This window comes from Malaclemys terrapin, chromosome 1 (genome assembly GCF_027887155.1).
Source record: "Malaclemys terrapin pileata isolate rMalTer1 chromosome 1, rMalTer1.hap1, whole genome shotgun sequence".
NCBI lineage: Eukaryota > Metazoa > Chordata > Testudines > Emydidae > Malaclemys > Malaclemys terrapin.
The window spans coordinates 45,623,901-45,912,258 of NC_071505.1; the positions used below are offsets into that span (position 1 = coordinate 45,623,901).

General features: G+C 43.2%; 3 protein-coding genes across 11 annotated transcripts; 1 reads left to right on the plus strand and 2 right to left on the minus strand.

Moving 5' to 3' along the window:
* Positions 1-5,312: 5,312 nt before the first annotated feature.
* Positions 5,313-15,680, minus strand: LOC128830353 (uncharacterized). Its single transcript, XM_054016174.1, has 3 exons — positions 15,372-15,680; positions 7,425-8,002; positions 5,313-5,945 (listed from the first exon to the last, which is right to left on the minus strand). The coding sequence occupies exons 2-3, from the start codon at positions 7,630-7,632 to the stop codon at positions 5,530-5,532; spliced, it is 624 nt and encodes a 207-aa protein (XP_053872149.1). The 5' UTR covers positions 7,633-8,002; positions 15,372-15,680; the 3' UTR covers positions 5,313-5,529.
* Positions 15,681-15,790: 110 nt separating this feature from the next.
* On the plus strand, positions 15,791-187,202 carry ANKRD26 (ankyrin repeat domain containing 26). Of its 9 annotated transcripts, XM_054023541.1 has the most exons (41): positions 15,791-16,295; positions 20,991-21,105; positions 21,351-21,524; positions 32,828-32,934; positions 35,388-35,525; positions 41,410-41,558; positions 47,453-47,503; positions 50,128-50,161; positions 50,253-50,325; positions 57,727-57,787; positions 57,917-58,119; positions 60,149-60,275; positions 61,846-61,907; positions 63,159-63,261; positions 66,807-66,835; positions 66,935-67,022; positions 67,115-67,159; positions 80,776-81,033; positions 88,213-88,292; positions 91,907-92,968; positions 93,859-94,109; positions 96,721-96,879; positions 100,435-100,468; positions 100,729-100,870; positions 103,495-103,711; positions 107,864-108,047; positions 111,854-112,000; positions 113,439-114,383; positions 117,590-117,742; positions 120,890-121,065; positions 121,323-121,416; positions 123,720-123,797; positions 128,501-128,635; positions 138,402-138,514; positions 138,969-139,110; positions 142,532-142,822; positions 144,716-144,951; positions 155,115-155,361; positions 180,816-180,873; positions 184,962-185,007; positions 185,770-185,949. In XM_054023541.1, the coding sequence occupies exons 1-40, from the start codon at positions 16,099-16,101 to the stop codon at positions 184,991-184,993; spliced, it is 6,990 nt and encodes a 2,329-aa protein (XP_053879516.1). In that variant the 5' UTR covers positions 15,791-16,098; the 3' UTR covers positions 184,994-185,007; positions 185,770-185,949. The 9 variants fall into 9 exon arrangements, with proteins under 9 accessions (XP_053879516.1, XP_053879469.1, XP_053879476.1 ...); XM_054023494.1 differs by lacking the exon at positions 180,816-180,873 and having other exon boundaries at positions 185,770-187,202; XM_054023501.1 differs by lacking the exon at positions 180,816-180,873 and having other exon boundaries at positions 103,498-103,711; positions 185,770-187,202.
* Positions 187,203-202,109: 14,907 nt separating this feature from the next.
* On the minus strand, positions 202,110-207,611 carry LSM8 (LSM8 homolog, U6 small nuclear RNA associated). Its single transcript, XM_054023569.1, has 4 exons — positions 207,500-207,611; positions 206,302-206,342; positions 205,023-205,150; positions 202,110-202,366 (listed from the first exon to the last, which is right to left on the minus strand). The coding sequence occupies exons 1-4, from the start codon at positions 207,528-207,530 to the stop codon at positions 202,276-202,278; spliced, it is 291 nt and encodes a 96-aa protein (XP_053879544.1). The 5' UTR covers positions 207,531-207,611; the 3' UTR covers positions 202,110-202,275.
* Between the last annotated feature and the right edge of the window lie 80,747 nt (positions 207,612-288,358).

The following is a 288,358-nucleotide window of genomic DNA, read 5'->3' on the forward strand; positions in this document are numbered from 1 at the left end:
CGCATCTCAGAAATCTCAAGCAATTTGTCTCTACAGTAGAGAGACAAGCGGTCAATCAAATGTCTTTTTTATATTGTTGGGAGGCCCCATGTGAATCATTTCTAGATTTGTTGTGACAGAACTTGAGCTGCTTTGTAATAATTTATGCATACTGTATGTTGTCCTGGTTATTGAGATGTTTACTGTATGAACATATAGGTTTAGTTTAATGAGGAGATAAGCAGGAAGGGAAACAATGGCTCAAGAGAAACCACCCATTGGTAAGGGTTAGTAAGAGACAATGCCTGAGTTATTAGCTCTGGAGATCCTATCTCCTGGCTTCAGCCGATTTACAGACGTGGTTTGGTGAGCAGGGCCAAGCCTTGGGAACCAGATCAAAAGGAGTTCAAAAAGAAACACTCTATCAAGGGGTGGAGCAAGTGCTGTTTAGGGGAACTGACACACTGACATCACTGGAGTGCCTGAAGAAATCAGGCCTGCCTTGATTACCATCAGGGGATGATATGCCTTTACATAAAACAGATGTTTGTGTACTTTGTTTTAAAATTCTCTCTCTTAGTCTAAATGCTTTGTTCGCGCTGTTGAAACAAGTACACTGGAAGCTCTATACACCAGTGATCACAAACTCCCAAAGGGAAGAATTACAAATCTACAAACTCAGTCGGCTTACTGGGTAAGCATGGTTGATACACAAGATACTGTAGCTCAGAGCCCAGTATAACAGTGAGAGAAATTGTGGAATTCCACCCAGGAGAATTAAATGCATGAGGCCCAACACCTGAGGGGGTGCCATCAGAGAGACCAGGACCAGGACAGAGGTGCAACAAGCCCCATAACCGGGACCCTGGTTCCTGTGCAGGGAAGGTGGCTGTACCATATGCACTATAATGTTTACACTTCTATTGACTTGGAGGCCTTGTACTATCTTTCTTCTTTTTTCTGTTAACAGCCCTATTGCTCCTGTTTCAATTATATTTGCTTCAGCCTGGCACTATTTGAAATGCATCCACATTTTCAGAAGGTTATGAATTTTGTGTGCACAATGCCTCTCTTTTTCTTTAAGTGCAAGGAACCTGACTGAGCATGACAACTTTGACAAACATTCTGGCCATATACACAACTGCACATGTAGTGAAAACAATTGCAATAATACCCCTTCTCTCTGCCACGCTGATCATCAATTCTGTTTATTATAGTTAATGAATGCATGGGCTGTAAAGCTAAAATTGCATTTGGAGTAGACTTCATACACTGGAACAATTACTAGTGTCTATTATGCCACATTACCAAGAAGAGCCTAATGAGGTAATGAAAGTACAGTAAACTTGCAACAATGATCAATTACATATGCACTAGGAGAAAGCTGTGTAATGATTTGTAATTAGATGAAATCTGATTGCTTTGTAGTATAATCAAAGATTGTGCAATACGAGAGCTGCACTATTTGCATATGCATATAAATTTGGCAGTACTTTTATGCAATGCTCTTTGGATTTTAAATACTCAAACTCCAAAGTAGCTTAAAATCCTAAGGGCATTAATTAACCAATTCTGACTTTTAAAAAAAATAGCTATTTAAAATTGTATGTTTGCATTAAAAGGAGAAACATTTGCCTGCTGAAGCTTTTTTTGGGGGGGGCTTCCAGCACGAGCATTTTAAGGCTCTGTCCACACTAATATTTGCAAATCTTGTTTAAAACCTGTTTGAAACACAACTGCAACCAAGTGCTTTTTAGAACAGTTGGCATTCACACTTAGCACAATTACAGACCACGCCAGAACCCAGATACATACATGTTTAATATAAAGTACCACTTTTGCCAACAAAATTGTTTGCAATATTGTTGTGCATTAGTGAATAGGTACTCTGTTCTGTTAACATGGTTTAATGTTTGAGGCCCCACATCTACAAGTTTCTGAACAGATATGACCATGGTTCTGATTGAACACTGTTGAGTGGGAATACCCAATGCCTAACACACATCAACAATGTGGATCCACCAAACCATGTTGAACAGAACTATGCTTGACAACTGTTTTCAAACACAATTGTAGCTATGATGTTGTCGGGTACACTGGTCTAAATAACTAGGATGATTTAGGGTTCAGTTGTGGCATTAAGCCACAGCCCACAATAATAGTAATATTGAGGCACAGCATCCCAGCAGGAGTTGCTGGACACGTTGTGTCTTCGGCAGCTATAATACCTTCAGAAGCTGCACCATGCTTGGAGCTCCCTGACACTCCTGGGGAGGGAGTCAGACCATGGCATCACCTTCAAGATAGTCTAGGCCTAAAACAGGTGCTAAACTAGAGAAGCCTTGGATTTAGGGAACATGTGTTGTCAGTGTGCCCGGCTCTTGTAGAAATGCTCCTTGGGTATCCTCCCTCTCCTTACACCTCTGCTAAAACTGGGCACAATTAAAAGCTATGGGCTCAATCCTGCAATGTGCTGATGTATCTAGCTCTGATCCAACACTTAAGAATGTGACTAATCCCATTGACATCAATAGAATTATTCATGTGCTTAAAGTTATGTAAGGGTTTTGCTGGATTGGATTCAGAGTGCTCAGTACCATGCAGGCTTGAGCCCTTAGTTTGGAAGGGCAAATAATTTGGAAGAATATGAGATCTGACAGGGGGACATAAAATAAGGTGGTCATTTTTACTTTGTGCCTTAATACTAGAAAAAGAGGGCCCTCAAAGAAAGGAGATATTTGTAATGTGTAACTAACTTTTGGAGCTCACTGCTGCTGGATAGAATTGTGACAACTAGTTTAGTGAGGGTGTGTGTGTTAAATGATCATGGTTACAAGCAGGGTCCAGACTCCCCAAGGGGAGAATAAAGGGTTTTAACCCCCAAAATAAGAAATTAAACCAACTGATTGCATATTATATTATTGTACAATTAAATATATCAAACAAGATCTTTTATGAAAGCTTGTAATGTTCTAAACTTACTAATCATTATGAGATATGAATACAGGCTGTGGTTATGAATTTCTGTATTTGTATATTTAGAAAACTGTGCTCATAACCTGTGGTGCAACTTCAGTTCCACCTCTCAGCAGGGAGGTGTGAGCAGTCAAGGACACCTCCTAAACCAGTTGTTTACACAAATCTGACTTCAAGTAACTATCCATTGTCTAGCCCAGGACAAGATGATAGTGGACCATTAGAGTTAGTGGGAAAACCTTGGGGGTATTTCTATGCTTAAACTGCTGCACCAGCAATGCTGCAGCACTCGAGTGTAGACACTACCTCCTGATGCAGATGTAAGTTCCCAGTGGAGACCAGCCTTGAGACAACTCGAAATAATGTCAAGGGATGGTCTACACTGAAAAGTTACACTGACATAGCTACGAAAAATCCACACCCCTGAAAGATGCAAGTTAAGCTGACCTAACCCCTGGTGTAGACAGCACTAGGTTGAAAGAATAATTCTTCCATCGACCTAGCTATCACCTCTTGGGAAAGTGGATTACCTATAGCAATGTAAGGACCCTTTCCGTCACTGCAGTAAGTGTTTAGCACTGACTTGAGCACCCTAAGGGCATGGCTACACTTGCAAATGTAGAGCGCTTTGAGTTAAACCAGCCTTCGTAGAGTGCAGTAGGGAAAGCGCTGCAGTCTGTCCACACTGACAGCTGCAAGCGCACTGGCGTGGCCACATTTGCAGCACTTGCAGTGGCATTGGGAGCGGTGCATTGTGAGCAGCTATCCCACAGAGCACCTCTTCCCATTCTGGTGCTGTGGCTTGTGGGAAGGGTGCAGGGGGCGCAGGGCATTCTGGGTCCTGTCCCAATGCCCCGTGATGCATCAGTTCACATCCCAGCAATCCCTCTGCTTCCGTCCACAATTGGCGCCATCTTTCAATGTTTTTTGTACTGCGCGCTCTCTCTTCCCTTTCGGTCTGTGGGAATGGAGCCCAAACTGATGAGGAATATGCTGACGAGTCTCGCCAGCACATCACGTTTGGCAGTCGAGTTATTCCTTAAGCTCCAAAGTGACAGTGAGGACTCTGATGATATCAATTCGAGTAACGCATATGACGTGAGATTGCTTGTGGCATTCATGGAGATGCTCCCCACCATGGAATGGCGCTTTTGGGCTAGGAAAACAAGCACTGAGTGGTGGGATAACATCGTCATGCAAGTCTGGGATGACGAACAACGGCTGCAGAACTTTCGGATGAGAAAAGCCACTTTCATGGGACTGTGTGATAAGCTCGCCCCCACCCTGCGGCACAAGGACACGAGATTGAGAGCTGCCCAGACAGTGGAGAAGCAGGCGGCTTTTGCAGTCTGTAAGCTGGCAACTCCAGACAGCTACCGATCGGTCGCTAACCAGTTTGGAGTGGGGAAGTCGACCATTGGAATCGTGTTGATACAAGTTTGCAGGGCCATTAATCACATCCTGCTCAGAAAAACCGTGACTCTGGGTAAGGTGCATGACATTGTGGCTGGCTTTGCACAAATGGGTTTCCCTAACTGTGGAGGGGAGATAGATGGGACACATATTCCAATCCTGGCACTAGCCCACCTAGCCTCCGAGTATGTTAATCAGAAGGGCTATTTCTCTATGATTCTCCAGGCGCTTGTGGATCACCATGGGCATTTTATTGACATTAACGCAGGCTGGCCTGGAAAGGTGCATGACGCACGCATCTTTCGGAACACTGGCCTATTCAGGAAGCTGCAAGCTGGGACTTTTTTCCCAGACCAGAACATCACCATAGGGGAAGTCGAAATGTCCATTGTGATCCTTGGAGACCCTGCTTACCCTTTAATGCCATGGCTCATGAAACCCTACACAGGGAGCCTTGACAGCAGCAAGGAGCGGTTCAACAACAAGCTGAGCCGGTACAGAATGACTGTGGAGTGTGCTTTTGGCCGTTTAAAGGGCTGCTGGCGCTCTCTGTATGGGAAGCTGGACCTGGCCGATAACAGCATCCCCGCGGTTATATCCACGTGCTATACCCTCCAAAACATTTGTGAAGGGAAGGGTGAAAGATTCACTCAGGCAAGGAACTCAGAGGTTCAACACCTGAAGGCCGAATTTGAACAGGGATATTAAAGAGCAAGGCTATTAGAGGGGCCCAGTGCGAGGCTGCAAGGATTAGGGATGCCTTGGGGAGCAATTTGAGGCTGAAAGCCACCAGTAATGTCTGGTGCCCTGCACGTGAGTGAAGTTCAGGGGTTCCAATGTTAGTAGGAATCTGTGTTTGCTACGTATGATACACTGACTTGCAGTGCCTGTTGCTTTCCTGGGCTAAGGTATCTTACTTTATGCAATAATAAAGAATCTTTTCAAAGCAAAAAAATCCATTTATTGAAAAGAAACACAACTGCTTGGGAAACAGAAAGGGCAAGGGGATGCAGTAGGGAACGGTACAATCACAGATTTGTGTATGTCCTGTTATCATACTCAGCCTTCCAGTTTGGAGTGCTGTACAATAAGTGCAGCACTTCAGGATGGCTATACTGCATGGTGATGGGGGTTGAGTGTAGTGGGGAAGGGTCGTAGTTTTCAGGGTTGGGTGGTGAAGCTACAGGTGTTGGAGGCAGCTGGTGGTGATAAGAACCCGGATGTTGAAGGTGACATGGGGGCACCAGGGAAAGAGTTTTGGGACAAAGGCTGCGGGGGGGGGAGAGGGAGACAGGCGCGGTGGTGCTCTGCCTGCATGGCTACGAGCACGTGGATTGAGTCCACTTGGCGCTCCATGATGCTTATCAGCCGCTCCGTGCTCTGGTACCAGCGATCCGCATTTAGCCAGCGGACCCTCCTTTCACTCTCCCGCCACTCCTGCACTTTTTGATTTTCATTAAGGGAGTGCTGCATGACTTCATGCAGCATGTCCTCTTTGCTTCTACGTGGCCTCTTCCTGATTCTTTGCAGCCTCTCGGCCGGTAACAACACAGACAGCTGAGATCTCAAGGCTGCATCTGTAAAGGCAAAATGCAACACTTAACAGAGGCAGCATTGTTCACAACAGACAGAGCAATGATTCCCCTGTACTTAAGGAGGGCAAGCACAGTCTACACTAGGGGTCGGCAACCTTTCAGAAGTGGTGTGCCGAGTCTTCATTTATACACTCTAATTTAAGGCTTTGCGTGCCAGTAATACATTTTAACATTTTTTAGAAGGTCTCTCTATAAGCCTATATATTATATAACCAAACTACTGTTATATGTAAAGTAAACAAGGTTTTCAAAATGTTTCCGAAGCTTTATTTAAAATTAAATTAAAATGCAGATCTTATCAGTTTAGTGTGATCCTTGCCCTTGCTTTCCCTTGCTAAGTTTCCAACGTCTGGCACGTATTTGGATACTTTAAGCTGCACACAGGCTTCTGAGTGATCAGTTGTTAACCGGCTGGCAGAAGGTCAGCGGCTGGAACCCAAGATCAGCAGCTGAAGTGAGTGGAGCTGGCTGCTGGTAGGGCTGAGCAGGGCCAGAGGCCTGGACCTTGTCTGGCAGGAGGCCTGCGCTGGAACTCCAACTGGAAGCAAGGTGAGTGGGGCTGCGGTGGGGACCCTGGCTGGCAAGGGGCCAGCAGCCGGAACCCCAGAGCAGCGACTGAGCATCTCAGCTAGCCCCCACTCTGGGGTTTCAGCCACTGGCTCCTGCCAGCCGGGGTCTCAGCCCGCTGCCAGCCTGGGGTTCCTTCACCCAGGCTGGCAGTGGGTGCTGAGTGGGACCGGCGGCGGGATCTCGGCTGGCAAGGGGCCAGCAGTGGGAACCCCAGAGCGGCGGCGGGCTGAGCTGCTCAGCCCACCACTGCGTGCCATCAAAAATTGGCTCGTGTGCCACCTTTGGCACACGTACCGTAGGTTGCCGACTCCTGGTCTACACAATAGCATAATTTGCCCGTCCCAAAGCGAGTGCACATAATCCACGGGAGCCCCCAAATGGTGAGTAAGCACAGGGTCAAGGGGGACTGATTCTTTCATGGCTGTAGTGTCCTCTGGGTTTCTGTGCCTTGGGGAGAGCCAACAGCTGCAGGGGGCCCCATACTGAACATTGTCCCCACATTTTCCACAGAAGTTCGTCCTGGAAGATACCTCGCTGCTGAGGGTGACCTGGGAAACAAGGGAGGGTCTTCTACTACAATGCGGCTTCCGCCCTGGCCCATATGCAGCTCATCTATGTGCAGCAATAGTCCCCCCGCTCCTCACGGCACACCGGTGAAGACATGTTAGCCTGATTGGGACAAGGACCACAGTGGCTCTCCCACGAAACCTGCACAAGTGCATTGGCCAAGTTCTGGCTGAGACCTTTGAAGAGATCACTGAGGCTGATTACCGCAATGTGAGAGAGCACATCAACGCCCTATTCCGCATCTAGGCATGCATGCAGCTCTAACCCTCCTCGCCCCAAGAGCCCGCACCGAATAACTTCTTTCCCAAAATAAAAGCCTCTTACCGGGAACCTCCTCTGGTGTTTGTCCTTCCCCAAGAACCGACCGCTGCGACTGGCTACCTTCTTCCTGGCTTGAGAAAAGCTCCTGGCTGCATGCATCTAGGGATGCCGGGGTGTCTTCCTCCTCCTCAGCACCCTCGCTCCTGCTTTGCTGCTCCTCCTCTTCCTTCTCCTTTTCCTGCCTTGTTGGACTGGGCTCTGAAGTGTCCATGGTGGTACTCGGAGTGGAGGTGGGGTCACCCCCAAGTATCGCGTCCAGCTCTTTGTAAAAACGGCAGGTCGTGTGGGCAGCACTGGAGCAGCTGTTTGCCTCATGGGCTTTGCAGTAGACATTCCGCAGCTCCTTCACTTTAATCCTTCACTGCAGAGCGTCCCGGTAATGGCCCCTTTCCATCATGTCCCTTGATATCTGCCTGAAGGTATCGTAATTCCTACGGCTGGAGCGCAGCTGGGACTGGACAACTTCCTCGCCCCAAACACTGATGAGATCCGGCACCTCGCCATTGCTCCATACTGGGGATCGCTTGGCGCGTGGAGACATGGTCACGAGGAAAGATTCGCTGAGAGCATTCCACACCTGGCTGAGCAAACAGGAAAGGGATTTTTAAAATTCCCAGAGAATTTAAATGGCGGGTCTGGTGGTTGGTCACCTGAAGGCAGGGCAGTAGAGTTCAAACTGATGACCATAGTGACTAGAACAGGCATTGTGGGACAGTTCTGGAGGCCGATCAGAGCACATTAACAGACCAGGGCGTTCACACTGGCACTGCAGTGCTCCAGCGGGGGCACATCAAACGTTATTCCACTCGCCGAGGTGGAGTACCAGGAACACTTTAGCCGTGGAGTCAGAGCGCTCTACGTGCCTTGCCAGTGTGGACGGGTCGTGAGTTAGAGCACATGGGGCTGCTTTAATGCGTTCTAACTCCAAAGCGCTGCCGCGGGAACGCTCCTGCAGCAGCGCTTTGAAATGCGAGTGTGGTCGCTGCAGGTACTCCACCTCCCTGAGGGGATTAGCTTACAGCGCTGGGAGCACTGTTTACACTGGTGCTTTACAGCGCTGTAACTTGCTGCGCTCAGGGGGGTGGTTTTTCACACCCCTGAGCGAGAAAGTTGCAGCGCTGTAAAGCGCCAGTGTAGCCATAGTCTTTGTCACTTTTGAAAATGAAACATAGGCTGTTACCTATTGACAAATCTGCTCTGGAAGTCATAATTGCCATAATGTTCTTTTTATCGAACAATGTTCTTCTATCTGTTGGGTTTGAGAACCACCAAGGCCCTATTCATTCCCGGAAACCATTCCACATACCTGACTTTTAGCTAGAATGAGATGGTTTACATTGTTTCATATGCAGTTGTCAAATAATTTATACAGGCTGTCCAAGAATGACTTGGAAAACTTTTGGGGCAGTGGGGTGGCTAGATCTGCAGGCTGGCACACAAATATTTATTTTTAAAACAATGGAAGAGGTAAATGATTATTATTGATATTACAGTAGCATCTAGAAGGCCAAAGCACAGTTAGGTTATACTAACTTCTGTACAAATACAGAGAAATAATCCTTGCCCCAAAGAGATTACAATCTAAATATACAAGAGACAAAAGGTGGGAGGAGGGGCATTATTATCCTCATTTTATAGGTGGGGAATTGAGGCACAGAGATTAAGTGACTTGCCCAAGGTCAGAAAAGAAGGCGGTGGGAGGGATGGAAATTGAACTTAAGTCTCTGGCATCCTGGTACAGTGCTTTAACTAAAAGAACATACTAAGCTAAGTGGGTGAGTAGACAACTAAATGAATGCAAATGAAGTCTTACATGGTTTTAACTGGTAGTGTACGTAGGGAGAACTAATTTGAAATTACAGTAGCTGAAGATAGCCTGTAACAAAGTAACCCCATAGAGAAAATGTCCGGGACCACTGTGAATAGGTCGATAATCATGTATGATCAAGTACAGTAGCTGTAGTCAGTGGTGAATGTAAACTAGGTTGTACAATGGCAAAAAACACTGAAATAAAAATTAAACAGAAAGCATTAGGACAGGTTCATATAAATCACTGATATAGACATTATTATATCACAGTTTTGGTTAATTCACCTTGAAAACAATACTGCATAACGTGAAAAGATTCAATTAAGAGCAGCTAGTGTAAGGAATGATGAGGGGCATGAGGACAGAGATTTGAACCTAGCAGTGCAAAGGAGGGAGAAATGACAAGACATATTCAGAATAATTATAGAGTTAAGACAGATCAACTATGCTTCATTTGAGGCCCAATCCTAATTCTACTGAAGTTTATGGGAATTTTTGCCACTGATTTGGGAATGGCACCTAACTACTCTGTGCCTTATTTCTCCCTTCAAAAATGGGAATAATAAATTACATACCTAGCAAGATTATTGGTTTGATTCATTAATATTTGTCTTTGAGGAAGGGACCATAACAAGTAAAACGGGGCGCTGATTCTGACTGAAACCTTTGTGCCTATTGTAATTATAAGCGGTAATGAATGTATGTGTATATAAGTATAAGTAGTAAAGACTATATTTGGTTACACAACATTTTCCATTATAAAACCCTGTTTTCAGTTGTTTATAGCTTTGCCAAATTTTAACCCTTTGGACTTAAACTTTCCATGTTGGATGTCTGCCTTAAGCTAAATTTATTTTAAAAAATTTCATTAAAAAAAAAAAAAAAAAAAAACCACAACACCCAATGAAACAAAAACCACCCAAACAAACAATAGTTCACCTGTTTCTGAGAAAAAGATTAGGGACAAATATGTTATTTTGTCCAGATTAAAAAAAAATCCTTACATCCATTTTGTTGGGGAAGCTCTAATGCCTTGTGTTTTGGAGCAGGGACTTGAAATTGATATATGTGGGAGCACAGGCACCAACTCTGTGGGTGCTCCGGGGCTAGAGCACCTCTGGGGAAAAATTAGTGGCTGCTCTGCATCCACCCGCAGCCAAGCTCCCTGCCCACCTCACCTCCTCCTCCTCCCCTGAGCGTGCCACCGTTCCTCCGCCTACCTCCCAGCGCTTGTCACCGCCAAACAGCTGTAGCAAGCTCAAGGAGGAAGGGGGAGGAGCAGGAACATAGCATGCTCAGGGGAGAAGGTAGGGAAGAGGTGGGGGCGGGGATTTGGGGAAGAAGTAGGAATAGGGGCTGGGAGGGGGCAGAGTTGGGGGTGGGGACTTTGGGGAAGGGGTTGAAATGGGGCCGGGAGTAGAGGGAGGGTCGAGCACCCACTGGTGCCAGTAGAAGCCAGCGCTTATGCATGGGAGTTTCTCCCCTAATGTGAGGGATGTGCACTGAATGAGGCAAGGATCCTGTGGAACAACAGTATTTGATCATATAATTAGAGAATGTATCACAATGCATATACACAAAGGGGCTAAAATAAGGCTCCACATGTAATGTTAAATGTGGCACTTCCTAACTTCAGAGTGCTTGACTGTGCAATTTTAATAACACTGGTCCACAATTTTTGAGAAGTCGTCTGCTTCAGAGATAAAATGTGCTATTTATTATGTATTTTGATGTGCTGAATTCAAATATGACCATTAAAACAACTGATTGGCTACTGTTTCTAAGATATTTAAGTTTTTACATTTTATGTCTATGTATATTGTGTAGATAGTACAGTTTTAATCATAAACTGTAAACCTAGGTCTTTTCATGTGTTTATGGTTGCTTTACATGATAATATTTAACCTGTCCTGTTTATGTAACACTTTAAAAATCAGCAAAAGGGTTATATAAATAAAATTTATTATGAAACAAAAGGCAAAAAAATATGTACATAGTTTAGTCCTATTCAGTGTCTACTGGGCGCTTCTTGGCTTGTCTCTTGTATTCATTAAATGGAGCATCTCTTGTCACTGTCCAGCAATAGTCTGCAAGCATTGATGGCCTCCATTTGCCCTGATAGCGTTTTTCCATTGTTGCAATGTCCTGGTGAAATCGCTCGCCGTGCTCGTCGCTCACTGCTCCGCAGTTCGGTGGAAAAAAATCTAGATGAGAGTGCAAAAAATGCATCTTTAGTGACAAGTTGCAACCAAGGCTTTTGTATGCCTCGAGGAGGTTTTCCACCAACAACCGGTAGTTGTCTGCCTTGTTGTTTCCGAGAAAATTTATTGCCACTAACTGGAAGGCTTTCCATGCCGTCTTTTCCTTGCCACGCAGTGCATGGTCAAATGCATCATCTCGAAGAAGTTCACGAATCTGAGGACCAACAAAGACATCTTCCTTTATCTTAGCCTCACTTAACCTTGGAAATTTTCCATGGAGGTACTTGAAAGGTGCTTGTGTTTTGTCAATGGCCTTGACAAAGTTCTTCATCAGACCCAGTTTGATGTGTAAGGGTGGTAACAAAATCTTCCTTAATTCAACAAGTGGTGGATGCTGAACCCTTTTCCTCCCAGGCTCCAATGACTGTCGGAGTGGCCAATCTTTCTGGATGTAATGGGAATCTCTTGCACGACTATCCCATTCACAGAGAAAACAGCAGTACTTTGTGTATCCAGTCTGCAGACCAAGCAAGAGAGCAACAACCTTCAAATCGCCACAAAGCTGCCACTGATGTTGGTCATAGTTTATGCACCTCAAAAGTTGTTTCATGTTGTCATAGGTTTCCTTCATATGGTCTGCATGACCAACTGGAATTGATGGCAAAACATTGCAATTATGCAGTAAAACAGCTTTAAGACTTGTCTTCAATGAATCAATGAACAGTCTCCACTCATCTGGATCGTGAACGATGTTGAGGGATGCCATCACACCATCGATGTTGTTGCAGGCTACAAGATCACCTTCCATGAAGAAGAATGGGACGAGATCCTTTTGCCGGTCACGGAACATGGAAACCCTAACATCACCTGCCAGGAGATTCCACTGCTGTAGTCTGGAGCCCAACAGCTCTGCCTTACTCTTGGGTAGTTCCAAATCCCTGACAAGGTCATTCAGTTCACCTTGTGTTATGAGGTGTGGTTCAGAGGAGGAGGATGGGAGAAAATGTGGGTCCTGTGACATTGATGGTTCAGGACCAGAAGTTTCATCCTCTTCCTTGTCTGACTCAAGTGAGAATGATTCTGGTACATCAGGAACTGGCAGTCCTTCTCCGTGGGGTACTGGGCGTATAGCTGACGGAATGTTTGGATAATGCACAGTCCACGTTTTCTTCTTTGACACACCTTTCCCAACTGGAGGCACCATTCAGAAGTAACAACTGCTGGTATGATTTGTTGGCTCTCTCCAAATCATTGGCACTGCAAAAGGCATAGATTTCCTTTTCCTGTTCAACCACTGGCGAAGATTTGTTGCACAAGTGTTGCAGCATATGTGTGGGGCCCACCTCTTGTCCTGATCTCCAATTTTGCAGCCAAAATAAAGGTGATAGGCTTTCTTAACCATAGTGGTTATACTGCGCTTTTGTGATGCAAAAGTCACTTCACCACAAACATAGCAGAAGTTATCTGCACTGTTCACACAAGTACGAGGCATCTCTGCTCACTTTGGCTAAACAGAAATGTGTCCCTTTGCAAAATCAAACACTGACAAATAAGAGAACACGACACTGTATGATTTCTAGAGCTGATATAGGGCAATTTGTTCAGCAGAGTGATGTAAGCTTCGTTATGATTGCATCATCCATGACTTCTAGGAATAACATTCATATCATGTATGACGCAATATCAGCTTCAGATTACATCATTCATTGTTTTGCCTAAAAAGCAAGTACTGTCCAAACCCAGTCATAGATTTATTCATAGATCCAGTCAAAGATGTATTTTAGTCATTTCTGGTTTAAATTGAGATCCCTTCCCTTTATAACTCACTTATCCTCCGCCATTCCCAAGTCAAGGGTCGTATATACTGACCCAATAGCATATCTTGAAAACTAGAGCCAACAACAATTTTAAGCATCATTTTCGTTCTCAGTGACCCAGAATTAGTAAAGTTTGACTACATTTATTTTAGAAGCATTTTGGCTGTAGAGCAGTGTAATCTTTTAATGTTATTTTTGTATAATTACAAATATGTAATAAAATGTACTTTCAGATTCTTAGAAGACCCTAAGAGCTAAATGAATTCATGGTTATCTATAATAAAATCCTTTAAGTGAACACACAAAGAACCAACAAAAACTGGATAGCTATTAGAAATAATTTACAGGTGTGGAAAACAGTGTTCTGTAAATCTTGGGGATACTTAAATGATCCCTTACCACAGGCAATGGAGAAGGTCTTTCAGTTTCTGAACATGCTTTGCAAACATTACCTCAGTGGCCTGTAGAGTGACCAGATGTCCCGATTTTATAGGGACAGTCTAGGGTTACCAGATTTGAACTTTCAAAAAAGAGGACACTCCATGGTGGGGGGCGGGTAGCCCCGCCCCCATCCACTCCCTCCCACTTCCTGGCCCCTTACTGCCCTCACAGAACCCCCAACCCATCCAACCCCCCCTGCTCTTTGTCCCCTGGTTGCCCCCTCCGGGACTCCTGCCCCTAACCGCCCCCTGGGACCCAGGGCCGGCTCCAGGCATCAGCCAACCAAGCACGTGCTTGGGGCGGCACCTTGGAAGGGGCGGTCAATCTTGGAGTGGCGGGGGGCGCTCGGATTTTTTTGTTTTGTTTTTTTGGTTTGGTGGGGTTTTTTGGCTCGAGGTTTTTTGTTTTTGTTTCAGCGGTGTGGCGCTGGGGGGGTGTGGGGAGGGGGCACGGCATGGCGCTCGGATTCTGGGCGGCCCGGCGCTCAGGATTTGGGCGGCCCGGCGCTCAGGATTTGGGCGGCCGGGCACAGCACGGCACTCAGGGGGGTTTGGGCGGTGCGGCGCTTGGAGGGGACGGGGGGTTGGGCGGTGCGGCGCTCGGGATTTGGGCGGCCTGGCCCGGCGCTCGGGGGGGGGAGCAGGGGTTTGGGCAGGGCGGCGCTTGGGGGGTGGGGGGCGGCGCTGCGGCAAGGCGGGGGGTTTTGGCGGCGTATGTTATGGCGGGGCGGTGCTCTTTTTTTTGGCCTGGGGCGGCAAAAAAGTTAGAGCTGGCCCTGCTAGGATCCTACCCCCTATCTAAGCCTCCCTGCTCCTGGTCCCTGACTGCCCCCTCCTGACTCCCCCCCACCCTAACTGCCCCTCCAGGACTCCACCCCCTACCTGTCCCTGACTGCCCCAACTCCTAGCCACACCCCCGCCACCAGACAGGCCCCCCCAGAACCTCCAGCCCATCCAACCCCCCCGTCCCCTGACTGCCCCATCCCCTCCTCACACCCCCGACCGCCCTCCCAGGAACCTCCGACCGATCCAACCCCCCCGCTCCTTGACTGCCCGACCCCTCTCCACACTCCTGCCCCCTGACAGGCCTCCCCCCACAGAGCCCCCCAACCCATCCAACCCCCCCTCTCCCTGTCCCCTGACTGCCCCCCTGGGACCTCTGTCCCTTCTCCAACCCCCCAGCTCCCCTACCGTGCTGCTCAGACCAGTGTGCCTGGCTCCACACGGAACCAGACACGCTGCCGTGCTCCTCCATGGAGCACACAGCTCCGTCCCCCACAGAGCGCTGTGGGCGCGGCATGCTGAGGTTACAGGGGAGGGGAGGAGCTCTGGCTGCTGGAGGCCCTGATGTGAGTGGCTCAATCCGGCCCGGCCACTCTGTCAGCCGCGCCGCACTCTGCATTGGGAGGGAAATTCCAGACCTTTTTAGATTTTTACAAAGTCTTCCCGGATGGCAATTTAAATCCCCAAAATCCAGACATGTCCGGGATAATCTGGATATATGGTAACCCTAGGACAGTCCCAATTTTTGGGTCTTTTTCTTATATAGACTCCCATTACTCCCCCGACCCGACCTGATTTTTCACACTTGCTGTCTGGTCACCCTAGTGGCCTGGCCCAATACAAGAGTGGTGTCAAACAGGGTGACCAGCCTTACGCTGTGTGCCCCCGGAGATACTTACCAGTAACATGAGTAAGGCCCCCCTGGAGCCCCTCGAACAGGGGCATTTATCATGACTAGCATCGCCAAGCAGCCGCCCGGCGAAGGAAGAGAGGCGGGGCGCCCCGACCGCGTGCAGGCGAACGGCGGAGGGATACAAGGGCGGAGCTGGCCGGGCAGGGGCACCAGCGCACCCAAGGTCTATCGGGGGGACGGGAAGGGGGTGTGAGGCGGGAAGAGGTGACAGCGACGGGACGTGCTGCTGGCTCAGGAGAACAAGCAACGTTCCTCGGCCGCCTCAGGCTGTAGGGCAGAGAACGGTGCGGACCGCAGTGAGAACAACTAGGCGGGATCGCAAAGCATTGGCGCTTGCGCATCGAGCCGCCCGTACCAGCAGCCGCTCTGTCTTCTGCGCAAGCGCGGTGAGGATTGGGACGCCGTTGCCGTGGCTGCGGAGTGACGGACGGAGCCCCAGGCCCTAGGGGTCCCCCGCCCCACAGTGAGGGGTCGCGGCCCTCCAGCCTCCGCTGACCTCAGCCAGACGCTTCGCGGGAGCCCCGCCGTGAGCGCCCGGCCCGGAGCCGCCTGAGCGCGCAGCTAATCCGGGCTTGGCCGCGGCGGTGGGCGGAAAGTTCCCGACCCTGCGGGGCCCGGACGCCCCTGGGGCCGGGGCCTGTGATGGGCGAGGGGAATCCCCGCGGCCCTGCCCCCTTCCGCTGCTGCGCCCCCTGAGCTGGCCGAGCCGGAGGATGAAGAAGATCTTCGGCTTCGGGAAGAAGAAGAAGGGGCAGTCGCCGGCTTGCCGCGCCTCGCTGCCCGGGGTCGGCTACGAGCTGCGGGAGAAGGAGCTGGGCAAGCTGCACCGAGCGGCCGCCGGCGGGGACCTGGGCAAGCTCCAGCAGCTGCTGAAGAAACACGACATCAACCAGCTGGATAAAGAGAACAGGTACCGGGGGCGGGCGGGGCGCAGTGGCCGTGGCCCTCCCCAGCTCAGCCACGGCCGGAAAGCGCGACTCGGAGCAGCCCCTTCACACCCCTGTTGCCAGGGCTCGCCAAGTGGGGCCAAAGATCCTCCTTCCCTAGCTCCAGAGAAGCAGCACTTACATAGGCACCAAGTGAAGTGGGCTGTAGCCCACGAAAGCTTATGCCCAAATAAATTTGTTAGCCTTTAAAGTGCCACAAGGACTCCTCGTTGTTTTTGTTTTATTGTAAACCAAACTGTCAGCTGCTCCAGCCCAGTGGCAGCTTGTGGCCCAATCCGCACACAGCGGTGGCCCATGTGACATCCTCAAGGATGCCACAGGTTGTGTGGATGTGGCTCACATAACTGATAGAGAGCAGCATATGGAGTCCCCAGTGGTAAATAGATTGAGAACCGCTGTACCCTCATGATGCTGTAGCCTCCCTGTGCAGCATGGGCACGGGTCAGTTGCAATTTAAACTAATGTACATGGTGGATTCTCTGTAACTTTTGAAGTCTTTAAACCATGAGTTAAGGACTTCAGTAACTCAGGCAGAGGTGAGGGGGGTCTGTTATAGGAGTTGGTGGGTGAGGTTCTGTGGCAGCAAAGGAGATCAGACATTAGATGATCACGGTGGTCCCTTCTGACCTGAAATTCTATGAGTCTTATGTCTAGGGAACAGACATCCCACTTTTAAAGGGACAGTCCCATATTTAAGCCCCCCTGCAAGTGTCCTGACTTTTTCTTAAAAACGGGCAAATTGTCCCGTATTTTCTGTCCTTTTTCCCCCACCCCCATCAGTACTGGTGGTTCCTGCTGCTGGCTGGATCCCTGTTTGCCAGCCACCCGCCCACCAGTGGTGAGTGTGGGGGTCCAGTGGCTGATGATGGGGGTAGGTGTGCAAGGCTGGTGGCGGGGCAAAGCTGCAGTGCGTGGGGCTGGCCGCTTCCCCTGCTGATCCATCAGCACAGCCCCCATTGGGTGCTGGCTCTTGGTCATCAGGGCCCCACCCCCAGTCCCATTTCCAGCTGGAACTGGCTGCAAGCTGCTATGGCTGGTGAGTGCGGGCAGGTGCTAGGCAGCAGCCAGTTAAGTGTCGGCCACCCATCTGCTCCTTATGTGCTCCCCCTCTTGCTGTCCTCTCCCTGCTTTGCCCCTTCACCCCCCCCCCCCCAATTCCACTGCTCCTTCATATGCCCCCAACCCCCGGTCAGAGTGCTTGGCTCACCAACAGCCTGGCCAGCAGGCTCCTTCCTTCCCCCACTGCCTCTGACTGGGCTGGCACCCCAGGAAAGCCCAAGACCCTCCAGCTCGGGGCGCTGGCCATGGGGAGCCAAGTCCGGCACGTGCCAAAGCCCTGCACAGTGCTGGCACAGGGAAGCCGCTCCACCCCTCAGCTAAGCTCTGGAGTGGCGGGGTGGAGGGGAAGCGATTTCCAGCCTATTTGCGCCCCGACTGTGCAGGTTCCATAGCAGCCCCCCCGGGCAGGATCTTAGCATCCCCTTCTCACACACACACATACCTGGGGTCCTCCCCACAGGGAGCACGGGGCTGCTCTGTCCCCTCACACCCTCTCCTGCTAAACCACCTCTCTGGCCAGGTTTGCGGAAGCCCCTGCAGTCAGGTTCCCTGGACCCTAGTGCACAATGCATCCTTAGGGCTTAATACCTTCCTGCCCATGCTGTAAGCCGGGGACAGGAGGCAGTTGTGTTGTGTTGGTGGCCATCAGAAGCCTGGAAGTGTTAGCTACCTTTCAACACTGTGCAGGCAGGAAAGGACAAGCTGCTTCCAGACACAAGGGTGGGTGGTGGAGAAGAGATGAGCTCTGCAAAGACACTGGCCAGGTCATCCCTTCCCCGTCCCCTGCAACTGGAAGCTGCTCCCATCCCATCCCTCCCCCAAGGTGCTGAAAAGTTGCTGTGGGCCACATTCTGGTGTGAACCCTGGCAGAAATCTGGGCCAGGTAGGTGACCCTGTATGCTGCCCCCATATATTGCCTGGGAAGACTTGGCGCCAGATACCAGGAGAGGCGGGTCCGTCTTGGGGGCCCAGCCAAGCATGGAGGATAGAGAGTGCCGGGCAGGGAGGGTCGGGTCAGGTCAGTCGATCATGCCTCCCTTCCCTCCCCCCCCACTCCCCCTCAAGAGAGGTGTATGGGAGTGTGTGTCACCTCTCCCTTTGTGAACCCTAAAGCCTTAAAGATAAGAAGGTAAATAAAAATAATCCAGCTACTCAATATTTCTTTGTAACGGGCTCAGTCAACTTGATGCTAATTTGAACGTTAGATCTGATTGATTGCCATTGAACTCGCTTGAATATGAGAAATTTTACTAGGTGTTCCATATTCAGCATAGGGAAATATGGTCACCCTACTTATGGCAAAACTGTTTTCCCCCTTGAAACAGAAGTTCCGGGAGCCAGAATGGCTCTGTAATATACCTTAAATGTTACCAAACGTAGGCACACTTTTAGATGGTTTTATGCTTTTTAAAACTGCCATTGCTTGCAGAGCTGTAACGAAGCATTTTAGCGCCTGTGGTAAGCAAGCATATTTGCGCCCCCTAGATGTGACTTGTGGGTGGCATGTGGGGTCTGCTTGATTTCTGCCTTCCATTTAGCACAGAGGTTTTCAAACTGTTGGGTACACCTTCCTAGGGGGATGCACCCCATTGTTTGAAAACTGTCGCCTCCGGGCCAGGAGCCGGGGTGTAATGTCAAAAACTGCTACTGACAGATTTTGCTATCAGCAGCAGTTACTGACATTTACGGATGTTCTCTTTTCCTGCATTGTCACAATGGCCAATGCAGCTGTGCCCAATCTTGCAAGTGGGTGGGGGCTGATGCTGCTGGGCCCAATCCTGCACGCCACCCCATTTTTGCATCCTTGCAGGCTCTGCTCCATGAGTGGCTGCCATGCTCACCCCGCCATACTTATGGCCATGGTTGCTTGGTGCAAATTATTTTAAGACTGTTCTTTGCCTTTTGTACCCATTTAAACTCCTGTCCCAACCCTCCATTGGATGCTTATTTTTCTCCTCTGTCTTGGGAGAAGTTTGAATGGAAGGAAAATTGTAAGGCCACCTGTGGTGCTAACATCTCCAGCAATCAGGAAGGTAGCTTTCTTATAGCACCCTGGCAACCGCAATTGATGGAGCCACAAGGCACATTGTCTGCCTTTATTTTGTGGAGTAGAAGTACCATTGATGATCCATTGAACTAGGTATATTAAGATTTAAAAGAAGCAGAAAGTTGAAGTGTTTAGTAGCAAAAGAAAAGAACCTACAATATTTCAAATGCAAAAGATTCAAGGAACATATGCGCAATGTAGACAATAGGAGAATTACAGGCTGTAATAAATTAAATATATTTTATTTATTGACACACTGCAAAGTTGAGTGGGTTTTCTGTGTGGTGAAATTGTTGTAAAGAATTAAAAATAACTATACTCTCTAAGCTGGTAATTAGCCAATCATAGTTCATGTTTTGGAACAAGTGATCAACTGATATTGGAATTTTTGGATTCACATAGCAATTCATATGAGAGGTAATGCTTTTGAATGATATTTCTTGCAATCAGGTACAGAAGAGAAGTATAAATTATGCAGCCACTAACTTTCAGGCAAAAAGTACAAATTCGAAAATGATTCTGTTGTCCCATTATGACAAAATCTATGCTGAATATTTCAAGCATCGCATGAGGACTTCAGCCATGCTATTCTCATTAGAATCAATGACAGTTGAGGCTGTAGATAAAATGTTGCACAGTATTCTGAAGGTAGGGGGATTTATGTAATATTTTGGTAGATTTTTATAAACAAATACATCTATTTACACATCCTTGAATATTCATACCATGTATTTAGTTTTGGCCTTCTTTTCAAGAAAAATGTTTTGTTTTCTTACATGGGTAAACTATTATGAAAATTACTTGGCCAGTTAGGCCCTGATCCTACAAGGAGTTCTACCTTAGAGAGGACTCTTATAGCAGGATTCAATGTTAGGACTATTAGAGTTGAGATTGGCACAAAGACAGGACACTGCTTGTGTTTTTTGCTTTGTTTTTTAGTGATTAAAGAATTAAAGGTGATAATTTCCCTATCTTACTCTGCCAATCAGAAGTTTTATAAACCCACTCCAGTGAGTGTAGGCTTTCATTTGCTGCAGTTGCTAGAAAATGTAATATATATTTTATCTTTACAAAATTCAGAACTGTCTTGAAATTTTGTTACAAAAGCCAATATCCTAACACTTTGGACAGTTTTGGCATTTTAATTATAAGGAAAAATTGCAGGTTTGGTTGTTATAGTCTAAGATTCCAATCCTGTAATCTGTTCTGCATTGGCAGAACTCTGCATTGCACTGGGATCCCATTAAAGCACCCTATTTGGGCACCGGTGTTCACCTGTACAGGTCCAGTTGCAGGATCAGCATCTAATAAGTGTATTATTTCAAGGATATTGTGTGGTTTTTTTTTAAATAGCTATTATCAGTTTCAGATTCTTAGTTTTGTAATGTTTTAAAGTACAGAAATGTTTTCCATTGGTAATATGGTTTCTTTTTAAGTTTATTTTTACAAAATCTAAAATTTGGGCCAAATTTAAATTGACATTATTCCTGTAACATAAACATCAAACTTTTCTTTGGTTGTCTGTTAATTTGATGTATCAATTTATTTTTAGGACACCTTTGCATCTTGCCTGTGCTAATGGGCATTTAGATGTCGTTACTTACTTAGTGGACAACAAGTGCAAACTAAATCTGTGTGACAATGATAACAGATCCCCGTTGATGAAGGTATGCACAGTATTTAATGCAGTTATGTAAGATGTACTGATATTACTTTTCCACTTAAGTACAAACTCTGTATTATGGAATGTAAAAAGTTACATTACTGTCAGTGGGTATGTGTATGTAATATAGTATATAAACAAAATGTTAATGCAGTTTTTTATTTATTAATTTCATTAAGTTGTGGCAATTCTAATAAGATGGAGTTTAACTTACGGAATTTATTCTCTCTTTTTCTGTTATATTCACAGGCAGTACAATGCCAGCAGGAAAAATGTGCAACTATGCTGCTAGAACATGGTGCAGAACCTAATCTTGTGGATGTTAACAGCAACACTGCCCTTCACCTGGCTGCCCAGACTGCTAATATATCTCTAGTAGTACAATTGCTTGAGTACAATGCCCATATTGATTCACAGAATAAGGTAACTGCTTATTTTTAGAAAAAGAGAACAAGAAAAATTGTAGATTTCAACTTCTAGTTTGGTGTATGTTTTTAAAAATAGAATAATCCACATTTTTGTCTTAAAACAGTATTTTTAAATTTCCTTTTAAAATCTGTTTTAATCAGAATCTTGGTATATAAATTATCATAGGTAAAGTAGCACTTCTGGGGTGGGGGTGGCTAGCCAAATGTTCCCCCCAGGCCTCCTGCGGAGCCAGAACTTTGGGGGCCCTGGCCTCAGCAGTCTCTGTGATCCCTCCCAGGAGTACTGTGTGGCCTGGAGCCCTACACATAATTTTCCTGAGGCCAGTAAAGAGACTGAATTTGGTTCCTTATTCCTGGTTACATTTTCCAAGTTTCTTATTTGTGCTACCAGCTCCTTATGTGATTCCCAGTTCCTTACTCCAAGGCCAAAAAATTACTTAGAAATATATTAAATTTTTAGAAATGTCATCAGATTAATGTGATTGTGATAACAATTTAAATTCCTGTTTTCTTAATTGTTTATTAATTAATCAAGGAGCTAGCAAATAAATCTGTTCATCTTTAAGGTGCCACTGAACTCCTCGTTATTTTTGTGATGAAATAAGTTTCAGGTCACCCTAAGTGACACATCCCTCTGACAGTCAGATAGTTCTGAAGGACTTGGGACATGCCACTCACTGACCCAAAACTTTGTTCCTGAGCAATTTGCTGCTAAAGTCATGCTTCCACCCCACTTCCATATTGTACATAGGGCTTGAATAAGGAACTGGGTTTTGACAGACAGTATCTGACAAAATGTGTTTTGGTCGCCCCAAGTGACACTTCCCTGTGATTGTCAGACTGTTTTTTGAAGGATCTGTGACATGCCACTCCCTGATCTGAAGGATCTGTGACATGCCACTCCCTGATTTTATTCTTTTGCAATATGCTGCTAAATATCCCACCCCATCCCACTTCCATACTGTAAAAAGGTGCTTGAATAAGGAGCTGGATTTTAACTGGCTGTATGAGATAAAATCAGTCTCGGGTCACCCCAAATGACATGTGTCTATAAGTGTTATACACTTTTGAAGTAACAGGGACATGTCATTTGCTGACATGAAGCTTAGTTCATTAGAAGTATGCTGCTACATGTTGCATTCCCACCCTGCTTCCAGATTGTAAATAGATTTTGAATAAAGAGCTGGGTTTTGACTGTCTATCTGTGGCAAAATATGTATTGGTTCATCAAAATGACATGTTCCTGAGACTGTTACTTTGTTAGGAAGAGATGAGGTGAACCTATGTCACTTTTAGAGGTGAACCTTTATTTCTGGTCTGACAAATATATTATCCCAATTTTTATTTTGTGTTTTCTTTCTTAACATGTAATATGCATGTGAAAAACAACAAAAAGCAATATTCAATCAATTTGTTGCAAATCCAGCTGTAATGTTTTCACAGAAATTATATGATAGTTGCAAGTGAAAGTGCCGATAGGAACTTTGGTTTATTTTTAGACAAATTAAGAATAGGAAAAATGGCTAAATTTATTGAAATTTGTTTAATTTTTTTAAAGATATAAAAACATTTATTAGAGTTGATTTTTTTGATCTTTACCAGCAAAAATAATATGAAAACCCTGCATGGGCACAGTTGGCTCCCAAATAACTGTGTTTATTAACTATATGCAAACATACCGTGCCTAGATTAATGCATGCTGCTGTCCTGAATGGTTTCTAAAATATAGAAAACAGTGAACACCACGAGAATGCTCACAAACTATTTCAAGGAATACTACTTTATTCCTGAATTCTACAATTAGTTGAACCAGCTAGTGTCTTTAGTGTTGCTGTAAGACTCATACAGGTGCCACGTGACTTGGTACACTTCACTGGAATTTGGAGAACTCTACCTGTGGCTCGAATATCACCACCCCCTTTCTAAAATTCTGTCATAGAAATGCCAGCCCTGAAGTTGAGCAAGTTTGTGGGAACATACAAAATGATTCCCAGTGTTGTATGTTATCCCAACAACCTGTGATAACACCTTTGTTTAATGAACTTTACTGTTTATACAAATAATGTTGATGACTTCTGTTGAATTAATCAATATTTGAAATGTTATTTTAAATATTAATGCTATATGCAAGTTACCTTGTATAGTTCTACAGAGAGGTCAGACGAACAATTTTTCTGGACTAGGGGCATTTTATTTTTGTCTAAATAATCCGTGATTGGTATTTGAAAACATGTAGGTCACTACTTTGAGATATATCCTCCAAAATGCGTTGTGTTTTCTTTCAGCTTACTTGCTATCATACACAGAAATCTCTGAAGGAAGTAGGCAAGGGTTAATTTTTTATATCTTTCTTGTGATCAGACTGATCTGCAAGTGTAACGAGTGAGATGCATGTTTCACCATTAATGAAATGACATACTCAAGTAACGTAATCCATTGCACTTGTTCACTTTAATTCTGAAATTGTGAAATAAGTAAATAATTTGCTGTTTATTTTATTGTAATACAGTATTTTAACTGAGCAATTGTTGCTGTTGTTAGTGCTGATCAGTGGCGACACCTATATTTAAGCATTCGTAAGGATTTGTGTGATAAGACCCTGATTTACCCAGAAAGGAAGTTTCTGAATGAATTTCTGCCTAATTTGGTGCTGTCTGCCCTCCATAAGGAAGTTTTTATGGTCTGTAATCCTGACACAGGCAACTACTGTACCAAACATCCACATGGAGTGGGGAACTCTGATAAAGATATGCGTGCAGAAGATTTAGTAATAGGGTTTGATAGATTGAGAAATTTTTAGGTCAGAGGGGACCATTAGATCATCCGATCTGACCTCTTATATATCTCCATAAAATTTTATCCGGTTGCCTTTGTATTCAGCCCCGTACCAATTTGTGTTTGACTAAAATATATTTTCTAGAATGACATCCACTCTTGATTTACAGATATCAAGAGATGGAGAATTCATTACTTTTGGTGATAGTTTGTTCCAACGTTTGATCGTCCTCTCTATTAAAAATTTGTGCCTAATTTCTCATTTGAATTTGTCTGGCTTCAGCTTCCAGCCATTATTTCTTATTCTGCCTTTGTCTTTAGTACCGTGTTTTGGTTTTTTTCTTTTCTTTTCTTTATATACAAGAAGGTACTTACATTTCATAATCAATTCATGTCTCAGTCTTGTTTTTGTTAAGCTAAACAGATGAAACTCTTTGACTCTCTCTGTAAGGCATTTTCTTCAGCCCTCGAATCATTTTTGTGGCTCTCTTCTGTGCCCTGTCCAGTATTTCAACATTCTTTTTAAAATGTGGACACCAGAACTGTATGCAGTATTCTAGTATCACTCTCACCAATGCCATAAACAGTGGTAAAAATCACCTCCATGCTTACTCAGTATTTCCATTTGTACGTACAAGGATGACATTAGCCCATTTTCCCACAGAATTGCACTAGGAGCTCATGTTTGGTTTCTTGTCTATATCATTAATGACTTGGATAATGAAGTGTAGAATACATTTATAACATTTGTGGATGACACCACCCTGGGAAGGATTGCAAGCTTTTGGTGACAGAGTTAGAATTCAAGATGACCTTGACAAACTGGAGAAGTGGTCTGAAATCAACAAGATGAAATTCAGGAAAGACAAGTCAAAAGTACTACAGTTAGGAAGAAAAGATCAAATGCACAAATACAAAATGGGAAATAACTGGGTAGGTGACAGTACTACAGAAAAGGATATGTAGGTTAGAGCAGATCACAAATTGAATATGATCCAATAGTGTCATGCAGTGGTGAAAAAGGCAAACGTAATTCTGGGGTTTAATAACAGGAGTGTTGTATGTACGATATGGGAGGTAATTATTCAGGTCTACTCGGCATTGGTGAGGCCTCAGCTGGAGTGGTGTGTCCAGTTCTGGGCACCACACTTTTAAAAAGATGTGTAGAAATTGGAGAGAATCCAGAGGAGAGGAACAAAAATGATAGAAAGTTTAAAAAACCTAATCTCTGAGGAAAGGTTTAAAAACATTGGGTGTGTTTAGTCTTTGAGAAAAGAAGACTGGGGAGGGACCTGAAAAGTCTTCAAATATGTTAAGGACTGTAATAAAGAGGATGGTGATCAATTGTTCTCCATGTCCACTTATTGTAGGACAAGATATAATGGGCTTAATCTATGGCAGGGGAGATTCAGGTAAGATATTAAGAAAAACTTTCTAAATATAAGGATAGCTAAGCACTAGAATATGTTATCAAGGGAGGTTATGGAATCCCTGTCATTGGAGGTTCGTAAGAGTGAGTTAGAAAAGCACGCCAGGGATGGTTTAGATCGGTGGTTCTCAAACTTTTGTACTGGTGACTCCTTTCACATAGCAAGCCTCATAAGGCGGGTCGCACTCAAAATTAAAAACACATTTTCATATATTTATAAATGCTGGAGGAAAAGCGCGGTTTGGGGTGGAGGCTGACAGCTCGCTACCCCCATGTAATAACCTCGTGACCCCCTGAGGGGTCCTGACACACAGTTTGAGAACCTCTGGTTTAGATATACGTGGTCCTGCGCCAGGGATTGGTCTAGATGACCTCTTAAGACCCCTTCAGGCTTACATTTCTCTGATTCTGTGACCACTAAATCCTTTTAAGAATCATTGCTTTCCAGGATTCAGTCCCCCATTTGGTAGTTATCTGCATTCTTTGTTTTTAGATGTATTTTGTTTGAATCCAGATTGCTTTGTAGGACTGCTCTGTTCTCATCACTGTTTACCTCTCCACCAATCTTTGTCATCCACAAATTTTATCTGCAGTGTCTTTATATTTACTTATCGTTGGTGAAAATGTTGAGTAGCATTGGGCGTAGTCTGCATTGTTGCAGAACCCCATTAAAAACACCCATATTCATTGATGACTCTCCACTGACAACTATGATTAGAGACCTGTCAGTTAACCATTTCATAATCCGTTTAATGAATGCTTAATTGATATGTTATAGTTCTAACTTTTTAATCAGAATGTTGTGTGGAAATAAGTCGAAGTATATTATATTCTCTTCCATAGAGGTTCTTATACCGCACTCATCACTAGCATCTTCTAGTAGTGAATTAAGCAATGTGATTACACATCTCTCTGTCATATTCTGTTTGGTCTCTCATCCTCCCCAGGGATAGCAGCTTGTGTAGCAGAGTGTCTTGTTTCGGCATTTAACATTTTTACACCTGTTTTATACTCCTGGGGGAATTCACTAAGAACAATGGGAACAGTTCACTAAGCAGGCAGACTGCTACATTCTGCTCTGCCTGAGGGAACAGAGCCTGCCCCATGCCTGCCTCTTCAAAAACACCCCAAAGCCCTGCCCCTCCACACTGAGTGTGCCGCAATAGCGAGCAAGAGGGATAGTGTCTCTTTCTATCTCTCTTACATGCATGACTGCCCAGCTCTCCCCCCCCCCCCCCCCGCGGTGATTTATGTCTTTACTGGCTGCTCTGGGTGCCCAAACCAACCTGCCTGCACTGCAGGGGAGGGAGCAGATGACCGCTCTTGCGGCTTCCCTTTGCTTCCCTGTCAGAAGTAATTTTTCTGCGGGGAAGCACAGAAATCTGCGGGGGCCATGAATTCTGTGCATGCTCAGTGACACAGAATTCCCCCAGGAGTAGCCTTTACCCCAATACCATTGCTAGATTTTTTTTTTTTTTTTTTTTTTTAGTTCTTAATATCTTTTATAAACTCCTTATTGTCCTTAGCCCTGCCAGCCATAGATTTTTCCCTGATGTCTCTAGCATCCCTTCTCAATTTTCTACATTTCATAACTTCTAATTAATTTCCCCTTTTTTCTAAGTCATATGCTGGCTTTTATTTCTAATTGCTGCCTCCACTTCGACAGTGAACCAGGAAGGACTTTTAATCAAAGTTGTCCTCCTTCTTAAGCATGGCATTTTGTCCATCTAATAAACTCTTCTTAAAGATCTCCCAATTTTCATGAAAAAAATTCTTTTTTTCCCTCCCAATAAGTTTCATTCATAATTTTCCTTAGCTTTGAGAGATTAGCCCTCTTGAAGCATCAATTATATATATTAATAGTTGAGACAATCTTCTGTTTATCCATATTGAATGTAATCAGGTCATGATCACTGGTCTCTAACCAACCACCAACATCCAGCCCAGTGACTAATTCATCTTTATCTGTTATAATGAGAACCCAAATAGTTACTTCATGTTGGGTGTAATACCTTCTGTGTTAATTATAGATGATAATTTTCTAAACTTTTAATAGCTGGAATGACGTTTTATTACTAGATGCGTGAAACCTCCAGCATATGTCTCCCAAATTGAACTCCCCCATAATAGCACCATTTATGTCAATGCATTAAGCACCTGTAAGGAGTAACTCATCCTGTTCTGTGATTTCATTCAGTAACATGTAACCGACTCTCACCAGACTACATCATGGTCTTTATCGAGTGCCACCTGCTCCCCTTCTTTAACCCACTCTAGTCTTCCTAAACAGGTTATAGCCAATCCCACCATTCCCTCCAAGTTTCAGTAATGCCAATTATGTAATTTTTTTCTCATCAATGAGAGTTTCTGATTCCTCTTACTTGGCAGCATGGGTATAGAAGCAATTAAAAAAATGTCATCTTGTTGTGTTGCCACATCAATTTAGTTTGTTAGTTTAACTTTTGTACCGTGTTTTCTTTCTTAGCACCTTCCACTTGTGTTAGTTGTTTAATGCCCTCGTAGCTGCTCCAGCTAGTTTTCAACCAAGGCTAGCACCCTACTTGTGAGATGCAGGCCATCCTATGTGTACAGCCCCCTCTCCACTGGAATGTGGCCCAGTGTTTCACAAAACCAAAACCTTCAGCCTCACACCAATTGTGTAGCCAACAGTTCTTTTCCAGTATTTTCCGCCTTCTCTCACTTATTGGATTGGTAGATCTCCAAAAGATCACTTTCTTTTTCTTCTGCTCCCTTCCAAGATGCCTGAGGTCTTCTATATCTCAGTAATTCCATGTGATGCTGAGTTTATTGGTTCCAGCATGTATCATCATCAGTGGAGACTTGCCAGACAACCTCATAATCCTGTCTAATTCTGCTATTACATCTCATATCATCACTCCATGGAAATAGCGCACTGTCCTATTGTTCTTGTGTCCCTTGCTGAATTTTCTGTCCATTCTTCTTAATGTGGAATAATCAGTTATGATTGTTTGAATTCTTAGAATGGTTGAAGAACCTCTCTTGGTTGCTGTTTATTTTATACTGCAAGGATATCACCCATCAAGTGTGATCTCTGTAAGCTTTCTGTTCCATTTCTCCAAAGAAGTTCTTTTGTCGTTGACTGGCTAAGTATCTGAAAATATTTTGATACTTCTAAAGACAAGATGAGTGAGGTAATATCTATTATTGGACCAGCTTCTGTTGGTGAGAGAGACAAGCTTTCGAGCTACACAGAGCTCTTTATCAGGTCTTCTTCTAGTCAAATTGAATGCCTTCTGGCTCTTTTCCCTTCTAGGTCACCGATTGTCTGTCTGCTCTGCTGGTTTCTGCTCTCTCCAGTTCCCTTCCACATGTGACAATGGTTTCGAAATCTGGTTGTCTAAGAAGCCTTTGTTTTCTTGGATGCTGCCCAGCGTTTCAATTTACGCTTCCAGACCACGTATTTTCTCCTCCAGTATGGGCACCAGCTTGCATTGCGTACATCAGAAATCTATTCTGTCTTCCAGCAGAAAGGAAATATAGCACATCCAAGGCAGGTCACAGCAGTTCTCTCAAATCCATATCTGCTAACTGGTGTAGTCATCCCTAAAACAGCAATCATATTCCTTCTCCAAACTCCCACCAAAACTGGTTTGCCACTCCAGTTCACCTGGCAACTGACTTACATACTAAGAGACAATGCTGAGCTTCCTCCCTCACAAACAAGGATGGAATAACCACTCAGAGATTGCAAACCCTTGTTCTGTTCAAAGCCCCAACAGTCCCAGTGACAAGGCCCTCCTTGAGACACAAACAGACTTGTCTCACTTGGCCAGTTCAAGAGCATACAGCCCAGCCACAGAACCCTCACGAAGAACAAACAGATGGAACAAAAACAGGACTTTCCAAGTCCTTCTACCTGCAAGCCTAGGATCTACAACTTCACCCTCTGAAACTGCCCTGTTTGCCCCTCCTGTTACCCTGCTAAAGGGTGTGTATGCTTTGGGGTCAGTGGAGGAGGCTGGTGATATCGGCCATAATTTTTCACAAAGAAAAGTTTCAAGTAAGGGAGTTCCATGTCTCAGCTACATCAGAACAGTTTAACTTTTGTGGCGACATATCACTTGGGGTAACCCAAGAGTTAATTTGTCATGTACAGTCAGTCAAAATCCTGCTCCTTGTTTAAACTCCATATACAAAATGCAAGTGGAGTAGGGATGTGAGGTGTGGCAGCATGCTGTTCAAGAATGAAGCTTCAGGTCAGCAAGAAGCCTGTCCCATCTCCTTCAGAATAGTCTGACAGTAACAGGGATGTGTCATTTGGTGTGACCTAGAATTTATTTTATCATGTACAGCCACTTAAATCCCAGCTTATCTGATTATTTAATTAATAAAAAAATAAGTAATTAGTAATTTACATTTTTATCACATTGAAGCAGATTAATCTGATGAACTTTCTAAAAATGTAAACTTACATGGATATATTTTTAAACAATTTTGGTCTTCAAATAAGGACCCATAAATAAGTTGCTGGTACCACAAAAAAGGAATCAACTTCAGCCTCTTTGGGGGCTGGCCCTTTTAAGAAGTTGCCAGAATCCCACAGAAAAGGGAAATTGAGCAGCAGAGCTGCCAGCAGCACCAGGGATCAGGGTAAAGAATTAACACCAGGTCTATGCTAGGGAAGCTTTGCTGGTACTCTATGTTGGCAAAGTGCTGCTAGTGTGGACACAGATTATACCAGCAAAGTTGCGCTTCCTTTCCCTCCTCGAGCGAAATAAGCTGTACTGGCAAATGCACAGTTCTGCTGGTATAACTGTGTCTACACTTGAAGCTTTTGCCTGCAAAACGCTGTCAGTCTGGGATCACACCGCTAACTGATGTAGCTGTGCTGGTGAAAGTTTGCAGTATACACCTGGCCTAATAACTGAGACCGCAGCTTTTGTGGTCCTTCCACAGAACCATATCCTTGGGGGCACATGGCCCCAGCAGCCCCCTTCCCCTTCCAGAAGCTAAACGGTGGTGTCTTTACAACTTCAGGAACTTTGATGATATTAGCAGTTCCAGACTGTAATCTGCTTTATGAGGTTGGGAGATTGCCTGGCTGGTGCAGGTGATGTTACAGTTGGAGAGGGGAGGATAGTGGTGTAATTTATGGACTGTCGTCAGTAGCGCTTTTGCCATTCTGAATTGCAGAGTTATCAAAGTATATGCTCCATATTAATCAAAGAACCTTTTCCTCTGCTGGTATCTGATAGCTGCAAGGACCCATCCCTAGCCCTGAACTTAGTAGAGGGGATGGGAGAACTCTCAAGCCTCAGTGCAGAAGGCATCCCAGAGGAAATAGGGCTTTATGTACATTGTCTAAAGGAGTTGTGGGGATAGTTTGTTAGTTCTTTTTCATGAAAGGAAACAAGTATGTTTGGTAGAGAGGCAGTTGCAGATCATTTTTCCACGTTCTAGCCAGACCAACAAATAGTATAAACATAATAAGCAAGTCCAGGTCACTTTTATGAGGATAGAAGTGGGAAATGTTAAGTGAGTGCCAGGTGTTATGATTTGGTAGAAATTGTTTTTAATGATTATTTTAAATAAAATCAAAAACAAAAAAAAAAGTTAAATTATATGGTACTATCAAGCTGGGACAGTTACTTTCCCCCCTCCTATTGTTCATTACTGGCTATGTCTTGTTTTATCTTAGGTTGTAATTTTTAGAAGCATGGACTATGTCTATCATTGTATTTGTAAAACATTCAGTGTTGGGGCATTTGGTACTATCATAATATACTAAAGGTGTTTTTAATATTTTTAGAGTTTTTATTACTATCCAGTGAAAAGAAACAAAATGAATATATACATCTTTCATATAGCCCAATGGACTCTAAACATGAATGATCTGTGTGCTCTAATTTAAACTGTTGTAAATATGGAATAACTCCATCAATTTCAATGGAGTTACATCTCTATAATAGCAGTGTAAATAAGGAAGCAAGATGACTACTCTTCTGAATAAAAGAGGGTATCTATAAAATCTTGAAATTGAAAGATTGAAAAATAAGAACTGAATCTTTCCTTAGTTTCTGTGTCTGTGGTGTTATTGAGGAAAATACAAGCTTCAACAAGATACTGTAAACTGAATTTGGGAATAAAAAAATAACCTCATGCTCAGACATTTTATTTTATATGCAGCAATTTGCAAACTAATTATTCTATCACATAGTACTTGGTCAAAGTTAGCGATCGGTCATTGGACAGGGATGCTTGTCTAAAGAATCAAATTATGTAAAGATCAGTCTTGATAGTCTGATCTGAGTACATTCTAAAGTAGTATAGAAATTTAGGATTTGCAGCTTCTGTGTTGTCTAAAGTTCCTCAGAATTCAAAATTTTAAAATTATGAAGTTTTTTCCACTAGTGTGAATAAGATTTTAGTGATCAAATGTGTTATGTTACTATTGTGCAGTGGCATATGTGAAATTTAACTTTTGGTCTCTGTCAAGCTTTAAGTGGAAAGTATACACATCACAAAATCTACCATTATTATTTTGTTGGCAGTCTCACCATAGATTATATGAATTAGATGAGCTTAGACAGTGAACCTGCCTACCAGCTTTACCCTACTATCAAGGATGAGGAACTTTAGTGGATCAGTATGGGGAATTTTGTGCCACTGTGTCCTGAGCTATGTGTGTTGTATAGATAATATTGTTTTATTTCAGTGTACAGTGTTGTGTTAGCAGATGTTATGATTGCAACATTCTCTTTTTTTTAAATCCTTCAGTTATCAGCAGGGTGTTGTAGCTGTGTTGGTCCCAGGATATTAGAGACAAGGTGGGTGAGATAATATCTTTTATTGGATCAACTCCTGTTGGTGAAAGAGACAGGCTTTTGAGGTACACAGATCTCTTCTGAAGGTTGTCTCTTTCACCAACCAAAGAGCTTTTTGTTGCTTAAAAGCTTGTTTCTTCCACCAAGAAAAGATATTGCCTCATCCACATTGTCTCTTTTTAGTTATTAATCATATTAAATCTAACTTGTATTTTAAATAGAACATAGGAGTGTGTGCATGTGCACAATACATCCTACAGAAAAAAATCATTTATCTTTATTCCATAGGAGGGATATACACCACTTACTATTGCTATAACTGAAAATCACCAAGAGATGGTAGAGTTTCTTCTTAAAAAAGGAGCCGATGTACATGCTAGAGACAAGTCTAAAAGGTAAAGTATAGGTCAAACTATTATTGACTAATCTACAGAATAAGCAGTAGCCCAAAATTGTGGATGCTGCAAAAGTAATACAGAGGCAGGTCCTCTGGTGTAGCTGATCTTCACAAAGCACAGATCAAAGATGTCTGTAAAAAAGGTACGTTAAAGCCTGCAAACAGCCCAATGACCAGTGTGATGTGGAGTGATCTGAATCCACCTACTTTCCTCTGGTCTTGGCTACTCTTCCTTGTTAGATCTGCATGAGGGAAGTGCTGTTTTGTAAGAAAACCTATGCCATCTAAGCAAAATCTGGATTATTCTGGCTATACTAGATTCCACTGGTGGTGTGGCACAAAGTGGAAAAGAATCTGTCCCTTAGCTTCTTTCTTGCTAGAGGTCTACTTTTGAGAATAACCATGGTCATGAATAACCATTACAAATACGTTTTAAAATGTTTAAACCTCCAATTTTGTATTAATTAGCCCAGCAAGGTTTATTTTTAGCAAAAGGTGATTGCATGAATAAGGAATTCAGATTATATCAAATTCTGATCAGGGGATTAATTGACACTTATCTTAGATGCTTCCCTTTTCCAGCAAGTGGAAGAAACCCCAATTCTGGATGGTTAGTTCTTTTACTGCATAGTAAGGCCTAGGAGAGCCGGACTTCATTCTTGCAGCAATTTCAGTTCTTTAACAGCTTGCTGTGTGTGCCCTTGATACACATGTCGTGGTATCCTAATGAAGACTTAGTAGAAGGAATGATCCTAGCATGTGCAACTCACAAGTGATCATCTTCCCAATGTGGATTTAGTCTGCTAGTGCAAAATCATGTATATTTTGCTGCTGGCAGGTCTCCCTAAATCAAACTTGTGATTGACTATATCTCACTTCAAGTGCAAAATGGAGTAAATCCTCTCTGAGAAATTATATTTCTGTGGGTTGGCTGCCATATTATTTGTGCCTGTGCAGTAATAAGTGCCGAAGGAGTCTGCAGTTTGCAGAATACATGCCATGTAAAATGTGTATGTCTATGTGATAAAAAGAAGAGCTTCTTGGTTTCCTGTCAGAAAGTAGTCTACTTGGAAGCCATATTCAGTATTTGTGAAGAAAGATTTTTCCTTGGTGAAATTTCAGTTCCTATATCTGTTTCATTGCACATTCAAAAATGGTATGGCTATAACACATCCCCTTAATATTCTTACAATCTGCTTGATTACGGGTATGGGAGAGCGCTATAAATGTTGTTAAGTAAACAGCTAAATATGCAAACGCCTTTCATATTGACTTCTGGAAACTGAACTACTGTTCTTATCTTGGGTTCATCATCTAATACAGGAGTGGGCAAACTACGGCCCGCGGGCTGGATCCGGCCCTTCAGGGCTTTGGATCCAGCCCGCGGCACCACCGGCACAACGTCCCTGCAGCCCCCAAGCGGGGGGGCAGAGGGCTCCATGCGTTGCCTCCAGGCACCGCCCTCCACAGCTCCCGTTGGCCGGGAAAGGGGAACCGTGGCCAATGGGAGCTTCAGGGGAGGTACCTGGAAGCGGGGCAAGGGCAGCACACATGGAGCCCTCTGGCCCCTCGCTCCCCCAGGGGCCACAGTGCTTCCTGGAGCGGCACGGCACCAGGGACAGGGCAGGCGTGCCCTGGCCCCAGTGCGCGCCACTGCCACCCCAGAGCCGCTTGAGGTAAGCAGCGTTGGGCCAGAGCCCGAACCCCTCTTGTACCCTGCCCCCCAACCCCCTGCTCTAAGTCCCCGCCTGCACCTCGCACCCCTCCTGCACCACAACCCCCTGCCCTGAGCCCCCTCCCGCAGTCTGCACTCCTCCTGCACCCCTTCCCTGAGCCCCTTTGCATACCCTGCACCCCTTCTGCACCCCAACCCCCTTCCCTGAGCCCCCTCATACACCCCGCATCCCTTCTCTGCCCCAATCCCTTGCTCTGAGCCCCTTCCTGCACACCGGATCCCCTCCCACACCCCACACTCCCTCACGCACCCCACCCCCTGCATACAATTTCCCCACCCAGATGTGGCCCCCATCCAAAAAGTTTGCCCACTCCTGATCTAATAAGTCCTCTTCGAGTGACTTCTGCAGCCATTCTTTTTCTATAAAGAGACTTTTAGGAAAGAATTCCCACTGGTAGTACCAGACTGGTGGTAGGCCTAGTAGTGAGTTGAATTAGTGTTAGTAGAAGTAAGAATTTTTTGAAAAATTCCCTAATTCAAACATACCTTTTATATTGTTAGTGTTATACTAACTTGTAAGAAGACAGTGCAGTAGTTTATTTTCCCTTCTGTTTACGCTTGAGTCTGAATTTTTTGGGTGTCTTGTTTTGATTTTGTTTAACTTGCGCTAGGAAGAAAGAGATTAATTATATTTTGAGAACAAATAGGGATTAAAAAAATTAAGGTGAAAGATCATATAAATTGATATGTTAAATGTCGTCTTGTGGTTGTTTTAGAACACCCCTCATGATTGCTGCCTCTGGAGGAGAGCTTAGTTTAATAAAAGTTCTCCTTCAGTATGGTGCTGACGTTTCCCATAAAGATATAAATGGATGGACATCTGAGGACCATGCTCATGTTGGTGGATACTCTAGGTAAGTTTTTACCCCTCTTTCAAAACTGTACATTTGATAATGGAATCCTTGGTAGCAACTCCATAGTTCAATGATGTATTGAAATTTTAATTTCAAGTTTGAAAAAGAATTTGAGGACTTCTGTATCAAACCTGTGTCTGAGCCATTGGAGTGGGTGGGTGAGATTCTGTGGCCAGCCCTGTGCAGGAGGTCAGACTAGATGATCATAATGGTCCCTGCTGACCTTAAAGTCTATGATTCTATGATTCTGTTTCACACCTCAGTGATTGAATTTAGTCTTCAAATTTGGCATGATAACTTGTCAAAAGACAGTTGAAAGTTCCATGTTGATAGAACATACAATATTCATATGTATTTATTTAAAAATCTTGAGGTATTCCTCCACAAAAAAAACTTTGTTAAATTGGAATTTAAGTTGCTAGACTGCATATTTGCAATACAAAACCTAAAAAGCAAGGAAATAAACAGTTAAATCATTCAGCATTACATCTGGATGTCATCTGTCAGTTCTCTATCTCAACCTCAACAACTAATATAATTAACCTGTAGAACTCATTGTTACAATAGATCATTGAGGCCAAGAGCTTAGTAAGGTTAAAAAAGATTAGATGTGAATGAGAACATGCACAGATTAGATAAGATACATTTTTGAAAAGGTTGTATTGTCATGTTTCAGGACATAAGCCAACCAGTAGCTGATGGGTATTAGAAAGAAAATTCCCTTAAGGATGGCAATTCCATGGTTGTCTGCAAGAACTGGCCACTGTCAGAGACAGGGCACTGAAACACTGGTCTGATCTAGTATGGAAATTCCTGTTTTCCTAGAAAAGAATAAATATATCCATAAATTTTTAATCATCTATCCCATCAGAGGCTCTTGCAGGCTTCCTAAGTTCCCTGGGGCATCTGGCCGCTCCAGGTAGCATTTACTGCCCTTATTGACCTCCTCAGTTCCCAGTGTTTTGTAGGGTTTCTTGCCATTTTAGAATTGGGCATTCCTCATGGCATTGAGACAATAATGCTTAGGGTATTTTTTGTTTTTAAAGAAGTAAAAAAATTTGTTGAAGTTTTAACAGGTTTACAAATCCTTGCTGGGTAAATATCGGAGACTAAATTATTACTGCATATGAAGCCTCCTCATCGTACATTTGTTACAAAATGTCAACAAAATGGGGTTAAATCTTGTTTCAGTTGCACAGAGGGACTAAGCAGGGATGTCTGTTTTCTCCTTTACTTTTGCACTCGCTATCAATCCTTTTGCACAGAGAATAAGGACAAATAAATCTATCATAAGAATTAAACTTGCAGGAACACATCAGAAAATAGCTTCATATGCAGATAATGTAATATTATTTTTTTAATCTAAACCAAATATTTCCCTAAAATTAGTTTCTAAAGAAATCCATGACTTTGAGAGAGCATCTGGATTTAAAGTAAATTATGCCAAATCTGAAATGCTAGCTAAAAATTTGCCTGGTTCTGAAAAGTAATTCCTTTAGAAAACATTTTGGTACACATGAGCAACAAATTATATAAAATACCTGGACATTTAGATCTCAAACAGCCTAGAAGAGCTCCAAGATTTAAATGTCAAACCACTACTTCAGCAAATGAAAAAAGATCTGGAGTGCTGGTGGAAGCATGCAATTTCCTTTTTTTGGGGAGAACAACCCAGTCAAAATTAACATTTTGCCAAGGATAGCTTGTTTCCAAATCTTTCTGTGATCATCCCAGATTAGACCCCAGCCAGATTTTCATAGAATCCTAGATTATTAGGGGTGGAAGAGACCTTGGGAGGTCATCTAGTCCAATCCCCTGCTCAAAGCAGGACCAACACCAACTAAATCATCCCAGCCAGGGCTTTGTCATGGGGTTGTTGGAATTTATGTGGAATAAGAAAAGACCAAGAGTGAATGCAGGTACTTTGTACAGACCCTTTAAACGGGCTGTGCTACCTGTTCCAAATATTCTATGGTACTGTCAACCCAACCAGCTCAAAGAAATTGTGTATTGGGGGCTCTCTAACCCAGCCAAACACTGGGTTTTTATTGAATAAGAAAATTTTGGCCATGTAAACATTGTTTAGGCTACCATTGATTAATAAAAAATTATGCCCTCCAGAAATTTATACACATCCTTTAGCAAAGGCTATTTTATGAATTTATGATAGGAGATACATTATTTTCCCTCACTGATGACACCCATTGCAAATAATCCAGATCTTAACCAAAATCATGAACGAGAGAGCTTTAAGGATTGGGAAAGCCATGAAATATATAAGGTTGGCCTGCTATTCCACGAAGAAACTTTTCTAACTTATTAGAGATCAAAACTAACTTTAACTGGCCTGCTCTCTTGTGGTACCAATGCTTTCAAATTAGGCATTATGTTTCTCAACATTTAGAACAGCTGTTTTGTATAGAAAGCTAAATTTAATAGGAGTAGCAGCATCTGGTCAATTAAAAAAAATTATAACTAATTTATATTAGGGCTGTCAAGAGATTCCAAAAATGAATTGTGATTAATTACGTGATTAAAAAGATTAAATATTTTTGGATGTTTTCTACATTTTCAAATATATTAATTTCAATTATAACACAGAATACAAACTGTACAGTGCTCACTTTATATTTTTTACTACAAATGTTTGCACTGTAAAAAACAAAAGAAACAGTATTTTTCAATTCACCAAATAAAGTACTGTAATGCAATCTCCTTTATAATGAAAGTTGAACTTACAAATGTAGAATTATGTACCAAAAAAACTGCATTCAAAAATAAAAAAATGTAAAACTTTAGAGCCTACACGTGTGTGACGTTGCACTCCATATTCTTTATGAAAATATGCTTATGATATGAATATGATATAACTGAAATGTACTTTATGTTAGATGGGTCTTGTAAGGTATCACTGGAAAGGTTATAATTTATTGAATGTGATTATCCAATTTGTATGCCTGTATCATTTCTGTATCTGAAGTTAGGAATTTTGACTATGTATCTGTATATCAACTATGCTACTTTGGGTGACGCCTGCTGCTAACATTTCAGGTACACAATGGAAAAGCCAGACAGGGCTGATGGCCCATCAGATATCGAAAGGCACTTCAGATTCTTAAACCGTGGGTCGAGTGCTGTAGCTATCTTTAGAAACCTCACATTGGTACCTTCTTTGTGTTTTGTCAAATCTGCAGCGAAAGTGTTCTTAAAGAGAACAACATATGCTGAGTCATCATCTGAAACTACAGTAACATGAAATATATGGCAGAATTAGGGTAAAATAGAGCCGGAGACCTACAATTCTCCCCCAAAGAGTTCAGTCACAAATGTAATTAATGCATTATTTTTTTAATGAGTGTCATCAGCATGGAAACGTCCTCTGGAATGGTGGCCGAAGCACAAAGGGGCCTACGAATGTTTAGCATATCTGGCACGTAAATACCTTGCAGTGCCGGCTACAAAAGTCCCGTACGAACGCCTGTTTTCACTTTCTGGTGACAATGTAAATAAGAAGTGGGCAGCATTATCTCCTGTAAATGTAATCAAACTTGTTTGTCTTAGCGATTGGCTGAACGAGAGGTAGGACTGAGTGGATTTGTAGGCTCTAAAGTTTTACATTGTTTTGTTTTTGAGTGCAGTTATGTAACCAAAAAACCCCTTCATTTGTAAGTTGCACCTATACGATAAAGAGATTGGATTACGGTACTTGTATGAGGTAAATTGAAAAATACTGTTTCTTTTATTATTTTTACAGTACAAATATTTGTAATAAAAAATAATATAAAGTGAGCAGTGTACACTTTGTATTCTGTGTTGTAATTGAAATCAATATATTTGAAGAGGTAGAAAAACATCCAAAAAATGTAATAAATTTCAATTGGTATTCTATTGCTTAACAATGCAATTAAAACTGTGATTAATCGCAATTAATTTTTTAAATCATGATTAATTTTTTTCAATTAATCAAGTGAGTTAACTGCGATTAATCGACAGCCCTAATTTATATCTTTGCAGACAGCTTTTCTAAGGAAAAAAAAAAAGACTTTATATAACACACTAGAAAAAGGACCTGGGTAGGCAAATTATCCCAGAGGAATGGGGTTTGATCTGCAAAAGGGGACCAGCACCCTCAGTCTGAAGCACAATAAAATAAATTTCCTTTGAATTACTGTTTCGGTGGTACCTCACACCAGTCAGGTAAAAAATATATAGAGATTGAATTGGGATAATGTTGGATAAATTATGGTGAAAGAGGAGATTTTATGTATATATTGTGGACATGTCCAGTCATTAGAGAGTATTGGAATTCAATCTGTAAGCAAATATCACATATTGTTGGATATTTGTTACCAAATGATACTTTGGTAGTCCTCCTGGAGTTTCTTGCAGAAATGATCACACTGAAGGAAATGAAGAATTAATCTCTCATCTGCTAGTAGCTGCTTGGCTACTGATTTCCATTCCTTGGAAAAATAAAAATAGTCCAACCATAGAGGAATGGTTCAAAAAATATGAGAGGTGGTTGTTATGAAAAATTAACACCAATTATGTACCCAGCAAATTAGAGAACAAATAGATTCTTAGATATTTGAATACCTTTTTATTCAATACTCAAAGTACATTCAGCTGCATAACACCCAGCACACCTGTAATTTTTTTCAAATATTAAGATTTGATAGACATGCCTGGCCTGTTAAATATGTGTCATCAGAGATTTCACTCAATTTAATAGTCACTAGGAACAGCATGTCGTAGCTGTTGTAATGATACTCTATAACAGGGTAGGCAACCTATGGCACGCGTGCCAAAGATGGCATGCGAGCTGATTTTCAGTGGCATTCACACTGCCCGGGTCCTGGCCACCGGTCTGGGGGCTCTGCATTTTAATTTAATTTTAAATGAAGCTTCTTAAACATTTTAAAAACCTATTTACTTTACATACAACAATAGTTTAGTTATATATTACAGACTTATAAAAAGAGACCTTCTAAAAACATTAAAATGTATTACTGGCACGCGAAACCTTAAATTAGAGTGAAAAAATGAAAACTGAGCACACACCTTCTGGTTGCCGACCCCTGCTCTATAATATGGTAACACCCTGTTAAATAGAGTCATCTGATAACTATATTCCTGTATAATGTCTCTTTAAACAAAAGCTCACTATTGTAATGATTATTGTTTTGTTTCTGATATTTACATGGAAAAGACTTGCAAACCTGTTAATACATCTCTACCTCAATATAACGCGGTCCTCGGGAGCCAAAAAAATCTTACCACGTTATAGGTGAATCCGCGTTATATCGAACTTGCTTTGATCCGCCGGAGTGCGCAGCCCCGCCCCCCCGGGGCACTGCTTTACTCTGTTCTATCGGATTGTATAATATCGGGGTAGAGGTGTACTTCCTAAATAAATAGTTTAGGTTTGTTTGACCTTTTTTTTTTTTTTTAAACATTAGAAAGTCTTTATGCTTTAATTGCCTAAAGGTTTCAAAAGTGCCTAAATCCCAATAAAAGTCAATTACATGCTCTAGAAAATTTTATCCACATTCTCCATTAACTCACACCAAGAAAATCCCGTCACAACAAGATTATGATCCTGCAATTTGATCTGTATTTGACATCAGAGGAACTCCATGCATGTTTAAGGGTCTGCTGATGCAGATCAGACTGCAAGTTAGGTATCTAAATTATTAAAATATATATTTAAAATGTTACAGTTTACAGTTAAAATTTTACTAGTAGCCTCTAATACAGTGAAATATTGTACATTATCTTTTTAGATCTCACCATGAATAATGGATGTTACTGTTATAGTCAATATTATATATTTAAATGTCACATTACTATTTCCCTAATGTGTTTTCTTTCTGTCTATGGGTAGTCTTAGTAAACAACTTTCTGAGTATGCCAACTGGAAAAATGTAGAAAAACCTTCTCCAAACAATACAAAAGGCATGTCGGTGTTTAGCAGTCCAGACAGGGTTGGAGATGTTGGTTTTGCTTTGGGCGCACCTGCTACAGATAAAGAAGGTAGGATTGTTAAAAAAAAAAAAAAAACAATTAAATGAAGAGTCTGTAGCTATTTTACTCACACATCTTGTTAAAACTGTTTTTAGTCATCCAGCAAAGGAAAGAGAGTGACCAATCTGGGAAGTTTTGTACGTGATCCCATTTCTCATTAGTTGGCTATGATCTCAGCAGATTCTTGTTGCACCTCCTGTGGTTGGTTGTGATCTGTCTTGCCAAAGGATTGCAGCCTCCTCCCCACCAGATCTCACTAGGATATATACAAAAAAATTCTGCTGTTTTAAAAATATGGGAACTGAAATAATATATTTGTTCAGGCATGTAATTTTTCCTGCTGCCTGTTCACTTCTGATGTGGTGAATCCGCGTACAGAAAACTGCAGATCAATCCATACATTAAGTCAGGAGATTTCTTCTTTCTGTAGTAAGGAAGTGATAGAGAAATTCAGTATAAGAACACATGTCTCTATATTTGGCTTCCACTGAATTTGCGTGGTGTGTGTGTATATAATATATGTGCAACCTTAATTAGGCTGTTTAAAATAGAAGGAGTGGGTTAACTTTTATTTGTCACCTTCAGTCACAGTTTTCTGTTTCTGTCATAACTAAGCTGTTGTGAATTTTTTTATGATATTACAAAGTATTATGGCTTTGTGTAAACAAACTCATAAACAGTAAAAATATAGTTTTTGTGTATACATTATGGCCTTTAAAATAATTAGGTACACTGTTGGACAAAGTTTTGCTTTGGTTTTGGTTCTTACATAACGTCATTTTGTAAACTAATGTTTAATTTAGTTAAGTAATGCACTGAGTAGAAACATAAATTATGAATAGTGACATGATCATGATATAAATATCTTTATATGGGAAAAGAATCCATTAAGGAACTTACAAAATCTAATCTACAACTACAAGCCTCTCAGGCACTAAATTCCATAAACAAAACTTATTTTCCCACCTTGAAATTCCCCTTTACCATGTAAAGTACAAGCAATTTAAAATAATAAACCTGAGTGATTTATATTAAGATTTCATATTGTTTGATATTAATACATAATCATTAAATGTAACAATGAGGTGAGTGGACACAGCTGATATCATTCAAATGCAGCAAATCACACAGTTTTTGAAAATTTTGAGGAAGTATGTGAGCAGAGCAAAACACAGCAGGTTCACCCTTACTCTCCTTTTTCCTTCCCAAAAGACTAAACCAAATTTAGGGCCAAATCCTGTTCCAGCCCTGCTCAGTGACATGGCGCTGAACTCCTTGGTCCTGCCTGATTCTGTATGTGGAGTACTATGTGTGCTGGTATCTTGAAGAATTAAATCTTGTGATTTGGGGCTCCACACACCACCCACACACAAATCAAATTGTAGCTCCCTCCCAAAAGACTGTGATGCGGCTCCTGGCCTTGAGGGTTTGATGGCTAAAAGCTGTGCACATGCCTACTGATCCTGTAGTGACAGGTCTCATGACTGACAGTCACACATGGAGTTTGTGAGGCTGAAAGAACAATACTATTTTATAGTTCCAAAGTGGAGCTACTGGCTGGGAGGGAAGGATGAACCGTTGGGCCAAATAACACCTCCATCTCCTGCGTAATTACTGTCGTCTGTGGAACCACCTGGTATTGCTATTACAGATAAACAGAACATGAGTGAAGACTTATCTTAGTACCCATATCATGTACATACCTGAATAAAAACATTGCAGCTGAGAGAAAAAGGCTCAGGGAAGAGTATACCATCCCTTCAGTTTACTGAGCCCAGGTCTCAAAGGTTCATTTTTCTTCTTTGGTTGTGATGGCACTTAAATGATCTCTCTGGACCACTTCTCTCCTAATGTTGCATTTCTGAAGCGGTTAGTACAGGTGTGTGATGGCACTGACCTGTGGAGATGCAGAAGGGCTGTCTGGAAATGTGAAGTTTATTTGAGTTCTTGGTCTCCTGAGCAGTTCTGGCAGTTCTGTGACTGGAAAGCAGGCATGGACCCTGTCTGCACCCTGTTCTACATACTCAGGATCATTCACACTGTTGCAAAGCCAGAATAATCAGGAATTGGGATCTAACATGCTTCCTATAAGAGATTGGAATATGGCTTTTGAAGTCTTTTCAATAAAAATAAAAGGAGGTAATTTCACCATTTGTCCTTTAGTTGAGAATATGCTATTAGATCAGCAGTTTGTCATATTCTTGTATATGCAGGAAATCTCATGGCTCATTTTGGTCAATTTCACGGTCATAGGATTTTAAAAATAACATTTCATAATTTCAGATATTTCAATCTGAAATTTCAAGGTATTGTAAGTGTAGGAGTCCTGACCCAAAAAGGAGTTGTGTGCGGGGGGCGGTCGCAAGGTTATTATAGGTACTACCCTTACTTCTGCGCTGGAGGTGGCACTGCCTTCAGAGCTGGAGAGCGGTGACTGCTGGTTGGGATCCCAGCTCTGCAGGTAGAGTTGTTGCCAGCAGCAGCAGTGCAGAAGTAAGGATGCCATGGTATGGTATTGCCATCCTTTCTTCCACGCTGCTGCCTGCAGAGCTGGGCCTCAGTCAGCAGCCGCCACTCTCTGGCCACCCAGCTCTTAAGGCAGCGCAGAAGTAAGGGTGGCAATACCGCAACCCCCTGAAAATAACCTTGCGACCCTCCTGCAACTCCCTTTTGGGTCCAGACTCCCAATTTGAGAAATGCTGGTTTTCCCCCGTGAAATATGTATATGTGAAAAGCACACAAAAGACCAGATTTCACAGGAGGAGACGAGATTTCACGGTCCGTGATGCGTTTTTCATGGCCATGAATTTGGGAAGGCCCTGCTCATTAGCCAGTCTGATGCTGCTGCGTTTCAAGCACCAAATCTTTATTGTAGTGAAGGGGTGTGATTATCTCTTCCTTGTTTCTTCTTTCTTTGCCTTTCTCTGTTTGCAAAGTGTTGTTAGTAATGAATAAAGAAAGTTTCTTTAAAGAAACACTGCTTTGTTGCATGGACGTCATTAGTCTTAAGTCAATGAGCGCTGTGAGGATACAATATACCAGAAAATCAACCATATGTATCTCAAGTTGGGCATTTAAGAACTGAAGGACCCCAAATTAGTGGACACTTAAAACAGCTTGGGCCTTAACTACTTTGAATATCATGGTCATTCTCATTTGTAAGGTAGGGAAAATGGTCATCAAAAAACAAATAGGACAAAATGGTTAAAAAAAAATTACATTTTCCCCCAACCAGCTCACATATTTTTAAACTGCTTTAAAGTCCATAAACTGCACTAGACTGGCAAACCAGTACAAAATGTTGTAGGATCAGAAAACTTTCTTTTAATTTTCCTGGACAGATGATCTTAATTAAAAGAAATAAAATGGGATGAGATTTTAATATTTCTCTTTAAGAGCTATACTCTGTAAAATATGTGGAAAGTAGAGTGACTGTAGTTTAATTAAAAGATTTTGTGGGGGCAGGGAAGAAAGCATATAAGGAATTAGAGAACAATCTGATGAGGTTCAAAGACCAAAAAATGCCCCTGCTTGCCATTTTGTCACTATTTCCTTACATTCTGCTACCCTTGTGCCCTTACAACTTTTTTGGAAAAAATGTTCAGAAAACTTGAAATTCTTTTTGCATTTTACCATGTCTGTTTTAATGTTTTAAATTTTTATCAAAACAATTCTTAAATGTACTGTTTTGGTTGGTCATTGACAGATTCAGTAAAAACTCCATCTGGGTAGAAAAACATTTGATTAGAATACAAACTGTGTACAGGTCATGACAAATTCTGCTAATTTTTAGTATCATTTTGTAATGTAAATTAAGCTAATGTTTTACAAATTGTGATTGATTAGGCACTACTTTATCTCAGAACCTGTAAACATAATTTATTTTGTTTCTTTTGGGGATCCTTAATGTGTACCAAATTCACGGCTGTGAAAAATGCATCACAACTGTGAAATCTGGTCTTTATTATACAGATTTCATAGGGAAGACCAGCATTTGTCAAATTGGGGGTCCCAACCCAAAAGAGGGTCATGGGGGGGGGGGTTGCAATGTTATTGTAGTGGGGATGCAGTATTGCCACTCTTCCTTCTGCGGTGCCTTCAGAGCTGGGAGACCGGAGAGCAGTGGCTGCTGGCCAGGCACCCAGCTCTGAAGGCAGCACGCTGCCAGCAGCAGCGCAGAAATAAAGGTTGGCAGTGCCATACCGTGCCACCCTTTACTTCTGTGCTGCTGCCTTCAGAGTTGGGTCAGGACCCCTGCAGTTACAACACTGTGAAATTTCAGATTTAAATATCAGAAAACATGAAATTTACGATTTTTAAAATCCTATGACTGAAATTGACCAAATGGGCTGTGTATTTGGTAGGGCCCTATTAATGTGCCTTAATTTTTCCTTATTTAACTGTTTAGTCTCTTTTAAAAAGTCTTTAAAAAACTGTCAAATAGATTAGTCAAAGATAATTACCAAATTCTAAGTTCACTTCTCTGTCAAAGAAAAAATATAACTTTGAAAGGCCATCATGTTTATAGTGCTTGCCAAATAGCATGTCCGTGTTCCCCTGCTATGTCTGCAACTGCAGTTACAGTAATTGATAAAGTAACTAACCTTGGCCAGATTGCCCTTTCAGTGGGAAAACCCACTGCACAGACATGGTGAAGAAAAGCCTGTGAGGGAACCTGGCGGTGTTTCCTCTGAATTTCATCTGCTCGCACCCCCCTCCCACTCAAGAGAAGTTCAGTCCATGGTTTCCCCTCAGGTTTGCGTAGACCTTGGGAATGTAGCAGAGTCATAGCGTCTTTTATGTGGAAGTGCAGAGCCCCTGCATTGGCTATGGGATAGCTGCTTCATTCTGATTTCTCCTTATGGCTACCTGTGGCGTTCTTTCAACAGCATGGAGCACTCTCAGAAAACTAATATAGCTCCAGTATGAATTACCTTTTTCAGAGTATTTCCTGTGGAGTTGGAGGTCAATGTGTGTCCTGCCCCTGTCCCCACACTGTTCACTCTTCTCACTTGTGGGTCTGGGGTAGGAGGAATTCTCTCACCACTTTCACATGGTCATGGACTGATGTATGTAAAGAGGATCCCCTCCAGCCCCAGATTTGGGACAATAGGTAGGTCTTTTTATTATTTCGGGTGTACACAAATAAGAGACACTATTTTAAGGTGAGCTGTCTTAAAGCTACAACTTTATTAGAAAGTATTAGAAACATACTTAACCATGCCTATGGGGAAATGGTTTCAAACCGCTTCACAACCGGAGAATGTGTCCTGATCCGAAGTGTGATTGCATGGCATCCCCAGTGCAAAGGTCTCCTGCGTTAACTCTGGACAATGGAGTTTACAGATTTAGCTTGCTGGCAAAGACAAAACATCAGCTTTGGAGCACTGTATTTGTGAAGGGAATTTAGGCCCTCCAGCAGGCAAACTTTATTGTACTGCACTGATGCTTTCCCTGCATTCCATGTATATGGTGAAAATAAACATACCTGCAATACATGGAGTGGGTGCTTATACAAACATTTTATATATATCCCCACACATATGGAGAAATATGACAGACTAGAACCACATGTGTTCAGGGAGGCAGGAATTAGAGATTGCCAGTATTAAAGTACAAATCTGATAGAGAAATGTTTTTGTTTTCATATTGAATTGAGGGTATTTCAAATAATAGAGAATAAGTTGAAAATTAAACTTATTAGCAGGGTCTTAAGAGTCTATACAGATAGCATTTCTTGTTTGCTTTCAGCACTATCATAACTGCTCAGTAGATTAATAACAGTCAGTAGTTATGTATTTCTTTGTTTCATCTTCATATATGCATGTTTCTGCTTTACAACTTTATTTTCTGATTTCATTGTTTCATCTGTCCTTTCCATGCCTTTCCCTAAACGGAAATAGAAATGCAACAGTCTCCCAACCAGACATCAAGAACAAGAGATTCAGGGAAAGGTATTCCATACGATAAGACTTCCAATGTGAAAATACCAAATTCAAGTGTTTATACATATTTGATGGTTATTATTTTTGTGTGAATTCAAAAGTCCTTTAATGGCTTGATTTTACTTTTTAAATCGTTTTTTTGTGGTGGTGATGTTATAGCTTTTGTTGTTTTGCAAATCTTTTAGAACTAATTAGTCAGTCCTGGCATTTGTCATGGAAGAGTGCAGAATGTAATGTGTTAATGTGTGTTGTAGCGTGTCATTAAGTAATAGGGTGTTCCTATTTAAATCTATTAATTTGATATTGCTCCAAACTTGAGATGGGCCTGAGCCAAAACTGTGGATATGAGCAACCCTCAAATACAGTTTGAATTTAGATCAAACACTTTATGGCTGGTCCAAACCAAACCCAAAGGTGTCTGAAACACCCAAAACTTGCAGCATGAATTAGTCTCTTGTCTTCTAAAGGAAAATCATAATTCATTATTACTGTAAAATATGTAACAGTTATAGGTAACCATCAAGAATTTAGAACATTTTCAATTTAAAATAAATGGATTACAACAATAATAATAGTCAAGACTCTCTTCTTCATAGCTGCCCCTTCTCCTTCAGAAAAGAGACAGATTGGTTAAAAATATATAATTTATGGGAATTCCTGTAAAATCGGGGACGGGGGGGGTTGTGTGTGTACTGTAATCTTTTGGGAAAAACAAAATAAAAAAATAAATTTTCTGTCATTTAAAAAAATATATTTTTGAAGTCAACTTTTGTAAATAAAACTTCTGCTTTTTTTTTAAGGCATAATGTGACTTAAAAGACTGATCAAAATTGCAGTGCAAAAAAGAGAAACATTTTGAAGAACAATCAACAAACTAAATTATCAAATTTATAAAAAAATATTTTAAAAATGGAAAAAATGTTGGGGGGAAAAGGATTGTTTTTAAGAGAGTTACTCTTTTTGAGAATAGGACAAAATTCATTAAAAATATTTGTACTTACCTCCATTCTTGCTAATCAGAATTTTTTATCAGTGTTTCACCTATGCCCAGAGTTGAAGTTACAACCCTTCAGGCGTGTCTAGCAAAAATGACACAGTAGCTGTAAACAGTAAGGCAAAATATGAAAATTCTGCTCAGATTATGAAAAAATAGTCATCAATGTACCAACATTTAATTCTGGAGTTATGAAGAATATAATTACTGTCATATTAAAACAAGTTTATTTGTATTTTGTTTGGTTCTTTGTAGAACAGGGGACATGTATGCCTTGAGATTAACTTGGCCTATGCTTAAATAACTAACACGTTGCTGTTAATTTTCAGTTTCCTGACTTTATTATGTTTATTTCAGTCTTTTATTTAAGACAGCTCTTTGCTATTTGATTTCCATGTTAAGAAGTTTAAAAAAAAATTCTTCATGGAAAGTTACAAACGGCATATTCATCACGTCTTTTAAAATAAGAATTACAAGAGTTAATGCACAATGATATCTCAAATGTTAATTTTTCTGAACATAGAACAGTATTTATTTTCTGATCCTGGAAATTCCAGAGCGCCCTCAAATCTCACTAAAGTCAGTGAGAGTTGGGGAATCTCAACCATTTGCATTCTAATTACAATGTCTTGGATATCCCTGTGGTAAAGGCCCAAATCCTGCACACATGTAACTATGTTCTTAACTTTATGAACAGTGTGTAGTTCCATTTATTTCTATTTGACTACTTGCAATCTATAAAGTTAAGCATGTCTTAAATTTTCTGAGAGTCATGACCTAGGTTTTTATTGCTGACTAATTTATGGGTCCAATCTTTGAGTGTGCTAGAGCTGCACTCTGAATAGCTGGGAATGGGGATGCATAAGTGGTTTTCCACCATCTTTTGGCCTCCCCAGTCCTGAGGGAAACAAGGATCTAGTTTGGTCACTGATATATGTTACTGCCATTCCACTAGGAAGGGTGGTTCAGAGCAACATGCTCTACTCTCATCCCTTCTGTCCCTGTAATGCTCCTTACTCAGAGGGGCAAGAGTGGGTGATGTAGAGTGGGCCCAATCAGCTTTACACCACCTGGCAATTTCCCTATGCAAGGGTACTGCTTTCCATTCCCTATGCGTTACCAGAGTAATGCAGAGAAGATAGAGTGGTGCTGCGGACATAGTCCAACATATGTCAATTTATAGTCCATACTGTAAATACAAAAAAGACAAAAAAGTTTCTATGCATATGAATTGCCCACAATTCCTAATTTTATAATCTTAGCAGTTTTACTTCCCTTTCACCACATCATGCCCACCAAAAATGATTAACTATGTTCCAATTGCTTACTAACTTCATGAACTTAGTTTCATTTTTAAATTGTATGTAATATTTTGAACATAAGTACAAAAGAGCTTACCAAACTGAAGACCTTATTTGTTTCATCCTTTGAACATACAGATTTTTTCAGATGATAATAGAAAATATATTTACATTCATACTACCCTTGATTAAGATATCTGTACTAAGTTTCAGCCTTGAATTACTTGTAGATTTGCTCATGCTAAATATTTTTACTTATCTTTGGCAATTTCTAAGTCTTTTGCTTTTAATGCTAAAATTATTAATTTCTTTTTTTATTTTAATCAATATTTGAACAGTTATAGATGACCTGTCCCAAGGAGATTCAGTAAGGTAAGATTTAAAAAAACAACAACATATTTTAGCAAATCCTAGAGAGAGAGAGAAAATGACTTCTTATTGTTTTATGTTTTTGTTATTTAAGAAGTTCTGAAAAAGATGAAGGGGATGACAGCTGGCTTACATCAGAGGAGGAGGAACTAGATTTTACCCCCAAGGTAAAGTGCTCTTATGGAAAAATATTTCATACCTAGCTATAAGATGAAGCATATATACTTTATTTTTTAACATTTGGGAGATTTTAGCAAAGATTTTTTTTTTGCTATGATTGAGAGACTTCACTTCTAGTCAGCCATAGTGCAAGTTTTCCCAAAATACAATTGCAGCTGACCTGATCTTCACCTTTTCTGTTCCCACCTTGAGCCCCTTCTAAAAAGACTTTTAGTTTTGGCAGAGTGTATGAAGGTTTTATGATTTGGATAAATATTCAGTAGATGATGAGATAAAGACCACCCCATATATTGTACTTATTTCTGCTCATTTCAACAATAAATTAATGAATTAATGGTACAGCAACTATCGGCAGTTGCCCCAGGGTGGAGGACAGCAGTAAAGGTAAACTTGCACTTAACTCATTGGGCAGGGGACCTGGTGACATGGGTGGGGTATGGCTTCAGAAGACTAACATGGGGAGAAGTGTGTGTAGGTATTCAAAATGCTCAGTTAATAATGTTAATGGATATTATAAGAGATGCTTGGTCAGAACAATGGCCTTCAGTATTAAATTGGGAGGCTAGCCCATATTTAGCCACAGTTGCAAAAACATACCCATCTACCTAAAAAATAACATCCCCCACCTGTGGGGAGAGTTCTTGTGTAATTGTTACTATGATACCATGGGAAGGAAATGCAAATAAGGTGGTCCCCTTAAACCCTATGGGAGTAACTAGGGAAGGGGGAGCGCGTTGGGAGCCACTAGGAAATAGGTGGTGGGGGTGGAATGGGGTAAATTGGACTGTCATCACATTAAGCAGTTGTATATCCAGAGGAGGAATATGGATGTGCCCCTCTCCTGTGACTATGGAGGAGCAGGATCAATGGCCTATTGCAAAGGGGGGGCATTTAGGGGTAATGTATATGGGGTACGGTGTATTCTGTTGAAAATGTATGCAATCCTGCAATATAACACTAAGAGGCAAAATCCTTCCAGTATATGACCAAATCATGAACTTCTATACACTGCCACCTGAATTATGGTGCACCAATGAATCAGTGGACTTAATTGTTATAAACTATCAAACCAGCACCTACTACCCCATGCTGTACCAAGTAGTTAAATTGGTTTAAACAATACCAAATTTCACTGTGTATATTCAATGGACACACAATATGAACAAAAGTACACAAAGATTACAAGAGCAACTTGCTGCAAGTGTCAATAGTTGGACATACTTACAATACACACTACAGGATGGCGCTGACAAAATTTTAACCCTATCAAAGGAGGAAAAGCACTGTTTTTGGTGGTGGCCAGGAAGTTGAACCATACTGCAGTGGTCAGGGCTCTGTGTTGCTGTGGATTATCATAGCAGCAGGTGTATTGTTAATTGTGTATTTGTGTTACGTTGCATATGGAAACGATCCGGGGGGGCACAACCCCCTAGCAAACAGCCACTAATTATAACCTATAAGTAATGTAGTAAGCCCTCCGCCTCAGTGTACTAGACAACCGGGACCCAACCTTCTCGGGCCCACTATAATGGGAAGTCTGGAACACTAATTGGAATAAGTGTGGTATGCCTGTACGAGAGAAGGTACAGGGCACAGTACTACACAAGGGGCAGTGGGACAGATGGAGCATCAACACCTTCTACCTTGATGCCTGGCCCTATCAGGAAGTGTGTCGCCATATATCTTATGCTTTTCCAGGGATACCTGGGCAGGAGGATCCCAAAAGAAAAAAAAGGGGTGGATATTTGAGCCTGTCTGTAAAGGCCTATACTTTAAGAATTTAGGTATGTGTTTATCATTTAGCTAGTTATAGAGGTATAAAAGAAAGAATCTGTGTAAGGGCCTTCTCTCACTGGGACAATCTGAGGCCCTGTTCTTAGGCCAATGCCTTTGGCTAAGCAGCAGAGGCAGCCATAAGCTGGGAAGCGTGCGGTCACATCCTCACATTCTAAACTAGTCTTATTAAAATAAGGCCATCTGGGGCTGTTAGGAAGGTGATCCGATCTATTACCTCCAGAGAAAGAGAAGAGCCTAGAAGATGTAAAAAAAAAATTTAGTTTAATAGTTTTCTGTCTGGTAAAAACTCACTTATCAATAGACACAGCTGGGAAACCCTTATGTCTGTATAAATGTAGTTGTAAAATCCTCACTTCTGTATTGTTTTGTCATTATAGTTCCCACTTTGCTATGTTTATTTGCATGGTCTCTGTCTGGTTCTGTAATTGTTTCTGTCTGCTGTATAATTAATTTTGCTGGGTGTAAAGTAATTAAGATGGTGGGATATAATTGGTTATCTAATCATGTTACAATATGTTAGAATTGTTAAGGTAAATTTTAGTAGACTGGTTAAGGTATAGCTAAGAATATTACTATATAAATTAGGGGCAAACAGGAAGTAAGTTGGGATTCGAAAATAAGGAAAAAGGAACTTAAATTTAAGCTTGCTGGAAGTTCACCCCAATAAACATTGAATTGTTTGCACCTTCGGACTTCGGGTATTGTTGCTCTCTGTTCATGCGAGAAAGACCAGGGAAGTGGGAGAGTGAAGGAATAAGCTCTCTAACAGAGTGTATGAAGGTTTTATGATTTGGATAAATATTCAGTAGATGATGCGATAAAGACCACCTCATATATTGTACTTATTTCTGCTCATTTGAACCATGGTTTCAAGAGAATAAAGGTAGTTCTTTAAGCCATATAATTACCTCTACTCCCTTCCAGAATTAAGAATTTGATCTTGAACCGTAGTACTTTTATGACAAGGTAACAGTGCATTAAAATGAAATTATTTATTTGCCTGTTCTTTCCATCAGATATTTCTTGTACCCAGTTCCACTTAAATGCTTCACCATTTCCTCAGCAACAAATTGGGCTCAAGTGGGCTCAGTGGATTAGTCACTGAAGTGGTTCTACCTTCTACTTTGTTATTATATTGCTCATGATAACCTCAGAGTACTTAAATGCCCTCTTTCCTGATGCTCCGATCATGTTCTTCCACCCCACTCCTAAAATACTTTTACTGGCTTTCTGATGATTTATCAACTTCAAACTCCATTACTTCAGCTTTAAGCATTTACACAGCTCACCTTGCTTGCTTCTCAGCTCTCATTTCCTCTATAGTCCCACTTTTCACCCTACTCTCTGCACACTCCTGCTGCTTCCATATTGTCTTTGTTTCTCCCTCTGTGACTCCCACTATTTTTCTTATTGTCCCCCAACTTGGAATAGCCTCCTTTCTACGTAGCTAGCTATTTTCAAATCCCATTCAAACTTCCAGTCCCTTCTCGCATCTAATTTCTTCTGGTTAGCCTCTAATTTATAATTTTCAGATTGGTTTTGTCTATTACAGGGGTGGGAAAACTGCGGCCCGCGGGCCAAGGTGTTTTAATCCAGCCCTCAAGGTCCAGCCATAGAGCGGAGTCTGAGGTTTGCCTTGCTCTGGTGCTCCAGCCAGGGAGCGGGGTCAGGGGTTTGCTCTGCGTGGCTCCGGAAAGCAGCAGCAATGCAGCATGTCCCCCCTCCAGTTCCTACGTGTAGAGGCAGCCATGGAGCTCAGCGCGCTGCCACCGCCCCAAGCGTCGCTCCCACAGCCAATGGGAGCTGCAGGGGAGGCGCCTGCAGACGGGGCAGCGTGCAGACTCACTTGGCCACGCCTCCATGTAGGAGCCGGAGGAGGGACATGCCACTGCTTCCGGGAGCTGCTTGAGGTAAGTGCCGTCTGGAGCCTGCACCCGGACCTCCTCCCCCTCCCCCTTCCCCAGCCCTGATCCCCCTCCCGCCTTCCAAACCCCTCGGTCCCTGCCTGGAGCACCCTCCTTCACCCCATACCCCTTATCCCCAGTCCCACCCCAGAGCCCTTAGCGCCCCCTCACCCCCGTATCCCAGCCACCTACCCCAGCCCAGAGCCCTCTCCTGCACCCTGAACTCTTCATTTCTGACCCCATCACAGAGCCCTCACCCCCTCCTGCACCCCAACCCCAATTTCATGAGCATTCATGCCCCGACATACAATTTCCATACCCAGATGTGGCCCTTGGGCCAAAAAGTTTGCCCACTCCTGGTCTATTACCACACTCATACTTGGTGATTTTGTTTTTAAAAGGGAGAAAATATGAAATTGAAACAACTAGTCAGTTGTCTTTGAAGAATGTCACTCATTCATAAGCAGTATTCTTTTCCCCCTTGTTTCCTATCTCTCTTCCTTTTCCTCACCTCAGTGGTCTGCTGTCACTTTTTCATGTGGTATCTGTCCAGTTGAGCTCTTCAAAGCAGAAACTTTGTCTTATGTCTGTAAAATATTATGCATATCTAATTTTTCCTTATGACATCTCAAACTGCAGAAAATAGTAGTCAACTTTGGTAGTGTGTTTTTGTTATATGGAATTCAAATGGAAGCATTGACAGAAGACATAGAATCATGATGCTGTGACGTCAAGATGAAAACACAGCTTTCGCTAGGAACTTTATATGATCGTGGCATTGTCCTTAACCTTAGTCTCATCTACTTTCCGCTATATTTTCTTTTCCCACCTCTGTAAATCTGCCCATTGCCTTCCCTGCAATATTCTCCGTGTGTGCTACTGCCTCAGTTTCACCTTCTCTGGAATGCTTATCTCTGCCTTTACCTTGATTATTGTAACTCTCATATCTCTGGTTTCTCAGCTCTTCAGACTATAACATGTTTATAATACTGTTCTCCACTATTTAGGTGTGTAAAAAACAGTTTAGTCACCTAATTTTATCCTCACATAACTCCATCGACTCCCCTTCAATTTCACTGCTAGTTTACATTTGCTCTTTTAAGTTTTTAAAACACTCCATAAACACAATCTTAACCTCATCTCCCTCCCCATTCCTTCCAGACTGGTACTGAACTCTTTTTTTTTTTTTTTTTTTTGTCTCTTCCTACATCCTCATTACAGTTGATACAAGAGTCTTTTTCTCTGCAGTTCTCACTATGTGGAACAAGTTTCCCATATCCTTCAGCCTCATTCACGATCCATTTCATTTCATACCCCTGTATGCTATAAAAAAGAAATTATAAATGCAGAGAAACTTTACTTAGTTTTAACTGAAAATATACTCTTCTGTTTTTGATGAGCACGGGGATATTTGCCTAGGCTGAAATCATTCAGTCTAGGCAAAAATTCTGATTATAGCAGTCCAGAAATCTTTATTAATCTTATATGGATCATATAATCGACTTTCATGAGGCAAGAAAGCACTTCCAGAAATATCCAAACTTAGCAAAAATTGTGATCTTAGAGAATTTAATTTTACAGTACATGTTAAACAAAAAGGAAATACGTTGTAAAAGGAAATAGTTCTTCCATTGACCTAGTCACATGTACACTGAGGTTTGGGTTGACTTACCAGTGATGTTCAGGAGTGTGAATGTTACAAAGTAGCTAGGTCGATCTACATTTTAAGTGAAGACCAGGCCTCATATTCCACTGAAGAAGGACTAGGAAAACTACACCAGGGATTTTAAAATATATTTAATAATCATTTTTATAACTCTTCAATGTTATAGAAAATAGTTTATATTTGAACAAAACCTATTATCTCTCTCTTCCAATCTGGAATCCTTTTGTGAAGTCAACATGCTGAATTTTTTGAGTCATACTCTTTTTCCTGTCCAGTATCTAAAAGGTCATGAAGTTTGACTTATGTATTCATTTATAGAGGTAGGCAGGTGGAGAAGATGGACTATTTTTCAAACACAGAGTCTTCAGAAAGAGCAAAGGGGATTTAGGGAATGACTAACCAGTTTAAATCCATGAGATTTAAATGTTCTCCCCTTCTATGTACACTGTGGTATGAAAGGCCCAGATTTTTAAAGGTATTTAGGGATTGCGGCACTCAGCATTGCATTACCTAAGTCTCATTTTCAAAAGTGATATAGACACTTAGAAGCCTAAATCCTGTTGACTGTAAATTGGGTGTTGGCATCTAAGTGCCTGAGTTTCTTCTGAAAATGAGACTGTGATGGGGCATCCACCCCACACTAGCCTATAAAGGGATTAATTGAGCCCTAGGGGGGCTGTACAGGAGGCAGCCAATTCGAGAGGGGCTGCAAGGAGCGGCCAATCAGGGCCAGGCAGGTCCATATAAAAAGGACTGCAGGGGAGAGCAGTTTCAGTTGCTCCCTGGATCTTGAGGAGGGGAGGGCTGGCTGCCTTGCAAGCTGAAGACAGCTAGCACCCTGGACAGAGCAGTGCTTTAGGCAGGGATTGGGAAAGCTTAAGATAGCTCCTGGTAGGCTGCAGGGATCTGCAGACTGAAGCCCTGAGGCAAGGGCAAAGAGGGTGCTGTGGGATCCATGTGGACAAAACATCTTGAAGCAACAGGCATTGAAATGTAAGTAACTTCTGTATCTTGATTTCTCTTTTTTAATAGAAATGATTATAGTATTAATATACCATTGCCAAAATACACAATAGGCTGTTAAGGAGCACTAGGTCTTTTTTTAAGCACCACCACCTGCTGAATAATTTGATTGAACATGGTAGACACTAGAATTATTTATTAGGCCTTTTCCATTCTCATTAAGCATGGAACATGAATAATGGAAGCACTACCTGCTGAAGGTCCACTCTTTCAACTGTGGTTTTCATTAGATCTTCTGAAACCTCCTTAGAAGTTGTACATGAAAATTTAGGAGTATGTTTTAAAAGCATTGCATAGGGAATTACCTATGTTACACCAGTGAGGAGACACATTGTTAAATCTTCATGAACTTCTTTGAAAACGTACCCTAAAATACTGTCATTAGATTATATCTGTCTGGATCACTAATCTCTTCTTACCCAAATTGCTGCAAACTCCTGTGTACGTTTTTTTTTTTTTTTTTGGTATCAATTTGATGACTGTTTTCTCTTCCACTCAGAGGATGAATTGCTGAATTTCTACTTTATTTCTTGTACATTAATTGTGTGTTAAAATAGAAGCAATAACATCTTCCCATCATGATGTAGGGATTTTGGTGGCATCAGACAGTGGACTGGGCCATTTTAAGTGACTAATCTGTAGACTGATCCTAGGGAATCTTTCAAGTATTTAAGACTCTTAGACATAAAATTGAAACAAAACGGCACAAATGCCAGTATTGCTAATGCTGACTGGATTAAAGAAAAGATTTTATAGAATATAATACACTTTTTGAAATATTTTATTTAACGGTGTATGGGCTAAATCTTTTGGGCAAAACTCTCATTGACTGACTTCAATAAGAGTGCTGGCTGAGTCAGGACTGCAGGATGGAAGCCTCAACTGGCATTGTCAGTAAGAAAATGTTAATGAATTTAGTCTTCAATATTTGATAAAAACAGAGGGGTGTTACTATTCATGTAAAAACTCAATGTGCTTAAAGTTAACTTTATTTACAGAAACCACAGAAGCCAAGTTTGACTCTGCTAATGAACTCTTCCCATCAATTCAAGAAAAACAGTAAGCAATTGGGGGTGGGGAGGAAGGGGAATCTCCTTTACTACATTATATGTTGATAGGAAATTGTAGATTTATTATGCATTTTACTTCCTCTTTTAAGTATATTTAAACCTTGTTTTTTTACTATAGTAGGTGAGAAAAGTAGCATTATGAGAACAGAACATATAGCCATTTCACAGCAAAATAAATCAGATTGTGAAGCTGAAGATGTCATTGAATCCCCTCCTAAGCCTTTTCCCCAAGTCAAGTCCTACCCTCGACCTGTCCATCCCTCACCTGGCTCCTTTTCAAAACCTTCCCAGATGACTCCTCCTCTCCTGGGGTTTAAACAGGTAAATTTTTGTTTGTGCAATTAATTTGTTGGTTCCTATGTTGTGTTTTTCTTTTTCAAATTCATCTATGATTTTATGAAGATGGCGAGGATATTAGAATTGGAAGTCCTCAGTCATCAAGGCAAAACCTCAAACAAGTAACCAGAAATCACACAAATTTGGATAAAAAAGAATGTAAAGAACTGACAAATGAAGATATTTCAGAAGCAAGCAAACAGGAGAAAGAAGAATTAGAAGAAGAAGAGGATGAGGAAGAATTTAGTCAGGAAGAAAAGGAGGATGAAGATACAGAAGATGAAGAAGGAAGTCAAGATGATTACACAGAGGATGAGGAAGAGGAATATGTTGGAAAATTGAAGCATGAGCATGATCAAGAGTTAGAAATTTTCAACAATGCTGTTAAATCTGAAAGGGAAGTTAAACGTGGAAGCAAAAATATACACGATGGTGGTAGTCATGAAACATGTGAAGAGAAAGATCAGGAAATGCAGGAATCTGTTGATATTCCTGTGTCTTTTATAGCAGGACACTATGAAGGTTTAAAGGAAAATATAACTGCCATATCATCTAAGATGGTAAATAATGAAGTATCTTATGATTTATCAAAAAAAGAAGATGGTAGTGAACATGAAGAAATTCATGAATTTCAGAATACAAATGAATTGTTACATACAGATGGAAATGAGAAAATCAGATGTAAGACCCGCTGTTCTTTTGAAGACTCTGAAATGACAGCCTGGAAAAAAGATGCATCTCCATCTGTCTTAAATAGTTGTTATATTAAGGAGGAAAACTCAAACCTAGTAGATGATATCTTTGAAAGTGATGATGATCCTTGTTCAGAGGCAGAAAATCGAAGGCATGAGAACAGAAGACAGGATTCAGAGAATCTTAGATTTCTAGGTGATCAAAATGCTGGAAAGGAGCAATGCAAGAATTCCGAGGGATTGGCTAATACAGTCTGTGAAACACTGGAACCAGAAAGTGAGAATTTGCCTGTAAATAGCGGTGAAGAAAATCTAAAAGCGTTTCAACCAAGCATCAAAGTAAGTAAAAAGGGACAAACCCAATAACAAGGATTTTTACACAGGTAAAGCAGAAGATGAGACACAAAGTACTTGTATTGTAGCTGAATGGTTTGAATATAGTTAAATGAAAAACCTTAATAGAAGATTGCTAACAAGAATCATGTAACTCAAATTTAATTTGATCTTCAGCATTGAATAAAGAAATGACTGACTATAAATTTGTTTCTAATAAAGCAGAGTTTTCATGCATTAGTTAGGGTAGTAGTGAGCAGCATTTTTTTAAATTCTAAATGTGGTTATGATGCTATAGAAGGATGAATTTTAGACTCATTATTCTGAAGTCAGTATAATTTGTGGCCTAAAGAATGATGCATAAAATAAATTGGGTATTGTTTGCAAGAGTAACTGGGCTCTGACAAAATCCAAAAGTGTTATGAAAAATAAATGGCACTAAAACAGCATAAACTGATTTTATTTATTTATTTACAAAAAATGAGTAAAAGAAGGTGGTTGTAATATAAAATCGCTTTTAGAATCAGATGGTCAGTTGTGCTCCTCTGGGACATGGGATAAAGCCCATGATTAAGTGTGTGAGATCTGGGAATAAAAGCATTCTTGGTTGAGGTGATCAACTAAGGAATGAAATTCTAGAGGAGATTAGGTGAATCTGACCATCTTTAGAAAATACTGCAAGAACTTTTCACCATAGCAAAAATGATACTCACAACATTGATACCTTCATCCAAACAAATGTGCCCCCATTCAAAAAACAAAACAAAACCCACCTAAAACAAATGAATCATCTACCCAACTAAACAAACCCCATACCCAAGCAGAGTTTTTTGCCTCAAAAATGACTTTGTTATTACTGTTGATTTGATGTAGGCACTCAGACACTACAATGATGAGAGGGAGTATAACATTTTAAAATAGAAAGTAATTTGTTTTTGTTTAGTATTTTTATTTGGGAAGATATTTTTCATTCAATCTCTTTCTACTAGGAAGAATCATCAGAGGAGGAAGATGACATAGAGCAACCACAAATTTCAAATGTTGTAGATAAAAGTTTGATTTGTAGTGGCAACCGTGAAGCACAAAATCCCTCAGAAGATACTGCTATTAGGAAAGGTAAATTAGTAAATTAGTAAATAGTAATCCAAATGTTTTTCTTAGATTAGTTTACCGTGTGAGAGTACTAAGAAAAGATCATAATTTGCTGCCTCTGGTATTGTGAACCATGAGATGTTTTTCACTTGCTCTGCTACACTTTCAGGGAATGACTCAACTGATAAATCACTTGGTTCTTTTGTTTCTGAGGGACTCCAAAGAGTACAAGACACACATTAGATAGACCCTGTCTTGAAGCACTTACAATCTAAAAAAGGCATAAAGTAGATTAGACATATTGTAAAGCACAGAAATAGGAATAATTTGGATTTTTTATAGCCTACATTTTTAAATTAAGTCACCTCACAGATATGTCTAAAATGATGTTGGTGAGTTGAGGACAACAATCAGAAGAGTGGGTGAATGTTACATCCAACTCTTTAGTTGAGGTTGTATTTTCACAAATTATCTAATTTCACAACCTTCAGTTGCTTTTAGATGATCAGATAGCAGCAGTGGCTAGTACTGATGTTGTTTTTCTTTTGTGTCTGGCAGGTAGGATTCAAATCTATTTTTTGATGCGATATAGCTTCCGTGGCCGTGCCTTTGTAACTTTTGAGTACTGCAACACACTCCAAATCGGGCTACACCTTAAAAGCATTTGGAAGCTGTGGCTAGTACAGAATGCATTTAAGTAGAGCTCCTCAGTGGCAGCATGTAACACCAGTGCTCTATATTCTATTGAATCTTCTATACCAGTCCAGATATTTGTTAAAGTTCCTCCCAACCAGCAGATGCAGCCAGAACACTGAATTTGAGGATGTCATCATGCCTTTACATATAAGGATTTAGGTATTTCTCAGGGTATGTCTACACTACAGCTGCTCAGCTACAGCACTGCATATCATAGAATGCCAGGGTTGGAAGGGACCTCAGGAGGTCATCTAGTCTAACCCCCCTGCTTAAAGGAGGAACCAAGTCCCAGACAGATTTTTGCCCCAGATCCTTAAATGGCCCCCCTCAAGGATTGAACACACAACCCTGGGTTTAGCAGGCTAATGCTCAAACCATTGAGCTATCCCTCTGTAGCCACTGTAGTATATATGCTTCCTATATCAGTGTAGGAGTTGTTCCATCAGTGTAGGTAACCAACTTCCGTGAGAGGCAGTAGTGAAATTGATGGAAGAATTCTTCTGTTGATCTAGCCGTATTTGCACCTGGGTTAGGTCAACTTAAGTGCTACACTTAAGTTGCAAAATACTTCACAGCCCTGAAGGACATAGCTAAGTCAATGTAATTTTTAAGTGTATACCAGGCTTTAGCCTTCAGTTTCTTTCTTCAGCGGATATAGCAGGTGTTTAGTGGGCTCCCACTGAAGGAGAGAAGAAAGATGAAGGCCTAAAGAAAACAGGGACACACTGAGGTGTTGCAGCTACCTTAGCAGCACATGTGAATTATCTGTATACAGATTGAGATAAATTATGTATGCCTATGGCGATCTTATGAATACAGGGCTTATCTGATAGAGTACAAACTAATGTGAAATGTTTATAATTGAAAAGTAAAATTTCGTATTTATTTTATTCTGTAGATACAATGTCAGTATTAGGATTGGACGAAGAGGAGGATACAGAATCACCCTGGGATTCAGAGGTACTTTCCATTAATATGGCTATTATGATCCCACCAATTTTATTCAATTCACTACTGCTCAAGAGTTTACTTTCATTGCATTTCTGACTTCTTCATTGCTTAATGGAACATAGGGGTTGATGCTGTGGTTTTGAAGTACTTCTTCTATATTAGGGGCTGACTAATTAAGACTGCTAATAACCTAGGTCTCCTGGCAGTGGACCCCCCCAGATTCAATTAGTATTTCTAGCATCATATTGAATTATTAAATAGTTTAATTGTTTTAAATGTTTTTGAAAGGTAAAAAAATTAGGTATTTAAATCTTTTTTTTTTTTTATTTTAAAAAAGACAATGAAATCTTGGCCCTATTTTAGTCAACAGTAAAACTCTCACTGAATGGATTTGGGGCCAGGTTTTCACCTTTTATCTCTGTCTGCAAGCATTGCCTCTGTAGAATCCCCTCTTAAGCTGATGCACATTATGAAAAAGCTGTAACCATTGGAGCTGCACATACACCCTAGCGATGGTCTCTTGCCTTTCCCATATCCAGAGGATAGCCCCAGTTGCTACTCAGTTCTTGCTTTAGACAGCAAGGAGAATGTAGTGGTGTTTTACCACATTAGTCTCCTTTTGAGAGCGTTTAACTTTTATCCTTTTAAAATTTTAATCTTAAAGTTTTAGGATAGTTAGTATTAGTCTTTGTCAACTTTTTGGCCTTGTTGGAATTTGTTTCTTCAGTCCTCCTCATAGCATTCCCTGTGCAGCTGTGGGCCTGTTGATTATTGTAGGGTGCATGCACAACTCCCATAGACTTGTGTGCTGAGGACATGAACATCACCTGCACCTACAATATAGAGATACAAACAATCATTGTAAAGAACTGCAATTATTATGCAGTCTTTTTTTTCATTTTTTTTTTCATTTTTTTTTTTATTTATCTTATTTCCTTACTTCATGTTACCACTTCTTCTGTGTTTATCAAGGCTAGTTCAGACATCTTAATTGACAGAAATTTTAACTAGCATTTTATTAACACTTTAATGAAAAATATTAATAAGTATTATGATTTTAAAATAGTCTATATTATGACATTCCTTTTCCAAAGCTTTTTCAGAAATACATGAGTACTATGTATACTGGGTAGCGCACAAAAATGTTTGGTTGTAAATCATTGCTGATACCCAGCTACTAAAAATATTTATACTTTTTCTGTGGAAAGCAATTAAAAATTAATTGTATCCAGGTTATCATGCATGTTTTTAATTAACCAGTGTGCTTCTGAAAGCCCAAGAAAACTACCAGTCAACCTGTTAATTTCATCTGCTATCAGAACTGACACACACATGCAGAGTATTTTTGAGGAACCAAATGAAGGTAATTTTATCATTGTATTATTATCCATATTTCATGAGCTTTTATAAAATAAGCTTAATTTTATATATACGCCTTAGGAATTCTTCAAAAAAAGGAGTGGGTTGTTCTCTCAGTGGCAATAAAAAACTGCTGGTTAATTGTCATTATTGATAGATTTGTTTTTTTTTATTCTTGATAAGAGCAGAAAATGCTTTGACATTAATTCAGGAGATGATCCATTTCAGAGGAACTATGGTAGTTTGTATGTCCTTGACCATTGACTAGCAGCTAAAATGGGTAGTAATTGGAATGTTATTACTCTCCTTAGTAGTTCAAACTGTATTTTCACTAGACTCTTGTAAATATTCTTCAAAACCTTGACATGGTTCAGGTTATTTATTTGTATAGAAAGTTTTTTCTGACAGAAAAGATGGTATGAGATATTTTTTTTATGGTCAAAAAGTGTTATGATTTGCTGCTGTTATATTTCTTTCCTCTCTATAGTTTTATTAGCCCAGGAGGTTTAGCCTATGAAAGGTATAGCGAAATGGGGAGGTTTTGGCTTGATAGAATGTCTGACTCTGAATGACCTGAGATCATCCATTGTATATTACTTGAGGACCTCATAATCTCCATCCTGAGAGTGAGAAACCTAAGGGGGAAGGAAGATTTGGGTGAACTCCCAGAGGCAAAGACAGTTGTTAAGTATTTTATTTGCTTAACATCTGTGCATCTCATAAATGGTACTCTCAGTGCCTAGCTACTTTGGATCCATTGCATTTATATTTTCAAATATTCCACTTTCCAGAGCTTAACAGATGGTTCTAGATAGAAAGGACTGAATGAAGTAGATAATTTTCTTGGAAATATATGATTTTTTTCATTTTCTGAATTCACACTTTATCTATGAATACTAATTTATTTCTGAGTCCAGAAAGGGTAGTACTTGGCATCTGAGAAGTCTAATTTTCTTAACAGTTCAAATGGCAAATGAGAAGTCCATAATTGTATCCCTTTAGTGTGCCAAATAATCTTTCAGTAAAGCACCGTAAAAGCTAATTGCTCTATTGAATATTAAAAAAGAATAACAATATGAACATTGCACAAAATAATGGTTAATAGTTACAGATGTCTTTCGATTGTTCAAGACATTTGACACCTCACATCTTGATTAGTATAATTGTGCAATACTTAAAGCTACCTTACCACTCTGTTTCAGTTTGTGCAGAATTTGGTGGTCTACCTGGTTAGTGGAGCAGGTCCAGCTGGACCCATCATCCTTATTCTTCATTCATTCCAGTAGTTTTGGCTGCAATTAATATTATTTGTCAGTCTGTAAAGCCCTACATGGCTTAGAGCTGGACAATTTTGGACATGTCGGACCAGATTTTCTGGAGTGCTGTGGCTCTTTGGCACTGCTCAGGCACATAAAGGGACTGTAATCTGGCCACAAATTCTCAACAGAGAGACCATGGGAGAAACTGTCTGTTGGGTGTAACTTTGCCAGATCCGGGTCTGTGCCTTTTCTCCCTCCCCATCTGGTGCAGAGTTCCAATCTGCTATGCTAGGGGTTCTCAAACTTTTGTACTTGGTGACACCTTTTACTCAGCCTCTGAGACCCCCCCTTATAAATTAAAAACATGTTTTTATATATTTAATGCCATTATAAATGCTGGAGGCAAAGCAGGGTTTGGGGTGGAGGCTGACAGCTCGCGACCCCCCATGTAATTACCTTGTGACCCCCTGAGGGGTCATGACCCCCAGTTTGAGAACCCCTGTGCTATGCCAATCCACTATTAAGAATCAAGCCTCTTCTTGTTCTCTTTGCACCAGCAAAATGTCTGAGATACCTGATGTACTTTTGCTTACTGTCCTCAGAAGTGCACTCTTGAGGACTGGAAGAAACTGTTCTCATTTGAAAGTTCTGGGCTATGGAACTTGCTACCTCTGCTGGTTAGCCAGAGTTCAAATCTGCTAGCCTGTAGAGCAAAGACTGACTGTTTTCAACCCAGCATCTGCCTGATTCTCTAAACTTTGTTGGTAATATCTGTCCTCTTCTGAATTTCTTGACTTTTCCTGGTGCGTGAACAAAAGGGTAATACTTGGTAGCTACTCTTATATTGATCTCTCTCTTTGTTTTGCCTGGAAGCTAAAGTAATGGATAAAATGTTATTTGATAAAAAAATACATAAACCTTAATATTTAAAATAATAAACTTTCTGCATGGTGCTCTGACCATTTGCTTATGAGGAGGGCAAGAAAGTTCTACTGCTAAGACAGCATGTTTCTTCCTATTTTTGTCTCTAAAGAATTATGATTTTGTCACTCTCATTGGAACATGATGAACATATTGATACAATTAAATGAAAATTTCATATCATATGTCATCAGGTTGTAGCCAAAACTTTTCCATCTTTTTGAAGGCTTGAAATCCTGTACTGCAGGGTTGCCTTGGGGAAGTCCGTTGCTTTGCATTCCCTTTACTTTGGTATGATTCTGTTAAAATAAATAAAATGCTTTTAAAAAAGATCAAAAGACAATTGTGGAAATACATTAGAAAGATTACCATATCACTGGACAGCAGTTTTGTTGCTTATAAGAACACTTGAATTTTGGTAGTATTAAAATTATGCTATAATCCATTCTAACACATTTTATATTCCTCTTTGCAAAAGAGGATCAAGAAACTATATGATGACTAAGGTAGAGGCTACAAGAAGTGTAGACAGGCCAGTTGATCAAATCATGGAAATATTACACTAGACAAAAGTTGAAACTGTTATTGAGAATTGTATTAAAAGTGGACAATACAGCCAAACAGAAGAGTTGTTTCTGTTAATTCCTGGTAAGCTAAGCACACTGATCTGTGGATCACTGAACTGAGATGACATAATTTAGTGGTCTCTATGTTGAGAATTTGTTGCCAGATAACTGAACTGAGATTCTAGAATCATAGAAGATTAGGGTTGGAAGAGACCTCGGGAGGTCATCTAGTCCAAACCCCGCTGAAAGCAGGACCAACACCAACTAAATCATCCCAGCCAGGGCTTTGTCAAGCCAGTACTTGCATATAACTTGCATATAACTCTTCTCCGACTCCTCCCATCTACAGAAAATAGAGATTCTTCAACACACAAACACTTGTGGGATAATCATAATAGTACTGTTGCACTGCTTTATGACACATTAAACTACTCCACTCCACTTTGGCTTTTGTAACTTTCCAATCAGGAAATGAATGATTGCCTTCTAAGAAAAAATAAAGGTTTTATTTTTGTACTGTTAATCAGCATGGCCTTATTGCTTCACATGAATTCCTCTAGCTTGGTCACTTGAAATCTGAGGTGCATGTTTGAACAATCGTGTGTTTCTATAATACTAACATGTGCTGCTTGCTATGATATATTTAGCCTAACTAAAAATAAGTCTTGTGGAATTAAAACAATGGTTGCAAATAGGCAATACATAGTTGTCACACAAGGTACTAATTTTGCATGAAGTTGATAACTATTACACTTCAGGATTTTAAAAGACACTGGATAATACTTTCTCCCCCCTCTTTTTAGGTTTTTGTGAAAAAACTCTTGATTCACAGGTAAGTGTCATTCATTGTAAGAATTTGTCTTACTAATTAAAGAATATATCATTATTTTGAATTTTATTTAATTTTTGAGTGTTGGATTGTCTATAATAGCCAAAGACCACTCAAGCAATTTTAGAAACACATGACACCTCTTCTTGTCCTGCAAAGGGAATCGAGATTGGCAAAAGGCAAAAATCAGGTAATATTCACTACATCAAATTTTGGTGAGGGACTGGGCATCTTCATTAACAAATATTTATCTTAAACATTGCTTATTTTTTTCTTTTGAAGATTTAATGGAAGAACTTGGTTTAGATGATGCAGATGACATTGAAGGTATTTATATGGGTTTTGTCCTTTTTTCTGACTAACATGTTTTAATTGCAATTTATACAAAAATGATTTACAGTCAAAGTATAAAACTTCCATATTTAATTTGTTAGTATTCTGTGCTTTTAACAACATTCCTTATGACATTTGCTAATTCTTTCTTGAAGAACACACAATAACTGATCCAAAAATATAGCCACAGTTTGAGATCCTAAATCTTATATAGAGAAATTTGGACTTAAAGGATTTTTAATTTTGTTTAATTTACATTGATTTGTAATGTGTGTTTTTTTTTTTTTCTTTTATTAATCAGCCAAGAGCTGAATTCAGGGTTCTGTGTTCCCACTGCAAAAATTAGGTGCTAAGCATATCAACTGAAATGGAGGGAATACAAAACCTTGGACTTAGTTCTAGGCAGGTAAGTAAAAGAGAGAACTTTCATGTATTTTGAAGTGCATTGTAAATAAAGTATATGGCATACATGTAGTCTGTTTATGATTTAGGATCTCAAATTCTTTTTGTTTTTAAAAAGAAAAGGTACTTCAGTTCTCCCCACTTGGAATTCAGTGGAGGCTAAGCTTCTTTTTAGAGAAATTTGTAAATGTGTGCTTGTAGTTTGAGAGCAGAAAATGTGTTAAAAGCATGAGCTTCCATTTTTCTCTTCTTTTTGCAGTATGTGCTCTTTTGGAAGAAGCTGAAAGAGTTGGATACTTTATTATTTGTATTACAGTAGCACTACAGAGCCCTAGTAATAGACCAGGATCCCATTGTGTTACAAATGCAGAACAAACAGATGGGCAGTTAGTAGCATATTTTGTTGGCTCTTAATGTTCATCTGCTCAGTGTATTCCAATAAGTTCCACGACACCTTATTCTCTCCAGTTTCACATTATCTCTCAGCCTTGAGAGAAACATTCACAAATATTTCTTTGTTTCAAAGTGACTTTAAGCAGAGTTCATGTACATGGAGATGGTCTCATGTCACTAGTGGCTAGATCGGGGGTGGGCAAACTACGGCCCGCAGGCTGGATACGGCCCCTCAGGGCTTTGGATCCGGCCCGCGGCGCCGCCGGCACCACGTACCTGCAGCCCCCGGGCAGGGGGGCGGGGGCACAGTGCTCCGTGCGTTGCCTCCAGGAACCACCCCCTCACAGCTCCCATTGGCCGGGATCGGGGAACCGTTCAGGGGAGGTACCTGGAGGCACAGCAAGGGCAGCACACACGGAGCCCTCCGCCCACCCCCACTCCCCCAAGGGGCCGCAGCGCTTCTGGGAACGGCACGGGGCTGGGGAGAGGGCAGGCGTGCAGGGAGCCTGCCCTGGCCCCGGTGCGTGCCGCTGCCACCCCGGAGCCGCTTGAGGTAAGCGGCGCCGGGCCAGAGCCCGAATCCCTCTTGTACCCTACCCCCCAACTCCATGCCCTAAGCCCCCTGCCTGCACCTCACACCCCTCCTGCACCCCAACTCCCTGCCCGGATTCCCCTCGTGCACCCTGCACCCCAACTTTCTGCCCTGAGCCCCCTCGTACACCCCACACCCCTCCTGCACCCCAACCTCCTGCCCTGAGCCTCCTGCACCCCTGTGTACCCTAACCCCCTGCCCTGAGTCCCCTACTGCACCCCAACCCCCTGCCCTGCACGTCCTCCCGTAGTCCGTACCCCTCCTGCACTCCTTCCCTGAGTCCCCTTGTACTCCCCACACCCCAATCCCCTTCCCCGAGCCCCCTCATACACCCTGCACCACTCCTCTACCCCAGTCCCTTGCCCTGAGCCCGTTCCTGCACACCGCACCCCCGCCCACACCCCGCACTCCCTCGTGCACCGCAACCCCTTGCTCTGGCCCTGCATACAATTTCTCCACCCAGATGTGGCCCTCAGCCCAAAAAGTTGGCCCACCCCTGGCCTAGATGTTTCCAGTGTCCAAGGGGCCTAGGAGCCCCTATTTCATTACTCTGTAAATCTAGGGGGAAGGGAAATATCCTGCATTTGCCGAGCCTGGAAAAGACAGAATGAAGAAGATACTTGATGCATTAGGATTCACGCAGGCCAATAAGGAGTTCAGCCAGACACCTCCCTTGGATCCCTGGGTACCTTAAATGCTGTGCTGTTGCCCTGACACCAACAGCTAGCATTCAAGCAGGCAGGTCACACCCTGGATTCTACTGCCCAATTACTCTTTACAGGGGGACATCAACAATCCTTTCAGCCCTGAGTTCTTCCCAAAAAATGTCTGTCTGTCTTGTTTGGCTTCTCATTTCTGGTGTTCTTGTGCAGCTTTCTCAGCCTCTCATTTTAGGGCTTTTTTGCTACTTTTCCGATATAGCCAGCTCTAAATTTGCAGTTGTTTCACGGTTGCTAATTTTAAACTTCCTTTGTTCTGTTTCCACACCTGAGATAATAAACAGAAAATAATTAAGTTGTAATCTTTCTTTGATTGTTTCCAGCCTTTTGACTTGGGAATCACTTAAAACTATTTTACTGTTGCTTGAAGTGTAATTTTCAAATAGCAAGTTGTATGTGAATCCTGCTGCCTATGCCAATGTGACACTTAGGGGTTCACCCAGGCCAGTTATGGTGTTCAGTCAACATCTGCCTTGGAATTCTGGGTGCCTTAAATGCTATGCCGTTGTATCTCACAGCTCTGACACCAACAGCTAGCATGTAAGTTGTACCCTGGCTTCCACCACCCAGTTTCCCTTTGCAGGGGAAACTCCACAACCCTTCCAGCCCTGAGTTCTGCCCAAAAATCACCTTTCTCTGAAGTGCACAGCCCCTCTGACTGTAGCATCCACAAAACCTTATTAAGTTCGCTGCTCCTTTAAAGTGACAGCAGACAGCAGCTTCTTAACGTAACTGGGGTTGACAAACCTTCCACTTCAAGCAAAGCACTGAGCTGGTTTATGGTAAAAATAAAACAAGTGTATTAACAAAAAGACATAGGTTTAAGTGTTACCAAGTATGAAGAATAAGGTAGAAATGGTTACAAACAGAAGTAAAAATATGTTTTTAAGACTAAAAATCAACTTAAGAAACTAGTGTAGTTTGTCTGGTCACTGGCATTCTTCCAACATGGCTGGCCCTTCTTTAACCAGGACCTAACACACAGAGTTCAAAGTGTTTGGTTTCTTTGACTATTTGAGTGAAGGATAACTATGGGGTTCTCTTCCTTTCTTTTCATGGTCCAGTAAACCTTTGAAATGTATTCTTTGAAACATGAGCCCAGATAAAGTTTCTTTCTCCTTTAGGGGTGTAAATTCTATGCTATCTTCTCCCCCACTTTTTAGCTTGATAGCTTTATTTACCTTGGATGTATTGGGACCTTCATTGTCTCTGCCTGACGACCAGGCTGGTCAGACAAACAAATACATATTCCTTTGTCCTGGACAGACTGGGCTTATGCATTGTTTGTCAAACACATTTTAAGAACATAATTCTAGCATGTATTTATAACTCTTTGTACACACTATACATATACTACACAATGATTTTGGGGGCCAGGTGTTACCAGTTGTATATGATTCCTTACACGTGATACCTTTTAGAGACAAATTATGACAACAGTGTGTGAGGTGTAGTGAGTATGTCAGGCCTGACAAAAGTTGCTGACGCAGAGTAGTGAATCACCAATGGGCATTTTTGTCACACCTCCCCCCTGACATTGATGCAGTACAATAAGCTATTCCTTAGGCGTTGGTCCTAAATTCTCCTTAGCCCATAGGTTAAGGGGCACCTTTTCCCTTCTTTACCATCTCTATTTCCCCAGCAGTTGCTGCACACCCATCTGAGTCACTCAGGCCAAAGGGTTCCAAAGGCATGAAACCACCCTGACTCTGCCCTGCTCCCAGAAGAGCCTTGGCCCACAGCTATTTACGTAGCTGTACTAGTGATTCACCACTTCCTGCAGTTTTTGGGCCACAACATCTTCCAGCTGTGCCTCGGTTTCCCTGCTCTCAGTGGAGTGCTGGCTCATAGCTATTTACCTATCTGTGCTAGGGTCCTACTAATTCTAGCAGATCTTGGGCCACAGCACCTTTTAGCTGTGCCACAAACACACATAACACTGACTCGGTTTCCCCAGTGAGGGTTTACACCCTTAACCATTGAGTGTGGTCATGGCAGGCTTGTACCTTAGCCCTTGGGCTCAACCTTGTTATATCATTACAGAAAATAGCACATCAAGAAAAAAAACAAAACTTCCCACATTCCCACAGTCAGAATTACAGAATAACCTTTAGTGTCCATAGTGACTCAGGCTACAGGCGGAGTAACGGGATCCACAATACACCTGTCTGTGTGCTTAGCACCTGGTCAGGCACATCATTATGTCCTTCCTCCAGGTCTCGTGTGTGTGATTTATCCCCCTCTTCTGTTCAAACTTCCTGTGTTTGTCCTGGTCAGCAAGCTTCTGTTGCTCCAACTCTGTGTCCTCACTCTGACGCTTTGAGGTCCATTTGTTGTGTCCTGGCTAAAGGACAGGCCAGCTATGCTGGAAGGATGACTGGTGAGAAACTTCTTTGAAGAAAAGACTAGTATACGTTGAAATTCAGTTGTAGAAGCATATTCTTCTTCGAGTGCTTGCTCATATCGATTCCAATTAGGTGTGCGCGCGCTGCGTGCACGATCGTCGGAGAAATTTTCTACCCTAGCAACACCCGGTGGGTCGGCTGTGGAGCCCCCTGGAGTGGCGCCTTCATGGCGCTGGATATATACCCCAGCCGACCCAGCGCCCCCTCAGTTCCTTCTTACCGCCCCTGACGGTCGTTGGAACTGTGGAGCGTGGCATAGCTGCTCTCCACTCTCCCTAGCTTATCCTGTTAATTCTGTAGATAGTTCTAGTCATAGTTGTTGTATTGTGTTAGATAGTTTTTCATCTTCGTTTTAGTAGTTGTAGATAGTTAGTGGGGGTTAAAGGGGGTTGTTTTTCCCCCCTTTCCCCCCGGCGCATAGCCGGACTCATGCCCAAGGCCCCCAGCTTTAAGTCGTGCGCGTCCTGCGCTAAGCCTATGCCTACGAGTGACCAGCACTACTCGTGTCTGAAGTGTCTAGGAGAGTCCCATCAGACAGACAAGTGCAAGATCTGTAAGGCCTTCAGACCAAGACCCAAAAAGGAGCGGGACTTTAGGCTTAGACAGCTCCTCGTGGAGGCGGCACTCAGCCCGGATCCTCCCTCAGCATGCCCAGCCCCGGCACCGAGCGCCTCGGTGCGCGGCGCCCCTGCGACACCGACCGGTACTGCACCGTGGGCAGAATCGGACAAGGCCTCAGGGCACCGGCCTCCTTCGGCACTGCGCCCGCCACAGGGGCCTCGGCGCTGTTCCCTGTCTCTGGGACACAAGAAATCCCGCAAGGCACAGGAGTCTGCTGTCCTGCAGACGCCGGCTCCCCCGGTGCAGGGGGTAGAGCCGCGTCCGCCTTTAGAGTGCCAGAAGCAAGTGCCTGCTACACCGTCGACTCCGGCACCACGGCCTTTGAGTCCGGTGTGAACTGGATCACCACCTCGGTCGGCGGTGGAGCCTTGTCTGACGTCCACTCCAGAGACCTTCGCGACGGCGAGAGACCTTATTGCTCTCACGGAACCGGCGCAGTCCCAACCACCGGCACCGTCGGCTCCTCGCGTAGTGCAATCCAGGGGCAAGCCTGCCCTGGTACGCCCGCCGTCTCAGGACGTGGACTCACAGCACCGATCCAGGTCTAGGAGCAGGTCCCGGCGCCGGACTATCACCTCGGCACCGGTCGTACTCGCGGCCAAGATCCTCTTCACGGCACCGGTCTGCGTCTCAGCACTGTCACGATCATCGGTACCGATCGGACTCAAGACGTAGTTCTCTGCACCGGTACGAGCGCCGCTCTACTTCGAGGGGCCGCTCCCGGTACCATGTCTACTCGCGGTCGTCGTCTTCTAGGTCCAGATCTGGATCTCGGCACCGACATGGGCACCGATCCCGGTACCACTCCCTGGCACCACGCAGGGACCGATCACCTACGGACCAGCACCCATCGGCACCGTATCATCCTGAGCCGATTCCGACATGTTCCGCACCGCCTTGGCCCTCTAGATCAGCGTCTCGCTCCTCCGACGGGGCCTCGAGATCTGCATACCCTCCTCAGGGTCAGGCTGCTGCGGCTGACTTGGGCCACTGGCAGGAGGTGGCGGAGGACCCTGCTCAGGGACCTGCGCACTGGTCGTTCTGGACCCCGTGGGGGTATCACCAGGCGCAAGGGGCTCCACCATCAGCCTCTCGCTCGGCATGCTCTGAGCCCAGGGTCCCGGAGGCCACCATCTCCTGTCGTCCCCCAGGGGGCATGGAGGCTCCAGTGCCTACACCACCTGAGGCCCTGGACCCAGGGGCAGGCGACGCTCCGCTCCAGGGACCCTTAGAGCAGGACCCTCCATTAGACCCCTTGCCACCTGAGGCATCCTCCTCATCTTCCCCAGATGAGGTGGTGGCGGGCACAACGGCCTCGGGCCCGCCCCCAATAGATCTTCGTGCCCACCAGGACCTATTACGTAGGGTGGCACGTAATATGGATATCCAGGCGGAGGAGATAGTAGAGGTGCAGGACCCTATAGTGAGCATCCTCTCGGCTGATGCCCCATCCAGGGTGGCACTACCTCTGATTCGGACAATTCAAGCTAATGCCACTTCAATATGGCAAACTCCGGCCTCTATTCCACCCACAGCCAGAGGGGTGGAAAGGAAGTACTTCCAAGGACTATGAGTACTTATATACTCATCCCCCTCCGTGTTCACTAGTGGTGTCATCAGTGAACGCAAGAGAGCGTCACAGCCAGCAGGCTGCAGCGCCCAAATCGAAGGACACTAAGCGCTTCGATTTGTTCGGGCGCAAGGTATATTCAGTGGGAGGGCTGCAACTTAGAGCAGCAAACCAGCAGGCGCTCTTGAGCCGCTACAATTTTAATTCATGGAACTCTATGGGAAAGTTTAAAGAGTTGGTTCCCCAGGACTCAAGGGAAGAGTTCGGGGCCCTAGTGGAGGAGGGTAAGAAGGTGGCGAGGACCTCCTTACAAGCCTCCTTGGACATAGCAGACTCAGCCACTAGGACGCTGGCCTCAGGTATCATCATGAGGCGAGTCTCCTGGCTCCAGGTCTCAGGCTTGCCTCCGGAACTGCAGCAGACCCTGCAGGATTTACCCTTTGAGGGCCACGGGCTATTCTCGGAGAAGACGGACTCTCGGCTGCAGAGACTCGAGAACGATCATGCGCTCCCTGGGGATGCATGTCCCGGGGCCCCAGCGCAGACCCCAGCCTCAAAGATTCTACCCTCCCCCACCTCGTCCGAGACAGGACTTCACCAGAAGGTGGGGCCGAGGTGGTAGGCGAAGGTCGACCGGCCCTCATCCCGGTCAGAACCAGGGGCCGCCTAGGCCACCTTCAGGCCCTAGGCAAAACTTTTGAAGGTGCGGTCGAGGACAGCGCCCCAGCCACTACCCAGGATCCATCTCCTTCCTTTCGGGATTGCCTCTCCTGTTTCCACCGTGTTTGGTCCCTTATAATATCAGACCGTTGGGTCCTTCGCACGGTGGAGAGGGGATATGCTCTACAGTTTTCTTCGTTCCCTCCCTCCCACCCCCCCTCCCCATCCCTCTTCAGGGACCCTTCTCACGAGCATCTCCTTACACAGGAGCTTTTTGGGCTCCTCTCTATGGGGGCCATAGAGGAGGTTCCACCAGAGTTAAGGGGCAGGGGGTTTTATTCCCGCTACTTCCTGATCCCCAAGTCAAAAGGCGGTCTGTGACCCATTTTAGACTTACGTGGACTCAACAAATTCATAGTAAAGTTGAAGTTCCGCATGATCTCTTTGGGGACTATTCTCCCTTCCCTGGATCCTGGGGACTGGTTCGCCGCCCTCGACATGAAGGACGCATATTTTCATATAGCGTTCTATCCCCCTCACAGGCGCTTCCTTCGATTTGTGGTGAACAAGGTGCATTACCAATTTGCAGTCCTTCCCTTCGGCTTGTCCGCGGCTCCGAGAGTGTTCACGAAATGTATGGCTGTCGTGGCAGCATACCTTCGTCGACAAGGGATACAGGTGTTCCTGTACTTGGACGATTGGCTGGTACGTGGCCGCACCAGAAAGCAAGTTCAAGCTCACGTCCGCGTAATAGTACAAACATTCCACGAGTTGGGCATTCTGCTCAACAAAGAGAAGTCCACTCTAGAGCCAACCCAGAGAATAGAGTTTATCGGGGCAGTTCTAGACTCCACACTGGCCCGAGCTCTTCTGCCAGACACTCGGTTTCGCACCATCGCGAACATCATCCACGGACTCCAGGCCTTCCCGATTACCACTGTAAGGACGTGTCTCGGTCTGTTGGGTCACATGGCCTTTCGTACTTATGTAACCAGACACGCCAGACTTCGACTTCGTCCGCTGCAGGCCTGGATATCGTCAACGTACCGCCCTCATCAACACAGCCTAAACATGGTTGTCACAATCCCGACCTCGGTCCTAGCCTCTCTCACCTGGTGGCTGGACCGCAAGGCGGTTTGCACAGGAGTGCCATTCCATGCCCCTCAACCCTCCCTGCACCTGGTTACGGACGCCTCATCTCTAGGTTGGGGCGCTCACCTTGGGGAGCACCATACCCAAGGCCTTGGACCGCATCCCAACTAGCTCTGCACATCAATGTTCGAGAGCTGATGGCGATGCGCCTAGCCTGTCAGGCATTTCTCGGTCTCCTGCATGGCCACTGTGTGTTAGTCCTCACCGACAACACCACGGGCATGTTTTACATCAACAAGCAAGGAGGAGCCCGCTCGTTGCTCCTATGCCAAGAGGCCATTCGCCTGTGGGACCTCTGCATCGCCCACTCGATATATCTCACGGCATCGTTCCTTCCTGGAGTCCAGAACACGCTGGCGGACTGTCTCAGCAGGTCCTTCCAGACACACGAGTGGTCAATTCGCCTGGACATCATCTATTCTGTCTTCCAGAGGTGGGGATTTCCCCAGGTCGACCTGTTCGCATCTCGAGCCAACAGGAAGTGCCACGCGTTTTGCTCCCTACAAGGGCGATCTCTGGGATCTCTGTCGGATGCGTTCCTTCTAACCTGGAAAGACCACCTGTTCTATGCTTTCCCTCCATTTCCACTGGTCTACAGGGTACTACTCAAGCTACGCAGAGACCAGGCACGGGTAATTCTAGTCGCTCCAGCTTGGCCAAGGCAGCACTGGTACACCACACTGCTGGAGCTATCGGTTCAAACACTGATCATGCTTCCTTTGTGTCCAGATCTAATCTCTCAGGACCACGGGCGACTACGTCACCCTGACCTGCAATCGCTCCACCTCACAGCGTGGATGCTCCATGGCTGAATCGGACAGAGCGGCAATGCTCGCATTCCGTCCAACAGATTCTGCTGGGAAGTAGAAAGCCCTCTACACAGACCACTTACTTAGCCAAGTGGAAACGGTTCTCCTGTTGGTGCGAGGAGCGAGCCACACCCCCCTTGCAGGCGCCTATTCCTCTTATTCTTGAATATCTCCTATCCCTAAAACAGCAGGGCTTGGCGATATCTTCGGTCAGGGTTCACCTGGCCGCCATTTCGGCGTTCCACCCAGGAGAACTCGCTTCCTCGGTCTTCTCTAACCCGATGGTCGTTGGATTCCTCAAGGGCTTAGACCGACTGTACCCACAGCAACGCCGGCCCGTTCCGACGTGGGATCTCAACCTGGTTCTCTCAAAGCTCACAGGGCCTCCGTTCGAGCCATTGGCTACCTGTTCACTCCTGTGCTTATCTTGGAAGACAGCCTTCCTTGTAGCTATCACTTCAGCAAGACGTGTTTCTGAACTCAGGGCGCTTACGTCTGAGCCTCCATACACTGTGTTCCATAAGGACAAGGTGCAGCTTCAACCCCACCCTGCCTTTCTTCCCAAGATAGTGTCACCTTTTCACGTGAACCCAGGATATATTTCTCCCGGTCTTCCATCCTAAGCTACATCCTAAGCTACACTCGTCAAGACCAGCGTATGCATTCCTTGGATGTACGCAGGCCCTGGCTTTCTATATTGACCATACAAAGCCGTTTCGGAAGACGACACAACTCTTCGTTGCAGTGGCCAACTGGATGAAGGGTTCACCGGTCTCCTCACAGTGCCTGTCCTCTTGGATCACGTCCTGTATTCGTGCCTGCTACGACCTAGCCGGTGTCCCGACGCCACGCCTCACCGCTCACTCCACAAGGGCCCAGGCCTCCTCGACTGCTTTCCTGGCTCAAGTCCCGATCCAGGACATTTGTAGAGCTGCAGTTTGGTCGTCAGTCCACACATTCGCCGCTCACTATGCGCTGGTACAGCAATCCAGAGACGATGCTGCATTCGGATCAGCGGTTTTGCACACAGCAATATCTCACTCCGACCCCACCACCGAGGTAAAGCTTGGGAGTCACCTAATTGGAATCAATATGAGCAAGCACTCGAAGAAGAAAAGACGGTTACTCCCCTTTGTAACTGTTGTTCTTCGAGATGTGTTGCTCATATCCATTCCAAACCCGCCCCCCTTCCCCACTGTCGGAGTATCTGGCAAGAAGGAACTGAGGGGTTGCTGGGTCGGCTGGTGTATATATCCAGCGCCATGAAGGCGCCACTCCAGGGGGCTCCACAGCCGACCCACCGGGTGTTGCTAGGGTAGAAAAGTTCTCCGATCGCGCACGCAGCGCGCGCACACCTAATTGGAATGGATATGAGCAACACATCTTGAAGAACAACAGTTACAAAGGTGAGTAACAGTCTTTTTTTACTTTTGATTTTTTGTAACCATTTCTAACCTTTTTCCTTATACTTGGTATCACCTAAACCTATGTCTCTTTGTTAATAAGCTTGTTTTACTTTAGCCATAAAGCAACTCAGTGCTTTGCTTGAAGTGGAAGGTTTTTCAACCCCGGTTAAGTTAATAAGTAGGGCTGTCGATTAATCGCAGTTAACTCATGCGATTAACTCAAAAACATTAATTGTGATCAAAAAAATTAATCGCGATTAATTGCAGCTTTAGTCGCGCTGTTAAACAATAGAATACCAATTGAAATTTATTAAATTTTTTGGATGTTTTTCTACCTCTTCAAATATATTGATTTCACTTACAACACAGAATATAAAGTGTACTCTGCTCACTTTATATTATTATTTTTATTACAAATATTTGTACTGTAAAAATGATAAACAAAAGCAATAGTATTTTTCAATTCACCTCATACAAGTACTGTAGTGCAATGTCTTTATCGTGAAAGTACAACTTAGAAGTGTAGTGTTTTTTTGTTACATAACTGCACTCAAAAACAAAACAATGTAAAACTTTAGAGCCTACAAGTCCACTCAGTCCTACTTCTTGTTCAGCTAAGACAGACAAGTTTGTTTACATTTACAGGAGATAATGCTGCCCGCTTCTTATTTACAATGTCACCTGAAAGCGAGAACCGATGTTTGCATGGCACTTTTGTAGCCAGCATTGCAAGTTATTTACATGCCAGATATGGTAAACATTCGGCTGCTCCTTCATGCTTCAGCCACCATGCCAGAGGACGTGCTTCCATGCTGATGGCGCTCATTACAAAAATGTTACTGTGCTAACTAAATTTGTGACTGAACTCGTTGGGAGAGAATTGTATGTCTCCTGCTCTGTTACTCACATTCTGCCATATATTTCATGTTATAGCAGTCTCGGATGATGACCAAGCACATGTTGTTCATTTTCAGAACACTTTCACTGCAGATTTCACAAAACGCAAAGAAGGTACCAATGTGAGATTTCTAAAGATAGCTACAGCACTCAACCCAAGGTTTAAGAATCTGAAGTGCCTTCCAAAATCTGAGAGGGAGGAGGTGTGAAGCATGCTTTCAGAAGTCTTAAAAGAGCTACACTTCCCATGTAGAAACTACAGAACCCGAACCACCAAAAAAGAAAATCAACCTTCTGCTGGTGGCATCTGACTCAGAGAATGAAAATGAACATGTGTTGGTCCGCACTGCTTTGAATAGTTATCGAGCAGAGCCCGTCATCGGCATGGATGCATGTCTTCTGGAATGGTGTTTGAAGCATGAAGGGACATAGCGCACCTGGCACGTAAATATCCTGCAACGCCGGCTACCATGGTGCCCTGCGAACGCCTGTTCTCACTTTCAGGTGACATTTTTGAAAAGAAGAAGTGGGCACTTTTATCTCCTGCAAATGTAAACAAACTTGTTTGTCTGAACCATTGGCTGAATAAGTAGGACTGAGTGGACTTGTATACTCTAAAGTTTTACATTGTTTTATTTTTGAATGCCGTTTTCCCCCCCCCACAGATAATGCTACATTTGTAAGCTCAACTTTCATGATAAAAAGATTGCACTACTGTACTTGTATTAGGTAAATTGAAAAATACTGTTTTGTTTTTTACAGTGCAGGTATTTGTAATAAAAATAAATATCAAGTGAGCACTGTACACTTTGTATTGTGTGCTGTAATTGAAATCAATATATTTGAAAATGTAGAAAACAGCCAAAAATATTTAAATAAATGGTATTCTATTGTTTAACAGCGTGTTAATTTTTTTAATCGCACGATTAATCATGATTTATCTTTTTAATCAATTGACTGCCCTATTAATAAGCTGCTGTGTACTGTCTCTTTAAAGGAGCAGCAAACCTGATAAGGTTTGTGGATGCCACAGTAAGAGGAGCTGAGCACTATAGAGAAAGATGTTTTAGGGGCAGAATTCATGGCTGAAAGGATTGTCGATGTCCCCCTGTAAAGAGTAATTTGTCAATAGAATCCAGGGTGTGACCTGCCTGCTTGTATGCTAGCTGTTGATGTCAGGGCTGTGAGCCACAACAGCATAGCATTTAAGATACCTAGAGTTCCAAGGCAGGTGTTGCCTGGTTTACTGGTTTGGATGAACCCCAAAGCGTCACAAATACTATTTTTCCATATTGCTTTCCTAGATACTGATTCACAAATCATATCTGTTTTTAGAATATGGGGCTTTCAGAGCATAGCTAAATACCCCTTTCCCATAGTGTTTTTATGCAAATGAAATAATCAGTTCCTTCTTCGCTCTGTGGTCACTGCAAGAATCCCTCTATAAAGTACCCTTATTTGTTAGGAAGGAAATCTCAAGACAGAAAGGAGGAAAAAAAAGATCTCTCCCCTTAATCATAAGATAGAATCAAACATAATGTTTTGTGGCTTGCTAAGGTACACGCAAACTATGCTCTGTTAGAGCAGTGTTTCTCAAACTGGGGTCGCCGCTTGTGTAGGGAAAGCCCCTGGTGGGCCAGGCCGGTTTGTTTACCTGCCCCATCCACAGGTCCTGCTGATCGCGGCTCCCACTGGCTGCAGTTTGCCGCTGCTTTCCCTACACAAGCGAGGACTCCGGTTTGAGAAACACTGTGTTAGAGTAGTAGTCTCTGGATGTGCACAGATTGCCGTGGGATGTATCTAAGTGGCTTTGACACTGTTGGGATAACTCTGACCACTACATGTGCATCTGAGGATAGAAAGATGCAGTCTACGATGTGGTGGTCATGGATGACTGCGTATGCTACTAGATGACTGCGTATGCTACTAGAATTTAGCATTACTGTCTGCATTTTAATTCTTTTAAATCTGATATTCTTTTCAGATGCATCCGACTGGGATTCTACTAGCATTTCACTTAAAAATTTACCGGGTACTAAAAGCCCCAAGGTTTTGACATTTGGGAATCCTTCATCTTCACTATCAACGTTAACAGCAAAGGATGATGCAGCAGCCACGGCTTCTGGAGTTATTCCTCCAAGATTAGAAGAAATGTCAAAAGCTCAAACTGTGACTGCACCAGAAAATACCCATTTATACTCTCTCCAAAAACAACTCCTGCCAGTAATACTAAAAAGCAAAGGTATTTGTGTGTAGATATAATCTGTTATAATTTTTTCCCCAGTTGTTCTTAGTTTCAATTACTGTGGAACAACTTATTTGAAAACTGGAATTTGGGGAGTGGAAGACCTTTGTGATCCTTCTATCTTGTCCTTCTCCACTCTCTCTATACTTTAATTTGGCATGAGGAGTTGTGCCTGCATCCAATTTTCAGACGTCACGAAGTCCCGTTTCAAGTCAATGGAACTTAGGGCTTGTCTTCAATACAGCTGCTGGTTGATCTAAGCTATGCAATTTGAGTTACGTTAATAGCATAACTCAAGTCGACCTAACTCAAGTCTACTTACTGCGGGGTCCACACTACGCTGTGTCGATGGGAGCTGTTCTCCCACTGTCATTGCTTCCGCCTCTCGTTGAGGTGGAGTACAAAAATCGATGGGAGACACTCTCCCATCAATTTAATGCAGTGGTGGGCAACCTGCAGCCTATCAAGATAATCTGATTGCGGGCTGCGAGACATTTTGCTGACGTTAACCATCCACAGGCACAGCCCTCCACAGCTTCCAGTGGCTGCGGTTCACCGTTCCCAGCCAATGGGAGCTGTGGGAAATGGAGACCAGTACATCTCTGTGGCCTGCCGCTTCCTACCATTCCCATTGGCCAGGAACGGCGAACTGTGGCCACTGTGAGCTGCGGGGGGCCGGGCCTGTGGATGGTCAATGTCAGCAAAATGTCTTGTGGCCCACAATCAGATTATCCTGATGGGCCACTTGCGGCCCATGGGCTGCAGGTTGACCACCACTTATTTAGCATGTCTTCACTGGCATTGATTGCAGCAGCGCTGATTTAGCTGCATAGTGAAGACAAGCCCTAAGACTCCTAACTCTCATAGGTGCTTTTGAAAATGTTTCTCTTAATCACTATACACTTTTTATATTGTTTTCCCCATATATATGTCTTATTTTTGCACAGCTTTCTTGCAATTGTTTTGGTAACCTGTTGCACACACTGATTGCCTTTGTGTTGTTGATACGTTTTAAAAATTGTCTTTGACTCTGAGTCTCTCAGTTTATATTTGAGTCACATTATTCTAAAGTTTTGACACCAACTCAAAAATATAGCTGAAGAAAAGGTTGAACCATGGTGCAAGTCATTCATAAATAAGAGGCTTTGGACATGAACCTTTCTTCTGAGATGGTGATGATGAGGATAACATTCTGGGTTGGGAGTGGCAAGGGAGAAAACTCTGACACAAAGATGCATCAGCACTGATTCACCTCAGGAAAGAATCCCAGCTGCTTCAAGCAGTGTCCGGGAGATGAGCATGGTGTAGTTGCATATTAGGTCTACTTGGCGATGTTGTTCAGAATTGTGAAGCTTCATGGAACAGACATAATGACCCTTGCTTTGAAATTGCTGTTATTAAGCTGTAAATGATTAATGCTTCAAAGAGCATGGAAAAAACTAAGACCTTCAAAGTCAAAATACTGTAATAAAAATAACTTTACTGTTCCAACAACAGGATCTCATTTCTCACTGATAAGCAGTTGGTTTTCCAGTAACTTAATTACACAAAATGTAGAAATACAGAAAAATGTTGAAAAGAAACATACAAGACAATGAACATCACAAGATGATAATAGTGTTCCTAGTTATTTTCTAACTGAAGATACCTAGCATTTAACTTGTTTTTTTTGTATTTTAGGACTATACTCTGTCACATTTCCACTTAAAATTAATAATAATAGCGAAGTCCCTACTAGACTTTGCAGTATGTCTGGTACTTTACCCTTTTCAGGATAAAACCTCTGACTGGGGTAGAGTTCTTTTAAAAAAAAAAAAAAAAAAAAAAAAAATTGGTTGATTTGTTTTTGTTGGGTTCTTTTCACATAGAAGGGGGAGTCAGAGTTGTGGGTGCCATTATGATGGAAAAGTCTTTTTGAAGAGGAGGGTTTGCAGTGTTTCCTAAAAACAGTAAGGCATTGGATTCACCATGGGCTTGTTTACATGGGAAGTTAGGGAACAGCAAGGTAGGGTATGGATTTACAACACACTAGCTACTCTATACTAATTCTCCGTGTGAGCTTAGTCCACTTTAAAGTGTTCTAAGCTAAACTGCCTGAGGGCACTCTTAGACCTCATCTGCATTATGAGGTAGGGCTGTGATTCCCAGCAAGTCTACACGTACCTGCGCTAGAACATTGAGCTACACTAGTATAAATAGTGTAGTTGTGGTAGCATGGGCAGTGGCAGCACAGCTTAGCCACGCCGACCATATACCCACTGGCTTCAGATGAGATTGTTCCGTAGCTGGATTCCCTGAACTGAGAATGTTCTGTCCCCAATACTTGCATGCTTAGGCCTGGGTTTTGTGATCTGCAGTGTCCCACAGGAGTACAGCTGTCTTAGCAGTTGATTGAAACTTTAACATAACTGGGGTTTGATCCATTTATCACTATGAGGATTGGGACAAAAGCCATAAACTGTCATTAGAAGCTGACTGAGAGGACTTGGACATGGGCCTGATGTATTTACAGAAACCTAATAGAGAAGGTGCAACTTTATTTCCTGATGTGGAATGGGGGGGAGGGATAGCTCAATGGTTTGAGCATTGGCCTGCTAAACCCCAGGTTGTGAGTTCAATCCTTGAGGGGGCCACTTAGGGGTCTGGGCCAAAATCAGTATTTGGTCTTGCTAGTGAAGGCAGGGGGCTGGACTTGATGACCTTTCAGGGTCCCTTCCAGTTCCTTGAGATAGGTATATCTCCATATATTATTAATAAATGGGGTTATTCTTTGAGACACTTGAGAGAATCCTGTAAGCTTGATAAGATACCAGCCCAGAATACTTCTAAAGGATTTTTCTTTCAAACAATTTTCTTACTAGTATCTTTCCAGTGGATGCTGAAATTTGGTATTGGTTCAGTCCTAGCAGCCCTTCAGGCTCAGCAAATGTGCTTCACCAGTTATCTTGGAAAGATTTATGCCATTCACAAAGCAAGGCTTCAGCCTGTTGTTGCATCAGATTGGTTACTCTGGGGGGAATTCTGCACCAAAAAATTAAAAATTCTGCACACAGTATTTGAAAATTCTGCATATTTTATTTGTCAGAATAAATCATGACAGTTTGAATTATTTTGGTAATTTATTTCAAAATATCTGTCAGCAAATATGTCGGTAACAAAACAGACAAAAAAACAGATTCTGGTAATTTTTTTTTTTTTTTTTGACAAATAGATTCCTTATTAGGCATATTAATACAGAACTTTGTGTAATTCATTTAAATTACAATACAGAACTGCATTTCCTGCACCTGTCAGAAGAGTCCAAAGGCTTGGTGGAGTCAGGGATAACGGAGGAGCTGAGGGAGAGGGAAGGAGCCTAGGAGTAAACCTGGAGGATGTTGGGTGTAGGTGTGGTTTTTGACACCATCTCTGTAGGCACTGTCATTACTAAAACAATCATGTCTAAATACCTGTGTAATATTGTATTGTATTACTGCTGTGACTGGGCAGGCCTGCAGTCACATCATGAACATGGCCCTCATTGAGGCAGAATAGCTCTGATTGCCAACCTAAGATGTGTTGTAATAGCAGATATGTTCAAAGCGGTCTCATGGTCATCTCTGCAAAGCACAGTTGATTAGATCACTGGTTCTCAACCAGGGGTATGTGTACCCCTGGGGGTACTTAGAGGTCTTCCAGGGGGGACATCAACTCATCTAGATATTTGCCTAGTTTTACAACAGGCTACATCAAAAGCACTAGCGAAGTCCATACGAACTAAAATTTCATACAGACAACAATGACTTGTTTATACTGCTCTATATACAATATATTGAAATGTAAGTACAATAGTTATATTCCAATTGATTTATTTTATAACTGTCTGGTAAAAATGAGAACATAAGCAATTTTTCGATAAGTGTGCTGTGACACTTTAATATTTTGTCTGATTTTGTAAGCAATTAGTTTTTTTAAGAGAGGTGTAACTTGGGGGTATGCAAGGCAAATTAGACTCCTACAAGGGGTACAGTAGTCTGGAAAGGTTGAGGACGACTGGTTTAGATTCTGTTTAAGGAGAGGAATCAGAGTACATCTTTCAGTCTTCAGAACCTGTTTTTGAAAAGGGTTCCAAAACATTTCTATAGAGATCTTTTAATTTCAGTTGTATCTTATTTGAATTGGCCAATTTTTTGAAGTTCTTAGGAACATTGGAATTACCATATGAGATGTGGCCGGTACTAAATGCTTGGGAGACTCCCAAAATGGATAATTATTCTGGATTAATTTTAATCCAAGTAATTTAAATATTTGATTTTAATCTTGTTTTGCATTTGTACTTTTTAGTTCTTTTTCTAAAGAGCGATTGATTCTCATTAGTTGATAACCATTAAAACATGTTGATTTGCAACTAAATTAGAGTCTTTTAGTTAAATTTGGTACCTCTTTTTGCTTACCAGACAGCTACACTGTATCTATACACATTTAAGTAATTACATTGCTTAACATTTATTAGATGCTTAATTTTTCCCTTTTTTTATTATGGTAGGAAATGATGATTGATGTGTTTCTTATTTACTAGATTAGTATTTTTACTCGCAATTTGTTTCAATCTCTATTTGGATGGGAATTAGAATTCAATTAAAAATGCACAAACAATATTTAAATAATTACATTCAGTGTGCTGGATACATATTAAAAAAAAAAATCAAAACATTTTGCATTTAAAACATCAAACCAAGGAGTATTGTCTCTACATGGTGAATTGAACTGATTGTTTCTGGTCACCATATGCTTCAAGATTTTAGTACTTGTAGAGCTCATCCTCTCTCACCTAATTTTTATTCATATATTGGAAGAAAACAAGCTTACCTGGTTTTTCAGCTCCCAATAGTTACTTAACTTTAAATGACCTAGTCATTGAACTGAACTATTTGAATAAACTAAAATGAAGAAAATATTCTCTCTGCCCCTGCTATCAGAGACACGTGTTTAGCACTTCAACAAACTCTTGTTCCATGTGCTTGACAAGTTCCAAAGGTTAGCGTTCTTTAAAACTTCAGAGCAAAAATGTACTGTTTAATATTTTTTAATAGATTATAGTAAACTTAGGCCTTGACGTAGGTTGTCATAATTTCAAATTTATTTTTAAATAGGTTTATTTTTAAAAAGAAAAATGTATTTAGCTTAAACAATTTTATTTAAATAAAAACTATTTTTTTAATTTAAAATATTGTTTTAAAAATCTACTTTGTCTATAACATGTCTACAGGGGCAACTTCTTATTTACTCCAGGTGTAGTGAACATTTGTGAAAGTGAAATTTTTAAAACTATATGGTAAATTCCTCTCCACTGCCCTCCCTCTACTCCCGTATTTTCATATGAATTTGTATTTTAAATAGCATTCATTTTATTAATACACGCACATATGTATTAAAGGATCATTAAAGTTACACCATTAAAGGATCATTAAAGTTGCAAAGTTAGATAATGCCAGAACTAAGGTTGTCCTGGTAACACTAATTCAGACTCCTTGTGCATATGCATTATGATACATTCTGGAATTATGTGATGACATCCTATTTTTTTTCTACAGGACACCAACCTCATTTAGTGCACACAGTAGTCAGTGTTCACTTAATGAGCAGCTATTCAATATTTTGTTTTCTCTTCACTGTTCATTGTTTGGCCCTAGGCATTATTTATTGTGCACTATTCAAATCCTGCTCATAGGTTTTTCTATGGCTCTCATCACTATAATTATTTGTGAAGCACTCCTACTAATTGATCTTCATGATACTCCTGTGAGGTGAGGTGGTAGTAGTGTCCCTATTTTACAGACAGGGAACTGAGGCATAGAGAAATTAAGGTCAAAAGTATGCACTAACTTTTGGATCCACAATTTGACATTCCTAGGACCTGATTTTTCAGATTCTTTCAGTTGCAGCTGTGAGGGCACAGCACTTCTGCAAATCAGGCTACAAGGTCTCAAGTCGGGGATCCAGAATATGAGGAACACACACTTCATGCCACCTGTGAAAAGTTTGATTTAAATGACTTGACTAGCATCACAGAGGAAGTCTGTAGCAGAGGAATGGAGAGAATTCAGTTCTTCAGGGCAGCACTCAGGTATCTTAGCCATGAGACTATTCTCTTTCTGCAATCCTCTGCCTTATTCATAGGTTTTGAAGGATTAGATTTTTGTCAATAAATTTCAATTTCACCATGCATACGCAAACCAATGAAAATATTTCCATTGATGATAATCAAATTGTACAAAGAGGCAAACTAAGAAAAATGCTGTTTGAAAACTTCTTAGAGTTTGATTTAAAGATATTTGCTTTATATATTTTGACATACGATGTTGACAATTTATTTTTTAATGATTATAAAGCTTTAACTTTTTGAATCTCAATGTCTGTCATTAAATAAGTGTTTGACTCTCTCCCACCCACCATAATTTCACCCAATTCTGGAAAATTTAAATCGATAAAAATTGGAAAAGATGCTTAAAATCCATAATTTTTTTTGCAGCTGTGAAAATTTAAGTCAATAATTGGAAAAAAAAATTCTTAAAGATAAATTTTGATGTTATCCACTGAAATTATAAAAAATAATTGAATTCTGGTAAGCCTACTCCCAATTTCTGCAACAAATGAGGCAGGGGTCCTGTAAACAGCCTCCTTTATTACACAGCCTTGATTGATCCCCAAAGCAGGTCCATCCTGTGCACTGAATGAGGCAGGCATCCTGTGGAAAAATGTGATCATGTAATTAGACTGTGTCATAATACAGATATGCAACAAGGCGGAAGTAAGGTGGCATGAGCAATATGACTGAGAAATTATATGTCTAATTATCTATTTCCAAGAGAGATAGGAGTGATAAGTGTTTGGCATCTATTATTATAATGATCTATAATAGATTTCTTTCATATATATAAAAAGGAAATTAATTAGAAGAAAAGATTCAAAACTAAACCAGCTCTTTTGGGTCAGTGTGTCTGCTTCAAAATTGCATAAGTTTATGAGAAACGTGAATTTTCCATTGATGTTTTAAAACTTCCTTGTTGTTTAATGTGTGTATATATATTAGCTGTAAGAATTGACCTTTTGCAAAGTAATATAGGCAGAAGTAAATGCTACAGGTTAATGCCTTTAAATTACAATTACAAGCATTTTTATTCAATATTAATTTAGATGAACTATCCGAACCTTCCTTTAATATGCCATCACCAGATGAAGAACGAGAAGATGCAGGTGAAAACTGCAAGAAGCAGGTATGTAAAGCAAATTTGTTTTAATTTAGATAAGGCTATCTTGAAAACTGTTTCACACTAATGTTATACCAAATAAAATTGATATTAACCAGTTCACATGCTGAATTGCTGGATGATAAATGTCACAAAGCCCTTGCTAAGTACTTTTTAAAAACTGTAAATAAGCTTTAGAACCCATGAATTAAATCGGCCCTGTAAACTAAAATCATTTTATAGGTGGGGCTGGTAGTGCCACCTTTTATTAAGGGTGCCCAGCACTTCCCAATAAAAGAACCTGTCCTCAATTGCTTATAACTTTGCCATACTTTAACCACTGGGGCTGAGATTTTCTTTGCTAGTTGTCTACATCAGGCTGATTTCTTTTGTTTGTTTGGAAAATTTCAGCCAAATAGGTTCTGCCATTTTTCAGAGTGAAGCTAGGGAGAAAAACCTTGATTGGCCCATGTTAAAAAAGTCTGGGAATGTTTTCTTTGAAAAGCTCTGTGCTTTGGAGAAAGAACGTAAATTTTCAGGAAAGGTGAGAGGAAGAGGAGGTGTAGAGGAGATCTTTTTGCTGTCCCTATAAAAATCTTTGCAAATTTGACCACGTTACAGGCTTATGAAAACTAGCAGTTCACACATTCACAGTAGAAAATTTAGATATTTTGTAGCTGAATTCCCCAAATATTCTGTCTGTACTGAGCGTGTTCTAGCTTGGGGCTGAGCAGGACTCTACAAATGCAGTGCTGGACTACTGTAGTCTGCTCTGGGACTAGGCACCTGAACTGAGAGCAGGGAGACTGTGTGTCCTGTACTTTCAATCACCCATCCACCCCTGCCCCCATTTCCTCCCTCCGCCGTAGGCCCAGGCAGTGTGGAGGAGGAAACTGCCCGATCTGAATACAGAGGAGACAAGAACTGAGCCTGAGGATGGTGGGGTGGTAGATTGGGACAAGAAGCCTGGAGAGATGAGAGATGGGAGACTGAGACTTGGGGCTGGGAGGGTCGAAAACTGGGAATGGGAGAGAGGGACTAGGGGCTAGTAGGTGGCAGGGAAACTGAGATAAAATGAGGAGCCAAGGGGAAACTGGGACTGCGAACCTATGGGTTGGGAGGAGTGACGTGATGAGGGAGAGGAGACAGATCTGACAAGGGGTCAGATTGTGGGGAGAGAACTGGGACTGGCTGGTCAAAGAGACTGGTGCAAGGACCTGCTATGTGTCTGTCAGATTGAACTAGGAGTCTTGGAAGGAAAATTGGGCTTTGGAGCCAGAAGGGACGGGGGAGGATAGAGGTGACTGGAGGCCAGGTAGCTGGAGATAGATTGGATGAGGAGCCGAGAGAGGAATTGGGATCAGTGGGGAAGGAGGCTGGGGAAAAGGAGCTGGGCCTTGGGGGGGGTGAGACTAGAACTGTCTGGGCAAGAAGACTGGGATAAGAAGCCTGAGGAGTAGGGTCTGGAACAAGGAGCAGGGAAAAGATGGACTGAGACAGACCATTTGGAGAAGATATGGCAGAAAAGGCCTCACTGTGTGCATACTCCCCATGGAGGCTGGAATGGAACTCAAGATTCCTGAGTGACACCGTTCCTCAGCTGTCAGCAAATATTTATGAAACCTGCTGGCAAAGTGTCTTATCCCCTTTTTGTGTTTCTCCTCATTGAAGCTGACAAGCTACAACTGCTATCAATTACTCCATTAGCTCAAGTGGCAGAGGTCTATAGATCTAAAGGTTTCAACCCTACTAATGACCCATGGCCTAATATGATGCCACATGGGAGGGGTTTTTTTTAGTTTGTTTATTTTAAAACCAAGGAAATGACACACACACAAAATGAGATTAAAGGAACATTATTACAGTTGCAAAGTCAAGCACTCAGAATTTCGGAAATGCAAGAATTAAGGGTGCCTGCGTAGCCTAGTCTGACCCCCATGTGTGTATGCATTATGACACAGCCTTTAAATGTTGTTTCTTTCTCCTTTGCATATTTAGATTTGTTTTTGAAGCCTGGTTTTTGATTGGCTGAAGCAAAGATTCATTAAACAAAGCATAATACAAACCTGTAAATTTTTATTTGTTACAACAATAACTTTATTAAAATGTAAATTACAAAATTGTAATTTTGGGACAAACCAATGAGAGTTCATGCAAAACATATATGGTGAATGGAAGAAGAAAAAATAAAGGAATCAAGGGCCAAGTTCTGTCTGTTTTACTATGTGTATAACCCTATTGGCTTCAGTAGGAGAGCTGTCTTCTTCAGCCTGCCTGTTTAAATTGCACAAGATTTTACTTAGGAGACAAGATCTTACTTTCCTTTTCAACAGCTTTTTGTTAAAGGGACATAGGTATTCAATATAAACTATTTTAAAAAACCCTGTAACTAGAAGAAAACACCTGTTCGATAATGGTGCAGTAATTATTACTGTATTCATTAAACTAGGTGATGGTAGCCAAAACATTAATTATTGGTATAGTAGAAATGAAGCCAAAGAAACAGAATATTGCACAAAAGTTAATGCCCCCTGCATTTTGCATGACATGGAAATCTTGTGTCAATGTTTAAGCCCATTGGGCGTATTGTCATTAATTTGAAAATTTGAAAATCAAAGGTATAGTGAATTACAAATGTGGAGGATACATGCATATCATTGGAGCAGAACCAACCTCCACCACATGTGGTGTTTTCAGCAAATAACTAGAAATAGATCTGAGTCCCTTCTTGGTTAGAAGCTGTGGGAGGGGACTTCTTGTGAAGAAATCTCCACAAGGAGTCCCTCACAGAGATTATCCCAATCATCCCAGTGGGAGCTGGAGTTTGCCTCATCACCACAGAAAATTTGCTCCCTCCCTCCCCCAAACCTGGAGGATTTCAGGGGATCTGTGAGAGACCAGGCCATCCATGCAGCTGCATGGCCCCTGTGAGAGTGCCGCATCTTTGGATCTGTGTTACTATGACCTCCTCTTGGGTGGAGCAGATCCTGGAATTTAGGGTGAGAGGAGATAGTTAGCACAATCTGCGTACAAACTTTTCCAGGTGACTTCTGTGTTGAAATTTTCTCTAATTTCAAATATTTGAAAGGAGACATTGGGCCAGGATGGCTCCCCTAAGGGAATAACATGAACTCTAGCCTGTCTCTTCTTCCCCCTGATTTGTTTTCCTCCATCTCCCATAGTGCAGTCTCTGGACCGTTGAGAGAGGGGTCTAGGTAGAAAGCCCTTCTTCACAGAGAGAAGGTGATCTGTGTATGGGTGAACTCTTTCTCCACATGGATTTCAGAGGCACAATCCATTCCAGTGCCTTTTTTTAATTTATATATTTGAAATTACAGAAAGTAGACAGGTTGAAAATTTAAAATGAGTTAAGAAACCACATTGCTCAGATAAATCCAATCCAGCCAAAATAAAGACTCTATAAAATAAAAAATAAAGGCTCCTTTTATATAAACAACACTCAATAAACCTTTTGAATGTTTAGGGATTTTTTACAAGATTTGGTTACAGACCAGTTATTTTCAAGACATCTTTGGCTCAGATTTGTGATATTTGGACAAGTTGGCAACATAAGCTTACTAGACTAATTGTAACTGCTGTTCTTTTACTAATTTTTCTTTCTCCATACCTGCCTTCTTAAGGATAAATACATATTAGACACAACCAACTTGACAGAAAAAACAGCATCTGATAATCAGACTGACAAAACAGAAATTTCATTTCCACATCCAAAAATGAAAACTGAGCCACTAAAACAAAATGAGGACTCACATGGTGATGATGTGCAATTAAAACCAAAACTTTGGGAAGAAAGATATGAGGAAATGTGGGTTGAAAATGAGAAAAGGGAAGTGAAAACAAATTTTAAAAGCATTACAGCAGAGCTAAAGCAAATGTTTGGTGAAATTACCGGTAATGAATTTCAGAAAACTATGCCCATGGAAGGGACATTACAAGATGGCTTCAGTGAAGAATTGGAGAGCATTCATGAAGCGCCACATAATTTGATAAAACCCACCAGTAGAATAGAAGGAAGAAGTGAATGTATGGACCTATGCTCTATGCTTGAACAAAAGGAATCCAGCAATGAAAACGTAATTTCCTATGCTTTAAATTCCAGTTCTCATGAGCATCCCAATCAGTATAGCATCAGGCTGTGTGAAAAAGATAACAAACCGTGTACTGAACATATATGGAATGCAAATGAAGAGGGTTTTACTAACAATGCGGAAAGTACAAAAGTAGCTGTAAATAAAGAGAGGGAAGACCAAATAGCTTCTATGGAAACAGAAGAAAATGTGGATGGAAATATTTCAAATTTAGAGAATAGTCCTGGCCATTCACTAAAACATAGTTTGAAAGAAAGCATTTTGGACAAAAGAGCTAATATTCCAGATGTTGTAAGACCTGTTTCCACAGATGATAAAAGCACACTTCTTGCTGTAGCAAAAATCAAACGTGGAAAAGACTCACACTATTTTAAGGATAATATTCCCAAAGACTGCTTTGTTGGCAATCCTAAAACTAGTAGTACTGAAATTGAAAGTAATTTGGGAAACTCTCGACAATCTCATGATGAAACTTTGAAAAGACCATTGGATGAAGAACTGGAACAAGATATGGAAAGATTTAAAAATGAGGTAGGAATGCTGCAGATAGTATTCCTGGCTTTGGAGAAAGAGAAAGTACAACTACAAAAAGAGGTAGAGGTTCACCTGCTGCTGCTTCATTTTCATTGGTCTTTGCTCCACATCAACCATCCTGTTCACTTCAGCTATTCATCATTTCAGAAAGGTTTCTTATGCAAATTGGCTTTTTGTGCAATGCAAATATATTTCATATCTCTAGAGAAAGGCAGGTGGAGAGAATCTTCCTTTCCTCCATTAGGTGATTTAGAAGATTTAAGAAACCTAAAATTTAGTTATTCTTAATAGTAGTCTACAATTCAAACATAAAGGACCACATTTAGTTCTAGTGTAAGTAGTTGCTATTCCATTGACTTCAAAGGAAATGCACACATTTACATCGGTTCTCACTTTGAACCAAAGAATGAAAATAGCTTCTGAACAGGGTATTGACTAATCTTTGCATCTGCTCTGTTCTGTGCATGTGTATCTTTCATTACCCTTTGCTGAAACTCTTCAGTTTGCAGTGAAACCATTCTCTGATTGTGTTTTTCATTCAAAAAGAATTGTCTACACATTTCTGTTAATCATATCTATTATGTCTACATAACAAACACTATTCATTCCTTCAAACTTCCTGTCATTAATACAGTTACGCTCTTCATTGCTTCATGTTTTGAGATGTAAATTGTATTTCAGTTTTAAAGGGTATGTTTTTATTAAACTTTTTAGTAGTGAGTGAATTCATCTCCCCTCCCTCCCCCAAGAGTGAAAGTATTCCCGCTCACTTGCTACCCTGTGTAGTGGAATATTATGTAAGTGTAGTTCTTTTAAAATTAAAAATACTTTTTAGTTCCTTTATGTGAATCATAGGAATACAATTTAGTGTACCTTCTGGTAAGAATACCTCTTTATTAATTCAAGAAAACGATGACAAAAATGTTGAGTGTCAAACTTTCTTATCCTAGGTAGAAGAGGAAAAGAGAAAGCAAAAATGTGGGGAAATGTTGGCAATGGAGAAAAGAGAAGATACTTATAAGTCATATATGCAAACGTTGGCTGAAAATGGTATTAATCAGGAAATGAAACAGAAACTTGCTATAAAAGGGAACCAATATTCTACAGTAGAAAGTGGAGAAACCACAGAAGAAGAAAAACACATGAAGAACAGGATTTCCTCCAAGGAAAGAGCGAAGTTAATTCAAATACCTTTGAAGGGGTAAGATAGTAAAAATAAATAATAATCTTCATTTATTTGCATGTAAACCTAATTGTCTTAAGTATTTTTTATTCTGTAACTTAATGAAATAGTCTTCCACCTGTGAAAACTTGGGGTACACATTGTGCTTGCTTACAAGTGACACTAAATTTACCTTCCTTCCTAAAAATAGTTAAGGACATAATTTGTGCACCGCCCATTGACCAAATGAACACATTGACCAAGATTTTAAAAAAAAGGTTGCCAAAAGTTAGGCACCTAAAATAGACTTAGGACCCTAAATTAGCTGCTTTTTAAAAAATGTTGAACCACCTAAAATTTCTCATTGACTTCAGTATCAATATTCAGGCCAAATACATTTTCAAAGCCAAAATTAGATGGGCAAAAATATGATGGGATTGTGGAAACTGGTTGCAGACTTAGCTATAGAGAGACAGTGGCTCACAGTTTAATTTTTTCTTTTTCTGGTTGGGTGCAAGTTGTCTCTTTTATAATCAGTAAATTTATAGATTTCATTGTCATTCTATTCATGTGGGTTTCACAGGAATAAGGGGAGAGATGATACTTTTAACGAGTTACCCAGAGTTGGAATAGCGTGCAGATGGACAAAGCTTGGCTTGCCATCACACATGACCAGCAAGGTTTTCTTAACTGCAACCTAACCTTTTAGTCATTTTTTTCTTTTACTGTTGAACTCAGTTGAGAGTGTAGGCAAACACTAGTCCTCATCACCTTTCTTCTTTTCTCCCCCTTTAAGGCACAGTGATACTTTTGCCCTGAGCAAGAGGTAGCAAGTTGTTGGTTTGCCTGTAGAGCAGACCAGAAGGAACACTGTGACGCAGTTGTTGCACAATCCCTGGAGCAGACAGGGAGGTACAGTGAGTCACAGTCTACTTTTTGGGTTCCCCCTTGCTTTAATAAGTACCTGTACCAAGTTTGTGCTAGCACAGCGTATTTCCGCTGGTTGCACCAGGATAGCTATGTTAGTGGGTTCATTGTGAGTGAAGCCAGTGCTCTGCCTGCTCTCTTTCTGTATCTCCTACTGTCTTTCATTTATGTGGGGGTGCAAAGGATGAGCATTGTGGAGGTTTTCTTCTCTCTCCTGCTACCTATGATCCTGGTAGGTGGTGCAAGGGAATAAGGGGGCATTTATGCCTCTCTATGCACTTGTGCATCCATGAAAGTCAGGTCACAGTGACAACTAACAAGGATCAGAGTCAGTCCACCTTATATCCCATCTATCAAAAAATTTGGCCACCTCTGGAGTAAGGGTTTAGACAAGGCGGGATGTAGAATGACAATATAAAGTATTTTTGTTATATTACATATAATTAATAAGAGAATTAAAAATAATCACATGGTGGATTGATTAAAAGAGTAATTTATAGAAACTAAACACTGCTTATATTTGAATACAAAAATGTATTCTAGTAATCTAAAAAATATTTACAACATGAATTTCTTTTCTATAAATAGATGGAAATTTACAGTTTTCAGATATCTATTTCAACTTAACTTTAGCTAAAGAAATGGGTTAGTAAGAGTCACATTTATGTCTGTATAAAGAATTCCATCACTATTCCTTGCCTGTACAGAAATCTCAGAAAATTGTTACCAAGTTGATCAAATTGCAGATAAGTAGTTTTTGGAATTGCCCAAACAGTAAATAAGAGCACTTTGTGGGGTTTGAGCCTGCAAGTAGCTGAGTCTTTTCCAGCAAACTATGCCTAATTTAAAGCATGTGAGTAGTCCCATTGGGACTACTCAAGAACTGCTTAAAGCACTTAATTTAAAGCACTCAGGGACAGAGTGCTCAGCACCTGGAAGGATTAAACCCGTTTTGTCTAGAAGAGAGTTCAAGGGTGTTGTTATAAATACACTATAAAACATTGAAACACAGGAAAATGTATGACATTTGAACATTCATTTTTGACAAGAGAGAAGTATTTTAACCATTCCCTTCAGACACTGTTATAATACAGTGGTTCTCTCTGTTTCACTTTGACTAGAAAGGGCTAGACTTACTTATTGGTGGAACCTGAGCTGCTTGTCAGCAGTAGAAAGTTCACCAGTGGAGTAGGTAGACATAGTGGTGCAAAACACCTACAATCTCTGTTCTGTAGGAGATCTAGAGCCATCAAGAACAGTCATCATAGTGGTTTTGGCTGGTCAAGGAGAACGTGGAGATAAATCAGCTGGGAGATGTACTGATTCAGTGAATCTTTCAGTATTTTTAAAGCAGTTCTTCCATGATGAAGAGCTGCAGTAATGCCACCTGCCCCACAAGATGAATCCCCATTCCAGAGCATTTGTTTCCGTGAGCACAGAAGAGTGACATTTGCTCCTGCTGGGCTGAATCTGACCCAGGAATTCTAATGCATGTGGCAACATGTTATGTGTGGAGGAAAATTTGTGCTTAGACTGTTGGAGTGTCCTTCGCTATTTGGTGGAATCAGCTTCAGTACTTTATCATAGAAGACATTTTTCTTTTAAGTGCTTCAATGTTCCTGGGTATTGTCTTCTGTATTATTTTTTAATTTGTCTCTGCTACAAAGTATTTTATTTGAAGATACTTAAGTACTGGATTTTTTTTCTTTATTCTTGTTGAAAGTAGTAATTCTGCCTTGAATGTGAAGGATGTAAAGAAAAATGAAAACAAAAAGCGGATTTCAAAACAGAGAGGTAATCAGCAGATGAATTCTACCAATGGAAATCAATTCCAAGTACTGGATGATAGCACTTTGAGTGAAACATCTCAGGATGAAGGAAGGTACAGAATATAACAATGCTATATTTCTCATTTAAGACTATTAGAAATATAACTTATTTAAGGTAGAAATTAGCTTGAGAACTGACACTAAAAATAAGTCCTACATTAGGACTTCGGAGTTACGAACACCGTGGGAATGGAGGTGTTCATAACTCTGAAATGTTCATAACTCAACAAAACGTTATGGTGGTTCTTCCAAAAGTTTATAACTGAACATTGACTCAATCCAGCTTTGAAACTTTACTATGCAGTAGAAAAATGCTGTTTTTAACCATCTTAATTGAAATGAAACAAGCACAGAAACAGTTTCCTTACCTTGTCAAATCTTTTTCTAAACTTTCCCTTTATTTATTTATTTATTTATTGGTAGTTTATATTTAACACAGTACTGTACAGTATTTGCTTTTTCCCCCCTTTGCTACCTGATTGCATACTTCCAGTTCCAAAAGAGGTGTGTGGTTGACCGGTCAGTTCATAACGCTGATTTTCGCAACTCTGAGGTTCTATTATATTTGTTTTAGAGAAACAAGTTGGGTGAGGTAATATCTTTTATTGGACCAACTTCTGTTGGTGAGAGAGAGAGGGTTTTTTTCCCCTCAGGTTTTGGAAAGGTACTCACTGTCACAGCTAAGTACAAGGACAGAAAGTTCAGCGTAAGTAGTTAGCACGTACTATAAGGCAGTGGTTCTTGAAATCAATACAAACTAAAATTTCATACAGGCAATGACTTGTTTATACAGCTCTATATACTATACACTGAAATTTAAGTACAATACTTATATTTCAATCTATTTATTTTATAATTGTATAGTAAAAATGAGAAAGTAAACAATTTTTCAGTAATAGTGTGCTTAGTGTACCTCATCCGGTGCACTAAATGCCCCAATAATTATGTGGGTGAAGCCAGATAATTACTATGCTCTCAAATGAACTCTCACAGAGAAATGATAAACAACAAAAACATTATATCACCTGTGGGTGAACGCTTTTAACAAAGAGGTTAGCTAGAGAGTGATTGATCAGTCCTCATCCTCACAGGAAACCTGCACAACATTTTTGAAAGATGAGCCTGGGAGCTTAAATTCATAACTTTGCTAGACGCTATTCATCATTTCAGAAAGGTTTCTTATGCAAATTGGCTTTTTGTGCAGTGCAAATATATTTTAGTACTGTTCTGTTCCCCTTTTCCTCTTCTTTTAATGCTTAGGGCTTGTCTTCACTATGGGGTGTAAGTCAACCTAAGTTACGCTACTCAAGCTACGTTGTACTCCAGCTATGTTGTACTCAACATAGCTTAGGTCGACTTACTGCAGTGTCTTCATTGTGCTGCATCGATGGGAGATGCCCTCCTGTCAACTTACCTTACTCTTCCTGAGGATCTGGAGTACTGGGGTGGACCGGAGAGCGCTCTGCCGTCGATTTAGCGGAGCTTCACCCGCTAAATTGATTCCCCACTGCAAGGATGGGTGGTACACCCCAGAGAATGGTGGGTGGACCGGGTACATTCCAACTCCAGCACATACATAGAAGGGTTGAAACAACAATTTAATTGGTGGGTGAGGGGATACACATGGAATTGTCGCTGCAGATGGAATCTATGGGCAGTAGCGTCGATCTCCCCATAGTAAAGACCAGTCCTTAGTCTTTTTCGTTTAGGGAAAAAAGGAGTATTGGAGGAAAGGCAGAATAAAAAAGGAAAGAAGACTGCTTCTGAACCCACCTAGCCTTCCTTTTTGACACCTTCATGGGGGATTGGAGCATGGTTAGGGTACTACTTTTCCCCATTTAAAGAACTCCACATGGTGTTGGTGGATGTGGATGTGGACATTAGCCTTTTTTGATAGCTGCAGTAAGATGAATTGATAATGAAGACTACCATTGTTAGAAGGGTATGCACTTGTATCTTTTAGCTCAGGTGTTTCTCATCCTTTTAGAGAGCAGGGACCAGCTTGCTACCTTTCTAAACTGTGTCGGGGAGATCTCAGGGACCACCGCTGGTTCATGGACCAGTCATTGAGAAATACTGTCTAGCTTACAAGAAGCCTGGCTATTACTCACCATTAGGCGGCTCAGTGCCATTCTGATATAGGGGTTGTCACTTTATCTGCTTGGATGACTGCCAGATAACAACCTTGTTGTCTCCTCATTTCCTTCATATAACAATGAGTTGAACTTCTCTGCATCCCAGTGCTCTCCTATTGGGTCTGGTTCCTTCAAGTGTCGCTGTTAAGTAAACTTTGGGTGCTTGTCTCAACATTCACTAAATATCCTCCATTGTAGGCTGTACACAGTGCCCTCCCCAGCCAGCCAGCCCTTGCCAGGGTGGAGCATGAACCTCCCAACGGGAGCATCCTCCGCCTGGCCCTGGCAGCCAGGCTCGCTCAGCCATTTTGCCAGCTGGGGGCTCCCCTGCCAAACACAGGGTTCCCCTGCCCCATTCCCCCCAAACTTGGGGTCCCCCCCACACACCAACTCCCCCCACACAATGTGGCTGCCACATCCCTTCCAAAACCCTCTTAACTCTTCAGATGCGTTTGGTCAGACACTCCCCATAACAGCAACCACCACTTAGGAGCAGCGTAGGGAAAGGGAAATAAAGACAATCCAGGGAATTACAGACAGATCAGCTTAACTTCAGTACCCAGAAAGATAATGGAGCAAATAATTAACCAATCAATTTGCAAACACCTAGAAGACAAGTGATTACAATTCTCTGGACAACATTAATGCTTTTCACCTGTGTGTCTTTGAAACACAGGTGAAAAGTAACAGTCAGCATGGATTTGAAATCATGTCAGATCAACCTAAGAGCTTTGACAGGGTAACAATCAAACCATTTTTGTGTGTAATACTCTGCAGCATCCAAAGTTCATTGAAAAAATGTTCCTGTTGAGACCATATTTACATTTTATGGCCCACTAAAAAGATTGTTTCTGCATTTATGGAATATATTTGCAAGACTCATTTAGATTGCTTTTCCAGGTTGTCAACAGCTGCAACTAAAATTAAACATTGTTGATGGAGAATGGGGAATCCAAAATAAGTGGTTTTAAATTATTTTGGACCATAAGAGGCTTTTTCCTTAATGCTGAAAGAAGTGAAAGAACCAAAACCCCTAGTGTTGAGCATGCAATGTTTGTTCAGCATCTATACAGAGAGCCATCCACTGCAGAGTGTAGTGAAGTGTACATGGTTTGGAACAATGTGAGCAAGCATCAGGGTTCAGGCCTAGTTGTAAGAAAATAGTATTACTTTTTCAGCCAGCTGCTTAATACCTCATGACTTAACGTATTCTGGGCAGTGTTCTTGCCAGTCCACCCACTGCTCTCAGCTTATTCATCTTGTTGGACTGTGAGTAACAAAGCACCATGTTAAGCAGCTCTGATGGTAACTCAGCTGTGTACTCTGAGTCCTTGTCCACATCTCATGCAGGATTGACCATAAAAGAATTTACATTTACTAAATGAATAAATCAATATTTTCAGAACAAACATATGATTTTACTTCTATCTTAACATCTGTTTTCCAATATCAAAATTTATTTTTGTTTTCTAGACCTGGAGCCAAAACAGTAGATGAAAGGAACAAGGTACTGTAAAATAGCTTACTAAACAAAAATATTGCTTTAAATGTTAAGCATTTATATAGCACTTTAAGCACTCATAAATGGGCATGGTGTTTCACCAGATATGTAAATCACTGTCCCTTCTCTGACCAGTTTACAGTCTGTCATGTTTGAGATGACAACGTGTGGGAAATAGTTGAGTAAATGAATAATAACCTTGTTTTTGTTATAATGAATGGTAATTTACAATATTTCTTACTCATGAAATTTTGTCTTATTTGTAGATTGGCAAACAGATGGATGTTGCAGATGATTTTGATGAATTAACTCAGTCTTCTGACACAGCTACAGAGGACTTAGAGTTGCCTACTTCAACCTACAGAGATGCTATGTTGCTGATAGAACAGCTTTGTATGGATGGCAAAGGTAAATGAGTTATGTTTCAATAGCAATTGAAGACAAGTGATTACAATTCTCTGGACAACATTAATGCTTTTCACCTGTGTGTCTTTGAATTCTCATTATAAATTCAAGCACATATTTTTTAATCCTAGGTATTTCTAGCTGTTTGTTCCCAAACTTATTGTCTCCTTTGACCATAAAGAAGGATACATTCCCTGGGAGCCCTGGCTGTCTGAAGCACTGATTCAGAGTAGTAAGCCAGGTGTGGAAGAAAACAATGTCCTCACTCTGAGTTTGAAGTAACAAGCCAGAAGCAGCTTTATTATGAGCAATTGCAATTGCACAGGAGAGTACACGTGAACAGGGATTCCCCTCCCTAGGCAGGTCTCCGTTAGATAAACAATTAGGGCAAGCATTCATACCTTTTGTTACAGACAACAACCGCAACTTGTTTATACATATTCCTTCTGATATGTTACTTTTCTCAGCAGTGCCTGCTACAGTCTGTATTCCATTCTTATCTAACACAAGGTCGAAAAACAGTATCTCTTACAGTTCTTTTCCCACTCGCTTTCCACTTGCCCAGGCCTTGCCTTGAAATCTTGCGTTATTAGAGCTAGTGTTAGCCTGACTCTTGCTCTATTCCTAGAAACTAAGATATCTGCGTTCAAATTCCCTTTATCCTTTTCTCTGCTTCCACACAGGATAACCCTCATAGATTGGGTAAAAGGGCCTATTCCACCTCTAAAGGGTCTCTAAAAGCCCCAGAGCCAGAAACACAACCGGGGGAGGAAAATAACCTCTTAGAGTATGTCTCCACTGCAATTAAAAATCTGCAACTGGCCCATGCCAGCTGACTCGGGCTCACAGGGCTCAAGCTAATGGGATGCTTAATTGCAGTTTAGACGTTCAGGCTCAGGCTGCAGCCTGAGCTCTGGGACCCTCCTACCTTGTCCCTAGAGTCTGGGCTCCAGCCCAAGCCTGAATGACTACACCATAATTAAACTGCCCGTTACCCCACGCTCTGCAAGCCTGAATCAGCTGCCATGGGCTAGCTGTGGGGTTTTAATTGCAGTGGAGACATACCTACAAAGACGCCACAGAATCTCCTCCCCATTCTCTATACATTTGCTGAGCTTTAGCTAGATATTTTCCTTTTCTCCCCATTATTTGTCTAGCTTCCACAAGCAGCAGACACTACAGAAGGGTCACCTATTAGCGTTGACACTTAAAGAGACAATGGTATCCAGTATTGCAGCAGCAGAGGGCTCCTTTATCCCATCCCCACAGCTGGGTATGTGGCCTCTGTAATACCTTTGTCAGAGGAAGTAGAGATCAAACTTAATATCTGTCTCCAGTTTGCACAGAAGTCATATAGCTTTACTGTATAGTCTTTACTCTGTAGCAGTGGTTCTCAAACTTTTTTTCTGCGGACCACTTGAAAATTGCTGAGGGTCTCGGCGGACCACTTAATGATCTTTCCAAATGTTGTTTATACCATTAGCTAACTATTGTAAAGCACTTTGGATAAAAGCACTATATTAAAAAAAAGTAGTAATAATTAACTTTTTTTATTCTACAAATAAAAGCACACAACTCATATTTTAATATTAGTAGTCTTACCTTTCTAATATGATGGATATGCCCTCTCCCCCGCCGCAGCAACCCCTGAGCTGGGGCTGGGAAGGAGGGCCGTCTCTCCATAGCAGCCACAGCCCTGGAGCTGGGGAAAGTCACCTCTTTCTCTGGCCGCCACAGCCCTGCACGTCCCAAATTCCCCCACCCCTTCTTCTCACCCCACTGCCTCCTCCCACCTACCCCCTATTCCCCCCAAGGCCACCACCTCACCTTACATATGTGTCTTCTCATGGGTCCAGGCACCTAATTAGTGGAGCCACGCCTGCACAACTCCACTATGCAGGTGGGTGGCCCTTCATTCTCTTGTATGTGGCCACCCAGGCACACACCTTAGAGGGAACTATCCGCGGACCACTGGTAGTCTGCGGACCACAGTTTGAGAACCTCTGCCCTACAGTATTTTTACTTAGAACAAGCGATGACCACTTAACATGACATAAAATTTCTCTATCGGGTATTACAAGAGAGATTCTCAAAGGCATAAAAGACAGTTAGGTGCCGAATTCCTCTTTATGCCTTTGAAAATCTCCTCGCTGTAAAAGCATGCATTTTGTACTATATAGAAGTTATTGAATTAGACTTAAATTGTACATTCACAGTCACTGGAGGTGTAAAATGTTTTATGTACACACACATACACACGCGCACACAGAGTGTGTGTGTGTGTATAATCTGGTTCATACTTCGCATAATGAAATAATGAAAATAAAGTTTTAACATTGCACTTTTAATGTAAATGATAGTTTATATATTTTATATGAATTATATAGTGAACAGAAGTATTTTTAGAAAATATTTCTTCTTTGTCAGAGATGCAAAAGAAATCTACAAGCAAGTATTATGTAAGCATTTGTTATGTTTGTTGTATTGGATATTGAATAGTTCTGAAAGAGACATTTACATTTGTTTCCAGATACAGTATAGAAAATTAAAGCAATCTGAAGTGCTTCTGATTTTTTTGCAAATTGAAATCGGCACATATCTTTACATTATTGATTTTCTTCACAAAGCAGATTCTGTTAGTATCTTGAAAATTCAGAACTTACTTCATGGATATGAACGATTAATAGACCATGAAAAGGGCCGCTATACGCAGCTCTTGGGAAAAGTAAGAAAGCTGGAGAATGAAAAGAAAGAGCTACAAACAGTATTGGAAGAGACCAGAGAATTGAAATCCATGCTGGATCACCAAAAAATGGAATGGGAAAGTGATGTCAGCAGTCTCAAGTACGGAATCTTAAATTCTAATAAGCATTTTACCAGGTTACTTTATCCAAATGCAAATAACAAAAGGGATGCTGGAATTAGTCAATGAGACGATCAACATGCTTTTCAGTGTTATGCACATTCTTAAGTACTTTGTGAATTGGTCTAGTTCTCAGCACTTTACAGCATCAAGCTCAAAATTGTTTGGTCAAAAACTTATTGTTTGATAGTAGTTCTGTCTGGAAAGTCTACCTGCCAGATATTTTCCATGCAATATTTTTTTCAGCTAATTGTTGTAACATGGAAAGGGAGGGAGTGATTTACTTGGGGCTAAAGCTGCCCTTTTGCCTCCCTCTGCTATCTCTTGCTCAGGTAAATCTCGCACCATGCAGTTTCCCCCTTCTTGGCTGCCATGCTGAGAACTACCCCTGTAACCTCTGTCACACTAACCATAAACAATCCAGTGTACGCCTTATATGAAAGAGACTGTGTGGTGATATGCTTCTGGTAGAGTTTCTCAGTAAGGTCTGTTCCAGGCTGTTGTTTTTCCAATCTTCAGAAACAGGTTGCTTATTTACAAAATTAGGACTTTCTAGACATTTTTTATATAGGACCATGAGTACGCATAGTACTTTACCGACAAATGTGACCAATCCCTGCCCCAAAGAATGACAGCAAACAAAAATGAGATGGAGAGAGTATGGAAAAATGAGGGTTCTTTGAGTGGCTCTGCTATTCCCACTTATGGGTATTGCCCTGCCTAGTGGAGCCTAATAGTAGAACTTTTTCAAAGCAGTGTCTGTTAGAGTCCTCTCACACCATCTCCTAGCCTTCCCTGCAGTGTTTCAAAACATTCTGAGGGTGAGGTTTTCTAAGGGGGCACAGGTGCCCTCTACCACTTCAGTTCCTTCCAGCAGCTGTGCCAGACAAAAATGAATCACTCCAGTTTGTTCAGGTCTGGGTTTTCTCCAGTTCTTACTATCTTGATAATTGTTTAGTGATAACCATAGGCTGGGATTTTTTTTGGGGGGGGAGCATTGCCCCCCCCAAACTGAATATGTCACAGAGGCAATGCATGGGGGAAGCATCCAGATTTCTCCCTTAGCCCTGCTTCCTCCCCACGAAGGAACATTGGGGGGCAGGGGGTGAGCAGGGACAGTTTGCCCATGTAGGTTGTGTAAGGGGAGGACAGAGAGCAGCTCCTGTTGACTCACTGCACAGTCCACTTGGGGAAACTGACCAGCAGGCACAAAGCGCCTGGCATTGCTGCTTGTCCCCTCTCCCTCATCCCCCTAAGGGGGCACAGAGGAATGTTGAGTGGGTTCAGCTAGGTGTTCTCTGCTAGCAGGTAAGTTTCGCCTTCATGATCTGTGTAAGGGGAGGGCAGGAAAGCAGCGACCCAGGAGAACTAGGCGGCACAGCTGCTTCCACAATGTACAGCCCAGGTGAGTGACAGAGTGAATTACTCTTGGGAGAATTGGAATTCTGCGCCTGGCTCAGCTGCTGGGGGGCAGGAATGGAGGGGGGATTAGGACTTCCTCTTCCCCTTGAGCAGCTGGGGCCAGGTCAGACCCACTACAGGAAGCGCTGCATCCCTCCCCCACTTCCTGCCCATATCACTCCTCAGTCACAAGAAGGAGGGGTCCCTGTATGGGGAGCTGCCCCCATGTCCGCACAACCCCCTTGCATTCGGACTTCCCACACACACACAACAGAACCTCCCCCATTGAACCCCTTGCCCCGTCGAGCCACCCTCCCTGCACTTGAATCCCTATCCCACCAAGCCTTCCCCCCCGCATCCAGAACCAGAGCCCCCCCCCACTGAACCCAACCCCCCCATCCAGATCCCCTGCTGAGCCTCACCCCCCCCAGCCTTTGTCCCCTCACCCCCCCCCCCAATATAGAAGTCAAACCATGCCTATGGTGATACAGTTCAGTTCTGGATTATGGTGGAACCGAAGAGAAAGAAGCTGGGTTTCAAGCCCAGCTGTCCTCCCAGCATCAGATGACCACATTCAGTGTCTGAAATACTTGGGAGACAACCTCTTTCCTTCTGGGTGTTCCATCTGCTGGACTTTCACGCCCAGAGCTCTGGATGAGAGGCACAACAGATTACAACTGCTGCTCCTTAAGGAGCCCCTTGAGGTCAAACCATCCAGTTGCAGAAATGTGTTGGCTCCAAGGTCTAAGAGGCCAGTCTTGGCTCCTGTGACTTTCTGCAGCAAACTGAAGAACTTTAAGGGCTCCAGGAAATCTGTTCCAGCTGTGTCAGTTCTAAGGAAGAAAGCAAGGGTGAAGACAAGCACAATTAGCAATGACAGATCCGTCAAGGAAGATCAGACTTTGGGCTTCCACCTGAGCAGTATCTCTTGACTATAGATCTGAATAGTATGGATTTTGGGGTGGGGGGAGGTAATTTTTTTTTTGTTACTGTTCACATAAATAGCCTGTTTTTAGAAGTTGATTTTTGTGTAACAGATAAGTATTAGTATTTAAAAGGACTCTTCAGTTTGATCCCAAATTTGGCATACTTTTGTTTTTCTTTTCTATTTACCAAATCTTTATACACTGTTTATTTTCATAACAAATATTTGAGTGTTGGGTTTTTTAAAATAAAATGACAACGAAATGAGTACCAGATCTACATTCATGAGCAGCTGTAGTCTAGCAGAGTTACAGTAAGTATGGCATTGAACCCTTTATCTTTGAAGTTCAGACTCATATGTTGCATGTCAATGTTTTTTATCACGGGACACTTTGTCTTTCTTACTCTTTTTGTAAAGTTTGGAGTTCAAACTCTGAAATATGAATCGCTTATGTATTAGTAGTTACAAATACTTGGAAAATCGTTAGCATGATTTTAAAGCAACCATTTCCTCGTATACAATCAGATTTTTCCTGTTGTCTATATGATTTGTGATATTGGTTAAAATATCTAAAAAGTCACCCAATACTCAAATGCTTATTATTCATGTCATGGGAACAAGGAAACATACCATGTATTGTTTTTTTCGTTGTTCACTGTCTCTACATGTATAGATAATTGGATTCAATTATCAGAAAAGAAAAAAATAAAATTGCTAAACTCTCCTCAAGGCCTTCATTCTCTGTTAACCTAAAAATTAAATCGATGTTATACCTTAAGGTTCAATTACATGTGTTTAAAAAAATTCTTGTCATTTTTATCACATTAAGCTTGAAGCTTATGCTGATTAACTAGCAAGACTTTTCTAAACTTATTTTAGATTATTGGCTTCATTCTTAAGTACACTCCATGGAGGGGGGGGAACAAAAACCTTTGCAGAGGAGAAAACATTCTGCTTACTTACTACAAGGTGTGCAGTCAGTTTATTTATACAAAAGTCATGTTTAAAATCTTGCCCTTTTTCCTTAGACACTTACTTTTCTGGTAGTATTACCTATACTTACTATTTGGAACTCCTAGTGAATATTACAGGTTCAGAGTAAAGATATTTAGTTTAAGTCAGCTGCCAAGTTTTACCTTAGTTAGATTCAGTGGGCCATATCTTCAACTATAGTAAAGTGTCATAGCTCCACTGATTTACACTAGCTTGAGAATCTGGCCATATGTTTTATTTCTAAGTTAATTGCTCTGTTTTAATATGCTTTGTTCCATATTATTAGTAGAATGACTCAACATTTTGAATAGTACCTTTTTGGAAGGGGGCAGGAAGAATCCCTTCCTTTCTCACCTCCATGGTTTGGGATAAGATATAGGATTTAGCCCTTATGGCATCGAAGATACTTAAAATTAAATACATACTTTGAGTAAGGCATTGTGTTCATTATGTAAAGAAATATGTTTTATAACTTTATAACTTTATAACCAAATATGGTGTTGTTTTAGTTTGTTATAAAGCTTACATACTGGTGAGTTTGTGTGTTACGTATCTTCATCAAAACTTTTGTATAGCTGACACCTCTGAATGAGGTTATAATTTGCTTTAAAAGTCAGTTTAAGAGTCACAAGATAAAAATTGAAGGATTTTAAAAATGTGCTTCTTCTGTTTGTTTATTCTTCAAGCTACATATTGTGGAATATTTCTCTTTACCAATTCTTAAGTGGGCTGAAATATCAACAGTTGAAATTCATGATGGGTGCAAGCATGTTCCAGGGTTTTGGTTTTAAAATAATGTTGTGTTAAATACCAGGTTTACTTTGAAACAAGAAGAAGAAAAGAGAATGAGTACAGAAATGCTGTATGAAAAAAACAGAGAACTGCTTAGAAAGAAAGAAGATCAGTACTGTAAAGAGATGGAGGAGAAACAACAGCTTGAGCTAACCCAAAGGAGTCTAGAAATGGAGTTGAGAACATTGAGAAATCACTTGAAACAGGTTATTATTTATTAAATCTTAAGATATGTAATTCAACACAATTTTCTTGTATATGTTTCTTCCCATTTGTTTTAATTCAGCGGTGTTGTTCTAATACGTTTTAAGATATGGATTTTAAAATATAAAGTCAAACATTTACAATGGCAGTATATAATTCTCTACGTGCATGCTCGTGAAACTACGATTTTCTTTCAAGAGCTGGCTCTGCAGATTCCAGCATTCAGTAGCATATGCATTCTCAGAATATGCTGCTTCTACAGATCTACTCCAAGTTGTTTTTTATTTTTCTCAGACTGATCATATTGTTAATTGAAAATAAGCATAAAAGGGACTGTAGTCCCAGCAACCCTCAGTTTCTGTTATCTGACAACAACAATCCTGATCTTTGGGGAGGCTTATTCAGACCCCTAATGGTCACGGCTTTCCAGATGCTATTGAGCTTGAGCTTAACTAAGCCATGTTAAAAAATGTGGATATGCCAGGGTGGTATACTCGAAGAACTTCTTAGTCATCTTATTGACTCTCTAAAGTGAAGAAAATAAATATCTGATAATTGTTCTGTTTTGGTTCTTGACAAAAATATTTGTCATTTCACTCTCCTTCGTTGAATTTAGGGGAATGACAAATGTGTATCTTGTTTCTTTGTAACCTTATGATTGAGAACAAACAAGAAATTGAGTTATAAAGATAGGCAGGTGTGGAGAAATTTTTAGTGACATCACAATTAGCCATGAAAGCAAAGCTCTAGTGTTTTGTGATGTCAGATGAACACAGCAAGAGAGACAGATGCAGATATGGATGTATCGTTATTTATAGTATTTCCATATTTTAATTTTGCTATAATAAATTGATTACAAATTTGTAAAATTAAATAGAGCAACATGTTAGTTTACTGATTTTATTTTAAATTTGCCATATTTGCCTGTTTGAGTTCAATTTTTAAGAATAATTAAAATACCTGCCTATTTTTCATCCCTCTCATACTGAGTCAGTATGAGAGGTAGAGCTTATGAACAAACATCAAGAAATTAAGGAAGGTTTTTGTCTCGCTCCAGGACACTCCCCGGGCCTTATATTTTCTTTTATAAATTTTTCCTGGAATCTGATTATCTCCAGCTTAATATTTTGTTTGGGAATTTGGAATAGAAGATCTTTAACAAGCTGAAAAAAATGTGGATTTAAGAAATATTTGTGAAGACTGCAGTTGTGTTGCTCGAAAGTGGATATTCTCAGAGTTTAGAGTGCTAGGAAATTGCCTTTTGACTTCTGTCTGTGTGGATTATAGCAAGTGGTCTGGCAGATCTAGAATTAATAGAATGAAGAAAGTTATTCAGCCTCATCAAGAGCCCATCTCTTCTTTCTCTAGTCCTCCTCTTAGAGGCTCTGTTGCCTCTACTCCTTTGGGTAGAGCACATGTTCCCAGCAGACTTGAAAGCAGATTTCCTTCCCCTCTTCTATCATTTTCTATTCCTCCTGTGAGAGAGAATGCTCTTAAAGGGATTAATTTTCCTTCAACTACATTAGAACACCTGGGGTTCAAGAGGAGAACACCTCAGGAAATACGAGGCCTTGTGAATACTGTTCGAAAAATGGTAAGAATTTTGTGTCCCTTGGTGACGTCCTAGCTGTGAGAACTCTATGTGTTATTTATACAGCCCTGCAAATCTTCAGATATCCACATTATATCCACAGACCATGTTTGCAGATCATGGATGGATGCAGACTCAAATTTTGTATCTCGGCAGGACTCTAGTTATTTAGACTTTTAAAATGGAAGCAGGGTGTCCATTCTTGCAAAATGATTCTTTATTCAATACCAAACACTGGAAAATTCGTTTACCCTTATTTGATATTAGGTGATCAAATTGTTTAATTGTAGATTCCTTACATTTTCAGTACCAAATTAGTTTTCCATGAAAAGTAACCTGCTCATCAGAGAGGACTGGTTTTTTTGGTACAGCTTCAGAAATAATCTAAAATTGTCCAATTAGTTCAGCTTAAAAAGTCTGTTACAAAAAATATTGAGAATATCACTTTAAGTTGAAAAGCTCATTTGATTAATGTTTTCTTTTATTTTCAGAAAACACGCACAGAATTTTTGCGCGTTTCTGACTTGTATTTCAGTGTCAGTCTTCACATAATGTTGACAGATTTTTTTTTTTTAAAAAGCAAAACGTCATAAAGCTATGAATTCATGGTCTCTATTTCTGACAAATAGTTTTTATTGGGCTTGTGTAGGTAGTTGATACTCAATGAGGCACTGACTTTATAAAATAAGAATCATGATTTCTATAGTAAAGGATTGGGTATCTCAAATATGATTGCCAGAGTCTCGTTCGTTATCGGAATTAACCAGACAAATCGCTCCACCAACTAAGAACGGCCATGCACCACCACCCACAGAATCGAGAAAGAGCTATCAATCTGTCAATCCTTTCCGATTAAGCTGTTTAAACACTCGTACTGTATTTATGCAGTGTGTACTATTCAACTGTCTGCACATGATCTCATGGGTCTTTTCACTAGGCTTGACCTACTTATAACCTTCAGTGTTGAAATGTATTTAACGTTAAGGCTTCTTTACCATTGAACATTCTTAAATTCAGCCTGCATACCAACTTATCCTCAAAACATGATAGTAATTCCCCATTGTGACTTTTAGGCCTTGTCTTCTCGAGAGAAACTTACTATGCTAAGAATAGCATGGTCCTCCTACCACACTTGCGGAACACATCCTATTCTTACACATACGAGATCCAAATTGTTTTCATTGGTACCAACTACCACTTAGATTAGACTTGCTTTCAGTAGGAATAAATACTAGATTAGTCTGAACAATTTCAACTTCTACAGGTTTAGTGCAAATGTGGATGGAACTAAAATGGTTCAGGTGGTTTTTCTGTTACTGTCCCACATTGCATCATCAATATTTTGAAATCTCCCAGAATCAATTGCTTCTGGAAGCTGTGCCAGGAACTGTATGATTGGTACCCAAAGGGCATCTGAAATGGTTTAGAACAGACTTTGTGGATGTTGTGAAAACTGCAACACTTCAGGACACCAGTAAGCAGGGCTAGTATGGACACACTGAACTGTTTGTACAACAGTTTGACAAAGTCTTGGATTGAGCACAAGTATATAAATCCCATTTCAGTGAAACACTGAAGTCCTGTTCTGCACAGCATTTAAGCATGTGCTTAACTTTAAGCACATACCTAAGTTCTATTGAAATCAAGATGCTATAAATTTCTGAGGTTTAATGTCTTAACTAAATTTTGCTGTACATCACTATGCAGTGATATTAAGAACCTGACTTTTAGCTAGGTCTCAGTTAAGGCTTCAAGATTGCAAATGCAATTATTTGTGTATTTTCTGTGGCAATCAGGAGTTTAGTCAGCAATTGCAGTAATTACTGCAGGTGCAGTAATTGTATTTGCAACTTTAAGCCCACAATTTGGGGACATATTTTTGAAAGTTTAGAGCTATGTTTACTTGTGACTACTTTCATCTTTGAAAGAAAAATTTATTACAAAAATGTGTTTTGTTTTGTTTTAATGTTTGGGGTGATCTAAATATTGGACGTTCTTTTCAGTTTACTGTTAAAAGTAGATCAGTTAAAGACCTTATTAAATTCTTTCATCCTATATGCATCCTAAGGAAGCAGACATAGTTGAAAGAGGTGTTCTTTAGGCAAATGTACAGAACCTCTTCATGTATGGGTGAGGAAGCCATGATGAAAAGAACAGTTATTACTATATCTAGTATATTTTTCCAATATTAAAATGTTTAAAATGTGTTTGTGTTAGGTTGAAGAAGAACGTAATGAAACCCAGAGACAGCTCTCTCAAGAACAGAGTGCCAGAGCTCTACAAGAGGGTATTTTGAACAACCATCTTTGGAAACAGAAAGAAATAGAAGAAGAGACTAAAATAACTGTAGCTAAAAGTTCAGAAGTAAGCAGTGTTCTGTCCAGTTCAAGTAAAATTACACAGTGTTCATTATTAAGTGTAAACACAGGATGTTTTGCTAATTGTGTTGACTTAAAATGCCATCCTTTGCCAGAATGTTTACAATATATGAAAGTAATATAGTTTTGTAAATATTGCTATCTTTGTTTCACTTCCAGATTTAAAATTGGTATGCTGTGGACGGCAGTATCCACCAAATACTCTTAGAAAATTTGTAAAGTAAAAATGACACTTTTCTCAACTTCAGTCATCCGCTATTTTTCTGACAATATTCTGAAATGTTTTCTGTTGTTTTTTTAATTACTTTTAACTCCTGCTAGCTAGTGCAGAGCCGGTGAAGCTGAGGGAGATTCATCTGAGTCCTTTTCTGGCTCAAATACGATCATATACTAGATAACAACATTCCCATTTGAGTTCCTTACTGCTGTGTTCCTTACTGGCAGTGAGGGACAAAGCAGAATGAACACATCTATTAAAAATAGCTGTTTATTTGTAAACTGAGCAAATTTGGTACAGAAGCCACTGAGAGACCAACGTGGAATCCAAGAACCCCATTTTTACAGTCACTTTTGAGAGTGTAACTTCATCTTCAAAGTAATATGATTACATTTAACATGCCTGTGCTTGACACAGTGAGAAGCTGTTTAACAGGAGCACTCCAACTTTTGGTCATACTTCTTCCTCACCACACTACCCAAAATTCTCAGTACAATGGATGAATTATTCCTCTCCAGAGCAAAAGAGATTACATATACATCTCCTATTTGATTATTATCTGAGTACATTATGCTGTTTGGATGATTGGAAGGCTACGTACCTAAGCTTCAGAAAGAAGAGAGAAGGAAGGAAAATGAAGGATACATGGAAAAGCCACACTTTAATGCCAAGATAATACATAAAGTTAAAAGCTATAGGATATATATTCAAATAGAAGTCAGAGAAGGAAATAATAAATCGGGAAGTAAAAACACAATGAATCAGGAGAGCTAGGTTCTGTTGCTGATTCTGCAAATGGGATAACAAGCCTAAACCACATTTTTAAAGGAATATAAAGACAAACTCATATACACTAAAGCATACATGTACTCAGTAACACTGTAATATATTTGAAAGGCTTTAGATTTAAAATATTTAAAGGCTTTGTTTATATTATTGTTGATATAAAAAAGAAACTTGAATGTGGCTTACTGATTTGGTTGCTGAATAGTATCTTACAGTTCCAGTGAGTTCATCCACTAAAAGATAACGTGGATTCCGAGCCTTTTCAGCCAATTAGATTGTAGTTTATAAAGCTATTTTAAGTAAGTCAAGGTTGATTATTAGAAAACATCAAAATGCATGTTTGGTCTCAGTTTTTTGAAATTTAACTCCTCCCTTCCTTCCCCCCTCTCACCTCTATGTTTATATGTTCTCAATTACTCAGGTACCTGATAATCAGAGAGAAAAGGATCTGTTACACAAAAATCAGATACTGCAAGATGAAATTGCTATACTAAGACTAGAGCTTGATCAAATAAGAATTCGGCACCAGGAGGAAGAAACCAAATATTTAGAAGAAAATGAGGTCTTGCGAGAAAAAAATGAAGATCTTAGGAAGGAGCTAAAACTCAATGAGGAGGCTTTGACACAAACAGTTTTTCAATATAATGGACAGCTGAATGTATTAAAGACAGAATCTGCAATGTTAACTTCCAAAATAGAGCATGCAAAAGAAAATAAAGATAGACTGGAGACAGAGATGGAATCATTCCGTTCCCGTTTGAACTCTGCTGTTCAAGAACTTGAATGCTGTCGAAAATCAAAAAGTGATGTTGAGCGAACACTACAAAGAGAGCATGATGAATGGCTTCGTTTGCAAGACAAGCTCAATCATGACCTGTCCAATCTGCGAGACACCAATACTATCTTGTCTCAACAGCTTAGTAAAGTTGAAACTAAAGCGAACAGTCTAGAAAATGAACTTCATCATGTAACACACACACTTAGAGAAAAAACTTTGCTTTTAGAAAGTACTCAAAGAGATCTAAGTCATGCACAATGTCAGGCAAAGGAATTTGATCATGCTCGACAAATTGAGAAGGATCAAATGAGCAAATATATTGTAAAACAGGAATCTATGCAAGAACGATTGGCACAGCTTCAAAGTGAAAACGTCTTACTCCGGCAGCAATTGGAAGATATGCAAAACAAGGGGATCATCAAAGAAAAAGTAGTGAGTGATAGATTTAGTGATATATTCAGTAAACTTAGAGCTGATACTGAAAAGCAAGTTCATATGATGGAAGAGAGAAATAAGGAATTAATCACAAAATGTAATAATTTAAGGGAGCAAGTCTTTAAATACGATACAGAGAAAGTAGAAAGAGAGGTAAGTGTAAAAATTTCAAACAGTGATTTGAGTTTTACCATTTATTCACTGAAGGTCCTATAACAAAGTGTAAAATTTACCCCTGTAAAATTTTGAAATACACCAGCTGGAAAAAATAATTGTGTAATTTACTTACAGGGGAATGCACTTATCTGTTTCGTACTTGGAATAGTAATAGCTTGTGGCAAATAAATCCATCTCTGTTTTCCCTCACCTATGTATTCTGCTCAGAAGATTTGAGCAATGACTTTCGAATTCAGACTATTCAAGGATAAACTACTTTGTCTACAAGTGTGATCTCCTTTCAGTTTTTACCTAGTGAAATTTGTGCATCATGGAATGGAAAGTAAACTTTCCAAACAGTTCAAGAAATTCCAGATAGCATTAGACTGGAGTGGTATGGAACAAAGGAAAGCCACAGAGGCAAAAGATTAGAAGAGAGGAAGTGGGAAATAAGTGAGTCAATAGGACTGTGATAAATGAAGGGGCGGGGTGGGAGATAGCTTCATTTTATGGACACCCAGCCAGCCAGTAGCTATAAAATCGCTCTTAGTAGCTGTTCTCTAAGTGCTCTACCTGTAAAGGGTTAAAAAGTCTCACTGCTATGCATAGATAAAAGGAAGTGAGTGGGCACCTGGCCAAAAGAACCAAGGCTAGAACTTTTGTAAAATTGAAACAAGACTGCCTTTTTGTCTGTCTGTTGTTGTTCTCGGGGAGAGGACTTATGCTGTGAGAAGCTTGGGCCAAGTATAAAAATCATCAGTATCATACTTAGAAACTACTCATCTAAAACCCCAGATATGTAAATAGATTAGGAAATGTCTAGGAAGACGCAATTAGGGTTATCCCTTTTATTTCTTTGACTTGTGGACTTCTCTGGGCTAACCCCAGATGCTTTTGTTTTGCTTGTAACCTTTAAGCTGGACCTCAGGAAACCTATTCTTGATGCTTAATCCTTGTAGTTGTTGTGTTTTATTTTTTAAATCTAGCAAAAGCCTAAATTCCTAGATGTATTTTCTTTTCTTTTTTATTAATAAAATGTACCTTTTTCGAGAACAGAATTGGATTTTTGTGTCCCAGGAGGTTTGTGCATGTTTTTTAATTAGCTGCTGGCAACAGCTGATTTACTTTGTTTTTTTTTCTCAGCTCTTTCCCGGGGTGGTGGGGCGGGTGTGTGTGTAAGGACTTGAAGGTACCCCACAGTAAGGAATTCCCAAGTGCGCCTTACTGGGCTGTCAAAGGGGTTCTGCACTTGGGTGGTGACAGCATCTACCCATCCGAGGTCAGAGAAAAGCTGTAACCTTGGGAGTTTAATAGAAGCGTGGAGTGGCAATTATTAATTTTTAGAGTCCTTGCGGGCCCCCACCTCTGCATTCGAAGTGCCGGAGTGAGGAATCAGCCTTGACAAAGAAGAATATTGGAGAAAACTAAGAAAAGCAACAGATTAAGAAAGGGACGCTGATCACAAGGGAGAGTAAACTAGATTTGGGCATGCGTAGAAATCAATTGAAGAATCATTGGGGAGGGTGGACAATTGGTAAGAGACAGCTAAGTGGAGAAGAGCTGGCAATTTGAAATCTAGTCACCACCTTCAAAAATGAGTTAGTTTCAGATACTACAATTGCTCCAAACTTCCCCTACTGGGTTTTATGCTTTTCAATGAGATTTAAGCATGTTTTTGCTCCTTTGTTGCTGTATGAGAGACTGCACACAAAAAATGGAAAGTGACTGAAAAGGAAAACAGCTAGAACCAAACTATAGATAAAGTGCTTGCAAAAACACAAGAGTGAAAATCACTTCTGTGCAGAGGCCAGCACAAGTCCATGTACCTCTGAGATCTCATTTAAGCCCTTAGAACTGAAATTTACATGATGCATAGGCCATGTGCTAGCCATCCGCAGTGAGGTGAACTACACCCAAAGTAAACCAACAAGCCTGGAGGGAACTATTTTTTCCCTGTAATCTCTTTCTGTTGTAGTCTTTTTATGTGCTGCTTGTAAGAAGATTAGATGCAAAATTTTCAGACAGAGTTATGATTTTTAAGTTGGCAATGTTCTTTCAGACATTTTCTCTTGTCCCTTGTCTTTTTTGAAAATAAACCCTGAATGTCAGCAATTCTTAGGTAGATCTCTGCCTTAAGTTTAGTGTTGCTGGGAAATTATTGATACTCTGAAATTGCATTTACCTTTCTGTATTATGATTCCAGAAACTCTGAGAAGGTCAGATACGTTAAGGGGTTGAAGGCCTACCTAATGACTAATTTGTCAAGGTTACTTTAAAGAAGAAAAAAAGAATTTGTAGCAGGGCTGTCAGCCACTTTTTCCTGGAGTCTTTTTTTGTAGGTCGCAAATGCTAATAAGTTAAAATAATAGATTCTATCAGGAGATGCTAAAAATAAGCAGAGTTACCGAGATTTTAAGTACAATATGTCAGTAGAGAGAGGGCTATGTTGTTCTAAAATAAGCTGGTGGAAAATCAGAGAGGATTTTGATATGCCACATACTATTTTATGGGAACCTCAAGAGGATTTTAAAATGTGGGGCTTTTTTCTTTAGTGGAATGGGAAACCTAGAGAAAAGGATAGTAGAGGGGTTGTGAATATGAAGCAGTGACTTATTTTTTTGATAACCAGAGTGATCACTAATTGCTCTGAACACTTTTGAACAATCTCAGTGTCCTGGTAAGGAAGATAATAAAGGTTGGTATCTGGTTTAAAAAAATAAATAAAGTGCTAAATGTCCCAACTGTACACTCAATCAGACTGTGGCTTTTATGCCTAAATGGATAGATCTGTATTCTGGTATATCTTAAAAAAATAAAACAAAACCAGACTTAACAATGAAACTCTCTGTAAAAGTCCTTTCCTACGTCACTGGAATGACCAAGACCCTTTCTTTTTAAATGACCATGAGCAGAAGATAGCACACATCCTAAACAGGCTAAAACATTTAACCTCTCTAAAAATGGCAATCCGCATTCATTGGCACCAGCTAGCTTTGATTGACAGTGCTCAGACGGGAGGGAGCCTGCAGTTATATAGGCGCATCACTGGCAGACATGATTGTTTACCATTTAATGCTTTCCTGAATGGATTCGTTGAGATATGTAACCTGACAAATCAAAAAATATATTTTAAATCCTGATCTGGACTCTTCATACTAATTTTTGTAGTTTTTATTAATACAAACTTGAAAATATTTCATTAGGGTACAGTAAGACAACTGCAGCAAGAACTTGCTGATGCTCTTAAAAAGCAATCAATGTCAGAAGCTTCTCTTGAAGTTACAACACGTTATCGCAACGACCTGGAAGACGACAAACTACATTTGCAAAAGGAAATAGACAAGATTAAAACCAAGGTATACAGCATCTATTAACTTCATACAGTAGTAAATCTGTAGTCGGTTCATTGATTTTACAAATAGTGAAAAACATGACATGTTCTGCTTATTTTGAGAATAATATCAAATAGAGTTGTATTCATGAATTAATTTAATTTACTTTGTTATAAATGCAAGATATAAAATGTCACAATTCATGAAACTAAATGGAATCTTTCTACATAGGAGTCTTATTTTAAAGATTTTGATAGCATGACATTTCAAATACAAGTATATCTAGTGTCTTACTTTGTCACATAAAATTAGAAGCTGATTTCTGTTACTACTGTTTTACTGATGGTTTGTCACAACAGTCACCTTGTGGTTAAACTTTTACACTTACCTTTGACTTTAAGTCCCTTGTCTTCCAATAGTAGCTTTACTTTAACTATTATGGTCACGCTAAAGTCTTGAAGCAGGGTGAGGGAATGCAAAATTGGCCTTTTAAAATGTTCATTTTTTTCTTTAAATGTAAAGTAATTGAATAGTTTAATTGGGTTCTAGTTTATAACATGAGTTTTGCTTCTCTACGCATTCAAGAAAAGTGTTCAGCATGATGTCAGCCCTCATTAGCTATAGGTAAAAATAATTGTTTCTCATTACTATATTTTTCTTCTAAACATTGCAGAAAGTCTAATCTCCTATTTTAGGCAGAACTGGGACAACATATTTTATTGGCAGCAGCGAGAAGATCTGTGCACGTGTACTAGAAAGACTAGATTAGGGCATTTAATGAGAGACTATTAGGACAGATACGATGCAAAACACAAGTTACATAATTTTAACTAATCAATTAAACATGCATTAATTTCTCATTCATTCATTGAATTTTGGAGCAGCATCAGTTCTCCAACTAATCAGTTCTGAATACCTGCAAATAACTGATTCTGTCCTCCCTGCTCCTACAATTTATCAGTCCTCTCTTCTTGCTCCATTTATCCTCTAACAATTCAATTTTCAGCCCCCTCCTACTAAGCATTTCATCCTCTCTGCTGTCTCAAGCATTTTATTCTCTCTCCACTCTGTTTATTTTTAGGAAAACACTTAGCTCTTACAGAAAGCAAACTAAAAATATGTATAGGATAGCGTTTACAAGGTTTAAGTGAATTGCCTTGACGTAGGATGCTGCACTTGTTGAAGTAATGCATCAAATCACAGTAACTGAAAGGTACAAAATTTTATCACTCACTGATAAAACTTCTTGTGTATTATTTTGTGGAAATAATTTTGGTACTACCATGGAAACTTAATACAAGTCTTTTGCCAAATTGCCAGTCAAGCTTTATACAAATCAAATACTGTACGATTATCAAAACAGTTCAATCAAAAAATTCTAAAGTTAGAAATTTAAATTGCTTTAACTACTGAAATGTCAATTCAATTTAAAATCATCTTCCCACATAATTCTAAGCTAAACCTATTCTTGAATGCCTAGAGAAGCAAAACTCGTTATAAACTAGAACCCAATTAAACCTATTCCTCTTCCACACACACATCTACTAACATCAAGTATGCACTTGATGATTCAAAGCCACTTCTCATTTTACTTGTTATTCACCAGTACATATAACTACAGGTAACTTGTAACTTTAATAATGGTTTACCTCTTACATTAGAAACAATAAACTCTTCAATTCACACTTTTCTCTATTGAGGAGTTGTCCATTTTGTGACATCACAAACCATGTGTTCTGAAAAATGTATAAGCTCCAGTTCCTGTATTCATTATTTCTTTTTCAGCTATCATTTCACAGCACCTACATACAGTTTATGTTTAGAGTAGTGCAATGAATAGTTTTCATCGTCTCAGCACTTTAAACACTTAATGACTTAAAATTATTTCTAGGCATCTAAGATGCAACTTGTTTTTGAGACACTGACATTTAAGTAATTTACATTCTTTCATAACTGTGGTACATACCTGATAACAATTTGTCTTAGAGTAACTAAATCCTCACTTGGACAAAGAAGATGCATGTTTATGTCTCTTACTTAACATATTATCTAGTTCAGCAGTTCTCAAACTGTGGTTTGGGACCCCAAAGTGGGTTGCAACCCCATTTTAATGGGGTCGCTGGGGCTGACTTATACTTGCTGGGGCCAAAGCCCGAGGGCTTCAACCCTGGGTGGCAGGACTCAGGTTACAGGCCCCCTGTCTGGGGCTGAAGCCCTTGGGCTTCAGCTTTGGCCCCCTGCCTGGGGAGGTGGGGTTTTGGCTCTCTCTCCCCCTCCCCCTTGGAGGAGGTGGGGCTTGGGTGGGCTTAAGCTTCGGTCCCCCTTCTTGGGGTACTATAGTAATTTTTGTTGTCAGAAGGGGGTCACGGTGTAATGAAGTCTGAGAACCCCTGATCTAGTTTGTAGATAAATTCTTTAGCTCAGTTCAGTCTCTGACTTCTCCAGAAAAGTAGAAATATTGGATTATTACATCTATTTGTGCAACAGATTATTTTTGTAGTATTTTCTGCAACCGAGTTTTTAGCTATCAATCTGTATACTTCATTTTTTTAAAAAGTTAACTCACGTAACTCCTGTTTTCTCTCATCATTGCTGCCATCTTCTCATCTTCATACCCTCCGTTTGTTTATTACACCAACATGCTTCATCTTGTTTCAACTAAGATCTTGTAAGCTCTTTGGGACAGTGGCCATCTCTTTCTGTGATTGTATAGTAATTAGCACAATGAGCCCTGATCCCCTCTGGGAAGTACTGGAATACAAATAATAAAATATCAGATGAGTTATAAAGTTGTGCAGCAACTTTAAGGTAAGGATGAAAATTTTAAACGAGATACAGTGGGCAAGGAGGAGCAAGTGAAGACATTCAAAGAGTGACGTGGTCTTATAAGATGAGGAGAAATCATTTTTGCAGCTGTGTTTTGACTAATTGGAGAGGAGCAATATGGGACTGGTGAGGCCAGTATGAAGGATGTTGCAGTAATAATTGAGGAAGAAGATGAGGCATGGACAAGGCTTTCAGACATCTGCACAGAAAGGAAAGGAAATGGACCAGGGATTTATTTAAAACAAATGTTTATGTACAGGAAGTTGAATTTTCATCTGAAATTCAATAATGGTTTAAATACTTGCACTTCAAACATCAGTTACCTTTAATTTGCTTTGTTTACAGCTGCAAGAATCAGAAGATCAGTATATTCAGTCTGAACGACGTGTTCATGATTTGAAGAATGCATTGGACAGTAAAGAACGAGAAGTGAATGCTTCTTCCCAGAAATTGCAAGACCTTCTAATAGCATCATCTGGAACAAATAATGCTATAAAACAACTGGAAGAACATATACAAAGGTAAGAAAATTACCAACATGTTGAAATCAGGTTTTATTGTTTAAAATATGGCCAGAAAAAAAAAGGACTTTTGCTAATACACAATTACAAATTACAGAATTAAATACTAAATACAATTTTAAAATGAGTTTTAGATTATGAAATTCATATGTAAATGATTATTTCAAAACTATTTCAAGTTTTGTGCTATTGTGGATGTAGAGACTTGTCTAGGAAAATCATATTGTTATATATTAAAACGTTTATTTGCTTTTAAGACTTGAAATTGAAAATGCCAGATTGGAAGCTACAACCAAACAGCAAACAAGCAGAATTGAGGTACTTCAGAAAGACCTGCGGGATTCTGCTTCCGTAAGTCAGCCACAGGCTTAACTTTCTTGTGAGTTTATTGCATCTATGCATTAAAGCTGGGATTTTCAAAGGAGCCTAAGGGGAATAGATTCTCAAATCTGATGGAGTTACGCTCTTATGAAAATCCCAGGCTAATATAGCCAAATACTGGGTTTCTGAGAATGTTGAGACGGCATTATATGTATTATTATTATTCATGTGACATTATATATTAAATTAGTTTCAATATGATGTATTTTATTATTAATACTAATGTGAATGTTTAAGATTTTAAATCAGACAAGTTTTCAAACATTCATTAGACATGTATATTGTTAAACACATATTTGTAACAAGCTAAGCAATAGAAATTCCCTTGGGATTTTGATTGATAAAATACTTCCGCACTAGTCTGCTGATGCTAAATGAGATCATCAGAACATCTGAATAGAATTATATCCCTTGTTTTATATGTTGGCTTCTCAGTTTTTACAACTGATTTCATGGCTAGAATTTTTTTAATATAATATAAATGAAAGAACTGTAAAGGTTTAAATATGCAACGAATGGGGAAGAACACATGTATAGAAGGAAAAAAATATTTTTAGGTTGTCAACTGATAAGTTTTTTCAATAAGCAGAGGTTGGTTTTGCTATGTAAAGTTGATTTTCCCTTTGCTTCCTAATATTGTGTTTAGTGATGTGCAATAAACAACAAAGTTGGATCCCTGTGGTACCTTCTGTGAGATTTTGACTTTTTGTTTAAGATACATTTTTCTTCTGTGGTAGCTAGCTTTTCTTTTAAATAAAGTCCACATCAGAGAAATCACCACAACAGTTGTCACTAATTGACACCCTTGTAGGCAGTGTCATAGAGAAGTCAAATATGAATGGGCATAGAGATTGAACTGTCCACTCCACCCAAACTGGCAAAGCAATATGGGGAGCATCTTTAGTTTTCATCTTTACGAATTAGCCATGAAGGCCATTGTTTTCAGGTCTAATATAGATGCATCTTATCGTACACCTCTTCCTCAAAGATAGGCCTTTTGTCACATGGTCCAGTAGCTCCCTGAGTTGGACTGTGTGGAAATTGAGGAGAAATGCTAGCAGAAGCAAGCTGTTCCGAGAGGAATTATTCTCGGTATCCACAGTCTATTCCAATCACTGGAGTAAGTGGGAAGTAGTTTGGGGGTAGGGAGAGAAAAATACTATTAGGCTTTTTCTAGACATGCTGTGGAAGAGATTTTATACGTAATGAAGTACCACCATATACCCTCAAGTACTGAGACACCTGCAGTGTAATAACAGGCCTGGATTTAGAGATTAATTGAATGGATCTGAACAGAGGCCTCTCTCTCTCTCTCTCATTCATATATATATATATATGGCAAATAACATAGGAGAGACTTGTATGTTAACTCTGCAGATCCACACTTCTTCTGAGTTCTCTTCTAGATGATGAACCACAGTAAAAAGCTGAGGTTATATTGGCTGTGAACTTTATATAATTTTTGCCTAGAATATTTGGTTCTGAGAATAGGGTATACATGCTTTCACAACAGTTACTGCACTTTACATAGTTCATAGACTTGTGACATGTAGAATTGTTGAGTCAAAATACTCTGTGAATGCAAATGATTGGTACCATATATACTCAATAGTAAGCCAGTTGTTTATAAGCCGACCCCTCCCCCCCCAAGATGAATAAGTAAAAATGGAAAATTTTTATGACCCATTCGTAAGCCGACCCTATAATTCAGGGGTCAGCGAACTTTGGCTCCCGGGCCAGTAGGATAAGCCGCTGGTGGGCCGAGATGGTTTGTTTACCTCGAGCGTCCGCAGGCACAGCGGTAAACCTAAGTAAACAAAGTGTCCCGGCGTGCCAACTGCTTACCCTGATGGGCCGGGACAGCAACTGGTGGGAAAATGTTTTGGAGGGGGAGAAGCTGGGGGTCGGGAGTAACCCCTGTGACCACTCCCGACATGACCCCACCCCTAGCCTGGGACCCCACACTCTCCCCATCCCATCCCTTCCCACCTTATCTGGGGAGGGCCAGGGGAGGATGTCTCTGGCCTGGCTGTCTGTCCCATTACGTCTGGAATGTTAGGGGAAATAGTCAGATGACATAGACATCAAAACGGGTATGGCAGGTATGTAATAATACAAAAAGGAAAATATTCTTTGAATATGTCTGACTGTCCTTAGAAATTTTCACAATACTTGTTTGTTTCTTTGCATCACTTCTGTTCTGTAATTATATATGAACTTGAGTGTGGAAAGTTACAAATGTGATATCTTTTTTTTTTTTAATGCTTATATAGGTTCATAATCGCCTTGAAGACTTGATAACAGGCTTACAGACAGCAAAAATCAATTTAGAAGAACAGCTAAATCAGCAGGTAAATTAAGACACAATTCACATGGCCATTACTTTTTATCTCCTCTGCAAACTGTTATAAATGACCATGGTTGTGGGGCAGGAATGAAATAACTGGTTTTGGTTTGGGAGCTTTGTATGAAGGGGGGAAATTACACAATACCCAGGGGAGTTGCATTCAAGACCCTATTATAGAGCAAGGTGTCTTAGTATATAGGACTTGTTTATATGTTTCCTAAGTGCCATATTATGAGTTTAACAGTTCCTTTTTCTGAGGTGAGGTGGGTGAGGTTATGTGAGTGTGGTCGGACTGGATTATCATAATGATCCCTTCTGACCCTAAAGTCTATGAGGCCCCTGTAAACATGTAATGTTTTCATCAACATGAACAGTTTCATGCATAATGTGTTTTGTGGCCTATAGGGAAGAAATGCTTATGTAGTTAAGACACAGGAGTGGAATGTGGGAAACTTTCTGTTCTTGTCTCAGCTGTTTATTGCCATGTCATCTTGAACATGTTAGATCAGAGGTGGGCAAACTACGGCCCGCAGGCCATATCCAGCCCGCAAGACCCTCCTGCCCAGCCCCTGAACTCCTGGCCCGGGAGACTAGCCCCCTCTCCCGCAGCCTCTGTTCACTGCACCATCGGTGCAATGCTATGAGTGGCGGGGCTGCGAGCTCTTGCCGGGCAGCGCAGCTGCAGAGCCGCGGCCTGACCCGGTGCTCTGTGCTGCACGGTGGTGTGGCTGGCTCCAGCTGGGCGGCGCGGTTGCCTGTCCTAATGCTCTGGGCGGCGCAGCTGTAGCACCGCCAGCCACCGGTGCTCCAGGCAGCGCGGTGAGGGGTCAGGGAACGGGGGTGTTGGATAGAGGGCAGGGGAGTTTGGGGTGGTGCTCAGGGGGCAGGGGTGTGGATGGGGGTCGGGGCGGTCAGAGGGCAGGTAATGGAGGCAGGAATCCCGTAGAGACAGTCAGGAAGGGGGGGAGGGTTGGATGGGGTGGCTGGGGGGCAGTCAGGGGCAGGGGTTCCGGGAGTGGTCAGGGGACAGGGAGGGGTCGATGGGGCAAGGGTTCCAGGGGCAGGGCCGTCAGAGAAGGGGGGGTTGGATGGGGCAGGAGTCCCGGGGGGGCCTTCAGGGGGTGAGAAGTGGGGGGGGGGTTGGATAGGGGGCAGGGGCCAGGCCACGCCTGGCTGTTTGGGGAGGCACAGCCTCCCCTAACCAGCCCTCCATACAATTTCGGAAACCCGATGTGGCCCTCAGGCCAAAAAGTTTGCCCACCCCTGTGTTAGAATGTGCTTCATTTTTTCATATGTAAAATGGGGATAGATAGTACAATCCCGCTCATCAGCAGAGTCCTGTTAAAGGTCAAGAGAAACAAGACTCAAGTCATCATGGTTGCCCCAGTGTGACCGCGCCAACAGTGATTCGGCACACTGATGGACCTGGCAGTGGCTGCTCCCTGTCCCTGTCCCGACCGACTGGATCTGCTCTCACAGGATCACAGGCATCTCCTACACCTCAGCCTCGCCCCCCTTCACCTCACGGTGTGGATGCAGCGTGGTTGAACTTGGAGGGGCGGGCTTGCTCTAACGAGGTCCAGCAAATCCTTTTGGAAAGCAGGAAGCCTTCCACTAGAGCAACCTACCTGGCTAAATGGACAAGGTTCTCCCACTGGGCAAATGAGCATACCATCTCTCCAACGCGCTCCTCTTGAAGTCTATCTTAGATTATCTGCTCCATTTTAAGTACCAGGGGCTGGCCCGCTCTTCCATCAGAGTACACCTTGCAGCTATCTCCGCTTTTCACCCGCCAATCCAAGGTCAGACAGTGTTTTCACACGACATGTCAGTCCGATTCCTGAGAGGCCTCGAGAGACTCTTCCCGCTGGCCCGGGCACCTGTCCCATAGTGGGACCTTAACTTGGTTCTTTCTAGGCTCACGGGCCAGTCCTTGGAGCCTATGGGCTCCATCTCCATCTCCCACCTGTCATTGAAGGTCGCATTCCTTGTGGCGATAACATCCATGAGACAAGTGTTGGAGCTTAAAGCCCTGACATCGGAACTGCTGTATACGGTGTTCTACAGGAACAAAGTTCAACTGTGACCCCATGCGGCCTTTCTGCCGAAGGTGGTGTCTTCCTTCCATGTTAACCAGGACTTCTTCCTCCCGGTGTTTTGTCCGAAGCCGCACACCACTGGGGAGGAAAGGAGGCTGCATGCCCTGGACGTCAGACGTGCCTTGGCGTTTTACCTGGAGCATACCAAGCCCTTACGCAGGTTGACCCTCTCTTCATCTCTTGAGCCAGCTCTTCATCGTGACAGCAGACCGCATGAAGGACCTTCCGGTGTCATCGCAGAGGATTTCTAATTGGATCACCTCCTGCATCTGGACCGGTTATGAGCTGGCACAGATCCCTCCGTTGCCAATTGTGAGGGCCCACTCGATCAGAATTCAGGCATCCTCGGCGGCTTTCCTGGTGCATGTTCCCATTCAGGACATTTGCAGAGCTGCAACGTGGTCTTCAGTTCACACATTCATGGTGCACTACACCATCACTCAGCAAGCCACAGACAATGTTGGGTTCGGCAGAGCTGTGTTGCAATCTACACATCCCCGTGAACTCCTACCTGCCTCTATTGGCACTGTTTGAGAGTCACCTAATATGGAATGGACACGAGCAAGCACTTGAAGAAGACAGTTACCTTTTCCGTAACTGGTATTCTTTGAGGTGTGTTGCTCATATCCATTCCATAACCCACTCTCCTTCCCCACTATTGGAGTTTCCGGCTAGGAGGAACTGAGGGTGGGGGAGTCAGTGGCGCCCCTTATACCATGGCATGTGCGCGCCGCTCTAGGGAGCACCAGAATCGGTCCCCTACGGATACCACTGAGGGAAAAACTTCCGGCACCGGTGCATGTGGCACGCACACCTACCTAATATGGAATGGACATGAGCAACACATCTCAAAGAACACCAGTTACGGAAAAGGTAACTGTCTTTTTTTCTATCTCTAAGTGGATCAGGAATTGTTGGGGAAGCCTACAATATAAGGAGTTTCTCCTTGCCAAAAAGCAGAGGCATTATTACCATTCAGTCAGTCTACGGCAACTTCGTAAGTAAGTGTAAGGGACCCATGCAAGAAATTTGCAAGTTTACATCATGATCAAGCATCCACAGTTTTACCAGGCTGTATAAGTTTGACTTCTTTTGATGCAGCCTTTAGCAGAAGCCTTGTAGGTTGGTGTAGGGCTGACAGGAAATCTGTACATAATATTAAAATTTGTGTGAGTAGTTGGAGTGAGTGTTTATATATTTTTGCTTCTAATCATCAATGCCTGCCTTCTATTAGCCATAGAGAAACTTCACCTGCTGATTTTTCTCTAGATATATAATACAGCATGCCATTTCTATCCACCAGTTCTCCCGGTGTTGCTTTTAGTTTTCTTTCTTGAGTTAACTTTATACTTCATATGATCTTCAGCTATGGAAGACCTCATTCTGGAGAGTTGAGTTGGAGTGGGCCCCTATGGGTTTGTTCCCCTAATTTCTTTGTTGCTGCCTCCTGGTCATAAGTAACAAGACAGCCCTCTTGTTATAGATTGTTGGATGGGCTTCTTAAGAGAGAAATTAGCAGATAAAAAGACAGGTACAGTAACTCCTCACTTAATGTCGTCCCGGTTAACGTTGTTTCATTGTTATGTTGCTGATCAATTAGGGAACATGCTTGTTTAAAGTTGCGCAATGCTCCCTTATAACATTCTTTGGCAGCCGCCTGCTTTGTCCACTGCTTGCAGAAAGAGCAGCCCATTGGAGCTAGCTGGTGGGGGCTTGGAACCAGGGTGGACCAGCAGACCCCCTATCAGCTCCCCTAAGTTCCCTGTGCAGCAGCTGCCCAGCAGGCTATCAGTTGCCGGGCAGTTCAGGTGTCCCTCATCACTGCCATGTGCTGCTCCTATCCTCTGCCTTGGAGCTGCTCCGCGGTGCCTCCTGCAGTGTACTTAGAGTGGCATCAGTGTACTTAAAGTGGCAATACACATATCTCTCTCTCATACACACACACACGGTCCGTCTCTCTCTCTCTCTCTCTCTCTCACACACTCTCTCTCTCTCTCACACACACACACACACACACACACACACACACGGTGTGTTCCTCTGTCTCTCTCTGCCATGCTGTGTCTCCTCCCTCCATTCCTGCTGCCTTGTAGAGCGTGAGGTTACATTAACAACTATGTGTTAACACTTGAGGGCTCAGCTGAGTGCTAGTTCATCGCTTAGCAGTAAGGCATTCCCTGGGAGATATCCCACCCTCTTCCCCTCTCTGACTTCACCACCTCAACTAAGCTTCACAATCATCATTGCTGTGTACATTATTAAATTGTTTGTTTAAAACTTATACTCTCTGTGTGTGTGTGTGTACAGATATATATACTTTTGTCTGGCAATAAAAGTTTCCCTGGAACCTAACCCACTCCCCCCCCCCTCCCCCCCCCCCCCCCACACACACATGTACCTTCATTTTTATGGGGAAATTGGATTCACTTAACATCGTTTCGCTTAAAGTATAATTTTTCAGGGACGTAACTACAACGTTAAGCAAGGAGTTACTGTACTGATAATTAGGGCCTTCATATGTGACTAAAATTTTTATAACTTCCAGCCTGACAATAATCTTGACATTTGTTTGTTACATTTTTGTTCTGTGCAAATGCTTACTCTGTAGGTCCAAAAACAAACCATGCTGTCAATGACTGCAAAAGATACACATAATCTGTGGGAGGAGGAGCTGAAGTCCAGATCCAAACTTGGAGTTCGTCTATCTCAACTTGACAGGGAAAAGGCTGAGATGTTGGAACAAGTAAGTCAAAAAAATACCTAAATAATTTATCAGTTTTAAGCTATATATGTATTTTAAATAGTTATATTTTCATTTTATGTCACCCTTCTTAGTATCCTGTGAAATTCATGCTTACAGTGGCATACAAATTCTGTGACATCAATTGACAATTTTATAACAGAAGGCGGAGAACCTCTTAAAAATCTGGAAGATTTTGTGTCTCTTGAGGGGTGATGTGGCATATTATATGATATGATGATATGATAGCCAGTAACTGTCAGATTCTCTAAAGCTACAACATATAATAGATCCACATTCTTGAGTGTATTCTCTTTGTGTTAGATTGCCAAGAAAGTCACATAGCTCTGTAGTTCTACAACCATTGACTTCACTAATGTGTTTTGTGCACCACTTCTGGAGAGGAACCACAGCAATCCCTTATATATTATCAGCTTTCAGTTTCACTGTATGCAGTAAGACTGGAGGAGTTCCCAGGAAATCTTGATGGCTGTCTCAGCTATACATTTTAGTTTAAAATAAATAAAAACAAGTTTCCCCTTATTAGTACTTTCTGTGCAGGTAAATTTATTAAAAATTACCATCAAAAATTTTCATTTTCCAAAAGTCACTAAACCTTGGAACAACATCAACCTTGATCCTGGCCACAACTCAGAAGGTACCTTTATCAACTGAGGTTTCTGTATTTTCTGACATATCCTGTTCCATACGCCTTTGTCTTGCCAGTTTCCTGTGAAACAATAAAAATTGTTAAAGAGGTTTTATTGTTCAATAAGGTTTAATTGTTTACTGTCTCAATAAGCATTAAAACATTTCTTCAACGTGACACTGTTCCAATCCTTAGCTATCCATCTAAATTGGGATAATTTCATTTTTGTTCCTACCTAAGATTATCCTTCAGAGAGGCATCCTGGATTTGGCTCTGGCCAAAATCTTTCGTTCAGGAAAGAGATTCAAGGACATTCACCAATCTGTTCCAATCTTAGAACAGCCTCTGTCTCAGTGGGATTCTTCTTGAGACTAATGAGACTTATGTCCTCTTCCACATATTTAGTACCTATAGCTCATCTGTAAATGAGACCACTGAAATGTTGGTTTATAGCCAAATTCCCTCCAAATGTGTTTTATATGGGAACACTGAGTATTTTTATGGAAGCCCTCAGGAGTCTCTTTTCAGAGTTGCCAGGCAATGTGTTGCAATAGCCAGGTATTAAGATTAGCTTCTGCCTGGGCAGAGGCTTCCATCCTCCCTCCTGCTTCTGCCATGGGGCTTTGGGTGCTCAAGCTCAGGGCTTCAGCCCTCCATGGCTCCAGCTGGCCCAGGCTCAGGGCTTCTGCCCAGTGTCTGCAGCTGGGGCTCAAGGCTTCAGCCCCCACGGCTGCAGCCGGGACTTACGCCACCCAGGCTTGAGGCTTCTGCCTCCCCCCAATGCTGCCGGGGCTATGGGCACCCAAATTCGGAGCTTCCGCTCCCCACCCCGCTCCTGCCTGGGCTCGGGGCACCAGGCTCAGGGCTTCCACCCAGCGGTTCTTCCAAGGCTTAGGCGCCCATTTTTATGTAGGCCCTCAAATTGGCCAGGACCCCTACACATAGGTCCACTGTAGGCAGGGGGGCACTGAAAATGCTGTGCCTAGGGGCACCTAAGGTGTAAATCTGGCCGTGTGTGTGTGTGTGCGCACGCGCGCCTGCTGCACAGGAGCCAGACTGTTTTCTACAGCAGTACCTGTTGAGATGGTGCATGTGCCCTACGCCTCCTCATGGCCTCTCCTGAGGCTATGTTGGGAGAGCGGGGATGCCACCACACCCGTAAACAGAGGCTATGTTGGGAGAGCGGGGATGCCACCACACCCGTTCTTTGTAGTTTACCTCATGTTATTTTCTCTGCATAGTCAGTGAGCAAATCTCTGCCTTTTTTGTAAATAGTTACTTAGCAGTTAGTACCCAGTAGTTAGGCTTCCTTTATGATTTTATTTTTGTTTTTAAAGTATTTAGGACTTGGCTTTCAGTGCTAGGCATCGATGGCATGCAGCACTCACTGAGCTTTAAGCACTGTCTGTTGTGGGGGGGGGTGTCTCAAATAGTGCCCTCTACATGTGCAATCTTTTGAGTTTTTGTGAGGGATACGTTAAAGAAAGGTGCAGTATCAGCCATTCTTTCAAAAGAAGAACACAGTTTTCCAGAGATCTGTGCCTTAAGCAACACTTCGTGGAACAAGCAGTGAGACTCTTCTCTGCCCCAGGGCCCTCATTATAGCCTCACTAAGGCTATAGTGGTTTTGGACAGACCCCTGGACTTGGACTCTTCTCCTGGGAGAAAGAGGGGTTGGTCTTCCTCTCTAGGTCTTCCCCAAATAAAGACTCATAAGACAGACTGGAACCATTCAAAGAAGGACTTGGCTGTAATCACCGCTACCTTGCAGGAGTCCATAGTGAGTCCTGCCAGGGATACGAGATAACCCAGAAACTCCACCGTGTTCTTGTCACATTCACATTTTTCTGACTTGTCATAGAGTTGGTTCTGACTAAGCCAGTCTAGAATGATACAGATACAGAGCTCTTGATTTTCAGAGAAAATGAGAATGTCAGCTAAATAGGTGACCATGAACTGATGGAATATCCCTAAAGACTTCATTCATAAAATGCTGGAAGGTAGCGGTGGCATTACAGAGGCCAAACAGCATAGCCAAATATTCAAAATGGCTATCTTTCACTCACCCCCTTACCATATTCTGAGCAAGTTATATGCTTCATGAAGGTCTAATTTTGTAAGGATCTGAGCTAAGTAGAGTATCTCCAAGCACATTAATAAAGGGAAGAGGGTATCAATTGCGCACCATGATTTGATTTAGTGCCCAGTAATCAACGCAGAGTTGGAGAGAGCCATCCTTCTTGGCTATCAAGAATATAGAGGTGCCAGCTGGAGAGGTGGAGGGATGAATAAAATCCCATCTGGGTTTTCCTCTAGATATTCCTGGAGGGCTTGTAGCTTTGGTTCAAAGAGAGCGTAAATAAGTGAATGTGAGTCATGGATCAACCCAAACTGCATGATTTCCTACTGACTGCTGCTGATGATGACCTCCAGGGATGCCATTTGATATGTGATGGGCCCTAAAGAGAGAGGTGACCCATCAATGATCTCGACGCACTTGAGAAGGGGAAGTCCTTGTGGAGGGTAGGGGTCCGATGATCCTTGACAACTTCCTAGTCAATTAAGTTACCGTACGTACCCAAGTCAACCAGGGCCTCCAAGCAGAGGACAGGCATCACCAGGTGCCAAGGAGAAGATGAAGTGGAGTGGTCCGCTGGTTGGGGATTGTCTGGATTCCAGTAGTGCAGTGGCAGAGCAGCTTACGGGCTGGCAGAGTGAAGTACTGACCCAGATCTGGCCCTGCTACTGGGGCTGGGTTCTGGGATTTCCTGACTCAGAGGGATGGTGGTTCTTGGTCAGCAGCCCACCACAAAATGCAAACATTTGCCACAGTACAGGCACAGTCCTAGAGCCCAGGATCACTTATTTTCATTGATGGAGAGGCAGGGTTGAATTTGTTCAATCTACATTGGCTCGGGGTATTGTAGACTACCTGGAGTTGCATAGGACGGACGGGTCTGATTCAGTAAGGGTCGGGGGATGCGCTGCTTTTCCTGGCCTTGTTCTGTTAGTCAGCCATCAATAGTGATGCACAGATCAGTCAGAGCCACTCAGTGCCCCTGATTCATCTCTAATAGAATCACTGAGTTCTTACCAGAATCAGTGTCATTATGCAGCCTGGTTCCAGCAGGTATTGGCTGCCAGGCATCAAAACTCAGCGGTGTATCTGGCAATGGGCCGGGCCCCTGCTGGAGGGCATGGAGCACAGACTCTGCAGTGTGCTCTCTGTTAAGGTTGTCAAAAATATCTTCCATTGTCTCAAAATGTTTGAAAAAACGGCTAAACAGCTCCCATAGTAGGTAAGCCCACCCCAGAGCCTCTCCAGTAAGCCAACTAATCACGATTCCTAGTCCGAGAGCAATCCATGGGGTATTATTGTGGTTGCAATACAAACAAGGTGACATTGATTCAAGAATCCCTGGAATTTGGTCCAGTCCCCATTGAACTTGTCCGGTAGAGGAACGTTGGACTCACAGATAATAGGTGTGAGAGTCGAAGGGACTTTAGCCACTGCCTGGGTTTGCACCTGGGTCTGGAGGCTGGCATTCCAGTTCTGTAGTGCAGTCACCTGGACCTGGATTTCGTGAGCCTGCACCTGGGCCTACAGGACTGCATTCTATTCTCGAAGTGCAGCAAACTGGGCTTGTTTTTCCTGTAAGGCCCCTACTAAGTCCATGAGGTTGAGTGGGGCTCCCATTGTGATTGTTTCAAACGCAACCTCCATGTCATTAAGCCCATGCCCTCCCTACGTCTGGTTTTTTGTGGGCTGTTCAAACTGCAAGCTGTCAGGGTGTGTGCGGCCAACCTAGTGAGTGGAACAGGACTTTGCCTGGTGGTTGTTGTGGCAGTTTGGATAATGGCAAGTGAAGATCCATGGATCAGTCACTAGTCCAAAGGTGAAGCTGGAGTCAGAGTCAAGGGGACAAGCCAAAGGTTAGAACCCAAGTCAGAAGTCAAAGCCTAAGCTGAAGGGTAAGCCAGAGTCGTAGTCAGGAACGTAGCCAAGAGTCGGAGCAAGGAGTCAGAAACCAGAATGGACCAGGAGACTGAGGCTGGAGTGGGAGCAGGACTTGGAGCAGACAGTGAAAGTCATAGTAGGGCAAGTGCAACTGTGAGCATGGTATGCATTGAGCAACTGCTGTGCTGCAGCTGCTGCAAGGCTCAAGTGGCTGACCAGCGGCTCCAGTAAGTGCAACCGTTTGGAGGGGGCTCACTGGGCCAGACTGGGAGCCAGCTATGTCTCCTCTATCTGTGAAAGATTCTGGACATTAGTTGGAAAGACTTCATCACCAGCAGAGATCTGAGAAATCGCCAACAAGCAACTTGTTTCCATCAGTATCAGAAGGAAGTGCTGGACAGATCTGGGGCATATACTCCAGATGCCAACACAGACATCCACATGAAGCTGTCAAGTAGAAACAATCTGGTGTGAGGAAACAAAGGCACCCAAGAGAAACCTTAAGAAGAGCTCTTAGCAGAGAGGGTAGAATAGTTGATCTCTATTCACAGAGCAAATGGAACCAGCAGCAAATGACAGGGTGGAAACAAGTCTTTTCCATTCCTCTCTATGTACCAACACTGGTGTGGGAAGGATGTAAAGATTGCTAGATTTTTAAAAGGGATAGTTTAGTTTTTTTCATCCTAGTAAAGAAAACATACCACTTTATGAATGCCAGTGAAAATGAGGTAGGATCAGAAGAGGCTGAAATAGGGAAAGAACAAGTTAAAAATTACTTTGACAAATAAGATTTCTTCAAGTCACCAGGGCCTGATGAAATGCATCCTAGAATACTCAAGGAGCTGACTGAGAAGATATCTGAGCCATTAGCGATTATCCTTGAAAAGTCATGGAAGACAGGAGAGATTCCAGAAGATTGGAAAAGGACAAATATAGTGCTCATCTATAAAAAGGGAAATAAGGACAACCCAGGAAATTACAGACCAGTCATCTTAACTTCTGTACCTGGAAAGATAATGGAGCAAATAATTAAGCAATCAATTTGCAAACATCTAGAAGATAAGGTGATAAGTAACAGTCAGCATGGATTTGTCAAAAACAAATTATGTCAAACCAACCTGATATCTTTCTTTGACACGGTAACAAGCCTTATAGATAGAGGGGAAGTGGTAGACATGGTATATGTTGACTTTAGTAAAGCTTTTGATACTGTCTCACATGACCTTCTCATAAACTAGGGAAATGCAACCTAGATGGAGCTACTACAAGATGGGTGCAAAACTGGTTGGAAAACCGTTCTCCGAGAGTAGTTATCAGTGGTTCACAGTCAGGCTGGAAGTGCATAATGAGTGGGGTCCCACAGGGATCAATTCTGGGTCCGGTTCTGTTCAATATCTTCATCAACGATTTAGATAATGGCATACAGAGTACACTTAGAAAGTTTGCGGACGATACCAAGCTGGGAGGTGTTGCAAGTGCTTTGGAGGATAGGATTAAAATTCAAAATGATCTGGACAAACTGGAGAAATGGTCTGAAATAAATCGGATGAAATTCAATAAGGACAAATGCAAAGTACTCCATTTTGGAAGGAACAATCAGTTGCCCACATACAAAAAGGGAAATGACTAATTAGGAAGGAGTACTGTGGAAAAGGATCTGGGGGTCATAGTCGACCACAAGCTAAATATGAGTCAACAGGGTAATGCTGTTGCAAAATAAAGCAAACATCCTTTTGGGATGTATTAGCAGGAATGTTGTAAGCAAGACAGGAGAAGTAATTCTTCTGCTCTACTCCACTCTGATTAGGCCTCAACTGGAATACTGTGTCCAGTTCTGGGTGCCACATTTCAGGAAGGATGTGAACAAATTGGAGAGTGTCCAGAAAAAAGCAACAAAAATGATTAAAGGTCTAGAAAATATGACCTATGAGGGAAGATTGAAACACTGTGGTTTATTTAATTTGGAAAAGAGAAGACTGAGAGGGGATATGATAAGTTTTCAAGTATGTAAAAGGTTGTTATAAGGAGGAGGAAGAAAAATTGTTTAAGAAATGGTCTTAAATTGCAGCAAGGGAGGTTTAGGTTGGACATTAGGAAAAACTTCCTAACTGTCAGGGTGGTTAAGCACTGGAATAAATTGCCTAGGGAGGTTGTGGAATCTCCATCATTGGAGATTTTTAAGAGCAGGTTAGACAAATACCTGTCAGGAGTGGTCTAGTTAATTAGTCCTGCCACAAGTGCAGGGGACTGGACTACGTGATCTCTCGAGGTCCCTTCCAGTTCTATGATTTTATGTTTAATGGCTCTGATGTGTCAGGTTGTCCCCTTGGCTTGGCTCTTTGTTTTGTATTCTGACCGAGTGAGAGGCCAAGCTGTTTCAGCATGGACACGTTCTAGATGGGTTACTTCCTGTATCATAATGATGTACAGAATAGCAAATACACCTCCTCCACAGAGACTATTGGCCCAATAAGCAAGAGCTCAAGCTACCTCAGTAGCTTTTCTGAGAAACACGTCTATATTGGATATCTGTAGGGCTGCTACTTGGTCCTCCATGGAAGCATACCTTCACTCATAATTATGCCATCACAACTGCTTCAAGATCTGCTGCAACTTTAGGAAAGCAATATTGCAATCATTATTTAAGTAGACTCCAAGTCTCACCTCCTAACAGTACTGCTTGTGAGTCATCTGAGTGAAATATGTGTGTGCAACCTCTCAAAATAGAAAAAACAGTTACATACCTGTATTGTAACGGTTGTCCTTTAGAGATATAATTGCACACATGTATGCCAGGGCCCACCTTCTGTCCCATCTGCATTGCAGTACTGAGTCACCATATTCCATTGTAAAAGAACTGAGGGGGTGTTGAGGTGGCACTGCACTTAAGGAGCTTCAGGAAGGGTTATGGGGAGGTTCAGGGCACATGCACTGTCCTGATGGGTACTGCTTCAGACAACTCTGGTTCCAGCTTGTTGGGCAAGCGCATACCTCATTGGAATACATATGTGCAACCACATCTGGAAGAACAACAGTTACAACACAGGTAACCATTCTCTCTATTGCCTTGCCATAATTCCAGATGCTGGTTTCCTTCAGAAAAAATAGTTTGCTACTTGCATAGGAAACTACCAGTCTCATATGAGCTACTATGAATACAAAATGTGGAGCAAATCTTGCCACATCATATATTCTTTCCTTGAAGAAGACCAGAAAGAATTCAGAAATGTTATCAAGGTAGTTGAAAAGTTGCTTGATATTGCAGATACCGCAGTAAGAGCAACTGCCTCTGGAACCCAGATGCCTATAGTCATGGATTGCTGTGGCAAGTGTTTGGCCTTCGGAAATAGGTACAACAGAAGCTTAAGGGCCTGCTGCCTCATGATGGAAACCATATTAGGCTAATCACATGAATGCCAAGAAAACAAAAGTGACCTGTAGTTCAAGGTCAAGCTTTCCCTTCCTCCATCCATCAGGAAAGTCACAAGTACCACATCAGATTCAAGCAGCACAGTTTTCCAGCTCTGGGATGGATGGATGAAGAGTAGCAGCTGACTGAAACTGAATCCAGAAGGACAGAGATGGGGCTGATATCAGAGGGGGACAGAAACTTTCAAGAACTTGCCATCTCCATGACATCATGCTTCTTTGCGGGTGTCTCCCCTCAGATCATGGAAATGGTGTACATGTTCATCTGGTTTCCTCATTGCACTCATTAGCCACAACAATTTTTATTTTTTATTTTTTTTTTTACCAAAAAAAATACTTTTCCCACCTACTGCTGGCCAAAACCCATTACATTCAGACTAATCATTTATGTTCTCCAGGCTTGGTTACTGGACTGTACTTAACTAGGAATGAAATTATTTAAAAAAGAATATTGATTAGTTCAGAACATAACAGCCTGCTTACAGAGCCACAGGCCTCCAAGAGTACATCACCATAATTCTCCCCTCTCACTAACTCATTGTTAAATACTGGGGACAAATTTAAAATTTCAGCCCTCATCTTCAAAAGCCTCCATAGGATTGACCCATGTTACCTAAGGCACCATCTACATGATCATGACCTCCCCCAATAGATGTCTCCCACCAGGACCCTGAAAATGTCATCCATGAGTGAGATTAATGTAACAAATGCTAAACTGAGCCCACAAGTATGGGTAAATTCCTGGAGAGGGCAGCCAATTTCTTGTTCCACTCCAGCTAAGTGACTATGAACTTATATTTCTTAAGTCTTTTGCAGGGTCAAAGGATGTTTAGTGAGAGTCATAGTAGCTTCTTGATCCAAACAGGAGTCTGCTGTGGTGCTAGAGATCTTCCAGAAAGCAACACAGTGCTCAGTCCACACTTGTCCACTAGGCATCACCATTTTGAAGATTTTAGTGTGGTAATCCCAGAAAACACATGTTTCAGTCACATGATAGTGCCTTCTCGGAGTCTACTGGGTTACTGTTAGATGAAACCCATTAGTCTCTGATGTGGCAAAGTTAAACATAAAATGGCAACTTTTCCCCATATATTTCCTGAAATACAGATTTCTATGAAATTCTTCCCTACTCTGGAAAGCCCACTCTATAATCAAGTTTTGGGGCTGATAGTCTTTATCTCTTGCTACTGCAGGAGGTGCCAAATTTCCATTGTGGCAATTTGATCCCATTTCCTGAGTGAGAACAGAGAAGAAAGTAGCCTATTCATTTCAGTCCATACTGGAGGGATGCAAGACAAAATCTAATTTTTAGATAAGGAGATGAAATATACTTTCTACATCTGGAAGAACAGCAGCTAATGACAACCGTAGAGTTTCAATATGAGTTAATTGGCGATGCAAAGAGTGTCTTTATATGTACATGGACAGCATCTATCACAATGTGAGCAACACTGAAATAAATAATATTTAATAATAATGAACAGTGAATTAATAAGGTTAACAAGACTTAACATCAGTTGTATCTGCTTCCTAATTGGCCATGAATGTATGTTTAATAGAATTTTATATTAAAACATCAAAATTTTAAAACAAAGATGTATTCCAGCTTCTCTATAAGGAATGTGAAGGTCTGCTTCCAGTATGTATCATATATAGCAAATGAAGACTTCTATTAATACTATATGTAGTAAAGTGTATATGTTTGTTTTTTGTTTGTTTTTTCATTTTGAAAGTTCGAGAGTGAAAGAAAAAAAGTGAAGAAGCTAGTAGAGTTAAAACGATCAGTGGACGTCCGGCTGGATCAAGAAATGAAGAGAAACAGTGAATTGCAAAAAGAATGTAATGGGTACAGTTTTTTCAGCACTTTCAAGAAAATATCAAGTAAACTAAAACGTGACTTTGTTCCGTTTACAAAATTAAATTTTAACTGAAAAATGATTGCACAACTGACCTCACAAATTGCTTGTATAATGCCGAACTTTTAGTATTGTTCGCTTTTGTAATTGAACACCTGTTGCAAAGTGCAGTAAGCAGGTATGGTAAGCCAGGCTGCCATGCAACTCTTCAGGCAGGGAAGGAGAAAAAGGGACCTTGTTTGAGCAGGGAAGGAGATAAAACACCTACAGACATCCTCATAGGGGCAGCCAGAAGTTTGCCCTAAAAATGATTTCTGAGACTGAGAGGATGATTCCTCAGATTTGTCTATCAAATACGTTAAAAATGGGTTTGAGGGGCTTGGCTATGGTTTCTAAAAATACATAAACAAGTCTGTTTGTCTTTCTACTGTATTTACTATGCAGAATGAAGAAACTTCTAAAAACAGCTAAGAAGAAACTAAAGGAATATGAGACTGGAGAGTGTGTGTCCCAGTTTAGTTTCCAGGGAGAACTGAAGAACAGATATTCTGAAATGGACAATGAAGTTAGTAGATTAAGGACAAAGGTAGGTTCTAATATTTGAAACTCACATCATTCATTCTTCGTATATTCCTCTCAGAATTGCTATAAATGTTGTGGCTACATTTTGAGTGGGATTTTTGTTGTTTTTATTCTCGTTAAAGATTGTAAAGAAATAACAATCAGCTCCTCACCCGAAGAGCCTCATGAGATCCTCATGCATCTCACAAGCTCTAAAAAGCACTCAGGAGAGGAATGGGAACACCCCTGACATAAATGGACTAGTTCACACATCTCAGAGTTATTGTTTCAGGTTGTATTCATCTCAATAGGATGTTCTCATTCTACTCAAAAGAACACATTGAGATGAATGGGATGCCTCAGATCTTTTAGAGACTCCCGTGCTAAAGGAGGATGTGTAGAGAGGCCCTTTCCCTCCATCATCCCTCTATCCTTCCTTCTTAAAGGATTACATTTCACAGTGCTCTAAAATATGCATGTTTGCACAGATTTTCTTGAAATTCGCATTGCTTTGCGGGAATACATTGTAGGGTTAGTGACCACATTTGGGATCATTTGAGACCGTAGTTCCAGAGATACAAGTTCTGAAAAAGATAGCAGTTTTTTAAAAAGTTACTAGGTCAGGTTTTTTGCGCAGAGCCAGAGATAAAATTATTGCTGTGATGCAGCTCAAAATGTTCTCAATTGATCAGTTATTATCTACAATAGTGGACGGCATCCACTAGGTCTTTAGGGAATTTAAGAAAGTGTTCATTTCTTCAATTGCATAGTTGTGCAGTCTGGAAGGATTACAATGTACATGTCCCAGTAAAGAAGAAACCGTGAGAGGGTTTCTATGCAACCATTTTATGCTTGTCTGGATAGTTTGAGGGAATGTGCTGATGCCATTGCACCAGTGAACAGCCCTCCACTGTTGTTTCTAGTCCTAATCTTTGTACACCAGTGCAATAAAGAACTAATAACTCATGCTGCTTGCTGCAAGTTGTCTGTTATAATATCATGTGTTCGTATTTTATGGGGATGTTTACTGTGAACACAGCAGAATAGTCAGTAGCTGATTTAAGCAAAATATTTGTTGTTTTGGGTGGGGAGGAATTGACGACAGAGGACTTGTGGATTGGCAAGAAGAACAGGGACAAGAAGAGGGGTTGCAGTTACAGGAGTGGTGGGCAGTGAGGATGGATGATAGGCAAGCCTTGCATTAGTTGTTTACGATTTTCTCATTTTACTAGTCTCTGGGGAGGTGAGGGAAAAGGACTACTTCCTGATCTTGGAGTAGATTAATGTGGTGTTTCCTAAAACACATAGTGCAGAAGTACAGAACTGAGAGCGCAGGTGACTTGACCGCTAAGGGAAGAGAAATATGTGTTCTCCCAGGGTGCCAACATGTAGATTCTGCGTGATTCCTCATCCACAAGGTTGGAGAAGTTTGAGGCAAAGTGTGGAGTACACCACAGTATAGGGATTGCTGACACATGCTGAGTAGAGTCAGTATGCAAACTGCAGGATGGGATATGAACAACTGTTTACATGACTACTAACTCCTATCAACAATGTATCTTTTCCTGGTGGTATGTTGTCCCCTTTCAGAATGTTGAGTTGAGCAAAACTCAAACTTCTGAAAACCAGGAAATGCACAGTTAAGCCCATGCAGCATTTCTCTGCCCTCATTCAGCAATGCCCAATGTGTCCCATAAACACACCACTACAGCTGTAAGGTCCATAGTGTAGACATAGCCTATTTCACAGCCTTTTACAACTCCCTTCTGCTTACTCACACGATATCATCTCAACCCTCACTTTCACTTAAACATAATTAAAACATTAGAATCCTCTCACATTGCCCCTCACTGCTGACAATGTCCTTTGTAATAAATGCCCTAGGTAAGCCTAACACTGTCTGCATGCAAATAGTTCCCATTGGTTGCTGCCATCTCCAGTGGAACAGAGCAAAGGTGATGTGGGCAACCTTCCCCCCCATCTATAGTGTTAGATGAAATTCTGTTGGTGAGAGTGAATGAGTTGTAAAAGGAAGTGAAGCGCTTGTACATTTCAGCAACTGGGGAGTGTTAAAGTAAAGGTATGTGTGTTAACAGGGCATAGGGGGGCATTTCTGAAAGAGAGCAAAGTTAAGGTTGCATGGACAACCTTAACTGCATTTCCTGTTTTTCAGAAGTTTTGAGTTTTGCTCAACTCAGTGTTCTGCATGGGGACGACATGCCCCAAGTAACCTTCATTAACATAGTTTTTTGCCATTGAATATACTTGGCTTTGTTCCAGACCATCTTCTTGAGTCTTATCATATGTTAAGGCTCTGATGTCATCTGCATTTTAGGGATTCCACCATCATATTTTAGGTCAACAGGCAATGAGGTGGGCCTGTAGGGAGTGGAACTTATTTCCCCTTAACAGCTGTCTCAGCCCATCTTGCCCTATTCTTAAACACCTGAAAGTGTGTCCTAGAAGTAGCTTTTATTATTCCTATCTGGCTTATATTTAGAAACATTTCCACCCTTCCTACGTAGGGCCAAACTTATTACAGTCTGTTCCCCTTATTTTATGAGTGTAGCTTTGTTGCTAGTGCACTATGTTTTAGAAATTAAGTAACTTTTTTATTATGTATTTAGTGCTTTGAGTGCCTTCACATCAGGGCATTTTTATAAAAAAAAATTGTAGTATTTGTATGACTTTGTTGCAGTTAAAATGTAAAAATTATATTTGAACATCAAGGAAGGGGATTTTTATATATTCCCTTCTATGCAGTTATGTTTATACATATCAGTACAGTTGGAATAAGAAGGTCTGTTTGATACTGTCTACATATTTTTACACAGTATTTACTTTCCTATTTTCCTTTTTTATGTTAAAAAGGATAAGGAAACCATAAAATATGCAGTAATGACAGAAAAGATTAACTGTTTTTTTCCAGTGAGTTTTATTCAGGTTTCAGATCCTACTGCAAGATCTCACATTGTCTTTTAAATTCTTATATGCAAACTACCTTTTGATTTACCATAAGCATATTCTTTCTCTGCTAGCATAAAAGGCTTCCTACAATCCAATTTTATAAGTTTTAAATGGTTGCATAGCATTTTTGATACATAACAAGGCCCCATCTCTTATGCTCCTGTTTACTTTAGAGCATATGAATAGTCCCATGCATGGGTAAAATGATTGTAGGTTTGGGGCCTAAATGATTTTATTTTTTAAAGTATTTCTGCAAACTACTATATATAGGTTGAGAAAGAAGAGGACTTAAGCTGTTCTATGAAAAATAATTTAAAAGATCTGCTTTTACTAAGTTTTAAATGATTTATATTCATTTTAAATGCAAGATTACGAACTTGTAAAATTATCTTGATTTTTTTTCACTGACTTTCATTGAATTTAGAGAAATTTTGAACTCCTGTTTGATAATTGAGTTTAAACTTTTTCAATGTGTACAGACAGATGAACTGTCCAAAAAGCTGGATATAGAGTCAAAAAAATCTACACAGTTAGAGTCTACAAATCGTGATCTGCGAGAACAGTTGTCTTCTATGAAAATACTGCATAAGAATCATGAAAAGTTGGAGAAGAGCAAATGGCAGCTGGAAGGAGAAGTAGCTAATCTCAAACATCAAGTAGAAACTAATATGATGGACCACAGTCAAATAGAACAGTATAAAAGAGAGATTGAAGAACGAGCTAGACAAGAAATAAGACAAAAACTAGAAGAAGTCAATCTATTTTTGCAGGTTAATATATTTGCTACTTACTTTATGCTGTATATTGGTACTTTAAGCTTTATATTCCATATTCATGTCCAAGTTGAAATTTATATTTTAAGTGTTTTATTTTAGGTGCTTTGTTTTTATCATAAAAGCTAAATACACCTTTACCTCGATATAACGCGACCCGATATAACGCGGTAAAGCAGTGCTCCGGGGGGGCAGGGCTGCGCACTCCAGTGGATCAAAGCAAGTTCAATATAATGCGGTTTCACCTATAACGCGGTAAGATTTTTTGGCTCCCGAGAACAGCGTTATATTGAGGTAGAGGTGTATATAGTATTTCCATATGTTTTCAGTTTGGTAGTTAGGGAACTAGAGATACAATAGAAGGAAGAAAAAAATACAAAGAGAAGTAAAATTGAGTACAATCCCTTACAGTAGTGCCTGTGGGTCATTCTATCCCAAAGCCTACCCCAGACTGATTTTCCCTCATGACTCAATTTTTACCCTGGAGGGGATGCTCAGCTTGCCTTACTCTTAGGCCTTGGCTACACTTGCAGCTGTACAGCACTGTGAGGTAAACCTGTCTTCATACAGCTGAGTAGGGAAAGCGCTGCAGTCTGTCCACACTGACAGCTGACAGCGCAGTGGCGTGGCCACACTTGCAACATTTGCAGCTGTGTTGGGAGCGGTGCATTATGGGCAGCTATCCCAGCATTCATGTGGCTGCAATGTGCTTTTCAAAACGGGGGGCAGGGGGGTGGAGTGTGACGGGAGTGTGGGGGGAGAGAGTGCTTTTTGGAGCGTGTCAGCACTCTATTTTGTAAGTTCCGAACTCCCGGTCCCCTGCTCATTCATTCACTCACTCAAAGCAAACAGCAAACTGTTTGCTTTTTCTCTGTGGTACGAGCTTTGAAACCGGCACTTCTGCATTCCTGCAGCCGGTCACAACATTGGAGAGGATTGGCCACTTGACAAGGTGATCAGTACAGCGCTGCAGGTTGATTCCTGGTACACACTCACAGGGGAGAGTTGTAGCCACTCCGTTGTATCTCTTAAGCTTCTCGGGGAGGTGGAGTACCTGCAGCGGTGTACCCCAGGGAGATACAGCGCTGCAAGTGCCCTGCCAGTATGGATGGGGAGTGAGTTACAGCGCTGGGGGAGGTTTTACAGCGCTGTAACTCGCAAGTGTAGCCAAGGCCTTAGAGGTATAGTATCCTATCACACTGACCGAAGTAGCTTTTGTTCTTTATATTTATTTTGCAGAGCTACACTGATTTTCCCTCCTCCCCTCTTCTTTGGAGTTCAGTTCATGAGCTTCTGTAGATAGAGAAGAACTGAGGGAAGACGAAGGGGATGGATTATTTATATCCTTGGCCAGTAGATTGTTGGGCTCAAAAGATATATGTCTACCTCACCTACGCCACCCCTTCCCTTCCCCCTACCCCTCCAAGCTATTATTACTGATGGTTCCATGGTCAGTGACCAGGCATGTTAACTGCTACAGTGTGGTTCTGAACACAGTATGTTGAGAGAACAAAAGTTACAAAGTAACCTCCTCTTTTTGACTCCATATTTATTATTTCAATGCTGGAAGTATTATCTACCTGTGTATAGATCACATGGGATTCTGGCTCCAGCAGGGGGATCAGTGTCAATTAGACTGTTGTCCTATAAGACTGAAAGTTGTGTACTGCTAACTTTAATGTAATAGATCCTTAATAAGGGACAGTTTCTTTCTAAGCTGAAATCTTTCTATACCATAGTGACTTCAAATGTCTCCCTGTATGGTTGATGGCACTAAGGAAGAGTAGTTCCCTATCTGAATAAGAGAGTGTACTTATATTGAATATGATTAACTGCTGGGAAAAAATTCCTCTTTCTTCCAATTTATTAACGTTGTATTATTTGCTTTAGACGCAGGCAGCCTCCCAAGAGACATTAGAACAAATAAGAACTACTAATAATGCTTCACTGAAAAACCAACTGGAGCACAGAATTAGAGATCTAGAATCTGAACTGGCTAGAATAAAAAATACACAAGAAGACAGTGTCTTTCAAAAACAGTCTACGCAGACAGAACTGGAAAGATACAAAGATCTTTATTTGGAAGAATTAAAAATTAGAAAATCGCTAGCAAGTAAACTGGATAGGTAAGTCAAAACCTTTATTTTAAAACAAATGGTAAAATATTATTTTTCCTTCATTAACTTTCCTCCTAAAATGCCTCACTCCTGAACCTGCTCACCATAATGTGCATCAATCCAAGAGCAGGTATCTGTAGATGCAGTAGACTTTCACAACTAACCGGAAGGCTGAGTAACATGAATTCCTTTCAATATTTTATAAGTAGCTGTTGCAGTAGCAGAAATATCATTCATTTTTATAGAGTATATTATAAAATTCTTTTGATTTTAACAGGCATATCTTCTGGCTGGTCTGTAATAATCTCCTGTACTTACAGTAGGCAAGAGAAATTGCAGTTCTTTGAGTAGTGTTCCTATGGGTGCTTCACTTCAGGTGCGCTTGCATCCCACATGTCTTTGATCAAAGATTTTCATCAGCAATGTCCATTTTGCTAGCACATGCGCTGCTGCTATCCTCATGCTCCACACTGAGGCTATATGAGGCTGCGCAGGCAAACTGCCCTCTGTTCTTTCTCAACTGCCTCAGCCTGAGGTGGAGCTTAGCATGTCTACATTGTGCCTGCCTCAGGTTCTTGCTGAGTTTATTCTACTGAGTTTATTTAGTTGAGTTTATTTGTTAGTAGTACTACAGTAGTTAGTTACTGGTTATTGAAAGATTGTTTTATTTCCTTTGGGAAAATCCTGTCTGTGAGGGGCCTGCCCGGTTCACCAGGGTTTAAATGTTGCCTCACATGGACAGAAGCTATCCTGATCAGCGATGGACACTCTAAGTGGGTTCACTGCCTGGGAGAGTTGCATGGTCCACAGAAGTGTAACTTCCAGTTAGCCCTCAAATCCAGGGCACAGAAGAACCGGAAACTCAAGCTGTGACTGTTAATGAAAGAGTGCTCCCTTCTCCCCACTTCGGAGCCAAGTTAGAAGAACCCCTGCACCTCGTACATCAGTCCCTCTGGCGCCCCTTTGACTTTCGTGCAACACTCTCCTGAAAAGGGGAAAGCCTCAGAGACCTCCTCTAAAGATCCTAAAAAGAGAAGCTCTATTTCCCCTCTGAAGAGATCCATCTCAAAAAGCCTCGCTCTTCGACCAGGTCAGCAGCCTCAGAGACTTCACCCTCAAGGCTTGGTACCATAAAGGTGAAGGGCTCCTCCAGTACCAGTCAGGAAAATCCAGCAGCTTGAAGAGTAGACCTGGCTCTGAGAAGGCTCCAGTACCATCTAGTGGAGATGATCAGAGAAAACACAGAAGAATATAGGTACCATCAGACTTAATCCCTCTCCTGGTACCTATGTCAAGCTTTTCAATATCATGTAAGACTAAGCCTCCGTCTGCATCAGCACTGCCTGTGAATCACTCAAAACCATCATCACATTCTGCAGGGACAAGCATTCCAGTCTGTTGGCGCTGCAACAGCACTCAGTGCCGCAGCTCCACTCAGTGCTGCAATACATTAGGTATCTGAAGGACTTATCAGTGACTGCTGAACCAGAGTCCCCATTGCTGGCAAGTACCGAACATCTCTAGGTACCAAGAACCTCTCAATCTCCATACCTTTATATATCCCCAGTACAGTCACTTCCCTTTTTGCTTGGAGCTCCCCCATTAGAGGAGGAAGAGAATGATGATGGAGACTTCTCTTCATTATCATCGATCTCTGTTTAGAGTTCTCCTACATACCCATATATAAACCCCCTTTCTCAAAGAGACAGAAGATGTCCTGGGACCTCATAACTCCTGATGGGAGCAACCCTCGATACCACCCACCTCCCCCTTATGGTCCTCAATGGCTATATTGAGATTCCTGGGCAGCTATTTGGCAGCAGTTCTCCAGAGCCCTGATCGGTTCCAAGAGTGTTGTCAAAGGTTCTGTCAGTGGTGGCTGCCTACCTGTTTCGTCAGGCGATCACAGTATTCCCATTACCGTATCCCCATGCCTTGACGATTTGTTTCTCAAGGTTTGGTCATACCAAGAAATGTTGTCTGCCAAACAGAACACTTTTTGTTCTTGGACTTGGGTCTTCAATTGAAAGTGGGACAATCCACACTGACTCCTGTTCAGAACATACAATTTATAGGTGTATCCCTGTATTCCTTGGCATCCAGAGCCTTCCTTCACTTGGACAGATCCACAACACTATCAAACCTTGTTAGAAATATTCAAAGGAAACCCCAGACTTCTGTCAGAAACAGTCTTCAACTTCTAGGTCACATGGTAGCTTGCACTTTTGTGACAGAACATGCAAGATTGTGCCTTTGCTGTTTCCAGTGGTGGCTCAAACCTGTTTACTTACCAAACAGACACAGCCTAGACAAACAGGTGTCAGTTCCTCAATAAGTCAGATACTTCCTGGACTGGTGGAATGTTCATCACAATGTAGGGGTATGGATCCCCTTCCTCCAACTGACACCAATGGTAACCATAACTCCAGATGCATCTCTGTTAGGATGGAGAAGGGCGCACCTCAGTGCTCTAAGGTTACAGTGCAGATGGTCACCCTAAGAATCTACCCCCCATCAACCTGTTGGAGCTCAGAGTGGTCAGAAATGCCTGCCTTCATTTTCTGCCTCTCATCAGACACAGGTCTATCAAAGTTACGATAGGCAATGTGGCCTGTATGTTATATATCAATCGTCAAGAAGGAGCGAGATCCCCTTCTCTCTGCGCTGAAGCAATAAGGTTATGGAACTGCTGTATAAAACATTGCACAGAATTTCAATAATGAATGTCACAGCTGACACTCTCAGCAAGTGTTTTGCCCAAGACTACAAATGGGAGTTGGATTCCCAGGTTTTTGTCAGCATATTTCAGACTCCAGGATTTCCAGAAGTGGACCTCTTTGCCACAGCTATGAACAAAAAATGCTATCTATTCTATTCAAGGAGGGGCTTAGTTCACAATTTATTGGGGGACACCTTTCTCCTCACTTGGATGAAGAAATTGTTTTATGTGTTTCCCCCAATGCTTCTCATTCTCAAAGTTGTGAACAAAATCAGACAGGACAAGAGCAGAGTTATCCTAATAGCCCCAACACGATCAAGGCAGGCCTGTTTCCTACCTGTTTCGCCTAGCCCTTTGTTCAGTGATAAATCTTTTAATCACTTCTCTCCCAGGGTCAGTCAACTGCTGCATTGTAATCTGAGCATTCTCCACCTGAAGGCGTGGCTCGTTGATGGTTTGTGGGGTTAGAGTTGGTCTGTGTTGCAGAAGTACAATAGATAAAATAGGAAAGATTCTACCAGAAATACCTTCAAAAAGTGGAGAAGATTTAGTCACTGGTGTGAATTCCAGAATCCTGTCCCCAAAACTGCCTTGTATCCTCTTGTTCTAGTATACCTGCTACAACTAAAGCAAATGGGACTATCACTTAGTTCTCTCAAGGTTCAATTGACTGCCTTAACCACTTTCCATACCATTATTGGGGGGTTCTCACTGTTTGTTCACCCTACAACCATAAAGTTCATGAAAAGTCTGGGTAATCCCTTTCCTCCAGTGAAAATCCCCACCCCAGTTTGGGACCTTAATTTGTCTCTTAAAAGTCTCATGAAATCTCCTTTTGAACTGATGGTCACATGCTCCTTACTGAATTTGTCCATGAAAACAGCCTTCTTAGTGACTATTACCTCAGCCCACAGAGTTGGAGAGATGGGGCCTTCATGGTAGACCCTCCTTTCACAGTATTCTGCAAGGACAAAGTTACCTTACGACCACACACCAGATTTCTTCCTAAACTGTCTTCTGAGTTGCATGTGAGTCAGGTCATTTACAGGCCAGTGTTCTTTCCAAGACCACATAATTCCAATCTAGAGACTGCCTTCCATACTGAAGATGTCAAGAGGGTGTTATCCTTCTACCTAGACAGGATTAAATCATTTTGTAAATCTCCTAGATTGCTCATTTTGTTTGTAGACAGATCTAAAGGTTCTCAACAAAGTCACAATCAATATCTATAGCTTTACCTAAAAATTTCCCAGTATCTGAGATCTGCAGAGCTGCTACATGGTCTTTGGTACATACCTTCCCGAGGCATTATGCCTTAGTCAGTGCCTCTAGAGCTGATGTAGCAGTTGGCAATGCAGTTCTTTCCTCTGTGCTCGACTCAATTCTGAAGCTTCCTCCTCCTTATGGGGATACGGCTCGGGAGTTATCTGAAGTGGAGCACCCATAGGGACGTTACTTGAAGAAGAAAGAGAGGTTACTCACCCTATGCATTAGCTGTAGTTCTTCTAAATGTGTCCCTCTTTGGGTGCTCCACTACCCGCCCTCCTTCCCTTTTGCTTTGGAGTTTCCTTCTGAGATGCAGCAGTGAAGAAGAAACTGAGGGCATTTTGCCCATGCAGCCTCGCTGCAGGGCATGAGGATATCAGCAGTGCATGCATGGACCAAATGCACACTGCTCATGGAAAATCTCAGATTAAAGATGCGTGGGGTGCACGCACATGTGACGTGGAGCACCCACAGGAGAACACCCCTCAAAGAACTGCAGTTACTGCTCAGGGTAAGTAATCTCTTTTTTTCTTACCCTATCAGCCTCACTCCATAGAAAAAAGGCCTGATCTGGTGATGCGTTTAGGATCAGTTCAGCTCCCATTATAACAGTACTTGTCAGGATTGGAACTACATTGAGAGGAAGGACAGTCCAGTTATTAGGGTACTAGCCTAGGATTTGGGAGAATGGGTTCAGTTCACAGCTCTGCCAAAGATTTCTTCTGTAATCTTGGGCAAATTGCTTACTCTCTCTGGGCCTCAGTTCCCCCTTATGTAATATGGAAATAATATTACTTTCCTTTCTCACAGGGTGTTGTGAGATAATATAAATACATTAAAGATTATAGTAATCGGGACTTACAACTATCTAAGATAAATTGTCTTGAGGTCAAATTCTGAGAAGTGCTGAGCATCTCTAACTCCCCTTCATTCCCAAGAGGCACTCAGAATCTTTCAGGATTTGGTTCTTAGAAAACTCCAGAGGGAATTGACAAAAACAACAAGGCATCCGGTGGCACCTTAAAGACTAACAGATTTATTTGGGCATAAGCTTTCGTGGGACTCCATGCATCTGAGGCCTTGTCTACACTACGAGAGTAGTTCGATTTTACTTAAATCGAATTTTTGGAATCGATATTGCAAAGTCGAACGTGTGTGTCCACACTAAGGACAGTAATTCGACTTTGTGAGTCCACACTAACGGGGAAAGCGTCGACATTGGAAGTGGTGCACTGTGGTCAGCTATCCCACAGTTCCCGGAGTCCCCGCTGCCCATTGGAATTCTGGGTGGAGCCGCAAATGCCTTCTGGGTAAAAAAAAGGTGTCCAGGGTGCTTTTGGGTAACTGTCGTCATCCGTCCATCACTCCCGCCCTCCCTCCCTGAAAGCGCCGGCGGGAAATCAGTTCGCGCACTTTTCTAGTCAGTGACAGCGCGGACGCCACAGCACTGCGAGCATGGAGCCTGCTGCAACCATCACTGCAGTTGTGGCCGCTCTCAACGCCTCGCAACTTATCATACACCTTTCCCTGAGGCAGATGCAGAAAAGTCAGGCGAGGAGGCTACGTCAACGCGGTGATGGCCTGAAGTCTGAGAGTAGCACAGACCTCTCAGAAAGCAGGGGACCCAGCGCCGAGAACATCACGGTGGCAATGGGTCATGTTGATGCCGTCGAAAGGAGATTCTGGGCACGGGAAACAAGCACTGAGTGGTGGGACCGCATAGTGCTGCAGGTCTGGGATGAATCCCAGTGGCTGCGAAACTTTCGCATGCGGAAGGGAACTTTCCTGGAACTTTGTGAGTTGCTGTCCCCTGCCCTGAAGCGCAATGACACCCGGATGCGAGCAGCCCTGACTGTCCAGAAGCGAGTGGCCATAGCCCTGTGGAAGCTTGCAACGCCAGACAGCTACCGGTCAGTCGCGAACCAGTTTGGGGTGGGCAAATCTACCGTGGGGGTTGTTGTGATGCAAGTAGCCAAGGCAATCGTTGATGTACTGCTGCCAAAGGTAGTCACCCTGGGAAACGTGGAGGCGATCATAGATGGCTTCGCAGCGATGGGATTCCCAAACTGCGGTGGGGCCATAGATGGAACTCACATCCCTATCCTGGCACCGGAACACCAGGCCAGCCAGTACATTAACAGAAAGGGCTACTTTTCCCTGGTGCTGCAAGCACTGGTGGACCACAGGGGACGTTTTACCAACATCTACGTGGGATGGCCGGGCAAGGTTCATGACGCTCGTGTTTTCAGGAACTCTGGTCTGTTTAGACGGCTGCAGCAAGGTATTTACTTCCCGGACCACAAAATAACTCTTGGGGATGTGGAGATGCCTATAGTCATCCTCGGGGACCCAGCCTACCCGCTAATGCCCTGGCTCATGAAGCCCTATACTGGCGCCCTGGACACTGAAAAAGAACTCTTCAACTACCGGCTGAGCAAGTGCAGAATGGTGGTGGAGTGTGCTTTTGGCCGTCTCAAGGGGAGATGGAGAAGCTTACTGACTCGCTGTGATCTCAGCGAAACCAATATCCCCATTGTTATTGCAGCTTGCTGTGTGCTCCACAATCTCTGTGAGAGCAAGGGGGAGACCTTTATGGCGGGGTGGGAGGTTGAGGAAAATAGCCTGGCTGCTGATTACTCACAGCCAGACAGCCGGGCGATTAGAAGAGACCAGCGGGAAGCGCTGTGCATCCGGGAGGCTTTGAAAGCAAAGTTCCTGAGTGAGCAGGGTAACCTGTGACTTTAAAGTTTGTGTATTGAGAAGCTAAACCTGCCCCCATTTCTTTGCCCAGTTAATGTTGACTATCCTATCCAGTTACATACCCCCTTCACCCCACTTCCAACACACGTTTCAAAATAAAAATAGTTCTACTTTGTTAAAGCAGACAGTTTTCTTTAATACTGTATTCGCGGGAATTTTTTAAAACTGGGACGCAGACTGTGGTGCGGAGCGGGTGTACTGTAGTGGCGCGAATGCAGCTTCTAAACTCAAGGATTGACAGGCTCCGCTGCGGTGGGATGGTTGTTTCAACGGAGCCTGTCACCCCTCCTGATAGGGACTGTGTGTATGGGGGGGTCTATGTGACTTTGTGGCAGGGGGAGGACGGTTACAGATCCCCTGCTGTGTGGCTCTGTGATCCTGCCTAAGGACCGCCGCTTAAGATCTGTAACTGCCCTCCCCTGCCACAAAGTCACAGAGCAACCCACCCCCCACCACATAACATGAAAACAACCTCCCAGACTAACCAGGGTAACTAGTCACTGCATCACTGCACTATGTATGTGCCCTGCTGCTGTGCCTGCCCCCGACTATATACCCTGCCAAAGGTGACTGTCCTGTCGAATTACCAACCCCCTATCCCCCCCTCCTGCAAAAGAACATGATGGAAACAGTAGTTAACAGAAACGTATTTTTTATTATCAACCAAACATGGAACTGGGAAAGTGAAACTTGGACGGGGGCTTGTGTCAGGCGGGAAGGAAAGAACTTGTCAAATTTTGGGGAATGAGAGCCTTCTGCTGCTCGAGCTCTCTGCAGGGGTGGAGTGAGAGTTAGCAGGGACTCTGCCGCCTCTCCTTCTGTGCACTTTGGGTGAGGGGAGTATGGGACTTGGTGGCGGGGGAGGGCGGTTAGAGATGGACTGCAGCGGGGCTCTGTCCTCCTGCCTCCGTTCCTGCAGAACATCCACAAGGCGCCGGAGCGTGTCCGTTTGCTCCCTCATTAGTCCAAGCAGGGTTTGAGTCGCCTGCTGGTCTTCCTGACGCCACCTCTCCTCCCGATCCATGTTGGCTTGGTGCATTCGGGTCAAGTTCTCCCGCCACTGGGTCTGCTGTGCTGCCTGGGCTCTGGAGCAGGCTATAAGCTCCGAGAACATGTCCTCCCGTGTCCTCTTCTTCTTATGCCTAATCCGCGCTAGCCTCTGGGAGTGTGATGACAGGCTAGGTTGTGAGACAGTCGCAGATGGGGCTGTGGGAATGGGAAAAAGGGAGTGAATTCCTCAGAAAGATAAATGTAGTTGTGAACAAAGAACATAGTCTTTCTCTGTTAACAAGACCATGCACAGCACCTCTCACATGCGCACTCAGCACAAGGTCGAATTCTCGGCCTTCGCATTCAGTGCCTGGGGTCTTCTACAGCACATTTGAGAAGCCTCTCAGGAGAACGGAATTTCTGTTGCAGGCAGACATGGTAAGCCGTAGACTTGTGGCAGCTTAAAACTTTAATATTAGCAATGGCCTCATTTCACATTGAAATCAATGTCGGTCCCTGCTGCCAGCAATTCGGCAAGCAGGAAGTCTGCTCCTGTCCCACACCCTCGCGGCTGTCCCCGGGAACGATCCCTTTCGGCTGCCCCTCTCCCGCCTCCACCGCGTGGCTGCAAACCAGCGGTTACAGTTCTGTAAAGGAACGGCAAAGCAGTCCCAACACTAACATTCCCCTACCTCATTCAAAGCAGGTCATCATGAGCGACATCACCCTCATGAGGATCTCTGACAGCGAGAAAGAGAGAATGCTCCGGGAAAGCCTGCAAAGACCAGGGCCGTATGCCGCCATGCTGTGCAGAGCAATGATTCCAGAGTACTTGATAGTCTCGTGGCGTGGCAACGTGTCCTACTACGGAGGACCCAATAAGGCCGCTCTCCCCAAGAACCTAATGCAGCGGATTTCCAATTACCTCCAGGAGAGCTTCCTCGAGATGTCACAGGAGGATTTCTGCTCCATCCCCGGACATATAGACTGCATTTTACTGTAGCTGCTGTAGCAGTGACTAACCAGTAGAGCGGCTTGGGCAGGACAATCATGCAAAACCGGACATTGCTAGATTTTTTTTCAATAGTTGCACTGCCCATGACTGAATCGTTAAGCTAATCAAACTAATCATGAGAAACCCATTTTTTAAATTGTTAATATTCCTGTTCTGTTACAAATAAATGTTTAGATTTTTACAACACTTACTGGCTGATCCTTCCCCAGATTCTGTGTCCGGGGTAACGGCTGGGGAGGGTTGGTAGGGGATCTCTGTAAGGGTGATGAAGAGATCCTGGCTGTCGGGGAAATCAGCGTTGTGAGCGCTGTCGACTGCCTCGTCCTCCTCATCTCCTTCCTCATCTTCCCCGTCCGCTAACATGTCCGAGGATCCAGCCGTGGACACTATCCCATCCTCAGAGTCCACGGTCACTGGTGGGGTAGTGGTGGCGGCCGCACCGAGGATGGAATGCAGTGCCTCGTAGAAACGGGATGTCTGGGGATGGGATCCGGAGCGTCCGTTTGCCTCTTTGGTCTTCTGGTAGCCTTGTCTCAGCTCCTTGATTTTCACGCGGCACTGCGTTACATCCCGGCTGTATCCTCTCTCTGCCATGTCTTTAGAGATCTTCTCGTAGATCTTTGCATTCCGTCTTTTGGATCGCAGCTCGGAAAGCACGGACTCATCGCCCCACACAGCGATGAGATCCAAGACTTCCCGATCAGTCCATGCTGGGGCCCTCTTTCTATTCTGAGATTGCACGGCCATCACTGCTGGAGAGCTCTGCATCGTTGCCAGTGCTGCTGAGCTCGCCACGATGTCCAGACAGGAAATGAGATTCAAACTGGCCAGACAGGAAAAGGAATTCAAATTCAAATTTTCCCGGGGCTTTTCCTGTGTGGCAGTTCAGAGCATCCGAGCTCGTACTGCTGTCCAGAGCGTCAACAGAGTGGTGCACTGTGGGATAGCTCCCGGAGCTATTAGCGTCGATTTCCATCCACACCTAGCGTAATTCGACATGGCCATGTCTAATTTAGCGCTACTCCCCTCGTCGGGGAGGAGTACAGAAGTCGAATTAAAGAGACCTCTATGTCGAACTAAATACCTTCGCGGTGTGGACGGGTGCAGGGTTAATTCGATGTAACGGCGCTAACTTCGACATAAACGCCTAGTGTAGACCAGGCCTGAAGAAGTGGGTTTTTTACCCACTAAAGCTTATGCCCAAATAAATCTGTTAGTCTTTAAGGTGCCACAAGTACTCCTCGTTTTTGTGGATACAGACTAACATGGCTACCCCTCTGATAGAGGGAATTGAGTAATTCTTCATTGCTAATATCCTTAATTATTTACAGTTATAGAAATATAATAAAAATAGCTTGAAATTTGGATGATAACATTTAGCTGTGAAAGTGTGAGTAAAAACTACATCTGTATTTTTCACAGAGCTAATGAAAGGATAGCAGAGGCCAATGCTAAACTCCTTCATGAGCGCCACAGGAGCAAATCTTTAATTGCTAACAGCATTGTAAATGGAAGTCTTGCTGCAAGTCCAGTCCTGGATACAACTCAGCTTGGCAATCTTGGCAATAATTTAACACTAAATAGAAGTCTTGGTCTTGGAGGAAGTTTCATAAACCCAACTGGAAATGCATTATCTTCAAAAAACAGAGTGGAAGCTTATCTGGCTAAGGTGAGCAATTATCGATATCATTCTAAATTATTTTTATATAATTTAGGTTAAAACCATAATCTGGCTTAGTTTTATTAATGAGCATTCATTTTAAATGCAAAATATATATCCCAATGCTTGTAACCCAATAGTGTAAAAACCAAAATAATTAATCATGAAAATAAATAAATATATAATTTTAGAGGGAAAAGAGAGACTATAGTACTTGCATTCAGTGGGCCATATGGATCTGTTTGCAAATAAGCATGCACACAAGACACAATATCTGACAATTAACATTTAACAAGAAGAAGAAAAAAATCTTAAGAATATTTGTCCTAGGCTGCAGGAAACTCCTAACACAGGTGCATATTATGTATTTACATAGAAAGATCATTTGTATTATGAAAGGGTGCAGATAAAAAGCTCATGATGTTCAAACTTGCTAGCTTTAATTAAAAAGAGGTGTACAAAAATTCTGAAGAACAAGTATTAGTTAACGGTACTTTTGCATTCCTCTGTTACCTTCCTAATGTTTATGCCATATACATGCTTCATAGGGCTCCACTCTGTGGCAAGTGACTTGGCACATGAATATTGGCCACTTGGGCCCCGTTAAAAAAGAATGCTGTACAATGGGGTTGTTTGTATTTAGTATACATCCCATGGTGAGGAATTTATGCCATGCACAGTAAAGATTTACTTTTTAATAACTCCTTATCTTAGTCTCTTTGGGCTGTCTCAGGTTGAAGAGTAGTATAATATGGCAAGATAAATGATACCATATATGTACTGTATTATTGCCTGATTTCTTCTTCCACTGGAATATGAATAATAAATAATAATTAAAAGGTAAAACTAATTGTTCTTCAAGTTACTGTCAACACAAATTCTACTTTGAGTGTGCATGCATTCCATGCACGCAAGATTGGATTGTTTTTCAGTAGCAGTGTCTATTGGGGCCATGCCTGCAGCCTGGGAGCCCTTGCAGCCACTATAGCTGAGGATAAAAGGGGCAGGGCAGCCTCAACTACCTCTCAATTCCTTCTTACTGCTTGTGGCTACAAAATTGAACCCTATGGTGTCCACTTCTCTTCATTTACAGAGAGTATTTGGAGCTATTGTTGTCTAGATATTTAGTTGGTAGCTTACATAAGCTTAGTTAACACTATTGGGGGAAAAAAAGTTTTTACTTAATATCAGATTTCTTGCAAACACACACCCCCAACCTCTCTGTGTAAGAGCTAGACACTTCTCCCCTCATCCCACATACACAGGCTCAGAATGGCTGAAGACAAGTCCCCAGGATTCAAGATTTGCCCGTCCTGCAAGACAGCAGTGTCCATCAGTGATGGACATTCAAGATGCCTCTTAGGTATAAGAGAAGGACACGTAGCCGAGTGATACTTGGTACACAAATATCTCTGAGTACCCTGAAGCTGCATCTCCTGGAGACGTCTGTGCAGGCATCTTCAGATCCTGGCAAGTGACCTGAGAGACCTACTCCATCCAGTCAGTCACACACACTCCAGCAAGTTATGATGTCATCCGAAGCTCACAGAACACTCAGAATACCCACTCCTCCTGTATTGACCTAGGAGAGGGACCATAAGGAGCACTGCTCCTTGGACCAAGGAATGTACAAAACTTCCTACCCAGTCAGAAGACTCAAGTCCTCACCTGAGGCTCTGACACTCTATTCCCTTGAGGCTGAGCCTCACCCAAGTACATCAAAGCCAGTCACTTCACACAGTAAGCACTTTGCCACTTCTGATACCACTCAGACGGCAGACTCCTCTCTGGCACTGGATAGGTCCATACCAATGGCAGCAGCACCAAGAAAACTGGTGAGGAATACATCAGCACCATAACGATGGCGCCAGCACTTTCTATGGCACTGACAAATGCATTGGTACCAACACAGGCCTCTTTGAAATTGAGACATTTCTCAGAGCTGGCTGACAGCTGTGGGACCAATTTTGGAATCCCTGATATTGGACAGGCCAAGAGAGGGATAAACCAAACCGGGGACTCTGGTGATCTCTCAGTACCATCCACAGATCAGGCCAGTGTGCTCCACGGATGGAAGAGACTGAAAAGGTGAGTTCCTCTAAGGAATACAGCAGACCTTCCCCATCTGAATGTGACCCATACCTCCTTTAGATAACCCAGTGGGACATGGACATACAGTCGAGGAAGGAACCCCCTGAGAGGCCCCCACAAGTATTCTGAATTGATAAGGGAACTTCTAAGCTGGTACTCTCCCATCCCATGTGTCCTCCTCAACACTCCTACCAACACTGGCTTTACTGGTCTCCATGCAGTATCAACCCTTATGTCAGGAAACCAGCTTCCTCCGTGGTCTTCAGACCAAGACCATCCTTGCCTGCACAGCAGATTGAGCCTGCCCTAGTACCCACTCTCAGACATCGTCAGTTGCTAAAAGGAGAGCAAGACCTCAGTAGAGATGATCTCTCCTCTGACCACTCACAACCTCTAGCTATGTTCTCCTCACCTGCTGATGAAATGACCAACCCTCCTCTTACATCCTCTTCAGTGTAGTTAAAAGTTTTTCAGGAACTGTTGAGACTAGCAGAAACATTGGATATCCTATTAGAGATAATCCAAGAAAAGCAACATAAGCTGTTAGCCCTTCTCCACCCATCATTCTTAGGCAAAATGACTTTATCTATTAATTTAGGGCATTTGGAACCAACAAAGGTCATCTGGGACACTCCTGCATCCATTCCCCCCACAACTTCCAAGTGCATGAACAGGAGATACCAGGTGCCAGCTAATGGGCACAAATACTTTTTAGAATCCCACCCTCAGTACCGTGATTGTCCAGGCTGTTCATGAGAAATCTAAACAGTCCAAATCCAATCCCAGAAAGAGACAAAGAAATTAGATCTTTTCAGACAAAAAAAATATACTTCTCAGCGAATCGTTAACTATGAGTTGCCAGTTATCAAGCACTTCTTTCCAAGTATGATGCCCTGTTACGGGACAGGCTCTCCACCTTAACATACAAGATCCCCTGTGAATACCAGGAAGGTTAAGGTCAACCATGACAGATGGACAGTTCACTGCTAGAACATTGCTCTAAGCAGTGCTTGATACATCAGATATGGCAGCTAGAACCACAGCTATGGCTGTGACAATGAGAAGGTCGTCCTGGCTGTAGACACCTGGTATCCCTCATGAAGTCTAAGTGACCATACAGGATCTACCCTTCCCAGGTAATTAACTGTTCAACAGTGACACTGATGGGGCATTGCACTTTCTTAACGATACAGAGGACAACCCTCCAGTCACTGGGGCTTAGGTGTTCCAGCTAGAGGTAAGAAAACAATGTTGTCAGTGGTCCTTGCATAAATACAGCAGCAGTGCTATCCTCAACAACGCACTTCATAGCCATCAAGGAAGAGGCAATGTTTTCACCAATGACATTCCTTGAGCTCTTCTTTGGCACCTTGCAGCAGGGACAGTTGGTCACAAAACATCTCTGAAAGCAATGTCGAGAGCCCAGCTGGACCACCTGTATATCGACTCCCTTCTATTCATGTTGGCAACCACCTATTTTATTTCAGAGAAGGTTGGGCTGGGATTACTTCAGACCAGTCGGTCCTCAAGATAGTGAACAAGGTGTATCCCATCCAGTTTCAAGCTGTTACAATCTCCTCCCCACCCTTCCCATCCCTCCTCAGAGATCCCTCTCACAAGACACTTCTAAGACAAGAAATTTAACACTGGGAATAGTGGAGGAAGTTCCTTAAGGATTCAAAGGAAAAGCGCTCTACTCCCACTACTTCTTGATCCCAAAGAAGGAGGAGGCATGGAGACCCCACCTGGATCTTCAACATCTCAGTCCTTTTGTTCAATGTTTCAAATTCAGGATGGTCACCGTAGCCTGTGTTACCCCCTCTTTGGATTCCATGGACTGGTTCACAGCTACTTTCACATTGTGCTGGGAGTATCACAAAAAATATCTTAGTCACCCTTCGGCTTCATCTGACTTCCACATTAATCAATCCCTTCAACAAGTCACCTATTCCATATAAAAAACTCTAGCTCTCTTCAGCCCCCTGGGACTCAATGGTCAACAAAAACAAATCCACACTAACTCCAACACAGTGCATCGAATTAATGGAGGCAATGTTTAGATTCCAGGTTAGCAAAGACATGCCAACCTCAACAGAGATCAGACATCGTATAGCAGTTCCAGGTGCATTTCATAACACAAGTGAGAACTTGTATAAAGATTTTGCCACGCTTCACTTTTGTCCACTTGAAGTGTGGTTGAAAGCAGTGTATCTGCTCAATGCAGCATGGACAAGAAGGGCCCCACAGAAGTCCTGTGATCATTCGATCGGTGGGCACAAGCAAAATAAATATGTTGGAAAGTTCCATTTTCCACATCCCTTCCATGAAAGATTAGTCATGGACACCTCCACATAAGGGTAGGGAGCACACCTGAATCAACTTCAGATTCAACAGAAATGGTCAGCTCCTGAATCCTTCCTCCACATCGCTATGCTAAAACTCAGAGCAATTTGTTTGGCATGCAAGGCCCTTTCTGCCTCTCTTTCAGGGCCTTTCAAGTGCTTACCAAGAACACCATTGCAAAGTGTTACATCAACAGGCAAGGAGAAGCCAGGTCATCCCCTCTGTGCCAGGAATTCATACTTCTATGGATCTGGAGCATTCAGCATCATGTTATCCCAGTAACTATTCATCTTCTGGGGCATCAAAACATGCTGGTAGTCTGCCCCAACAGAGGACTCTTGGAGATTTTTGAGTGGTGCCTCAAGTGTTTGACTCTCTAGGCTATCTTGCACAGATGAGGGTCTCTGACAGTAGACCTGTTTGCTATATGCCACACAACAAATGTCCAAGATTTTGCTCCAGAAAAGGCAGGAGTCTGGGATCCTCACAGATACCTTTCTCATCCCTTGGACACCAGGGGTGATGTATGCATTTCCACCAATACACATGATCCCCAGCGTGCTAGGAAGCTGAGATAAAACTATTACCATGATAGCGCAGCTTAATCCAGGCAGTTGTTTTATTTGGACCTGATTGAACTGTCTGTTCAGAAGCCAATCACCTAACTGGTTTTACCCAACCTACTGTCCCAGAACAATACCCAGGTCCTCCATCCAGACCCATAGTCCCTGCACCTGGCAGTTTGGAGTCCGGTTGACTGACACCTACAGAGAGGAGCTGTTTTGCAGCAATCCTACTCATCTTGCTTCAGAAACATAAAGCCTTCAGCAAGGAAAACTTACTAGTCCAAATGGAAACAATTGTTTGTTTGGGCTGAACAACATCACTGCTCACCTCTATAGACAACAGTTCCAGTAATAGATTATTTGCTCTTGTTAAAGCAGTCAGGACTATCCCTGCGCTTAATTGGAGTCCAGTTGGCTGCAATCTCAGCAAATTGTCCCCCAATACAAGGCTACATAATATTTTGTTTCTCCACTGTGGAAAAATTTCAGAAAGGACTGATCCAAGCTTTTCCACCAGTCCCTGTCCCTTGCGATCTGATTGCAGTGTCTGGTTTTAATGGGTTCCTCCTTTAAGACCATGATTACTTGCCCCTTCCATCACATCTCAGTGAAGATGTGGCCTTCCCAGTGTCCATGCCCCTGTCCAGAAGGATATGGGTGATTCAGGCCTTTATAGCAGGCCCTCTTTATACCATCATTCACAAGGAAAAAGTCACTCTTAGGCCTCATCTGAAGTTCCTGCCTAAGGTAGTCTTAGACTTCCACGTTAATGAGTCTCTTCATCTGCCAGTCTTTTTCCCCAAACCTCATTTTTCACCTGCTGAAGCAAACCTTTACACACTGGATGTAGTTAGTGCAGTCTTTTTATCTGGACAGGACTAGACTGATTGATTAGAGCTTCACTAAGACTGTTTGTAGAACAGATGAGGGGACAACAAATATCCTTGCAGAGATTGTCTAAATGGATTTTGAATATACATACTTGGTATGCGTTATTAAAGAATATTACCCCAGACACATCTGGTCTCATTTGATTTGAGTCCAGCGGGCCTACACTGCCTCTTTTAACAGTCCCATTGACTGAGATATGTAGAGGAGCTATATGGCGTTCAGTCCATACTTTTACCACTCACGCCTCTTGATCAGGTGCAAGCTTTGGTTAGGTGATTCTTCAATCAGTACTTAAATAGGACTCCTTTACATATATCTGGGCCCAGGATATTGCTTGCTTATCACTAGTGCTGTCAAGCGATTAAAAAAAACTAATCACGATTAATCACGCTGTTAAACAATAATAGAATACCATTTATTTAAATATTTTTGGGTGCTTTCTACATTTTCAAATATATTGATTTCAGTTACAACACAGAGTACAAAGTGTACAGTGCTCACTTTTATATTTATTTTTGATTACGAAAATTTGCACTGTAAAAATCAAAAGAAATAGTATTTTTCAATTCACCTAATACAAGTTCTGTAGCGTAATCTCTTTATCATGAAAGTTGAACTTACACATATAGAATTATGTACCAAAAAAACCTGCATTCAAAAATAAAACAATATAAAACTTCAGAGGCGGCAAGTCCACTCAGGCTCTAAAGTGTTACATTGTTTTGTTTTTGAGTGCAGTTATGAAGCAAAAACATCTACATTTGTAAGTTGCCCTGACGATAGAGATTGCACTACCGTACGTGTATGAGCTGAACTGAAAAATATTATTTTTTATCATTTTTACAGTGCAAATATTTGTCATAAAAAATGATAATATAAAATGAGCACTGTACACTTTGTATTCTGTGTTAGTAATTGAAAACAATATATTTGAAAATGTAGAAAAACATCCACAAATATTTAATACATTTCAATTGGCATTCTATAGTTTAACACCGCGATAAAAACTGTGATTAATTGCAATTAATTTTTTTGAGTTAATCGCACGAGTTAACTGCAATTAATCGACGACCCTACTTATCACCAGCAGTGAAATCTGTGTGGACAGTCACTCAAAAAAAGAGGTTATTTAACTTTACAGTCGGTAAGTGAGGTTCTTCAAGATGTATTGTCCACACAGATTCCACAACCTGCCCTCTGTCCTTGCTAATTCAGAGTCCTGTCACATGGGATTCTTTATCAGTGAAGAAACTGAAAAGTCACTGAGGCCGTCCCATCCCTTCTGTCCTTGGCTACAGTGGTTTTGAGGGCTCCCAGGACTCAGGCACAGCCCCAATGGATATTGATATTTAAAAATCATCTGATATTGTGCACATGGGGCACATGCATGTTCAAGATGGAATTTGTGCAAACAACACATCACAAAAAAACACAGTTACAGTAAGGTAAGTAACTACTCTTTCTTCTTTGAATGCTTGCTCATGTCCATTCCGTATTAGGTGTGTGCGCTCGCCACATGCACCGGTGCCAGAAATTTTTCCCTCAGCAGTATCCGTAGGGAACCGGCTCTGGTGCGACGCCCGCATGGCACGATATAAGGAGCACCGCCGGCTGCCCCCACCCTCAGTTCCTTCTTGCCGCCAGTGATGATGCTGGAACATCTGCTGCTTCAGCTAGTGTTGTTTCATGCGAACTTTGAAAACCTGTAATATAGTTGTATATAGTTAGTAGTTTCTTAATTACCCTTAGTAGTAGTACTCAAACTCTTCGTTAGTCCCAAACGGGAGTCAGCCGGGGGATGGGGCATACCCCTGTCCCCAGGCTTTAAGCCCTGCGATCACTGCAAAGGGCCTATGCCCACCAGCAATCCACATACCAGCTGTCTAAGGTGCTTAGGCAAGGGGCACATAAGTGACAAGTGCCGTATCTGCAAGTCCTTTAAACCTAGGATGAAGAAGGAGTGCGATATCTGTCTGAAAACGCTCTTAATGGAGTTGGCACTTACTCTGGCAGTGGAGCAGCGGTCTGACTCTGCACCAAGCACCACGGACTCTGTGCGCAGTGCTCCACTGGCACGGTCTACGAGCCGGCACCAATCCCCCTCCACGGCTCCAGTCAAGAAGCCGAAAAAGACTGGGAGGGGAATTGTTAGGGACTGGTCCTGCTTTGAGCAGGGGGTTGGACTAGATGACCTCGTGAGGTCCCTTCCAACCCTGATATTCTATGATTCTATGATCTCCTACCTCCCATAAGGGAAAGGAGAGGGCTGGGGGTGAGCTACGACCTGTGCCGGGCAGCTCAATGCCCCCTTCAGGAAGTTGGGCCCCAGCTCAAGTCGAGCAGTGCAGCCCATCCCATACTTCGCCTGTGACTCCGGATAGCGGTGCAGGCCCCAGCCAGCTTCAGATGCCATTGACGCCCGAAGCCCTTCAAGCAGCTCAGGAGATCCTGACGCTCCCAGTGCTGCCCACACCAACTCCAGCGGTACCTCGGTCTCAGGGAAAACCCATGCTGGGACCTATGCAGGTGTCCCCACCTCAGCGGCACATCCCACCATCGCTCGCCCACCAGAAGCCATCACTCCTCAGGACTAGAGAGGCAGGCTCAGCAGAGCCCTCTTTGGTCTCCACACGGGGCACCGATCAAGGGACTCGAGGCGTACCTTGCCGGTAGATTGGCCCAGACCCTCTGAGGCACGCATCACCCAGCAAGAACTCCCAGACCGGCCCCGACTGTCTCCAAGGGCCCAGTACCAATCACGGGACCGATCGAGGATCAGAGATCGCCAATCACTGGGCAATCATTGCCCATCTCCTAGCAGTAGGTCGCCCTACTCAGGAATATCCTCCCAGCAACCGGCCCATATTAGCTCCCAGTTTGACATCCCAGTACAGGTCGAGTAGCATGAGGTGTGGATCGCCGGGTCTCTGACGCAGATCCGCCAAACACTATCAGTCCCCAAGATCCCGACCAAGACGCCCGTCTCGTTCGGACAGATTGCCTTCGGGACACAGTGACCGGCACTGGTCGGACAACAGCCACTGCTCCACCCAATCCTGACCGCTCCGTTTATACCTCCGACATGAAGCGAGGTTCCCTGACCACGGGTCAAGCCCCGGTACCTGCAGTGCTGCCTACATCATCAGCACTGAAACCTGTCCCATGGCCTCAGACGCAGTGGCCAGTGCCATGGTACCTGTGGAACCCTTGGGGGTTCACCCAACCCTCCCAGACAGTCCAGTTGGTGTTGGGAGCCTGGGAGAGGCCAGTGGCCTCAGTATCCCGTCCCCCTGCAGTGCTTGAGGCTTTGGGGGGTAAGACCCCACAGATCCAGGAGGACCCAGGAGAGCAAGCTACTGGACCACCAGTGGAAGTAGAGGTCACTGCGGCACTGGCATCGTCCTCATTGTCACCAGACGAGGCTATCACGGGGCCCCCTCACTCAGTTTCTCAAGATGACGCCAAAGTGCACCACGAACTTTTGAAAATGGTCACATCCATCCTGGGGCTTCAGGCAGAGGAACTGGAAGAACCCTTGGACTTCCTGTTCGATGTCCTTAGCTCCTCAGTTCCTGCCAGGGTGGCCCTTCATGGGCAAACCCCCTCTTCCCTGGCCCCTATCTCTAAGTATTTTGTGCCAACCAAGGGGCATGAGTACTTATACTCCTACTCGGTCCCCAATTCCCTTGTGGTAGAGGCGGTTAACCACAAAGAGAGGCAAAGAGAAGCACAAACAACCCAGGGCCACACCCAAAAATAAAGACTAGAGAACGTTGGATCTCTTTGGGCATAAGATTTATTCATCTTCCAGCCTTCAGCTAAGTGGCCAACCACCAAGCCCTCCTGGGACGCTATGACTTTAATATGTGGCAAGCCATGGCCAAGTTCGAAGGGTTGCTTCCCAAGGCTTCCAAGAAGGAGTTCCGCGCAATCGTTGGTGATGTCGGATACCGCTGCAGCTGCTGCCTGCACCATGGCTTCCACTATCTCCATGCGGCAAGCCTCCTGGCTGCTCCTCTCTGGGTTGCCCTCTGAGTCTCAGCAGTCAACGAAGGACTTGCCCTTCGATGGCCAAGCCCTATTTGCAGAGCAAACAAACAGCAAGTTCCATGGCCTCAAGGACTCCCACACCACCCTGAAAACCCTGGGTCTTTATGTCCCAACCCTGGCGCATAAGTGGTTCAAACTGCAGCAGCCTCTGGGCCAGGGGAGCCAGCCTTGGCAGGACCAGCCCCACAAACAAGCCAAGGACTACAAGCACTGTCCGAGCCACCCACCTCTACCCTCTGCCCAGTCGGGCTCGACCTATGCCAAGCAACAGGCCAAACAGTCATTTTGAGGGTGTGCCCAAGGGCAACCTACCAGACTATTCCCCGGATCCATCTGTCCCAGTGTTCTCCAATCGCCTTTCCCTTTTCCTCCCTGCTTGGACCACTATAACCTTGGACCGATGGGTCATCAGCTGGGAGTGGTGGAGGAAGTTCCTCTTGAGTACAGGAACAAGGGGTTCTAGTCCTGGTACTTTTTAATCCCAAAGGCCAAGGGTGGTCTACAGCCCATCCTGGACCTGCGAGACCTCAACAAGTACCTAAAGAAGTTAAAGTTCCGCATGGTTTCCCTGGCTTCTGTTATCCCCTCCCTGGATCCGGGAGACTGGTATGCCACCCTCGACTTGAAGGACGCATACTTCCATATAGCGATCTTTCAAGGACACATATGCTTCCTCCAGTTTACAGTGGGGCCCCACCACTACCAGTTTGCAGTACTCCCGTTTGACCTGGCGACAGCACCGAGAGTGTTTACCAAATGCATGTCAGTGGTAGCGGCTTACCTCAGGCACTGGGGTATCCAGATCTACCTGTAGCTCAACGACTGGCTCGTCAAGGGAAGCTCCAGGTCTCAAGTCCAAAGGGATGTCGCGGTGCTTCAAGCCACATGCCACCATTCCCCAGGTGATACTCACCTCGCTGCAATGTTGGACCAACCGCGAGGCAGTCCTGGAGGGGGTTCCGTTTGACAACCCCCTTCACGCCATCGAGTTCGTGTCGGACATCTTGGAGATTGGCTGGGGTGCGCACCTCGGCTACCTCCAAGTCCTGACGGACAACATGGCCTCGATGTTCTACATCAACAGGCAAGGGGGAGCGCGCCCATTGGCTCTCTGTCAAAAGGCACTCCATCTATGGGACTTCTACATCAGCCACGAAATCCACCTAGAAGCTTGTCACCTTCCCAGTGTCAAGAATATGCTGGTGGACCAGCTCAGCAGGGACTTCTCCTCTCACCACGAGTGGTCGCTCCTTCCAGAGATAGCCTGCATGATCTTCCAAAGGTGAGGAACTCCCCAAGTGGACCTGTTCACTACCAAACAGAACAGGAAATGCCATCGGTTTTGTTCTCAGCAAGGTCTGAGCAAGGGCTCCCTCTCCGATGCCTTCCTCCTGTTGTGGTCAGGGAACCTGATGTATGTATTCCCTCCAATTCCACTCATCAGCAGGATCCTGGCAAAGATCAAGAGAGACAAAGTGCAGGTTGTCATGATCGTCCTGGCGTGGCCTCGCCAGCATTGGTTCAGCATGCTCATGAACTTGTCAGTGGCCCCACCCTGGCCCCTGCCCAACCGCCTGGACCTTCTGTCACAGGACCATGGTCGGCTCCTACACCCCAACCTCAAGTCCCTCCACCTCTTGGCACGGATGCTGTGTGGCTGAACCCAGAGGAACGGACCTGTTCGGAAAGAGTCCAACAGGTCCTCCTGGGAAGTAGGAAGCCCTCAACCAGACGGACTTACCTGACCAAGTGGACGAGGTTTTCCCACTGGGCATCCGAACATGGCATCTCTCCCTCGCATTTGTCCATACAGGCTGTCCTGGACTACCTGCTCCATTTGAGGAACCAGGGCCTGGCACACTCTTCCATTAGAGTGCATCTCAGGGCCATCTCTGCTTTTCACCCACTGATCCAAGGACAGACAGTGTTTTCCCATGACATGATGGTCTGATTTTTGAGAGGGTTCGGGAGGCTCTTCCCGCAGATGTGGGCTCCTATCCCGCAGTGGGATCTTAACTTGGTCCTCTCTAGGCTCACTGCGCCCTTTGAGCCGCTGGATTCTTGCTCCTTTTCCCACTTGTCATGGAAGGTTGCGTTCCTAGTGACGACCACGAGATGGATCTCTGAAATTAACTATGACTTCAGAACTGCCATATACGGTCTTCTACAAAGGCAAGGCTCAGCTGCGGCCCCACCAGGCCTTCCTGACGCAGGTGGTATCCATATGAACCAGGACATCTTCCTCCTGGTGTTCTGTCCCAAGCCACACAAGACCAGTGAAGAGAGGCGTCTTCACATGCTGGACGTCTGAAGGGCCTTGACTTTTTATTTAGAATGTACCAAGCCTTTCCGTAAATCAACTCAGCTCTTCATCACTACAGCGGATAGAGTGAAAGGCCTTCCCGTGTCCTCCGAGAGGATTTCCAATTGGATTACCTCGTCCATAAGGACCTGTTAGGACCTGGTGGGGGTTCCACTGCCGCCGATTGTCAGAGCCCACTTGACGAGAGCACAGGCGTCTTTGGCGGCCTTCCTGGCGCACATCCCTATCCAGGACATCTGTAGAGCTGCACCATGGTCCTCTGTCCACATGTTCACGACTTATTATGCCATCACTCAGCAGGCCAGAGATGATGCTGGATTTGGCAGAGCTATGTTACAATCGACATGTCCATGAATTCCTACCCACCTCCAGGGGTACTGCTTTGGAGTCACCTAATATGGAATGGACATGAGCAAGCACTTGAAGAAGAAAAGAGTTACCTTTTCTGTAACTGGTGTTCTTTGAGATGTGTTCCTCGTGTCCATTCCACAACCCACCCTCCTTCCCCACTGTCAGATTTCCGGCAAGAAGGAACTGAGGGTGGGGGAGCCGGCGGCGTCCCTTATACCATGCCATGCTGGTGCCACTCCGGAGAGCACCAGAGCCGGTCCCCTACGGATACTGCTGAGGGAAAAACTTCTGGCACCGGTGGTAAGCATGTGGTAAGCACACACACCTAATATGGAATGGACATGAGCAACACATCTCGAAGAACACCAGTTACGGAAAAGTTAACTGTCTTTTCTTCATTAAATGGGTTCACAGAATCTCTTGAACTGCTCAGCATTTCATTTACCCTAACAGGGATCACAGGTTCAGTGCATGATCTTCACTCTATGAAGAATGCATTGGCCTCCTACTATGAGGCTCAGGAACCACCAAACTATATTTAGATCACTTGAGTACATGATTCTTCACAAAATACATCTCAGTTCCCTTCTGTGAATAAGACTTTTCTTTCAGCTCAGTCTCACTTTCTCTCTCCCCCCCCTCCCCCCCGCCCCCTTCACTCCACCATTGGTAGGAGCTGAGAAATATTTTTTTTCACTTCAGTGACAAGTTTTTCATTTTAGTTCTACAGTAGAATCCATTTAATCAGCATCCTGTTAAAAATGTGTCTGCTTATTTGTACCTGAGAAAATGGCTTCAGGACAAACCAATATGAATTAATGAGTAGCAGTGGCAAATCTAAAGAGGACAACGTTCTCTTGATAATTATGAGCATATATTTAGGGCAGAATAGGGGACATATTGACTATTGAAGAACTAACCCACGGCAAAAAAGGCAAGCATTAGGGGATGGGCAAGATCCAGAAAGAAGGAAGTAAGAAAGGGGATGTAAACAGGATTTAGGAAGGCAAAGATTAGAAGTAGGAGACACAAAAGTTGAAGGGCAAAGGGCAGGAAGCAGCCAAACAAGGAAGAAAAGGAGTTGGGATAGGAATAGAGTGGAGGGAATGAAGAGCAGCAGGGAGAAAATGGAACAGAGAAAATAACAGGAAGAACAAGGGGAAGGGAGGAATCGGTTCTATAGAGATAAAAGAAAGAACGCTGTTTCAGTTTAAACAAAAAGGGGTAAGAGTTGTGTTTTTTTAAAGAAGCAGAAAAAGAGAGACAGAGAAGGGAAAGAAAGTGGAAATGGAAGTAGAGAAAATCAGAATAAAGAAATGTAAGCAGGAAAAGAAGACACAGGCAACTTTTAGGTTAGTGATTTTTTTTGTCTTACTAGATTTTGTAGTGTGTGTATATAGAAATTACAGAAAAGGGGAGCACCAGGGATATACCTCTACACCGCTCTTGACAGTGCATACATGTGAATGTGTGCTCAGAATATACCTACGTTCTTTCTTGCTTTGACCTGCGTGAAGACATTAATTCCTTGTCCTACCTCCTGGTGCATCATATCACCACCAGATAATGCAATCTCAAAGCAGCAGATGAGACGGAGATCTTTTACAACAGCCACCAAAATTGGTGAGCTTCTCACTGCTGGTTTACTTTAATCTCTCCTTACCTTAAGGGTTTTTATAATAGTGTATTTAAATGCTTTGTTCATAACTTATTTTTAAAAAATTAAATGAAACCAATTATAGGAATTAACTAACTCATTACTGCCTGAAATGAGGCCATGTGACAAATCAATAAGTTTCTATTATTTTCCCTTTTAGTGGGTACTGAGATCTGAGAACAAGGAAGTTAATGAGCTCAACAGACATAAGTTCTCCACTAAGAATTGTCTTGACAGATCTCCATTCTTGGGCTACAAGCCCCAAAATCATCAAGAATACAAGAACAGCAACTCACTGATCTGTTTGTTACTATATATTTGGGACCCAGGGCTGCTTCCACTATAGTCAGTAGATTTCAAAATGATCACTTGCTTCAGTTGTACTGCAGTATGGTTAATTATATCAGGTCAGTTTGTAGATTAGCTGTAGTTTCAAAACCTTAGTTTTTAAAACCTTAAGTAGTGTTAATACTGTTTTAAGTTGGTTAGTTCTAATCAGTTTCCTGATTTAAAGTTGACTAATCTATATCAGATCCAGATAAAATATCTACCATTAAACAGTATGTGCCATGTGGTAATAAAGTTTCTGTAAAGGACCAGCACACCAGTTTCCTTGAGACTCTGGGAGAAGACCACTTCTTGAGGGGGTACTCCGTTTGCGCTGGACAATGCTGTTACCAAAAGGACACAGTCTATATGGCTGTCAGATTGTATTCCTCATTTCTGTGATCCAGCTGGCTCATTTTCTTTTGGGGCATCCTTGGAGCATCTTATTCTTTTAAAAAATATTAATAGCAGTGTCCATCTGGGCCACACATGCACCCTGTGCTGCCTCATGCTCCCGTGTAAGGACATAAAGGGCAGAGCAGCCCGTGATCCTTTCTCAGTTCTCTCTTATTGCACATGGAAGTGAGATGGGATTTAGCAAGTGTCTGACATGTTAACTTTACTCTAGTTTCAAATTAATCTTTTAGAATTAGTTTGGTGAAGAAGTATTACCTTTGATTAATTTGACAATTTGGACATTTAAAAAAACCAACAGAAAGATAGCATGCTGTACAGTGAGGCAAGGTGCCTCATGCCATCTGCCATGGTGGACTCAGGATTTAAGCCCTGCCCAACCTGCGATGGACTTACTTCCCTGGTTGATCGACATCATCAATGCCTTTTCTGTCTGGGGGTAGACCTCATTCCTGATAAGTTTGAAATCCTTCTTGTTGTGGACTCACAAGTTGAGGGATGTGTTGCTGAAACTACTGGTACTTGTGTAATTGGTGCATGTCACCTTAGACCCAATGGAGACATCCACCTTGAAGGAACCCAAAGGCTTATCCTCCATGAGTGCCACTCCAAGCAGACACAATACCCCAGGGCCTAGCAGTGAAACAAAGGCTGGGAATAAAACTGTTGAAACAGACACTGGTGACATTGATGCCGATTGCCCAGTACATTTTGGCACCACTGCCAATTCTGTATCATCATCAACAGACTTGGCACTGGCCTTAGCACAAGCTCCTCCAACACCAACAGTGACTTCATGAGAGCCAGCAGTGGTGCCCCAACTCCAGGATGACACTGAAAGGAAGGGCCGAGGAGAGATTAGACATGGCTGCAAGCATAGAGGCACTGCCTCAAAGAGAACAGAAATTATTCCGTCAAGGGCAGGGCACTTCAGTTCTTTGCCAAGGGAGTGGCACTAAGTAAGCCAGCATCGGCACAGAAAAAAATGCCAGCGCTAGCCATGGTGCCAATTGCAGCACTGAGGTATGCCCTCATGGAACCCTGTTGATCCCTTCAGAGACATCATTGGTACCAATGTAATTAAGCCTCCTTTATTTCATAGAAAGCTGTCCAACCCTCTGAGAGACTAAATAGAAGCCAATCTGAGCCTCTGCACTGGACTTAAATTTATTCCTTTCAAGCTCCAATTTTGACTCTGGCAGATGATGACTTCTGGCAGATTCATTGACTTAACCTAGGAATTTTGGAGTATTTTTGTTCATGCATTCTGAAATATAAAATATTGACTAGAAACATGTCAGTCATTGGCTTTCTTTGCAGCATTAATTTTATCTATTAAGAATGATGTTCCAGACCTATCTGCACAAATGATAATACAGCACTAACCCTTTTGTCATCGCATACTCTGATTTTAGGTGGAAAGTTTTTGGAAAGAAGGAACATGTTTTGAAGATCGCTTATGCAAACTTCTTTGGGGATTAACTTCCTTTCAGTATGTGTCTCACAAAATGGCAAAGGTCTTGAAGATTCACAGCATTCTAACTGTTCATGAGATTTCCTCCCAGAGTATTTTCTAATGGGTAATCCTTTTCAGTAGGATTCATCAATTGCCAGCCTTCCTAAAAATGTCAGATTATAGCCTTTTGTGAGCATTCTTAGTGCTGCTTAATTATTACATGGCACTTGGTTACCTTTGTGATAGGCACTTTACAGACCTGAATATCTCTCTTCATTCTACTTCAGCCACACCACCTATTTGTTTAAAGAAAGAAAGAATTTGTCACATTCAGTCCTTTTCAGTTTCAGGTGCTAAATCCAGGTCTAACGTTTAATTAGTAGTACAGTAGCCCAGGTACTATAATTGTGTGGCAATCAGGTTCCAGCATCTTTGATGGGAGCCCTTACATCACATTAATTACAGCGAAATTATCTAAACAATTCTTTCCTTTAAGTTTTAAAAACAATTTGGTATTTTCCAGGCATCTCTTAAGGTTGCATGAATGTAACTAATTCCTCTGTTGGGTTAATAATTTCAAACATTTTCTAAATGCTCTCATTCTTAATTTTGGATTTTTTCTTTAAAATAAAAGATAAATGCTTCTTAGGTCATTTGTTGTATCTAGCTGGCAATGCAGGATTGTTCTTCACTATATATTTGCAAGTGCTTTTATGTGGTTTACTGTACTTTTGAAATATCTCAAATGTTTTTGAAAAAAATTCTATAATCTTATTAGGAAAAAGCTTTGAGGTGAGTATCAGGAAGAGTCTTACTATCAGGAAAGTTTTCCTGTTGTTCAGCCCAAATTTCCCTCTCCTAATTTCATCCTATAACTCCAAATTAAATTCCCTTTTACCATCCTAAAGAGTTGCTCTCTAGCCTTGTTTATTGATTACATCCTACAAATATTTGTAGATAGTTCACACACACTTTTATATACTACATATCCATAGTAAAATCTTAAATTTACCTTTCAGGGCAGGATTATCTTTTTATTCTAATAGAGATGATTTCCTTTCCTAGATGAAAGTAAGTAGAACTACTGTTAGATTCATGGGTAATTTACCATTCCCCTCTCTTCCCATAAGAACACAGGACTAGAAGGGACTTCCTGCATTATCAAGTCCAGTTCCCAGTTATTGCAGGCCACCTCATCGTATAGTCCTGTTCATAAGTTTATGAAGCTCCATCTTAAAATTAGTTACGTTGTTTGCCCCACTATTCCTAGTGGAAGGCTGTTCCAGAACCTCACTCCCCTCCTGACTGTTAGAAACCTTCCTCTAATTTCTAGCCCAAATTTATTCATTGCCAATTATACCCATTTGTTCTTTTGCCAACATGGTCCTTTAGCTTAAATAGCTCTTCTGTCTCCCTGGTGTTTGCTCTCCTGGTGTACTTACAGAGAGCAGTCATATTCCCTCTCAGTCTAAACAAGCCATGCTCTTTTACTGTCTTCTTATAAAATAGGCTGTCCATTCCCTGATCATCTCAGTAGCCCTTCTCTGCACCTATTCCAGTTTAAATTAATCTTTCTTGAACATAGGTGACCAGAATTGTACACATTATTCTAGATGAGGTCTTACCAGTGCCTTCTACAATGATATTAATACTTCCCTGTCTCTGTTGGAAATATTTTTCCCAATATATCCTAGGATCACATTTGCCTTTTTTATAGCACATTACATTGGTGGGTCACAGTCATCCAGTGATTGACTAATAGACCCTAGTCTTTCTCCTCCTTTGTCATTTCCAGCTAATGAGTCCCTAGTTTCTAGGATAAATTGTTATTTGTCCCTAAATGCACGACCATGCAGTTTGTACTACTAAATCTCATCCCATTTCTATTATTCCAGTCCTCCAGGTCATCCAGTTCTTCCATTTTGATATGCTGATCCTCCTCTGTAGTGATGCTGCCTCCCAACTTTTCCCATTTTATTCAGCTCCTTTAAGGTAGATCCTCTAATTTCTTCTTTGTTGGATTTTCAGCTGCCATGTATTCTAACAAAACAGGAGTCTGATCTCAGGAGCTTAAACTTTCAATCTCTGTCAGTCTTCTTTTTCATTAACTTTTTCATTGAGCTGCAGAACTTTTAGCCATATTCTTTCATCTATTTACTGGTTAGGGAACAACTTTGACCCACTTTAATGTCAACATTAATCATCCCAGATCACTGAATGGTTGATTTTTTTCCAAAGGGTTATACCTCTTAGTTTCTTCTTTCAAACATGCTTCAGAAAAATAAACAGAACTCTCAGCAATAAGTTCAGTCATTGCTGGAGAACAGTTGAATAAAATACGTATTTCACATAGCTGTGCAGACTGAGAATATCTAGTCATAGCACAGTATTTCATCATCATATTGGAAGACAGCTTCTTCTGCACCCGTTTCTGAAGAAGTGAAAGTACAAGATATCTATTCCATACGAAAAATGGTGCTAAGAGATTAAAGTTTCAGAGTAAAGGATTCAAGTCAGAAATACCAAAGAAAAGACTGCATATATTTGTTACTGTGTGTGTAGTACTATAGAATTTGATCTTGCTTCCATTGAAGTCAGTGGCAAAACTAGGCTAGAATTAGGCCCCCATGATCACGTACTATTATGTCTTCTTCGAATGCTGTTTCTATGGGTGCTCCACTGCAGGTGTTGGTGTGTCCCGGCACCGTTGATCTTCAGTAGCAGCGTCTGGTCGGGATGTGTGTGCACAGTAGCAGTCTTGTGGCTCCGCTGGTACCTCATCTAGCACGCGCACACCCCAACCCCTTCAGTTCCTTCTCAACCATCCTCAGCTTGAGACGGAGTCCGTTAACAGCGTCACTAAAAACCTTCAATAAAATTAGATTGTTAGATAGCGTAGTTATTACCTTTGTTATTCTAATTAGTATCGTTATAGTTGGCGTTAGTTAACCTTAGTTAGATAGTATTTTTAAAAAAACTTTTGTTTTCTCATCCCCCTTTTTTTCCACAAAAAATGGGTGCCTTAAATATGCCTGGCTCCCAAGGCTTTAAAAGATGTACTTCATGTAAGGACACAATACCAATTTCTGATGGCCACTCATTACGTGTCCGATACTTAGGTGAGCTTGCTACAAGCTCACTTGGAGTTCATCTCGCCACCATCACAGCCTTCCATCAACAGGTAAATGGGACTTTGATATTCGCTCACCCGATTACTAAGCGATTTTTAACGGGCATACAGAACATGTACCCAGACATCCTAGAACCCACACCAGCCTGAGTCTTAAATCTGGTGCTCAGAAGTCTAACCAGGGCCCCATTCGAAACTTTAGCCACATGCTCGTTACTGTCTATGAAAGTGGCATTCCTGGTTGCCATTACATCGGTGCGAAGAGTCAGCGAGATAGGGGCGCTCATGGCTCACCCCCCATACACAATATTCTTCAAGGATAAAGAACACATCCTAAATTTATGCCCAAAATATCTTCCTCCTCCCACCTCAACCAACCAATTCACTTACTTACATTTCATCCAAATCCACGCACTAACACTCAGGAAGTGGTCCTGCACACACTGGATGTGCATCATGCCTTAGCATTTTATCTGGACAGAATGAAGCCCTTCTGAAAATCACCTTGACTTTTTGTGTCAACAACAGAACGATTGAAGGACTCTGCCATATCTACGCAAAGAATATCTAAACACATATCCAGCTGTATCTATATGTGCTATTTACTACACAACACTGAAGCCCCTCCGGGCATCAGAACCCACTCGACAAGAGCTTTATCTACCTCCATAGCATTCCTACACAACGTGCCCATTCTAGACATCTGCAGGGCGGCCACCTGGGCCTCTGAACACACATTCATGAACCACTACACAATTACTCTCGGTTCAAGTTCAGACACAAGACTAGGGCTATGTCTACACTGGGGGGGGGGATCGATTTCAGATATGCAAATTCAGCTACGGGAATAGCGTAGCTGAATTCGACGATTCTGATCTGACTTACCCCGCTGTGAGGACGGCAGCAAATCGACCACCGCGGCTCCCCCATCAACGGCGCTTACTCCTACCTGGGCTGGTGGAGTACGCGCGTCGATTCGGGGATCGATTATCACGTCCCGACGAGACGCGATAAATTGATCCCCGAGAGATCCATTTTCTACCGCCGATCCGGGCGGGTAGTGAAGACCCAGCCCTAGGTCTCACAGTACTAGCTTCAGCAATGAACTCAACTCCAAAGCCCTTTCCATCCTCATGAGGGCACTGTTCTATATTCACCTGAAGTGGAGCACCCACAGGGACAGCACTCAAAGAAGAGAAGGTTACTCACCTTGTGCAGTAACTGATGTTCTTCGAGATGTGTGTCTCTATGGGTTCTCCACTACCCATCCTCCCCCCCTCTACTTTGGAGTACAAACTAAACACTCCACGGTAGAGAAAGAACTGAAGGGGTCAGGCCATGTGCATGCTAGATGAGGCACCAGCACCGTGAGACTGCTACTGCGTATGCGGACCCCGACCAGACACTGCTACCAAAAATCTCCAATCAACAGCGCTGTGACGCACTGACACCTGAAGTGGAGCACCCACAGGAACACAGATCTCGAATAACTTCAGTTACTGCACAAGGTGAGTAACCTTCTCTTCTGCCTGACCCCTGCCTTACTCACTATAAAGAATGGGTGGTGTACAATAAACAAGACACAAGTTCTCAGATTCTCTGCCTTATTTGAAGCCATTTTGTTTTGCATTTTCAACAGTCAATCTGAAGTAATTCAGAAATCTTGATTTACAGATTAACAGAGAACAAAAACATTTTTCTCCCTCTGCATCAAAAACCACTTATCTCTTCAAACTTTCCCAGTAGATAAATCTCTGTGAAAAGTCATATACTGCCTATGTTTGGAGATAAGGCAAAGTTCTTAACAATTTTTATTGTGGAGCATCATGGGCAGCCGGTATAATAGACCAGGGAATTCTAAGCCTTCCCTGGGTGCCGCTGCCGCCAACCTGCTGCTGGACACCTGGGCCGCGGTGGCCCTGTCCCTTTCTATTTCCCCAGGCCCCTGCCTTCTGCTGCTGCCTGCCTGCTGCTGCTCCCTCCTCTTCAGGGGTGGGGGAGTGAGGCGGGAACAGGGTGAGCCAGCAGGGGCGGGGGGAGGGTCTGGTGGGGGAGTGAGGTGGCTCACTTGGTTGGGCACGGGGAGGAAGCTTGCCGGGTGCAGGGGGGCCGGCAGCTCGGCCCAGCTTGTGTGGATGGGGCTGGCCTGGCACTCAGCGGGGTCATAGCTGGCCTGGCATCCCGACTTGGGAGGGGGACAGGGCCCGTCCCGTCCGGGGGGTGGCTCAGCCCAGTGTTCGGCCTGTCGGGGGGCGGGGGCTTGGTCCGGCATGGCTGGGGCCTGACTGGCGCTCACGGGGGTGGATGGCCTGGTATGGCATGGCTGGGGTGGGCAGGCGCAGGGCCTCAACCATGGGGAGGGGCCTCAGGAGGGCTCCTCCTGTTATGCGGGGAGGTTGGAGCTACAGCATGCAGAGGGGGCGGAGCCTTGGGCGGAAGGGGGCACCTCCAGCAGATTAGCCTCTCCAAAGCGGAGGTTCACCCACCATCCATGTGGAGCATTGTGGGCCCAATCATCCTTTTACTGCTATCAATGTGAGTTCTTTCCTGTAGACTAAAGTGGGAACAGACCTGGGCACTGTCCCGTGGAGTAAAGCATGTTGCATTTTTTTTTTTCTGATTGTAGTTTAAAACATAATGGTATTTCTCTAGATGGCAGCAAACTGATATTTTCCTTAGCTCAAGTGGTAGATCCTGTGTTGCTGTAGTCAAGCAGAATTCCAATGTGAGCTCCACAAGTGTTCATTATTATTTTGATGTGATAGCCTCTTCATAGTTTAGAGATTACAACCACAGTCCCATTCTGATTGATTTTTGATCCCTTTTCTAATGCAAAGAAGGGAATTTTCCATTCTTAGAGATTTTTTAAGATTAAGTTCCATTTTCAGCTAGAACATTTTCTGACTGTTTTGATTGTTTTAATCTCAAGAACTTTAAAATATCTTAACAATACCGTTCTGAAACTTTAGAAAAGTGTTTTTCTTTGTATTTGTCTACATTACCTAGGGTTACCATATTTCAGCGAGCAAAAAAGAGGACGGGAGGAGCCCCGCCCTAGCCCCGCCCCTGCCCCTCCCACTTCCCGCCCCCCCTGACCTCCCAACCCTCCCCCCGTTCCTTGTCCCCTGACTACCCCCTCCTGGGACCCCTGCCCCTAACTGCCCCCCAGGACTATCTAAGCCTCCCTGCCTCTTGTCCCCTGACTGCCCCAACCTTTATCCACACCCCCACCCCCAGACAGACCCCTGGGACTCCCACGCCCCATCCAACCACTCCCCACCCCCTGACAGCCCCCCCCAGAACTCCCAACCCATCTAAACCCCTCTGCTCCCTGTCCCCTGACTGCTCCGATCCCTCTCCGCACTCCTGCCCCCTGACAGCCCCCCCCAGAACTCCCAACCCATCTAAACCCCTCTGCTCCCTGTCCCCTGACTGCTCCGATCCCTCTCCCCACCCCTGCCCCCTGACAGCTCCCCCCCAGAACTCCCAGCCCCCTACCCCCCCCGCTCCTTGTCCCCTGACTGCCCCCTCCTGGGACCCCTGCTCCTAACTGCCCTCCAGAACCCCACCCCTACCTAAGACTCCCTGTTCCTTGTCCCCTAACTGCCCCCTCCTAAGACCCCCCCCCAACTGCCCACCAGGACCCTACCCCCTACCTGTACCCTGACTGCCCAAAACTTTCTCCACTCCCCCCAAAAAGCCCCCCCCCCGTTTCTTGACTGCCCCCTCCAGAACCTCCCTGCCCCTTCTCCTGCCCCCCTTTACCCTGCTGCTCAGAACAGGGTGTTGGGCTCTGTGCGAGCCGGACACGTGGCTGAGTTCCCCAGCACAACAAAACCCGGTCCCTGGCCCTGCACAACAAAACCCGGTCCCTGGTCCGGACCGGGTTGCAGGGGAGAGCTGCCCTTGTATCAGCACAAAGTGCTCTCGCTCCCGTTTTGCTACCCTGCATGGCAGAAACCGCTCCCAGTTGCAAAAGGGGAGGGCTGCACTTTGTGCTGAGACACTTGCTCAGAATGCAGGGCGGAGCTCCTCTCCAGCTGCTCCGGAGTCCAGCCCGGGACTTTCCTGCAGCCCTCCCAGCCGCTCGCTCTGCTGTGCCGGGGGAGGGGGAAATCCCGGACATTGTGAGTGCTTTACAAATTCCCCCCGGACGCTATTTTTAGCACAAAAAGGAGGACATGTCCGGGTAAATCCGGACGAATGGTAACCCTACATTACCTCACAAAAATTGAAACTTAAGTAGATTTTGACATTGGTTTATGCAAGAAATAGCATTCAACTACAAGAATGATAAAATGTTTTAAAAATTGGTGCTATTTGAAAATCAGATATGAATTACCTATCAGCGGAGCTGATTTGAGGCAGCAGTGAGTAGCAATAGAAAATATTTTTTGTCAATATCCTTGGGTGATTTTTCAAAAGTGGGATGTGGTAAAATAGTTGGTTTCTTCTAACACTAAATAAGGAAAATTGGACTAATCTTACAGCTACCCTGTGTTTGTCTTCTTTGCTATTGAGCTTCTTCCTACAAACCTCCCCAAATTCTGACTTTCCAAGGTTCCTCCACAGATTTAAAGAAACAGTACATATTCTTACATGCCTCTCATACACATTGTTTCAATAGTGGTTGCTTAGGTCACCTGTAAATTGGGGATGATAATTAAGGCGCCATATTTGTCACTGAGGTCATGGAAGTCACAGATTCTGTGACTTTCCTTGACATCCGTGACTTCTGCAGCAGCCCGTGTGGCTGGCCTGGGAGCTGCCTGAGCAGCTCGGGCAGCTCGTGGGCCAGTTGCACTACACAAAAGAAAAGATAACAAGGTAGTTACCTGTCACATCATCTAAAAACCGAAGCACTTAAAACCAAAGAAATTATTAGTTAAGAACCTCATAAATCTGATGTTGGGCATATCAGAAACATAAACTCATTATTCATATCAAGTATTTTAAAAAGCATATTTAATCACATCACAACCACCTTAACTCTGACCCAGAATAAATACTATATTCATTAGTAACCTCAAAATGTAAACGCTGCATATAGAACCCTTTTGAAAAGGAAACAAAAAAATATGTACATGTTAACGACCCACATTGGTCAGCCTTAAATACTAAACTACAGATAAATAACACAGTTTTCATATTAAAAATACATTATTCTTAAGAAACAGCAATTATAAGTACTTGGGAAATCCACTGCAAACTGCATCTGTAGTAACTTAGATAACTTACAATGTTATGGGGGGAGGTAGGTTTAAACTTGCTAGCCCACCTCAACTCTTCCTAGCTCTCTGGATCCCCAACAGCAGAGCTTCTCTGTAGTCAGGAGGAAGTGAGGAGTATGCATTGCCCTCCCTTGTGCAGGGGCAGAGGGAGATCTGTGTATGGCGTGCTATACCTGCACACTGTTCACTAGGATAGGTTCTAGCCAATAGGCCCCAATCTTTTAAGGAGCTCTAATGACTTTAGGGGAGATCTGCCCATGCGGAGTTCCTTGCAGGACTGAGGCCTTAGTAAACAAAGGGCTATGCATAAAACTAATAGATGAATATTTTAAAACATAGTTAATAAAAATAAACTTTAACAATTTACCTTAGAAAACAATAGTGATCTCTATTGCCAAACACGAGTCAATATAGTTATAAAGCACATCTTTTAATCTGTGAAAATAGGTGGAATCTCCTTATTTTATCTCTAAATTTCAATTCTATTTCCAGTCTTTTTCCATCTGCACTCTCTTGTAGTATAGTATTCAAAAATCCTAAGTAATTTTATTTTCTTCATTTATTTACGGGTCATTTTTCAGTTCTGATTTCCAAGACCTATAAACTTATTGGCTTTTGTTCTTACTTCTTCAGCTCCTTGATCAAAAGTCTGTTTCTTCCTTCTCTTCTCTGCAACCAGATACATGGCCAGGTGTGTAGTCAGTATTGCTTAATACTATGTAGTTCTTTGTACTGGGCACGTTTTTCTGTTTGTATTGTTTAAATTTTAATTTCAATTAAGAACAAGTTTTGTCTGGATTGTCATAATATTGCAAATTTAAAAACTCAGTTTATACTTTTGCTATACTTTACAAAAGTGAATAGCATAATTATTTAAATTAGCAAGACAGTACTGCTGTGTTTTATATATTTGTGTGTAACCCTGACAACATCTAAAATGAAACCATTGATCAGTACTGAAGAATGGAATGTACAGAATCATATTTATTATATTTGAGTCATGGCTGTCTTTAAACAGCAGGGGTTGGTGGAGATCATTTTTTATCTTTTAAGTAAAAAGTTGTTTTCAAACTTAGTCTTTCTTTTGTAAAATCCACTCTTGGAGTTTCTCACGAGGACTGCCTTATAGTTATCTAATCCAATGAATCCTGGAAAAATCCATCAGTCGTGCATTTACTGAGTATGGACTAGTGTCATGCTACGGTACTGTATATATTGTATATGATGATCCTTTCATTTCCTTTTTGCCTATCAGTCTAGACCTCAATACTTAATCATTTAAGTCTGTATTTTTTTATAGTTTTGTTTTTCATTTTTTCTTGGTGTCAATAGTTTTCTGACTCCCTTTTCATCCTCCACTCCTCTTTCCTGGGGAAGGATAAGAAACTCCCAACCAAAGACAAAAAAAAGCTGTCAACAAGCCCTGGAGTTTCATAGGATTTTAAAAGCCAAAGGTTCTTTATTCTCCCTAAAGCTGATTAACAGAAACTCCCCAAGTAAAAATTTGTGCTAATCTTACCAACAATTATTTCTTCCCAAAAGACATTGCAGATCAGAAGATGGAAGCTACCCTTAGATAGAACTTTGAAACTTCTTCAGTGATCCATAGAGTTTGTCTACACTGCAGTTAGACACCCGAGGCTGGCCTGTGCCAGCTGACTCAGGCTCACAAGGCTCAGGCTGAGGGGCTGTTTAATTACGGTATAGACCTTCAGGTTCAGGCTGCAGCCCAAGCTCTGAGACCCTCCCACCTGGCAGGTTTTTAATTGCTGTGTAGATAAACCCATAGACACTCATTGGCAAGCATATTCTTCACTAGAGCCATGACGTCCTGGTGCAGTGAGTTGAAAAGCCTGGACCACAAGAAGCCCATGATAAGTTCAAGTCAACACTGAAGAAACTATCCCTAGCAACTACATTTGTGGCAGATGGATCCATGGACTCCATGAAGCTGGCAGCAAAAGGCTGTGCAAAACTATTCAAAGCAAATCCCCCTGTGCCTCAACTTCTCAGATGGGAATCCTGTTTAGTTAGACACTGGGATAAGGTGGAAGTGAAAGTATTTATTCTCTATATCAGAAAAGATAAAAGGACTACAGTTCTTATACAAAAGCTCCTTTCATTGCTACCCACAACACAGGCCACCAGATAAGGGACTTTTCTTATTCCAGGGTAAACACTAAACCAGTAACCCACAGGCAAGTCCTGATCTGGGGACAAGTTCAGTCCTTGTTTCCGATCCAAACAGTCAGTATGGCTGCAACTATGCCTGATTCCACCCAGAAATACTCCTGGAAGATACTTAGACACATGGTTCCTGTCAACATTAGAGTACAACACTGATAATCTCTGGTGCTCCAGGTTCTTCTACATCTTTATCCATTCTCCAGCCTTAAGACACAGCAAGCCATCCTGAAGTAGATCTCTCATCTCCCAGAGCTATGGATAGTAGAGCCTCTCTCTCAAGACCAAATGTTTTCAGGGTTCTATTCCATATTCTTCCTAGTAAGGGAAAGATCAGGAAGAGTCCAAGCCATCTTAGACCTCAAGAGGCTGAACAGGTCAACAAAGAAGAATTAAATTCAGAATGGGTTTCTAGCTTCCATTATTTTTTACAATCTCTCCAGCAGACCTGACAGAAGCTTATCTGCATATTCCACTGTTTAGAGTGCCTTGCCGCTCAGTACCAGTTAAACTCTGTGCTCTCTGGAGGGTTCTTCCTCTCTTACTTTTTCCCCAATTGTGTCTGTCTTACTCTCTTACTGAAGCAGTTTCTTCTTCCCAAAATGCCGAACGGTGAGTAAATTAACCTTGTAAAGAAAAAAAAGGATATTAACCAGTATTTAAATTTTTCCATTTGTTTCTCAGAATATTGAATGAGTAAATCTCATCATTTGTAAAATTACTGTTCATGAGGTATTCATCACTGTTATATCTGTGTGCTAGCTCCATATATTTCAAAATTATGCTTTCTTATATGCTGGCAGTTGTTGTGTCTTGTCTTTTTAGATTTTAAATTCTTCAGGTCATTGACTGTCTTAATGGAAAGTCTATTGTGGACACTACAGAAATACAAGTTATAAATAACAATGCACAGTACCATGGGTATGAATAAACTAAATGTTTAGGAAGAGCTTGTAATCAAAACTGTAAAAGCGACAGTAACTAATTCCCTTGAGAGAGGAACACACCTTTTTGTTCCCCCTAGTTAATTTAAGCCAGTTAATACAAAGGTGCAGATTGTTCTCCAATCCCATAACCTTCACCATCCTTAGAAGAAGGATGACAAAAAGAGATGAGTGTTGCATCTTTCCACAAAGAGAGAAGGTTCTCAATGTGATCTGAGGGCCTTGCAGTAAACTAATATTGTACATTTTTATAGCAGCTAAATTAAATACTGATGTTTTATTTTTATATATAATTTAAGGACTCAATCTTGCAAAACTTATTCTTGCAACAGTAGCTTTGTTGGGTTGCAGGACCGGGCATCATATTTTTAAAAGGCTAAACCTAGAATTAGATCGGAGTGGGCAAACTTTTTGGCCCAAGGGCCACATCGGGGTTGTGCAACTGTATGGAGGGCCGAGTAGGGAAGGCTGTGCCTCCCCAAACAGCCTGGCCCCCACCCCCTCCCACTTCCTGCCCCCTGACTGCCCCCCTCAGAACCTCCAACCCATCCAACCCCCTTGCTCCTTGTCCCCTGACCGCCCCCTCCCAGGACCCTCACCCCCTATCCAACCCCCCTGCTCCCTGTCCCCTGACTGCCCTAACCCCTATCCAGCCCCCCGACCACCCCCCTGGGACTCGACCCCCTATCCAACTGCCCTCTGCTCCTCGTCCCCTGACTTACCCCTTCCTGGGACCCTCCACCCCTAACTATCCCCCGGGATCCCACCCCCTTATCCAAACGCCTCCCCCGCTCCCTTACCAGCAGCAGGAGCTTGCAGCCACGACACCCGGCCAGAGCCAGCTGCGCTCCCCACGCTGCCCAGTGGGAGCAGCGGGCCAGATGCGGCCCATGGAGCGAGGTGAGGCTGTGGGGGAGGGGCCAGGAACTAGGCTCCCAAGCCGGGAGCTCAGGGGCTGGGCAGGACTGTCCTGCGGGCCGGATGTGGCCCGCGGGCTGTAGTTTGCCCAGATCTGAATTAGATACATATATCCACCCCTGAATTTAATTGTGATTTTATTCACATATCTGAAGATAGAATTTATCCCTCCATTACTAATTAATTGTGCTTGTTTGTATGTTTTTAACTACTAAATTATGAATCATTTATCATTAGTTAAATACATTAATAAGCCAACAACTAGTAAGGATGGTTTATTAAGCAGCATGTGCATGAAGGGGTGTAAAAGCCATGAGCCCTACACTCCTCTGACCTATAGAGTAGTTAATTATAGTTTGTAAATATACTTCATAGGGACAGAAGAGGCTAATTAGCAACCATCTAGTCAGTTGGGATGGTCTGGTTTATTTGGTCCTGCCTCAGCACAGGAGGCTGGACTTGATGACCTCTTAAGGTCCCTTCCAGCCCTACACATCTATGATGTCTCTGAAGGTATAGATTGTTTTACGATGCTGCTGGTATTGTTCAACCATCAGACTATGAAGAATCAGCTAATCAAGATTTTCTCCAAAACAAAACTAAATCTCTGTTCAGGATTTTCATTTCACTTTTATTTACACTCTGTAGTTGTTTTTAAATATATAGCAATATTTTTGTGACACGAACTACCCTAAACTGTTTATATGTAAATATTGTTAATATTTAATTTCAGATGCAGCAGGAACTAGAAAAAAGTATCACTAAAGAACTTGACCAAGGTAATTTGTCAGAGCATGTTAACATTTTTTTTTCAAAAACTGAGTGTTCCTAAATATAATTTATGATTTTGTTATAATTCAAAAATAGTATTAAGCTGTTATGTTGTATACCATTGCTGTTTCTACTAATTTTCAAATTTAGTAAAGTTCTTTTTGCAAGCACTGCCCACTTACCAAAGTGCTGTACAGATTATGTAATTCCCCCACCAAAAAGTCTTAATCTGAAATCAATTTTGCAGAAATTCCCAAATAACACACACATAGGATTAACAAAAATACAATAAATCCTCTTTTCAGATTTTTCACAAACTTCAAAAACCACTTCTCCTCTCACACTTATTTTAATCAGTATTATTGTATATAATTGATATTCTTCCAAATTTATCACTAGAATAAGCAATTGTCATGCCGTTGTCTTCATTGGAATTTAGTGTGCTTACAGCATCTGTGGATTTGACCTATTATTTTCAATAGCCCTTGAAATACTAACAGTTATTTACTGATTAGCAAAAAGGCTAATGTATTGCTTTTATAATTAAAAAATATGGTTTCTTCCTTTGTGAATGTCCCTTTTATGTCATTTTCATCAAGTTTCCTTTGTATTGATTTAAAAATGTGTATCTGCTGTCTCTGGACCTGATACAATGCCCACCACTGTCAATGGGAAAAAATTCAATGGGTTTATGACAAAGCCTATTGTAAAACTATCACACAACATAACACAGAACATATATGGTCATTTGTTTTTCTTCTTCTTTCTAGCCACAGCTGAACTTGAAACTGGATCTGTAAGAGTCTCTCCTGTAGGATCTACTGATGGATCTTCAAAAAATCTAAATGTGGATCAGGATCCAGTTTCCAGGGCAACACAGCAGTATCTAGATGTTTTAAAGAAAAATTATATGATTTGAACAAAACATTAAAGCAAGTTTGTGGAAATGATTTTGTTTACATAACATTTTAATGGTTTCCCATTAAATGGGTTAGGATGTGAAAAATCTTAATTACAATTTAAATATAAACTATAAAGGTATTTTATAAATATCAGGCACATTGCACTTGTCTCTGGAGAAACACCACATAGTAATATAGTCTCCTTTTAAATTAAATATATAAGCCATACCTTGTTTTCATTTGTAACTAGCAAAGGAAATACAGAGCGGTGTTCTTGAGTTTGACAGAACTGCCTGAATGTTAGTTGTTACAACAGCTATTCTGAGTCTCATCCCATTCATTTTCTCTGATGTATTTTAACCAAAGCGTTTCCTGAATTCTGTTTTGTGTTTTCTCTCTTTTACGTGTATTTTATGTTTTTAAATGTTTCTTAAGTAGCCATTAGCATGTTCAGATCTGACGCATCTGTTTTGTGCCCAGTTCTGTAGTCCTGACACAGGGAAAACTGTTAATTCACTGTAAGATTTACCTATGTTAGGTTTGCAGAATTAGGCACTTGCCTAATTTGTTTTTGCTTTTATTCCATTGTGTTTGAGTTTAAAAAATACTACATATCTCTAATAGTGCCAAGAGATTTGTAGTGTGTGTTTTATATGGTAGGGGAAACTTATCAATACAATGCACTGAATTTTTTATTAAATAATACAGCAACTTGGGGCATTCTGAGTTGTTAGTAGATCAATATGTTGTAAGTACAGCTCTTCTGTAGATGAAATAGAGTAAAATATATATAAAAAAGTATATATATATTGTGCGCCTACCTCCAATTTTCTTGATATTTTTCAAAGTTGATGCATGAAAAAGCTAAGTTTTGCATTATTACTAAAAGCAGAAGACCCCTTGATCATAAATCTAGTAAACTGGACTTAAAGCGAGTCTGTTTCAATGATCAAGACAGTTTTACTTATTCCAGCGATTCATCCATTGTTACTAAAGACCCATATTTCTGCCATTAAATATCTTTAAAAGTCAGTAATGTTGTGGTTCAAGATGATGAAACAGAGGAAGAAATCCCCACTAGAGAAAACATGAACAATGATTATATTGAGATGAGCAGTACATGAAAAATATATCCTGTACCTACTACTCCAAGAACTAAGCTAACTAGCCAGGGTGGAAAAAACCTGTGCCACCATGTCTCTTAACAGTTTTAAAGGAATAAAACAGTTTTGAACAGTTGGTGTATTGTCTTTACTTGTAAAATATTACATTTCAACTGTTCAATAAATTGTTAAATGTAACGTGTCTCACTTTGTTTTACATTGCATCTCTTCCTAACTATACTTGTGTATCATTTTCTGTGTTGTTTCCAGTGTCTGTTCTTTCTTTCCTTCCTTCTCCTACTATCCCTTTACTCCCTTTCCTGTCTTCTGCTCCACCCTCACAACTGTTCTCATTTCTAATACTTTTGTCTCTCCTTTCTCCCCACAAAATATCAGTCCCCTGTCTCTTTTTCCTACATACCAATGTGCGTGCTTATCCACATACTCCTTTCTCTCTGGTCTTCTCCTTCCTTCTGATTGAAAGAGCAGCAGCTCAGTGGGCCAGGGAGAATGGCCCCTTTTGAGTTCAGTATCCCATACAAAACTTCCACTCACCCTGAGCAAATTGCTTTTTAAAACCTCATACATATACAGTTTAGGGGAGGTATTGCAGCAGATCCTTTGCTCGTGTCGTTCAGCATCGTCCTATTGACTTTAATCGAACTATGCTGATTTACAGCAGCTGAGGATCCAGCTCATTATCTGCCACCTCTAGATACCCCAGGCAAGATTCAAAAATGGGTGCCCCTAAAGTTAGACTCCTAAAAAGTGACCTAATTTTTTCCAAAGTGTTCAGCACTCCCAGCAGCTCTCATTGAAATTGCATTTCCTCCCCCTCCCTGCTACCATGGCTTCTAGCAGAAAATAATCATTGGCATAAAACTTCATTATACTTTTCAACCATGATTAGTTTAGACTAGACCATTGGTTCTGGTATGCTCTCTTGGTGGTTGGGCTTCAGTTCCCATGGCAACACAGCTCACAACCTCCTTCTCCCAATATGTGCTACCAAAGAGAGAAGCTTGTACTGTAGTCTGCTTAAGCATTTATCTCACCAGATCCTCAGTTGCTGCACTAGCTAGTCTCTGCTTCCGTCCCTCCCTCTCTCTGGCTATATTCCAGTTCTCACTCCCCAACCTCCTGCTGCCTAGGTCCACAGAATATTGCAAAGAGCATGCACTGTAATCCAATTAATTCCCTGTGATATGGAAAGGGGAGTGGGGGAGGGGGCACAAGGCTCCACACACCGCTTTTGCCCACAAGCACTGCCCCCTCCCCAGCTCTCATTGGCCGGGAGTGTGGAACCGGTGCTCGGGGTGGGGAGAGTGCACAGAGCCCGTGCCCCCGCCTAGGAGCCGGATCTGCTGGCTGCCTCCGGGGCGCAGTGCAGTGCCAGACAGAACAGGTAGGGACTAGCCTGTCTTAGCGCTGCAGCACCACCAACCGGCCTTTTAACAACCCAGTCAGAGGTGCTGACCAGAGCTGGCAGGGTCCCTTTTCGACCAGGTGTTCCGGTCGAAAACCGGACACCTGGTCACTCTATTTGTGGGTCATGGGTGGCAATTTTATTTAGGCAGGATGTAATCCAAGTCTTTGGGGGGGAAATTAGATGTGACTGCTTCCTGGGGAGTGGGGTATTATGAGGTAGAGGACTGGGGAAATAGGGGCTTGGGGTTGTAGCAACAGGCAGGGGGTTACGGGAAGAGAGATAAATGGGGATGGGTGATAGAGTTGTTGGGGGTTTCAAGTGAGGGACGCTTGGCACATGCCAGCTTTGCCAGTGCACCCCAACATACTCCACATCCTCTCGCTCTGCTGGGCACACACACACCCTGCACACCCAGCTCTGCCAGCGCATCCCCAATCCCAATGTGCCCTCGGCTCACCCACTGCACCCACCCACCCGCCCCTTACGCTGTGAGCTCTTTGGGGCTTGGTGGGACTCGAGTGATACCGCACCCCACTGGAGCCAAGGTTGCCTCACACCTTCTGTTTAAAGCTCGACCCCTCTAAGTCCCCTGAAAGCCACCCGTAGGGTGACCAGATGTCCTGATTTTTTAGGGACAGTCCCGATATTTGGGGCTTTTTCTTACATAGGCTCCTATTACCCCCGACCCCGTCCTGATTTTTCACACTTGCTGTCTGGTCAGCCTAGCCACACGCTCAGACTGGTACCTCTGAGGGTGCAGGGCCAGGCTCAGTGGTGGCTCTGACTGGGGCTCACGGGTGAGCTGCGCCCACCGCCATCACGGGGGCCGAGGAAGGACACAGAAGCAGCCCTCGCCCCCACCGCCCCGCACCTGACCCCGATTCTCTTGCGCTCCCGCCTTGCCTGGGCAAAGTCCCAGCACGGGTTACTCCGCCTAGCAACAGCTCTCTCCAGCCAATCAAAAATCCAGGCTGGTAGCACGACAGCCAATCGAAAAACAAATCACATTTCTCTAGCCAATCATAAAGCTCCAAGCTCAACCTCCGCAGCCAAACACAGCACCATAGAAAAAGTGACAGGTTACCCGGTAACATGGCGTGACGGACGGCCAATGGGAACATCAGGCAGGCAGCGCCCGCCCTCATACTATCCTGCCCAGCAACGTCTCACTAAGTGGCTAAGGCCCGGTAAACTCGGAACAGACTTAACCAATCAGGAAGGAAAATAGGGTGAGCGACAGTTCAGGATTAACCCCTTGGAGCGATCGGGCTGCTGCGGGCTTGAGGCCGTTTCCCTGGCCAGACCCACAGAGAGCTGCAGTGACTGGGCGGGCCCCTGAACCTGTGACTGAGCTGGTCACGTTCAAATATGCAAGTCCCGTCACATCACTGTTGCAGTATTTTCTGAATTTAATGGTGTTTTCTTCCTTTAATAAAAGTTTCCTTTTGTTATACACGGGACTTGCGCATGGTGACCTGTTGCCTCTTAGCGGCGGCCAGGGGTAGTGTTCAGTTTTCCCAGATTACCGGCTCAAGCCAGTTCTAGTCGGTATTGTTAAGAGGACCCCCCCCCCCCTCCCCCCCAGATACTGAACCCAGCCGTTGTTGCTGCCTACATCACATGGCAGAAGGGTTACATAGCTAACTTCTCCCCTCTCCTCCTTGTTTACCAGGATATCTGTGCAATCCGAGTACAGAATTGGAGGAGAAGATTGTCCAAATTATTTCTGGCAACAAGGCTGCCCAGAGGAAGGGGCAAATGGGGCAATTTGCCCCAGGCCCCGCAGGGGCCCGTACGAGAATATAGTATTCTATAGTATTGCAACTTTTTTTTAATGGAAGGGGCCCCTGAAATTGCTTTGCCCCAAGCCCCCTGAATCCTCTGAGCGACCCTGTCTGGCATAATAAAGTTCTCTGCCATTTCAAAAGCTCCACAAGCGTCCAGTGACCATGTGACCTCCCTGGGCCCCTGCTGGGCTCCCCGCATCAAAATCTGAAATGTCGCTCCTGCCCAAACCTGTGGCATTTTGGTGGGTGGGAGGGGACAGTGCGCCATTGAATTGGGAGGCTACATCAACCTATAGTAGAGACCAAAATTGGGGTTTTTTGTGCAAGAGGGGTGCAAAAATATAAGCCCCAAAAATAACCACTTTTTCAAAGAGTTTTTGGTGTTTTATTTTATTTTTGCCCAGATCTAGAGAGCAAACTATTGCTTTGATGTGGGTCAAAATGGTCTCACTCTGACAAGTTTTATCCCCGGTAGGGCATGATACCCACTAAATCTTTGGGGGACCCAAATTGAGAATGGTATTTAAGAATGTGTGTTCGTTTCTTTGCATGTGTAGTCTGAAAGGCAGGGGCGGCTCTATGTTTTTTGCCGCCCCAAGCACGGCAGTCAGGCGGCCTCAGTGGCGTTTCTGTGGGTGATCTGCCGGTCCCGCGCCTTTGTACTCGCTGCCGAATTTCCGCCAAAGCCGTGGGACCGGCGGAACGCCCACAGCCATGCCGCCGAAGGCTGCCTGACTGCCGCTCTCATGGCGACCGGCAAACCGCCCTCCCGCCCCCCGCGGCTTGCCGCCCCAGGCATGCACTTGCTGCGCTGGTGCCTGGAGCCGCCTCTGCTGAAAGGATTACTGTGAACATGCCCCAATAAAGAAAAAAAACATGAGCGGTTGTCTGTGCAGCCAAATAATGCTTGCCTGGGTAGTTTGAGGAAATGAGCCAACAACATTGCCCGGGTGAACACCACACCACTGAAGTTTTTAGTTTCAATCTTTGTATAGCACTTGTCCCAGTACAGATCCTTGAGGGACCCTGCTAGCTACCTCTCTCAAGTGTGAAAAACTGACTGTTTATTCCTACACTTTATTTCCTATCTTTTAACCAGTTACTGATCCATGAGTGGACCTGAAAGTCCAAGTACACTATATCCACGTTTGTTGATCCCCTCAAATAATTCTAACAGACTGATGAAACATGATTTCCCTTTACAGAAACCATGTTGAGTCTTCCCTAATAAATTGTCTTTAGCTATGTATTCTGATAATTCAACCAATTTGCCTGGCACTAAAGTTAGGCTTACCGGGCTGTAATTGCCAGGCTCCCCTTTGGAATCTGTTTTTTTTAAAATCAGCATCACATTAGCTGTCCTCCAGTCATCTGGTACAGAGGCTGATTTCAGCAATAAGTTACATATCTCAGATAGTAGTTCTGCAATTTCTTATCTGAGTTCCTTCCAAACTCTTGGGTGAATACTATCTGGTCCTGATGATTTATTACTGTTATCAATTTTTTCCAAAACCTCCTCTAATGACACCTCAATCTGGGACAGTTCCTCAAATTTGTCATCTAAAAAGATTGGCACAGGTATGGGAAACTCCCTCTCGGCAGAGGGTCACTGCAGAGGATGTGAAGACGGATGCAAATAATTCATTTAGCTTCTCTACAATGGCCTTGGCTTCTGTGAGTGCTTCTTTAGCACCTTGATCATCCAGTGGCCCTACTGATAAAAAAATCAGGCTTCCTACTTCTGATGTACTTAAAAGTTTTTTGGTTGGTTGTGGGTTTTTTGGGTTTTTTTGCTGTTAGTTTTTGCATCTTTTGCTTGTTGCTGTTCAAATTCTCTTTTGGCCTGCTTAATTATACTCTTACACTTGACCTGCCAGAGTTTATGCGCTTTTCTATTTTCCGCAGTAGGATTTGACTTCCAATTTTTAAAGGATGCCTTTTTGCCTCTAACTACCTCTTTTACGCTGTTAAGCCATGGTGGCATTGTTTGCTCCTCTTACAATGTTTTTAATTTGGGATATACATTTAATTTGAGCTTTTATTATGTTTTTTTTAAAAGTTTCCATGCAACCTGCAGTCATTTCACTTTTGTGACTGTTCCTTTTAACTAGCCTCCTCATTTTTATGTAGTTCCTCTTTTTGAAGGTAAATGCTCCTGTGGTGGGTTTCTTTGGAATTCAAACCCCGACCCACCACAAGGATGTTAAATTTAATTACATTATGGTCATTATTACTAAGTGGTTCATCTACATTTGCTTCTTGGACCAAATCCTGTATCAATCAAGAATTGTTTCTCCCCTGGTGGGTTCCAGGACTAGCTGTTCCAAGCAGTCATTAAAGGTGTCTCAAACTTTTCTCTCTGCATCCTGTTCTGAGGGAGATAATTGAACTGCATCAGGCGGGACCCCCTATGGTGCCTTGGGCTGGACCTCCTGCTACTCCTATAGTCAGAGCGGTAGAAGTCTGACTTCGACTCTGATGTTTCAGAATAGGAGGTCCAGGGCGGCACTGCACCTCTTTATGTAGAGCATCGGGAGCCTGGGGACCAACGGTGCTCCATGGATGTAGGTGCTGGCAGTGGGGGGTGCTGAGGTGACGGAGATCAGCATGATATCATCTCCGACTTTCCCTTTGACTGAACGGGGTGCCGAGATGGAGCCTGCAGTTCTGGTGCATCCTCCTGCCTTGGGGGCGAGAACGGTGTGTGAGTCTCAGCAGGTCCTGCGCCATCTCAAAAGCCTCCGAAGTGGATGGGAGCAGCCGGTGCTCCAAGGGGTTTGGTGAGCATGATGGGCCCAGACTCGACTGCCTCACTTTGGCAGGTGTCGATGTAGCCCCAGTCTGAGCCTCGGAGCCGTGACCCGACTGAGTTGCCACTGATGGCTGGTCCCTTGATCTTGCTGAGGGGGATCAGTCTCTTTCCATCTTCTTCTTCTTCTGCGCTGGCAATTGGGACCGGTGCCCAAGGCTGGAGTGCCCCCAAGAGGCTCCATGATGGTGCCGGAGTCTCCTTGGCAGTGTCTTTCTTTGACGCCGGATCTCTCGAAGACGGCACTGGAGTGCGCCATGCCAAAGAAGACGTACTGGGACTGGGATCCCCGCACCTGGATCCGACTGAGGTTGGAGAGATGCCTCCATGAGGAGTATTTTAAGCTGCTGCTCCCTCTCTTTAAGAGTTCTCAGTCGGAATTCCCGACAGATCTTGCAGCAGTCTGTTTCCCTCCCCAGACACCATAAACAGGAGGTGTGGGAGTCACTTTTAGGCATGCGATTTGCGCAGTCCTGGCAAGTCTTGAAGCCCAGGGATCGCGGCATGCCCCGGTGACAAATAAGGGTGGGCAGAAAAATGGGGGGAGGGAACCCCCCGTAACTGAAACTTATATGTGAACTAACTATGCTAACCAACTAGAACTATCTGCAGCAAAAACCGAAAGTACTGCTAAGCCACTTGCTGAAGCAAGAGCAAGGGGAAGTTCCAGCTACCGTCACTGGCAGTAAGAAGGGACTGAGGGGGTGGCAGGTCGGCAGGGTCCTTTATTGGGCACCATGAAGGTGTGACTCCAGGGGGTGCCCAGGTCGACCCCACGGATGCAGCTAGGGGAAAAATCTTCCAGCTACTGTGCACATGCATGCACACACATCTGATTGGAATTAACACGAACAAGCACTCGAAGAACGGGCCCTAGCGATGTTCCATAGGTAGGCACATTCGATTCTCCATTTGAGTATCAGGTGCCAAGATTAATCAGAATAACAAGATAACACAAGCTTGTATCTGGCCTTTCTAGTTGCCATTACCTCTGAACTGCAACTTTTGGAATTAAAAAGTTCCCCTATCTGTACAAGAGCCACACTGCTGTTGTCATGAGGAAAAGGTTACTCTTATAGCTCCAGAAACCTTTCTGATCAAGATAAGTTTCTCTTTCCACAATTCCAGGGAAACATTTCTCCTGTTGTTTTGTTCTAAACCTGGGAAGGTTGTGGCATAAATGGGTATTCCTAGTGCTCTAAAATATATCTTAAGCACATGGAGTACATGCACCAGTTGTGTCCTGTTCATCTAATGCTATCCAAAATGTCAAGGTCATATAAGGCATCAAAATTGCTCCAGGCAAAACACAAAAATCCTGCACCAGGTGGCATGCTAGGCATCACAGAAGTCTTTAGAGGCACTGGAGGGAAAGTGTACAAGCCTCATCTGAGGAAGATTTGCAAAAGTGAGTTTCCATTCCTCCACAGGAAGCTGCTACTGGGTTGGTTCCCACATAATTCCTTAGATTACAGAGCTCTGGCTCTTTATGGAGGGAAACTTCCATACTTGCCTATTATTCAACTATAATAATAATTAAAACATTCCCTCCCCCCACTTCTTGGAGTCACTGCTTGATGCTTCCCACTAATGATGAATGAGGAGAGATGCTGTGCAAGAGAATGCCAAATTTCTTACCTGATAATTTTCTTTCCATTAGCAGCTTCTCTCCTCATTCAGCCCACCCTGGTAGTTTGGTAAATGACTAGAGGGAGAGTTAGATATTTATAATTGTCTTAAGGTTAATTTAACACACTGTATCAGGTTGTCTTAATGCTAATAATCAGTTGCTGTTGTATTTCTACAGCTGTTGAAGAACTCCTCCAGTGGCCTGTACAGAAGGGTGGGGCTTAGTCCTGGAGCCTCCAGAAACAACACTGGACTGCCTCGGAATTCTGGAGGGGTGAGGGTGGGGGGTTTAACCCATTCACTCACTCACTCATGCCCGTCACCCCAGTCGGGGTATGGGCCGCCAACCACAGATCTCCAGAGTCCTTTATCCTGGGCCATTTGCTCTAGCTGGTTAATCCTCCTGGTTGCAAGAAGGGTAATCAGCTTAGTGGCTTCCTCACGACTTTCACCACCCAGCGTCATGCGTCTTCGAGTCGAAGACCCTTCTTTTTCCAGGCTAAAAGTCTCTGTTATCTCTATTGTTGGCGTTTCTATAGCAGGTTGATTTTTTTACGGGGTGGAGTTGCTAGCCCCACGCCCAACCCTCCTCCTTTATCCTGACTTGGGACAGGCAGATGGCCCCAAAGGACCTCTCTGGTGGAGTTTTTAACCCATTAGAGATGAATAAGAAGAGAAACTGCTAAAAGAAAATTATCAGGTAAGAAATTTCTCATTCTTTGCCTAGCCTGCCCTTTTGAAATCCATGCCCAGAGGAGACCCTCCATGTATGGATTTACCCCATACCACACTGTTCCACCCTCCCCCAGGGAGGCCTTTCCTGGGGCCTAACATCAGCCCTCAGGAAGACTTGGAGAGTGAATGGGCAGGGGAAAGGTGTGGTAAGGGGCATGTATCTTATGCCACCTTTGGCCCTGCAGAGTTTTCCCCAGAGAAAATAATTCAGGTTATGGAACCTCCCACTCAGTGATCTGGGGACAACCTCAGGCAGCAGGCATCCCTGGTAATGTAGCTCTAACAGCAGGTGTGGTATCAGCTGGCAGGGGCCAGAGCTGGTGTGGAAGCACAGAGCTTCTCCACAGATGGCCTCCAATAGAACCTTGAGTACTCTCAGGTTTGGGCCAGGTCCCATGGCCTATTCTGGTAGGGGAGCAACCCCACCTCCCTCATGGGATCTCTGTAAATGGCTGCTCACAGAGATTTCATCCCAATAAGCCATTTCCTTCCGGTTTTACCATAGGAGAGGATGGTGTGGGCCCATATACTTATCTGCCACTGTGTAACCTTTGTTCTGATGTTAGGTAACTCTTCATTGTATTGTGAAAGTCCCTTGTGTGACTTGGCATAGAAGCTGTTAGGATTTTGTGCTAATGAGTTGTATAATTTTTTACTGATTTATCTATACACTGGCTGTTATATAGTTAGTGTCAGAAACACCTTTTAATTTCCTTGCTAAGATGCATCACAAAGGCAGCTTGCTAAGGATTCTTTTAGGATGAACTTCTAGATTTTTAAACTGCAGCATGGCAAATTCCTTTTTCAAAATAAGTTGTACTTTCATGGGTATAACTATACAAATAAAATACCAGGAAAATTTCCTTTCACAAACTGTATCTGATCACGTCCATTAGTTTTTACCAGGAACAAACATTTTAAAAAAGCCCATCCAGCTTTTTGCTTTATTCAAGATGTACTGAATTTTGTCCAAAGAAGGAGCACGCTGTTTCTTTGTTATTCATTGGCAGAACTGTTGCTTGAGGGACCAGTTAAAGCTCATTCAAGTAGGGCTGCTGGAGAGATAGTAGTCAGACAACTCAATCCTGACTCTTGAGATTTGCAGGCAGCCACTTGTAATTCATTACAGGGCTTTACAACTATGACTGCTTCTACACTGCTTTGCACAAGGAATAGAAATCTGGCCTATATTTACACCTAGGATCAATTCCCACCTGACCATCCCCCCCTTCTCTTTAGCCTCTCTATTTGTCACGCTATATATATATATATATATATAGCCTGTTGTAAAAAGTTATATTTGCTTAAAAATACAATGCCATTGGTTTTTTAGAGGGAGCTGAAGTTTCCAGACACTGGCTGCTGGAACAGAGAGGTATTGAGAGTCAGCATTAGCACCAGCCATAGCATTAGGAACTGCTGTTTACTGTTGCCATAGAGATAACAAAACTATTCAATCCATTGCCTCCAGAAGTTCATATTTTTCCTGTGCATGAGTGAAAAATCAAGGGTGGATGTTCTGGGATCACTCCCTTTAAGAAGTAGCATTCTATAACCCCAGAGGGACTAAAAAAATTGTTCTACTCCAAGGTTAAGCAGCACAACAAAAGTATGTCTATTACTGCTGAAACAGTTCAGTGTGTCCACTTTGCTGGTGTGCTCTGCCCACTCTCCAGCCATCACTGTATGTGTGCATAGAGGCACTTATTCTATAATTCTAGACACAGCTCTCTGGAACAGGCACAGAGCATCAGAGTAGGTTCTTACTTGTCAATATGTTATCTAGGCAAATATGTCATCAATGAATATGGGTACATTAACCGCCTCTTCCAGATGTGTATATTTTGTCCATAATTATATATTGACGTACAAGGAACAGTGTAAAGGTTGCTGCTGCACAATATTGTATTCTGCTCCTCCGACCCTTCTGGAACAAGAGCTTTTGACATGCATAAGGCAAAGCCAAACCTTTGGAAGCAGAACCTGCTCAGTTACAGACTCAGCACCTCTCTCTTAAAAGAGCATTAGACACTATGAAAGCAAAGGTTAGAGCATGAGGAAATGCAGAGTTAAGGGAATACTTCCCACACAACACAACCACACAACCGTAACTCTGCCCTTGTATGGATGCCAGGATGACCTTATAACATCACAGTACTTTACCTTTCCCTAACATAGGTTAACATTTCCCCTATGCCCACCACAACTCCAAACACAGAGAAGGGAACACAGGCATTCCTAAACTTTAGGTCTGATGGAGAACCAAGATCTGAGGAAAGCTTAGCACTGACACAAAGGCACTTAATTGGAAACTTCCAGAGCAATGGAACTGACTCGGCACTGAAGAACCTGCACTGATAGCACCAGCCGGTTTTTGGCTAGAAAAGGCACTGAATTCCTGAGTACCACACATGCCCTGAGATAAAGGTTCAGATGACAGAACCAGCCTCCTTGGCACTGGAGAAGATCTGGAAGTGAAACTAGACTTAGTGTTCTAACTCAAAACCCAATAATGGTAATGGGCACATTAGGGACTTCTAAAGTTTCTTTTGCCTGGGGCCTGACCAGTGGATGGATCCAAAGAGCTGGCTTGTACGGCTTCTGTCATGAGGAAGGCCAGGAGCTAAATGTGTCTATCCTTTCAAGTCCAAGGCATGAAGGCACAGCATGCCTGTAGCGAAGTCGAGATTCACTGGCGTGGCACCTCCTGCTGGTCATCTTGGGAATCAGCTCTTTTCCAGCTTCGGAGCACCCTCTGCTGGCCGGCGGCTCGCCTGTCTCATGCCCCATGACCCTCCTGGATCCCGGGTGCCACTGCAGTACCCCAACACTCTGTGTCTTCCCTCCCAGGGGAACCCCCAACCCTCTAAACCTACTTTGCCTCAGTGGCTACTGCCAGTCATCATCTAGCCCCCGCTCCCTGGGGCAGCCTGCCATCCGTAATGGCCACTCATCATTGGCAGGGGGTTAGGACCTGCTTCTTTTGCCTATTCCCAGGCTGCATCTCTGCAGCCCCAGTACCTTTCATAGGCCTTCAATAAGGTCTGCAGCCTGGGGTTTTACCAGGCTGGAGCTCCCCAGCTCCCTTGCCCTATTCCCCAGCACTGCTCCAGTTCAGGTACCTTCCTCTCAGGCAGCTAGCCCTTCCCACTCCAGGGCTACAGTGAGACTCCTCCCAGCTCCTGGCCCCCAGCCCTCTTATCAGCCTAGCTTGGCTGCTTTTAACCTCTGTCTATCGGAGTGGGGCAGCTGCCCCACTACAATGCCAAACAACAATCTCATAGACTCATAGACTTTAAGGTCAGAAGGGACCATTATGATCATCTAGTCTGAACACTATAAAATTAACATGGCACACATTACATGGATTAAAAACTAGCTAAATGAAAGGTCTCAAAATGTAACTGTAAATGTGGAATCATCATCAAGAGGGTCTGTTTCCAGTAGGGTCCTGCAGAGATTGGGTCTTGACCCCCACACTATTTAACCTCTTTATCAGTGACCTGGAAGAAAAAAATAAAATCATTGATAAAGTTTGCAGATGACACAAAAAATGGAGGAGTGGTAAATGATGAAGAGGACAAGCTCCTGATTCAGAGCAATCTGGATCACTTGAAAAACTAGGTACAAGCAAAAAATATATGTTTTAATATGGCTAGACATAAATGTATGCATCTAGGAACAAAGAATGTAGGACACACTTGCAGGGTGGGAGACTCTATCCTGGGAAGCAGTGCTTCTGAAAAAATTTGGGGGTTGCAGTGGATAATCAGCCGAACATGAGCTTCCAGTGTGATGCTGTGGCCAAAAGAGCTAATATGATCCTGGGATGCATAAACAGGGAAACTTCGAGTAGGAATAGAGAGGTTATTTTACCTCTGTAATTGGCACTGGTGGGACTGCTGCCAAAATACTGTGTCCAGTTCTAGTGCCCATTCACAGAGGATGTTGATCAATTGGAAAGCATTCAGAGAAGAGCCCAAAGAATGATTAAAGAATTAGAAAACATGCATTATAGTGAGAGATTCAAGGAGCTCAATCTATTTATCTTAACAAAGAGAAGGCTAAGGGGTGACTTGATTAGTCTTTAAGTATCTATATTGGGAACAAACATTTAATATGGGTTCTTCAATCTAGCAAAGAAAGGTATAACAATGTAATGGCTGGAAATTGAAGCTAGAAAAATGCAGACTGGAAATAAAATATACATTTTTAACAGTGGGCGAAATCAATCATTAGAACAATTTACCACGGGTTGTGGTGGATTCTCCATCACTGACAATTTTTAAATCAAGATTGGATGTTTTTCTAAAAGATCTGTTCTAGGAATTATTTTGGGGAAGTTCTATGGCCTGTGTTATACTGGAGGTCCGACTAGATGACCACAATGGTTCCTTCTGCCCTTAGAATCTATGACAAGGCTATTTTGGGTCACTGTATTAACTACTGGTCATGGATCACAAAGGGAAGACTTGCAGATTGCAGAACCCAGTCAGGCCTGTTGAGCAATCACCACTGGTATCCAGGGGACTGTAGCTGAGATGCAGTCAGAGTGGAAGCATTGTGGGATTCCACCCCAGAACAGGTGCAGGCAAGAGGCCTAGCACCAGCAGGGAGGAGGGTGCACCCAGTGAGACTGGAAGCAGGGTCAGAGGTGCAGCTACCCCTGAATCATGACACATATGGTGTGACTCCATATCCTGGAGTTAGCCCCAGAATCTGTCTATGCAACAGCACAGAGAAAACGGGGCACGTTACAAATTATTATATTTACGCTGCTAAAATGCACCTCCGAGGTTAACTTTGTAGGAAGGGGGGGTTGGGAGCGGACAGCAAAAGAGGGAGGAAGGCATTAAGGGCTATCACTGGCTTTCCAGCCAAAACTTCAGAGTGGTAGCCGTGTTAGTCTGTATCAGCAAAAAGAACGAGTACTTGTGGCACCTTAGAGAGTAGGTGCCACAAGTACTTGTTGTTATTTCAGCCAAAACTTGTAATTCTAGTAAATAGTTTTTAAAAATCGGGGCCTTTATTAAGAAATTCCTCTTCCCACTCCTTTTTCTCTTCAAGATAGCCCATATTATTTATATGTATACACTGGTGCCCAAATCATTTATATAAAACAATCACTTATACAATAAGAAAAATGCCAACTTCTCAGGGAAAAGGCCAATCCCAATCCCCACAAGAGACAGTCTTTACCATTACTTTTTCGATTATCTTACTTAAAGGATAGGTAAAGGACTAGGCCACAACTAGGAGGAAACTCTGCTTTTTTGAGCATGGTCTCACCCCCACCTGGCAAGGATTGATGGCACCCTTCTCAAAGGGTGATAATCTAGGTATAGAACTAATGCCTCCACGTTTGTCTTCAACAAATGTGGAAGACAAGGGTTCATCTTAAATGTAACGTACTTGGCTGCAATCACCCCAGCATATCTAAAATCTAGTTGAGACCTAACTGGATGCAGCTCAACCAAAGGCAGTGGTGCATTTAAAATCTCCCTCCTCGTACTATTCCCTCGGTGCAGATCTGATCATTTTTTTCAGGTAAGTAGATAGATAACTCTTCGGACTGAGCAAATAATTTTAATACAGCTCTGGCAAGTCAGTTTTACCTAACTGATGTATGTAGCTATGTCTTTCTGTGTATTGCACATTTAAATGTGTAAGGACTCTGCCTTTGTGCAGTAATTACTGCTACTGCAGCCTTTTCCAGCACAGGCAGCCTAGCCTCCCTCGGTTTAGTGCATAGTTACATCTGCCCAATTTACAATATTTAGCTTCTATTTAGTGCTTTTGTTCCATAATCTTAAAGCACTTTACAAAGATAAGTACATACATTTAGTAATTGTACATGCAAATACAGATGAAAAATGAACAATTTGTTCTACTCTGACATTAACCTGCACCAACAATATGTAAAGAACTAATGCTTAACAAAAATAAGTTAAACAATTCATTCTCTTTAATGTGTATTTGCTATTCAGCTCTTCCCTAAAGTTTCAGATGCAAGAGGGATTGTTTAGAGTACAGGACAAGAATCATTTTTGTTCTGGACCTTAATAGTCTTCCTTGCATCTGACTACTCTGTTTAAGTCCCCTGTTCACAATGAATAGATCTCACTATCATAGTAGCCTAATGTGTGTTAATGCAAGTGACAACAAATTATGTTTATTTTGCAAACTGATACTCACAAACACCACAGAGGTGCACCGAAGTTACGAATGTTATGGCATTTGTGAATTGGTGCAATTGCTGGAATGGTTTAATAAAATACATTCAGATGGTTTGTGATTACCAGAAGAGTGTAACAATCCTATTAACCTGATAAAGGCAAGTTTGCAATACTTGGAAACATGCATCATGAAACTTCCACAAATAAGTTAGTAAACAAGGATCCTAGTATTAGATTTTCATTCCTGTACTCAAATCAGAACTATATTTGTCCAACACATGTCACTATTTGTAATACTGAAATATCACACATTAAAAAAAGCTACTTGTTGGCAGAGGTTAAATTGACTTGTGTTTATGCAGTGTAATTTACAAATCAATACAGTAAAGCACACTTCACCTTTAAGAGTAGTGATTTGTTTCTACTTCACAAGTGGCATTCACGAGTCGTTTATGTATCAATGTCAAGTCTGCCACTGAAATTAAATGCTAATGTTAGATATATGTTTACTTTGCAGTGAAATTATACGAGAGACTTCAATAAAATGTAGATATTTTAATTTACATATCAAACTACAACACATTCACCAAAAAAAGTGTGGCCCAACCAAGTTATAACAATTTGTAAAAATCTTCATGCTGTTTTTTAAATAGTTCTATACAGCCAAAGTTTACAAAGTCCTCGTGCATCCTTGTGTTTCTCCTCTTCAGTGTGCTACTGAGTTCAAAGGTTCTGCTCGAATATTCCCCAAGTCAAGTGCTGAATCTGTCTCTTCATCAATTTCACCAATGACAGCACTATAAGTAACAAAATAGATTAAATACCACTAGTAGAAATTGTCCCATTTTGAAACAAGATGAAAACCACAAATATAGTGACTTGCTATTCCAAAATGAGATTTGTGATTACAGAACTGCAAAATTTCAGTAATTTTTCCCCATAGATTTTGTTTGGAGCAAAAAAAATAAAATAAAATTGAACAATAAGTATATTCTGCAAACATTTGGCAATCTAGAAGCAACAACTCTGGATGAAATCTGTCTACTCCTAGTCACTGGAGCAGGGATTTGAATTTGGGTCTCTCACATTCTAGGCAAGTGTCCTAACTGCAAGGCTGTAGAGTTATTCTCATTTGCTTTCCCTGCGGCAATGACTTCATTATCACCATGATTGTCTATGAATAACAATGTATAGTCATTGGGCCGGGGAAAGTGTGAGAATGACTCTACAGCCTGGTAGTTGGGGCACTCACCTGGGATGTGACTCTACAGCCTGGTAGTTGAGGACCTCACCTGGGATGTGGGAGACCTAATTTCAAATCCCTGCTTCAATGACTAATTATTTACAAAAAGTGGAATAGCTTCAAGAGAGATTAAGAAAGCCCTATATCAGAATACTCCATAACCCAGTGGCTAGGGCACTCTCCTGCAATGGGAGCAGTGATTTGTACCTGGGTCTCACACATCCTAGGTGAGTAGCCTAACGGTTATAAGGAAGGCACCACCTCCTCCAGCCATTTTGTGAATTCTTTTCTTTGGTAAAAAGGCCAGAAAAATAAAAATAATTTGTTTTTAACGGAAATCTAACATTTTGTTTGACATAACAAAAGTGTTTCAAATTTTTCAGTTTGGTTGAAACTGCACCTCTACCCAGATATAACATGAATTCTGATATAACGCGGTAAAGCAGTCCTCGGGGGGAGGGGGAGGGCTGCGCACTCCGGCAGATCAAAGCAAGTTCGATATAACGCGGTAAGATTTTTTTGGCTCCCGAGGACAGTGTTATATCGAGATAGAGGTGTATTTGGCAAACTCGAGACAAAATAGTTTGGTAGACTGAAAACTGCATTTTTTGACAAATAAACTGTTCATCTGAAAATCTTCATCCAGCTCTACTTAATTATTCTTTACCATGATATTTACAGAATATTAAACACTGCTTAGCCTGCTCCTATCATGTTGACCAATTTTATTTCCTTGTACTCCAGGATCTGTTGTTTCATCTTATACTTAGATTGGAAGCTCTTTGGGGCAGGTATGGCCTTTTTGTTGTGTGTGGATACAGTACCTAGCACAATGGGGTCCTGGGCACTATGGTAATACAAATAAATAATAAATCCTAAATCCACAAATGAGAACTCATGTTACAATTTTTATTACAGGTCACCAGGTCTGAAGTATACAATTCCCTTTCACCTCTAGGTCAGCGGTTCTCACGACCAATTTTTTGGTGGTCTCAGAGTGTGGCCAGCAACTCTTGCTGGTGGCCGCTCAGACAAAGTTTCCTAAAATACTTAATTAACTTCAAGAAAAACAAATAAATATACACATATACATGTGTGCAATTCATGTATGTAGGGTTGTTGTTTTTTTTTTTTTTTGTAGACTCAATAAGAAAAATTTATAGTTGTATTTTGGTGCCCCTGGCCTCCGCTGCCTCCCACAGCCTCCCCTCCAGCATCTGCTGCCCTCCCAGGACTCCCTAGCACACCCCTGGACACCACTGCTCCCCCCTCCCCCCATTGCCCCAAGCTCCCTTCCGGGGCCTTGCACTCCAGGCTCACCCTGCTCCTTGCTTCTTGACCATGGCGTGAAGCCCCATCACCCTGGGCTGAAGCCCAGAGCCCCACATCTGGACCTGGGAAAGAGGGGGCCTGAAGCACAGAGCACCACCACCCTGGGGGGTTGAAGCCCAGAGCCCACCACCAGAGTCCCTTGGCTGAAGCCAAGCAGGGTGGGCTGAAGCCTGCCACCAGAGCCTCCAGCTGAAACTGACCAAGGGTGGGGGTGTCAAGCCTGCCCCCACAGTCCCACAATTGAAGACGGCGGGTGAGGGGGCTGAAGCCCACCCCTAGGCGCTGCAGGGAGGGGCCGCTGCTTTGCCCCCTCCCCATCTCTGCCCAGGAGGCTGTCGTGGTTGCATCTGAGAAACAATGCTCTAGGTTACCAATTTGAATATGACTAAAGCTGTTACTGACCAAAAACTGAACCCTCTGATGGCTCTATTCAGGGCCTTTGTAAAATGTCTTCCTCACTTTCTAGTGACAAGTGTGCATATCTTCATCTGAGCTAGTACTAACTGGGACACTTCTTGGCTGGAGACTGAACTATTTTAGCCATTCTACAGATGTTTGCCCACTATATCAAGGTTGAGGGAGGTTTACTGTTACTGTCTGTTCTGAACCTGTGGATAAAGAGAACTTAGGGTTTCTAGGTTTATCAATCTGACAACTTGCATCATTACAGCTTTATGCATCCGAAGAAGTGGGCTGTAGTCCACGAAAGCTTATGCTCTAATAAATTTGTTAGTCTCTATGGTGCCACAAGTACTCCTGTTCTTCTTTTTGCGGATACAGACTAACACGGCTGCTACTCTGAAACCTGTCATTACAGCTTTAAACATTTTTAACTAATTCTGATTTGATTGGATTAGAAAAGAATAAGCTATACTTACACATTATCTCCTCTAACAATGTACAATCCCAATACTACTTGTTCAACTCCTTGTGAAGAACTGAACACTCGTTCATGGCTTTCATCCAAAATCAAGTTGATGGTCTGATCAAAACCTTTGAGGGTTCCCTGAAAAGCGCACAAAAAAATTAAGTATTCCAATGATCTTTAAGTTTTTCATTTTAGTGCACAAGAATAACTCAGGCAGCAATATACTGTAGAAGAGATGATCATTCTAGATTTTACTCTGAGCTTTAAAGCTGAATAAACATGTACTGTTAGAGACTGGAACTTGAAAGCAGAGAGTCAGTTTAAGATTGTTATCATTTACTATCATGTTACAAGTAACAGTTAAGATTACTGTAGCTTTAATAAAAAGAACAGGAGTACTTGTGGCACCTTAGAGACTAACAAATTTATTAGAACATAAGCTTTCGTGGACTACAGCCCACTTCTTCGGATGCATATAGAATGGAACATATATATGCATCCGAAGAAGTGGGCTGTAGTCCACGAAAGCTTATGTTCTAATAAATTTGTTAGTCTCTAAGGTGCCACAAGTACTCCTGTTCTTCTTTTTGCGGATATAGACGAACACGGCTGCTACTCTGAAACCTGTAGCTTTAATATTAGAGAAGTGGTTTTCAAACTTTTTTTCTGGCAACCCAGTTGAAAAAAAATTGTTGATGCCTGCAACCCAATGGAGCTGAGGATGAGCGGTTTGGAGTATGGGAGGGGCTCAGGGCTGGGGCAGAGGGTTGGGGTGCAGGGGTGGGGCCAGGGATGAGGGGTTTGGGGTGTAGGAGGGGGCTCTTGGTTGGGGGGGTCAGGGCTGAGGCAGGGGTTGGAGTACGGGAGGGGATCAGGGTTCTGGGCTGGGGGTGCAGGCTCTGGGGTGGGGCTGGGAATGAGAGGCACTACAGACCACGCGGCACCCCGGAAGCAGCCAACAGCAGGTCCGGCTCCTAGGAGGAGGCGCACAAGCAGCTCTGCGCGGCTCTTGCCCACAGGCACCCCCTTGCATGCATCCGAAGAAGTGGGCTGTAGTCCACGAAAGCTTATGCTCTAATAAATTTGTTAGTCTCTAAGGTGCCACAAGTACTCCTGTTCTTTTTAAACTGACAGGATTTTAAAAGTGATGTCTCTTTAAAAAAGGTTAGTTTACATGCTTTGTTATTTGTGTGTAGCATCTACCATTAGAAGTTGAATGATCTAGTTATTTTTTAAAAACCCACATAATTCAAACAACACTATTTACATAGTACTAATTTTATATTCACCACAATCATTCTTCCATCAGAAGTAATTACTGCAACAGTACCTAACAGTACAGTCAAGGAAATGTTTAAAGAAAACATATTCACAGCTTGAAACAAGATGAAGGTGTTACGTTCAACATAAATCTGTAATATAAATTATGATTCAAGAGATTAACTTTGTGCCTTAAGAATTTCTTACTCAAAAAATTGTTAAAGAAATGTGTTAACTGACTGATAAAACCAACCTCTGAAATTAGCAGTGGTCTGGGATATTTTTTTTGTTCTATCAAACCAGCATCATTGTGCTTTCATTTGCAGGAGAGCCATAAATCAAAGCAGCAGACCCCCAAATACATAGAGTGAAGTATTTTGCTTTATCATCAGGACAGCCTCAGACAGCCCATGCTGGCTCCCTAAAGCATTTTAGGTATACCATCCCATTAGAGTTTCTGACTCTGGGCTATTTATTTTGTTCATAGATTCACTGAATTTAAGACCAGAATTGGATCATTAGATCATCTAGTCTGACCGGCATATCACATTTCACCCACTTACCCCCATATTGTCCACCTTAACTTGTGTTGGGCTAAAACATATTACCCCAAAAACCAACCAGTGTTGTGCTGAAGACATCAAGAGATGTAGAATCCACCACATCCCTGGCTGGTTTGTTCCAATGGTAAATCACCCTCACTACTGAAAATTTATGCCTCATTTTCAATTTGAATGTGCCTTGGTTCAGAGTAGTGCCCCGATCTGTTCAGACCTGGAGTTTTCATCCATAGAGCTCAGAGTGGGTCACGGCCATTAGCCCCAGTTCGCAGATGGGGAAACTGAGGCACGAACATTGACGTGACCTGCCCAACGTCAACCAGCAGAGCAGTGGCGGAGCCCAGAACCAAACCAGGTCTCCTGAGCCCCAGCTCAGTGCTCTGCCCCCTAGGCCGCGCTGCCCCTCTCTCTAGGGCACCGTAGGCAGCACTGGCCCAGCCCCCTCCCCGCAGAGCCCCACGGACCGGGAAGGCCGTAGCCTCCACCTCCCCCCGGGCTGAGCCGGTGCGTGTGGTGGGGGGAGGGGCTCCCACAAGGGTCTCGGAGGAGCAGCCGCCACCGACCCCTGAGGGGGGAAGGGGGGGGAGAGAGGGCGCTGTAGACCTCCCCCGCGCTGCTCCCCAGCCCGCCCTCCGCGGCACACAAGCCCGTCCCGGCGGAAGGATACGGTTGATGTAGTTCTCCAGCGCGGAGGTCATGGCGGCGACGGCTCCGTTCCGCGCGCTGCTTGCTAGCGCCACCGGGACCGGCAGCCGAGTCCCGCGAGACTTCCCGCGCCAAACGTTGAGAGACGCAGCTGGCCTGCTCACTGCGCACGCGCAGGATTGGGAGGGACGGGGAGGGGAGATGTGGGGGGGCTTTCCCGCGGCTACGACAGCCTCCTGGGCGGGGCTAAGCATTGGCTCCTCCCCCGCCGTCCCTCAGGCTGAAGAAGGAGCAGGGCGAGTTCTCGGGGGATAATCGGGCTCGGGCTTCAGCGCTGGGCTGGCGGCGGCGGGACCAGGGCTCCGGCCAGGGGGCTTCAGTCGCCAACTCCCAGCTCCAACCGCGGGGGTTCGGGGCTGACCCCCAGCGCCGGCCGCGCGGCCCCTGGGGCTTCAGGCTCCGACCCCTGGCCGTGCTGCAGCGGGCTCTCACCGCGGCTCCGGCCCCCAGCGCCAGGGTCTGGCCATGGGCACTGACCCCCGGCCCTGGCTGTGCCGCTCCTGCCGCGGGCACTGACTGACGGCAGCGGGTGCCAACCCCCGGCTCCAGCTGAGCAGTGGTAGGGCTCACCACCCACCCCCATCTCCCCTGGTCCCCACTGCCTTCCTGCATCCATCCCTCCATTGCCCTGGACTCCCCTCCCTCTGCGGCCCCAGCCCCGCATCCATTCCCCCGTGCCTCCCCCCCACCCCACCCTACCCCCGGGCTTAATTTGTTCTGGGACTTGCTGAGAAACGTGATATTAACAAACATGTAAGTATCTCTTTTCACAGCAGACATACTGGCTAGCTGTGGAAAGTGATACTTGTATGTATGTTAATATCACTTTCCACAGCCTCCCAGGTAGCTATTAAGTGTCCTGTGAAAAGTGATTGATATTTAACAAACATAAATATCACTGTTCACAGTATTATTTTTATTGAGTCTGCATAAAAAACTCTACACAAATAAATTACAATGATTTGGATATTTATATGTCTGTATTCATTTGTTTTTCCTAAAGTTAATTAAGTATTTTAGGGGGAAAAAAAATGTGTGTGTGGCCACCAGCAAGAATTGGTTGCCGCACTCTGAGGTCACCAACAATTTTGTTGTGAGAATCTCTGGGCTAGAGCATCTTTTAGAAAGACATCTTGCTCTGATGGAATTGTTACAGAGACAATTGAATGTTATGTTTCTCATTGGAGGCAGAATATAATTCTCCTCTTCAATACCAGGTGGTCAAAGTTTGGACAAGTGCCAAATGCAGGCCTTGGAGCTCCATGTCATGGCCTTACTCATTTCAGTATCAGTGTAGCACAGGCAGATAGCAGCTCCTGTCAGACGATGTGCTGTCTTGATCTCAGTGGCCTAACCATGCTACATTCGGGGATCAGTCATCTCTGCAGACAGCTGCATTTTATACACAGTATCTGCAAGTTCTTAGCAAACAGCCACAGCAGAGCTGGGCTGATCTGGGCAGCCTAGTCTCAAGCGCCCCTGTTCCTGTGGCTCGCTTGGCAGGACACAGTCCCAGTCTGTATCCAGACCTGGGCAGAGGGGCAGTTACTGGGGCCCTGCCCTTTGCCCCCCGCCATCACACCCTGACTTGGAAGTGTTAAAAACTCAGCCACTTCTCTCCCCCTGCCCATGACAGCCCAGGGCAGGCTGCAGGCACGCTCCTCCCATCTGCCACCCAGCAGGGGTAGGACTGCAGGGGCATGGAGCTGGCCTGGGGAGACCACGAGCTGTGGGCTGCAGTTGCAGGCCTGGCAGTCCCTTGCCTGGGAGGGACCCGCAGCTGCTGCCCAACACCTATCGCCTCAATCCTCTCTGCACCACCCCACCACAGCCACTCTGGCCTGCACATGCACATCCACAAGCATGCCTACCTCTATTCATCCTCATAAGCTTTTAAGCAAATGCACACTGAGGTGTTCTGGCTCCGACCAGCCACTGCAAATTCCTGCCCTAAAGCAGCACGTGATAGGTGTCAGCCCTGCCTGAGATTTACGCAGTTTAATCAGCGCATGTGCAACAGGTTCAACTCCCTAGTCCAGTCAAAAGTTGTGGGCCTGATGCAGGAGTTAGTGGGTGAAATTCTACAGCCTATGTTATGCAGGAGGTCAGACAAGGTGATCATAATGCTTCCTTTTAGCTTTAAAAATCTATGAATGACAGTGTGTTTCATCTCCGAGGCAGTCATCACTTGGTTGCCATATAAGCCTCTGATCTTATCTCCTGCTCTGCCCTTGTTCTGCCTATGTGTCACGTCTATGCATCCATTTATCTCCACAACTGGCTCCCTACTTGCTCCTATCTTCCTCACATCATCGTTAATCATAATTAACAGACAATGTTTCCTCAACCTCTTAAAAAAAAAATCTGTAAAACTCACTTACTCTGTGATAAATTCTGAATAAAATGATCTTCTGCGACTTTGTTTCTGTACTGTATTGAACCAGCCTTAGAATATAATCCCTTCAGGGCAGGATCTATTAATCATTTGGCACACCTTACCTGTTGTACTGCACTATGTACATGTATTTATGGTTCTATACATGGTAAATAAAAATACTACATGTATTTCTGCCAAGTACATATACACTCTTCTGTTTAGTTTCTCAGACCTCACTCTTCACCTTAGTAGCCGAGTGCTTCAAATTATTAATGATTATTATTTAGTAAATATTGTTGAGAACATGCTAGGTGCTTTACATACATGTAGAAAAAGTGATTATGAGTTTCATATGGTTAGGGCCAACCCCCATAATCTATGTCATTAAAAAAGACACTGCTAAAAAAGGGAGCAAGAGGTGAGCAAAGTAAAGCTTCCAAAGGCAGGTTTAAATTGCATCTTTTCTTCTCAGCCCTGTGAGAAAGTAGTTATTTATGGCAATGTGGGGGTTATTGCTCCTTGAGGGGGAATAAGGTATACTTACAGGATGGATCATTAACAAATTGAATATATGGCATATTGGTGACACATGGGTTTTAGCCCATGAAACTTATGCCCAAATAAATGTGTTAGTCTCTAAGGTGCCACAAGTACTCCTCGTTCTTTTTGTGGATACAGACTAACACGGCTACCACTCTGAAATATGTATTGATGTCATACTGGTGAGATGCACTTATCAGAATTTGTATGCATTGCAGCTTTTCACCTTTGGAAGATCACCTTTCCATTACTGAAGGAGGGGATATTATGTCCATTACAGATTTGTCTCTGAATGCATCAGATGTCTGTTGTGGATATAATTTCTGTTCTGATTGTTGTGTTGTTGAAATTCTTTATTGCATATAATTATAAACAGCAATTCCAACAACATAAGTATCAAGGAGAACCTCATTCTAGGTCTGACAGGTATGACTATTGCTCAAGTGACATGTAAAATACTGTTAGACATGATACATTGTATACATAGAAAATTGTGCATTTATATCAAAGTCAGATGCCTGCTTCTTATACCTTACTGAATGGACTCTCATATGATATTCCCACTACAGGAATTCAGGACCGAAAACCTATTACACACTCACTCTGTTTATTTTTCAGCTGACGTTAGTGACTCTCATGCTACCACTTGGCATTCCATGAAAAGGATCTCTTACATCTGAGCTGAATGCTGTAACTATATGCAATCTGCCGTGTGTTGGGTCATCAGGAATTATAAACAAGAGAGCTTTTGTAACGTTTGGGCAAAATTTGCTTTTTCCACATATGCAACATCCCCATTCACTGAACATATACTCATAGGGTGCTGATCACCCTGAAAATTCATGCTGGGATGTTAAGTTGCTATTTACACATCCCTATTTTGAAGTATCCTTTTCACCTGTTATTTTTTATTCAGAAGGGATGTTCTGGCCCTTCTCATCAGTTTCTATTGTGAATTGGATTGATACATCCAGTAACTCATTTATCAAAATGAGTTAGTCATTCTCCCTCTCTTTTTCTTGACCGAGAGATAATGGAATGTCTCTTTTAATACTTCATTATCATGTCAAGCAGTGAAGAAAGGAGTATTTTTATTTGTACAAGACATATAAAACCAAACTGGTTTACTATAGTGCCTTTCATGCTAAAGGTATCTCAAACACTTAACAGAGATCAGGCTAGATACATGGAGACAAATTTTGTGGCCCACTCCACTCCCTTTGTACTGCTCTAGCCTCCCCCCTCAGGAGATCAAGGGCCAGACAGGGTGGTCCGCAGGCTGTAGTTTGCCCACCTCTGTAATATCTTTTATTACACTAATTTCTGTTGGTGAGAGACACAAGCTTTTGAGCTTATCCAGAGCTCAGAGACCTGCTTAAGCTTGAAAGTTTCTCTTTCACACACAGAAGTTGGAAATTAGAGAGACAAACATGCCTACAACAACACTGCATATGTACAGACATAGGAGCCATCTGCAAGCAGATGGCTTCTTATGTGTGAGCGTTGTAATTGGAGGGATGGGTGATTGATGACCTTATTACTGTGTCTGTGTCTAGTTAATTTCACAGCTTCCAAAGTGCGCTGGCCTCTGCTCCAATGGCAGCAGGGATCAATGCCTTATCAGGCTGCAGCTAGAGGCGAATGACATCCACACCTAGCATGCTGCTAGAAGTCATCTCATTTGATATGACCTGTAGAAATCATTAGTTAAGGAGAGGTGAAGTCCCCTAGAAATAATCCTGCTGACAGGGGTAAACAGTTCTAGAAAAGGTCTAGTGCAGGAGATGAAAGGCCTGGCCAACATCAGTCCCCTATGGTATTGTCAGAGTCTGATGATTCCCATGTCAGCCCCAGAGGGAGCCTGGTGCCAATCCTGTTCCTTTTTCAACCTTCACTCTTGTGCCATACAGTTGCTGAACAGTCTGGTAGTTTCTGCAAAAGACTTGAGCTTTGCTCCTTGTGCTTCACTAACTTCTTCTCTATAGGCCAGATCCCCAGCTGGTGTAAGTCAGTAGAGTTCCACTATGTCAATTCCTCCAAAGAGATCAAAGCGTACTGGACATGATCTGTTTTGCCATTTCTTGCCTCTTTGTCAGAGTCAACTCAATCCATCTTGCAGTGAAAGAAAGAATGGACTGCGGTTTGCATCAGCCTCAAGGTTGAGGCTGGTGATGCAAGAGAACACTCTTCCTACATCAGTTTTCATTCGCTGGAATCACACTGGCTTAGTCAGCATTGTATCTGCACTGCCTCCACAAAGGGAAAATGAACAATGAAAACATCATTGGTTTAAGAGCAGAGTGCACACAGCAAAAGCCAGTGCTTCACCTTTTAACTTTACCCTTTACATCCTTTTACTGACTCAACTCCACCGGCTGGTGTGTGCGCACTTGAGAAAAAGCAGGTACATGACCCACCTCTGCCTTGCCCTTCCTTGCCTTCTTACAGGTTTCTAGTTCTACTGGTGGCAGTGGAATGTCAGCAGCAGGACATAGGTTATGGCTGACAGTTGCACAGATACACAAGTGTGTGAGGGTGGGGGTGAAGGTCCTTGTACACCTCCACAGTGCTGGCCACAATCAAGCCTGAAATCTTTTTAAAATAGTGTATTTCAATACCCTTAGATGGGCATTTGGCATGAAGCAGATGAGGTGTTTGAAAAGGTTAACAATCTAGAAGGCTTTGAATAGGAGTTACAGCCCCTTAGAAACAAGCCTGCTTGACAAGTGGTCCCACAGCACATTCTGTTTGTCTTTAGGGTGCCCCAGTTACCAAACACCTGACCTGAATTGGTTTCCTACAGTAGTAATCCCAGATATCAGAAAAGCTCGGTTTTCACTAAAGAGCTCTTTTGATGAGAAAAATATATTTTCCCAATATTTTTGGCTAACATGCACAGCATATTTCCATTCTCATTATGCTGCATCCTAACAATGTGTCAGCTTAAAAAAAAAAAAATAAGATTACATCTTTCTGCTCTCAGAAAAGCGAAGACATCAAAACTAAAAACAAAAGAAAATTAAAGGAACAAACTGAACATTTTCCTTTCAAAGTATATTTTTAGGGGGCTTTATGAAATAATGGCTGGATAATGCTATTTGTTATATGCCCACATACCTAGAGTTGCAGAGAAAACAGATGCTCATGTTCATTTGTTCTAAATGAAAAGCAAGTGTCTAAATGAATGCTAAAAGAACACGACTACATAAAAAGAACATTTAAGGAACTGACTTATTAACATGCAAACTTCATTTGTTGCAGCCATAGATAAATTCCCACTTGTTAAATTACTTACAGGTAGTAGATATTTCTGTACTGGTAGATTTTCTGCTTATCAAGGCAAAGTTCATCATATCATACATTCCTAATCTGTAGCTTCCGTTAGGATGACTAGATCTCACAGTTTTAAATATAATGCTCTTTATCTTAATGCTTTGTGTAGCAATGCATATTTGACCTCTTCCATTTCTCATTTCATTTGCTGCATTCTACAAGAACACAACATAAAAGGAATAGTATATGGTCAAAGAGCTCTGTCTGGAGGTGACTTACACACGGCCTACTGCCAGTTTTAATATAAATTGCACTGAAAAAAAAATCAATGTTTCTCCTGTATAACTTACATTAAATCTTTATTTATCAAAATGGGTTTTCATTGTGCCCTGGGTCTTTCATTTGGCACTAGTAGCATTGTTGTAGCACAGGGGTAGGCAACCTATGGCACGCGTGCCGAAGGCAGCACGCAAGCTGATTTTCAGTGGCACTCACACTGCCCAGGTCCTGGGCACCAGTTTGGGTGGGGCTCTGAATTTTAAATGAAGCGTCTTAAACATTTTAAAAACCTTATTTACTTTACATACAACAATACTTTAGTTATATATTATAGACTTATAGAAAGACCTTCTAAAAACGTTAAAATGTATTATCGGCACGTGAAACCTTAAAATTAGAGTGAATAAATGAAGACTCGGCACACCACTTCTGAAAGGTTGCCCACCTCTGATCTATATAAGCGTTTTGGGGGCGCTCTCTCTTTGTATATACCAGGGATCAGCAACGTATGGCATGCGTGCCAAACACGGCAGGCGAGCCGATTCTGAGTGGCATGCAGCTCCCTGCCGCGGTCCCGGCCCCGAGCCCCACTCAGCCCCCCCCCGCCCACCGCTCTCCCCTGCGGGGGCAGAAGCTTGGTTCTGCAGCAGCCAAGCTTCCCTCCTCCCCCTCTTCTTCCCCCAGCGGTGCTTTCCTGCCCCTCCTCCTCTCCGTCCCTGTGCCAATCAGCTGATGGCCCTAGCAAGGGGGAGTGGGAAGAGCGGCAATGTGCACACAGCTCCGTAGAGCAGGCAGAGACGGAGCCTGGGGGAAGGGGGTGGAACAGGGCATATCCCTTCCAGCCCCCGCCATGAGCCGCTCAGGGCAGGGAGCACCCCAACGAGCCAAGCAGCCCAGCCCTCTGCCTTACACCCCCCACCCCAACACACCCCTAGCCCTGCACCACCCATAGCCCTGATCCCTGAAACACCCCCCCCCCCAGGTCTGGAGTCCCGGCCATAGGCCCTGCTCAGCCCACTGCCGGCCTAGGTGAACAGAACCCCCGGCTGGCAGCGAGCTGAGCAGACTGGTGGCATAAAGTCAGCATTTTAATTTAATTTTAAATGACGCTGCTTAAACATTTTGAAAACCTTGTTTACTTTACATACAACAATAGTTTAGTTATACAATATAGAAAGAGACCTTCTAAAAATGTTAAAATGTATTATCGGCACTTGAAACCTTAAATTAGAGTGAATAAATGAAGACTCGGCACACCACTTCTGAAAGGTTGCCTACCCCTGTTGTAGCACTTGTGTAAGTGGATGTAGTATACATAATGGGCTTGATCCTGCATGGAGCAGGTGCTGAGTGATTCATGCATAACCACATGGTTTAAAAAAAAAAAATATAGCAATAGAGGGAACACAAGGAAACCTGATCCAGCATTACTGATATGCTGAAGTGGGCTTGTCTTGCCGAGTAGCAGGAGCAGTGCCAAAGAGCAGAGTGCATAGTTAAGTGCTTCATTAGAATGACGTTAAACCCATGTCTTCTCAGGCAGAGCCCTTCTTTGCCCAGATCCTGACCCTTTTTCACCCTGTGCTTTTTGGGGGAAGTGTATGAGTGCCTATAGCATTTGAGACTTACTTTGCAGGTAAGCATGGCAACTCTAAGGTGATCAGATGCAGAGTCTGAAATGTCAGGAAATCAGTTGTGGGGGAGGGGTAATTGTGGGAGGTGTTGAAAATGGGGCTTATAATAAACTTCCTATTAAGCTAACTTCAATTATGGAGTGGCTACCATCACTGCATAGTACCTAGAAATAACTAAAGTAGTTCAGACATCCCCGTGGTAACTGTCTTTTCATTATCAACCACTTTGCTATAGCACTATTGATTACTGCTCCAGATGCTTGTCCCTTAAGTTCTTGTTCAGAAATACTTAACATATTAGCCTTATCTAATTGAATAGTCAGAGAAGGGAGTGAAGTGTCACTCAAATTCACTTCCTTTCTCTACAATCCACAGTAGATGTATATATGGAGCTGAACTCAGACTGTCTTGGTGTTTCAGAGCACCTTCTCCAGATATAATTCTCCTTTTTGGTTGTATTAAGCTTGTGCTGGACAGGCTACTAATATAGCTCTGGACTTTTATAGTTCCTTTTGCTGTAGGACCTCAAAGTACTCTGCACACTTAGAGCATTACAATATTTTGTAAGGGAAGTATTAATTTACATAGTATGTAAACTGAATCTCAGTGTGGTTAACTGCCTTATCCAGGATCCCACACTGAAGTCAGTAGTAGAAACAGAAAGAACACAGGAATCTTGAATCCCAAACTCAAGTCCAGTTGATTATTATTTGTATTACAACAGCACCAAGAGGCCCCAGTCAATCAGTGCCCTATTGTGTTAGGCACTGTACATACACATAATAAGGGACAGTTCCTGCCCCAAAGCCAAGAAAGAATTGTTAGCTTTATTTTACAGATCAGAAGCTCAAGCACAGAAACTTGTCCAAGGTCACACAGGAAGTCTGTGGCAGAGCCAGAAATTGAACCCAGATCTCTTGACTCTCAGTCTAATGCCTTAACCATCCTTCTTAGGCAATTACAAAAAAAAAAAAAAGTTAGAACTCATTCTGCCTAACCCCCCTCCCCCAGTATTGCACTGGTGCATAACTAGATGAGTTTGCAAGGGACTGTAAGAGCAATACAGTCAGTTCTCTCCTTTTTCCTATTCAGGAGACCCTGAGTATTACCTTGGTGACATACTTATTCTGTTAACCTGCAAATAAAAGTTCCAGGGTAGTGTGTCAAGCCAAAAGTTCCACATGTCAAGGACAAGCATTGTTGTGATTTCTCCCACCTGGTTGCTTTTTCCTTCAATAACAAAATGTTTAAAGTGATAAAAAGAATAAATCAATATGCAAATATACTCATTTCTATTAAGTCTTGCCAAAAATTGGCTAAAATCATCACCACATGACATACTGGGGTAGGTTGTGTCTTAAAAAAGGTGCTTAATTTTCTCAGACACTGTGTAAGAGGGCCAGACTCACCACTGTGGCACCTCCTGCTGGTCATCCAGGGAATTAGCTCACCAGCCTCTGGAGTGCCCTCTGCAGGCCAGTGATCCACCTTGTCCTCTGCACTGGCCCCCATGTCCCTCCTAGGACCCCACTGTCCCTTGCTCTGGGTGCTGCCCCCTGGCAGTACCCACACACACTAGGTCTCCCCTCCCAGGGGAACCCCCACCACTAACCCCACCTCACCTCAGGATAAGATCACTGCCAGTCACCTTCTAGCCCCCACTCTCTGGGGCAGACTGCAGTATAGGCCACTCATCATTGGCAAGGTTGGGTTTGGACCTACTGCCTTGGCCTAGTCCTGGGTTGCCCTCTGCAACCCCGAGTATCCCTTAGTCTATCACCAGGCCACAGCCTGGGGCTATCCAGGCTGGAACTCCCCAGCTCCTCAGCCTTTCCCCAGCCCTGCTCCACTACAGGTACCCTGTCTAGCTCCCTGCAGCCAGGTCCTTCTCTCTCTGAAGGCAGAGAGAGACTACTTGAACTCCTGGCTCCCAGCCTTCTTATACAGGCCAGCTGGGGCCTGATTGGGGCATGGCACAGCTGTGGCTACTTCCCCAATCAGCCCAGTAGCTTTTCCCTTTGCCCCAGCCCTCTGCCAGGGCTGTTTTAAATCCCTCTGCAGGAGCAGGGTAACCACCCCGCTACACACTGCATAAATGATGAGCCAGATGCTGAAATTAGCTCTGTTTTTTATGAATAAAGTCTACTGTAAATGGGAGCATAATATCCAAATCGACTGTCAATGCGCAAGTCTCTGCTGCCATGAAGCTAACATATGCAATCTGTTCTTCCCAAGGGCTCTCAACATTATCTTATATTATTCTGAATGTGTACAGTGCATACATGGCTGACTCTGGTATTTTGTAATCACTCCTGGGGTGTATAAACAGGTGATGGTCTGTTATGCACATGGGGAAAAGATGACTGAAGAATCATGAGTGTAAGCATGTAGGCGTGCATGGCCATCCCTCGCTTGCCATCTCTGAGGACAGCCACATCTCTTTGCTGTCAGGCACCTGGAATGGCAGTCTGTACAAGGAGGAAATTAGCTGTCTCTAGAGCAGGGTAGAGCAGGTAAGAGTTTAGGGCTCAGGCCAGAGTGAGCACCAAACATAGTCTAGTGTCCTAGCTCAGCAGACAGTAGACTGACAGGCCTCCTGGCCTATGGTGGGGAGGCTGCCACCCGATGGGGTGGCAGAGGGTAAAGGGACACAGGCCCACCCAACTCCACCATATCCCAGCCCAAGGCCCTAACAGTGGCAGAGTGGTCCACCACTGGGTCAGCAGGGATCCACCCACAACACACTGACCTTGTATCAGGCCAGCACTCAACCAGACTGTTGTCTAGTTTCCCTGGGCTTCTTCCTACATCCCCAAGGTTTGGTACCTTTACATTGTAGTTGTCCTTAGTCTCCCCCAGGTAAGTGGCCAGCAGCAGCCCCAGTAGCTCTTCAGTGTCAGTCAGCCAGCACCTCTGATCAGTCCTCAGGTGGCAGCCATGGCAGCGCCTCAGTCAGCCAACAGCACTGGAAACTGTGGCCAGTCCTCAGCGTTTCCATCAGCCAGCAGGTCTGGGAGCACTTGCCAGTCCTTGGTGCAGCTAGATGCATAGTCTTCCCTGGCAGCTCCAGCCCAACTGAACTATAGGGCCTGCCTTTTATAGTTCCTGTCCCGTCCCTCTACTTCTGGCATGGTGAGCGCAGCCTCTGGCTGTCCCTCGCTGTCAATCTCCAAGGGTGACCTCGCATCTTTGATACAATAGGAAATAGGAAATAGTAAAAAATTAAATTTTTAAAAAGCTATTTTTTTGGCAGGAGGCTATAACTTTCCTAAACTGTTAAGACTATTTTTCACTGAATATGCACCATGTCCATTATATCCATGATCAAATTCATTGTGATTTTGGACCCTGTCTCAAATTTTTAACCAGGCAACACTACCATTGGATTAGGAAGGAAGGAAGGCATAGTACTGAAATTAAAGTGGAAAGCCTTTATGTATGAGGTCTCTTTCCTTCATAACTGCTATGTAATATTGTTTCCCACATTCAGTCTAAGAACGCTGATTATTTAGACGAACATCACTTTAGTAGCAGATACTGTAAATAACGGAAGAGTTTTTTTATAAAACATATTGTATTGTTAATACTGAAAATGCATTTGGCTTAATAAAAGCAGACAGCTTTGAAAAGGGTTTTTTTAAACCGATGGCAATCACCTTAAAGTGATTTTTGAAATACGCTTCCAGTTTCTTTGAAAACCTAGACATACAAATCTAAGCCATGACATGATTGGATTATTAAAATGTGTTTGGTAGGGAGGCATATAATTATCTTCAGTTTCTAGCTAAAGCAGAGCTGGTAACTGATATCTAGTCTCTGCAATATATCTCATTTATACATTCACTAACAAATTTTTGTTCTGTCTGAGCTACTCCATTACAGAAAAAAAATAATTATTTTTAAAGGAGGCTTATTAACAACTGAAAGATGTTTGAGGCAAGCAGAAGCCCTGAGCAGAAAACAGGCATCAGTCCCACTGTTGCCAGGCAAATACACCCTGAGCCCCTTTGGGATGGGGAAGAGGGTGTTATAGCCCCGTGGCTGCATCCACCTGACTATCCTTAGTCTCAGGGTGGTATGACCTAGCAGCCAGAATCAATATGAGTGCCCTCCTTAGCAGGGCTACGTGGCCCAGTGGTCAGAGTTAATACGGCTGCCCTGCCTCACTGGGCTGATGGCTAGAGGGGGATAGGCCAGGTGGCTGGGTCAGGTCGTCCCTCTCCACCAAGTCCCAGACCAGGGCCCTGCCAGCAGCAAGTGTACTTGCCACTGGGTCAGCAGGGATCTGACTGAAACATACTGACTTAGTGCCTGGTCCTAGAACTGGATCAATGTCTAGTTCCCCTGGGCTACTTCCTACCGTGTCTTCCAGTGGCAGGGTCTTCGTCTCTCCTGGGTCTCCAGCCTGTGAAGCTCCCGACAGTTCTGATGCTTCCTGGGTGTCTGCAGGTAGCAGAGTGTCTGTCCAGATCTTGGCGGGTTTGGCCTTTGTGGTCTTGGGCTCCAGCAGCTCCTGGGCGGGAGCCCACAGCATGCGTCCTCTCTCTTTGGTGGTCAGCCCTGACTGAGCTGGGCTGCTCCCCTTTATACTGATGCTCCAGTTTGAGCATGCCCAGCTGGGGTGAGGGGTATGGCTTCCTCTGGCCAAAGTACATGGTTAACCCCTCCTAGTCCAGTGTGGGGCAAGTATACTCTGTCACACACCCTTCCCCTCTGGAGGGTACCTGACGGGTGCACGACCTCTTCCTCTTCCTTGCCCAATCTTGAGAAGAAGTCTGCGTTAGCATGTGCCTTACCTGGCCGATGCGGCATGCAGAAATCATATGACTGAAGGAAGAGGTACTAGTGCATGATGATTCGGGTGTTGGTATCCTTGATACTGTTCAGCCATCAAAGGGGTGCATGGTCGGTGATCAGCTGGAAGGTATTCCCCAGCAGATAATACTGTAGGGTGTCCTCCACCCATTTCACAGCCAAGGCCGCCTTCTTGATCATCAAGTACTGGGTCTCTCTATGAAAAAAACTTGCGGCATAGGTAGAGGATCAGATGTTCCTCCCCGTTGGTCTCCTGTGACAATACAGCCCCAAACCCCACCGCCAAGACATGTGTCTGTACAATGAAGTGTCTCATGAAGTCAGGGTGTGCCAGCTGTTCCTTCAGGGCCTGGAAGGCCGTGTCGTATTCCACAGACCTCTGGACCCCTCAGGGCTGTGAATTCTGAGGTCTGACAGGGGGGCTGCTAGCATTGCAAAGTCTGGCACAAACTGGCTATGGTATCCAGCCAGGTTGACAAACTGCCGTACGTGCTTCTTCGTTATCGGGGCAAGCCACTCCTGTAGAGCTTGTATCTTATCTACTAGGGGCTGCAGTTTCCCTCCTCCTGTCATGTACCCTAGGTACATTACCTTAGGGTGACCAGATGTCCCGATTTTATAGGGACAGTCCCGATTTTGGGGTCTTTTTCTTATATAGGCTCCTATTACCCCCCCCACCCCCTGTCCCGATTTTTCACACTTGCTGTCTGGTCACCATACATTACCTTCTTCTGCTCAAGATGACATTTGGCCAGGTTTGCTGTGAGCCCGGCCTCTTTAATGGCCCTTAGCACGTTGGAGAGGTGCTGGAGGTAATCTTCCCAACTGTTACTGTATATTACGAAGTCATCAATGTATACGGCAGTATACTGATCATGGGGCTGCAAAACCTGGTTCATTAACTGCTGGAAGGTGGCAGTGGCCCCATGTAGTCCGAATGGCATCATCATGAACGGATACAGGCCGAATGGTTTAGGGAAGGCCATTTTCGCTCATGAGTTTGGTGTCAAGGATGTTTGCCAGTACCCTTTTGTCAGGTATAACATAGATAGGAACTTGGTCCGTCCCGGCTATTCCAGGAGCTCTTCTGCCCACAACATTGCGTAGGTGTCAAATCGGGAGATGGTGTTAACCTTCTGAAAGTCATTACAAGAGCGAATCATCCAATCTGGTTTTGGGACCAAGACTATCAGCTGTGCCATTCACTCCGTAACGACTCCACCACTCCCAAATCCAACATAATCTCCAATTCTTTCTGGATGGCATCCCACATCTTCCAAGGGGAACGGGGGGCTGGTGGTTGTTGCGAACCCTCTGTCCTGGGACAGTAGCAACGGGATGACTCGCAGTCGTCATCCACCCCGAGCGGGCCAATAAGATGTCTGGGAAGGCCTGTATGACCTCCTACAGTTGTCCCTGCTCCTTGGGCCTAAGCTTGGCTCCCATCATGACTGGTCCTGACTCCAGTGGTCCCTCGACCAGAGGCCCTAATTTGGGTTCTGGGGGGGAAGTAGTGATGAGTAGGCCCTCCCTGGCTTACCAGGCTTTTAGTAGTTTGACATGGTACATGTGCATCTCTTTTTGCCGCTTTGGCAGCTGGATCTTGTAGTCCACCAGCCCTACCCGCTGGGTGACCTCAAATGGACCCTACCATTTGGCCAGGAGCTTGGACTCCGTGGAGGGTAGCAGAGTAGGACCCTGTCTCCCGGCTCAAAACTACATAACGTGGCCCCATCCCTTTGCTTTACTGTTGTTCCTGCACCTGTTGAGGCTGTAGCAGGTTCTCTTGAGTGAAGGCCCCGAGCATCCAGAACTGCTCGCATAGTTGCAACACATAGTGGGCTGAACCCCTGATCAGAGTCTCATGTTCCTCCTATTCCTTCCTTACGAGGTCAAGACTGCCATGGAGTTGACCTCTACAGAGGAGCTTGAGGGGGGAGAAGCCAATTGACGCCTGGAGGACCTATCGCACAGCAAACAGCAAGGCAGGGAGTAGCGTGTCCCAGTGCGATGAGTCATCCTCTACAAACTTGTGCAGCATCATTTTTAAGGTCTTGTTAAACTGCTCTACTATCCTGTCCGTTTGAGGGTGATACAACGAAGTCTTGAAGGCCCGGACGCTCAGTAAGTGGCATAACTCAGCCATTAGCCATGACAACACATTGGTGCCCTGGTCCATTAGGATTTCTCAGGGTATCCCTAGCCTGGCGAAGACCTTTACTAGCTCGGTGGCAATCTTGGAGGCCATGGCTGTCCACAAGGGAACGGCCTTGGGGTACTGAGTCACATAGTCAACAATCACTAGACTGTTCCACTCTTCTCCAGCGGTCCTACGAGGGCCGGGCCAATGCACTCAAACTGTACCCCAACCATGGGGAGTGGGATGAGGGTGCCTTTGGTCCAGTGCACTGGCACTCGGAACAGGAGGCACAGTAGTTCTTCACCTCCCAATGGATGCCTGGCCAAAAGAACATCTGTGCCACCCTCTGGAGGGTTTTTTCCCCTCCTGAGATGTCCCACCCAGACCACTGAATGTGCTAAGTGTAGAAGGCCCTGCTGCAACCTCCATGGGACCAACAACTGCCGGAAGTCTTCCTGGGTCTGGGGGTCCTTAACCACCAGTAGAGAAGGTCCTCCCCCCATATCTCAAAGCAGAGTCCCTGTGGTGGTCAGGGGGATGGCCTGGTCTGGGGTAGTGGCCTGTTCCCAGGCTTGGCTGAGGGTAGGATCCTCCCTCTGTTCCTATTGTGTTCCAGCTCGACCTGGGCACCCTGGGGATTTCTGCCCTGGGGCGTGGTTCACCTGGAGCCTTCGGAGGGTTAAAGAGCCCTTTCCCCAGGTCAGGGTCTGTGGGTCAACCAAGCAGTCCCCTTCTTGCTGGTCCTTCCTTCTCACCATTCAGTGATTGACAGCCACATTCCCGTAGGAGCTCCTGGAACCACGGCCAATCATGCCCCAGAATCACAGGATAGGCCAGTTTCGGGGCCAGGCTGACCCGAAGGACTGTCATAGTGGATGATCTCCAGCCTTACCCAGGCAGTTGGGTAAAGCCGTATATCCCCATGGATGCATTGTAGTTGAATCTTGGTCCCTGCTGGTTTGGGGTCTGGGACCAGACTGCCTCAGATGAGTGTCTTGCTACAGCCAGAGTCAATCAGGGCCGTCACTGAGGTCCCTTTTCTCTGGGCCCCCCTTCCGGGCCCAGGAGCTTGCTATCCATACTTGGCCATAGCTACAGTCCATATATGGGCAGTCCTGTTGAAAGTACTCCCTCTTGTCTCTACTTGTGGCAGCGGTCCTGAGCTTCTCTGGCCAATGCATCTGGTTTTGTTGGGATGGGACCCCCTGGCGAGTCTTCTTCCCTCCAGGTCAGGGTTCGGTTGTTTGTTTGTCTCTGAATGGAGTCAGGGCGGGGGAAGGGAGAAGGACCAGTGCTCTGGGAAGGTGTCATGATCCCCTTGGCTTGGTTTGTTGTGGGCTTCCTGTGGCTGGTCTGTCTTTCCCTCCCAGATCTTCGGGTGTGTGGGGTTGCGGTCCTGTACTTTCGGCTGCCAAGTAATCCTCCATCAATCCAACAGCCTTGGTGAGCGTCGCCGGCCGATGTCGCTGCATCCATTCTTTCCCCCCTGGCAGAGAGGATTTGGGTGAATTGCTCCAGCTTCACTATATCAGTCACTTGGGCTTCAGACCATTTTTCTGGCTCCAGTCACCACTAGGCAGAGTCTCGGAGGCATTGGGCTATGCCCTCAGCCTAGCCCCAGGGCTACCATTCCTGGCAAAAGTGTTAGCGGTAAGTTTTGGGGCTGATGCCTGTTTGGTCTAGGATGGCCACTTTCACTTTTCCATATCTCAGGGTGTCTAGGGGATCCAGCATCCGGTACGCTGACTGGACTGGCCCCCATCACATATGCAGCCAGGAAGATGGCCTAGTGCTCCGGAGGCCATTGGGCAGCAGTGGTCACCAGTGTTCCCTCTAATTTTTCCCACCCATGTGAGGAATGAATTTTGTTATGTACATAGATATGGAGGTGATTTGTGACACATCACCTCCATATTGATGCACACAAAAAAAAATAATGTGGAGGGGTGGGACTGAGGGGTTCAGAGTGTGGGAGGTGGCTCAGGGATGGGGTGTGGGAGGGAGATGAGGACTCTGGCTCTGGGGTGGAGGCCAGGGATGAGGGGCTCAGGTCTGGGGGAGAGGATTGGAGTGTGGGGGTTGAAGGCTCCAGCTGGGGCTGCAGACTCTGGGGTTGGGCTGGGCATGAGGGGTATGGGGTGCAGTGGGGCTCCCTGGGGCTACTGTGGGGAGAAAGGAACCCCCGCCCCAGCTCTCTCCCTGCAGCAGCACCTGGGCTGAGGGGGAGAGGCCCCTGTCCCCCGGCCATGGCAGGTTTGGGGCTGGGCTGGTTTGAGGCTGGAGGAGGGGCGCCTGTCCCCCAGCCACGGCAGGTCCGGGACTGGGCTGGGTTGGGGCCAGGGGAGGGACACCGCAGCCGGTCCAGGGTTTGGGGAGAGGAATGTCTCCTCGCCATAGCTCTGAGCTTAATAGGCGGTCACGTGGCCACACAGCTTAGAGGGAACTTAGATGGCCACACATTCAAAGGTCACCAGGAAGGCCTCAGGGTCGTCACTGGGCCCCATTTTTGTGAGCTGTACCTAGAGGCTAGTTGGGAGGGTTCCCATGTCCACCTCTGCTGGGGTGGTAGAAGGCATCCCTCCCCACCGCAGCAACGTCACCATTTGCTGGACCAGTCATTCCTGCTGGCCCTGGCGCTGGGCGGCCAGCTCCTGCATTACCTGTTGTTGTTGAGTGGTAATGTGCTGCAATAACTGTGCCTGGTGCTGCTGTTGTTGCCTTGCTTGCTGCTGTTGGCTCTCCCGCAGCCACTTCAAGAACTTGTCAGTCTCCATTCTAGTTCGCAGTGACCGATACGGGAGAAAAAAAAAAAGGGTATGTCCCTCTGTCAGTTTTCCCTGTTTGGGCCTTTCGGCAAGTCCTGATCACTGCCCGCATTCTCCATCATGTGTCGCAGGGCAAGTATACCCCATCCACCTTTGGGATGGGGAAATGGGTGTTCTTAGAGTGCTGTCCCTGTGGGTGCACCACTTCAGGTATTGGTGTGTCCTGGCCCTGTCGATCAGAGATTTACAGTAGCAGTGTCCACACGCACAGTAAGTGTCTTTTACTGCCGCATCTAGCACACACACAACCCGAGCCCTCCAGTTCCTTCTCAACCATCATTGGCTGAAGACAGAGCTCTGGGGCAGTGTTCACCATTCTTCCCAGACCTTTAAAAATAGTAGTTTAAATAGTTAGTTAAGCAGTTATAAAGTTGTTTGTAGTCTTAGTTTTTTGTTTAGAATTTTTTTTTTTTTTTTTTTTTTACTTTCTCCCAATTTCCCCTCCCTGTAGTTTCCCCGCAATGGGGTCAGTTAACAGCTAAATATGCCTGGCTCCTCAGGCTTTAAGCAATGCGTCTCCTGCCATGAAGCAGTGCCCATTTCTGACGGGCACTAATTCATCCAATGCCTCGGTGAAGTGCATATACCACAGAAATAAGCACATTGTAATAACCTGAAGGCAGGAGTCCGGCATGACTAGGATCTCCGACTAAAAGTGATCCTGATGGAGAAATCTCTCCAACCAGAGACCGACCAATGGACCACCTCTCTGGGCAGCCCCCTTTCAGGGAAAGGAGACATGTCTTCGTCTAAAAGACTGAGGAAGAGGGCATAGCATCTCCGCAGACAGCACCATAGAAACAACTATGGTCTCCTGCCAGGTGTCTAGCCCCGATGCCAACACATGCTCGGGTGAGCACCAATAATGCTCTGGGTAGCTCCATCACCACCGAGTCCCGAGTGAAGGAGACGGAGTTGAGGCACAGACGGAGACATGCCTCCTCCATGGCACCAACCTCACCTGCTAGGGACTTGGTATCGAGTATCTCCTCAGGCACCATGCTTCCGCCCTCCACACTGACATCGCAGTCGGCACCAGTAGAGAAAGCCAAATTGGCACTGACCGCACCACCTTAACTGCCACAACTTCTGACAGCACCGACACTGACGAGGGCGCCCCCATCGGCACCAATGGTACCGACAACTGAAACGCCACAGAATCTGCTACAACAGAGTGACTTGGCTATCTGTTCTGCACCACAGTCCTCCTTACTCAATACCGAGGGCTCTCCTGAACATTATAGCAGTGATCCCCATACTCATGCCGCTTTACACTTGTCCAGCGAAGACGAGGATAATGATATGCAGATGCCATGCACCTTCTAACCACAGCACTCATCACCAGAAGATCAAAGGCCACCCTGGATCCATATAGGGTCCAAACACCCTTAAAACCAGATGGCTCACCCATGGTATGGATCACTGTGGATCATAGAATCATAGGACTGGAAGGGACCTCGAGAAGTTATCTAGTCCGGTTCCCTGCACTCATGGCAGGACTAAGTATTATCTAAACCATCCCTGACCGGTGTTTGTCCAACCTGCTCTTAAAAATCTCCAGTGATGGAGATTCCACAACCTCCGTAGGCAATTTATTCCAGTGCTTAACCACCCTGACAGTTAGGAAGTTTTTCCTAATGTCCAACCTAAACCTCCCTTGCTGCAATTTAAGTCCATTGCTTCTTGTCCTATCCTCAGAGGTTAAGAACAACAGTTTTTCTCCCTCCTCCTTGTAACAACAATTGGTGTGCTGTACCCACCGATGGCCTTCCCAATGCAATGGGCTCATTGGGAACCCTAGGCAGCTCACAGGGGTCCTCACTCTAGGCCACCCATGGCTCACAGAGGCGAGCGGAGATCTCATCCCACTTCCTCCACCCTGCAGACGACGGAGGCTCAGGATGTCGGTGATGACACTGAGATGGGCATGGATCAGGAAGGTACATTTTCTGCACACATGCCACCACTGCCTACCTCGGCAGATGACTTCATGCAGTTCCAGGGACTGTTGAAGCAGGTCCCCCAAAGCCAGGACATCCCGTTGGATGAAATGCAGACAAACCAGCACAAGCTGGTACAAATTCTACAACCTTCATCTACATCCAAAATCATTCTGCCCATCAATGTCGTGACTTTGGAACCAGCAGAGACAGTCTGGCAGACACCGGCCTCAATTCCGCCAACATGGAAAAGGGCAGATAGGAAGTATTATGTCCCCATCAATGGGGTGAACTTCCTCTTCTCACAGCTGCCTCCCAACTCCTTAGTGGTCGATGCCACTAATCAACACGGCAAACAACAGTTTAGCTCGACCCCACAAAATAAGGAACACAAGAGTCTCGACTTCTTCAGACACAAAGTCTACTCCTTGGCGATGTTACAATTCCGAGTCGCCAACTATTTCACCTTGCTGGCTAAATAAGATTACAATAATTATGGGAAACTTAGCTCGTTCACTGCAGAGTTTCCAGAGGAGAAATAATCACAATTTCAGGCCATTTAAACGAGGGTCAACTCATCACTAAAATAGCCCTCCAAGGTGGACACGGTGGCCAGAACCACGGCCATGGCTGTTGTAATGCACCTGGTGAAGAGAAGGCAGTACCAACCTTATGGGAGGTCCAGAGATTCCTCTTCTAACTGGCAACAGCAATGATCCTATGAGCACCAAAGACAACGCCAACATTCACAGTGACGGAGAGCACCTCAATCTCAACTGTCATCTTCTCAATCGGCTCCGCTCAAGCCACAATTTTGAAGTTTGGTTGAGGGTCTGAATGACCTCCCTCACTAGGCAGCATTTACATCCGATCCATCCACATGTTTTCATCATCGCTTTCACCTTGTCTGGGCATCAATAACCATGGACCGATGAGTGTTAGAGATCGTACAATCGGGATATACCATCCCTTTTACCTCCCAACCACCTACCCTACCCCCCTCCCTCTTCAGGGACCCTTCTCATGAGCACGTGTTATGACAAGAAGTCAATCATCTTCTGCAACTGGGGGCTGTGGAACATGTACTTTCGCAACACAAGGAGAAGTGGTTCTTTTCCCATTACTTCTTGAGCCAGAAGAAGAATGGGGGATGGAGACCTTTCTTGGACCTCAGGAAGCTCAACAAGTTCATACACACTCAAAAGTTCAAGATGGTCACACTAGGCATGATACTTCTAGCGCTGCAAAAGGGGGAATGGTTTTCAGCTCTCAACCTCCAAGAGGCTTATTTTCATATTACCATACACCCTGCTCACAGGAAATTCCTGCAGTTCACAGTAAGACATGAACACTTCCAGTACAGAGTACTATCATTTGGCCTGTCCACAGCATCAAGAGTTTTCTCCAAAACCTTAATGGTAGTAGTAGAACATGTACCCAAACAAGGGATAATGATCTTCCTGTACTTGGACAATTGCTTTCTCAAAGGCCCAACCCAACAAGAAGCACGGGACACAGTCCAGACAACGATCATATTATTCAGGGATCTAGGGCTACAGATAAATGAAAGAAAATCCACTCTAATCCCTGTCCAACAACTGGACTTCATCGGGGCACATCTCGATGTCATAGAAGCCAAAGAATCCCTGCCCCTGAACAGATTCACAACGCTGACAAACCTTAATCTCAGAGGTAAGAGTCAGCCCCCAAGTACCGGCTCGTACTGTCCTGCAACTGCTAGGACACATGGCAACCACAACGTTTGTGGTACGACACGCAAGACTACATATGCGCTGCTTACAGGGCTGGTTGATCTCGGTATACATACCCAGCAAGCACAGCCTACACAAACAACTGAAAGTACCACCCTGTGTCTTAGACGGTCTTCACTCGTGGACAAGACTAGAAAATGTATGCATGGGCATCCCATTCCAACAGGAATCCCCATCAGTAGTAATCACAATGGACACCTCGCTACTAGGCTGGTAGATGCACACATGCATCAGCACACAGTTCAAGGCAAATGGTTTCTTGCAGAGACTCAGTTACACATCTACTAGAGCTACGCACGGTCCGCAATGCCTGCAAACATTTCCTACCTCATAACAGGATGAATCAATTCACATAATGACCAACAACATTGCCTGCATGTTTTACATCAATCACCAATGAGGCGCTCGATCACCCTCACTATGCACCGAAGCCATGAAACTGTTGCATACACCACAACATAAACATTTCGGCCTCCTACCTTCCTGGCTGTCAGAATGTAATGGCGGACACGCTAAGCAGGTACTTCTCTCAAGACCACGAATGAGAAATGAACAGGGGAGTCCTTCAATCCATATTCTACCAGTGGGGCACTCCCCTCATTGACTTGTTTGCATCCCCAATGGACCACAAATGCACAATATTCTGCTTGAGACCGGGAATGGGACCACGGTCACTGGTGGACGCCTTCCTCATTGCATGGGATGCACAACTCATGTACACATTCCCACCGACCCCCCTGATATCACGCATGATTCACAAGATATGAATAGACAAGGCCAGGGTCATCCTCATAGTCCCGACGTGGTCCAGACAAGCATGGTATCCTTACCTGATGCACATGGTGATATGCGCTCCTTGAGTTCTCCCTCCCCGTCCGGACCTGCTGTCTCAGAACAACGGTCGCACTCTTCACCACAATCCAAAGAAACTGCCCCTTCAAGTGTGGCTCCTGCATGGTTCCATTATGGCGAACTAGCCTGCTCGCAACACAAGTTGAACAGCAGGAAAGTGACCATTCATAATACTTACCTTCAAAAATGGAAGAGTCTCCTCCTGGTGTCAAGAAAAACATGCAACGGCCTCCACTACACCACTGCCATTAGTGTTGGATTACCAATGAGCTTGATCAAAGTCCATCTTGCAGCCATTATGAGATTGACGGAACCTCGATCTTCACACACCCCATTTCTACATGCTTCCTCGTGGACCTTCAGAACATTTATCCTGAGGTTCGCCAACCTACTCTGGCCTGGTACCTCAATCTGGTATTGAAATGCCTCACCAGACCACCATTTGAACTTCTAGCCACCTGTTCCCTCCTACACTTATCCACAAAAATGGCCTTTTTGGTCGCTATTACTTCCACCAGATGGGTGAGTGAGATACACTACATCCACACCCAAAATTTTTACCAATGGTAACATCATCCTTGCATATGAACCAACCAATCCATCTTCCTACGTTCTATCCCAACCCCCATGGGACTCCAACAGAGATGGCCTTGCATACATTGGATGTCAGGCAGGTGTTAGCGTTTTACCTGGAAAGGACCAAACCTTTCTGGAAATCTCCTAAACATTTTATTTCGACTACCAAGCATTCGAAAGGGTGCACAATATCCACTCAGACTGTCTAAACGAATCTCCACATGCATCCAAATGTGCTATCATATTCGGAATATGGGCCCTCTTGTGCACATCAGAGTGCATTCTATGCAATCAGTTTCAACCTTGATAGCGTTCCCGAACAATGTTACGATATTAGAGATTTGCAGAGCAACTACTTGGGCCGTTGTACACACATTCACTGAGCACTACGTTATCACTCAAGACTCCAGGGCTGATGCCATAGTTGGCCTAACCACACTTACCTCTATGACTCAAATGAACCCAAAGACCCTCCTTGCCTTCTGAGGGACACTGCTCTATAGTCACCTGAAATGGAGCACCCACATGGACAGCACTTGAAGAAGAAAAGGTTACTCAACTTGTGCAGTAACTGAAGTTCTTTGAGATGTGTGGCCCTGTGGGTGCTCCACTACCCACCCTCCTCTCCTCTACTTCGAGTTCGCAGTAAGGACTCTGCGGTAGAGAAGGAACTGTCATGCATGCACTATATGTGGCACCAATGGCATCACGAGATGCCTTCTGCGCACACATGACCTGTGTGGACACTGCTACTGTAAATCTCCGATTGACGGCACCGGGATGCACTGACACTTGAAGTGGAGCACCCGCAGGATACCCACAGCACACCTCTTGAAGAACCTAAGTTACTGCACAAGGTGAGTATCCTTCTCTTATAGTCCCTCGGCTGTGTCCACCTGACTGCCCTTAATCTCAGGGCAGTACAGCCGAGGGACCACAGTCAATATGGCTGCCCTTCCTCTCAGGGCTGCATGGCCTAAGGGCCAGAGTCAATATGGTTGCCCTCTCTTGCAAGACTACAGGGCCCAGTGGCCAGAGCCAATACCTTCCTCGCAGGGCTGCTGATTGGTAGAGGGGGATAGGCGACCAACAGGCCTTCCCTCTCCACCAGATCCCAGCCCAGGGTCCTGCCAACGGCAAGTGTACTCGCCACTGGTTCAGTATCAGGGGGTAGCCGTGTTAGTCTGTATCTACAAAAACAAGAAGGAGTCTGGTGGCACCTTAAAGACTAACAGATTTATTTGGGCATAAGCTTTCGTGAGTAAAAACCTCACTTCTTCGGATGCATCCACCAGACTCCTTGTTGCACTGGTTCAGTGGGGATCTGACCAAAACATGCTGATTTAATGCCCAGTCCTACAACTGGATCAATATCTAGTTCCCCTGGGTTACTTCTTACCGTGTCTTCCAGTGGCAGGGTCTCCAACCTGTGAAGCTTCCGACAGTTCTGACACCTCCTGGGTGTCCACAGGTAGCTGAGTGTCTGTCCAGATTTCGGTGGGCTTGGCCTCCATGGTCTTGTGCTCCAGCAGCTCCCAGGCAGGAGCCTGCAGCATGCATCTTCTCTCTTTGGTGGTCAGCCCTGACTGAGCTAGGCGGTTCCCCTTTATACTGACGCTCCAGTTGGAGCATTACCAGTAGGGTCAAGGGGGCATGGCTTCCTCTACCCAAAGTATGGGGTTAACCTCTCCTTGTCCAGTGCAGGGCAAGTACACCCTGTCACACCCACCTAAAGGATAAAGACTTTCCGGAAACATTCTCAGCACAGTAAATGGCACATCCTGAGTACCTTGCATGAAAATATAAAAATACACGATGCAATGTCATAATGTCAGCTTTTCTGAAGTAGTTCCATTTTTTAGCTAAAACTGTGACTGTCAGTTCAGCCTGATAAATCGATAAAGTTTCAGCCAAACAAAGCCTTAACTGCAAAAGATACAATTAGAGATTCAAGTTAGACACTGGTTAGGCCTTGTCCAGTAGGGGGCCTGTAGACAATTATTTGATTGAAAAGGCAAGTGTTTTCATTAGGAAAAAACAAACACCACCCACCCCCACCCAGGAGTACTAACATCATGAGAGACTTGAAGAAAATTGGCAGTCAAATAACGTACATCTGCTAATGCCTTTATAAACAGATTTTGAACAATGCAAGTGCATTTTAATTTTTGTTGGTAATAACCCAAAATCTTTTTCAAATGTCATGTAGTTTTTTTTCCTATACTGGAGCTTTTTTCTTACCTCCATTGGTGACACTAGTTACTGTTTGAATTAGCAGCGAGAACAACAAAGTGACATATCACAATATGTCATATAATGTGGATGATAAACTCCTGTACTGTACTGTATAGTGGATGCTATTTCTGTATTTATTTATAATTCATCTGCAAGAGGGTGTTGTTAACTAGAGTTGGGTTGTTACCTTGAAAAATGGATTTTGGGGCACTGCTATAATAACCCACCTATTGCCTCTTTAGTCTGTTCTTCATGAGGTAAAAGTTCCAGGGGGTTTTAAGGATTCACCAAAGGACACCGATATAATCTTTTGATAAAGTAATTGACACAGGCAGTATTCTTTCCAAAACAAAGTATCTTTTATTAAAGTAACTAATAATCCCTAGTACAATATGATCTAAAAATCCTAAACGAGGCACAAAATCCCTCAGACACAAATCCTTACTGCAAGTTAAGGAGCAATAACATATAGTTCAAAAGATTCTAAGGGAAGCAATTTATTGCAAGTGACCAATTTGCAGCAAATTGCTGATAGCATGTCTTAAATTACTTTAAAGTTTACATAAGCGAAATATAATTAAAACACATACACATTTCAAGCTCACACATGTTAAATACTATATACTATTCTAAACTACTTTTACTAAACTATAATAAAGAGAATATTAAGCTTACTCTATAAATCCATTGCTGCTTTCTTTTAAAAATCAAATAACTGCTGCTACTTTTCAGCTCCTAGTCAGTCAGCTCCGCTCCAGCTTTCTTATTTCTCTCTGCAGCAGTTCTTCTTTGGCTTCTCTTGCTGGCTTTCTGGCTCTTCCTGCTCACTTTTCTCCTGCTCAGACGCAGCCTCTGGACTCTGAAACTGTTGCTGGCAGCTGTCCTTTTATGCTACATTGTAGCTCTTTCCTTATATACCTTCCTAATCTTAGCAACAGTTACCTGACTCACACATGCTCAGTCTTGATCATTACCTCAGAATTCTGATTGACAGCTCGGACTTTTAAAACAAGTTGTGACCAATATGAATGGGTTCTGACCAGCCAGCTGCTTAACTGACTGACCTCTCTGTCACCCCTTACTGCACGTGCTCAGTCGTTGCCACTCTTGCACATGCTCACTGTTGTGCTCTACCTCAGAGCTATGATTCTGCCAAGCCACACCCACATGGCTCTTTGTCATGAGTTTTTTTTTTTTTTTTTTAAAGAGATCCTAAATTCTTACTGAGCACGCTCATGGTTTGCAGCATCCATCTCAGAGTGGAGTGATTTTTGCTTATTCAGAATAGAGGTCAGAAATGCAAAATAGAGACTGGAGATTTTTTTTCAGTAATAGGGTGGGAAGCAGTTTTTCTGTCCCCTGAGAATTTCCTAACTTTTGAACATTTTTCCATTCTGAATCTGGACAAAAAGTCAACATCTCAAAATTTTTTATGTAACTGATGAACCAAAAAAAAAAAAAAAAAAAAATTGGATCAGTTCAACTAAAACATTTTATTTCAGTTATTTCAAAAAGTTTTGTTTCAATATCAACTTGTGATGAGGTTGGCACTCACCTCTCACGAGTACCCCCATTCTGGTTGGGTGCGTCTGCATACTTTCAATATTGGTGACCCCTTTTGGTGGTTCTCAGGCATTTTTTTCAGCAACACAGCCGAGTTGCACACTGTCTGCATGTTAACCATAACAGACCCCTTCCGGGGTATACAGTACACCAGGGCCTATATCAGTACCCCTCTGGTGATGTTTCTCTAGCCCTTCCTGGGCCTTGGTCTTTAAGTAGTCCGGCCCTGATATGGGCTGTATCCCTAGGGCTTCCTCCCTGGAGACACTATCTTCCCTCCCCAGGCTCAGTCCCTGCAGCCAGCCAGGAGCTGTCTCAGTGCTCCCCCAGTCCCTGCTAGCAAACTGTCTTTGGCTCAGTCCTAGCAGCCAGCCAGGAGCATCTCACTCCCACAGTCCCTACCCGCAGACTGAGCTGTCTGTGGCCCTGATGCTCTTCCAGGCAGCCAGACCTGCAGTCCTTTCTTCTCCAGCTCCAAGCAGTAACTAACTGCTGCTCTGTTCTGCAGCTCCTTTTTATAGGGCCCTCCTGGACCTTGACTTGCCTTTCCAGCAGCCTTCTCCGATTGGTTGCTTCCTCGCAACCACTCTAGGCTGCTTGGAGACCTCTCCACTGCTCCTTTCCTGGAATGGGTGTGGCAGAATCCTGAGGCCTCCAGCATCACACAACCATCACACAACCTTTTAAATGTTTTTGTGCCTTTTTTAGTATAAATTAACTAACATTTCAAAACAAGAGAGTCATTTCAAACAGAAAAATGAAACTTTTTGTTTAGAAAATATCAAAATGGGACATTTTGACAATTTAAAAACTTTTCCCCATTTTTTTAAATTGGGAGATTCATTAAAACTGATCCTTTCTCTGTTTAGGTTTCAACGAATTGGCATTTTCCAGCACAAAAAGTTTCATCAGAAAATTCCCAACCAGCTCTGTGGTTAAGTAATGCATGCCATCCTGTGAGTAGCAATTTTATAGCTATCCGGGGGCACAAAGCTGTAATGAAATGCTGTCAATCTGCATGGAATGCAAGCACCTGTCAGTACAGTCATACCGAAGTTGGTATGTTGGTCATATGTCAGGGGCCAAATCATTCTCACTGTACTCACTTGAGTAGTCCCACTGTCTGCAATGGGACTGTTATCATTAATGATTATTTATCTAGTGCCAATACTTTACTAGGCTCCTAGTATATGAAGATAAAGTCCCTGCCCTAATGAGTTAATTACTTGTATGAATAAGGTGATCTGGATGTGGCCCCATGCACCTGATTCTCTACAGCTGTGTACATTGCATGGTCATTTACATTCAGGCTAAGCCTCCCCTGGTGCAACCACCGCCGACCCGCCACTGGATGCCTGGGCTGTGGTGGCCCTGCCTATTCCCCTCCCTAATGGGAGTGGGCTTCCATCAGAAGTTTTTGCTTATTATGTGCCATGCAGGTTTCTGGGAGGCTGCTTCTCAGCTTCCAGGGCCCTTGGACTCCCCAGGTTGATTATTGATGGACCCGGTAAACTGAGTAGCAGATACCGCGTCCTCAGCTGTCTGGGAACCTGCCTGGCACATATAAAAGCTCGACATTCTCCATCCATTGCTGCCTGGCTACTCCTCTCCAGCACTCCACCCTGGTAAGCAGCAGGCTGGCGGCAATTAGAGGTACCCGGGGGCAGCGAATGTGCCCCCCCCAGTTTTTTTTACTTGTTCAAGTTCTGCGATGGGTGGGGCAAGCGCTCAGATTGGGGGAGGGGCAGAGAGCGCAAGCGGCAGGGGCTTTGGAGGAGGGGACTGTGCAGGAGAGGGGAAACAGAGCAGGGAGGGGGAAGGAGGGACATGGCAAGCGGCAGTGGGAGGCCAAGTGGGAGAGGGAGGGGAAGGAAAGTAAAGACATGTGACAGTGGGAGGGGGTCAGCAGAGGGGGGGGGAGGAGGGATGCATGTAGCAGGGGAGGGGAGGGGTCTGGGGCAGAGTGTGGGTGGAAGAAGCGGGATGGGGAGCTAGCCTCTCTGAGGGGAAGCTTCACATGCCACTCATACCCAGGATTGCAAGGTGAGTGCAAGTGAATGGAGAGTTCTGATTTGGTAGCTGTTTTCACTCGCTTGTATTCACTTTGCGAAGGAGCAAGGCAGTGGGGAACTGGGCCCTGGGCCCTGACCTCTGGCCCAGAAAGCTGTGGGTTCAACATTACGCTCATACCTACTATGGTGCAGTAATGTATTTTATTGTGAAAACTATTGTCCTGTGTATGTGATGTACAAATGGAGAGAAGAAAATTGGATTTTTAATGATTCAGATGGCAGTTAAAGATCCCACAGCACCCTGGGAAAGAGCAGACAATAAATTACTGAAGTGTTCTGGCCAACATTTCCGGTCTCAGTGAACATTTCCTTTCTCCAGAACTTTTGTCTGAGTTGCTATATTGCAAAACACGTAATCACACTACAGTACTAGCATTGCTCAGTACTCTAAACCATTGTATGTTGTGCTTGGGGATTAATATATGGAAGAATAAACTTTCTTCCTATAGCTGTTTACATACCGTGACTGAGAATGTCTTTAATCTGCTGTGTTTGGAAAACAGGTGTGTGATTTATAATGGAGCACTCTGTTTTGGCAGATATAGGGCAGGCTGATTTCCTCTTTGTGGCTCTCCATGCTAATGGGGAAAATCCCTAAAATAAGAGAGAATATGAAATATCTGCTAATTGTCAATAAAGCTAGATTATAAATAGGGCCCTACCAAATTCACAGCCATGAAAAACACGTCACAGACCGTGAAATCTGGTCTCACCCCCATGAAATCTGGTCTTTTATGTGCTTTTACCCTATACTATACAGATTTAACAGGGGAGACACCAGTGTTTCTGAAATTGGGGGTCCTGAACCAAAAGGGAGTTGCAGGGGGGTCACAAGGTTATTCTAGGAGTGTCGTGATATTGCCACCCTTACTTCTGCACTGCCTTCAGAGCTGGTCAGCCAGAAAGCAGTGGCTGTTTGCCAAGCGCCCAGCTCTGAAGTCAGCGCCCCACCAGAAGCAGCACAGAATTAAAGGTGGCAATACCATATCATGCCACCCTTACTTCTGTGCTGCTGCCTTCAGAGCTGGGCAGCGGGAGAGTAGCGGGTGCTGACTGAGGGCCCAGCTCTGCAGGCAGCAGCACAAAAGTAAGGGTGGCAATTCCATACCCTGCCATCCTTACTTCTGCACTAATGCTGGCAGCGGCTCTGCCTTCAGAGCTGGGATCCTGGCCGACAGCCACCGCTCTCCAGCTGCCCAGCTCTGAAGGCAGCAGTGCTGTCAGCAGCAGCGCAGAAGTAAGGGTAGCAGTACTGCAACTCCCCATACTAACCTTGCGACCCCCCACCCCCCAACTCCTTTTTGGGTCAGGATCCCTATAATTATAACACCGTGAAATTTCAGATTTAAATAGCTGAAATCATGAAATTTATGATTTATAAAATCCTCTGACCATGAAATTGACCAAAATGGACCGTGAATTTGATAGGGCCCTAATTATAAAATGAATCACACATATTTTAAATTAATGTAATTACTATCCTAGGAAGATCCCCTCTATGTTCCTGACTAGCTCTTTGGATGAACCAAAGCAGAGGCAGCCTCCAAAGACTCCATCTTAAATTTTGCAACCAACACTTCCTGGAACAAACACTTTGGGAACTTGGGTTAGTTCCACATAGACTTACAGCAAAGCTAGAAGTGCAGAAGAACCTCATTAATTCTCTTTAACGATTGAGAGATTTACCAGTTTTTGAAATTCTAAAATGAGCAGGGAACAAAGAATTGAAAAACCAAGGAGAATGCTTTGCAACATGTAATTTGTTTCTTTATTCTGACAGTTGTCAGGTAGATTTAGTTACTGAAAATACTTCTTCATATGCTAAGAAACGTACTGTGATGTCTTTGGTAAAAAAATAATGAAGTCTTAGTAATATGAGACTTCTCTGCAGCACTCTGCTGAAAAGAAAATGCCACTTTTTCATGCAAATTACATGATATATGTGTAACCCTTCTGCCAGATGGAGTTGGCAGCAATGAGGGCTGGGTTCAATATCTAGAGGTTCTTTTTCAAAAATACAACACAGAATTGGCTCGAGCCCCTACCCAGTAACCTGGTAAAATTACACACAACCCCATGGCACCTCTAGGAGGCAATACTTCCCCTCTCATAATCACAGAGTCTGAGTGTAGAAAATAAACTTTTAATGAAAGGAGGGAAATCACCTAACATTAATTAAGGGAAATACCACAAACAGGATACATAAACATAAAACGGTGAGCAAACCACCCACCCCAGAGTACATTGGGCAGTGTCTTCTGCTTCAGATTCTTGAGTTCTACAACCAAAAAATCCTGTACCTCGCCCCTCTCTGCTCTCTCACCACACCCCACTCACAGTGGTTGTCCTTGGTCAGTGAGGACCCAGAGGGAGCTCTATCCCAACCTACCCACATAAATGCCTGTCACAATCTGGCCTTTTAACTTTAAGATTAGGCCTTTAGTATTTTATATTTCTATTTAATTTTTTATTTAAAAGCAAAGGGGCTGGAAAGCTCGTGGATCTCTCCAGCTGGAAATTCCCCTCTTATGACACCCTCCTCCTGGCATCTGGCATGGGGGCATACTCAGATCTGTGGCCAGAGCTGAATGCACTCCAGCAACCTCCGGTTGGCTCTCTGGCTTTTTGGGGCCATAATCAGCAAGATATAGTGCAGAACAACCTTAAGCCTGCTATACACTGGTCAGAAATGGTTGCTGACCAGCCCCAGGATCAGGGAAACACAAACAGCTCCTTTGTGGCTTTCCCCTGTCAGCTGTGCCCAGAGCTTTCTCTGCACGGTGAACTCTATGTCTTTAGAATCCAGAGGTGTCTAAATCACTTGCTGTAGACTGCAGTAGCTTTCAGAGAACCAGCATCACCCACAAGCTGCAATAACCCAATGCACAGAAGCCTGCTGTTTCAAACAGAATTTCAATTTTTTTGCTGAGTAATTGTTTTAATACTGAGCAACACCCACGTAACAGCAAACTGTTTAATGATGGTGCTATTGTACCCCTACTGAAATATTCAATAGAGCTCTCTCTCAAAAAAATATAACATTTCTGTGGAAAATTGGTCCAGTTCTGGAGAAATTTTCCATGGAAACGCTCCACAGCAACTTTTCCATGAAGGCATTCAGAGGCAGCCATATGGTGGTGACACACATTAGTTTCTTTATTATCACAAGAAACTGCTGCGGCATTCTCATGGTAACATACAATAGGATGTAATGCTTTAGGATATCAGAGCTGGTGTAATAATTATGCAAAATTATTCCATACTGTGCTGCTGGAGTAAATCCAGAGCAGCATACATAACACCTCCTAGAAGTCAGGTATACTACACATTTGCAACCAGGGGGATAGAACCCAGGAACTTTAGCTCCAAATGCACAGGCTTCTAATATTGATATTAACAGAGAATTGCCATTCTTGTCAGTATGATTTACATGTTCTTTTTGTTACTGGAGGAATGACATAGGGCTCAATCTAATCCTATTAAAATCAATGGGTCACCTAGTGTAAATGTGTAGCTCCATTAGCTTTAGTGGAACACTGATCATTTATAGCAACAAAGGATGTGGCCTACTGAGAATGCACCCCATTAACTAAAATGGGAGCTGGGCCAGGCCCATAAGCACTAGCACTTATTCTGGTCTGATTCTGCCCAGCTGAGGGTAGGGTACACATATGCACTCACCAGGATGCTTCACCAACTGGCACAATACAGATTTTGGATTCTAATCTCCACTTCATCAGTGTCAATCAGAGTAGCGCCTTTCACCCCAAAGAAGTTACACTGATATACGTTGATGTAATAGAATTCAGAATCTGCTCCAGAATTCCTAGGAGCTGAAGGATGTCTTAAGGTTGGAATTTCAAGCTTATTTCTGATGTTCAAGGATTTGGTGAGTTTGATAGACCCTTATTGCTGTTTTAATATCATTTTCTTTGTGTGACATATTTCATCCATGCCTCCAAAATGAAAAGATATATATTTTGCAAACACCTTAGCAACTCACACAGCATTATATGCATATATGAGAATAAAAGGAAATGGGACTTTTCAATATTCATTTTTAGTGAAACATCAAAGTCACATAACCTTACATCTAATAATAATAATTATACAGCACTTCTGTATCTTCAAAGCACTTGACAAACAATAAGTAATCCTCAGAGCCTCCTTTTGAAATAGATAAGTAAGCATTATTAACAAATGGGGAAAATGAGACATAAAGAGGTGAAGTTTCTTGCCCAAGGCCATAGAGTGAAACAGTGACAGAACCAGTATTAGAACTCAAACACTCCCAGTTCTGTGGTCAGTCTACTAAACAACACTGATATATATAAAGCACAGACCTTGACATCCATTTCTAATAATCCATCACAATAATCGTACAGCAGCTAAGGATAAAAAAATATAATCTTAAAACTGGAAAGAGATTGATTTATTTTTGCACCATTCAAAAATACTGTGTTATTTTCTATTATCAGCAAATGTATAAATCTTCAAAGAGGAGCAGAAACTGTATCTATTTCCCTCTTTTCTGAGTCATCTATAGATGGTCTCAATTACCTTGAGAGACCACCCTAATCCCAGAATTGGTGTACTGGATAAGAAATATGTATATTTTTATAAAACATATAGCTAACCACATGGTGTTGGGCTTGATTCAGGTTTGACTAGATGGAATTATGTAGGAGGTCAGATTAGATAATCATAATGGTCTCTTCTCTTAAATCTATTACTTTACTTGAGGGGCAAGGTACCACTCAACAAGAGTTAGGATGGCAGAATCTGGTGCTCTATTAATTAGGAGCTGTGTATTAGGCAGAATAAAAATGACTGAGTCTAGGCATATGGTAGATTCATTTTTCAGTATGTTGATGATTTCAAAGAACATGTAGTAACAGAACAAATCAACATGTGTTGGAGATATTCAGGTGCCCACGCCACCTACACAAAATGATATTTTGGTGCCATATAAATGAGTCAATGATAATGACAAATCTCTTTCACTGAGTAATTTCTATTGCAATTGAAGATGCATACTGTAAAAGAGGGCATGCAAATGTACTAACATTTTTTTCTGCTTCAGAATAATTATGTATTGTAAATAGCTTTCACAGAAAACAAAACTCTTCAGTGCTCTTGTGGAAATATATTTTTAAAATGAAATAAGTACCTTTTAGTGGGAATATAAATATCTTCCAGTTTCATTACATTCCTTAAATACTACAGTGATAGGCACCCCAGAAACACCTCAGCTAGATGACAAAGCTCTCTGTTGTATACTGCTTTCTGCCTTTGATATGAAATGTTGCATCTTGATTCACAAATGCATTAAAATCTGAAGGCAAAATGCTGCTTTCAGATCCACATGGCAGATCTCTGCTCTGATATTCTCTTATGTGTGCAACTCCTACAAATGTTTTGCATAGTTAGAGAGAATATTGGAGAGCAAATCTGCTGTGTGGATCCAAGGGGGAAATTTTGCTTTGTATGTGGAACATATATTCTTTTGTCAGAGTGGAGTCCCCATTTTGATCTTCAATTGTAAGAGCTCCGTAACAGCTAAGAAACTTAGGGTGAACTCTTGGTCCCACAGAAATCCATTGGAGCTTTGCCATTGACTTCAGTGGGACCAGGACAGAGCCGGCTCTAGGTTTTTTGCTGCTCCAAGCAAAAATTTTTTTGGCTGCCTCCCATCCCAGCCCTGGGCTCCCTGCCCCCCCGCCCCCCGCCAACTGCAGCCTCCTTCCGCCGCAGCCCTGGGTTACTGGTAACTCGCTCCCAGGGCGGGTCATTCAGCAGGAATTTTGGATGTGCACAGAACACAGACAGGATTGGTTCCCATATGGTTACAGAACTGCAGTGAAGTGGAACAATTTTCGGCTTGTGTGATTGGAGGATATCTGGATGCATATTATAAGATTGTCCTACATAAATAAGGAAAAGTTGTGATGCCTTTATTATTCTTTTGTTCCACTCTTTGTTTCTATGGGGAATTTGCCAATGCAATATCACGGTCTTCCTTTTAAACAAATAAAACTAAAACTTAAAAAAAAAAAAAAAAAAGCAATGGCTGTTGAAAATAGCATTTCCAGCCCTAATAATCACTGGGAAGCATTTCTTGCTCAATTTATTCTACTTTTTCTACAGCAAGTTACAGTGGATCAGTATATTTAATTTGGGAGAAATGAAGTAGCAGCTGCCCAAATTGAGCTTGAGCACTCCTGAATTTTGAGGGTGTTCAAATCTGGAAAAGAAAAGTCAATTTCTGCTTCCATGGCTCAGAAGTGGAAATCCTCCTACGTGCCTGGTACTGTATCTAAAGCTGCCCAGTCTAGTAGAGCCTTCCCTCCCTTACTTTTCATTTTAAATTCTAGTGGGATCCACGTACCTCCCTTGCTAGGCTTCAGCTAGAGAGGGGCACTGTCCATTTAGTCCACCCAGCTGGGGCGGCAGGAGGTGCAGGTGGGGGCCAGAGCTGGGGCGGCAGAGGGTGCGGAGGGGGAAGACCCCAGGGCTGGGGCAGCAGAGGGTGCGGGGCGGGGGGGAGAGCCCAGGGCTGGGGCAGCAGAGGGTGCGGGGGAGGAGGGGGGAGAGCCCAGGGCTGGGGCAGCAGGGGGGTGCAGGTGGGGGCCAGAGCTGGGGAGGCAGGGGGTGTGAGTGAGAGAGAGTCCAGGGCTGGGGCAACACCGGGCTGCGGGGGGAGCCCAGGGCTGAGGTGGGGGGCAGCAAAAATCCTAGAGCTGGCTCTGTCCCTACCATTCACAGCAAGCTGCAGCATGAGGTTTCAGTTCCACAGTCCTTCCCCATCCCTTTCCCGTTACTAATGGCAGAGGGACTGCTGGGAAATGTAGTTCTTTCCCTGTTACAGGGCTGGCTCTATAGGCAGGGAGCTAACCAACGAACTACCGCTCCCAGGGCTCCCTGTTGGTTCTCAGCTCCCATGCTGGATTCTTGCACCCCTGCAAATATGCCACCCCAAGCAACTGCTTGCTTTGCTGGTGCCTAGAGCTGGCCTTGGACCAGGATTTTACCCCCAGTGCCTGGAACCCAGTTAGGATGTTTACAACTAGATTTAATTAATAAGCTTCTGTGTCTCTCTCAGAGAAAAGAAAGGAGAAGATTAAAATATACTCCTCCCATTATGCATGTTTTGCAAAGTCAGTTTACTGCATTTAATGGAATGTTATGTGCACCTTGGGCAGGAGGGATGTACTTCCCAGCTGCACTCCACAGTTACAGGACAGTGAAATCACTTATTTCATATGCTTCTATGATACACATTATTTTCCTCTGCTCATGACAAGCATGTTACAAAGTCCAGTGCCAGTGACAGAAATAAAATGGGGCAGTTTTGCACTCACTAAATCGTTTATCAATTTAGTAGGTTGGATGATTAGGGTTACCATATTCAAACATTTGAAAAAGAGGACACTCCATGGGACCTCGGTCCCGCCCTCGGTCCTGCCCTCGGCCCCGCCCCAACTCCACCCCTTCCCCGCCCCGCCCCACCCCTTCCCCGCCCCCATTCCAACCCCTTCCCCAAAGTCCCTGCCCCAACTCTGCCCCCTCCTGTGAGCACCCCGCATTCCCCCTCCTCCCTCCCGCTCTGATCTTGGTTGAGGGTTGCTAAGTGCTTCCTTGCTCCCCACTTGTCCTGCAGCCCCTGCACCCCCCTGCCCCTACGACCTCTGTGCCTCCTGCTCCCCACTCGCCCTGCAGCCCCTGCACCCCCCGCCCCTGCAGCCTCTGTGCCCCCCACCTGCCCTGCCTCTGCAGCCTCTATGCCCCTGCCTGCTCTGCTCCTCCTCGCCCTGCAGCCCCTGCACCCCCCCGCCCCTGCAGCCTCTGTGCCTCCTGCTCCTCACTCGCCCTGCAGCCCCTGCACCCCCCAACCCCTGCAGTCTCTGCGCCCCCCGTCTGCCCTGCTCCCCCACTCACCCAGCAGCCTCTGCCTGGCGGGGGCTTCAGACGCTCAGCAGCAACCGGCTCAGCGCGGGTCCCTGCAGCCCCGGCACACGCCACACTCCCCGCCCCGAGCCACAGCCTCCTTCCTGCTGCACTGGGTGACGGGGCCGCAGGAAGGGTCCCCCAGTGGCCAGGGAGTCCCTGCCCGTGAGGGAAGCTCGAGCCACTGGCTGGGCCCGGCCTCCCTGTGGTCCTGCAGGCTCGGCTGGGGCACGCAGTCCGCCCAGCCTCCGGGGGCAGCAGCAGCCCCTTCGCCGCCTTCTGTGGCTGCGCCTCCCCTACCCCTGCCCGAGCTCGCTACAATGTAGCCGGGCGGCTGGGCTGCGCTGTGGACCCTGCAGGTCGTGCTGGGGCTGGGCAGACCCTGGCTTATGCTGCCTCCCTATTTCCCCAGACATGTTCGGCTTTTTGGCAATTCCCACCGGACGGGGATTTGAGTACCAAAAAGCCGGACATGTCCGGGCAAATCCAGACATATGGTAATCCTATGGATGATGCTCTGATTAGGTATGAATCCTTTCCCACCCTCTGAAGTGAATTGCTTTTATTAATCTTTAAACAGTTGTACTAACCAAATGACTATTTACCAGTTACTCAATGTTCTTCTCTTCAATCCACATTGTGGATTTCTAACAGTACAGATCTCTGATGCCAGTGAGAATTCCATGAGTAGCATCAGAGCGGAATAGGTGCCTAGATGAACTGTCTATGTTCATCACCACAGGGATGAAGATAGACAGATACATCAGTGAGATTAGTTAAGATAGAAAATAGAGTAGAGAGTCATGCTGTATACCTAATGACTTGCAGGACCTACTTGTTTTACCTGGCATTTGAAAAGTGTTATGGGAGACTGAAGTACTGGCCAGTGCATTGGGGAGGTGTTATTTATATTTAGGGCTGCTGATTGGTAGGAAGGGTATACTTGGTTCTGTAACTATAACCCAGGACACCAGGGGTCTGGGTAATTTGTATTGTCTAAATGGAAAGAAAATAAATAGCTATAAGAGTTTTGCTTTGTGGACTAGAGAGAAGAATATTGCCTTTCGTTTACAACTCGGTACTGTTGTCAATGATGTTCATATTGTCAACTAAGTTAAATTTCAGCCTTTACAATGAAAGCAGACACTTTGGGGAAGTTTTGCTCTGATTCAGGCTCTGGATTCATGACCAGCACACCTCTCTAATAGACAGAACCAATGTCTGCATTGAGAGACCCTTCAGCATCCAACCATCTGGAGCAGAACTTTGTGGCTTAGGCTCATCTCCAGAAAAAGAAATCTTGCTTCCAACCACAGACGAGGGTATTACAAACTCTGGTAACAGCTCTAAGATCATGACTCAGTTCCTAACTCAGGGAAACAATCTCCCATTGAAGTGATTAATGACCTAGTTGATACACAAACACACCACTGTATGCCTGAAGTTAATAAAAGTTTGCCTGAGTAAAGCATGGCTAAAACCTAAGCAAGGGCTTAAGAATTTGGTTCAATGGAAAAAAAAAAAAGAAGTATTATTCACTGCTTTGCTTTATCCCTTAGTGTGAAATACAAACATTCTTCCTACTGCAAAGGAAATCAGTTACTAAAATAAAATAAAAGTAAGTTACTGCTCCCTTTGTTACTCTCAAAATGTTTATTAACAGGCTTTGACAGGGAAGGAGATTGCTAAGATTTCATGAGAGTCAAAGTCAGTTGCTCACAAAGCACAACAATAATAAAATGAGTTGCCTTTATTTTAACTTCCTTTGGCCTTTGATCTAACCATTCAGATTCTTGGGTTTAGTCTATTGCAGGCTGACAGAGCCATTCAGTACTGAAAATCTTTGGCATAGCTCCAAAACGTGATCTTCCTTTCAACCTGGCTGCCAATACGTCTCCTGCAATCTCTGCCCTGCCATCTGTTTAAGTTTTATGCCCCACAAATCCTGTTTATCCGTTTATTCATGGACTCCTTAGGAATTCTGGAATACAGGAGACTAGAGCCTGGGATGATCCACCTACTGCAAATATCTATGGGTGGTGGCCTGGGGAGAGGCAGACTCAGGATTGCCTCATGGAGTTTTCTCCAAACCATCCAACCATGAGCAGCTTAGCTTCATGGTGCCCCCTGTGGCATGGGGCCCTGGGCAATTGCCCAGCTTGCTACCCCGTAACGCCGGTCCTGGCTTTTGTATGCAGAAAACCAGTTATTGTGGCACAGGTGGGCTGTGGAGTTTTTATAGAATGTTTTGGGGGGAGGGGAGCTCAGAAAGAAAAAGGTTGAGAACCCCTGATCTATACAAGGGTAGGGCCATCCAGAAAAGATTACTCCATCAAGTCAACCTGCCAGACTTTCCCTTAGATGCTGCTGCTGCCTCTGGGATTCTTCTCTTCAAAGGGTTTTCCCAAATGTGGAGGGGATTAATGGAACAATTAGTGAACATATCAGGCTGCATACATTAACCTTCCACTGTCTTTTCTGCTGGTGTCCAGGAAAAACAATGTGCCTTCCTTCCCACCCTCTCCCAGTCAGCACCTTCTTGTTGTTGGCCCACTTCCTCCCAGCATTAGACATCAAAACCCTCTACAGGGTCTGAGGTTGGAGTGATGTGCTGTGGAAGCTCCAGTGTTCACACAGAACAGAGAAGATCAGCATGGAGGGTTCTCTCCACTTTGTGATAACTGGGAGAATGATCTGGCCAACAAGTGTAAGGTAGTTAACCAGGCTACTACAGGCTTTATTCTGAAAAGCCCATGGCACAACACACACCTCACATTGACTTCAATGGGAGCTGTGGGTCCTCAGTATCTCTCCACATAAGGCCATGAGTTTTCAGTCTATGAACAAGCAAAACTGTGTTCTGGAGAATATCCCATTAGAAGGCATTTCTGCAGGAGGTCTGGCATAAAGGCTGTTACTTTGCTCCCAGCCTCTTCTAACATGGATGATAGGAAAAGAGCAGTTAGATTTTTTTTCTCCTTCATGAGCAAGTAAACCTAACCCAACAGCTCCTTCATAGAAAGTAAAACCTCCACTCCATTTTAGAAAAAGGTGATTCTTTCCAGTAATTACTAGGAAGCTTGAGACCCTGGAGAAGAAGAAAAAGAAATTTGGGGTGTTGGTCATTAAAGAACTAAAGAATGGGCCTCTTCAATTGCAGTTCTTCTGTGGAGTTTTCAAAACTTTTGATACTGCAATATTTTACCTGCTCTGCTAGGGGAAAAAAAGAACTCAGAATGGCCTGACATTCAAGAGATACATTTACAACAAGGAGTCTGGTGGCACCTTAAAGACTAACAGATTTATTTGGGCATAAGCTTTTGTGGGTAAAAACCTCACTTCTTCAATACAAGAAAGCACACTTTCAGTAGACTTTTGTTATGAATTTTAGAGAATTCTGTGTCCTTGCCAGTTTCTTTCAACAGTAGCTCTAAGTATCACTAGAGGGCACTAAGGGCAGGTCTTCACTACAGGGGCAGGTCGATTTAAGATACGCAAATTCAGCTTCACGAATAGCGTAGCTGAATTTGATGTATCGGAGCCGACTTACTCCGCTGTGAGGATGGCAGCAAAATCGACCTCCGCGGCTCCCCATCAACGGCGCTTACTCCTACCTCCACTGGTGGAGTAAGCGCGTCGATTCGGGGATTGATTGTTGCGTCCCGACAAGACGCGATAATTCGATCCCCGAGAGATCGATTTCTACCCGCCGATTCAGGCGGGTAGTGTAGACCTAGCCTAAGACAGCTGTGAGACATTTCAACTTTAAGGCTTCAATCCTGTTCCTGTTGAAGTCAACGAGAAAACTCACATTGACTTTAGTGGTGTTGACTCAGACCATAAAAGCCTGTTTTCTCCCATTGATATCAATGAAAAAACAAAAATAATTAAAAAGAAAATAAAAAGAAGCTACCTGTACCCAACAAACCCACTGTGAATCATTGTTATGCTTGAAAGTAAATGTAATTAATAGATCAAATTGATTTATAAGAAAAATATACATCTCATCATAAAAGTAAGATTATATAAATATTGTACACAGTGCCTCTTGAGATTACCTGAGCATGTATACTTGATGCTTCTCTTTGACAGAAACAGCTGGTCTTAACAATGTAGTGATTGTTGAATAAAATCTTTCAAAGTAAAATATATGTATTATTGACATCTTGCCTCGTGACCTAGATGCAGTGCTCTGCAATATGTTGGAGACCTCTGTTTGATGCCGGATCTTGTTGTTTTGTTCCCTAGAGCTTCAATGAATACATCAACAAAAAAATCACTATCTTACAGCCATGGGCTGTGAGCTTGTCAGATTTCATAAGCTAAGCTACACTGGTCCTGGTCAGTACTTGATTGAAAGACCTCAAAGAAAAAAGGAGTTGTTTTTTAACAGAATCCAGCTGCTATTTTAATCTCCTACAGAAGCTTCGCCTGCTGTTCAGGTTGTACTTCTCTCCAAACTTTTATTGGGTTTTTTGTTTGTTTGTTTGGACTTTTTTTTAAAAGAAAATTATATATATATATATATATATATATATATATAAAAACGATGAGCAAAATTCTAAGGTACTTATTTAGATTTTACTCTAAAAATTATTTAGGCAAAACTTTAAATGGAGTGATGGATAATGCTGAAATAAAGAGTTCAGGATTTGGCCCATTATTAGTAAAATGGCAAGGTCGAAATATTAATCACAAGGTGGCTGTGGCCTCAACTCTGAGTGTCTTGTCTTTAACTCTTCCCCACATGAGTGCATGCAGCAACGATAGGGTCTTTTGCTTCATGAAATATCATTATGTGAATTTATCGTACACTTTGCTGTATAATTTTATAAACCATTGTGTAGGAAATGCATTATATTGAAATACTTAAGAGGTTACTGCTGCAGGAAAAGGCAGGGTGTTAGGGTTTGATTTTCCAATGCTTTGCAACCTACATAATCATTTACCACTGTATAGATAGTAACAAAAGGCCCAATCTGATGCCAATTGAAGCCAATGGAAAGACTCCTGATGGAAGTTGGATCAGGTCCTGTGTTCCCTCTTCACATCTAAACAATAAAGACTAGACTTCACTGGTAGTGAGTGGGGCTTGGGGAAAAATGAAGGCAGGCTAATTAACTGTTCGAGGTGAAAAAACAGAATTCCTCTTTGATAAGAATTCAGGATGTGGGCATATTATCCACCCCAGCTTATCTTTATGGAACATGGACAAATTGAACTGGGCATTTGTGTCTGGATTTCAGACACTCTGAGATGATGTAATTACCACTAGAAATGGAGTCTTTAGCTGTGGCACAGAGAACATGCTGACAGTAGCTTAGAAGATAGTCCCATCAATTTGATGAGCACCACATTTAAGTCCCAGGGCAGGGGAGGATCCCAAAGAAGAAGAAAGACATATAGTGAGCCTTTCAAGAAACTCATCACTATAGGTGCACAGATAGGGTGAGAGAACACAGACTCCTGTACTGGTGGGTGAACATCTGAAATTGCTAATGAGAGGTTAGAATGCTGAATACCTCTTGGTGTAGTGGTTAGGGGGAGCCTACAGGACCAGTCTAGTATTTGAGAGAAGGTGGTTCTTATAAAAATGATGCAAAACATGGATGATCCAATTGATCTGGGGAGCCAGTGTGTGACATATGTATTTGTTGGACACTGGCAAATTTCCATGCTCTCTGGCTGTTGGAACATTCCTGATGTTTTGTGTCATATTTAACATTCTGCATTTCTTTTCTCTTTATTCATTTTAGTGCAGTCACTGATATTTTAAAGTACTATCTTATTATGAATATATTTTAATGTGTTATTAAGTGGGCTTCATAGTAAGGCTACCAGCTCTGAACTTTTTGGCCAAAAAAAAAAAAATATTTTTGGCTGAAAATGAAGAACTTTGATTTGGACATACTGACATGGTGTCTTATAGGAATGGTAGTTCAGGTGCCTCATGCCCACATTCTTCTTTGTACACAAGGCATCCTGGCTAGACTACATATGCCATCATGCACCATTGTTTCCCCTCTTGCCAACCTACCATGGTGCACCATGGAAGTCCCTAGCCACACCATGCGAGCCGTAGGGGAACCCGTCCCAAAAAGAGAATGGGGGAATGAGATACCCAAACTACAACTTCCATGAGACACTGCACAGAATTTTCAATAGAAATGTTTTGGGTTTCTGACTATACCTTTTGGTTTTCAGATGAAAATTTTCATTTTTCATCTTTTGTTTTTTTCAGTTAAAAATCTAAATTTTCTACAGAAAGCAGAGGCTTTTTGTGAAAAATTTCATTTGATCAAAAATGCAAATTTCTGTCAAAAACCAGTTTCAATAGAACATTTTCAACCAGTCCAATTTAAATAGTTTAATGGTTTTCACAATTATAAAAAGCAGATGATTGTATATTTTGCTATGTGCAGAATAAGATTTTTAGCACATTTGTAAAAGACAATTATTATCCCATACACTTGATTATAATTTTAAATTCCAACTTGATTCAGCAACACCTTACACACTCAAATAATCTTTAGTCTTGTAAGCAATCCTCTTGACACCAATGAAAGCAGTTATATAAGGGATTGAAGGAGTTGGTGCCATCTCTTTGAATTTTTATTTTCGTCTTCCTTCTCTCTCATCATAACATCTGGCCCAGTCTCAGTCAGGTAACAGGAAACTAGTTATTGCAATTTCATTAGTCAGACTAGGGATTATACTGTGAATACTAAACTATAATTGATCCCAAAGCTCATCATTTACATCTGCTGCAGTGTAAAATGCCCACTATCCTTCTGTTATGGCTGATTCCACTGACCAGTATTTTGTATTATGTTCTATACCCTTTTTTATTCTAACAAAATCTCACAATTCTCTCTCTAATAAATAATACATAAATAATCATTAATAATTAATAAAGGCAACTGCTATACATGTGGGTAGGATGTTTCGTACCTACATTTATTATCCCTACTGTCAAACATCTAAAAAATCACGACTTGGTTCCTGGGCTGCTCTTAGTTACGGTTGCTTAGGAAACTGGTTCCTTGGTATTTGCACACGTCTCAATTTGTAAATGACTATTCTTTCAAAAATAGCAAGAATGTTAAAAGGTGCAGTTTTAGTCTTTGTCTGTGTTATGGTTAAGGTGTGGGTCTCTCTCTCTCTCCAGCTGGGTAGCTGCGATGCATCAAAGCCATACCTCTCAACATCTTCAAAGCTAAGGCACCCATAGTCTAAGAGGCTCAGGTCTCAGCTAGGCCACACCTTCCTGTGTGACCTTGAACAAGTCACTTACATGCTATGTGCTTTGTTTCCTCATTTGTAAAACAGGAATAATAATACTTCTTTTCTCCTATCTTTTGTCTGTCTTGTCTGTTTAGATTGTAAGCAGTTTGGGGCTGGTACTGTCTCTTACTCTATGTGCTACTGTATTATTAATTATTATTATTATTAATTATTATGATGATGCCACTCTTCAGAGACCCCTCTGGCTGCCAAATATGTGTGTTGATGGTCTCCAAAGAATGTCCCATCCAGTTCCTCAGGTCAGGAGAGAAAGCCATTTTGGTTCCAATTCTTGAAGGTGATAAGTGGTAAAGGATGGGAAATGGTTGGATCCTTGAGAATTCAGAATCATGTGGTCTTCTCTAAAGAGCCTAAATGATTCCAGAAAAAATACTACATTAAAGAATAAGAAATGCTTTTAACTTCTAACCTTGTAAATTACCCAAAGTGGCATGTATACCTACTCATTCTAAGGATCAGTTAACTGTCATTCCATCTTAGGAGCTAGACTTAATGGGATTTTACCGGGATGTCAGCTAGACACCAATTAATTTTTTTTAAAAAGCTACTGTGATTTAAAAGCTATGCAATAGATATGTCTGTTACATGACTTAACCTTTAAACATGTTTTATTCTTATATAACATGCAATAATTGTCTCATTAAATCTAAATATCTGTCAGGGTTGCATGTACTATGTAACACATTCAGTCTAAATTATTCTACCATATAGATCTCAAATGCCTCATTAGAAGGCAGCAGTGGGGCTGTGATCCCAGGACTGGCTTAGCCCAGCAAAACAAACTTTATTCATACTAGCCTGAAGAAATATATTTTGATGGAATTTTTATGTGATTTAAGTGGTTGTGAAAATTACCAGACTGACAGCCTTGGAGACTGAAATCCAGCATTTATCCATTAAACAGGTGCAGCAGTGGCAATGGAGGCATCCCCATGTTGCCGCTGTCAGAGAACTTCAGCCGTACCTGGAAGGATAACCTCTAAAGATGAAAGAATAAGTTATCGCCAAGCCTTTCTGCTATAAGCAACGACAACTGTGGTGATGATTTCTGATGCAGACACCTCTCCGTTGGAACTGGACTTAAACCACCAAACCCATTTCACTTAGTTGCTGAACAGTGTAAGGAAAACTTCTGAAAAGTCTTGACCTGAACTGGTAATTGTGTTGTCCAAGGTTCTATAGACCTTTTATAAACCTTTGAGCCCTACAGTCCCTCTCACCTGTTTAATAGCTCTGTGTTTCTTCTACTGAGGTATTTACTTTCCAGTATTTAAGTTTAAAATAGAAGCTTCTACACACCCATATGTAGAGTCATAAACCATCCTTCCATAATAATTATGTTTCATAGCCGCAGTTTCCTTATATTTAGGTGTAATTTGCAAGGGGACCTCCTTGAAAGTTTGGATATTAGGAAGTTGTAGTTTATGAAACCTAAGCATCAGACTCTGAAAATAATTGTCCGAAGCTGTAGTGACAATCTTAAGTCTGCCCAGGGGTGCTGGAACAATTTGTGTAGTGGGGATGCTGAAAGCCATTGAACCAAACTGCAAACCCTGTAAATAATGGAAACCACTTCAGCCCAGGAGATGCGGTAGCACCCCCAGAGCTCCTAGGTCCAGCACCTATGGGTCTGCCTCTCAGGCCTTTAGGATTCATCTAGGAGCCATGGACCCTCATTATCTCAGGGAAAACTACATGTTTGTTTCTAACCTGCAACTTCCCCAGCCCCTCAGAGACACTCTAATTCAAGGATAGAGACTATAAGCTACAGTGCCCTTGGAAGGACCAAAGATTGCAAAACCTAACATACTACCCTCCACAAAATATTGCATACACAAGATTCTGCCTCCCTCAGCCACTCTACTGTGGGTGGGATAGCCCACCCTACCCTATCCTCCCTCCCTCTATTGTATAGAGACCTCACACTCCTGATATAAGGCAGAGATCCATTTTTCTACATTGAGACAATGTTGAGATATATTCTACCTGATTATGAATAGGAATTAGAAAGAAACATGGGAACTTGAAAACTATGTTTATAAAAGGAAAGATCTTTGGCTTAATACTCCATGTAAAGATAATGGGGAGATCCTACACTAGTCCAAAGGAAACTAACTTTAGTCTGGGAAAGAAAACCTATGTAATGTAATTACTCATACCCAGAAAAGGAGAAGACATTAGGTTGACCCCTACCCTATCCACATTTAAGTCCCTTTTAAAGTTCCACTTCTGTCATGCTGTCAGTAGTGAATCAAGTTGATTTATATAGCAATTGCCTGCCGTTATTCCCTTTCTCCTGACTTCTGTCTACTAATTTGTCCTGAGACTGTGAACAAAGAACATCCTTGAGTGTTTGGAAAGTATCTGGCACATAGCAGGTGCTACTACAAATAAGTAACCAATAATATAATCTGTAAGGGTAAAAGAAGCTGGGTGATAGCGGAAGGGATATGTAAAATAACTTGTATCTGCTCAGGTTTAGAGGGGCATTTGGTGTGAAATAGAGTGACAGAAGACTGAAAAACAAATTGCATATTAATGGATGCAGATTTTCATTCAAACAATGAAAGGTGGAATATCTCTCTCCATGCCTCTATTATAAACTATGTTTGATCAGATGTCACTGAATAAATATGTTCACAGCACCCAACAGAATAAGTGGGATGACACAATACTGAGAAAGGGAGAGAGGGAAGACTCCACATCTGATGTGTTGTGATGCTAGCAGTAGAGATGGCGGAAAACTTTCTCTCAAAACTGATTTTGATGGGAAAACTGGGTTTTCGACAAAATGGAATTTTACACAGAAAGTCTCTGCTCCAAACTTACTTCGTCACCAGGATACACCACAGCCACGTGACTGCTATGTTAAACCACCTCCCATTACCAAGACAAAAGACCTGAAATTTTCACCCAAAAACTTGAAATTTCTGAGGGGGGGGGGAGGGGAAGGATTTTCTGACTAATTCTAGCTAGTAATGAGGCAGAGAAAACTGCTAGTAGTGGCTGCGAAGGGTCATGAATTCTATAAAGAGAGTTCATGCATGTTTAAACTCAAGTGTAACTATAAGATTTTGACTACAAGATTTCAACCTATCTCACAAGGCTATTACCCAGACCATACAGTAGATATGATTTCATACAGCTTGTTTTGAAAAGCTGACTTGTTTTGCTTTTTTGTTTCTTTTCTAATAACCATCACTCTCTTTAATGTACTCTTGGGTTTTAGGCTTTTGCAGAAGTAACAACTTGTGACATTACCCAGGGTACAAGAGATGATCCGTGCCTGCTGATAGTGGGGGTGGGGGTTGGGCGGCGCACAACTGTGGGAATGCTTGAATCATGACCCCCAAGCAATCCCCCCTCCTGGAAAACAGCGGCCCTTCCCTGCAGCTCCCAGCTGTTCCTTCTGTCTCTGCCTCTCCGACTCAGCTGCCCCACAGGGAGACAGGCCTGGCCACACCATTTGACTGAGCAATCTGGAGGGGCATGTGACCCTGCATACCTCCCCCCCCCACACACACGTCACCTCTGCAGGGAATAACTATGTCTCCTCAATTCTCTAACCTGGGATGTCTTTTACACTGCTTTACTGGTGAACAGCCACTCCTGGCTAGTTAAACACACAGCCTCTAGTATGTAACTTGCTCCCACCTGCGCAGTATTGAGTGCTACTAGCTAGCCACTCATAAATTATACTGTAGAAGAATACCAGCAGATTCTCTAGTCCCAGACTTTCCCCCAGAAATGTGCATCTTGTATTGCCCAGCACCTTGCTGAAAAGCACATATAAAGTCCATCATTCATCAACGGAAAATGCTATGCACCAGCTTTGTTATCCCAAATGGAGTTCCCCCTCCCCACAGTTTAATCCAGACACACTGGCCAGATAAAACAGTGAAGCAAGTTTATTAACTACAGAAAGAAAAGAAAGATTTTAAGTGACTACAAGTGATGAGGCATAAAAGTCAGAACTGGTTACCAAGAAAATAAAAAAGATAAAACACAAGCTAACTGCCTAACTTAAAAAGCTAAGTGAACTTAAAAGTAAAAGTTTTTTCTCATCATAAGCTTACAGCAATCTGTACTGGCTTGCTTCAACCAGGATTCCCCCATCCCAATTCAGTTCTTTAAGAGTCACTGGTGTCTTGAGCAGAGATGAAGAAGGAGAGTGAGGTCAAGCCTTCTTTTCCCCGCTTTATAATTCAATTTCTTGTGCTAGAAACATCCTTGCTGAGCTATAGTGGCAAAACAATCTTATGTGTACATGAGGTTTGAATTGTCCTGGTCATGAAATGTAAATTTCTTGTTCATGCTTTCCCCCTGCCAGAGAATGGTTGCTTAACTCTCCAGGTAATGCCTCTCTCATCATCTTCTCAACCTGCAGACCGGCCCTAGTCCGGGTACCTCAGCATCCTCCATGATTCGGCCCTCTGGCTGTGTCACCATCTATGTTTCTCCCTTCCGAGGTTAGGTGTCACTGTCCACCAGTCAAGCCACTTCCCCACTGGTGAATGAGGGGATCCAGGCCTGCCTACTACTCCAGGTCTCCACCCGGGGACTCTGTAGATAGCAGCCTCCTGTTGCATCTCTTTAACTTGGTTCAATGCTGTTTCAGTTCCCTGGGCCACTTCCCTGCAGCCCCAGCACCTTCTTTGCCCTCTCTTCAGGGCCTTCAGCCAGCAAGTCTGAGCAGCCAGCCAGGAGCTCCCTCTTGTTCCCCTAGTCCCTGCCAGCAACTGCTCTTTCCAAGTTGCTACCCTTGGTGCAGCCTGCCAGGAACACAGTCTTCACTCCTTGGGCTCCCCACAGCAACCGACCCTGCTTTACCCAGAAGCTTCTTTTGTACCAGCCTTATGGGCCTTAACTGACTGCTTCATGAAGCCTCTCTCCAATTGGCTGCTTCCTGCGCAGCCTCTCTAGGCTGCTTGAAGGACTCACCTCCACTACTCCTTTCTGGGATGGGGTGCGGCAGGCCCATGAGGTTCTATTAACCCCTTCCACTCCACTGTGGGGTGAGCACCCCATCACACCCCCTTTCAGTTTCAATCAGTGTCTCATTATTTTTGCATTTATGAAACAGGGAAATCAGAAGTTCCCAATAGACCTTTTCTATAACATTCATTATTTTATAAACTTATACATGTCCCTCGTATTCATCTCCTTTCTAAGGGAAACTACTCCTGCTGCTTTGTTCAATTTGTATTTGTACAGTAATTACCATAGCAGGATCTCTGGATGTTACTTTAATATAAATATTACTCAATAATAGCAGTATCCATATTCATAACAGGGAACAAACACTTAGTTATTTCTGAAGTGGCAACTAGTGGAGTTTCCCTACCAATAAGTGGAGGCTAAGCAAGGCATAGGGGGCAGACTAGCAGAACCTTAGCTAAATATTTCCAAATTTTCTGATGCTTAGTATTTTTTAATGACAGCATTATAATTTCCTGACATTTAACAGTTAATTTTTGTAATCTTAACTCCAGATGCAAGCCTTACTTTCAAGAATTTGTTATTTTGTATCTACCAGGTCCCAACAGTAAATTAATAGCTATAATTATAATCTTATCTGAACTCTATCTTAATGAAGTTGTTTTAATTGGGAATTAAATATTTTCATTGTTTTTAATCATGCCATACTAGTAGTTTTTCTTAATGATAATTCACAACACCTTTTGCCTTGTAGCAATTAATCTAGAACAGTCTTTAAAAGTTCAACAGGAATTAGAAAATAGAAGACTACAGGATTATAATATAGAAGTTAGTGATAGAAGTACTAAGCGATGTCACCATAGCAACTCTGCTTGCACACAGGATCCTGTATTTAACCTAAGGGAGTTTTTAAAACTTCTTCATTCCTGAAATAGCTAATCACCATAGTGTTCATGTAGAGAGTGCATAGCACTCTTAAATTCATGTGAATGCATCCTCCTTTCTTTAATGATAGATTTGTGTTAGAAATGTATAAGCACTTTCGCTCAATACAATTTCTAACTAAGAAGCCACTACTGTCTGAACATTCAGGTTGACATTATTAATGCAAATCATGGCAGGTGATCATAAAAGTGCAATAATGTTCTCCGGGGGGGCTTGTAAGCAAAGACCATTTCAATAAAGTAGAAGCAACATAGCAGAAAACATTTCCAGAATTTCTGTTTAAAGTTCTTTGTCTGTTTTCCCCTTGCTATCCACAAAATTTTATAATTGTACCCTTCTTTCTGCATATCCCATTATGAGCTTTGTCAGAAAAAGAAGCCCTGGGCTGGAGCATTGCTCAGTCACTCTGTGGGGATGGCACATGTGTAATCTGATGAGTATGTAGGAGCTGCAAGGGAATGGTGCGTGCACGCTCTGGTCAGTGTGTAGGAACTGTGAGGGGATGGAGCATGCTCAATCCTGATGAAATCCAGAGAATGTAGCTGCCAAACTCTAAGTCTCTACTGAGAATGTGTAAACTGTGGGGGGTTTTTTTTTTTTAGAAAAGTACTTTAAAATGAATGTACACATTTACAGAAATAGGTTATTAATAATTATTTCAAAGCTGAGATATGGATTTCAACTACATCACCTGAGAGAAAAACATATGGATTTTGTCTTAAATGTTATCCTTTGTTCCCGACTTACAGTTGCACTAAAGTTAGGAAACCTGTATACCTATTCTATTTTGGTGAGCTAAGCGAGAAGATTTTAAAAATATCTCTATTATAGTTAGGTAGGTTTGACAGTCTGTGCAGCCAGAGAATCAGGTCTAAAAGTGGAAAAATGCTGAAAAACAATCTGATAAGCATTAAAGAAAAGAAATCAAGAATACAATATTTGATCTTTTCACGATTCTGTCAAACATGTATTGTCCGTACACAAAACTACTAATACATTTTTATCAACTATCCAATTGCTATATACTCTGAGCGTCATACACATTTTTAAGGGTCAGATCCAGCTCCTAGTGAAATCATTGAGAGTTGTGCCATTGCTTTTAGTAGGATCAGGATTGTGAACATGTTTTAGGAGGAGCACATCTTTTAAAAGCATTTTCAGTTTTAAGGTTAAATACATCTTGGCTCAAATCTTCAAAGAGATGCACAGTGGTCTTAAATATTTTCATGTGGTCCTCAAATTGCAAATTATCAGCTAGAAACTTCTCCATAGTGAATTTAGCCCACTCTATTCAGGTTGTATACACAAAAATTCTGTTCTAGGCCCCAGTCCTGCAAAGGGTTTTGAAGTCAATGGGACTCCACGAAGGGGTAAGGATTGAGGTTTGCAGATCAGGGCCTTTTTTGCAGTAATAAAAGCAAAGGAAGAGTAAATATTTCTCATTGTGCAATTGCAACTTATGAAATCTTTCAGTGATATGCCAAAAGGAACCTCTGGGGGCTCCTAGAAACTTCTGACTGAAATTCTGCCAGCAAACTGAGGCAAGAGTTAGGATGATTTCCTTTCATCTGATGGAGGCATCTCTCTCCGGCTGCTGCTAAATAATTCCTGACAGTGATGCCTTATCCCTTGGGACTCCAAATACTTCTTTGGAATTGACTAGAGTGCACCTAGTGCCAGGAGTTTTTTCTTTTTAAATTACCCTGGGGGAGAGTATAACCTCAAGTCCCTCCTGCAAAGGAGTCAAATCATTGACTAGTGTAAATCAGTGTAATTCCATTGACTTCAGCGTGCAGTTGACAAAGGGCATAAGAGTTACTTAGGTAAATTACGGCAATGTTCTGTTTCTGGCAGCCCTCCTAAGAGGGCCTCTCCTAACAGAGCCTGATATTTTGCACTGTTTTGAAGAAGTGTGTTAATCCAGTGCCACCTGTCTTTATCTTGCTAACTAGTTACCAATTTAATCAGACAGCACAAACTGTTGATGATAGTTTGTTGCTTCTGCTGTCCCCCTGCCTGGTAGTTTTGTTCCTTTCCCTAAAAAATCAAGGAATTTGTTAAAATATATGTGTGACGATATTTGAGAATGGTTTGTTTAAAATGCTGCTGGAGCCAAGGATGGCTACACACAAGCAAACTGTTTTGCTCACACTGCTTGATCACAGCAAGATCTTGCATACTTTACCAAATACAGGTGGCATATATGCAATGTTGTTACATTAAAAAGTCACATTATTCCCACAGTTAATGGGCCACATTCAGACCATTTGGCTCTAACTCCTTTGGATCTAATGGTGTTGTAACTGTTACCATCATATGTGAATTTGGCCTATAGCACTTGGTGGATGCAGTAGGTTCCAAACTGTGATAGTAAAATCCTCTAGAAAATGATATTTTTTCTATAAGATTTTTAAATCATCCTATAGAATTTAATAGAGGACTATAAACCTTCTATAGAATTCCACAGGAAAACACAGAAATGACATCATGCTCTATTAAATTCTATAGGTTTTAAAGTAATTTTGTTCCCTCCTTGATATATTCTAGAAGATTTTTCCATAAGAGAGGGCAAGCTCAAATGCACTTGCTTTTTCTGTACAGGGCTGGCCTTATGGGTGGGTGACTGCCAGCATGCCAAGGTCAGGGGAAGGGGATGCTGTGCTCAAGGGGCTGCAGAAGGGTTGTGTCCACCCAGGAGGCAGAGGGAGGCAATAAAGGGGGCTATGGGGCAGGAGCCATGTGCTCGCATGTGTCCTCTCCTGGCAGCTGACACCTGCAGCGCCACCACGGCTCCACCTGCTGCTGCTCTGCCTGCTTCCTCAGAGAGCAGTACTTACAGGGTGCCAAAGAAAGTTTTTGCCCAGGTTGTCTGTGACCATTGGTCCCTGGAGGGGCCACACTGAGATTTCTCAATCAGGGAAGACTGCAAAGAATGGGGCAGGCGATCCCAAAAACTGGTGGTTATTCTAATTATTAGAGTCACCAAGCCAGCAACAAAACAGTTTCTACAATACGTTACTGGTTATCCAGAAGCCAAAAATACAGTTCCCTTAAAGCAACCCTGCCTCGGGCTTCCACCCAGACAGCCAAATTTAGTGTTTTAGTGAAAAAGTAACAGGTTCATCATATATAAAGTTCATCATATATAAATGTCTTCCCTTCCCAAGGGATCAGACACATTACCCTCAGGTCAATGAATATTTCAGATTTTACCCAATTACACGCTTCCAGCCAACTCTTATTAACTAAACTAAGATTTATTAAAAAAGAAAAGAGAGAGAGTATTGTGGTTAGAAGATCATTATATATACAGATAAGAATAAAGTTCTTGGGTCAGTTTCATAATAGAGATGGTTAGCTGCTGAGTTGCAAAAAATTATTTCAGAATCAATTCCATAGGTTATAATCCAAATAGGCAGTTCATGTATAGCATTTGTTCAAATCCTTCCATAAGAATGTGCAAGGACAGTCCAGGATACTTGGAGACCTCAGTCTTACGACTCAAAACTCCCCCTGCTAAAGGTTCAAGAGATTTGAGATGACAGGATCAGGTCCTACAGTTCTTTTATAGATCTCTGGCAGGCTACTATGGCTTCTTGACCGCATGATAACACAACAGGCATTCATTGGATGAAGAATAGGTAATAACATTGTGGCTTTGAAGTCAATTCTATACACAATTAAATTAGGATTGCCAACTTTCTAATTACACAAAATTGAACACTTTTGTTCTGCCCCTGTCCTGCCCCTTCTCCGAGGTCCCGTCCCTGCTCACTCCATCCCCCTCCCTCTATCACTCACTCTCCCCCACCCTCACTCACTTTCACTTGGCTGGGACAGGGAGCTAGGGTTTGGGAGGGGGTGTGGGCTCTGTCTGGGGGTGCTTGCTCTGGAGTTCATCTGGGGAAAGGTTTGGGTGCAGGAAGGAGCATTGGGCTGTGCAGGGGTTTGAGGTGTGGGAGGGGGTATGCAGTGTGGGCTCTGGGAGGGAGTTTGGGTGCAGGAGTGGGCTCAGGGCTCCACCTGCAGACGCTGTCCCTGCAGCTCCCATTGGCCACGGTTCCTGGCCAATGGAAACCACGGAACCGGTGCTTGGGGTGGAGGCAGCGCACGGAGCTCCCATGGCCGCCCCATGCCCAGGAGCCGAACATACCAGCCGCTTCTGGGAGCCATGCCAGACAGGGAGCTTGCCTTAGCCTCACTGCGCCGCCGACCAGACTTTTAAAGGCCTGTTCAGCGGTGCTGATTAGGGTTGCCAACTGGACTTTTAGCAGCCTAAAACCTCCTGGTTTGGCTTCAGTAGCCTCCGGAGATAGAGCCAGATTACGGGAGCAAAACTGGGAGGGTTGGCAACCCTGATGCTGTCTGGAGCTACCAGGGTCCCTTGCCCAGTCAAAAACCAGATGCCTGGCAACCCTAAGGTAAACTAGTAGCATTAATTAACATAAGTCAATTATCCATTCAAACTATAAGGCATTCCATTATGGCACAAACAATGTAAGATGAAGACAATGTAAGTAATTTTATTTCTTGCAATATATTACATCTTTGATGTTAAGGTTAACTGAACTATCCGCAAGCATAATATAATGTAATTAAGACATGAAAGGGAATTAGCATCCACAAGCTAATCTGGTTACATGGTTAACATCTAACAAGAAATAAGTAAACACATACAATTAGTTTTACCTCTAATTCTCTAACAATGCAGGTTTGCATTTCAAAGCTCTAGTTTATCTAACCTGGCTTTGTTAGCTACTTATAAGGCATGGCCCTAATTGCCATTTATATACTTTTCTAATATGTCTTGAAAGGTTGAATTTGGGTCATTTTAGCCCGCTAGTTGCTTAACCATTTCTGATTCAGTGTCAGGTGCCATTTTCACTAAGGCCAGCCCTGTTTCTATATAGCAAGGTTATTTCAGGAGAATATAAAAATTAATTTCTTCACCTGTACAGTCTAAGTCTTGCAAACTCCCTCCTGATAACTCTGAAGTAAAATTCCTTGGGCTTGATCTATCCTTGGGAAAAGCCAACCGGAGTCAAAGTAAATCTTAAAGCAGTAAGTTGACACCAGGGATGAATTTGGCACATGCTTTGCAAATAGGAAGTTTGACCCATTAGTCAGACTTCACAGGCTAAAAATACAAAAATAATGTTGCGACAAAAGCTGTTTTCTCTTCCTAATAAAAACTGTATTGAAAAATGCCAGAGTGCCATCAAACCCAGCAGTGATGAGCGGAATTCATTCCAATAATTATGCAGTCATTAGACAACAGTCTATATAGGAGGGGGAAAATACTTTTATGGAAATACAGTTTCCATGAGTAGTTATTTAATCTAATTAATTGCATCTAGCTGAGCCTTTTTTGCTGAATTTGGGATAACCCATTATCAGGCCTTTACAGTAATTCTAATTAATTTAATCTTTACCAGCATATGAGATGGTTTTTATTCCATCTTTCTCCAATTATGCAGGCAACAAAAATAAAAGTTCAGATCACCAAATAAACTTCTTGTAGACACCGAGTCTTATTATGCTAACAAATTAATTTTAACTCCAGAGACACTGGTGTGTTCTTACCCTAGGGAAATAAAGACAGGGGTTAAGTGAAAAATTAAAAGGTTCTGTAACATTGTGTTCTATTTGTTGTTGAAGTTTTATACCATAGTTGTATGGTGTATCTTCATAGCATTGGCTCTGGGCCAAGGTCCTGATGCTGTACTCATTAAAGCCAATGGAGGCCCCACTGACATTGTTAAGAGGCCTGAAAGTGAGATTTCCCTTTAAATTGCCAGAGCAATGTAAAGGTGGTTTGGAGTAAATGAGAATCAGGCCTTAGGAGTTACTGCCATTCAGGAAGGAAAGGAGATCTGAGTCACTGTTGGTGGCCCTGACTGCTGGGCCATGACTACTTCTTATGTGAATGGGCTGAAGCTTGGCTATGAAGGCATTGTGATTCTGCCCCTGTGCTTGACTTATTACTGGTAGTCCATGAAGCCATCTAGATGCTGATGATCGCCTCTTTGGAAAAAAAAGATAATTCATTTTAGTGAGGAGAGCTGAGTTCTGTAGCTCAGTGGAGCAAGTCTAGTTTTATAAAGTGATTTATGGTCTGGAAAAGTTCTGTACAGTGTGATTTTTTTCTGCCTCTCTTTGTCTTCTTGGCAGTGGTATATGTTTCCAGAAAGCCCTTGTGTCTGAGTCTGTGTCTGTCAGGCTGTATCTTCTGCCAGCACCACTCAAGTTTTCTTCCTCATTGATTTTTCTGTCACAGGTCATTCAAGTGCTGCTGTGATCTGTGTGGATGGGAGGGTGTGTGCGTCAGTCCTAGCCTAAGAAAGTGGTTGTAATATGCTTTACTACTGCTACTACTGGGCTTTTGGTTTGGTAGAGGTCTCTATGAGTATATTGTGGAATTTGGCAGGATTCAGGAGTTTTCTATTCTTCCTGTCTCTCAAGGTAGAGTGTTCTTATATCTGCCAGGAAGAAATGTTCTTTGAATATAAAAATTTTAATATTATAGAGGAATTAATTAGCTAGCTGACACTGGTTAAGTAACTCCTTACCAAATTCAGACAAGAACCATCTCTCCAGGTTTTAAGAAAATACAATAATTTCTTTGACCATTTAAATCTAAAGACACTCTTTTATAGAATCATCTACATTTAAAAAGACTATTTTAAGCACTGGAAGACTCCTGTGTAGGAAATAGGAGTGTTTGGATTCATTTGAAACAACAATTTCAAATCCTATTAAACCCTAATGAACCTAAAATGGACTGAGTAAGAGTTAAAACTCTATCTTTAAAGATGTTTTGAGAGTTTCCCACCACAAAGACAAAAGCAGTTACAGCCCTGCTGTGTATACATAGTGGATTGGATATCCATGAGCTGAAAATGTTACTAAGGCCATTCCAGGAAGTATTGAGCCAAAGGTGACAATGGCTGATATTTGAGCCCAGCTTAGCCCCTGAAAGAGGTGTATCCTCCACCACCTGTTCATCTCATCTCTCTGCCAGCAACCAGACAACTAAGAACAGGGAAGCCATAACTCAGCATCAAGAAGAAGCAACCTTTCAGCACAGCACTTCTGCAACTTGCCACCACCAAGACTTCAGCATCACTGGAGAGATGGAATTTGCAAAGGCACTGCCATGAGGTTAGATTTAAACTTTTCTTGTAATCATTTTCATGGAATACTGAAATGTTATTGTATTTTAATTTTTATTTTAGGATGAAGTCCATAATTTTTGAACCGCGCAGGCTTTTTGTGCTTTGACAGTCCAGCTGAACCGCTCCCCGTCATTTTCTACCAAACAATGCAGGACCTCCTCGCTTCACAGCATAGAGGTTTACCATAAGCTGTTTACACTTATGTTACCTTCACTGTAACAACACCCAGAGGAGTGAAGATTTCATCTGAATCAGTTTTTAGAAGCACGGGGGTTTTCTGCACCTTTACCTCTAAGTAGTCTCTTCTAATTTTGCTGTGAAATTACTGAAAAAGCAGACCCTGTATCAAGCTCTATTTTAAGTATTACTTTTTCTGCTTGTAAAGAAATCCATTAAATAACAATTCATTTATTATCTTGTAAATTAAACAGTTGTAGAGATGCTATATTGTTCTCAATGGAGTCCATGTTGCAGGTTGTCATCTGCAAGCTGAGGAAACTAAAATTCTCTGGTATTGCTCTCATGAGGTGATGGTTGTGCGTTTAGTACTGGTGTGCACATTTCCTGTGTGTGTCCCAGTTTCTACAAGGTTTGTCCTTGAACTAACAGTCACCTTCAATTTCAGACTGCACTTATGTTACGGGAATCCGTCTTTGAGTGTGCTTTTTGCTTGACCCCAATTCATTTGTTGTACAAATAACATGATGCTATTGAAGGAAAATATAATCCCAACTGTACATATAAAATGAAGGAGTATAAATTAGCTGTTCCCACCCAAGAAAGAGATCTCAGAGTCATTATGGATAGTTCTCTGTAAACATTCATTCAATGTACAGCGGCAGTCAAAAAAGCTAACAGAATGTTGGGAATAATTAAGAAAGGGATAGATAATAAGACAGAAAATATCATATTGCTTCTATATAAATCCATGGTATTCCCATATCTTAAATATTGTGTGCAGATTTGGTAAACCCATCTCAAAACAAGATATATTGGAATTGGAAAATTGAATATATTGGAATTCAGAAAAGGGCAACAAAAATGATTAAGGGTATAGAACAGGTTTTGTATGAGGAGAGATGAATAAGACTCGGACTTTTCAGCTTGGAAAAGAGACGACTAAGGGGGGATATGAGAGAGGTCTACAAAATCATGACGGGTGTGGAGAAAGTAAATAAGGAAGTGTTATTTACCCCTTTTCATAACACAAGAACTAGAGGTCAGCAAATGATATTAATGGTAGCAGGTTTAAAACAAACAAAACGAAGTATTCACAGAATGCACAGTCAACCTGTGGAACTCTTTGCCAGAGGATGTTGTGAAGGCCAAGACTATAACAGAGTTCAAAAAAGAAACAGATAAATTTATGGAGGATAGGTCAATCAATGACCATTAGCCAGGATGGGCAGGGATGGAACATTTTCTTCAGTCCAACCCCCTGGGGGACTGCTAGCTTTCCCTACCAGCAGGGACCTAGAGCCATATGCTCCTCCCCTTCCTGTGTCCTCCCCCCTGTCCCTTAGTTTCCCTCTGCCAGCTTTATATGGTCGGATGGCTGATTAGGCCCGCAGGTGCCAATGCTCAAGTAATCTGGGCTTGGTCTTCCCTGCCAGCCCCAACTAATCCCTTAATTGGAGAGGGGCTAACAGGGACCTGGCCAGGCTCTCCTGGCCAGCACCCTGTTACAGGATCTGTAATTCTTTTTGTTTATGTACATTTACACTAAAGGGGGAGGAGTATGTGGTGTATAGGAATTGGACAATCCCTTCAGCTGGAGCCCTCTCATGGCCCTTACTGTATTCCGTGTTTCAGAAGTAAACAAACCCTGCCGGAGTAGCAGTGTGTATATGTAGCTAGGCCTTGGACATTCCCCTCTGGTGTTATCTAGACTGGTGATCTGCTAGGTCACTCCAATCCTTGACTCTGGGAGCCAGCCTTACCCTGCTCTGCTGTGAGAACCCAACTCCTGGGCTGTTAACACACAGCCTCTGGCATGTAAGCTGCTCCCAGCTACTTGCAACCAAATGACACTAGCCAATATCTCTGGTCCCAAACACAACCCTAGGAACCTCCGTCTTGCAGTGTCCAGTTATGCCACTGGACGCCGCAAGCTTATATGAGTTCGTCAATTTAACAAAGAAATTAATATGTACCAGGCTTGTTATCCCAAGGGGAGTCTGACAAAATAGGTGTTCAGGGAGATCTTGCACTTTGGCTGGCCCTTTGGGGAGCAGTCTCCCAACACCAGGATTGTACATATGCAGAAAATCATTTTGGGGTTACCCTGTGTTTCCCCCACCCAGCACTGAGTCAGTCTTCCCTGCCCCCTAGAGGGCTGTGATCTGTGCTTTCTGGGCTAGGTGTGTTTACCCTTTGATCAGATTCACCTTTTCCCAGCAGCTTTCCCATAACTGCTTTCTGTGTCTCACCAGCCTGGGGGAAAACACCCCCTTCTCTGTTAGTTGGGTCATTTGTATTCTGGCAAACTACCACCTGGCAATTTCCTGGTCTCAACTCCTCTATTATCACAGGCATTGGAGCTGCATCTTGATTTAAAGAGACACAATTACTTTTCAAAAACTTATCAGAAATAGCATCCTGAAAAATTGGGACCTGGATTGGGGTATCCTCTGCCACCCCTTTCTCTTTCCCTGAGAAATCAGCTGTGTGACTGCTCCCCCACGAGGTCAGATACACAGTTCCTTCTCAAAATCTGGGTTACAGGCTGAATGTCTGGGTGCACAGATGCTGACCCAGCCATCCTCTTAGTGTCCTGGGCATCCTGCCCCAAGTGACTAGTGAGGAGACATTCCTGCACCCCCACTATTCCTGCCCCAGTTTCCTTCTCTGGGCCCCCTCCTAAGACACATTTCTCTGTGCTCCATAGGAAGGGTTCTGTCTCTTGTTCATCTGCAAAACTCTGCCAGCTAACAAGTGGGACAGTTTCCTTAATCACTGACAACACTTCTCCTGCCCCTACGCCTGAGGGCATGTTGCCTTCTCCTAGAAAGGGGCTAGTCTCAGCCCCTCCCATACTTGGAAGCACCCTGCTTCCCTGTGTTACAGAGTCACAGGAATCCTCACCCACCTCAGTGGTTTCTGAGATCTTCTGCCCCTTCTCTGGGCTCTCCTCTGGGACACATTTCTCTATGCTCCCTAGAGCCGTTTTTGCCTCTGATTCAGCTGCAACCTGCTGGCAGCTAACAACCTGGACAGTTCTCTCCCTGGCAGGCATTACACCCTCATCCCTTCCTGATGTGGTGTTGTTTCCAGCTGCAGTGCAGGAGTTGGTTTCAACCACCCTCCCACCTGGAAGATGTGGCTTCTCCCTGCTGCAGAAGAATCAAAGAGACTCTCTCCCATTCTCTCAGCAGTTCCTGAGACCTTATCCTTTCCCTTGGGGGTCCCAGCATAAAATTCCCTCCTGCTCCAGGCAAATACTTTAACCTGAGCTACATGGAAAAAATCATTACCAAGAAGCAGCTTGACTAGGAGGTGTTCTATTATCCCCACAGTCAAAACACTTTCCAGGCCTTTCCACACCACATGGATTTTAGCTAGTGGTATGAGGAATCTGCTTTCGCCCACCTCCACAATCTCTGACATTTGGCCAGGTAGCATACTTGCCTTTGGGACCACACTCTGCTTAACCAGAGAGATCTGGGCCCCTATATCGCTCTGCCCCAAGTATTCCCTGCCATCAATTTGGACAGCCGTAACATGCTCCATATCTGGTTCCGCAGAGGCTAACCTCACAAAACCTATATGATAGGTTTCAATTGCATGGGGCGGGGGGGTTCTGTGTTGAGGACATCAGAACTAACATGAGCTATTGGTTGCCTGCTTCCTCCTAGCACAGGGCATTTATTCCTCAGGTGATCAGTGGAATTACACTGATGGCACCTTTTGGGCTCTTCTGCTTTTACAGAAGATTTGGGATAGGAGTTACCAGTAGAGGAATGTTTTTGGGTAAGAGAATGATTAGGCTCCCAACCCGCTTCTCTCTTCCCAGGGACAAAATGGGATCCTCCCTTCCCACCGGTTTTAAACCCTCTTTCTGTGGTCTGCCCTCAATAGATGCCTGATTCTGTTTGAAGGCATCAGCTAAAAATGCCATCTCATCCACAGACTTTATATCTTTGTCCCATAGACACTGCTTTACATCAGCCTTACCTATGCTTAGGAAAAGCTCTTGAGCAACAAGATCCAACATTCCCTCGAAACTTGCCACCTCTTTGCCCCCACCCATTTTCCCAAAAAATCTTTGATTCTGTTGACATATTCCCCATTATTCATCCCAATATCCCTCTTAAGATTCCTAAATTTAACTCTATATGTTTCAGAGGTAATCTGAAAACTTCGCAAAACAATATCTTTAAATTTACAATAGTCTAAAGCATCTTCAATGGGCATTCCACTGAATACATTTTGAGCTTTACCAGTTAATTTCGCAGTCAGGGTAGGAACTCTCTTATCATCAGGGATTTCATGTATTACACACTGCCTTTCGAAGGTAGTCAGATATTCAGAAATATCATTGTCCTCACTGTACTCAGGACATAAGTGTTCCCATTTGTGGATTTTTTGAGTGATGGGAGTCATTGGGGTCGGGAGGTTCTGGTTCTGCTTCTCTAGCAAGTCCAGTTTGTGTTTTCACTCTCTCTCTCTCTTCTCTCTCTCTCTCTCTCTCTCTTTTTTTCTCTTTCTTCCCGCTCTCTTACTCTTTCTCTTTCTTCTCTTTCTTTTTCTTTTACTTCTATGGCCCTTCTGTGTGGAGCCTCCTCTTCTTTGAGCCTCATTTCTGCCTGCCACATTTGAAACTCGACATCCTTTTCCTTCTCCACAGCTTCCAGTCTGGCCAGCTCTAGTTTTGTAGCTGCCTCACTGGTAGTCATTTTTCTGCTTTCTTGTGCTTATTTCCCTCACCAGAAATAAATAAACAGAAAATAACAAAACTGTGACCTCCTCTTGTCTGTTCTAAGCCACTGCACTTAAGACTCACTTAAAATCACAAATATCAATGCCTAAAGCGTGAACTTCACTTGGAGTAACAAGCCGTATATAGACCCTGCTCACTGCGCCACTCTGACATTCCCCTCTGGTGTTATCTGGACTGGTGATCTGCTAGGTCATGCCAATTCTTGACTCTGGGAGCCAGCCTTACCCTGCTCTGCTGTGAGAACTCCCACTCTTGGGCTGTTCACGCATAGCCTTTGGCATGTGAGCTGCTCCTTGGATTGTGCAACCGAATGACACTAGCCAATACCTCCAGTCCCAGATACAACCCTGGTTGTATGCTTATGAATGTATATATGACATAACTGGAATATGTTTTATGCTACTGTGACATTGCACTCTATATGATTTTATGAAAGTATGCTGATGAGTATGAATATAATGTAACTGGAATATGCTTCATGCAAACGGTCTCTTGTAAGGTATCATTACAAAGCTTATAATCTACTGAGTGTGGTCATCCTATTTGTATAAATGTATCACTCTTGTATCTGAAACTAGAAATATAAAATATAACTCTGAGGGCCTATTGTAATTATGCAAAGTGTGGGCCATTAATGATGGTTTGGAATCTTGATGGCTCCCATCAACCAGGACAACTGACTACAAATGGCTCTGTTTTACTTGTAAGTTTTCCTGTATACATGTGTGCTGGCAAGTGGGTAATGAAGTATTACAGTGACATGTGATCATGTCACCTGAACTGGAATCCATCTTTAACCTGGTGCTTTTCCATTGAGAAGGGGGGTGAGAACCCAGAGGGACAAAGGATTCCCCCCTTGTGCAAAAGATATATACGTGGGTGGAACAAAGAAAAAAGGGGCAGCCATCATGAGAAATGCCCAAGCTACCACTGGAGCTGGAACAAGGGCTATACCATGGGAAAGGACTGTGCCCAGACTAGGAAGGTGTCCAGTCTGTGAAAGAAACGCATTGAAACATCTCTGAGGGTGAGATTTTATCTGTATTCAGTTTTATTACTGTATTAGGCCTAGATTTACGTATTTTCTTTTATTTTACTTGGTAATTCACTTTGTTCTGTCTGTTACTGCTTGGAACCACTTACATCCTACTTTCTGTAATGAATAAAATCACTTTTTACTTATTAATTAACCCAGAGTATGTATTAATATCTTTGGGGGGGGGGGAAGTTGTGCATATCTCTCTATCAGTGTTATAGAGGGCAAACTATTTATGAGCTTACCCTGTATAAGCTTTATATAAGGTAAAACGGATTTATTTAGGGTTTGGACCCCATTGGGAGTTGAGCATCTGAGTGTTAAAGACAGGAACATTTCTGTAAGTTATTTTCAGTTAAGTTTGCAGCTTTGGGGCATGTGGTTCAGACCCTGGGTCTGTGTTGGAGCAGACTGGTGTGTCTGGCTCAACAAGACAGGGTGCTGGATTCCCAGGCTGGCAGGCAAAACAGGGGCAGAAGTAGTCTTGGCACATCGGTTGGCAGTTCTCAAGGGGGTTTCTGTGATCCAACCTGTCACAGCTACATATGCCATGTAACATATCTCTGTAAAGGTTATGATCTACTGAATATATTCCTCCTGTTTGTATGCACGTATCATCGTTGTATTCAAAGTTATGAATATTAGCTGTGTACTTGCTTGATTTGTAAGTAGCCTTAGTAAAGCATTTGGTCAGCTTCTTGAGAAAGGAATGTGCAAGTTAAGTGCCCAATCAAGAAACACCTAACGAACAAAGGATCTTGAAAGGCTCCAATCCACCAGCCTGGAGGGAAAACACCCCCATCTCTGTCGGTGGGGTCATTTGTATTCGGGCAAACTACCACTTTCCCTGCCCCCCTAGAGGGCTGTGATCTGTGCTCTCTGGGCTAGGTGTGTTTACCCTTTGATCAGATTCACCTTTTCCCAGCAGCTTTTCCATAACTGCTCTCTGTGTCTCACTAGCCTGGGGGAAAACACCCCTGTACCTTGGAGGAACCCCATGTTCATCTTTATAAAATGATTGTGTGGTATCCAAAGTTTGTCATGGTGGGTGTCTTCGGAAGGTTCATGATGCACTGAGCATGGTTGTTATAGTGATGTTATAATAATTGTTACAGTAATGTTCTAGTAAGGTTATAGTTATAATTTCATGTATATAGTTATGAGGCTGAAAATGTATTCTTATGGTTGAAAGCAAGCCCAGGCAAAAACTCTCCAAGAACAGAGAGGCAGTTCACACCTCATCAGGGCATGTATTGGACAAATCCAGCCCAGCCTCACAGGAACAAAGGACGCAGGCCTAGGCAACAACAAAAGATCTGTTAGACCAGGGCTGGCCAACCTGAGCCTGAGAAGGAGCTAGAATTTACCAATGTACATTGCCAAAGAGCCCCAGTAATACATCAGCAGCCCCCCCATCAGCTCCCCCACCCACCAGCAGCCCCACCAATCAGCGCCTTCCCCTCCCTCCCTGCACCTCCCGATCAGCTGTTTTGTGGTGTGCAGGAGGCTTGGGGGGAGGGGAGGGTTAGGAGCAAGGGCATGGCAGGCTCAGGGAAGGGGGCAAGAAGGGGTGGAGTGGGGGTAGGGCCTGTGGCAGAGCCAGGGGTTGAGCAGTGAGCACCCGCTGGCACATTGGAAAGTAGGCACCTGTAGCTCCAGCCCCGGAGTCGGTGCCTATACAAGGAGCTGCATATTAACTTCTGAAGAGCCGCATGTGGCTCCGGAGCCACAGATTGACCACTCCTGTGTTAGACTCTCGAGTGAGTCACCCCCCCCTTCCTTTGGTCAATTTGGAACTGCAATGAGGTAATGCTCACCTGAATCTGAAGTGGTGGTGGTGGGGGGAGCAAAGCCAAGAGGGAAGAAAGAACATGATAAAAGGGAGAGACGTTTACCATACTCTTCCTGTCTCTTCCACCTACATCTACAGACACCACACCAAGAGACTGAAGTGCTGATCAAAGGGGAGAGCCTGGCGGAAGAGCAACCAGTCTGTGGTGAGATGCATCTAAGTTTGTAAGGACATTGAAAGTGTTAAGATCTGCTTAAAGCGACAAAGAGTCCGGTGGCACCTTATAGACTAACAGACGTATTGGAGCATAAGCTTTCGTGGATGAATACCCACTTTGTCATCCACAAAAGTTTATGCTCCAATACGTTTGTTAGTCTATAAGGTGCCACAGGACTCTTTGTCGCTTTTTACAGATCCAGACTAGCATGGCTACCCCTTCATACTTAAGATCAGCTTAGAATGCGTTTTGCTTTTATTTCATTTGACCAAATCTGACTTGTTGTGCTTTGACTTATAATCACTTAAAAGCTATCTTTATAGTTAATAAATCTGTTTGTTTATTCTACCTGAAGCCGTGCATTTGGTTTGAAGTGTATCAGATACTCCCCTTGGGAGAACAAGCCTGGTACATATCAATTTCTTTGTTAAATTGAGGATTCATATAAGCTTGCAGCGTCCAGCAGGCATAACTGGACTTTGCAAGATGGAGTTTCCTAGGGTTGTGTCTGGGACCGGAGATATTGGCTAGAGTCATTCGGTTGCACAATCCAAGGAGCAGCTTACATGCCAGAGACTGTGTGTGAACAGCCCAGGAGTGGGGGTTCTCACAGCAGAGCAGGGTAAGGCTGCCTCCCAGAGTCAAGGATTGGAGTGACCTAGCAGATCACCGGTCCAGATAACACCAGGGGAACATCACAGCCTTGCAGGTTGTATACATGGTTATTTGGACCTCAACATTCCCATGAGGTTCCTTCATATTACCTTTGTCTGAAGAACTACAGAAACAACACAAATGATGCTTGTATCTTAGTAATCCAGACCTTCCATTGTCAGGGTTTTTCAAAGGTGCCTTCAGCTTTAGAAGTAGGACACACTGAGTTCCATGTCTAATGAATGTAGATACTGAACTATTGCATTGTCTCACATGAAGATCCCTCCGAGTAGTCTGCTGTAGATAGGGAAGCCTATATTGTTGTCTGTACTGAACTTGGTATGTGGATAGAGGACTTCATTCTCAGGACTATCAAGCTAACACATTTCATAAGAACTACAGTAACATTAAAAAATGAGCGGTAAACTTAGTTCTGTTGTAATAATGTAGGTACTAATATAGGCATCCCCAGCAAAGACCTGGTTAGAGAAGGCACATCAGAATAAGAAGCCCTGTGTAAGTCAGCTGTTCATCAGTAACATTGGGTTGCTTTTATATGGTCTCAATTCCTGACTGAACTAGCCCATTCCAGATAAAAACAAGAAATAAAGGAAACTCTCTATGGGCAGTTAAAATAACAAATTAGACATGCAACACTTAACATTATTACAGATTGGCTGAAGTGCCGAGCATGCTACATGAGATTTCCAACTCCAGTACTAATCATTAGTACCAATAACGACTCTGTCTAAGAAGCAGGTGCAGACAGAATACTAGTTCAGAGACCTGGAAAAAATATTGTTTTGAAGGCAGATTTACTTTAAAAAGTAATTGGGACAAGTGTCTCTAGTGATAAAACTTAATACATTCAAAAAACTCAGCACTCACCTTTCAATTATGTCCCTTGACTTAACATAAGAAACTGCAGAGTTTGAGGAAAAGAGGCAGAGGCTTCAGTGCTGTAATGTATATTTCCCAACTTGTGCGTACCATATGGAACAGTCCGGCACTGGCAGAGGATTGGTAAGAAGACCCAAAAGCCCTCTTCCTACTCTAGTTTTGTTTCTACACAGTCCTGATGACTCTTTTTCCTGAGTAACTTGTAGAGCTTGTGATGCTTTCTTGGGGTGTCCAGAATTGTAAGTCACTTTGTTACCCTTCTGCCTCAGCAAGAGAGATATTTGCTGCTACAAAACTGTGTGCCAACTCTCTGACTCTCCAGTTTGTTAGACAGCCCAACAAACTTCTCAGGACCCTGCCAGTCCTTGCCTTGCCTTGCCTTGCAGGGAACTCTTGGTGACCCCAGTCCAAAACCCAGGAACAGCGTTCCTCCGCAGCATCCAGCTCCTGTCACTGGATGCCTACAGAAATACCAAATCTGCTGTCTCCAAAGAGACAGAGTACACAGCAGCCTGCTGGCTGAGCTGGGGTTTCCTCCTTCACTTTAACATAACAGCACTGAGATGGATTTATAATGAAATAAGAATAAATTTATTAATAAAGAACAGAGATTTAAGTGATACTAAGCAGAGATAATAGAAACAGAAAATAGTTACAAATAAAACAAAAATATAATCATGCTTGCTAGTGACTAAAGCTTAATGTGTTACAATCCTTGTCTAAGGCTGTTGTCTTACCCTAAGCCACTTCTTAGCAGGCTCCAAGCTTTATAAAGCAGCCTTCTCACTTACAGATACTTCTCCGCATCAGCAACCCATATAGTCAGGGCCGGCGCTTCCATTTAGGCAACCTAGGCGGTTGCCAAGGGCACCAGGATTTGGTGGGGGGTGGCAATTCAGCGGCGGGGGGTCCTTCTGCGCTCCGGGTCTTCGGCGGCAATTCTGCAGCGGGTCCTTCACTCGCTCTGGGACCCGCCGCCAAAGTGCCCCGAAGACCAGGAGCGTGGAAGGACCCCCGCCTAGGACACCAAAAACCCTGGCGCCGCTCCTGCATATAGTTGGAAATCCACTGTTCATAGATGCAAAGAGCGCTAACCTCTTTGTTATCCCTCAGTAAGGGATAACAAAGGGGTTCTCTCCCCTTTCTCATGTAGTCCAGTAACCCTTTGAGATGTGCTCTTTGGAAGTGTATCCCCAGATAAAGTTTTTCTCCCCTACTGCTTGTGCTCCAGTGAGCTGACACCATGCTGTTTCCTCATCCTCCTGGTAACTGGTGATTACTTCAGATGCAAGTGAACTGCCCATTGTCTCTGGCATCATCCTGCTCAACGTACATGATAGACACAGGCAATTAGGCAAAGCAACAGTCCTTTGTGTAGGACAAACTTTTTTATCAAGTCTTCCTCCCGCAAACATATTTTGGGAATATAGTTCCAGCATACATACATACATTTTACACACCGTTTGTACATACATCACACAATGGTACTAACAACTGGTGTGTCACCAGCTTTCATTTGCTACACACATGACACTCTTTACAGCAGGAGTCGGCAACCTTTGGCATGAGGCCCATTACGGTAATCCGCTGGCAGGCCACGAGACATTTTGTTAATGTTGACCGTCTGCAGGCATGGCCCTCCGCAGCTCCCAGTGGGCACAGTTTGCTGTTCCCAGCCAATGGGAGCTGCAGGGGGCTGTGCCTGCAGACGGTCAACATTAACAAAATGTCTCACGACCCGCCAGCGGATTACCTTAATGGGCCACATGCCAAAGGTTGCCGACCCCTGCTTTACAGATTAATACTGTGACGACAGTGCGTTAGATGTAGTGAGTGTATCCATCCATGTAAATATCTGCACCTGCCTTTTGGCATTAAAAGGCTCTTAGGATCACAGTGCTGAACAAGACAAAACTGTAGCATTGTATGGCCACGAAGATGCAGAAGACAGGATGAACAGACAGTCAGTTATGGGGAGGATTTAGGCCCTTCTAGTAGTTCCATCCATTTAGATATTTGCACCTGCACAGAGCCCTACTGAATGCAGTGAGGGAAGAAGCTAGGTTTTTTTATTTAAAAAAAGGTGACTAGTATTGAGTAGTGCATATGTTAATTGGATTAAGATAATAAGCAAAGCCAAAATAAGATTTATATAGCAAATTTATTCTCTTTTCTTACATTATTTTCCATGAATAATCCCCAGTAGACATTAGTGAAGTGGTTTGAAGAAATGCAGAGCAGAACTGAGCTTTCATCTCCCTCTGTGGGTGTTCCTGAGCAGTACTCGTGAGAGATACTGGGCAAACTTGGCAGGGCAGGAGAAGTTGGGTAACACAAGCATAAAAGGAATATGAAAGCTGCAGCCTGAGAGAGAGAATTTTTAAGTGGAATACAAAGTTATGTGCAGAAACGTGGGCTAAACTCTCTCAAAGCTGAAAATTACGCTGTACTTTCAAATGCAAATGATGTAAAGATGTCTTGTATATAAAAAGGTAAGAGTGCTCATTCAGTAATGACGCATAATATCAAACACCTTTTCAGTTAAGCTGTCTAGAGTGTATGAGGGTCATGAAACTGATCTATGCTACAGCAGAAGTAATTGAACAGATATATTTACTGAGGCTTTAAAAATATGCTATACATTTCTTACCCGAGATTCTGTGCCCCTATGAAAGTGGTAGCTTAAATTAACTTCATTTTCCTTTGCCACCATAATGCAGCATGAACACTTCATTCCAAAGTGGGGAAGTCAGCACTACAGAGACATACTTCTAAAAAGCCATTCGTTCTAACTCAGTGCTCAGGGGACATTAGCGATTTTTAGTGAGGCAAAAATGCATTACGTAGTACTACATTTTCCCCTCTGCTTTTATAGACTCCTTTCTTGCACTGAACTCTGGCAAGAGAGTTCCTTTTGCATGTAAAATGATTGACTTTAGTGTGTATATGAGGGATGAGGTTCTAATAAAAGGTCATGTATCATGAGGGAAAGTTTAAAGATTTCAGTAGTTCACTTGTTTTGGCACATTCTGCAATGACTCACAGGCTTAATTCTTTCAAGCTATCAAATTAATAAAACCCTCTAATTCTTGTCAGGATTAATCCAGCAGGGGGTTAAATAGCTAGTCTTCAGAGAGTGTTATTTTACTATTGTCAGAAAATGTTCTTCAAGTGAGCTATATATTGCCAGAAATACAGTAAAATGAATGTACACCCAGCTTCCTCTAGTAAGATGTATTCTTCTTCCCTTTGGGCACTCCACAATTGTCATGGAATTGTTCTGTAGCGCTAGGATACTATTTTAGTAATAAGGTCTGTTCTCGTAAACAATCAGAGCTAGCTAGAATGAATCAGAATCCTGGGAGGCCCTTACCTTGGGTGTATGTGTTACAGTACAGTCTTTCATTGCATGGTCATCCTGTGAATCAGATAACAAAGTATAATATATACATTTCTACAACCTTAAATATACATGTGTAGTATCTTGTAGTGCACAGTACAACTCTGTGTATGCCAGATAAAGACAGAGAATTTCAACAGGACAAACAGATATTTGTATTTATAATGGCAAAAGCGGATTTATTTCCTCACTGTCTTCATTCTCAAAAATTGCTATACCTTTTTTCCCCTCAAAATTAAAAAAAAAGATGTCCCTTGGGCAGATATCAAGTTTTGAATATTTGAGTCCCCAAGGGTGAAAGCCTACAGAAGTTATAAGCAAATGCAAGAGAGGGTGCTCTCTGGTTATCTGACCTCCCTACCGATTACATAGGTCCGAATCCATCAAAATATTTTTAGGGCCTGATCCAAAGCCCATTGGAGCAGTGGGGCATCTCACATTCTGAAAGTGTTTTGCCTGATTGAGGCCATCATGGTGGTTGAGGCTAATAACAAAGTAATGTTGTTCTCAACAGTTAGACTGCACAGTTTACTAACAACCAACTCTGAATCACAATCAGGGCCGGCTCCAGGGTTTTGGCTGCCCCAAGCAGCCAAAAAAAAAAAAAAAAGCCGTGATCTGCGGTGGCTCCGAGCGGGAGTGAGGGACCGTCCGCCGAATTGCCGCCGAATAGCTGGACGTGCCGCCCCCCTCTGGAGTGGCCGCCCCAAGCACCTGCTTGCCAGGCTGGTGCCTGGAGCCGGCCCTGATCACAATGAATACATCGTAATATATTTTCCTCCTACGTTTCCTTGGTTTTCCTACTATATATATACTGTACTGTGCATCAAGTGTCAGTCAATAAATATGTATAGTATATTTTAAACACGCTCCACTTTTCAAGAGATCCAGATTTTTCCTCCTCTCTAAATTAGGCTGATTTGTGGAAGGAAAGGTCCCTTGAGAATTGACACAGAGTCAGTCAGGTGTCCTCTCTAGCCGCCCACTAGACTGCTGTGAGGGGAATCCAAGCCTCTGGGTCCTTGAATCCCTGGGTGTTTTTAACTTCTGGGGCCTGAATGGATCTTGGGGTCCCTACGCACACCGTTGGGGTACAGACCCTTGGTCTAACTCCCTATCCTGAGAGCTGGAACCTGTAGGGTTGCCAACTTTCCAATTTCTTAAATCTGGACACAACAGCTCTCCCACCCCTGCTCGCTTGCTCGCTCCCCCCCTCCCTCCTGGGACTCACTTGTCACCTGCAAGCTGGGCTGGGAGCTGAAGTGGAGCCTGCCCACAAAATGCAGGTAGGAGTCATCCCTGGCTGAGAAGGGGCTGGTGCGGGTTGATGACCTGGCACCCCCTGTCCCCACACCCTGGGCTAGGCTGGTGGTGGTGTTTGCAGGAAGCGATGGGAAGGCAGGGGGGCAGGGGGTATCAGTCTGTCTGTCTGGGTGAATCGGGCCGGGCTAGGGGGAATGCCCTTCCCTCCCCGCACAGTGTGTGTGCAAGCTGGAGGTCAGGCTCTGCTATGAGCCACATGCTCTGAGCTTTAAGGGTGCTGTTCGCCCACCCTCCTGGGCCAGGCTGCCAAGCTCCCATCTGAGTGGCAGGAGGCTGGTGCTGCAAAGTCACCTCTGCCCTGAGGAGAAGCGGCCACCTGGCATGGGATCTCTGGCTCAGGTTGTGGCTCCGGTGCTGGTCACGCATGTCTCGGAGCCCCTGGAGCAGCTTCCCATGAAGATGGGGTGTTTCTGCAGCAGGCAGGGCGAGGGCAGAGCCAGGGAGCAGAGAGGAGGGTGGAAAATAGGATGCGATCCAAATTCAATCCAGAGGCATGGATTGGCACCCACCTGGCTCACAGCCATGCTGCCCCCAGCTCTCTGCAAGTGCCCTGCTGCGGTCACACACACTGCAGTGGACGCTGCCTTGGCCCCCCCATTCCAGCACCCCTCCGGGCAGTAAGCAGACTTTTGGTGTCCGATCAGTACTTCTGACAGGACACTGTACAGGTCCCCTTTCGACTGAACTTTCCGGTCAAAAACTGGACACCTAGCATCCCTAGGAACCTGCTGTCCAGCTACCTTGCCCTTCTGGGTGCAGGGCTGGCCCTTTAGACTCCCCTGTACTTAACCACACACTCTCCCAGAACTCCACTGAAAGGTCTGAGCCCTCTGGTTTACTGTATAACTCTCTTTGGAAGCTTGTAGCTGTTGTCAAGCATTTACCACACACAGACACTTTGCCCCGAGTCTAACACAGTTGCTCGTTTATTTAATCATATAAAGCACAAGAGAGTACAGATCATTTAGAACACAACAAACATTCTAACTGCAGTGCCCCTCACTAGCTCACCCTTCCCTTGGGAGTCCTTGGGGACCATTTGGACTCAGGAAACAGGCCGGGCCCCTTGGCTTGTGAGACTGCTACATGTTGGGCTGCTGCTCCTTCGTGGAGACTTCTTCCCCAGTATCTGTGACCTTCCTCTCTCTTTCCCCCAGCTTCTAACATGTTTCCTTATTTAAGCCCCTCCTTTGTTCTGTGTCTGATAACTTTCCATTGCTCTGACTTTCCTCTCCTTTCAAACAGAGGAGGAAGTATTTTCTCCCTGCTGAGCATCTCCATTGTCTGGTCAAAGCACCCTCATTAAGTACCTTCCCATTGTCCTCAGTCTGGGGTGTACCTGCTTCATATCCTGTTACGGAGGGGGGTCCACATACATATGGGCTTTAATTGACACAGTAATTTCAGGATACTGTTTTATCATCCAGAATTCATAAGATGTACAGACAGAGCCCCCCAGTTCATCACAAGAATATCACACATCCTTTGGAATTTTCCTCATCTCAGTGCCATCCTTGCTTCAACAACAACATCATTTAAAATGTATAAAGACTGTATCGTGAATTTGTTTAAGAAAATGTCAGTGGAGCTGCTCTAGAAAAAGCATCAAAAAGGAACTATCTTCGTGATTGTCTTTAAATGGGCTTATATTGTAAAGTCTGAATTTTAATAAATATGACATTTTAAAAGAAGTCATCTGGTCATGTTAGCGCTGTGCCTCTCTAGAGGCATGAGATCTTACAGTATGTGATGCAGAGGTTGCTATGGGAATTTAGCATTTTTTCAAGTATTTTTTCAGATTTCTTCAGTTGCTATTAATAAATTTCCTGAAATACTCTGGAAAAAAAAAACCCAGTCTATCAAAATAACACTTGTCTTTCATAAATTAGCTGTTTAGAGTCTAATCCTTTTCCTTTCAAAGTCAATGCAAATCTCCCACTGACTTTAATGGGAATATGACTTGGCCCCAAATATTTGGAATTTTTAATATGATAGTGCCTCCTAAATATTGTTTTTTTTAAATCGCAAAGTACTGCAAATGCCATGTGTTCTGATACAAAATAATTGCAACAAGGTCTTTCACAGAGAATATTACTTGCTTGTTGTACTGGTAGCACATCACAGCTAACTCATGAGACAGCTTAGTACATGTCTCCCAGATATTGCTATGTGGGTGTTTTCATGGTACCATAGCATTCAAACACTCGTTAGACAGACTTCTCTGCAAGATTCCTGCACATACTTATTTCAGACAGTAGCAACAAAACCATGTCTCTGTAGTGTTTATAACAGGGAGAATGTCTGAGACTTCAGCCAGAGCTACCTAGCCAATATAAATTGGTGTTCTTCCATTGATTTCACTGGAGTTATGCCAGTTTATACCAGCTGGGAATCTGGCCCTATATTCTGATGCTAAAGTCCTCACATGTGAGATCATGACCTGGAGCTGCCATCATAGGAGGCATACATCTTAAGACATCACATAGGCAAGATATGACAAAAACAAGCTCATTTAAGAATAATATATGTGGATAGACTGGGTCTCTTCTCCCTTACACCATTGTAAATCAGGATTAATTCCATTACTACAATAATGTTGATAAGCAGCACCAAGTAATAATCATTCTTCAAGAGACCTCAAGCAGTTTATCACAACATGTCTTTTCCAGCATTATTGTCTGACTCCTACCTCACACATGAACACAGCGGTAGCATGCCTGCTGATATGACTGAGAGATTCACTCCGGTCTTCCAGACTCAACTCCAATCGTGTACTGACAATGTTTTAAACAAAGGGCTCCCATACATTACCCTCTTTTCTTTTAAGGAATCCTGCATAGGAAGGGTGTATATGCCGATAGAGTGGAGAATGGAGGGATGAAGGGGGTCTATAATTTGTCTTTCTATTAAAATAAAAATGCTTTCTCAAACGTAACCAACAAGAGAGGCACCACTTGGCAAACAAATATTAAGTGCACTTGCAGGACACATTAATACTTTGTTCCAGAAAAATATACTGAGTGTATTGTTAGTACACACTAACAATAGAGATAGCTCAGTGGTTTGAGCATTAGCCTGCTAAACCCAAAGTTGTGAGTTCACTCCTTAAGGGGGCCACTTAGGGATCTGGGGTAACATCAGTTCTTGGTTCTGCTAGTGAAGGCAGGGGGCTGGACTTGATGACCTTTCAAAATCCCTTCCAGTTCTAGGAGATAGGATATCTTTATTTATTTATAGCACAATGTTCAGTTTGTATAGTTTGATGTGGGGGCGAAGACCTTACAGAGAATTGTGGCATCTTCTTCCATATGATTTTTTTAATTAGCTGCCATCTGGTGCAAATTAGCCCATTAAAAAAATGCTCATCAGAGTATTTTTTATATATCCCAGGAACAATTTACCCTATGAAGGAACATTCAGATGTATCCAGAGAGGGGGGGAAGTCTATCAATGGAAGGGCAGTCACTCCAACCCTCCCCTCTGTTGGTGGTAGATTTTTAACAATGGGCTGTTGGGAGTGCCCAAGAACTCTTCTCCAGCACATCACTGCTGGATTCCCCTAGGATTAATTCAGGGGTGCAACAGAGCACAATGAATGGCCCAGGAGGTAGCCGCCAGACTTCAACATAAGCAAACAAAAGTGAGTTTCCCAGACTGCCTCTCCCAGCGCTGCTTCTGATTGGCCTGTGGAAACGAGGCTGTGGAGAAGTAGAAGGGGCAGGGGTGCAGAGGCCTCCAACCAGTGCAGAAGGAGAGCGGCCACAGCAAGGTGTAGGGAAAGCTGCCAAATCTCAGCAACTTCTCCTACCAGAAATAGTTAAGGAGCTGGTAGCCAGCAAGTGAAGAAGATGGCAAAGAGAGGGAGTAGCCAGCAGGTGAAGATTGAGCAATTATTTAATCTAGATCAACAGCTCTTTGGGGCAGGGACTGCATCTCTTCCATCAGAGGGGTAGCCATGTTAGTCTGAATCTGTAAAAAGCAACAGAGGGTCCTGTGGCACCTTTAAGACTAACAGAAGTATTGGGAGCATAAGCTTTCGTGGGTAAGAACCTCACTTCTTCAGATGCATCTGAAGAAGTGAGGTTCTTACCCACGAAAGCTTATGCTCCCAATACTTCTGTTAGTCTTAAAGGTGCCACAGGACCCTCTGTTGCTTTTTACATCTCTTCCACGTATCTCTACAGTACCTAGAGCTTTGGGAATTCAGTGAATAAGTAATACTACAGGGAGGCTTGGGGTTGCATGAGAGAGGATGGACCTTTGGTTGAATGAGGGAAAAGGGATTAGGGACACTTAAATTTTGTTTGGTGGCGCATCTTCAACTTTTGAACTAAGAATTACGATGATGCCTCTCAATTGTTACAGAGGACTTGAATTGTGTTTTCCATATTCATAGCGATGCTTTCTAACTGTAACTTATGTAGTAGCCCAACCAGGAATTTATCTTTCCTTTTTAGGTCTTCTGGGACTGATTAAACAATTCACCCTGTGAAGGGACATTCAGACATATAATACACGGGGATGTGATAGTGAGATGTCCCTTACCCCCAGAGAATCCAAGACGTAACAGCTTTGTCCCCTTTGACTCCCAACTTTCCTTTACAGTTTGAATGTAGACAGAGGGTGTACACTCTCCTAGAAATTTCCACCTCTCTCCTTCTGTGTGCTCCTTTCTTTACTATTCCCTTTCTCCTGTTTAAAAGCTACCTGCTTTGGCTGGTTTGCTGTGCAAGAGAATGAATCCAAAATGGAAGAAGACCTGCCATTTATAGAACCAGCCCCTCCTGCAAGTGGGATTGCATGAATCCAATGGCCATGCTAAGGATGAACAGTGTGTGTCACAGCTCTAGTTGAGCACCCCCCCTTGGCCACTCACCAGACTGCTGCAAGAGGACCCAGCTGCTGGAGCCTGTGTGTTTTAAGCCTCCAGAGTCTGAACAGAGCCCAGACACTGTCCCTATTCTAGGGTTCCTAGGCACACTCTCAGAGTGCAGATCCTCTATCTAGCATCCCCTCTTGAGAGCAGCCTGCTGCCCAGTCCCTGGAACTAGTACTGGCCCCTCAAGCTTGCCTGTATCTTAAAAACATCCTCTCTCACAATCTCACCCAAGGCGTGAGCTGTCTGGGTTATCATTTAACTCTCTCAGGAGGCACTTGATAAGGTGTAGCTCATAACCACATATAGGCTTTGCACAGGACTCAAACACAGCATTTACTCAAGCATACGAAATACACAGAAAGTATAGATCATATAGAAAACACCAAACAACTTGAATGCAATGTCCTTCACTCTAGCTCGACCTTCCCTTGTGAGTCCTTGCGGGACCATTTTTGTTCAGATAGGCAGGGTTCCCCCCGGCCTCATGAGGCTCCTACAGCAGCTTCCCTCATCTTGAGTTTATGAAAATGGCCAAAGATCCTGAATAAATCAGCTCCTGCCCTTTTATTAACCTTCCAGTCCCCCGGTCAGGTGCCCTCCAGATAAGCTTCAACAGAGGATCACAGAACTCTGCCAGGTGACTTTGTTGCCAGGTGATCCCTTCCCTGACAAATCAATTCTCCTGTGTAGGAGCCAGCCTATTATGTAGATCTATTCCATTTCAATGGGAGAGCATTTAAGTCAATGACCCTCTATAGTCAACCCTGTATCACTAAGACTTGGAGTTTTAGTCCAACATAGAGACAAGCAGACAGCAGAAAAGACAATTAGTCCCTACATTCAAAATGGAGTTTTCAGTTGGATAAAAATACATACAGAGCATTCATAATCTGACACAGAATTAATAAATTGTACAGACAGATTTCCCAAATCTTCACAGCATTCATGCAGCTCTACACCTGACTGCAATGCTAGCTCTGCAGGAGGGGGGTGCCAGAGAGCTAGAATATTTGTTGATTTAGTATGGTTAAAGTCAAGTCTTTGTGCATAAATTTTCATATGCAATGTATCCTATCATCTTATTTGCTTTCCTTCACATTTATTTGCAGGCTGTGCTATTGTGTGATAACAATCACCATCACTTTGTGTTGGCCCTGAAGGCTGGGTATATTACACTGTAGATAGGGAAGTGAATAGGATAGTTGTCTTTTGCCAGAAGTTCAATTTTACAATTAGAGTCTACAGCGCCCCATGTAAGTGGATGTAAAATGTTACCAAATCAGCATTCTCCACTCACACTGGTGGAGTAACATTTTGTACCCCCTTGACACAGTGGTAAATGACTCCACAAAATGCTAGACAGATGACAAACCCATCCTGTGTTTTATAGCCACGAATTATCACAACAGAAAAAGACTGTTACACATAATACGTAGCAGGGACTGGTATATTTCTCAACTGCATTTTGAGAACTCAATAAAAATCACTGACAGGATTAAAGTATAGATTGGTAAGAATGAAACTACTTTTCAATTTCTATGAAAAAACAAACACCAATCTTTTGGGAGTGGGGGTTTCAGGCAGAATATTCTTGAATCTCATCTCACCAGTAAACTGAGTAAAGGAGAATTATGATACTGACATGTCATAGTCCTCACTTGAGCAGACTAAGGATTTTTATTATTGCTGATAAGACCAAGATCTCTAAAGGAGTGACCGATTTCTATCGGTGGTACTAGGAACATTATGAACATACACAGTAGCAATATTTAGGCATAGATCCAGGGAATTAACAGTTGATAGAATGAAGAGAATGTACATACACAGCATTTGGGATTCCTCCTATTATAACAGAATGATCCACGAAGCATAAGGCTGCATGTGAACTGGTGGTTAGGACAGGCAAGTGGGAGTCAAGAAACGTGGGTTTTATTCCCAATTCTGCCACTGCTCACTGACACAGGGTAATGTAAGGGTTCCACAATCTATCCCTAAGTGACGTTGGACAGTCATGACTTGCAACTAATTGTGCTTCTGGAATAGACCATCACTAATTTGCATGGGGTCTTGGGAGGCAAATAGACATATTGTTTTGATTATGGTTGGCTGAGAAGATAACAGTTAAATGGCATCAAGAAGACTCCTGACTCTGATCTCACACCAATTGTGCACCTCTGACCTACACCAGAATCAAGCCCCTAGGAATCAGTAACATTGGATCTCTTTCTAGTTCTGTCACAGTGTGACCATATGGGTGCCAAGCACTTTACCTAACTGTACTTAGCTAACTGAATTGTAAAACAAGAATAGAACCAGACTTTCAGCATGGCCTTAACCCAGCCTCTGATTTTGCTCCTGCAATTGGTTAGGCTTAATCATGCACTTGTAATTAGGATCATCATGATGTTTAGATACCAGACTGAACCTACAAAGCAGGTACCTTAATGTCCAAGCGATCTAACAATCTTTCTGTGCACAGACTGCAGACCCAAAAACAAGAGGCCAACGTTCACAATCTACCATAACATTTACCTACCAGACAAGGGAGTTATCAGAATGCATGAAATGTGCCTGATTCTTCTTAGGCTTGTACTGTGTCACCACTGATACCAGTGCAAGTCCGAACAGTGACATTTTACACTTTGCACTTTGACACTAGGTACAGTGGCCCAGGGCCTGGTTCAAAGTTGTCTTGTGGCCCGCTCACAACCCTCAATTAATTCTTTTGGTTCAAAGACCGTTTGTGACCTTTACCACCACCACCACCACCCCTGAAAGCTTCAGTGAAGAGAGTATTTTCTGGGGCAACTCAGAGGAGGGATGGAGTAGATGAAGATTATGGCTGGAGCCCTCCTCAGGGCTGCTCTAGCCTGTGTCCGGTGGTACACTGGTCCATGGCAACCCTTGAATAGGGGATGCACAAGCCACATCCCTTCTATCTCTGCACTGGCCCTAAGACATCTACCTCCCAGGGTTTATAAAGTGCTTTGGAATTTTCAGGTGCAGAGCACAATAACCATGCAAGTTTCCCTACTAGCATTTGTATTGCTAATTATAATTTCACGTTTCAGTTGATTAACTTATTTTCTCAATTAAGGGAGTATCTCACAAACATATAAAGATCCTTTACCAATACTTCTCTTCCTTCTTTATGAACTGGAACATTTGAGTGCTCTGCATGTTGCACTTTTTCTCCTTCTCTTATTTCACATGGCATTGTTGTCTTGTGGAAATATTCCTCTTCTCATAAGCTATTATGCAGCATGAACATTAATTTTTTAACAGTTTTCATACTGCCTGATAAAGGGCACCACCAGCTGTATCAAGACAGGGCATATCCATTTTTAGTGTAATGCCAGTTCCTGCAGTGATGGATTTTTATGGCTCTGTGTGAGTTCTCTGCGGGAGAGGTAGCTACTGAAAGCATAATCCACAATCACAAAAGGACAACCAAAAGAAATAAATTCATGCAGTGCTACACTTGCAAACAGATATGCAACTTCAATGTCCTGCAGGAATTTGATCAGATGACGGAGCTGAGACGGATGAATATATATTCATAGAGCAAACATTTTCCTCAGCCTTCTTAAGAAGAAAGAAAGAAAGAAAGAAAGAAAGAAAGATGTCAGAGAAGGGAGATCAAAGTTCCTGATTGCTATTATACAGTATAAAAGATAAGGACCACAGATGTCCCCATACTTATCTTCATTATTATACAACTTATAAATGACCATTTCATATGAAGCTGCATCTTTTAATGATGCAGTCCATTCCTGGGCTTTCAGTCTTGCCTTTGTTTGTCTCAAGAAAATATTTTTTCCTGGTGGTAGACTGCTAATCCAAGCAATGTACCCTTTAGAAGACCTAAAACATCAAATAATAACCAGTCTAGCATAAACAGGAGCTAGTTTATCTATAGCAGGCCTGCACAACTCGTAAAGCGGCGAGGGCCATATTACTCCAAAGAAAACAACTGAGGGCCGAAACCCCCCAAGCGCCGCCAACCCCCCCCCCAGCGCCACCCAGCCCCCCCGAAACACAACACCCCCCCCACCCCCAGCAACGCCCACCCCACGGAAACAACCTCCCCAGCACCGCCGAACTCCCCCCCCCCACGTGCCATCTGCTCCATGGAATTAAACCCTCTTCCCCAGCGCCGCCCCACCGAAACAGCAGTATTGAACCTCGGTAATATGTTATAGCGGCCCCTAAGGTAGTATAATTAAGGTAAACAAAAAATGTCTTTTTGCTAGAAGTAGAATAAGATCTTCCCCCCCACTTTGTAATCGATTGTCCTGTTGAATGAATGAGGTGTGAATGAGGAAGGCGTGGAAGGCAGGCACCTCTGGACAGCTGCAATGCTTGGAGAGGGCAGGGCCAGCTCTAGGATTTTTGCCGCCCCAAGCAAAAAAATTTTTGGCCGCCTCCCCTTTCTTTTTCGTGCTCCCGGCCCCACCACAACTCCACCCCTTCCGAAC

Excerpts from the sequence above, each read along its gene's own strand:
- LSM8 (XM_054023569.1), bottom strand. The coding sequence starts at position 207,530 with ATGACCTCCGCGCTGGAGAACTACATCAACC. Across the intron at positions 206,343-207,499 it reads GCTGGAGAACTACATCAACC|GTACTGTTGCAGTAATTACT; the intron begins GTATCCTTCCGC and ends CTGTACTGTTAG. Across the intron at positions 202,367-205,022 it reads ATTGTTAGAGGAGATAATGT|TGCTGTCATTGGTGAAATTG; the intron begins GTAAGTATAGCT and ends TGTTACTTATAG.
- ANKRD26 (XM_054023494.1), top strand. The coding sequence starts at position 16,099 with ATGAAGAAGATCTTCGGCTTCGGGAAGAAGAAGAAGGGGCAGTCGCCG. Across the intron at positions 32,935-35,387 it reads GCTAGAGACAAGTCTAAAAG|AACACCCCTCATGATTGCTG; the intron begins GTAAAGTATAGG and ends TGGTTGTTTTAG. Across the intron at positions 108,048-111,853 it reads TGAGAAATCACTTGAAACAG|GTTGAAGAAGAACGTAATGA; the intron begins GTTATTATTTAT and ends TGTTTGTGTTAG.
- LOC128830353 (XM_054016174.1), bottom strand. The coding sequence starts at position 7,632 with ATGGACACTTCAGAGCCCAGTCCAACAAGGCAGGAAAAGGAGAAGGAA. Across the intron at positions 5,946-7,424 it reads AACACCAGAGGAGGTTCCCG|ATGCAGCCTTGAGATCTCAG; the intron begins GTAAGAGGCTTT and ends TTGCCTTTACAG.